Below are 288,358 nucleotides of genomic sequence, written 5' to 3' on the forward strand. Positions count from 1 at the left end.
GACAAGTCTCTTAAGACAGTAGGGAGCACATCAGGCTGCTACGAATTCCAGCACACTCAGAGCCAGGTCATACCATGATGTTTTACTCTCTCCTATAACAAGATATGGCAGATAAGAGGTTTGCTGTGGACAGAAAGACCTTCTACCAGTATTTTCTAGACTTCTTGATAGATGCCTTAACCTCATCCCAAAGAAGGGCAGGACGGTGAAATCATGCTGCCATGTTTCCCTGGTAGGTTCACACTGCTCTAGGGTGTGGGAGTAGTGGGGGCATGAGTAGGCTGGACCCACTAGCTCCTGGAAAGGGAATTGCCACATGGCAAAGCCTATGCCTGCTGAAGCAGCTCAGACCATGGTGAACCAGCCGCAATGTTGGTTGCATGGTAGGAGCATGCTCACAGAGGAGCAGAGTGTGTGGCCCTATTGAGGCCACAGCTTGAGTACTGAGTTCAGTCCTGGATGTCATGGTGTAAGAAAGACATTGAGGTCCTAGAGGGTGTCCATAGAAGATCAGCAAGGCTGGTGAGGGGTCCATAGGGCATGTCATACAATCAATATCATCTGCAGATGATACCAAGCTAAGTGGTGTGCTTAATAAGTCTGAAAGAAGGGAATGCCATCCAGAGGGACCTGGACAGGCTGGAGAGGTGGGCTGAGGAGAATCTCATGAGGTTCAAGGAGGAAAAGTGGAAGGTCCCAAACGCAGGTTGGGGCAATCCTTGGTATCAGTATAGACTGAGTGACTGAAAGCAGCCTTGCAGAAAAGGACTTGGGGGTGCTGGTGGACAAGCAGGACATGAGCCAACCATGCACACTTGCAGCCCAGAAGGACAATCACATCCTGAGCTGCATCAAAAGAAGTGTGACCAGCAGATCTAGAGAGGTGATTTTGCCACTCTGCTCTGGTGACACCTCACCTGGAGCACTGTGTCCAGTTCTGGAGCCCTCAATGCAAGAGAGAAATGAACCTGCTGGAGCAGGTCCATGAGGACAACAAAGATGATCATAGGGCTGGAGCACCTCTCCTGTGAAGACTTTATAACATTTCAGTATCTACAGGAAGGCTAGGGAAGAACTGTATAGAAGGGCTTGTAGTGATAGGACAAAGGGCAAAGGTTTTAAACTGGAGAAGGGTAGATTTAGATGGAACATAAGGAAGAAGAGCGGTAAAATACTGGAGCAGGTTGCCCAGGGATGTGGTTGAGACCCTGTCCAAGAAGACAATGAAGATCAGGCATGAAGTGGCTCTGGGCAGCCTGATCTAGTTGGAGGTGGCGCTGTTCACTGCAGGGGGTTTGGACAAGATGACCTTTGAAGGTCCCTTCAGACTCAATGGCAATCTGTGAATCTGTGAGCATCTGAGGGAACTGGAGAAGAGAAGGCAAAGAGGAGGTTGAGTTGCCCAGGGAGGTGGTTGAGTCATTGACCCTGGAGGCGTCAAGAGGAGATTGGACATGGCACTTAGTGCCATGGTCTAGTCATGGGGTCTGTGTTGATAGGTTGGACTCGATGATCCTCGAGGTCCTTTCCAACCTAAGTGATACTGTGATACTGTGACACTGCAAGATCGTATTGCTCTCTACAACTACTGGAAAGGAGGTTGTAGTGAGGCTGGTGTTGGTTTCTTCTCCCAAGTAACTGGCAATAACACAAGAAGAAATGGACTTAAGTTGTGCCAATGAAGGTTTAGATTGGATATTAAGAAAAATTTTATACTGAAAGAGTGGTGAGGCATTGGAAGAGGCTGCCCAGGGAAGCAGTGGAGTCACTATCCCTGGAGGTGTTAAAGAAGTGTGTAGATGTGGTGCTTCACGATACAGTTTAGTGGCCACAGTAGTAGGGTTATGGTTGGACTTGATGACCTTAAAGGTCTTTTCCAACTTTTATGATTCTATAAGAGGCAGACTGTCAGCAGCACACAGCTACACAGTGCACCACAGTAATGTCCTGTCACCATCACTGCACACACACCAGGGGTTCATGAGCATGACTGTGCAAAGATGTCACCTCCTGCTCTTTCTTGTAAACCAAATTAATTACACAGCTTTTTGCCCTCTATAGCTGTATGCAGGCATATAGGATAACATGGCAGAAAATACTACTAAGAGCAAGCCCCTGGGGTAAGATTAGCCTCCACTCATGCCGTAGACGATATTGGCCCATCCAAAATTGACCGCAAGAAGTTAGCTGAGGACTTAGGTAATCAATTCGGTTTGCTGTTCAGAATGTCCTTTACCCTCACTTATTCATCACTACCCTGCCTAATTCAACAGAAAGGAATTCCTGAGGAACTGCCCTGCCGTCAGGAAGACTCTGTTTATTCAAAGGAAAGACCAAAAAGCACCAATAATTGAATGATATCACTCTGCTTAATTTAAGCAGATTTCTTTACCAGAGCAACAACTTCATGGGAAAAAAAAGAAAAAGAAAAGAAGAAAAAGACCATACTATTTTTTTTACTTAGCCACAAGAAAACAGGCTCTGAAGCTAGAACAGACCATGTGCTGCAAGTTGTGTGTTTTGCTGTAGACCTGTCAGCACTCCTGCAGAATGCACACACTGCAGCAAGAGGAACTACCCTGAGTTTGATACTGCTGCTCCACTTCAGCTTTGAACTTTATTTCACATTTCTGGAGTGCTGGGGATGACCAACTCAAGCTCTCAAATTCTCACTCTCAAATTCTAAGATGGGGACCCTCCTGTCATAAATACATGTCTGAAATATTGGCAGAAAAAACTTACTGAAACAGCAGCTGCACTGGCACTCATAGTGTCTTTTTAACATATTATAGCATTATAATGACATTTCCCTTCCCCCACATTTTCTACCTCATTTTATCCCCACTGCAAGCAACCACTCTATACATCAAAAATACATGCACTACAAGGCAACCAGTGCTTGCAAACAGCATCAGGACTCAACATTTGCAGAGCTGTCATATGTTTAATAGAGCATTCATCACTCTGCTGGGATGATTTCTGTTGAAACTTTTTCCCCCCCTCAGAAATTCAGAAAAGGAAAGTCAAGGGCCAAAGTCAGAGGAGAGTCTTAGACAAGGTACACGTTTAAAGCATTTTAACTCTAACCTGGTGATTACAGTATAAACTTAGCATTTTATTTCCCAAAGCATAGTGCAGGAAGACATGAGACTAAAACTATGTAAAAGGGCTTTTGATTGAAAGCCAGGGAAAAAGATTGGAAGTGTAGCCCACAAGTTCTGCAGCATAATGATCTCTCTCTGATAATATCTTCCTCTTTCTGGAGAAGTCACATTAAACCACAGGTTGCATAGACAAAAATAGATACTCCTCTACCACGACCACTTGGCTTTGTTATATCACTGAATTTAATGTCTGTCACTAGTTACATCTCTAAAAAAGCATCACTGTAGGAGCCCCCTTTAATAAATCCTTCTGCACCATGTTGTTCCAGCCTGTACCATGTACTTAATGTCAGCGATGCAAAATAATCTTTTCCAAATTATTTGTGTGAAAGCTTCACATTAAAGCAGGAAATGGGATGTCAAAAAGGAAAAGAAAAAAAGAAAGAAAGAAAAAAAAAAAAAAGCCCTCACTCTGATTTTCCATAAAACTTTTGCTATTAATACATTCAAATACACTCCATGCTGTGTTTATGATTAGAAGCCTTTGCGGAAACATCAGCTGGTTAATAATCATCTACATCTGTCACAATACCCCATTTATGCCTCAGCCTGCATCCTTGCATTGTTTTATTAGCTACCTTTGATAAATGATTGTCAGAATTATTTCCTCTTTGTTTGCAGCAATAATCTGAGGATGAAAGAGAATAAACCCCCCCAAAAGGCGTTGCTGACTTGTACGTGCAATTGGAATGCCAAATAAAGATTTTCAAAGGTCTTACACGTCATTCTGTCAGTAAAACAGATTGTTTATTAACTAGATTTTATGGCCCAGCCCGCCCCCAAGTTTTTAAGGGTCTGACCTGACCAGCCCCAGGTGGTTTGCCCTTTCTCAGGGTTCACGCTGAAAGCAAAGTCCCACAACCCCAGCATTGGAGGGCACGGATGCTTCATCTGGGGACCTACTAGCGCTGCCAGCCACAGTTGTCAGGGGCCTAATGCAACAGGTCTCTTCAGGACCCCTAATCATATGTCCATCCTGGAGATATTTATATTTAATTCACAATGGCACAATTACATACCCTGCATCAGGGATCATGCCCAGAAACCTCCGTGGATGTTTGTTGGATGAAAAACTGTGGAACTGGTGCCATAAAAACCTGTGTTCTGCTGGATTCTTCAGTGGGAATGAAAAAGCTACAGATCTCAATTTTTCCAGTCTTAAATAAATGGGTGAGACAAAAATGCACTCTGTGACTTTGACAAGAAAAAGGGAGAGAAGAGGAAAACACACATTTTGTAAGCAACAGTGACCTAGGACCAGATTTATAGCTGGGACAGTTAGCAGATTTATTTATGCCACTGCAATCCTTGTTTTGGTATTTTAAAAGATGTACACTACCAATTTCCTACCAGAGGGAGGTAACATGTCCTCCTCTAACCACTTGGGAGCCCGGGGGCTGTTGTGAGGAAAGCCCAAGAAGCATTATGGGGAGCACACAGGCACAAGGCTACACAGTCTTCACTTTGAAGCCCTGTCACAATCTTTGCAAGGACAAAACCCCCTCATGCCTACCCTGCAGGGATCCCTGCCTTGGGGAGGGGAGTTGGTTCTCCTCCTGCCCTTAGGAGGGAAGCAACAGGGGCACACTGCTCCAAGGTACTTTGGGCTGATGGGTAATGCTATGCCTCACAACATGCTACAAGAGAACAACTAGAGCTACTGAAAGTTAATGAATAGCAAAGATAACAGAGGTTAATGTTACCAGAGTCAGACGTCCTCATTTAAACAGCCAGACCGTAGAAGCAGCCAGAGGGAAAACTTTCTAGCCACCAGTGAAAAGCAGAGGAAAGAAGGTTCTTCAATACATATCAACGGGTGTCTAAGGGTGATCTAGAATCCACTGGAACTTTGCTGCTGGAATTACTCAACTGATCCACTCTAAAAGTCATTAAGAATGAGCAAACATTGCTGAAAGCAGCATTTTGGGTTGCTTGTCAAGCTAGCTTTCAATGATGCCTGCTGCATCTTTAAATAAAGACTGAATGTGGCACTTAGTGCCGTGGTTTAGTTGGTTGGATGGTGTTAGGTAATAGGTTGAACTTGATGATCTCAGAGGTCTTTTCCAACCTGTGATTCTGTGAAGATGCACAGTCTGATCCTGGGACCCAGCAGTGAACAGCACAAGCAGATGGTCAGCTGTACCCTGAGACCTTGGTGGCACCAAGCTCTGCAACTTGCAAAGTGCTCACCTGCTCCCTGCAGGCACCACATGGTTGCTCTCCTCATGTCATATGTTCATTTGACTTGATGATCTTAAAGGTCTATTCCAGCTATGGTGATTCTGGTGACATGTGAGTCCATGACAGCATCATCACAAGCCAGTAAAGATAAAACTGTAATTTCTCCCCCAGCCCCTCCTTAATTAAGTACAACAAATGTTAATTTCTAACTTTCATTAAAACTTTCATGTCTCTAAAATAAATATTCTTCATGTCATTCTCCATCCATCTTCTGTTCCTCCACAGTTGAACTCTGAGCAGCCTTGAAGCAGGCAGAATGCAATTCCCAATGGACAGGCACTGGTCCAGGCCAATCCTAGACACAGGTAACCACACAAGCAAGCCATGTGCAGGCAGTAGGAAACAACCTCAGAGCCAAGGCCAGTCACCAATTGAACAGCAGGTACAGCCACATCCTCTTATACAAATATTTACACCCAAAAGCTAGCTCTCAAAAAGGAAAGCAGAAGCTGTCGCTGTGGTCCAGGTCTCCCTAGATGTGCCTAAATGGAACAGAGACACAGCAGATGTCTGATTCTTGACTGTGGCAAAACACAAGGGGGATGCCTGTAAGATGTCTGAAGGCAGGACTGCTCCTCTGCACCCTATTATCCCCTAACACTTCTGCACCCTAGGGGTGCTGCAGCAGCCCATCTCAACCTCCTGCCAAGCAGCACAAAAATACCCTGGGAGCTGCCCTGGGAACAAGCTAGTCCATAAAAACAAGAGCTGGAGACTCACTGCCCATACCAAACAAATATGTGCCTTTGAGCACCACAACCACATCATTCAGTCCTTAAAAATCTTATGAGGTAAGGAGAGAGAGGCAGATACATACTACAACAGTTAAAGCTCATGCTTTGACCAGTATTTCACAGAAGAAAATTATACAGCAATATCATCATTCAGACTGATAATGTCCCTGTCAGACTTTCAAAATAATTCAGAAGAAACATTCAGTTCCTGCACACTCACTCAAGTACACAGCAACAACAGACCCTCTTCCATACAAGCAAATGAGAAAATTATCAGGCCTTACAGCGTCCTGAAGCAGCTACTTACATTTTGCTTTCAGAATAATTCACTGCAGAGAATCATGATTTGAGAAACCAGTTACATAAATGCAAAATGCACATGAAATAAATATTTGTTCAAAAGACTGCCTATATAAGAAGCAGCTCCCAGCTTCAAATACCAGATTCAATACCACTGCTTAGCACCTTTGATTACACTTAGTTTCTCAAACAGTGAAATGAAGAGAGTATTACTGAATCTGTCTAGAAGGAGTTAAGACTGGTTGATTAACAATCAAGTCTAACAAGGCTAAGCTGCATAACTTAGACAAGTCCATTTCTTTGTAAATACAACAGGTAACCCCATCTATATGAGTAGCATTAGCTCAAGTCAGACTCACAGACCACATCTGGTTGGAAGAGACCTCAAAGATCATCCAGTCCAACCCGTGACCCAGCACTGAAGGGTCAACACTAAAACATGTCTCCAAGCATCAGGTCCACGGGCTGCTTAAATACCCCCAGGGATAGGATAGGATAGGATAGGATAGGATAGGATAGGATAGGATAGGATAGGATAGGATAGGATAGGATAGGATAGGATAGGATAGGATAGGATAGGATAGGATAGGATAGGATAGGATAGGATAGGATAGGATAGGATAGGATAGGATAGAATAGAAGTAAACCAGGTTGGAAGAGACCTTTGAGGTCATCAAGTCCAACCCACCATCCAACACCATCTAATCAACTAAACCATGGCACCACCACCCCATCGAGTCTCTTCCTAAACACCTCCAGTGATGGTGACTCCACCACCTCCCCAGGCAGCCCATTCCAATGGGCAAACTAAATGCCCTTTTCTCTACACTGGTGGCCTATTGACAAGTATCACCTCTTTAGTCGTGAGGATGAGAAGCAAGAGCCTGTGGGGATGGGTGTTTCTACATGGGACCACCCGGTACCTGGACTGTGCACAGCCTGTGCTGTCCTTTAGCTCAGCATTTTATACCAAAGTGAAGGCCCAAGGAAGCCTTCCCCACACCCTCTTTAGTCCACAGTGGCTGATTTCACCACCAGTGGTGATTCCACCACTGCCCTGGGCAGACCATTCCAATGTTTGATAACCCTCACAGTGAAGAAGTATTTCAAATATCCAGCCTGAACCTCCCCTGGCACAATTTGAAAGCATTTCCTCTAGTCCTGTTACTTGTCACTTAGATGTAACATATTCTGCAACTCAAAGATAATTCATATTATAATAAACACTGTGTTCACATTCATATTATAATTCATTACAAATATCTCTGGCTACCTCTGCTCAGGCAGGCTTTCAGGAGGCACCCCAACAGAAGTGTGATTCACAGCTTCACAGGAATGTTGGTAGAAAGTTTTTGCTATCACTGTGAATCCTGACAATTGTATTGTACTGAGAATAACTTGCAGGAAGGCACTGTGTACTAATACTAGATGAGTTCTGTGCATCTGAAAGAGGGAGAGTTTTCCTCTTCTGAATCCACTGCTAACGTATGAACCTCCTGGATCAGTTTCTAATCATCAGGTTCTCAACACTTTGTGCAGGCTTAGGTTTGCTGCTAACACGTCAACAAGCTGCTGTCATCTATAAAAACAACTCACTGGAAAACACCAAAACACCACATTGGAAATGTTAAATTTTTTCTTAAATAAATGGGAAAAAAAAATCCATGTTAACAAAAGGTTTCAATTAAATCCTACTGGTTAAGCCCTGTAAGAAGTAAAGTGATAGATCACAAAGCAAAAATGTCATAAGAAAATAAAAGCCTTCTTAAAAAAAAAAAAAAAAAAACAAAAAAAGACAAGAAAAAAGGCAGTATATCTTAGCTCAAACATTTATGTCATCCCTCTGTCAGACAAATGCTCTGCAAGCCTTCATACGTCAGAACAATGGCTCCCACAGTGACGGAAACAGCACCATCCAAGAATCCCAACATCAATACTGCAGTGTTTCTTTAAACCACTACATGTCATGAACAACCCCGGAGAAAGCAGCCTGAAATGCCATTTTGTTTCCATCTGTGCAGCAACTGAACAGTGCACAAGAGCCGGCATTTGCTCCTCAGTAACAGCACACGGCTCTGTCACACAGACCAAACTGTGCCAAAGCACCACCCAGACACCCACTGGATGGCTCTTCTGCACAACACACCTCCAGCAGTGAGGAAAGAGGGGCTGGATCCATCTCCTCTGACCTTAGCTAACTTAGTAAATAAACCAGCAATCCAAGTTCCTGCTACATTTAGTGGAATGACCCAGACATTTCAGAGACTTAATTCACCCCTTTTTAGTAAGTGCCAGAGAGAGCTGGGTGCTCATCTAGCTATTCTCTTCTGAGTAATTTTGCAGCCAGGACATATGCATATATCCTCTCTTGCTATGAAAATACAAGCTACTGTATAAGGGTTGTTTTTTTTGCCCCCAACAACATACTCATGGACACTTTCAACTGCTACTTTTCCTGGAAATAAGTCTTTCCTCTTTTGTGACAAGTTGCACATCTTGCAGTAATTGAAAAAAGGTGAGCACCAGATAAGGCAATACTGTCTGCCTTGAAACAATTCTCCTACTTCCTTTTCCAAGATAAGAAACATCTGCACTTCCAAGCACAGTAATTTACACAAAAGCTACTTCTCTCTAAGGAAAAGCCTAATTGAAAATTCAAATAATGCCTACAGCTGGAAGAATCCTAATGCACGTAGTCTGCTGTAGCAATTCAGGTATGTTACAACCTGAGCAACGAGAGGGTGCCATCGAGCCGTTCAAATTATCCAAAAGTTTTGTCTCTCATCCAGAGACCAATCTCATAGCCACCTCTTTGATCACCAAATAACTATAAAACACAAATTATACCATGCATTTGTATTCTTTCTTGTGCTTTTTCTAGCTATTCTTCTGCACCACCTCCTCTCCGCATCTTACCTTACTCTCACATCAGTGCTGCAAATTTTATCTACTGAATAACTATTCTCCATCCCCCCCTTTCCCTCTTACAGAAGTCCCCATCCTTTGACACAGAGCTGCTCCGTCCAGCCCCTACCAGCCACCCTACTCACACCTCCACTCCCTACTTGCCTCTCTGACTGCAGCCTAAGAAGGACTCCCCAAAAATCCATCCAGCTATTCATGCAAGGTGATTCAGCAGGTCGAGTCATGACTGCTTGGTTCACCTCAAGCAGTTTTCTTCTGAGGGTGCTGGTTTGAAGCCAGCTACCCAGGAGCACATGTAGCAAGTGAAGATGAGCTCCTAGTCCACAAGAGTTCCTCTGCTACACGGCCTCATCTATTGCAACTGCACAGCTCTCCCCACATCCTTATCTCACTCCATCACTTGGCTTTTGTAACCTCGCCTTTAAGGATATGGGTAATGTTTTCTGCTACTATTGCATGTTCCAAATCTCTTGTACAAGGAGAACTGAGGACATCTGAGCTAATGCCTGTGAGATGGCCAGATGGCTGTGTCCTCATTCTGCAGGTTTATGTGGGCTTCGCCCACTCACATCCTTGGACTTCAAGTTTCTCTGCCCAACCCAACAAGCAGAAGCATCAACTTCTGCTGCATTATTCTGTCTGTGTCATGGCATCAAAACTAGCTTTGAGTAGCATTTGAACAGCTAACATTTTCCTTCACTGTAACAGTTTATTAAAGAAAACAAAATGAAGCAGTGAATATGAACTATTTATTATGCAGAGAGCATACTGATGCTCTAAGAATTTTCCCCTGCAACATGAACTTATTTGTAGTTAGCTGCCTCACTTCCCTCTTGAAAGTCTCCCAGGCTAGATGCACTGTGACAACCAAGCTGTTGGGGTTTTGTTGCTCCAAAAGTAGACTGAAGAGGTGCAAATGTGTCCTAACCACCAGCCAAGAGGAGCAGAGGGACTCCATAGCTGACAGCCAATCTGCAGGCCAGTAAGTCTCACCTCAGTGCCCGGCAAGACAATGGAGTAGGTCCTACTGAAGACTCTACCAGGGAAAACAAGAAGGTTGTAACCAACATGGTTTCACCATGGGCAAATCTTGCCTGACAAATCTGGTGGCTTTTTATGATGGGTAAGCCTTTTTTTTTGCACAAGTCCAGGAAAAGCATCCTGGACTTGTGCAAAGCATTCACAGTTCTGAACAACATTCTGGTCTCTAAACTGGAAGGACACAGATTTGATGGACGGAACACTTCAAACACTTGAACCTCAGAGAAGGCAACAACCCTTTTCTAAGAACATAAAAAATGGCTCACCAAAAAGACAACTTTTCATATATTTTTGCACCCTGCCATCCAGTGAGTGCTATCTTCTCACCAACTTGGCCCCTCCAAGAGGCTCTCCAGCAGGTGCCAGAATCATGAGGGGGATGCCAGGAGGGACTCCCTTTCCTGCAGCTGCTCTAACGGCTCCTGGCTGCTATCTGGTGACCCAGGCAGACCCCAGCACTGTCTGCCAACAGGAACCCCACCCCAGACCACTGTTGCTCCCTGACACACCCAGTACTGCACAGCCACCCCCCACATGCTCTATTATGTTACTGAAAACATCTGAATGTATTTTCACATAGGAACTCTACAACAGCACAAGGTCCAAAAACCCAGCTCTTCTCAAAAGTGCAAGAAGGGAGAATTGATTTGTAGAAGTTAGCTACAGAAACATAAGCTCCACCTTCCAATAAACAGATAAGTGCATCATAACATTTTGTAATTATATCCATCTACCATTTTCCTTTCTTTAGTTAGCAATATCCCAGCTGTGTATTTGCACATTACATTGCTGAATTTAGGCAATAAACTCTCCTTTGAACATATGACATGTTCTTGATCTTCACCAGCTATACAACAGCTGATCATCTTTCACAGTGAGATCCAAAATGAAATTTGCATTTTTCTATTTGGTTGAAAAAGCACACCCTACAAAAAAGTCACAGAAAAAAAAACATCACAGCAACAACAGGTAGGAAAAAAGTGTAGAGCTTTGGGAGTAGCTCAAATAATCATAGAATCAACAAGGTTGGAAAAGACCTCAAAGATCACCAAGTCCAACCTGTCACCCAAGACCTCATGACTACTAGACCCTTCCTAAATCCATGCTGGCTGGACCTGATCCCTTGGCCATCCTTCAGGTGCACAGTGATTGCCCCCAAGATGATCTGCTCCATAATTTTCCCTGGCACTGAGGTCAGGCTGACAGGCCTGTAGTTTCCAGGTTCCTCCATCAGACCCTTCTTGTGGATGAGGATCACATTGGACAGTTTCCAGTGGTCTTTAAATAAATAGTAATAAATTTACATCTCTTCTCCTCATGTAAACTGTCATTTTTATTATTTTGGTTGTAATTTTTTTTCTTTAGTACATGTTTTTTTTTCAGGTGTGCATGAAGGAAGTAAGAATGACACTACAACCAAGATGTAAGTACAAAACAATATGAGTCAGCAATTTTTTAAACAAAAAATACTAACTTCTAGATAACTACTTGGTTCAGTTATTTAAAAGAAAGACATAGGTAATATGAAAAGGTTAAAAAGAAAGAACAGACCTCTCCATAAAACATGGAATGCAGAATATTCTTTCAGTACATAAAAGGTTGTTATACAGATATTTGGGATCAGCTTTTGGCCAGCCTCTCCAAGAATAAACGAGAAATAGATCAGCTTGATTTTCAGTAAGGAAACCTTTGTAGAGATGTCAGAGAACGCTTTCTAAGTAATAAAGACATCTAAGACCAAGTTGTTTTATAGGAGGGTTACATTTACAGACAAATTAGCAAAAAAAGAGGCAGTGTGGGAGGGAAATGACATATTATCCCTTACAATAGTGCTAAAAGCCTCCAGTAACTGACTCTGCCAAAATGAAACAAAAAAATTGTTGCTACAAGTGTCAGCAGGTTGGATCCATTTTTACAGGAAATGGGCAAAGGCGATTATTTCCAAAGAAATCATACCCAGATTACAAGTAATAGCTTTGAAATTTTTTAATACTGCATTTGCTTTAAAAAAATAAAAAAATAAAAAAAGAGCCTTTTCAGATTCAGACCACACTTTGTGGGGGGGAAAAAAATACAACTTTTCCATACACTCCCTGCAAAAGTGTTTGGAAAGAAACATCCACTAGCTGACAGCACAGATCTGCATTTATAATTCTTTTTCTAAAGAAAACTGATCTTCATGACAAAGACAGTTTTCTGCATGACATACAGAGTATTTTGTTACCTCTTTGCCAAAAGCTAAGCTACCACTTCACAGAGTAGCACATACACTTTTCTTTCCATAGTCCAGACAGAAGAAGCTACTCCATAACTAAGGTTTCTAAATCCTTTCAGCTATAAAACTTCAGTTGTAAAATTTCACATTTTAACCAATGACATTGCTCTGACCAGGACTGTTAATAACCCAAACTATTTGTTGGAGGATGCTCAGAAATACCATTAGATTGCCATCTCTGTCCCAGCAGGGCAGTCTTCCTCAAGAAGGGCAAGGGGAGAAGAAAAAAAACACACCAAACCAACCAAACAAAAAAAAACCCACCACAAACAAAACAAAAACACCAAACAGCAGTGAATGATCTCATTGGCCCAGACCTCACTGGTGGTAAAATCTCCACAGTGTTCAGTGATTCCAAGACTTCATTTGGGGGAATTATTACAGTATTCTGCTATCACAACTGGTTCAAAGTTCAGGCTGTTTACTGATGAATGCCATATGCTAGTGCCTGGCAAAACATGTTCAAACAATTACACAGGGCATACTATCATAATATACAGGGCCTTTCATTTACAAATCCAGAAGTGGTGTGCTGAAGTGGGATTGCTATCCCCAGCAGAGGGCAAGAGAAAGAGGGGAGAGGTGGAAAGCCAGGAAGAAGCGAGGTGGGCGCAGTAGCAGCGGGATTGCAAGCTCTAGGCAAGCAGTTGGACTTGATAATCTCAGAGATCTCATCCAATCTCAACAATTCTATGGTTCTGTGATTCTATGGACAAAAGGGCTTCTCTGGGCAGCATGGAGGCCAAGAAATAGATGGGGTCACAAAGCTCATCAAGAAGCTGAAGCACTTTCCCTATGAGGACAGACTGAGAGAGTTGGGATTGTTTAGTCTACAGAAGACTCCAGGGAGACATTATACCATCCTTCCAGCAAAGGGACAAAGGAAAGATGGGGAGGGATATTTTATGAGGGAGTGTAGTGATAGGACAAGGGTTAATGGTTTTAGACTGAAAGGGAGATTTAGATTAGATGTGACCATGAGCCAGCAATGTGCTCTTGTAGCCAAAAAGGCCAATGGTATCCTGGGTTCTATTAGAAGGGGTGTGGTAAGCAGGTCAAGAAAGGTTCTCCTCTTTCTCTGTCCTGGTGAGGCCACATCTGGAATACTGTGTTGAGCTCCGGGCCCCTTAGTTCAAGAAGGACAGGGAACTACTTGAGAGAGTTCAGCACAGAGCCATGAAAATAATTAAGGGAGTGGAACATCTTCCTTACAGGGAGAGACTGAGGCAGCTGGGGCTCTTTAGTTTGGAGAAGAGGAGACTAAGGAGTGACCTCATTCATGTTTATAAATATGTAAAGGGTGAATGCCAAGAGGATGGAGCCAGGCTCTTCTCGGTGATGCCCAATGGTAATCTAAATCCCACTATATGGGTAAGGAATATTCATCCTTATTCCTTACCCTTGTAAATCCTCCCTGTTATTGCTATATAAATATTTTGTTAAAAAAATTTTACTTCTCCTACTTCCAAACTGACTCCAGGTTATTTTTTGGTAGATTTTCCTCCAGTCTCTCTTTGGGGGCAGGGGGAGGATTTTCTCAGTTTCTTGCTACCATCTGAGCTCTTAAACTCCAGTTAAGGCTCAAACCACTATACCGTGAGGGTGACAGAACACAGGAACAGGCTGCCCAGGGGGCTTGTGAAGTCTCCCTCTCTGGAGATATTCCACCTGGATGAGTCCCTGTGTGACCTAGTATAGGTGGTCCTGCTTAAGCAGGGGGGTTGGACTAGATGATCTCTTGAGGTCCCTTCCAGCCCTAGACATTCTGTGATTATGTGAGGAAGAAGTTCTTCACTGTGAGGGTGGTGAGATACAGGAACAGGTTGCCCAGAGAGTTTGTGGATACCCCCTCCCTGGAAATGTTCAAGGACAGGTTGGATGGGATTTTGAGGAACCTGGTCTAATGAAAGATGTCCCTAACTATGGCAAGGAGTTTGGAATCAGATGATCTTTAGGGTCTCTTCCAACCCAAACCATTCCATGACCATTACATATCCCAAGTTATCCTGCTACATCTTTCCTATATGCTGCACACTTAATGAAGCATGGAAGGATACAGAAAAGTAGCAGCTGATAAAGCACTGCATGTAGTTTATTTCATGACATGCTACAAGAACATCCAAGGGGAAGAGATGGGTCAGACTCTCAGGTCCACTTGGGAGAACCAGTCTCCAGCAGTGATCAGCAGCAGCAGAGGCCAAGCAAGATTTGGGGGGAACTACAAGAAACAACAGTCATGGAGCAGTGTATCATGGACTGCAGCCTATTTTCCTCTTTAAACCAAAAATATGAGACCTGATGTTTCTTTATAGCAAAAAAGAAAAAAAATAATCAGTTGTGCAATCTGTTACCCAGGAAATCAAACCAGATGATCACAGTGATCACTTCTGGCCTTGCAATATATACACTTCTTTTTTTCTTCTCTTTTTCATTTTTCTGTGATTTTCCCTATGAAGTCCAAAGAACTTAGGAAACTCACCTTTCACTTTCTGGATTTTACTATAAATCTTCCTTCACTGATTCTGCAAAAGCCCTGTAAATCAAATCTCTTTTCATTTCAACTTCTGCAAATAATCAAAACTTTGTTGAACACTATGGCTTTTATTCCAACACACATAAATAGCTTCTTGACTTGCACAAAATCTGAACCCACTTGAATTAATCAATCTGCTATATATAGTCTGGATAAATACTGATTTTGAGATTCTGGGTATACAGCCAATCTTGTGCTATTTGCTAGTACTTTGATCTAAATTCACATTATTTTAAGAAGAAATTAAAAAATATTCTGGGGAGAACAAAGTCAACAGTAAAGAAATTACAGCCTGTAAGTTAGCTACAAATTCAACTTGTTCCAAAAGTCTTTCAGAAGACAGAAATACATTTAGACTTATCACAAAATAAGACACAAGATTCATACATTTTATTTTGTTACTCCCACAGAAATTCACTCTTGATTTTCCAGAAATCTACCACTGTATTAATTATATTTAATAGCATTAGGAGACAGCACTACAGTCTCATTGTGTAACATACTGCTCCATTTTCTACAGCAGCATTATGGAGCAGCTGATTTATGTCTGTCTAACAGAAAGGGTTATTCTGTAGAAATATCATAGGAAATGACACACAGGAAATAAACCAACACAGACATCTTACAATCATTTCCTAAGCTCTAGTGCAGCAATCTGCTGAGCTCCTGAAACAACCCAGATGTTGCTGATGCAAAGAATGAACAAGCACCAAACAGGCTTCCCTCCCCCAGTATGGTTTCTGGGTCATGAAAGGAGAAAAGGATGAGCTACGAAATACTTACTTATTTGCCAGGTGGAAATATGTTTTATTGGTTACTAACTGTTCAGTAATGTCACTATTCATCTACAGTGGCTATGAATAGATTAGGTGGGGGGAACAGACCTGCAATGACCGTAAAAATAAGAAAGCCTAATGTTTGTGAACATTCAAGTAATGGCTGGGGAAAAGGAGACCAAATGGAGTAAAGTTGCAGTAAGCCTCATTTCATGGAGAAAGCCAGAGCTTTCTTGTCCTCTCTTCATCTGCCTCCCTCATCAGAGGGGGGCTTATAAGAAAGATGAGAACAGACTTGTTAGCAGAGCTGGTAGAGACAAGACAAGGGGTAATGGTCTTAAAGGACAGTAAATTCAGACTAGACAGAAGGAAAACATTTCTTACAATGATGGTGCTGAAACGCTGGAACAAGTTGATCAGAGAGGTAGTAGATGCTCCATTCCTGGAAACATTGAAGGTGAAGTTGGAAAGTCTCTGAGGCACCTGATCTAGCTGAACATGTCCCTGCTCACTGCAGGAGGACTGGACTAGATAACATTCAAAAGGTCCATTTCAACACAAACCATCCTGATTCTATGAATCACACAACCACTTCCCAGATCCATTCAGATGCCATCCCAGTAGCACGCACTGTTCTGCTCTAATGTTCAAAAGCATCCATTCCCCTTTCACAAGCTCCAACTTCATGAGGTAGTAGATGGAGTGAAAACTCAATCCCTGCCCCCAAGAGTACTTAGTTCAGGTTACAGCAAGGTATCAACATATGCAAACAAACAATCGCATTTCAGTCAGCTTTGTCAAAGTGCAACAGCACACCGTGTCCCGAAAGCCAGAAGAACTCAGTAACATTTTAACAGGGATTTTAGTAAGAAATGCTAGGGCATCACTCATAAAGGTTGAAGTGAATGCACAGTATAGGGAATTGCTTTCCATCTAAGTAAATATTACCAGCTAAAAATAGCCAGAAAATCATTAAATATCTCAGCCTACTATCTCATTATTGCTCAATATTCTACTATTCCCACTCACCTTTCAGGCAGCCTTTTAATGGAAATTGAAACATACATATTTATGCATGCAATGTATTTTTTAAAACTGCATCTGACATCATAGTCCTAGGCTAAGAACCAGTATGAGACATCTTTATAGTATTATTTTCTAGGAAAAAAACAGCAGAAGTATTCTACATGAGCTTGGACAGACAGAGGTCTACACAAGTAGATTACTCTGTCAGACACTTTAAATGTCATTTTTTTTCTTGCAGTTTTTTCCTTGTCCACTAGAGGAATTAGCAGGGCTCTTTCAAGATGGCAATCAGGAGAAGAATAGAATAGAATAGAATAGAATAGAATAGAATAGAATAGAATAGAATAGAATAGAATAGAATAGAATAGAATAGAATAGAATAGAATAGAATAGAATAGACCAGACCAGGTTGGAAGAGACCTTCAAGATCATCACGTACAACCTATCATCCAACACCACCTAATCAACTAACCCATGTAACCAAGCACCCTGTCAAGTCTCCTCACAACATTATGTTGAGACAGAAGCCCTTTCCCCTTTCCTCACAAGATTTCACATGCAATTCTACCATTAAGTACAGTAAGGTCACATAGCTGGTGAAACATCTAAAGCATGTCAGCTAAGCAGCAAAGAAATGTAAGACTAGTATTACTACTGTGTAAGTTAAAAGTCAAAAGATACTGTTAATTTTTGTCTTAAGAGAAAATTAGTCTGCCAGTAAAAACACCCTTTCCTGCAGCCAAAAAAAAAAAAAAAAAGAGAGATAGTTTTGAGAAAATCTGTACAAAATTTGCTACAATTAGGTGAAACTTCCCACTGTAAAAATAAGCATCATTTTCCTCAGGTTACTGAAAAAGATACCTAACACTTTCACTGTTACCTGCAAATCAAGGAATCATAAAACATACACATGCTGTACAAACACTCAAACCATCTTAAAACACCGTGGCTGAAAGCTTGGTCCCATTAGAGCAGATGGCAAACTTCCCACTAACTTCAATACCAGCAGATTTCATTCATTTTGCCAACTCATAAAGCAGAAAAGGGGAAAGAAAAATAAATCTTTGAAATATAAGACTATAACAATAAGTAAGATTCCTTTAATTGCCATTTCTGATGTCTTCAATCTTCCATGCAGTTTCTGCCCCTCCCTCTGATATGCCAACAAGCTGAAGGTTCAAACCTTCAGTAGTTGATTTACTGGTCCCTGTGATACAGATTTGGACCATGCCCTTGCACTTCCCACTGTTTCATGCCCACAAAGCACTAGAGAGCAGCTCTTACACCAGTCATATTTTAATAGTGCAGGGACAGATCTGCAACATTAAAACTCAGTTTTATAGTGGCTCAATCCAGAGCCCTGCACTTTCTAAAACTTGGCTATTTTTGAGTTTTGTTTTTCAAAGTTAGAGGAAACGTTCCTCAACAATCAGTGTTTGAGATCCCTTGTTAGCAATGCTGAAAAGTGGGTGGCACCATTTGGTTTCCCTTTAAATTCCCCTTCCGTCCTAAATGAAAAGGAGTTTTGCAATTACTCTACTCTGCACTGGTGAGAACACATCTGGAATATTGTGCCCAGTACTGGGCCCCTCAATTCAAGAGCAGAGAACTACTTGAAAGAGTCCAGCACAGAGCCACAAAGATGATTAAGGGAGTGGAAGATCTCCCTTATGGGGTAAGGCTGAGGGAGCTGGGAGTTGAGCATTAAATTTGTTTGTAACAGCAAAAAGGATGAGGCAACATTTTCTTAAATGTTGTCTTTTAGAGAGAGAAAAAAAATGCCCTACAAATTTCTTTTCAATATTGTTTACAATGTTTTTCTAAGACATCAAAGGCTGTGGAAGGCATAAGCATGTGAAAAAAACATTAACTGTGTTTTGAAGTGAGTATACTTGATATCCACTACCCACCATTTTAGTTTCTGAATCTTCTATTTCCAAGGTCATAGAATCACAGAATGGTTTGGGTTAGAAGGGACCTTCAAAGGTCATCTAGTCTAACCCCTCTGTATTACTCAATGATACTGAAATATGTCATTCTCCAGTATGATAGTGTAACATGTTTTTAAGAGATTAGCTCCATAAGAAATAAGATTTTGTTTCCTGAATACAGAGTTTGAGTGGCAGCCCACAAAACTTCCTTCAGTAGATTGTTTTATTCCAATTCCTCAGCCTTTTTTCACACTTTTCCTTTTGTACACTATGCCTGAACATCAGTCACAGGAGCTTGCCCAAATAGCCACAAAGCTTCCTTCTGCCACATTCCTACCTTGTTGCACATGAAGTTTGCACCTATGCTGCTGAATATCAGCACTAAGTTATCAAAAGTGTTCAAGATCACTCTGTTCCATCATTTATGTGAAGGCATTGATGCATATTCTTTTCACATTTGATTAGCTTCCTGATCATTCTGTTACAAATCTGGGGTTTCCCTGCCTGGGTCTACAAATTTTGTTTGCTATTTTCTCCTCCAATCAACCAGTCTTACTGCCTAAGCCAGCAACACTGGGTCATAATTACACAGCTATTAAAAGTGACCACACAGTGACCTACTTACCTCAATTATATATCAGCTTTGCTTCAGAAGAGGCTCTTCTGAAAAATCAAGTGTCCATCTTCCTCAGGTTATACCACCACTGAAGATTCAACATGAGCACATACCAATAGGTCCTTCACACTTGCCATCTTCAGCAAGTCCCACGCTAAGCAGCTCTCAACTAAGGTTTTCTACACCTCAGTCATGCACAACAAATCACTCTCCAGAGCAACTTGAGAGTTTGTGTGTACTATGGGTATCTGTGTTTTTGTCTTCTGAGTGTTCTGAGCCCAAAGGTAGAGTGACACTAAAGTGACACTTGGAAGCCTATGTACAATATGCAGCAAGCAGATTCTTCCAATTGCATGTTCCAGGAGCCTTTCGATCTGGGGAATTTGAGTCCACCGCCCTGCAAAAGGGAATGGTCCATGTGCCTGCATCCAGCAGGAACTGCAGCCAGCCAGGAAGGGCTTGCCCTTGCAAGGAAATGTGTTGCCAGGCACCTTCTTGGTGCCCAGACTGTGCTGCCCCTTCCAAGGATATGGTCTGCCAGCTACCAACGCCTCCCTCATGAGATTAAAATTTAAACCACTTCTATCTCCAGAACACACTATGTTGGAATGCTTAATGAAGTCTAAGTGGTTATTTACACTAATGGAATCTGCACAACTCTGCCTGTACAGACTGGCTGCTATAAGAAAGGTCAGCTACAACATAAATGCAGGAACAATCAAACTTGTTACTGCAATTCACCAAGTAATTTCAGATTGTGAAACTGAGCAGATGGCACTTGTGAGCTTTACTCACTATCTTTAACTTTTTAATTAGATTTTTTGTTCTGGTCAGTCCACTGGTCTTTAGCAGGAGATTCCAGGTTTGAAAGGAACCTTAGGAATCCCATTGCTCTGGCAGAAACCACTACGTCAGGGAACTGCTGTAGGCCCAGCTCCTGCTGCTTCCACCACAGAAACTGATCAGCAGGTAATTAGAAGAGTAGAATTAAAGGGATAGCCTAAAACTGCAGTGACGCCTTAGCCAAAATGCAAATTAATACTTTAATACACCACACTGCTTCATAATTCCAGGATGCTCTTGCTACGTTTATCATTAGGAATCTGTACGTCATGATTTTCCACTTCTTCACACAGCTCTCAAATTCACACTCTGCCACTGACAAATTGGCTCTGGGTTTTCACTGCTTTTTGAAAAGCTACAGGTGATCAAAGTTAAAATGAAACAGAACATACTGACTGCTAAAAAGCTGAAGAACTTGCAAGGTAATAAATAGTGCATCTACCTCGCCTTACTGAAACATGGCAAAAAAACGCCAGCAGGCTCTGATGGTTCTGGGGCCCAATACCCCAACAGATGTTACTCTTGTTAAATTTTAGAACCAGGTCCAAAACTTCCTTTTCTGATAGAGATCAAACAAAAACACACGCACACAAAAAAAAAGGCAAGCCCCCAACACACTGACTAACCTGACAAATTAAGGCTTTTTATGAGTTCTGCAGTGACACTCTTAACCTGAGGCAATAGAGCATGGCACAATATACCAGGTCTAGTTCTTACTGATGACAATGACACAGCATCACAGCTGTCCTTCTGTAAGAAGTTGACTATTTTGAGGTTTGTATTACTCTACCTTTCTGAGGAGAGAAAAATCCAAAATTCAGAAGAGCTTCTACACTGTTGTAATTATGTTAAACATAACACTGATCACTCCTGCAAACTCATTTCATAATATATCCTGAATGTGTAAGCTAGTATTAAAAATAACCTGTCTGTTTTAGGAAAGAACTGGACAAATACTCTGCTAACCAAACAGCCAATGCAGAGCTCATGCATATTTACTTCTGTGTCATTGATGCCCTAAGTTCCCTTCAGAAGGCAGAAATCTAAAGTCATTATGAAATGTAGTAGCACTCCACTACAAGTACTGATTTTAAGAGAGACAAGTGAGTTACAAAATAAATCTACTTCCTTTTATTTTAAAAACTGCTTGAATATTATATAACAATCAACTCTGAGAGTCACCTGCCTGCTGTGTGTATCTGGACTGAAGATTTGTAAATACAAACTATTTTGAAGTCGAAAGCATTAAGGGCTGGATGAGTGCCCCAAGATAGCCTAAATGTCCCCAGTGCTGGTGTTGCTATTGGTTGATTCTAAAACCTTGAAGGCACTCAGCGAATTCAAAACATTAAGACATTGAGACCAAAGAAAACTTGAAGCTGGCAGTATCTGGACCTTGGCCTATAACTGCTTCATAATACACTTGATACATTCAGAAACAAACCAACAATAGAGAAAACAAACCAACCTTGCATAATTCATTTGCTCTCTGCATGCCTTGTTTCCCTCTGCATCCTTAATGCTGTCCTTACCACTTCATGAGCTGAAGAATCTTTTGCTGGAAGTCTCTATTTTCATAGCACTGACAATCTGAAAAACAAATTTAAAAATAAATCCTTTTTTAACTTGTGTATCTCTAGATACATTAGAAATAAGTGTTGCTCTGAACCACTGCCAACTAAATTATTAACCTCTCCCACACAAAGCTAACAATTACTGTGCAAAAAGAACCCCACACAACAAACGCACCAGCTAGAAACATCTCCACTCAGCTCATACCTCACTTAGGCGTTCTGTGTGGACCACTCATGAACAGCCACTAAAAACTTCTTTGTACATACAAAGGGAAGTTAGAAACCAGTAATGCAACACATTACAAACACACGGTTTGACCTTCTGTTAAGCTGTCCAGTCTCACATTTGAGAAACGCACAACCTGGAAAGGTGGCTTGAAATCAGCCAGCATCACCACAGTCCTTTTTTTCTACAGTGGTAACACCAATTGTTAATACCATCTGCACCACAAAACTGCAGTCCACATAAGCACCTTCAGATTTGATCTTATTTAAAGACCCTCAAGTCCCAGGCCTGGACAGGCTATCAAATCCCAGCAAGGAGACCTCAGTAAAACAACAAGCTCTGCATCAGCTACAAAGGTATCCCATGGAACTGTGTTTTTGCACCAGCCAAACCAGGACACTGCTTTTGAGCAGATCAACACAGAGTAACTGACACATTAGCTGCCACTTTGCCTACACCACCTGAAAACAGCAAGACATAAAACGTAGCCACACTTCTTGTTCAATGCAAATATACTGAAGATGGTGTCTAACCGAGCTTCCAAAACCTGGCAAGGAGAACTCTGTGCTCTACAAAGTCTGTCATTTTCATGCTGCAAAGTGTCAGACTGTATCGCAATATTTCTGTAATGTTTAAATTGGCACGGCTGATTTTCAACAGCTTCTTCATAGCACACAGCACCTTGTCATAAAAATATCCTTATTTTTACAGCACTTAAACTGACACAACACAGAATTAAAACTAACACAAGAATTTTATTGTACTCTTGCTTCACAAGGCAGATCTTACTGAAAAGCCTAGTGATGTATACAGCACAACAGATTCTCAAATAAAATGTTACACATAAACAGGTAAAATGGAAACCAGGGATTACCCCTCCTACTAAAGCTGTCAGGCATAATAGCAGGGAAACATAGTATCAGAAGTTTTCATTCTCTAAGATTACTCAGTGGAACTGGAGGAAAGTCCCAAACTGAGTTCACTGAAAACAAAGACTGTCCCATTGAAGAAGAGGTGATTGGTGGGATTGAGGGCACCCTCACCAAGTTTGCCAGTGACACCAAGCTGTGTGCTTTGGTTGCCATATTGGAGGGATGGGATGCCATCCAGAGGGACTCAGACAGGCTTGAGAGGTGGGCTCAAACCAACTTCATGAAGTTCAACCAGGCCAAGTGCAAGGTCCTGCCCTGGGTCAGGGCAACTCCAAGCACAGACATAGGCTGGATGAGGGAACTCATGAACTCAAGACTAGGGGGTGTCAGTTGACAAAACATGAGTCAGTAATGTGTGCTTACAGCCAAGAAGGCCAACCATATCCTGGGCTACATCAAAGAAAGTGTCACCAGCAGGACAAGGGAGGTGATTCTCTGCCTGTACTCTGCTCTCGTGAGACCCCGCCTGGAGTACTGCAAACAAGTTCTGGTGTCCCCAGCATAAGAAAGACATCAAACTGCTGGAGCAGGTCCAGAGGAAGGCCACAAAGTTGATGAGAGGGACAGAGCACCTCAGCACCTCCCTTGTGGGGACCAGAGCTGGGGCTGTTCACCCTGAAGAAGAGAAGGCTCTGGGAAGACCTTACAGCAGCCTTCCAGTGCCTGAAGGGTGCCTACAAGAAAGCCAGGAAGAGACTTTTTATAAGGGCATGTAATAGGATGAGAGAGAATGGATTTAAGCTTGAGGAGGGTAGATTTAGACTAGCTATTAGAAAGAAATTCTTTACAGTAAGGGTGGTGAGACACTAAAACAGGTTGCTTATTAGGGAGGTGTTGAAGGCCAGGTTGGATGAGGCCTTGAACAACCTATTCTCATAGAAGCTGCCATTGGCCATGGCTGGGGGGTTGGGAACTAGACGACCTTTGAGGTCCCTTCCAATCCAGGCCATTCTGTGATAAAAATGCAAACAAAATAGCAAATAATACAAACTGTAAAACTATCATTCAAAAGAGACAAAATAACAATGGACTAGGGATGCAAAGAGCAGTATGAGGCTACAAGTTACACCCAAGAAGAAATGCGTGATACGTTTCTTAGTTGCTACCATAAAACCTTTGTGATACAAAATACAAAACAGATACTCGCTTTGCTGGTTGGGAAAGGTATCTATCTACACTGACCATTTACAGCACAGACCACCACAACCCTCTTTATCTTCACTCTGAGAGACACAGAGCCAAACATTACAGGGTAGGGCTGCAAGTGACACAATGATGGCATTAAGATACTACCACCATGACCCATGTATCACATGTCCCTTCTATTGCACAGCTCCCTGCTACTTCTATTGCAAAGGTGCTGCTACTGTGCCTGATGCATTGTTTGTCATTCTTACTTTTCCTACACAACAGCACAGCATGGATCCACTCCTCAAAGAGACATAGATCTTCCCTCACCATGGTAGCTAGCTCCTGAACACCAGCAACTAAGACTCGAAAGACTTGGACAGTAGCTTGCTCTCACCCATGTGATTTCAAAATGCCTGAATTTAGAAGTGTACTTTTTCTTCTTATGTTCCAGGTCACTGCAGAGAGCTGCTCAAGCATTTTCCCTTTCCTGATAGAACCACATTTCTAGCTCTTCACAGATGGAGCTTTTCTTGCTGATGACTTGGTAGTCATGGAGTGAACTTAGCATGATGCTAAATGCAAGACTCATGTCAGTACATACATGTAATTTCAACAATGTAGAGTTAAATTCTAGCCTCATGAGCAAGCCTGACTTCACTGGATTTTGCTGGCCCACAACTATAGGGGAAACACAGCTGGCTGTTGGTTAATTATAGCCATGGTGACCTCACAGTGCTAACACTCAGTCACTCAGATTTACAAATGTACAGCTAAAATGTTTCAATCTGGGGAAGAATGAGCAGAAATGAGAGTTCAATGTTTATAGCAGGCAGATGGAGTACTACTTTTGATATAAAAAGGACCAATTTAAGCCAAAGTAACGTAAGAACTCCCTAGCAGTCAGGTCTTAATCAGAGACTTACAAAGGATGATGTTCCTGCTCTGTTTGAAGAAAACCTCCTGGCCAGGGAAACCAGTCAGATTTTCCAAAGTGCTTCCAACACTCCTAGCAAGTTACTGCTCAGGAAGGTCATGATGATCTCCCACAAACAGTTCATCAAATGTTGAAGGAATTTTGCCATTGTGAATACAAACTTCTCAGCAAGGTCCTGCCAGCTCTGCGGTACTTGCTTCCCCATAGCTGCACAAAATAAACACCAGCAAGTGGCTAGCCAGGATGGTAGTGAAGATAGTAGCACAAAGATACCATGGCTCCTTCCAGCTCTACTGTAAAGGAAGACTGTATTACATTATACAATGAATAGCAACATTCAGGCCACAGAAGTAGTTCCTCAATTGCTATCTGGGTAGGGCTGTACAAACTCAGGGTATGTGCCATCTGCACGAGCAGGGAGCAAACAAACTATTGTTTAAGGGTTTTTGCTGGATTGCCAGACATCTCCAGGACAAACTATAGCCCCTGGTCAAAGCCAGTGTACAATGACCAGATGCTGAGCAATTCATGAATACAACACTATAAACACTTCCATTAGTTTCAGTTATCATTCATCTCCTGTCATAAGGAAGGTATGAGGTACTTCCAAACCTCAACAGGTCTGGCGAGAAGGAAGCAGAGAGGTGACAGTTCATGTGATTCCCCTGGAGGGTTAGCCATTTGTAGACAAACTAATGACAGCACAGTGCCCTCCTATAAAGAGCACTGCAAACAGCTCTCAACTGTGTATGCATCTAAACCTTGACCTCTCAATCATCACACAGTAGAAAGATTATAACAACTTCTGTGCAATCTATATTCAACAACAACCAGCCAATAGCCTTTAGCAGCTCTTGTAACTTCCTGTAAGTGAATCAGTGCACTGCATGTGGTTTTCCAGGCTTTCTGCCCCTCCCCTTTCCCCTGGAGAAACTTGGGAATAACCTGCAGGTAAAATGTGACACTACTGAAAGCTGCTCTAGCTTACAGAAAAAAGAAGAAAAATCCCATATTTTTTTTCAGTCAGATTGAACAACTCTAAATGTGCCAATGTGCTGAATATAGGCTATAGTCTGTATAAGCTGAAGCACAATTCCTGTGCAGACTGTCCAGTGACACAGCAAGCATCAGAGCTGCTCACAGGCAGTAAATCCTCAGGTTTGCCGGAAAGGACCATTTACTGGTGTGTGTCTGCTGTGTCAGTGTGCAGCTCAGCCCCCAAGGCAGAAGCTGACTGCACAAAGGGAGCTGGATTTTACTCGTCTGTGCCTAGATGTTTGGTTTCAGGAAACTTCACATTCCTGAGCAGAACTTCAGGATCTACCCTAAGTGCTCTGTCAGATGCAGAACTGAGCCAAGCAGGTATCTGTCTGATATCATCCAAGGCATTTCTTTCCCCCCCTTTCTTGCTACTTTCAGCATATATTTCTGAAAGCACTTGAAAATATTTTTTTCTTTTATTGATTTTCATTTCAGAGGCAGCACATGAACAAAAGTGCTGATCTTTTTCCTAACCTTTGACTGATCCTATGAGAAGAAGGAAATCTTGTTAACATTTACTTACTTACCTTTGATTCAATGACTCTACACAAAACTAATGATCGTGATCTAAAGCCTCTAACTCAGTACTCAGCAGATTATTTAGAAAGATGATCATTGATTTATCCACTTGAGTTATTCTGGAGAAGGTGTGACTAAACAGACATCATTCCACCCCAGAGAAATGTGCATCAATTGGATCTGCATTAAACTGCTTTCCTCTTTATTCAACTGAAAATAAACAAACACACAAATAAATAAATAAGGCAGAAACTCACAAGATAACAGCAACAAAGCCCCAAAATTTCAGTGTAAAACTTCTGAGGTACCTTTTATTTTATTCTTCGGGAAGTCTCATGTTTTCTTGCCTTTGATTTCACAGCAATCTATCTAATTTTATGAAATAAATTAACCTGGTCTGGAGGTTCAATACACACTTCCAAATCCCTGCCAAAGAACTGCAGTAATGAATTAGTTGGTTCAGACAAGCAATGGGAATGCATAATGTTAGTACACACCACAACTGAAACTGGAAATACTCCCATTCAGTGAGTGGTTTTGGGGTGCCACCTAGGAAGACAATCAAAAAGAAAACCTTATTTAAAGCTTTCCTCACTCCTTTTTAATCTCTCAGCAAAACTTCTCCTGCCACAGGCTGGCTTACAGTCAGATCATAAGTCTTCTACCCTTGAAAAACAGCCTTTCTTGACTGTATGTACACCTCACAACTCATGCTGCTCTTAGTCTGTTAAAGCTCATGCTTCACCTGCCCTTAGAGTCACAATCCTGTCTGCTGATACTCTGAACAGCAAGGACTGACTAACTTTTCTCTTTCCATGAAAATCCACATCTGGTCTCTACACAGGAACAGAAAGCACCCCCATGGCATGACCTTCTCCTTGCCCACTGCTCTGTGACCAACAGGGAGGTCCTCTCCTTCCCACAGGTCTAGAGACAGAACAGTTGACCCCCAGGAGACTTCTAGCAAATAACCCTCCTGCCCCATCTCCCTTTGTCCAGGAAGGTCCCCTGTAAGGTGGTAAGTAAAGTTAGTGAGTCAGCTCTGTGCACAGCAAAAACCCAATCCTTCTCCTGGTCAGCAGAACATGGCATTAGGAAGGCAGACACGGTGCAGACTTGGATAGTCACGCTAGGCAGGGCAGGGGAGAAGGAGCAGAGCTTTCTCCTCCACCTCTTAAATGACATTGTTCAGATCATCCCTTCACCTATGTATGCTTCTTTCCATACTTAGTATTACTCACTTTTAAAGCACAAGCGACCACACCAGACACACCACAGGCTTCTGTAAACTCAGTACATAATCAATACATGGCATCAGCAGAAATCAAGTAAGAAAGCTGATCCTGTATCAGCATGCCATTTAAAGAGCATCCAGAATCAATCTGTTGTGAATCTCTTCTTTGTTGTCAATATGCCTGCTGGTGGAAACACTTTTTCTATGATTGTTAATGTCAAAGTTTTTTCATCATCAACAAGTTAGGGAGAAAGGAAATAAGCCTGTGTTATTGAAAAGGACTGGGACCAATAACTAGATCTTACTGAGGTTTCTGATGCTCTTGCCAAGACCTATAGAATAATGCAGATCTAAAAAGAAGGTGACTGATTGGGAAGGGACACAGAAATACCAGAACTGAGCCTGATCAATACAAGGTTCATCACAAAACCACAGCTTTCTAGTGGTGAAGGGATTAGATCTGCCGAGAGAGCAAGTGAGGCCCCATCTCCAGCTTAGGATTCTGAATATCAAAACATTTTTGCAGTGAAGCAACTTAAGAAAATAAACATTCCTAGCCAGGCAGAGATCAGTCATAAACCTTTTCTGAAAAGGAGATGAACTCTCCTATTGTGTATTTAAAGCAGCACTATAAACCAGGCCATATCTATATAAAGCAAGGCTGTGGGCTTAAAGCAACAGCAGCATTATTCTCTGTCAAAGCTCAGGCTGAATATCCCAGGAAAGACCCACAAATTATGCTACCATTCAGGACTAGGGGAAGTGGGGAGAGGGGGAAAGGGAAAAAAAAAGAGAAAACAAAAAAAAAAACCAAACAGCTTTTGCAGAAAAAGAGATAATTTCTGTGAAAATCTCCATGAAGATGACAAAATGCCAAACCCAGCTGCACAAAGGTGAGCCTCATTCCAAAAAGCTAGCAATATTATCAACAGATCACTGCCCACATTTAGTAGGAGATACCAAATTGAACACTTAAGAGATCTACATTTTACAGATACCATGCTCCACGAAGTGCTTTAGAATACACTGCATTATCTCCTATTTTCCCAAGCACTTTATTTTCCCTTTTCTAGCACATTCACCTTGTATAATTTTTCACACTTCATGTCATAGACAAGAAAATAGCCTGGTGTTGGAATTCTGCATTTTCATCTGAACATTCGTAATTAACGAATTAATTATGAATGAACTGGAGGGAAAAATGCTTCAAAATTACTTCAAAACATTAGCCTGAAATACAGGCCAAAATTCTGTCCTTTTGCCTAAATACATTTGTGAAAAATTTAGCCCATGAAGGTAAATATATAAGGGAGACATTGGAGTTCTTTCTTTCAATCTCAGCACCCAAACTCCCCTGGAAGTCACCCACCATTAACTTCAGCTGCCAGACAAGCAAACCTGTAATTCACCACACTGATTAAGTCTTAACTAAGATTTTATAAACTAGGTTCTTGAACTGATGAATTGTTTCAGTTTCCTCTACAACCCTTATGGTGGGCTTTTTTTTTCCAAATTAAGAGCATATAGTTGATGCTGATGATAATATTTCCACTTATGTAAGTTTGAATTAGTGGCATTTTTTTTGGTGGGAGCATGCTTTCAGAGAATATTGGTGCTAAGGAACAAACCCTATGGGATATCCTAACAGCCTGAATAGGCTGTAAATGCTAAATGGTGTATCACGTCTGCTGCAGGTTCCTAGGACATCCATGGTAACATTCCCCTTTGTGTGCGAAATGCAAATGCAAATCTTAGAGGGTGGCAAAATATTCTTCACAGTAGCAGGACAGGTTAGAGAAAGATTGTCAAATCAAGCTATATATTTATACTCAACAAGCTGTTACCTATTTGTTGCAATCCTGAGCTACTTAATCCACTAACGTAGCCAGGGCTAGAGGATGGCAAGTGCTTCCCTCTCTCTTTCCACTTCACCTGCTCAAATATAAACTCTCCCTTCCAGAAAAGCTCACAGTGCCTTTCACAGGTCACAACTGAGAATGCAAAGACCTAAAGCACTTTTTCTAGGAGTATTTTGTGCCTTCTGAGCAAGCTGAATATTTTCAAAGGGCTTGAGATAGGAAGAAGCAAATGTGAAAGCTATAAAGTTTTACTAAATTTTGAAGACTATGAAATGCCCAGATACCATTCCCCCCAACAAAACAGAGGCAACAAGAACTGTGGAGCTACCCAGCCAGATGCACAGTACCACCCATCATATTCATCTCCCCAGGCAGACAGAGGCTGGTGAGGTTGAAGCATGTTTTATAAAGAGTATTTGAAGATATTATCACATCAACTCCCTAATCCACTCTTACGAGCATGTGCAGATTACCATTTTTACCAGCTCTTGTAGGTTAATAAATCTGGGTTAATTTCCATGGGGTTGCAAAAAGCAGCCCAACTCCCCCCCTACTCCCTGAAGGTATAACAACTCTTTGAAGGAATGTCTGCCTAAATAAAGTTGACAAACCTCTCTATTTTTCTTTAATGCATTCTTTTAAAAATGGTTGGAGTTCTGCCAACAACTTTTCCAAGAAGTTTCAGCCTGAAGAGGAAAAAAACACTGTGAAAACTTTTTGTATGAATGACTGCAGGCTGCCAAGAATCAAACATAGATGAAAGTATGTTGGAATATGGGAGGCATGCTTAAAGGTGCTCCTACCACCTCTCTATATAATATCATACAATGCAGTTAGAAATCACAGTATCACAGTATCACTAAGGTTGGAAGAGACCTCAGAGATCATCGAGTTCAACCTGGCACCACAGACCTCATGACTAGACCATGGCACCAAGTGCCACATCCAATCCCCTCTTGAACACCTCCAGGGACGGTGACTCCACCACCTCCCTGGGCAGCCCATTCCAATGACCAATGACTCTCTTGGTGAAGAACTTTCTCCTCACCTTGAGCCTAAACTTCCCCTGGCACAGCTTGAGACTCTGTCCCCTTGTTCTGGTGCTGGTTGCCTGGGAGAAGAGACCAACCCCTTCCTGGCTGCAACCACCTTTCAGGTAGTTGTAGAGAGCAATGAGGTCACCCCTGAGCCTCCTCTTCTCCAGGCTAAACAACCCCAGCCTCCCTCAGCCTCTCCTCATAAGGCTTGTGCTCAAGGCCTCTCACCAGCCTTGTTGCCCTTCTCTGGACACACTCAAGTGTCTCAATGTCCTTCCTAAACTGAGGGGCCCAGAACTGGACACATGTGAAGACATATCACAGTAACACAGTATATTAGAGGTTGGAAGGGACCTCAAGAAATCATCAGGTCCAACTCTCCATCCAAAGCAGGACCACTTAGGGTAGTCTGCATAGGAATGCATCTAGGTGGGTTTTGAAAGTCTCCAGAGAAAGGGACTCCGCAACCTCCCAGAGCAGCCTGTTCCAGTGCTCTGTCACCCTCACTGCAAAGAAGTTTCTCCTCATGTTGAGGTGAAATCTTCTATGTTGAAGTTTGAACCCATTGTTCCTTGTCTTACTACTGTGCACCACTGAAAAGAGTTTGGCCCCATCCACTTGACACCCACCCCTCAGATACTTATACACATTGATGACAGTATCACAGTATATTAGAGGTTGGAAGGGACCTCAAGAGATCATCAAGTCCAACCCTCCTGCCAAAGCAGGATCACTTAGGGTAGTCCACACAGCAATGCATCCAGGTGGGTTTTGAAAACAGCTTAAAAAAAAGAAATACAAAATAATGGCCTGCCCTTTTTCTAGTGGTTATTTCAGTATTTTAAACAATGAAGATGGGATTACTGAAGTTTTAGCAATATAAAGAAACATCCAGATTTCTGTGTTCTTATGGGATCTGAGAAAAAGAAGGGACCACCTGGTTCAGTCAATTCTACCACAAGTAGCCCAGAACTGCAGACATCTGGCCTGAAGGTTCTGTGGATCATGAAATTCTTCCATCCACATCATGACTCACAAAACACTTCATGAGATCAGACATGAAACGTCCAGGAAGGGACACAAAACATAGGAGAGATAAAGAGAGACTGGAGACTTGTCAAGGGTCATAACACAATGTAACAACATTTTCTGTACTGGAGGATACAGCTCCATCACCAATCCCCATCATCCAAGGAGAAGAGAAAAAAAACAATAAAAATATTCAAGCCAGTAACTCCTACAAAGGAATTTTGAAGCAAATTACATATAGCTTATACCACAAATCACAGCAGGTCCTTTTTCTACCAGCCACATCACACTGTGTTCCTACTTGAGTGTAGCCTACACTACACTGAGGCTAATGGGGTGGGTGGGGGAAAGGGGGAGTCACAGCCAGCAGATGACATTGAGCAAAATCCCCTCTGGATTTGACACTCTCCACTATGCACACAAGAGAGGCTGGAAGACCAAGCTCCTAATTTAGGCACCTCAGTAGATTTGCTTGCCTGAGTTGAAACAAATCTGCGCCACAGAGTATCTTTTACCTCTTTTTGACAAACAGCAACAAAATCAAAACAAACAAACAAACAAGACAGCTTTTTTTTTTCATTAGAAATGTCACTTAAGAGGCCAATATCCTGGTAAGAGCTTAAAAGTTATAATGAATTCCAGGATTCATTCAAGTACCCCATTCTTAAAAAACACAATAATGAAAGGCTCACATATGAAATTTAGTAGTAATAACTTTGGGGTCAAATCCACAGTGATTTCCTTGGCAAAGTTTTCACTGACAACACTTAAATGTGATTTCAGTGGGTGTTCTGTCTGAGAAAGAACCTTGGGATTGGCCCACACTATAGTTAAGTCACCCCAGTCTGAGTATTATATAGCGCCAGTCACAAAACCTAGCATTATTTAAACCATTTGCATGCCAGAATCTCCAATTGCAGGGTGTAAAAGCCAGCAGAAAGCACTGATCATTCCCTTAGTCGCAAACAAAAATGCGATGTTTTTTTACTTGGCTTTCTTATGATATCATTTACCTTCCATAATAGCAACTGCTTTCTTAAAAAACATGGGTTGCTCGGTATTCAATTTGCCAGTTTCCCCATATAGATGTAAATTTACTGAAACAGCTGTTCACAAAATCCACTGCCCAAGGGTGGAGTCCTAAAAATAAATATATGTAGTTTTAAGATCTTTTACGTCCACACATGATAAGAGATCTGGTTCTTTCCTTGTGAGTCATAAAATGGGAAGAATGGGAAAACCACAAACAAGCAAATAGAAAATAAACACCCCTATCTTTTGCTCTACCCCCTCAAAAGTCAGCACAACCACTTAGATAAATGTTTCAAATGTTAGTTTTTCAAAGTATTTAGGCATATAAACTACCCTTTTGTTTCTGTTGGCTTTAAATGTTCCTAGGCTCATGAATTCCTCCGTCAGTCATATTATTCAAAAAAATACAGCCAACATTGCCTTTATGGAGCAAGAAAAATCTGAGTATCGTTTTCTAGTTAACTCTTCTGGATCTGCATAGAAGTGAAATCAACAACAGCAATTTCAAGCCAGGTCTTCTAACCATTGTGCCTAGCCACTAACGTTTAAAAGTGTCTTATTTCTCAAGCACTACAACAGACAACAAGCTTGACAACTGTAATACAAACTCAAGTCACAAGAGTGGTGGAGCAACCACTCTAAAAATATACAATGATTTACACACCCAAAGCCCAAGCAGCAGCAGCCTACTGCTGGACAGAGTGCAGGACTTACTGCCCTACTGTATGTCACAGTCACAGAAATATTTCAGACAGAAAGCACTTCTTTTTTTGATTTGAAAGACTTAACTAAGTCAGCCCTGACAATGATATCCCACCTTCCAAATTAATGTACTTAAGTGAACATAGCCTTCATTTACACCTCTGCACTGTACTTTTACACTATCACAAAAGGAAATTCTATAATCATCACCTTCTTCATCTTTCAGGTGTTTCTCAGGTGTTTATCTAGCGTCTCTAATCTGATGTATTAGCAACTAAACAAGCAACTCATCTTCACAGCCACATTTTCCACTTATTTAACCCCAGAGGATGACTTTTTTGACATAGCCATTTCCATAGCAGATCAATGACTTCACAGTCAACAGCTGTCAGTCACTGTTTTAACAAGCCCACAAAATAGCTGCTTCAAACTCGAGCCACTCTAGCAGAAACAGGCACAACGTAGTGAGTGCTCCTCCCTTAAATACCATGGACACATGATTTGCACACCTTTCCCTCTGTACCCCAAGACCTTGCTCCCTGTTGCATTTTTCAAGACCAGAAGAACCATACTGGAGGAACTCTGGATGACTCCACAAAGAAACATGTTTTCCCTTTCTAGCATCTAAGTTTCCCCAACCAAGCTAAGGAATGAATTCTGCAACGCGGCAGCGGCAGTGAAAATTTGCGCACGGCTATTTTTCTGAGGAAACGCTGCCCATCCCAACAGTTCCTGGATGGGGGGGGGGAGGGTGTGGAAACTAACCCAGCATTTAAACTACAAAACCATAAGCTCACAAGTCGATTCTTTAGTCAGAGAAATGTGATTTCTTCCAACTTTAAGGAATGTGACAATAACAGCAAATCTGACCCTGCTTGATAAGTGGCAGGCAATTTTCCATATAAGGTGAAAAATGTGCTAGCACAGCTCATGCAACACTGCTAATTCCTTGCCTGTTCTCAATATTCAAGTACATAAATGAACATATAAATCAATTCTGTAAGTAAATCTTTTGCACACTTACGGCTATAAACCATCTAGACTACGCTCAGCACACAAGGAATTCTGAACTTAACCATTTAATGTCTTTTAAACACAGAGTGCATTTATGCTTTTTATGTATACTGCAGTAACCCATAAATTAATGTAAATCTAAAAGGTCTCAGCCATGTTCAATTCCTAAATGCCTACTATACTTTATCACTCCCAATTTATCCTGCACATTCCAGCCTCTCACTAACAAACCTATTGGTGGCAGCATATTGGCATGCCATAAAAGCAGACAGGGGGAGGACAAGGGGAAGATGTGGAATGGGTGAAGCCCAGGAGCCCAGTACCACCACCAGTCACTCCTTCTGCACATCCCATAGGGTGACCCACGGTGGAAGTATCAGGGCATCGGCACAGGGCTGCCTGCTACTGTTGTTCAGCATTTTTATCTTAGTTCTGATTGTCTTGCAATAGCAAAAGAAAAATAAGCAGTATTTGCCTTGTTGCACCTTACAAAAAGATTACAAGCATTGCTCACTAAGAGACAGATGGAAAGACTTTTGTTGATTTTAATGAGCTCTACAACAGTAAGCCGCAGTCCTCCTCCATTTTCCTGGTTTTAACACAATGGTGTCAATGCCATTATGATAAGTCATAATCTGACAAACTGCCAATGGCACCTGCCCATCTAGCACACCAAAGGACCTTCTTCCTTTTTTTTGTTTTTTTAATGAATGAAGTACAATGGCCAATAGGGTGTAAAAGAGGAAGGATTCAGAAAAAGTCCCCAGGGTTCTCTTAGAAACCATCCAAAGTTTATTGGATTATCAGGGGGCAAAAGATTTCCTAAAATCTTGTTGGCGATGGGAGAAGTTTTTTGTTTTGGTTTTTCTTTTAATACAATCCTGAAGTCCATAAACTAGTCTGCAGAAGCTGTACTCTAGAAGACAGTGACTTATAGAAGAGGCACAGAGGGAAGTTTTCATACACACTGCACATAAAACAATGTGGGTGGGGACAGCAGGAAAAGTTTGCAGTTTTTTGAACTTTCATGAGAAGACATGGAAAATTTTTATTCTGTTCTTTTAGCCACAGAAATGTCTTTATTTCGAAGAAAAATGTGATAACGGCTTCAGATTGCCAGTCTTATCTACATTCAGCCAGCTTGTAATGCTCCCAAAGCATGAAAATACAACATGATACACTGAGAAGACACCACAGACTGCTTCACTGCTAACACAAATGTAGGCTTCTGTTGCATCAAATACTTAGCAGGCAAAGGAGAACTAGAACACATTGCATGTCTCAAACAATATGGATGAGAAGTGCAACTAGCATTTGAGTTTTACTAGTCTTTCAAAGTTTTACTTATTACAGGTCCCATAAAGTTCAGGTTGCTGGTCTGCAGAACCCAACAGGCTGCAACATCACAGCTATTAGGAAATTCAACAATCAAGGATGACTGGATACAGTGACTTCTTCCAAGAGGTGTCTCTCCACCTTTTAAACAACAGCGAGCACCTTGTCAAAATTCTTCCACATTTCCTTGATAAGCTTTTCTGGTTTATCCAAAGAACAAGCTTTATGTACCAGACAGTTCTTCAGCCTCTCTCCATAGCAGTGCAGTGACACACACAAACTCTAGAGCTGACATGGTTGGAAAATGAAAAAAAAACCAATCAGTGTGCATTTACCAGCTAACTAACCTGCACTTGGCCAATCATGGTAATAATTCTAGCATTTATATTTGATAAGAGTGCCATGGGTAGCTTGTATGCAACTTTCTGTGCCTCAGCTTGTACAACTCACAGCACTGCCTGGTCTGCAGAGCTTGAATGAATTGCCACAACCTGTGACCCCATCCAGTGCTGCTACTGGACATCAGGGAAGCTTGATGGAACAGACTAACAGCTTCAGGAGCTTAACATGTTCAATAAGCTCCTGGGAAACAAAAAGCAATGAAGGGGTTTACTCTAACTACAATACTTACTTGCCTGCAAAAGTGAAAATAAAAGCAAATTGACAACTAACACAACCAACAAAACACAGGTAAAATGTGTTTCCTTTTACAAGTTTATACAAGTATAAACCCAAATGGAACTGTTAAACAGCAGAACAAGAGAACAAGCTGATATTCTTCTGTCATATGAGCTTTAAACCAGATAGGCTAGTGAGCATGGACATAATCTCAGGTACAATTCTGCTAGTAGACCTGGACAGGCTGCAGAGACGCTCTGGTGAATTTCATGAGGTTCAATAAAGCAAAGTGCCTTGCAGTCCTGTGCTTGGGTTGGGGAAATCCTCAGTGCCAATATAGGCCTAATGAGATCAATGGAGGCATAATGAGATCAAGAGCAGCCCTGCACAAAAGGACTTGGGGGTACTGGCGGACAAGAAGATGTACATGAGCAAACAATGTGCACTTGTAGCTCAGAAGGCAAACTGTATCCTGGGCTACATCAGAAGAAGCATGGCCCACAGGTCAAGAGAGATGATTCTGCCCCTCTACTCTGCTCTGGTGAGACCTCACTTGGAGTACTATGTCCAGCTCTGGAGTCCTCAACACAGGAAGAACATGGACCTGCTGTAGTGGGTCAACAAAGATAATCAGAGGTCTGAAGCACCTCTCCTACAAAGACAGGCTGAGAAAGTTGGGGTTGTTCAGCCTGGAGAAGAGAAGGCTCCAGGGAGAACTTAGAGCAGCATTTTAATAAAGCTGGTGAGGAACCATCTACAAGGATATGTAGCGACAGACCAAGGGACAATGGTTTTAAACTAGAGCAGGGTAGCTTTAGGCTGGACAAAAAGGAGAAGTTCTTCACAATAAAGGTAGTGAAATACTGGAACAGATTACCCAGAAAGGTGGTGGAGGCCCCATCCCTGGAGACATTCAGTGTCAAGCTTGATGAGGGCCTGAGCGATTCGGTCTATTTAAAGATGTCCCTGCTACTGCAGAGGAGTTGGACAAGATGCCCTTCAAGGGTCCCTTCCAACTCAATGCATTGTACGATTCCGTAACTCTACCAACTAAATCACTGTAAACAATGCTGGGTATACACTAGGTCAGTGACTTGGTGACCTGCCTTCAGAGCAGTGACCTAGAGTCAAGGGCATCGTTTCTTACCTCCAGTCATCTAGGACACAAAATCCTCATGGCAGTCTGGCAAAGGGAAAATATAATCCCCACTTTTTAAAAGGGGAGCAAAGAAAACCCAGGGAACTACAGACCAGTCAGTCACATCTGTGCCACGTAAGATCGTGGAGCAGAACCTCCAGGGAACTGTGCTAAGACATATGAAAAATAACAAGGTGATCAGTGACCGGCAACATGGCTTCACAAAGGACAAATCATGCCTGACAAATCTAGTGGCCTTCTACAACAGTCACAGCTCTGGTAGATATGGGAAGAGCTACTGATGTCATCTACTTGGACTTGTGCAAGGCATTTGACACTATTTCACATGATGTCCTTGTCTCTAAGATGGAGAGACAGGGACTTGATAGATGGACCACTTGGCAGATAAGGAACTGGCTTAGGGGTCTGTTCTGGCTGCAGTGCCGTTTAACATCTTTGTTAGCGACATGGACAGTGGCATTGAGTGCACCCTCATCAAGCTTCCTGATGACAACAAGCTTTGTGGTGTGGTGGACTCACTTGAGGCAAGGGATGCCATCTAGAAGACAGGCTTGAGAAGTGAGCCAGTACAAGCAGCATGAGGTTCAACAAGTCACAGTGCAAGGTCCTGCATCTGGGTCAAGCCAATCCCAGGCACAAATACAGGCTGGATGCAGAGTGGGTTGAGAGTAGCCCTGAAGAAAATGACTTGGGGGTGTTGATAATTGAGAAGCTCAACATGAGCCAGCAATGTGCTCATGCAGCCCAGAAGGCAAACCATATCCTGGGATGCATCAAGATGAGTGTGGCCAGCAGGGCCAGCAGGTCAAGAGGTGATTCTTCCCCTTTACTCTGCTCTTGTAAGAGCTCACCTGGAACACTGCATCCCCAGTCCTGGTGTGTGGCCCCATCATAAGAACATAGAATTGTTGGAGCAAGTCCAGAGGAGGGCCACCAAGATGATCCAAGGCCTGGAGCACCTCTTCTATGAGGATAGCCTGAAGGAGATGGGGTTGTTCAACAACAGGTTGGATGAGGCCTTGAGCACCCAAGCCTAGTTGAGAGGTTTTACTGCACATGGCAGGGAGGTTGGAGTAAATGATCTCTGAGGTCCCTCCATGGTTCTATGATTCTTTTATATAGTACCTATTGCCTTACTATGCAAAGTAACATAGCCCATAAACGAGGCAGCAAAGCATCACAATGATAAGCATATGGACTTTAGGATTCAGATTACACTGCTTTCAGGGCTCTATAAAAGGAAAAAAGAAAATTAGGATAATTAACTCTAAAGATTATTTAATTCTTAAAGAATTACTCTTTAAGAATGTTTACAATCAGCCTCATCTAATGCTCATTCTCATTTCCTGGAACCTTATCTAATCTAAATTACATACAGAAGTTTTTTGTGTTATATGAAGATGCATACAGATTAACCACACTCCAATTAATTCAGATGAAATAAACCAGCAGATTTAATAGGGATAAAACTGGAGCTCTCAAATTATATCTGAGTTAATAAAAAATGTGACCTTTTTGTACAAATTTACTCTTAACAGACCTATTACATAGTTTTAAATCAGAGGATAACTCTGATGTGGCTTAGTACAACCATGCTTCCAGATGACTCATTTTTGATGCAGGGAATGCAAGAGGGAATGTCTATTATCCATGTGATAGCAAAAAGCTCACATGGCTAAACCACGAAAACTTTGAGCTTTTCAGGGTTTAGCACTTAAAGCTCCCAGAGATTATAGCTCCTATGCCACAACTAGTCCAGAAAGGATGGTACAAACTGGAATAAGATACAGTAGAGAGAACCTCTGCTGTACACTGATGCAGTTCCCCCAAAAACTTCCCACAAACTTTTGAGGACACCATTTAATCACTCCCATCTTTTCTTGGCAAGAGTTTGTGTATTACGTATACCTATAAGTATTATAAATGTGTGTGTATCAATAACACAAAATACTAAGTAGCATTATATAGAATTATAAAAAATGCCACTAATGAATGGAAAAAAATTAAAACAATTATGAATACATTATCAGTAACACTTTGCACTGTAGTACAAAGTGCAGTGTATTACAAACTCAGCTTGTACTAACAAACAACCTCAACTACAGCAATTCTACAAAGAAATCTACAGACATTAATAGAAAGAAAACAAACCAAAACAAAAATATGCAGCAAAACATAAAATCTCCCCATTAAAAAAACAAAACAACAACAACAACTTTGGCTGAGGAAGATAATCACACAATAAGAACCTCAAGAGAGAGGATACAGAAAATACAACTGACAAAATGTTAATGTCAAGCTTCCTTCCCAAGATCCAAAACCGGTTAGCTCTACATAGCAACTTTAAGTATTTACCAAACATGTTTTATTTAGGGGACTGTCTTCCCTGTAACACAAAATTCCAATTGAAACATGAAATACTTTTGAGAAATAAAAACAACATCAGCATGTAGATCAGAGGAAATAAAACAACTGTTCCAAACCAAAGTTAATTGTTCTAAAAGAAACAAAATGTTTAAATGGGCTTATCAGTCAAGCACAGTTCAGAAAATAGGGGAGGGGGGGAAATAATCTTTTATTACCATCTTGTCATAGGGAGAAATAATTACTGAAACATAACTATTTTAAATAATCCAGACACTTTTTGTGACAATTCAGCCACATTTATTACTCTTCATAGCAAGCAGGTTGAATGTCTTAATTTTTACATTTGAATTGTCTCAGTCAGAATTCAGTGAATTAGTCTCTCCTCTCCTGTGCAGCTAGAAGTCAGTGTTCACAGAGTGTAAGAGGACAAAAATCATTGACTAAAGGAATATTTGAAAGCAGCAATAAAAGTCACACTTGTTCTTAGCCCTCAATACACACTGCCATTTTCAATACAAGGTTCAACGAATGATCTATCAGTACTGCCCTTGAGTGACACCCTCTCCACAGATAACCATGCACGTGGTAATCTTGCATGTGCTGATAGAAATATTGGCTCAGAGATTTTACAGTGACAATTGATTATAGATAATTTCACCTTAAGTATTTTATCACCAAACCCCATATGTTTCATAGTGCTAAACCCCCAGTGTATCATTCCAGGGAGCATTCATCATAACATCACTGACAGTCAAATATTGCAGCAAATCCTCACCCTGCCAATGAAGGGATGCCTCCCAGAATTGCACATTCTGATGTTCTGTATAGTCTAAATTTAAGCATCTCTATGAACAAGGCCCCCACCCTTTCCTCAAATAAATATTCTACTACTTATTCAGACTAAACTTGCTACTAAGCTTACTACTTCCAATTTTTACTATTTGTAATCCCTTGAAGCATCTTAAGTAACAGTCCCTTCTGCACAAGGCCCATAGCTTTCAGGTATGCCAATTAGTATGCCCACTCCCTGGGACATTAAGCTAAGCTGTCCCATATTCACATCTTAGTTTACTCCAACTGAGTCAGCCTTCAGTACACAATCATTTGTTACTCTTATAAACTCTCTCCAAAACAATGTCCCAAACACCATCAATTTTTAGACTGCTATGAACTGCCTGATAGTTTATATACATTATACTCCTTCCTAGTAATGCGGCGGCCAGACCAAATGTAGCCCTACAACTGCAACAGATCACCAGTGGTTTACCCCAACTGTGATTTCTGTAACTCAGTTTCTGGTGGTCCATAAAACACTGGTTTGCCGCGCAAGAATATTCCACATCTCTATAACCACTACCACCACCCTCTGTGCCTGGGCCCATCTTCTTCCTCCAGTTATTCTCACCTTTGGCAGTACACCTCAAACTCAGCTCTCTCTCTTCAACACTTAGATCATTCTGAAGGATTTGCAGAGCATCTTGAACTGTTTACAAGTACCAGACATTTTCCTCATCCCTCTCTCAGAGCAATCTTGCGTTACTTTTGAAGAGCACGCTGGAGACCACCAGACACATTCTCTCCTTTGCCAACAGGAAGGGCAACCAGCATTTGGGTCATGCACAAAGGCTCTCTCAAAGCCTCATCTGAAACACTTAGTGACACCACAAAATTAATAAAATCTTTTCCGTTACCAGCGGTAACAAACTAAAGCCAAGGCAGCAAAAAAGGATCTGTGGCTTTATAATATGATACTCAAAATATCTGCTGATGGTCATAAGACAGAAAAAATAAGCCAAAAAAACTGTATGATGTAGTCAGTTGGCAACTGAGGAAAAATCTCACACAAAATGAAATGCGTTCAGCACTGTAAAAGCAGGGCTCTGGGAAACGGTTGGTTCCCTGTATAAGGATCCAATATTTTTTCAATTTGCCAGCATAGTATAGGGCATATAAAGATCTTAAAATAAAATTCTAAATATTAACCATGGAGAACACTTTTTACAACATTTCTTAAGAATGTTAATTCTGTGCACCCATGAGTCCTGATTTTATGATTTGCAGCCAGCCTAAGAGAAAAAAAAAGATATTTTTTTTAAGTTCTCCATATAAAAAGTCAACCACCTTGTTAATTGAGAGTTAGAAAAGTGTAATTGAAAATTACTAACCTCAACACACTCATTAGTGACAAATCCTATCCCCAGTTAAACAGAGCCCTAATAGGATTAAAGAGGCATGCAGGATGATGTATGCAGCCCTGGTATGTAAGAAAAGCCAAAGAAAAATCTGGATCTGTCCACAAAGCAGGGATCAAGCAGAAAGCTTGGGGAGCAGCGGCAGCTCAACGTCTGAGGTGCAAATGCACGCTTCCTGGTACTCTCGTCCGTTGTTGGACCTATGGATGCTATTCACAGGCACCTTCAGGACTGTGGGATCTGGGAGTGCACCCCACTGCCACCTGGAGATACCACTGCTAGGCCCAAAAGATGCAAGGTCACCCAAGCTCTGACAGGAAGGAGGCAGGTAACAGCAAACCATGCACCTCAGAACAAAGTGTTTTACAGAGCACAGTTATACTTTTCAAGGTTTTTTTATGGTCCCTTGGCTCTTCCCTACATACAAAGCTCTTCAGCAAGTGAGCAGCTTGGTCCACGACAGCTACAAGAATTGTATATACAAGTACACAGGACCCAGGTTGAGTTTCATGGTCTCAAGGTCCTTCCTCCATAAACAAAATCATTGAACATGAGATTTCCTATCGATTATATGCCACCGGCTGCACATCTAAGGAGGCTCAGGAGGGTAAATAACTTTTTCCCAAGCCAGTTGTAAATTGGCTTCCTAAATTGTCTCCAGATCCTTTCCAGACAGCAGAATGGAAATAATTAGAGGTGGTTGGAAAAAGGAATTTTTGTCTTGCAGGGAAAGTCTGATAGTCCTGTACTTATTTTTATCCTGGCACAGGCCAAAGTATAAAGGCCATAAAATATTTAATAGAGAAAAAATACTGCAAGGTATTCTGATAACTTACTGGAACAGCATCCCAAACACACTTTGATCAATTTTGCTGCTTGAAAAGAAGTCAAAGAGAAAATGTCTAGAGTTTGAATACCCCCAGTGCCAGCTGGGGGTGAGGGGTACAAGGCCCAACAGGCACTGCCACACAAGAGTGCATCCAGACTGGGAGACAGGGAAGCCACAGGAGGATGAAGCCAGGCAAGGAAGCTTTTCACATCTGAGGATGACCTGTAGCACCAGGGAAGGCCAACCAGCCCTGCTGCCTAAGGGCTAGACAGAGAACCAGGGCTCCGTACTGTTCCCCGGCCCCATCATGTAAAGTCACATCCAAAGCCTGGGAAGAAACTGGGCCATCGCTTCAACTCCCAATGGACAAAGGCACTCTCCTCTGGCAAAGGGAACGACCCAAGTCACGCACTTGGATGGTGAAGACCAGGGGAAGGTGGCATTGCTTGCACAAGGCTGACAGGGCCAGGATGGCTTTCCTAGCTCAGGCAGCCACCACCTTTCTACCCAAACGCAACTGGCACAAGGATGACACATTCCCCATTTCAACACACCATCAGCCCACAGAAATTAGTCTCCTCCCAAGCATACTTTTCATACCTCATGACCACATTGCAGTCACTATCACTGTTCACACAAGCTCTCCACACTCCTCATCTTGCTCTGGGAAGGAGACAGGAGCATAGTGGGAACTATACTTAGTTACTGCCCCCTTGTTAATCTTCTGAAGACCAATTTAAATGGCACATTTTGGAAGTGTGGGAAAGGAGGTTGCTCCCATTTTAAAATAAACCTTTGTCTCCGTCAGTAGTAGTTCATCCTAACTTTTCTTACTGCTCACTGTGCAGACAACACTTGCCCACCACCCATATAAACAGTGACTTCTCCACAGAAAAGTCCCAGAGGCAGGAGCTGAGACACACAGGGAAATTTGCAGAGACTTAATCTGTAAAACTTGTACACAAACTGTGAACAAGTGTAAAATGGAGATACACCCTCACCACCTCTTCAGGAGACAAAGAACACAACTTCCCTCCTGTCATCCATGTACAGCACTATGCCTTCTGCTGCCTAACCAGAGGTACTGTTCAACCAAGGACCTAAATAACTCTTCAGTAAAACTCTTCCTTATACTGTGGAGATGGCTGCTTCATGCAACTCATATAAGTAGGATGCCTCATAGGAAAATCTTCAATGCCTTCACATTCTTAAGGGTCTTCTCTGAAGCAGTTTAACTGAGAGTCAGGGAACTCTTGAGCAGATGTGAATTCTGCATCATCTGATTCTTGCCTTCAACAAAATGCCCTTGACTAGTACTCCTGATGAGGATGATGCTTCTGTCTATAACTTGCTCTAAGCCGTCATTCCCTCAATGTGCTTTTCTACTGCACAGATATGGAGGTCTCCTTGGCATCTCTTACTCTTCAGGTCATCTGGCAATCATTCCCAGAGGAATCTGAAGCATGACATCTAAGAACAGCAGAAGCAGACAGAGCCTGAAGCACAAAATGGCTAGACATGGACACCAGAAAATTGTCTTACACCATTAAATCTTTCTCCAGAAGCTCCCTTTGAGTCAGACCAAGATAGCAGGGGAAACACAGGAGCCCTTGGGAGTGATTGCATCAGTTCAAAAGCTTCACCTCTCCTAACTTTCCCAAATGGAATTACTGCTTCCAAACAGCTTTACACTGAAGACTGCTGAGTGTGCGGTTACTGGGCTTTAAAAAGGTGCCATGATGGAGAAGGTGAAACTCAGTCCAGAAATTATCTTTTGGTGTTTTAGACTTAGATGGCCACCAAACAAGGAACTAATTGTTCTTTCCCTTTTAATATTTCTACAGAGTGAGGCAAGCTTTACAAATTTTAAAAACAAACCCAACAATATTTTTTTTTTAAATTAACAAACTTAAAGGCAGTCAAAGAGAGGCAAGATACTAAATGACGTCAGTTTCATCAAAGAGGCAGATTCACAGCATGTGGCTATAGGTTATGATGCCAACAGGTTCAAACTTGTTACAAACAGACTCAAGGAATTCCTGCCCACACTTGGAGATAACCAAGAGCCTTTTGAACACAGCATGGCTCTGAGCCAAACTAACCTCTGCTGAACCGCAGGGACTTCACCTTTAGCGCTCTGCCATTACCTTGGGCTCGGCACACGCTGGCAATGTTCACAATGCTTCATGCTGGCTCAAATCACAAGCAGAATTAATTCTCGTCTGCTTTCACCACAACACACAGAAAGAGCTGTCGGCATGCTCAGGGCTTTGTCTTCAAGCCTCCACTTCAATCTTGGGGCCATTCATACCATTCCCTGTGTTATCAATCTAACAAAAAAACATTTCAGGCCAGTTTTTGACTCAGGTGTCAATGTCTTGACACAGAAACAAAGACTTTCAACTGAAGGTGATGAAAGGTGTTGAAATGAGAGTCCAATTAAACCAATACAACTTAGCTTTTAATTATACTGTTTTACCATAGATTTTTTATTGAAAATTAGGAGTTTACACATTTGTGCAAGACTTCTTAAACAAAACAGCAATTTTATTTAAGTGTTTCCTTGGAAATACTCAACCCTCCAAACAGCACATCTGTTTAGTGGGTTGGGTGCAGGGAGCAGGGCACAATGAAACTTAGATCATGTTTACAGTGGGTAGAGTTGCCATACGTCTGCCTAGCTTTAAGACTTACAGCCTTTGAAAGTCCTTGTGTCTGGTCTTTGACTCAAAAATGACATCTCTGCTGAGAGACAGAGGGATACAGGACTGTAAAACCAAAGCATATTTTCTTAACACTGCTCCAGAAATATCCTCTGCTAAATGTGTAACAGATACATGTTCCTCATTAAAGAAGCGTTGCTATACATTATGTCTTGGCTGCAGACAGATTCTGGCAAAGCCTGATACACCATGGACATATAATTCATGTGTACAGTATGTAAACTCTATACCCTGCTTCTCAACCTGCTGAGGACCTATTGTCAATCTTGAGCTGTCTAAGTGGGAGTAAAGAGCAAAAGCAGATACATGTGAAGGACCACTACGAGCCTGATGCTGTAACAGCAAAAAGAACAAAGCCTTTGGGCACACTTTTCCTGACGGCCATCCCCAGGCACCTAGGTATTACTCCCACATGTCATGAACTAGAAAAGCAGCACCACTTCCAGTTAGTTTTCTCTGAGAGGAAAAAAGAAACCATTACTTCATGGTGATAGTTTTGTTCCTCGAGTCATCTCTTGCCTTTTGTTGAAATTTAAATTAGGGTTTCTTGGAAAGGTAGGTCCTAATGATGAATTGCAGCATTTTTTTGGCTGACTGGTGCTTAAAACCAGCCCATGCTAAACAACTTCATAATCCACAGGGAGACCCTCAGTTTTACTTCTTGCCTGGTATTCAGACTTCCATTTAATTACTGGTTACTTAGATTTATAGGCAGATTTGCTAAAAACAGTGACTCTCTGTGTGCAGACAATAACCTTTTGATGGGTATGGTAGTAAAACTGAAATTCCTATGTAAACAGGACCAAATTTTAAAAGTAACTGGTGTAGCTCTCTAATGAAATTGGCAGCACTGTGTGGGTACTTTGTCTTAGAGAATGCTAAATGGTGCATGGCCAGCTTTTGCTCCATAAACTGTCAAACAAGAGAACCGCAACTGTTCAGTGATTTGTTTTTCTAATGTAGTTCTTCGCTATGGGAAATGTCTTTTCCATGACCAAATGTAGGAGCTGTCAGGATCCAAAAGAAATACAGAGAAGAAAGATGATGGTCTAGAAGGTATCTTCCAAATGAGGAAAAAAGGTGATGGAAAACATTTCTCAAACACCCAGGTTTGGTCCCATTATGAAAAACACAGTGCTTTGGAAATATTTACTTTAAGACGCTATTATTAATTGTTGAGCATCAGTTATGTTACTGTCATACCAAAATCTTTCTTTTCCTTCATTAGGCAGTACTTATGATAATATTGCTGCATATCTCAACAGCAAGATTAAACATCAATATATTTATCTGCGGTAGCTCCTTCTGAGAGCCTTCTACTACTTCAAAAGATGAACCAGACTCCATCACCTTAGACAGGTAGAAAATACTAACACCCACCTTTCATTACTTGAAGAAGCAAATACTGCCAGTCATACTTGAGCTGCACCTCAGTAGGCAAAGCAGTACACAAACACTGGTCACAAGTTTCCAGGTTTGTTCTATATTCCTTTCATCATTTCATTGTGGTTTTAGGCTCGTGTCAATATCATGGGAAAATAATTTAAATAACAATGTTGTTTTGTTCATTATAATAGAGGGTAAGTAAAAAAAGAAAAGACTTTACTACTGATGAAAGAATGTCCTTCAGTCAGAGTTCTAAAAGCAACCAGTATGGACTACCTCTATTTCAGATAGATGCTCTGGTGAAGTCTCTCAATAATGGAAAAAGCAGCACAGATCTCCTTTTTCCTAATTCCCTTTGGACTAGACAAAAAGAACACAGATTTCATCATCTGAATTCAAACCTCATTTGACTTGGTCCTCAGGAAGATACAGTGCATATAAGTATTTGTGGTGGATATTAAATTGTTGATTCTGGAGATGTAATCAGATAAACAATATTTTTAATGGGGTTCAAACCCTCACAATACCCAATAAAATAATCAAGGCAAACCCGAGCAGACTGTAAGACTCCGCTGTATGTGCAGATATTCCCAATGGTGCAATCGCAGCTGTTAATTAGGCCTTGGTGCTTTCTACTGCACACTTTCAAGTGGCTGATATTACAGCTAGTTTCCCATTACCTTACAATTTCCTTGCCTGTTGCCAGTCTAGGAACTGGTTATTCATAACAAGAGCAAAGGTAGGCCAGGACTACTGCAGGGAATTTGAGAACTATTAGCACTAATACACCAACTACGACAAATCCAGTCCAAAAGAAGGGAGCGTCAACACACAGTAGCCTGCATCACAACCACTGAGAATCAAAGTTCACTTCATTTTATGTCCCTGAAATGTCAAGTCAATTGCAAATTTAAAAATAATAGTTTTATCACTTTGCCAGTCATAAGATGAATCATAATAATCTTAGTAACGTTGTGTTGACCTTGACCTGGCTTTAGACAAGCAAGTCATACATGCAGAGAAAACCAGAGGCCTGCAGAGTAATTACAAAAAATAAAAGTCACAGCCATGATATGATGCCAAAACCCTGTTTGGTCCCTATTATCAATTGTAATCCGTATTATTCTTTGGGTATATTTCTAGATTAAGCAATGTGATAGCAGCATCTTCTTTTACCAAATGTCTAATGCATTACTAGCACTATATAAATGAATAAACCTTATGGAGGGGAGGCTATTGTGAGTGTTGTGCAAGTATTTCCCTATACAGCTGACAATACTGGATTGTGATATAGCTTAAAAATTTTATCCCAACTCAGAACTCCGTAAGCCCAATGTACTTAGTTAAGGCAAAGGTTTTTTTCTTACCTTCAGGAACAAAAATTAAATTCTCAGCAAATTAAAAAAAAAAAAAGAAACAAAAAAGGAAGGGGAAAGATTCATAGCAAGAGCTTGAACATGAAGTTATGAAAACCCAAACAGAGATGGAAGTTAAAGGAGTCAGCATAAGTAATTATGTTGTTTCTTAAAAAAGAAAAATACATTATTATAATTATTTATAATAGCTTAGCTTTCCAGATGTTATTTGTGCTTTGTTATAATGAAAGAGCATAATAGCACTTAGCACCAGCTAACATTTTAACATATACAAAGGATTTTATAGGTACAGTATGCCAAACAGGGATAAATCCCTACACTGAAACACTCTTGTCAGGCAACACAAATTTATTTTGTCAGTGAAAATGAATCTCAAACAAGCACCTCCATATCTGTGCCACCATTGTTTTCTGGCTTTAGCACCAGTACTATCACAATTGGAACTCAACGCTTGCCTGCAAAAAGTATGATGCGGTTAAATGAGCAAATGTATTCCTCCTACAGAAATAACTAATTGATGTCATTTTTGAGAATCAAAGAGTTAGAAAAACTCATTTCCACTGGCAATATGCCCAATTGCTTGCATGTATATAGCAGGCTTGGAATTTGCTTCCCTTTCTTAGCACTTTCCTCAAAAGCTGATGCTGAGTTGAAGATAACGCAGAGAATAAAAATCAGGGGCAAGAATCTCTCAATACACCCTGTTCTTCTACCGGATAGCTGAATACAACAGACAGCTAGGTGGGACTACAAAGTCCAGTGACACATTTGTCCAGCAACAGGGGGAAAAAAGCTCATGGAAGGGGAATCCCTTCAAACTGGATCCAGTTATGCCTCCTGGTTGCAGTGGGCTAGAGATGAATGTCAGCCTGCAAGCATCTTGAATGGAAAAGGCGTGAGGATCAACCTAGTAAGACCCTTTTAACACAACGAGAGCAAGTTTTAAAAAGCTTCCATTCAAAGCAAGTCAAACCCAACAGAGGCATGTATTCATTGGCAGTTTCAACTTAATCAGTTCAGACTGAAATACCTGAAACTAAGCAACGTTACTTATCTGAAAACTTGAACATCTTTAACCAAATATTTTTCCCCTTGAGATCTGATAAAGGAGAATATATACAAAAGATTTTAGTTCAAATAAAACACTTCTGTTGGTTTAAAACCACAGGGGCAAAAAAAAAAAAAGAGTCAATTATTTTAACAGTTTCTTTTTTCCAAACAATATGCCTTAAAGTCAGTTGGTAAAGCCTGAAAGTTTATAATTACTTAAGAAGCTTTGTATTCCAAACAATGGTATCTTAATGGTTCAAGTTTCTCTTCTTTCTACTGTCATATACACAATGATCATGCCAGTTAATTATAGGGAGTTAAGACTGCCAAATATCTTGCACTAAAATTGTGATACAGTTCTGGCAAAAATTACAATTATACACTAATTATTGGTAATACTACCATGTGGTAGGTAGGCAGGTCACATCTATGGGAAGTCAAGATATAATTTGCACCAACTGGCCTGAAGGAATGCCCTGTGGTAGGAGTACAGCTACACCAACATCAGCTGCAGATCCAGGTCTTTCTTGAACTAGAATGAGAGGTCAATGTCCTATTTTTATAGAACAATACTTAGTGTTTCCTTGTAAAAGCTATTTTATTAATACTGTGGTGCTTCATAAAGGAAGCTAATTCTGCCTCCTATGTCTGAAGAGATACAGTTTAAGAGTAGTTTCAAGAGACTAATATAAAAATAAATCAGAAATTTAAATCTGAGAGCACCAACTGAAAACATTTTGTCATGCAAGGATCCTGACTCTTCACAATATCCCTGCAGAACACATCTGTAACTCTCATTTTTATACTCAGAGAAGATGCACAGAGTCTTTCAAATAACAATGATGCAATCTAAATGATTTAATTAGAATAATATGCTCTAGTCTTGGCCACTCTCTCACAATAAAGTAAGAATTTCCTCTGGGCAGGCACTGCACACAAGCCAAGCTGTGACTGCTTTTCATAGCTCAAAAAAACAAAATATTGAGTCTTGCTTCCCATTGCTGTAAGACACCAGAAAGGTCTGCTAACTTCCTTGACATGTTTCCTTTCTTCTCTAAGTCTAACCCGACCCTAACAGTACATGGGAAAGAGAAGCAGTTGTTTACTGCAATGCAGAGTGTAAGACACTAATGAGAGCTACCAAAAAGCATGCAGGTTTGTATTACCTTCTGATTTACTTTTCAGATCAGAACTGGAAACTAATTTCTTCTCCCAAGATATTTTTTTCTTTTTTAAATAAGAGACTTTACAACTTGAATCTCTTTTTCTGGGAGAGGCATGGAAAAAAAACCCGAGACAGACCAAACTGCCACCCCAAATTTTCTTCAACCCCGTACTTTATAAAGATTAGTTTACCTAAATCCCAGTACTAATTTAAAAAAGAAAAAATAACAGTTGAAAACTATTTTATACAACCTTGTCACTTTTAATATCTAAGCACTGTAGAGGAAAAGTTAAATTCAACTTATTTCACTTATGAAAAGCAATAAAGAACAAAAATAAGCAGCAAGAACAGTTTTCCTGCTTTTACTTTTTATTAATGATTCACAGAAATTAATTTCTTTACATATGAGAAAAAGTTGCTGACTTCTGAAAAAAAATAAAAGTTTAAGAAATGGGCTGAACAACAAACTGATTTCAGTGGAGCCCAAATTAATAGTCTCAAAGAGAACATTTGTCTTCTCCTTCCAAACTGGAGATAAGAAGGTCACTTCAAAATTGCATCCTAGAGACATTTGAACTAAAACTATTTTCCTTCAGGCAAAAAGTAAACATCTATAAACATTTTATACTAACAGTGCAAAGCAAAAACACAGAGACTAAGCACTATTAACATTAACTTTTTTTTTCTTCATTGCATTTATAAGAAACAGGCAGCGATGCACGCCATAAGGCTAGGATCTAATCAGACACAGTAAGGCCCTGTCTAGACAGGCAAAAGTTATCACAATCAGTTAGTGTGGTTGACGAACTCCATTAAGATGCAGGCAAGCAAGCGGGAAACCACATTAGCAAACAATGCAGCACAACTGGGCAACAAGGCAGCAAAGGCATGTTCTGGTACCTTCAAAATCAAAACTCTCTTCACCTCGTAGGCATGCTGGCATGTTGCAGCAGCACTCCATCACCATCGAGTTTGACAGACTACAGACACCTGAGCAGTGGGCAACTATGTAACTCCACAGATCTCTGACCCAGCCAGTCACAGCATCACACAGGGAAAAGGAGATCACAGGTAAGCAAAGAGAAGCCAGAGTGCTATTCCATGATGCTGTGCCCAGGCACAAGCTAGTCTATGCCACAAGTAAGGTACCACAATGTTTAATCAGCAGGTGAGCACCTGGTGATGGTCATATTCTCATCCTTCATCCTTTGGAAGGACACAATTTTTGTTTGCATAGAAACATGCTTCCCTGATGTTTGTGATATAAGCATCTAAATCCTGGAGTGAAGAAACCCTATGCCAAAGAAGGAAGAAAAAACAAACTACACAAACCATTAAAGGGAAGAAAAATTAAAGATGAGTGATAAGAATTACATCTGAAGCAAAGTACTCTTGCTTCCTTAGCTGTGATCTTCCCCGTGACCTCAAAACTTTTAAGACTTCTTGGTTTCACTTACTTGCTTTGCAAATTGCATATCACAGCATACTTGATCCAATGGAAAGTGTGATAAAACGAACACACGCAAACACATACACAACCTGTTACTCTTAATTACTCCTTTGCAAACAACCAATTTAAAGTAAAGAAAGAAATAGACAATTCTAAAGAAAGACAGGTGGCAGTGAGATTTAGGAAATCATTATCTCAACATCTACAGACAGTAGTAGCACTTCTCAATCTAGACACTCCAATCTTTAATAGAGGTTCCCAAGAAATCAAAACAAAGCCCAGAAAAGTACTCATATTTCAATTACCACCTATTTTCAGTAATGATATTCCAAGTAACAAAATACAAGCTTTACAACTGCTCTTAAAGGCCTCACAAATCACTTGATGTAGAGGAGTAAGTGTGCACTTCTGCAGTTACACAATATGACACATAAGCTTCTGGGAGGGGAAAGGAAGCTATAAACTATCCACAATCCATCAAGGAAAATCCTTCAACTTTGAATCAGAACAGGCTTCATAATAAATTCCTTTGCTATTGTATTATATAATCTCATTTGTCCAACTTTTTCCACTGCATTACTTTGTGTTGCTGCAATTTCCTTTATAGAGCAAAAAAGTCCTCAGAGAATTTGAAAGTATACACATAAACAGCTGCAACTTTTCTCTTCCATTATCATTATATAGGAAGTCATGGTTGACCAATCTGACAGCCTTTTATAGTGGTGTAACTGGATGGATAGATGGGAAAGGCAGTGGATGTGGTCTACCTTGACTTCAGCAAGGCTTTCAACAGTCTCCCACAGCATCCCCATGGCCAAGCTTACAAAGTGTGGATTGGATGATTGAGAACTGCCGGAAAGAGCTGAAGGCTGTCTTCTGCAAGGCAGAGTCTACTAGGTCTGTGGGTAGTGGTGTTCCCCAGGAATCAGTACCGGGTCCAGTCTCGTTCAACATATTCATCAATGAGCTGGACAAAAGGACAGTGTACCCTCAGCAAGTTTGGTGATGGCACAGAAGACTCTGCTGTCATTCAGCAAGACTTGAGCAGGCTGGAGAGTTGGGTGGGGAGAAACCTAATGAAATTCAACATGGGCAATTGTAGAGTCTTGCATCTGTGGAAGAACAGTCCTGTGTAACAGTACAGGCTGGAAGCTGACCTGCTGGACAGCAGCTCTGTGGAAAAGGACCTAGGAATCCTGATGGACAACAGGCTGACCACAAGACAGCATCAAGAACAGTGTGGCCAGCAGGTTGAGGAAGAATATTCTCTCCTTCTATTCTGCCCTGGTGAGGCCTTATCTGTAATAACACATCCTAATTCTATTCTGGGCTCCCCATTTCAAGGACAAGAAACTACTGGAGAGAGTCCAGTAGAGAGGCACTAAGATGATTAGGGGACTGGAACACTGAGGAAAGGCTGAGAGAACTGGGTCTGTTTAGCCTGGAGGAGAAGAGACTGAGAGGGGGATCTCATTAATGCTTATAAATATCTAAAGGGTGAGCGTTAGACAGATGGAACCAGACTCTTCTCAGTGGTCTCCAATGACAGGACAAAGAGCAGTGGCCACAAACCAGTACACAAAAGGTCTGAGCTGCTTTTGTCACTGCAAATGCAAGCAGATAGCACAGGGCTCACTAGCACAGTTAGTGGGCAGGGCAGTCACATAGCCTTCTGCAAGCATCTCGCTGAAGGCAATTGTGAGAGGTCTTCAGCAGTGCTTGGTGGTAACACCATCAGCCAAATATGGAAGATCTCAGATCTGACTAACAAATGCAAGTTTTGGAAGCACATCTACTATTAAAAGCAAAGTACTTCAACCAGTGACCCAAAATGCCATAAATTTACGCCATCAAACTCTGCATGCAAACATATGGCCTACCTCCCTTCTGTATCTAGCAAACAATAAGAGCTAAGTACCATTTGCATTTGCAGCAACAGTTACTACTTCTAGTCAGAATATTTACAGCAGGGATCTAACACCAGACAGCAAGTGCTCCTCAGGATCTCAGCTTCAGCTGAATACCTTTGCCAGCTTTTCAAAGGACTGCAAATAAGGGAGCAACTGCACTATCAATATTACCTCAAACTACACCACTAAAAGGGAAGGGTCTAAGAACACCCTCCATCTCTGGCCATGGATTTTCACGTTCTTACAAGTGTTGAAACAAAAGCAGTTCAGACAGTATACTGATGGTTTTCTTAACTGTGAGCACTGATTTTCAGGCTGACCAGTGACTTGTTACGACTCACACCCACTACAGCTAGCGCAAGAGACACATTGGAATAATAAAACCAGGAAGGGAAAGGACCAATTCCCCACATTCTGCTGCATCAAGGACTTTGCTGCCTTATACTGGGAACCAGTTTCTGCTTTTTAACCAGCGCTAGGACTAAAAAACATACAAGCTTACTTAAACCGGTGGATCAGCACCTATTCTTGTCATAAGGCCATGTGAGAATTATTACAAGTGTCATGATGGCCCATAAAGCTTCCAGCTCACCCTGTGCATTGAGTGGTAGACAGACATACTGCAAAGAACAGCAAAACCTTCTAAGAGCTTACAAACTCACACACTGCACAGTGTGCTGTACTATACAGTGTTCACTGCTGTCCAAAGAAACAATTATGCAAACACTTGGGCACTTGCTTAATTTTTCTATTACAAGCTACTCCAATACACTTAATTTTCAAAGGTTCATTTTTACCCAACAATGAAAGACTCCCAAGGCTACCTGAAGAATTACTGGACAGACTCCTGAGGGATCCAGGGAGGGGAAGAGGCAGGTGGGAGCACCTATAGTCACACTGCAGCTCCACAAGCAGTTTTGGCAGCAACATGAAGTTTTGCCAGCATAAAAAAAGCAGCCCTACCTTCTACACACCCTCTTTCTTCTTCTCTTACCTCCCAGTGAACAAAATCATGGAACTTATCCAGGTTAAAATTAAATCTTGTTTTTGTTCAGTGCCTAGATCCAGTTCACTGTGGGGTAGCATAATGCTGGTATGAATGGGGGAAAGAGGCAAAGGTTGGCAAGGGCTGCCAGGGTAACACCATGTTATGCCATTTTAAATCAACCAAAGTACAATCATACCCCAGCATTATAGTTTCAGCCCTGCTACACTCATCTGACTCACTGACAGTGGAGTGATAAGGGTGGTACTCCCTGCATCTCCCTGCCCTCTTCCCGTGGCACTAGCACTCAGCAGCTCCCCCAAAGCCTCCTCCGGGAAGACAAAGCTGCAAAACACTCCTGGCAAACAGACCCTGAGGCTGGGTTAGGTTTTTGTTACATTGGCTTCCAGAACTGACTTTCCACTGGGTCAGATGAACTGGTATAAGAGAGAGGCTGAACTGTGTCCAGAGCACCTTATGCAAAAGCATGCAGAGCAAGATGTCTGTATTTCCTCCAACTATATCAAGCAAACACCTTTGGGACCAACTGATGCCTCCCACAGGGACAGCCACAGAAGTAAACCCAAACGGCATATGAAGTATTTGCAGGATTGCAAACTTTACTCATGCCAAAAACATAAAGGCACATCATTATAAGTTAAAGTTTCACTTGAAAAAATAAGGTCAAACACAGTACTGGTTCCCTTTCAAATTCTTTGCACAGACAAAGATCCTAATGGTTTTAAGTGCGGTTTTCTAGTGCAGCTTTACAGAAAGCTGATTTTTTTAAAATGACCATTAATCCTGCTGTTAACTTAAAATGTTAAATTAATTTCAGTAGGAGTTCTGAATATGCACAGCACCTCTCTGCAGACAACAAAAAGGCACTGTACTCTGCACAAAAAGCATCAAACCATCTACATCATTCTTCAAAATATTTCCACAAATTTCACCTTTTGAAATTGTCATTATTCACTGAACTATTTCCCTATTTATTTTTCACTTGGAAATCTCATCCTCCCCAATCATCTTTAAATCAGCATCTGTAGCAGCAAACCTTTTCCTTTTGCTAAAATTACGATCCGTGTTTCCTCAAACTGCTGAGTCTTGCTGTTGCAACGACTGCCTCCGACAGAGCCAGGCTCCCCAGTCAACGCTTATCAAAGAGCCAGGCACAGGCACTCGCACATGGCAGTGGCCAGGCGCTCTGCGGAAGCTCCAGAGGAGCCCAGGTGTCCCGCATCGTCCGCAATAGCTGAGGCGGGGAGCGCCCGGAGTCGAAGACCCCGACGGCTGCCGCTGCTCGGCGGACGGTACCCACACACAGAGCCGTGGCCTCCCTCGGTGCTGGGCGCCAGCTGCCGCCCCAGCTACACCTCCACCGGCGGCTCGGGGCGGGCGCCCTCGCAGAGGGCTGCGCGGAGCCGTGCGCACCCGCGGTTCTTTGTTCGGCGGCACGGAGACCGGAGCGGCCGCACCCCGCGGAGCCGGGGAGAAGGCGGCTCAAGCCAGGGGACACCGACGGCCGGACCCGCCGGACGTGGCACCAGGAGCCCGCGGAGCCGGGCGGCGGCTAGACCCCGTTCCGCAGCTGCGGAACCGCCCGCTCCCAGCTGCAGAGATCAGCAGACAGATCTCACCTCATACAGACAGGCAGACACATGGTAACTCCTGCCGAGGCTGGCAGCCCGACGCCTGGCCACCCCTGCCTTACCTGTCCACGGGTGCGGAGCGCCGCAGCCCCAAGGACTTTATCTCCGTGGCGCTCCCGGCGGAGAAGTTTCTGCATTTACTTCGCTCTTCGCATCGACGGCGGCGCCTCGCCCGCCCGCTCCCTCCCTCCCGTCAGAGGCGCTGGCGGTCCGGAGCGCGGCCTGACCCCGCCCCGCGGCTGCTCCAAGCCAGCCTAGCAGCGCGGCCGCCCGCATGTCGGGGCCGCGCGGCAGGGACGCGTGCAGCTAAGCAGCGACGCAGCCGGGCTGGCAGATGTGGCACCCCAACAATGACCTGGGCAGGGCTGGGGGTGCTCACCTATACGCGTCGCGTCCCTGCACAAGCAAGTTGAGGGTGCAGGATCCAGACGTTGCCGCCTCACCCTCCTCCGTTTGCCTGAGCAAAGTCTCCTGCGTTTTTGTCTTCGTTTATTTACAAACTTACTGCAAAGAGAAATTAAACCCCTGAGGAAACACACCTCTTGGGTTGTTCCCCCCACAGGTTTGTAATGCAAGAGAAAACACCTGGAAGAGCTCTTCTAAGAAGGGCTCCACAGCACAACCAACTGCAGAAAATGGCTCCAGAAGCACTGTGGCGGTTCTGGCAGCTGTTTAGGAAAGCTGGGCTAGGCCACTGCCCCTGTACAGCTGAGTCGTAGGAGCACAGAGGAGCAGCCACACCATCTGTAGTTGTCTGCTCTGTTCAGTTCTTCTGATGTATGTATGACTATTATTGCACTGTGCAAGCACAGTTCTCTTGTATGCTCTGTTACATAAATAACCTTTGTTATGTTGGTAGCCTGTCATTCTCTCCCTAGGGGAGCTGCAAGCACAAGGAGAAAAGCTTTATATTGGGTTAGTCAGTTAGGGATTTTCTCCCAATGCAACAGTTTTTGTTTGGTTTCACCTGGCTTTGTTTACTGCTCTTTAATTTAGAAAATGCCTACCAAAAGTCAGATTTGCCTCCTCTACTGACCATCTGTGAGTTCTAATCCTTCAAGCAGACTCCAGTCACCTCATTCCAGGCTGCTCACCCGGCATACATAACAAGAGAAATGCAAAAGTGTAAAGGAACAATGTAGTTCTCATCAAAAGACTAGATCAAAAAAATGTTCTCTGCAACGAAGAGTGGCAAACATTGTGGTGGTCCTTTGTTGCTCAAATGATTAATGTTAGAGCCAGCCCTTTAAGTTTTGTCTCCTCTCCAGGCAGACTATATAACTTATCTGCAGAGAGGTCCATTGTATCAGAGTGGCAAAACTGACTCGAAGTGAATGTTTTCAGGAGGCTGAAGTGAGAAGCAGAAGTTTGTGGTAGGCTCAGAATTTTAACCAATATGCTGCATTAGTTGGAGTTTTCTGTTGGCTTCATGCCTGCAGTTGTATTTCTATCATCTAGTGAAAGATGGAGTCATCAGAATCATAATTTGTCAGGAGAGAACAGACTCTTCTGGCCAACATGTGCTTCCTATAAGAAAAAACCCTACCTGTGCATAGTAGGACACCTAAGAGTATTGTCAGTGAGCAATACTGGCAATGCTCCCTCCCTACAAGCTAACTTAGCCAATTGTGATTATGTCATTTCAATGAATAAATCTGTACAGTGACTGAACTCTTTAAATATAAAGCACTAAATAGGTTTAAGGCAAAAATGAGTGGCATCCCCCACTGGTAAAGTTTCTCCTACTGATCCTGCAGTGAGCATTTAAGCAAGATCTACTGTCTAGAGAACTAGGAACATAACTAGTCATCATTACTGATGGAAGCAGAGGAATGTTGCAAAGCCTTTACAGCATAAGTATTTTTTATTATGTGACACACAAAAAAAGAAGTATCAGGCAAATATCAGCCAAAACTCAGGCTCTTAAGTTTAATCATTCAGGGGGAAAAAAAAAAAAAAAAGAAAAAAAAAAAAAGAAGGAGACTAGGACACAGGATGGAAAGAGTCTGCTGAAAGTTATGCAAAGAAACCATTTGCACCATGTTCTGGTTTAACCAAAGTCTCCATTGACAAGGGTCTCTGTACATAATTAGAGCATTTAGTTGGAGATTGTTTCAGATTACCTTATCCTCCTTGGGGATGACTTTTCTCCTTTATACACTTGTAATTAGAGTATCACTTTTCCTGCATGCAACACCCCTCAGTAAAGACTCTAGGGACAGACTTTCAGCTGGGGTCCCTGGTGTTGGCTCTGTGTGCCAAGCAGGAGATGGAGCAGAACAAACCCATGGAGAGCTGTTGCAAGCAGTCAGAGGCAGTACTGCTAATATGGCATATGAAAAAGTCATATGGAAGTCACAGAATCACAGAATCACCAAGGTTGGAAGAGACCTCAAAGATCATCAAGTCTAACTTGTCACCACAGACCTCATGACTAAACCATGGCACCAAGTGCCACGTCCAATCCCCTCTTGAACACCTCCAAGGATGGTGACACCACCACCTCCCTGGGCAGCACATTCCAATGGCAAATGACTCTCTCAATGAAGAACTTTCTCCTCACCTCAAGCCTAAACTTCCCCTGGTGCAGCTTGAGACTGTGTCCTCTTGTTCTGGTGCTGGTTGCTTGAGAAAAGAGACCAACTCCCTCCTGGCTACAACCACCCGTCAGGTAGTTGTAGAGGGCAATGAGGTCACCCCTGAGCCTCCTCTTCTCCAGGCTAAACAATCCCAGCTCCCTCAGCCTCTCCTCATAGGGCTTGTGCTCAAGGCCTCTCCCCAGCCTTGTTGCCCTTCTCTGGACACGTTCAAGTATCTCAATGTTCTTCTTAAACTGAGGGGCCCAGAACTGGACACAGTACTCAGGGTGTGGCCTAACCAGTGCAGAGTACAGGGGCACAATGACTTCCCTGCTCCTGCTGGCCACACTATTCTTGATGCAGGCCAGGATGCCATTGGCCTTCTTGGCCACCTGGGCACACTGCTGGCTCATGTTCAGCCAGCTGTCAATCAGCACCCCCAGATCCCTTTCTGTTTGGCAGCTCTCCAGCCACTCCGACCCCAGTCTGTAGCTCTGCATGTGTTTGTTGTGGCCAAAGTGCAGCACCTGGCACTTGGATTTGTTGAATGCCATCCTGTTGGACTCTGCCCATCTGTCTAGTCAGTTGAGGTCCCTCTGCAGAGCCCTTCTGTCCTCCAACAGACCAACATCTGCTTCCAATTTGGTGTCATCTGCAAATTTGCTGATGACTGACTCAATCCCCTCATCCAGATCATCAGTGAAGATATTAAAGAGGATGGGGCCCAGCACTGATCCCTGGGGAACACCACTAGTGACTGGCCACCAGCTGGATGTGGGACCATTTGTTCTTCAACAGCTAGCTCTTGAACTTACAGGATCATGCCAGCGTTGTATTTTTAATTTATTTTTCATAGGCCTGAGAGCTAAACACTTACTTTTAAAAAAGAAATGGAAGCTTGAAATGTCTCATATTCAAAAGGCCTCTGGAATAGGGGATTTAAAAACAAACTGATTATCATTAAAAATGCTAATATCTGAGTTGTTGCTAAGCACTACAAAAGTGGTGATGGAGGCATTAATGTCCCACTGTGCCCTACACCTTTGTTTTGCTGTAATATGTTATGTTTATAGTAAGACCATATTAGCAGTAAATCCAGTTTGTAGTGTACTCCTGGAAGGAAAATCTTTATGTTTGCAAAGTGCTGAACCAGTGAAAGAGTCATAACAGAAAGTTTCACCTGCTGTCACAAATATTTAAAGCTAGCATCACCATCAAATGCTACATACTGTAAATTTATTCTTAAGACCATCATTAAAATTACTGAAAACATCACAAAATAATATGTCCCTTGCACACTCACATATGACATTTTTCAGTCTCAGGTCCAATCCTTACCTCATGACTCCTCAAGCAAAACATCTATCAAAGTAAATGGCATTTTGTCCAGGCAAAAAGTTAGAGATGGGCCAAAATCAAAACAGGGACAGACACACTCTGATCTTTTAAAGAAGTTTGGTTCATTATGTGGTATTAAAGTCTGTCATTAAAGCTTAATCCTCATGCGAGATTACCAAAGGACTTCTGACGGGCCTTCACCCAGCAGTGTACTGACTAAGCTTACTTTAGCAAACATCATCTGAGGCTGTTCCTCACACACACCAAGTTTCTAAAGTACACAATAAAGTGCTATTTCTGTAAGAATATTCAGTTCCTGCTTTGTGCCCTGTATTTCTAGGTTTTCCCTCCAAGGAACCATTGTGTTAGATGTCTCTTAGATCCCAACCACTTCAATCCTCCTCTCTTTGTTTTTTTTTGTGGAGCAGTGTGTCTGACTGAGTCAGAGCTTGTGTGGGTTTTCTTTTGGTGGCTGGTGTTCCTGCTTGTCTTCCAGGTGTCTCTCTCTCTTTTAAGTAGTGAAATCCTTTATCTGTCCCCTTATGACCTTCCTGCATGTCTGGTTTCTGGGCATCTACTCTACTTTTGTTCTCTGCTCTGCAGCAGCTGTCCATGTTCCATCCAGCCATGGTGGCTGGTCATTGTTAGTCTACCTTTGCCTGTTTCCGTGGTGGCATCTGGGACCCTCACATCCCCAGTACAAGAGGTACAGACTCTCTGAAACTGGCTATTCCCTAAATTTCAACTTAAAAATTCATGGTAGTCTGCCAGTCAAGAGCCTTAAATATTTGGGATCTCTTTTATCCTTTCTGTTTTTCTCATCAATACAGTATGGAAGCACACAGGCAATTTCTAGCTCTGTTATTGGAAAATTATATACATGATGCAAATCATCAGATGGCAAATGCTATAAATCCTCTGCAAATACACAGCTTTGAGGATTTGTCTGTAATTATGACTGAACACATTTTCACCAAGGGTAAATTAGTAAAGGTAAATTAAAGCATATGAAAATGTTTCTCTTCTGTTCTTTGCATGCACACACACCCCCCTAGGGAAAAATGCCAATCTCAGATATGTGAAAACCAAACCAGTGTTTTGGCTTCTGTGCCCCCTCTACTGGCTGGCCTTTATGCATCTGTGGTAATAAAGATACTTTTAAAAATTATATTGGAATTATTGATTATGCTGCCCAGCCAGGTCAGTCAGTGAGCTGCACGCCTTGAAGCATATATGGAGCCTCTCAGGGACCCCCTACATGACACCCCCAAGCTGGCATGCCCTCCCTTGGGCAAGAAAAGCTCTCCAAGCCTGTCAGGTCCTCCCCTCCTCAAACCCACACTGCCTGTACAGAAAATGCCTTGGCCAAAGTCTTCAGCAAACCAGTGCTCTAAGGCCAATCTGGGGTGCTAACAATTTTCTGGCACATCGAATCACCCTCAAAAGCCAATGCAGTTCTGTATTGAATTAAATCAGATTCATCTTAATCCTAAAGAGGAATGTTTTATTTTCCTTTATTGCCTTTATGTGAGTGCACCCTCTGGTGAGGGCTGTTCTCCCTCAGGCAGTAATGGAGGGAGAAGATAACCGAATTACAGCCTCTGGAAAACACAAAGTCTCTAATTTCACAGTTTCTGAAAGTTCTATTTAAAAGCCCCTTGTGTGCAAGGCAAAGCCAGGGCCCTCATCTCCTTCAAGATGCTAATTTCACTTTGAGATACCAAAACTTTGGGTTTTAGCACATACTTAAATTCTCAAAACATTAATGGAGAGATGACTCATGCAACTCCATATCAAAGTCTTTCTCCAGCTTTTACCACACTTGGTTATTATCATTTTTCAAGCCAGAAGTGGCAGATCTGCCAGGGCAGCTGATACAACTGCTCTCTCCTAGCCAAAATGAGACCAGTGCTTTTCCTGGCACTCATACCATCACTGATAGAAAAGACACTGCAGTCACAGCAAATCTCATCTTCCATGGCAGGGTGTTTACAGACTCTCCACTTGCCTTACTGTATTAACTTACACCAACCTGAAGGAGAGCTCCTAAAAGGGACTGTGCTCTCCATCACTTTATTCAGGTGTCAGCATTTACTTGCTGTGCTCATTCTGATCTTTTCTTCTCCTTCTATTGATTCCTGTTGTTATGGTGGACAGTATATAAATCCCATTAGCTTGTGAATTCATCAACTCCTAACTGATAGAAAAAAAGAAAAGGGTAATCTCCCCTTTCTTCCATGGTAGCATCAGACATGACTCTAAATAGAATGAAGGGGCAGATTTATTATACAGTAAGCTGATAGATTTTTTTACATATTAATTATGTAAAACAAGCATGCTGTTTAAAGGAACTTTAGCATTTGTATTATCTTCCTTGCAATAGCAAGATGGATTTATTATTGGTAAAGAAAACATATAAGCAAAGTCATATGACCAATGTTTCAGATTAATTTTCCTTTGATCCCTCAGTAGGTGCCAAAGCATGTTCAACATATTCATTTAAAATGCATAATCAATGCTTTCTTAGAAGTCTCTTTCTTCATATAGACTTGGCTTTGTAAACTGACTGGAACAAGGTCTCAGTTCTTCATACAGTTGGCAATATCTGGCCCAGATTTTTGGCATGAACTTTGAGGCACAGCAAAAACATGTAATATTATCACTCATTTCCATGGTTTTCTTCCCACTTTCCTGGTTGCCCCAGCAAAGCCAGCCAGTTATGACGTGGTTTTTACAATGATTCATTGATGGCTTAAAAAAAAAAAAAAAGCACATTCTGATTAAGTCCCAGGTTTTAACAGACTGAAACATGTGCTTATGTGTTGTCCTAAACCAAGATGTCATCCAGAATCCAATTCTAAACTGCCTGCATAAGCCTTGGTGCACTCACACAGAGTTTCTTTGAAGGCCTCTTATCCAAGCACTAGCTGTCTCTGAACCTTATTCACAAGTGCCTGTAAACTCTGCCCACCTGTACATGCAAAGTAGAAGGGTGTGTGCATCTCAAAGGCTAATGGTTACTTTAAAAAGTTTAAAAAAGGAAAAATCAGAAAACCCCAACAACACCCCATCTAGATAGAGATATGGGTTGAGGGATACAAGACTGCACAAAATAAAGGGCTTCTAGCTCTGCTATGTGTCCTAACTTAACCTAGCATACATGACTGAACTTCTTCCTGGAGCAGGAAAATTATGCTTTTGCTGTTTCCTATGTATTGTAGCATTTGGACTCATGGAGCTGCCCAGCAGTGACTTATTTCTTCTGTTTGCCAGCAGTTGCTCCAGAAGAGCACTTGAGCAGAGAAAAGGATCAGCATTATGTGTCTAAGAGGCATGCCGGTTCCTTTTACATAGTAAGCCTGTACCACTGAATCCCAGACTACAAGTTTATGCAGCAGGCAGATTTTTCATAATTAAATCCTGATGAGGAACAGAGCCTTTAAAGGATTGTGCTAGTCTCTGCTGTTGAATGGCAGAACCAGACAGAGAACGACAACAAGGGTCTAGTTATATGTCACCCTTGAATGTGACTGTTGCTGATTTATACCAGACAATCCAGAATTAAGGCAGAGAACTAGATTTCCTAGTTCTCCATTTTAGGTCCATGCTGTAGATGTCATTTTAGGCCTTTTGAGGGCTGACAAAAGACAGACTGGCTAGCTTAGTTTCCCCAGCTTCCTTCTTCAGGGTTTTACAAGGCGTTTTCATCACCATGAAATCTGAATACCTTTTTGACTTTCAGAGGAAGAGGAATGTATGTGGATAATTCTGGTGGAGAGTTTGATGGAGTCCTTGCCAGTGCAAGGTATTCCTAGAGGAAGGAGCTGGCAGGAGACAAGGGCTGACAGTGTTCAAAAGGGAGTGTTTGGTAGGAAACTAGGGGCAAGCTGAAAGCCACAGCCAATGTTGTAATTTGAGCACATCCTTGGCAGCAGCAGGGGATCACACTTAGGACCACAAATGAAGGCCTTGTGAACATGGCAGAGATAACCACTCACACTAGGTGACATTGTGATCCTTTCTGCACATCAGTCATCACAAGAAGGGGGTAGTTAATGGAATGACTCACAGCCCACAACTAATTGTACCTTCAGCATTGAGTCAGGAGGATGTCAGGAGGAGAGTCAGTATGAGAGCAGTTCCCAGGAGTTTAGGAGGGAAGATACTGCTAGGTCGTCAGACACAGACCTTTGGTAGGCAACTGCCTTTTATCTTCCCCTATGTTCACTGGGCTTCATTTACCAAATTTTGGTCTCCTTTGCTGTTCTAATTATTCATTACCTTGTTCCTCTGTCAATTAGAAACCTTTGAATAACCATGTTATAATTATTCATTATCAGATCATATTTATTTCTTCTGGACTAAGTAATGTATTCTAGATTAAATTTCTAGTGTTTCCCTTCTCACATATTCACAGAGAGTAAATATATTCCTCCTCAGAGAGAAGGATCTGAAAGAATTTCCTTTGGGAAAAGTGAGTTTTTCTCCCCTTTCTGAAAAGATTGACACTGCTGGGAAACCTGTACTTGTTTTGGCTGGGATAGAGTTAATGCTCTTCATGGTAGCTGGTGGAGTACTATCTTTAGGATTTGTGCTGGAATCAGTGTTGAGAACTGAGAGATGCATTCATCAGTGTTCAGTAGAACTTACATATAGTCAAAGTCTCTTCTGCTTCTCACATTGCCCCACCAGAGAGAAGATAGGGGTGCACAAGAAGCTGGGTCCAAAGGGATATTCCCCAACATATGACATTGTGGTGCACATATAAATATGAGGGAAAAAGAAGGAAGAGGAGGGGTGTCCAGAGTGATAACATTTGTCTTCCTGAGTCACCATTACACATGATGGAGTCTGGCTTTCCTGGAAATGGCTGAACACCTCTCTGCTGATGGGAAATACTGAGTGAGTCCCTTGTTTTGCTTTGTTTACACACATGGCCATTGCCATTAAACATATTAAACTGTCTATATCTCAACTCATGAGGTTTCTCACTTTTACTCTTCTGATTCTTTTCCACATCCCAGTGGTTGGGTGGTGCTTAGTTGCTGGCTGGGGTTAAACCACAGCAAGGCATAGCTTACTTGTCCTCCTGATGTGGCAGAAATCAGCATTGCTACTCTATCTTTGACATTCCAGCAGAGCTACCCTAAGACTGAGTGAGCATTTCAGGCCACTTCGAGGGCTTGGCTGGTAAGAAGGCAGGTTATTGCTACTGTGCTCCACCCATGGCTTGGTCAGCATCAAGTACACCCAGAAGGGCATTAGATAAGTACAGTGTCTGGCCAGAGAGAAGGAGGGCTGAAGCCAACTATACATGACTTTTGGATGCAGAAAACAAGGCAAGGAGAAGTCTACCATGGAGTGTGTTTCATTTACACATCTGAACTGTGAATGAGAGAATTTGGTCTCCTTTTTGCTTATTTTTTTGGGTGCAGGGAAGAAGAACAAGCTGTGGTAAGATGATGCCAAGTGAGAAAACTTCTGGATTTAGCAGGACAGGACTGGGTTCTGCTGGTGGTGCTCACAGGCCAGGGATGACCAGCACACATTCCTTGTCTTTCTCCTAACCACAAGTTTGAGATTGAGGGGACTGAAGTGAGTCTTAATTAGAGCACAGTATCACATTCCTTGAACTGCAGGGAAGCTGATGTGACAACAAACCTACATCTTATCTCTTGGCACTAACCCTCTTTGGTGTTATTATATTATGAAGAACACAATAACAACAGATCCATTGCAAAACCAGCATGGAATCCAGATCCGTTAACCACAAAGCACAAGTGAGAAAGTTAGGGTTTTTTTTACATTTCTAATTTCCTTTTGGTCTGGTTCCTAAGGAAACAAGGCTTATGTGAACTACTGTCTTTCTGCCTGTCCATCAGTTTTTATTGTCATCAGTGCTGCTATCTGCAATACCTTTTGAACTTTAAACAGTTTCAAACAAATGTAGTGAAAGAGATCTCAAAGACCATAGTATCATAGTATCATTCAGGGTTGGAAGGGACCACAAGGATCATCTAGTTCCAACCCCCCTGCCATGGGCAGGGACACCCCACACTAGATCAGGTTGGCCAGAGCCTCAGCCAGCCTGGTCTTAAACACCTCCAGGGCTGGGGCCTCAACCACCCCCCTGGACAACCCATTCCAGGGTTTCACCACTCTCATGGTGAAGAAACTCCTCCTCACATCTAGCCTGAACCTCCCCACCTCCAGCTTCATTCCATTCCCCCTAGTCCTATCACTACCTGAGATCCTGAGAAGTCCTTCCCCAGCCTTCCTGTAGGCCCCCTTCAAATACTGGAAGGCCACATTTACTGCAAATCTGTTAAGGAGATAGAGAAGTGGTCACATTATGCTGCTAGTGATGGTAAGGCAGTCGTCATCATTTGGTTGACTTGCTCTGAAGTGTTGTAGGAGAAACAGCTAGCACTATGGGCTGCCTGGGGAGGTGGTGGAGTCACCATCATTGGGAGTGTTAAGGAGGAGACTTGATGGGGTGCTTGGTGCCATGGTTTAGATGATTAGATGGTGTTGGATGGTGGGTTGGACACAATGATCTTGAAGGTCTCTTCCAACCTGGTCTATTCTATTCTATTCTATTCTATTCTATTCTATTCTATTCTATTCTATTCTATTCTATTCTATATTCTATTCTAGTGGCTTCTGAAAAATCCACAAAACACATTGCTTTCTGTTCAGCTGCTGGGATAAGCAAAGGTAAAAGACCTACAAAGGAGCTAGAGGTAGTGGAGAATTGGCCCAAGGGAACTGTTACCAACACAGTGATGTGAAAGTGATGGGGACACAAAAAGGAGCTGTTCGTGCTTTTTTGGGAAGTGGGAATGAATGTAAAAATATATTACAACAAAGACTCAGAATATAGCCCACTAGGACAGATTCTATCTGTCCTCCAACCGCTTCAGATTTATTCCCTTGCAGAATTCCAGCAAAATCCTCCTTGCTATGGACCATAGCTTCACCACTGCAGCTAGCAACTGCATTTGTTGAAAAAAAATCTGTCAAGTTCTGACTGCATATTTCATCTTCCATCTTGTATGTGCTTTGGAAGCTCTTGAAAAGCACCAACCTTAAATATTATATGTTGGCTTGAGTTCAAAACCCAAGAGTAGTTTAGGCCCCTTGGGATTTTTGCCTTTATTTTTCCTTACTCTCTCAGACTCACGCAGTGAAAGTAAACAATCTGTCACATGAGTGTATGTTACTCACTTCATTATAAAAGTTAGGCTTTCCTTCTGTTCAGTTCTCAAGGGGATTGTTAATAATTACATACATATATAAAGATGCAAAGATATATAAGTACATATATACATATATATATATATTAAGATATGTTGAGTGTCGAGTTTGTTTTTTTTCAAGAGCCCTCCTCCACATGGCTCTGAATGGTTTCAGGAGGAGCTAACTAGTTTGAACACATTTTCCATACATGAGTGACATGAGTGAAGCTTGGTTTGACACAGGGCAGTTTGAAGTAATGACTGAAAAGCTAAGTGTGTCAGTGCTGGCCTCCTCAGAGTAGTCTCTGAACTGAGAACAGCAAAGGCTAGTGAGTTTTTTCTCCGGAAGACCCCAGTCATAGCATCTGAGTATTTCTGAAGATAAAACACAAATGGTAAGAGATGCCAAGGAGTAGGAAACAAATATACAATACCCTTCCTATTCCTGCCTACCAAAAGCCTCTGCTTTTTCTCACTGGCAAGGTAATCATATGCTTTTGGGGTGCTTAGAAAAACCGCAGAGTCTAATTGTGCTTTCTGGGCATTCATATTACAGGTGTTCATTACAGTCCATGGAGATAGGCAGCCTTTTAATGCTGTATTAAGATAACCTAATGCTTTATGTACAGGACACAAGCAGCCTGGAGCATATTTCATTATCAGATCCTTTGACAAACATTGAACCAGTTGTCACAACATTCTTGAACTGCTAGCTGAATACAATCAACCTTCCTTTACAAATGCAGTTACTGAGACTAAGTGAGAGGGATTTTCCAAGTCTCAAGTAGACTGTGTTGCAAAGTGTTACCTAAGCTCCAGGTTACCTACAAATAAAGACATTCAAGATTTGTGTGCAATTTGTGGTCACGCAGTAGACTTCTGAGAGAAGATGTTTGCCACATCAGTAACAGGTGCTACCCAAAAAAACATGTCAATATGTGATTGGACAGAGATGGAGGTAACTCTGAAATGGTGTGAAAAGAAATTGATATCTAGCATTACTGATCTTGGAGAGTTGGATTCAGTTCCTTCCTTTGTCCAAGCGGTATGCTATATAGCCCACTAGAAGGATACAGAAAAACTGAATGTAATGAAAATCTAATAAAGCATTCTCAAAAATTTATTTCCTTTCTTAGCCAGGATATTTTCTGTTGTCTTGGTATGCACACATGCTAATTCAGCAACATCATTATTCTTGGTCAGTTCTTGTTACTTTAGACCCTATGAGGGTACCAACAATTTTTTAAATACATCTGTTTTCCAATGAATTATTGTGTGGTGGTAGAGAGATGCAAAAGTGTGTGTGTGTCAGATACCTAGCTTATTTGCTCACCTTGAAAAACTGTATAATGAGTGTCCAAAGTCTCTTTCTAAAGTATTATTATTGCTTTTTTCATAATTCTGGCTTGAAATGGTTGCTGGAAGTTCAAAGTCTCCCTTGCCAACTGAGGTTCCCCTGTGCTGACTTGCAATATTGCTGCCCTTCCCTTGGCTCGGTGCATGCTTAATATATGCTCTTGTTTCAGTACAAGGAAATCACATGCATGAATGCCTTTAACACAAAAGGGCGGGGTGTGTGTGAAATACACACCTGTGAAGATGCAACTCTGCCTTTCAGAGCTTTGAGGAAGGTACTGATGTAATGCACTCTTTATAGCTATTCTGCAACAGCTTAATGGGCCATAAAAACACTCCCACCTGCTAGGAAGCATTCTTCACAATTGTCTTGCTATCCACTGTCCACTGTCCAAAAAATAACTGGACAATAAGCAGCATTGTACACATGTAAGTACCCTGTAACTAGCCAACTTCCTCTGCAAGCAAAATACTTCCCTAGTTTTCATTATATTTGCTGCTTCCATCCTGTTTCTCTCCTTTCCCTATGTTTTGTCATCTCTCCTGAAATGTCATAACAGCAAATAGCCCATGAAAAGTTATTGCTTTCTCTGCAAGCACCCAGAAAATTTCTCTTGCCATGATAATTAGTCTGAATTGGGTGACTAATCATAGGAAGTTCTTCCAAGAGCAGAAGCACTGTGAAAGGACTATATAGAAATGCAAGTATATGTCACAGTCACAGGCTTTTCCTGCAAATGTGTCAACATGATGCCCTTTTTACACAGTAGTGATGGCTAATTTAGCCACTTAAGTACAAGAATAATCTAACTTACAGCTAAAGCCACATACATGCATCTTCTTTTGTTATGTGGCACCACAATTTGGCTCACTATGTTTTCCTAAGTTCCACTTTGCTGTCTCTGATTAGACACCAAGATCTTCAGTGTACAGCAATGATGTCCTAAAATCTTTATTGGGCCTGAAGTCTGAGGCCATGGAAGAAAGAACTGGGATTCTGTGTTGTGTCTTGTAGTACAGGCTCTCTCTGGCTGCATCTGTTCAGCAAAGTGAAACAGTGCATGTAACTCTTGGCTGCAGCTGTTTGCTGGGACTTGAGTTTGACTTTGTTAAATTGTTTGAGCCATGATGAGCACAGCTTTGCCTCACAAACTGTCTCTGGACACAGTGAGAGTAGGCTAAGTACCATTCCCTGTAGGCAGTTTGGGAACAGCCATACTGTTTTGGGAGTCAGGAGGGTGTAAGAAAAGGGACATGGCAAGCTTCAATCCAGAGACTGGTCCTGGACATTAATTTACTAGTATAGCTGTAACGTGTGCCTGTCTCAGTCAGTGAGCACACTACAGATGAAGAGTAAAAAGGTGGTGAACTTTATGTTGCTTATCCAGTTTACAGTGACTTTGAGAATATGTTCTATATATGCACTCTGAAATTTTCTACCTGGAACTAAATAGCAACTATTTAGCAACTATTGTGCTCAAATCTATTTCGTATACATGTATTATAGAATATAATATCTATTCCTAAGGAAAGGCATGAGGGGAATGACACATGCTGCTGATTAACTAAGGTTTCTGTTTCCTTGATCAAAATCAAGCCATTGCCAAGCACCCATGATCAGTCACTCTCTTATCTTACATTTGGGTAAGGCTTTTTGGTTGGGTTAGTCTGTTTGTTTTTTTTCTACTGGGTAAGAACTATGCACAGCAAAGCCAAGAGATAATTAATAAAACAAAGGGGAATCACATTAAATGGCAGTCTCCAGCTCTAAGCAAAGGAAAAAGTAAGGGTTTTGGAAGCACTGAGTAGTAACTGAAGCGAATTTTGCAGAGCACTGTTATCTATGGAGATGGGAAGTGGAGAGGAAGGAAGTTCTTGGATCACATGTTATGCTGCACCCAGGAAAATGCAGATAATAGTTGTGCTCATGATATTTGTAAGGGTTCTGCAGAGCAGAGATAGGGCTAGTAAAAAGAGAGGTCAAGGGAATGACTGTTCAAGGGAGGGATCACGTATCATAGGAGTGGGCACTAAAGAATTTTCTATCAGAAAATACCTAGAAGCATTCCAGGTTCTTTTTAAACAACTGAGATCACTGTAATCATAAATTTGTCTTTGCTCAAGATGGCATCTGCCATTCCCCACTTCTGCACGTGTTGCTCTGTTGCTCCTGCCGTCAGAATGTCCCAGAAGACTTTATAAGTATTCTGGAGTGAATTGCAGGTGTTCAAAGGCTTAAGGCTCACACACATTTGTACTTTAAAATAATTAAGTTAAAAGCTGGAATATAACCACTGACTTTATTCCCAGAAAGAGGAAAAGGGAACATGCATAATTTATTTGATTTATTTGGATTAATGTATAGCTTCACTCCTTTCCCCTCCATTTAAATTTGACTTTATAACCAAATAAGCCTAGATGGGGAGATAGCACTCTGGAAGATCACTCAAGAATTTACATAAGCCAAGTGGATGGAGAAATGATCTGACCATTGGCTCACTGTCTGCATGGAACAAGCCTGGAGGAACTCAGGAAACCAGGACAAACTCTGGACAAGTTTTGCAAATTCAGACATTCCTCATCTTCAGGTGCTTCTGGGGACCCTAACAAACAACTGGTAGTAGTTTGCAAGAGTCTTTGCTCTTACAAGGCACCATGTGGCATCTACTTTGCATTCTGTTTCTTCCTCTTCCCCTTCTTCTGAGAAGCTGTTTCTTTACAAGGAAAGCACAGAATGGATACTGCAACAGTACCTTCTTCCCAACACTTTGTGAAATGCTTTTATCCAGGGCTGAAGTGAGGCATTGCTCTAAATTGCCATCAGCCTCATACAGTTGTGGGAGCAATGACTTGTGTTCCTCTTGTAACCTGCACCTCCCAGACAAAACACCACTGAAAGATGGAAGATCTAAACCAGAACCTGCTATAATAGAGCTTTTCATCAGGCTGTACTTAGGAACCCTGCTATTAATGTAGCAGGGCCTTGAAGCTTTATCTTCCATCCTCTGGAAGATGAAGACTCTGCATCTTCATGCTGTCATGCTGGGTTTAGTCTGGTGGTGCTCATCAATGCTTGGTAAAATTGCACCAGCGTAAAACTGGCATAATGGAGCAGAGAATCAGGCCTGCAGGCTGCAATTTGTTCTGACATAATAGGATAAAACTATTTGTCTTATACGTGTTCTCAAGTAATAGTGCTGATGAAATGTGTCAGAATAAAGCCCTGGAAAGTGAAGTCCTTTTCTGTCCATTAGTCAAGCATAGAATGGATGGAACAGCAAAAGCTTCACCAGCCAGGCTATGTGCTGCTTTCCCAATATGCCTGCGCTGAGACCCTGGTGTGCCCTTTCCCATGTGACAGGGTAGTTTTGTTTCTTTGTCCATTTATTTCATGGCATCTCCATGGAGATTGCCAGGGGGGACACCAGTCAATGTCAATGTCAGTTGTGATACTATTTTACTGTGCTCTGGAAACGTACCCAAGAAGTGGATCGGCACCCCTCACCCCACAGAACAATTGGATAACCTACTTCCACTCCTTACTGACCTACTTATTTACACAGTGGTGACCTAGATATGAAAGGCCCCATATCCTGCTGAGGTCTCTGGGTCCTTCCACCATGAATGAGCTCAGGATGTTATGTGTGTGCACATTTCACCAGCATAAATGTGGTTCTACAGAACCACTCACTGGGAGAAACAAAAAATCACAGTCAGAAGAGTAGTGATCAAATGAAGGAAAACATTGGCTATGCCTCTTGTATTTTCATACAGGGATCATTTGCAGCAACTGAAAGAACTAAGATGTGAAGAGTAGTGATGGATGAGCAAACAGTAGAGTCAAGACAATGTGAGAGAAATCATAATTCTGCAGTTTAGTAGCCCTTCACTGATGCTGTCTTTACCAAATACTATTGTGTAAAGCATGAAGACTCTTTGTTGAAGTTGACAACTCATGGTTTCAACACATGTAAATTATGAGGGGAAAAAATCTCTGCAATGAAGTAACAGACCAGGCATACACCTATTTTAGCCCATAGTTGTTATCTCAAACAAACACCAGTTTCTGTTATATATTGGGTTGATAACAATTTGCAGTTACTGATGTTCCTGCTGTTTTGGTGTGCTGAGTAGTCAGGAAGTGCAAATTAATGCATTTCCACCAATGTGGATCACTGTGATTGTCTGGCCATTGCTATATGATATGCAAGAAAAAGGACACTGACTCATTTTTACATCAGGAACAGATCCATATTGGGATCCACAATATCAGAATCACATACACAAACTGGGTTCTCCAAACTTCCCAGAGTCTTATGGCAGGAGAACAAACAGAGACTGTTAGCTTTACACAGAACCATTTTACACACTGTAAGAAACAGATATCGTCACCTATCTGCTTTCCAGGCCCTCATCATCAAGGAATGGTTTTGGAAGCTCGTGAAATGTAAGAATGCCCAATGATCATATCTGGCTATGCCTGGTGGCCCAGGTACCTGTATCAAGGCCTGCTGGGGAAACCTTTCACACTCAGGTAGCAAGGTTCAAGCAGCTAGCTTTGGTTCTGTGGTAAGATGATTTCACTGCCTAGTCACTAGACTTCTCATGTTGCACTTGCTCTATGCAATGTTTTTTACTGCTTGTCTCCCTTGATTTGGGGACTTCAAATCCATGTTCTTAGTGATGTAATTTAAAACAGAAGCTGAAAGCAAATAAACATCAAACTGGCTGGAATGACCTGAGGTCCATCTGGCATTGTCTATTCTTGTGGACTTCACTGGTGTGACATTCATACTGTTGTTCTTCCTTGGGATCCCCTTGGGTTGGCTGTTCCAGAACAAACACAATTATCTCTGCTCCTCACCATCCTTTTGGGTTGAAGATGAAAGAAAGCAAAAAATGAACCCTGCCTTTTCTCTCCCCATAAGGCTCTAGAGTCTGACCCAGTGCCAAATGCCATCTTCTTCCCCAAACAGTAACATTTGCTGTTCACGAAGTTCTGCTCTTCCTGACTTGCTCTTCCTGACAACCATGGATGTATTAATCTGAAAAGCATTCAGAAATGATGAGGTTGTTAGAGCTTCTTACCATGCCACAGCACTGTAACGGTGAATAGGAGAGGAAGGGATCAGAGAGGTCTTTGCCTAACTGCTAACTATAAACCATCACCCTGGAAACACTATGCAATACTTTCCCCAGTTTTACACTACTCCACACTATTTTCTTTATTTTTTATCTACAGTGATCCATTCACACAATTTGAATGTGCAGCCAGGGCAAAATTAGTTTTTCAAAAGCAAATTTTCCGAAGGCACTCATGTGTGCCTGTAATTTGATGTATGACTTTGTGAAAGCTGTCACACAGGTATCCCTCATGCTCCGGCACTGATGGATCAACAGACTGGCATGATGACACACGTATAGTCTTTCACCATTGACAGGACCTTTTGATTCTGCATTTTCCAACTTGACAATTAAAAGCTCTGATTTTCTGTTAGCCTCTCAAATACCCTCTGTCTGTGCTAGAATAGACTGAAGAGGTATGATGGATGAGTCATACACCAAAAGCCCAAAATTTTGCAAGGTTCGCAAAGTGAGTAATGGGGTGGCTCTGCATCACACGGTGACACACAGTCAGGGGAAGCACTCCTGCTTCTCTATTAGTCCACAGGAAGGACATCAGATTTTCTAAAATGCTTTTGCCAGAGAAGCAGTGATCTGTTGTGACAACTGGTCAGCCTATAGTGAAAGGAATGCCTAATGAGGGCTCTTCTGTGAGATGGAAAGCTCATCACTGTGATCTGGATTTTAACTCTGGCCACCACATGTCACCCTGCTGTAGTTACTCAGATATCTGGTATGATCTGCTAACAAATTAATGTGCACAGAAAAAGATGTGTTTCCTGAGAACCTAGACTGATGATCCAGGGCAACACAATCCAGGGCAATGCTGTAGGCATCATCAGCTCCTGCCCTCATGCCACGGGAAGAGAAGCCTCCTGAGAGAGGCAAGCAGTGTATTTTAAAATCAGGAACAGCAGCTGTCTGGAGATATCAGATACCAGATTGCTTTCAGAAGAAGTAGAAACCCCTGTTGCCAGAAAGTCTGTAGACTGATAGCTCAAATTTGCACACAAGGCTTCTTGATTCCAGCAGAATAGTGTTGGAGTTTCCCTTTCTCTGAGAGAGGCTTTGCCACCTCAGCAAACAAACAATTTCTCCTTCTTTTCTTGACACATCATTTTTCCTTTTTTTTTTTTTTTTCCATTTATTTCAAATGGTACAGTAGGTTGGGGTAGGTTAAGGAAAATGAAGACCACCAGTCAAGATGCCAAGTAAAGCCAGAGCGTGGCTACATGAACAAATTTGTTTTCCCAAGACATTTGCAACAAAATGAGCAAGAAACAAAAATCTGCTGGAACTTTGTACCTGGGCTAAACTGATATCAGCATGGAGTAAACCTGTCCCTATTCAGTGCGGGCAGTATGCCAGGGCCTTCATCCAGACCACAGCTCCACAGCTGGTTCCCAAAGGACTAAGTACTTAAGAGCTCCTTGAAAATGCAACACTGCCTGCACTGTTTCTAAATCAACACGTCTTTGCCTTCAATTAGGCTCGGCAGTTTGACATCGCTGTTACAGACCTGCAGCCACCATCAGTCCTCCCATGCCTGCCACAGGAGTCAGTGGCATTGCAAGGCACAGCACTGGCAGGTGCTGGTAAAAGCTAAAAAGAAAAAAGTCACAATCCTGATGAATGTTGAATAGAACAAATGTCACCTGTCATGGGGAAACAGAATAATCCCAAATCGGTGTTTGATAATTACACTGCCTTGTAGGCAAAAAATACTACAATACACCTGGCATTTGTAATGCTTCCTAGCAGCCAATTTATGACAGATGCAGTTGCAACACCAATGTACAGTTCTGTTCCGTTCCTTGGAAAAGAAGGGCAATGTTCTACTGCTATGCTGTGGAGCAATAATTATAACAGCATGACGAATGAAATGTGAAAGGACCAGGGTTTTTGCAATGTTACCAAGGAGAGTTTAGCACTAAAAGCCGTGGGCTGACGCAGGGTCTGTGTTCTTAGCACATGTGTTTTTGAAGAGGATGGCCTCAGTTTCGCCTTTGTCACCTGCATTTGGCCTTCCTTCTTGTTTAAAGGCAGACAGCTCCACAGGCAAATGTTTTCATGTGGCTCAGGTAATAATGACTGGTGAATCTTTCTGCTAATAAGCTAATCCTAACCACCTAAAGGGGTTATCGTCTGCTGAGAAGGGACTTTTGCATGATATACTTGACAGAGAGCCCTTATCCCTTTCTTTTGGATCTAAAGCCAGTGGTGGCATCATTTAAAATGCTTTCTGGTCCTACTGGCCTGGGGCACAGTGGTTGAAAGTTTCTTTTTCTATTATGCCATTTCTCTGTTAGGTGCAGAATTAGATACTGGAGTCACTGTCTGGCATCACTACTGGAGCTGCTTTAAATTCAGCACAGGACAGGGGTGATGCTGTGTTTGAGCTAAGAGTCAGAAGGTATTTTTGTTTCTCCAGGCTCCTTTATGATGTGATAACTGCTCAGTACTAATAGCAGAAGGATGAGACAAAGATAACATTACCGATGTCAACTGAGATGGGCTTGGACCCAGAGCTCAAAATTAGTTTCTGGTCCATTCTGCCCACATATCTCATTACAGTACAGTGCCAAAGCAATATGATGGGTGCTCAAACATCATGTGTTAGAGCCTGTGTAGAACCCAGCCAAAAGCAGGAAAGAAAAGGAAATGAGTCAAAGGCATATACATCAGAGAGCTGAAAAACATATGTCTGTAAAACTAGTCTTAAATGGTAGCAATAAACACTGATTCAAAGAATGAGAAAATTCTATAGCAATCTGTTTCAGACTGCTACCAGATGTAAGTGAACATACAAAGTTTCACTGAGTTTAATATGACCAATTCTTTGAATGAATTCGCACAGCAGAAATCCCCACTTAGGGTGGATTGAAATTAGGATAGGATAGGATAGGATAGGATAGGATAGGATAGGATAGGATAGGATAGGATAGGATAGGATAGGATAGGATAGGATGAATAGAATAGAATAGAATAGAATAGAATAGAATAGAATAGAATAGAATAGAATAGAATAGAATAGAATTAACCAGGTTAGAAAAGATCTCAGAGATCATTGAGTCCAACCTATCACCCAACACCATCTAATCAATTAACCATGGCACCAAGTGCCACGTCCAGTCTGTTCTTAAAACACTTCCAGTGATGGTGACTCCACCATCTCCCTGGGCAGCCCATTCCAATGGGCAATCACTCTCTCTGTGAAGAATTTCTTCCTAACAGCCAGCCTAAACCTCCCCTGGTGCAGCTTGGGACTCTGTCCTCTTGTTCTGGTGCCTGGGAGAAGAGACCAACCTTCACCTGGCTACAACCTCCTTTCAGGTAACTGTAGAGAACAATAAGGTCACCCCTGAGCCTCCTCTTCTCCAGGTTAAGCAACCCCAGCTCCCTCAGCCTCTCCTCATAGGGCTTGTGCTCTAAACCCCTCACCAGCTTTGTTGCCTTTCTCTGGACACGTTCCAGCATCTCAACATCTTTCCTAAACTGAGGGGCCCAGAACTGGACACAGGACTCAAGGTGTGGCCTAACCAGTGCAGTGTACAGGGGCAGAATGACCTCCCTGCTCCTGCTGGCCACACTTTCTGATACAGGCCAGGATGCCATTGGCATTCTTGGCCACCTGGGCACACTGCTGGCTCATGTTCAGCCTACTATCAACCAGTACCCCCAGGTCCCTCGCTGCCTGGCCGCGCTCCAGCCACTCTGACCCCAGCCTGTAGCACTGCATGGGGTTGTTGTGGCCAATGCGTAGAACCCGGCACTTGGATGTGTTAAATCTCATGCCGTTGGACTCTGCCCATCTGTCCAGCCTGTCAAGGTCCCTCTGCAGAGCTCTCCTACCCTCTAATAGATCAACACCTGCCCCCAGCTTGGTGTCATCTTGAAATTTACTGATGATGGACTCAATCCCCTCATCCAAATCATCAGCAAAGATATTGAACAGGATGGGGCCCAACACTGATCCCTGGGGGACACCACTAGTGACTGGCTGCTAGCTGGATGCAGCACCATTCACCACCACACTCTGGGCTCAGCTCTCCAGCCAGTTCCTAACCCAACACAGAGTGCTGCTGTCCAAGCCAGGGACTGACAACTTGGTCAGGAGTTTGCTGTGGGGGACAGTGTCAAAGGCCTTGCTGAAGACCAGGTAGACCACATCCACAGCCTCCCCCACATCCACCAGGCAGATACAAGGAGATCAGGTTGGTCAGACAGGACCTGCCCTTCCTGAATCTGTGCTGGCTGGGCCTGATCCCTTGGGCATTTTCTAAGTGCTGTGTGATTGCACTCAAGATGACCTGTTCCATAATCTTGCCTGGCACTGAGGTCAGGCTGACAGGCCTGGAATTCCAAGGGTCCTTCTTCCAGCCCTTCATGTGGATAGGCATTGTGTTGGCCAGCTTCCAGTCTTCTGGGACCTCTCCAGTGAGCCAGGACTGTTGAAAAATGATGGAGAGTGGCTTGGCCAGCTCATCTGCCAGCTCTCTCAGCACCCTAGGATGAATCCTATCTGGTTCCATGGACTTGTGGGGATCCAAGTGGCTGAGCAGGTCTCTAAACTTCTTCCTCCTGGATCACAGGGGAACTATACTGCTTCCTGACTCCATCTGTCAGCTCAGGAGGCCAGTTGTCCAGAAGACAACCAATCCTACTATTGAAAATTGGGGCAAAGAAGGTGTTAAGTACCTCTGCCTTTTCCTCGTCTTTAGTTACAATATTCCCTTCCATACCCACTAAGGAGTGGAGGTTATCCTTGCCCCTCCTCTTGCCGTTAATATATTTGTAGAAGGATTTTTTGTTGTCCTTCACAGCAGTGGCCAGTCTAAGCTCTAAATGGGCTTTTGCCTTTCTAATTTTTTCCCTACATGATTATTATCCCTTATTTCGCTCAGAAGTTCATTGCCCAACCAGGATGGTTGGCTAAAAAGGAAAACCAGTAGGATTATAGATAATATGTTAATTGAGGCAAAAGAAAAGCTGTTCAACAAGAAATATATTTCACTTATTTCTTTCATACTCTTGGTTGAAGAGAATGACGAATATAAGGACTTCTCTTTACATTTTTCTCTTGCTGCTGCAAGCCCAATTTGTCATTAGAAAATCTCTGTTAATTAAAAAGTTTCAAGAGGTTTTGTTCATGAACATCCTTTTCAAATGGAGGACAGAGCCCATACCAGAGTGTTCACGCCTTAGTCCCACAATGCCAACCCTGAATAGCCAGAGAGCACAACTCTTATTAAGAGAAGCATTGCCTGCAGCATTTGTACGGGTTACTTAGTAACTACCTGCGAATAATGAAGGTATCCAGAGAGCATAAAGGTCACTTTGCAAATGTTATTAATGAAAGGAGGCTGAAATATCTCATGAACATATTTGGGAGTGACAGGTTGGAGAAGGGGAGCTCCCAGCAAGCAAAAAACATTTGTATTAATTAGCTAGAGTGCAGGCTTTGCAAATGAAGAGAAATAAAATACAATGGGATGTTAATGGTAGATGAGTGGGATGTTTAAACAAAGACTTAATGTAGGGGACCTTTAAAATGCAGTCCTAAAACATGCAGAGCATTAAGGATATTTTTTTTTTCAAATCTATAAAACAGCAGCTGATTGTGTATAGATGAATGTTAATGAACCAGTATACTCTGAAGTGTCTTCGTTTCTAGATATGGCTCTGTAACTTCCATTAGCATCCACAGACTCTTAAATACACAAATATGTTAGTCATGCATCAAATCACACCATGCATTTTGTTCAAAGACTGAAGTGACTCATACAGTCAAAATTTATTTTCCCATATGAATCAGATGCAATTCTTGACAAATCTCCACTGGAAAAGAAGGTTTCTGTCTTTTGAGAAATATCCTTCACAGCACCTCGCAGCTTTAGGATTCTATCTGTAAATAAGTCATACTGATGTCAAAACTGAATTTTCAAAACTACAAAAAAACCACATCAAAGTATTAGAGAGCACCTGTCAGTGACAGAAATAAGATCCAGCTATCACTGTCCAGTCCACACAAAGCAATTTGCACCACTAAACATGAGCTCTCAATGTTACCAAACGGGGATGGCCATGTTTTGAAATCACATTGCAGAACACTAATGAATCAGGTCTCAAAGGCTGGAATTAAAACTGTCCTCATTGTTTTGCAAGGAGCCTGCCTTAGCCAATATTTTCCCTTCAGAATCTCCCTTTGGTCTCCAGGTTGGGGATGAGTCATGTCACAACTCCTGAAGAGTTAAACAAATCAACATATTCCATGGTGATTCACTGACAGCAGCTTTATGCCATCTTCTGCACATGTTGTAACTCCAAGCAGCAACAATTATCAGAGGCCTTGTGTTTGGCTTTTTTGATTTTGTAATTTCTAATTCTAATTTCTTTTATTATTGCACTCCCTCACACACTCCCACCCCCCCATCCAACTTTTCAATCTGTTTTTAATTGAAACAGGCCCTGGCTGATGTGAATAGTATGAAAAAAATCACTGTCCACATACTATGTAAGAGCTGCAGAATCTGGCAGCCTTCAAGCGTATCACTGTGTTTTAAAAAAAGGCAGCTGGCCTCCTTGTGTGCATATGTCATGTTCTTTGAGGAGCTTTGTGTTTTCTGGGTAAACATGGTCTGTTAATGACGCACGTAACCCTTTCCTTCTTTCTTGAAGATGGATGCAGGAACCTTCTGACAACACTTTGAAAAGTCCATGTGGGGCTCGGTAAAGTACAGCCATGCCAGGGACACTGTCTGCAACAGTAGGTGTGAACCAGGCAAGTGAAACCTTTACTCCTAGGGTGTTCTTGCATTGCCAGGCTGAGCTCTGGGGAGCTTGAGGAATTTCACTCATGTGAAGAGAACCTGCACTGTGGATGTACTCAATCCTCCTGGGCCAGGGGGAGAATGCCAATGTATTTTTATAGCTGAAAGTCCACTGAACCTGCCTTCACACCTATGTGCTTTCAGATGTCCCTCTGCTATGACATGCAGTAAAAGCCACAAAGCTGTCCTGGAAGGAACAGGGACTGTGTTTTCAGTGATGAATGAGACTTTATTCACATTTAGCACAATACATGCGTATACTGAAAGTTATTTTGTTGTACAAGACCCATGGAAAGCAGCCAAAGAGTTCATACTCACAAGTCCTCTTTGGAGTTGATCCACAGGGCCACAAGAATGAGTGAACCAAGAAAAACTGTTTCTAGAGATAGGGAAGGGCAAATTTACATTCAAAATGCTTTAAATGTGGGGATTTGGTACAAAGATGAGGGAGCAGAAGCATGGCAGAAGACAGTACAATAGGCTGGAAAGAGTAGTATGTTGGAGAGAGCAGAAAGAAAGGAACACAAGATGGTGCAAAGTCTTGCTCTTGCTAAGGGATGAAGGACACCACTATATTTTGCACTCCTCAGCCTCTCCCTGGCTGCTTGGCTTGGAAACCAAGTGCTACAGCTGCCAAAGAACATAAAGCAAAGCAGACAGTGCCACTGAATGAATGGAAGAAAAGACAAATCTGTCCAAGAGAGTGAGTATTACTACCCTGGCTGCCACCTCTGCTCCAACTAGGCATTTCTGCTAGCTGTTCAACCTAGGCTTAGCTGCTTTGGCTTCAGCATCTTGTATTTCTGGGTCTTTCAGGTTCAATGCCAAAGGCAGAGGTTTTCTATCTGGGACACGAAACACCCCATCTGATGCAGAAGCTCTTAGCATTCCCTTCTAGTCTGACTGGCTTATAAGACATCTCTTTTTCTGTATTTCTGTGTTTCTCTCATCTTCTGCTACAATAAAACTGAATGGTCTGTTGTTTCAACCCATCTTTGGATTGAATCTTGCCTGAAAACACAGACAGTTGCAAACTGGCATAAAGGGGACCCACATTCTTGTCTCTGCCTGACTGCAGCACTTTATTTCACTGCTCACATTACAGCTTGCCCCACTTGAATATTCACACTGACTTCTACTTCCTCAAGCATGAAGGTCCTCAGCCTGTGTGAAGATAAGGTACAGTTTCTCTTTTAGACAAGTTGCTTTTCTCTTTTCTAGTGTGACCAGCTGTGTACAGTAATTTCCCTCCCATTCCCCACCTCCAGCTCTTCACACAGATAGCAAGGAGACAATAAAAGTTCTCTACACACATCCATAGTCCTTGCTTCAGGGAGCGTCTGCTCATTTTCAAATGCTCCCTGAGTGTTTGTGTGATCTGCAACCACTGCATAGTTTTGTGGCATCACAGAGAATTGAAGGATTTGGCTTCACATCCCTTCTCAGTCTTCCTTTACAGACCACCCCAAAGGTCAATTTAACCTTTTACTGGCCAACACCATTTTACTTTCTTGCCATATGAAGATCCATGGTCAAAACAGGATCTTTGGTCAAGCTACATCTGCACAGTATGATGCCAAACCAGTTGTGACCGTGCTGCTCAAAGACAGTGGAAACGGTTAGCAGCTGTGTTTGTGCACAGCTCTACTTATGCTAAGCTGCCCTGATAGTAAAGCACCTTTGTTTCTTGAATCACGCAGCAAACTCCCACATCAGGTTTGACTGCTGAAGTGGAGATAGAGCTTGAAGCCTCGGGCTCTCAGGCACACCCTATACACGGCTACAGCAAGCTTCAGGCTACTTTACCTATTTTTTGGCTTGGTTTCTGCATTGATCTATTTCTCCCTGCCTAACCACGCAGCCTGGTTCAAGTAGCAAGTGCTGTGAACGCACCAGTGCCCAGACATAAAAGCTAATCCCTTAGTTAGCTGCTAATTCCCAGACCCAGCTCCAGTGTTCAGAGACATGTGCGGGTGTTTGCTTTCTGCTGGGCAGCCTGCGGATGGGCTCAGCTGCAGCTGAATCCTGAAGAATGCTGAAAATTTCTGCAATAAACCCGGTAATGGTCAGTGCAGGACAATATGCCATTTCCCAGGGGAACAATGATACGAAGGGCAGTAAAATATAGGGCTAGATTCGAAATGACATTTTTCTGTTTATTTCTTCAATACTTTTTTTTTTTTTTTTTTTTTTTTTTTTTTGGGTTGTTGTTGTTGTTGCTCTGTGAAAGGCTTTCTCAGACGACAGGAGCACGAAAGCAGCAAATCTGCCTGTCCGCCCCAGCCCTCTGACGGTCCAAGCTGGTTAGAAATCCACCAACCCCCTAGACTCGCTTTTCCTCTTTCATTTGAAATAGTGTCGAGTGGGAAAGCATAGCTCTGCGAGGACGGACAGAAATGAACGAGAATGACGACTTCAGCCCGCCAATCTTCCCAGCAGCTCCCGGTTATGCGGTCCCGGGCTGCTGAGGCTGTTGTTGGAGGCGGCGGGACTGATCACGGGCTCCCTCCCGTGGTGGCTCCGAGGAAAAACTGCCACCAGTTGCCGGAGCCTTGCCCCAGCTGCCGCACGCTACCGCCCGCCCGGTCGCCGCCGGTGCGTGGGCCGCCCGCGGCGGGGAACGGAGCAGCGCAGGATCCTCGGGAAATGACCCACTTCCAAGTGGCGCTGGACGCCTTGGGCCACTCTGCAAGTTGGGGGAAGAGAGCCAGGAAAATGCAAAGGGAAAGCAAACACGTCTGAAGTCACTTTGATTCTGAGAGGATGAAAAAAATATGCACTAGATTTACATCGGCCAGAGGGAAAAAGTACCTGGGCAAACAGCCCTTGCTCTTGAGTAAGACCCCTTTTGAGAGGTGTTTTTATTCAAGTCTCCCAAGGAACACAATCAGTTACTCTGTCTTGTCTAAACTTTGACTCAATATATAATTTCATTTAGCTAGTAATTGGCTCCCTTTGCCTTCACGCAGAGACCCAGGAATGCTGCCAAAGATCCCTCCCGTCTGGAGTCTGCAGCAGCAACAACCCAGCTCTTGGGTTCTGCTTCATCCCTTTAACTCTTGGAAAGCACGTCGGGACATACTGCCTGCTCCTGGGCCCAATAAGGGGAAAAGGTAGCAAGAGCTGCAGCTGGGAAAGATAGATACAACCCACCACCCTGCCCCTAACCAGGGAGGGGCACAAACTGCCCTGGGAACACCTTGTGCATATAAAGTGCCATATGTATCAGGGTACTACTCTTAAACCTACCTAAGTGACAGTCCTCACCAGTAAGAACATAAAGCTGCCATTGAAAAGCATGCTTAAAGCAGGTGTGATTCTTAAAATGATGTTCTGAAATAAGTGTGAAATAGGCCCTAACACCCTGGGGTTTATAAGAAGATAGATGAAAAGAGTTAAGCTGACTGGAATTATATGTAACTGCGCATGTGTTAGGAAAGAAAGCAGTGAAGAATTTGTATTTTTTATATTATTTAATAATTTGAAAAGTCTAAGGCTGAAACAAAGCTTTATTACAAGGCCTTATTCATCTGCATTTGAAAGTTGTGTGATTCGCACTTCCCAGCTATCTACATCAGAATGCTTTTCTGGAGCTCTGACCTCAGGTAGTCCTCCTTGATTACCCTGGAACGTGGCAGACATTTTGCTCAGAGTGTGCATCAAAAGATCAAAGGTGGCCACACACTTAACACTGGTTCTGCACTGGCCAATTTCCCTGAAGGGTTGTACACAGCTTTGCCACAACCGAGCAAAACTGGTCATTGACTCCAGCTTCATTGCACAGCCATGACTCAGAGCTTGGCTTTAGCTTTACTGTGCACAAAGAGAAACATAGCAAGGATGGAGGAAGGACCCACAGGGGACTGAGCCAGGTAAACATGTTACTGAATTTGAAGTTGCCTTTCCAAGCCCAAATGGCAGCATTTCTCATTCTAAGTGCTATCATTGCTGAAGAAGCACCCTCTCTCTTTATGTGTCTCTATTTTTTTTCATTCTATTTCTTTACTAGAGGCCAGGAATTTTAGGGGACAAGTGAGAATAAACCTTTATTTAGAATAAACCAAACCAGGTTGGAAGAGACCTTCAAGATCATCGCGTCCAACCCATCAACCAATCCAACCCACCCAAACAACTAACCCATGGCACCAAGTACCCCATCAAGTCTCCTCCTGAACACCTCCAATGACGGCGACTCCACCACCTCCTTGGGCAGCCCATTCCAATGAGCTCTTGTTTGGTATCAGAGGCTAGTATGTCCCTGAAACTGCTGGGAGCAAAATGTAAGATGATAATTGAGTTTTCCATTTAAGTTTTTGAAAGACTGGAAATTTAATTATTTCAGCAAAATGCACTGTGCCATTCTGTATTTCTGTCCATGGTTCTTGTTTCTTTTGTGTTCAATTGCTGCTAGCCTTGAATGTTTAGGATTAATTGATTCCCATTGACTTATATGGGGGCAGAAACTGATATGTTGCTGAACAGACTCACACAACACAGCTATCTCCATCATCACAGTATCACAGTATCACCAAGGTTGGAAGAGACCGCAAAGATCATCAAGTCCAACCTGTCACCACAGACCTCATGACTAGACCATGGCACCAAGTGCCATGTCCACAAGTGCCATGTCCACAAGTGCCCCTCTTGAACACCTCCAGGGATGGTGACTCCACCACCTCCCTGAGCAGCCCATTCCAATGACCAATGTCTCTTTGTGAAGAACTTTCTCCTCATCTCGAGCCTAAACTTCCCCTGGTGCAGCTTGAGACTGTGTCCTCTTGTTCTGGTGCTGGTTGCTAGAGAGAAGAGACCAACCCCTTCCTGGCTACAACCACCTTTCAGGTAGTTGTAGAGAGCAATGAGGTCACCCTTGAGCCTCCTCTTCTCCAGGCTAAACAATTCCATCTACCTCAGTCTCTCCTCATAGGGCTTGTGCTCATCCAGGACACACTTTGCTCCCTTGAATTTCTGAGCCTACACTGGCCCACAGCTAGTTCCAGTTACACAGGGATGTCATCATGATGTAGACAAGGGCTTCTGTATTTGGTGAAGAACTGCAATTTTCTGCATAGCAGTTTGTATCTCTGCTGCACACTGATCCATATTTACTGTCCTGAACCAAGCTTTGGTCCCACAGAAGTTTATGCAAGTTTTGTCAAGGACTTTAAGAGGCAACTGAATTACAGGAATTCAGTCTGTAATTCTTAGCATGAGTATCTCCTACACAACAGTGTAGGCACATACTCTGTACTACTACAGGAAGAGATAACAAAGTGATTGCATGCAAGAAGGGCCCAGGATCTGGGAAGCAATTAATTACAGAACTCATTTGCTATGTATATGTTCTCCTGTTGATCACCTTTGTGACACAATGCATTCCAAAACTGCTTTGATTCATCTCCTAATGCATGTTGTGTGGGGCTCCTGAATTTATGCCTATGAATAAAGAAGGGAAAACTGGATTGGCAAATCTTAAAAAACCCTGCAGAAAATAACAATGACAGCATAAAAAATGGAGCTTCATCACTGACTACATTTTATAAATTGTGGTATTTGGGAAATCTAATGTTCTGGTCTGGAGATGGGATGGACTGTGCCTTAACAATGAATCACTGCTCCACTACTGCTTGCAGAAGCTGATTGTAAAACTCCCTGAGATGTGGAGCTGGAATAGGAATGAATATCCTTCCCCTTGAAGATTCCCTTAACAGCTAAGAATACTCCGTGCTCTTCTTAATTGCAACACTACTTGAAATCATTATGTGAAGTCATACTGCAATAGTGAGTGAAGAAATTATGAAGATTTCAAAGGTGAACTAACAAGACTTTCTCATACTCTGCCACTGTGGGAAACATGGGGAGGGTGTTGGAATGTCTATGGGGAAAGGACTGGCTGATGCACAGAATACACACACTGAAAAAGAATTCTTTTTTTCCTTTCCTTTGAGTGTCTTCCAGATACAGATGTCAATAACTGTTCAAAGTTTTGGAGGGATCGTTTTACTTATGCAGAAGGCCATTCCTGCTTGTCCTGCTGTCCAAAGGAGCTCTTTCAGCAAACATAAATGATAGATCCCATCTTTTTCAACAGGTGGCTTGACTTGAGAGAGCCTGTTCCTCCAGGTCTGCCCCAAATGAAACAAAGCCAAGGTGCTTAGCACCTCACATGGGCTATGTAGCACTAAGCACAATTGTGTGCAGGGCAGCACTTTCATCAGAGAAACTTCAGACCCACTGTTCCCACTTCTGAGGAGCAAGGGTGCATATATGGCATAGACAGGGTCTCATAGCTGGAAATCATGAAGGTCTCTGCCTCAGCTAACCTGGACTCACTTTTATGTTCTGATACATATTTTGCAGTTCTTTTGTTGATGAATCTCCCAAAAATAAACTAAACAGCAGATCCACATCTGGGTCTTGTAAAGATATTGATTATAAATTCACCTGATAAAATGTGATAAAAATACATAAAGCTGTTGGGAGGAGACTTCCTGAAACTGTCCAAATTTGTAAGACACTGACAAGTCTTACAGCACATCTATGATAAGAATCTGATCTGGATCTTACACACATTTTTGGCTATTTCTTCAAAACCAAGCATCTTGTACACAAACAAGTAAGCAGTGTTGTAGTTAGCACCCAGAATTTTACTGAAGGCAATAGGTAAAAGAGTTTCAAGTATTTGGTTTCTAATTTTCCACTTTGGTTTGTTTTAATAGGAAGTTTTGTGCCTAAATAAGAGTCAGGGATTTATTTTGTTCAGTCAGAACTTACATATTTGGGATTTTAAGGAAAACATAATTGTTTGGCTGACTACTACAGGTACAACTGAAAATGCTATTCTCTGACATCCACTGACGGTTAGAGCTCTGCACTTGCAGCTTCCTGTGGAAACGAGAATGACCTCTACTGCATAAGCACTAAGTGATTACTGAAGTAAAGTGAGGGTAGTAGCTGTTGGAGGTATCTGTGATTAGATAACAGGGAACTCAAGGTCACTTTGATCACCAGGTCAGAGGTCTTTCTGATCTTCCACAGTGCACATGTTAGTAACAGTACACGTCAAGCACAACGCTTCTACCTGCACTGGGACATCACCACGCTTTGAGTGGTTTTGAAGCTTAAGTATTCCCACTGACAGGGAATCCATCACACACTCCTTGGGAATTTAGTCATTCATTATTGCTTTTAAAATGTCAGCATATTGCCAATACATCTAGCTTCGGTTCAGCTGCCATCCATTGCTTGCTACCATTATGATGGCTGTGCTGTCCCCAGGGATACCAAAGAGGTAGGAAAAACTTTCCCTGTTATGCCAAAGCTCATCTACCATGAAATGTGCCTTGTTGGGCCATAGGTGGGCAGTGCCTTCTTCCTCCCAGTAAATCTGGATGCAGCATCCTACAGGATGGTCAGGCAGGCCATGGCTTCCACAGTTTTCAGCAGCCTCTGCCTCCTGCTTCTAAATTCAGGAACATTTAATTAATCTATTTTGACTTAATACTGAAACTACTTATTTCCCTGTCAGATGGAAGATAGCAACTTTCTTCAAACTGGTTTTTTTTTCTGCTTATTCAAAATAACAAAAAGATAGAAAATCCTTTAAAGCTCTGTGCTGGCAATAGGGAGCCTTGGTGGAAATCAGAACTGGTGTGAATGGCACATTCTCCATTTTCAATGCTGCTCTGCAATTTTCTGACTTCAGCAGTACAATACTCAAGTTTGTCAGAGAGTGCTTGGCCACCTATCTGTGCAAATTCTTTGTACAGACAGAGTTTTCCCAGTCAGAGTCACTATTGTCCTTTACAAGTGCTGTTATTTCTACCCATCACTTCAACTTCTATCTCTGTCCTGAGGTTTAAGAAAACAGTGACAACAGTTACAGAGAGTATTTCATTAACTCGCAGCTCCTGTCTCAAAACATGGGGTGGCTTCACATCACCACCTATGGAGGGAATTGTGCAGAGCCCAGTGATGCAACACAGAAACTCTCCTTCTTTGCAGTGTACCCAGGAGTGTGTTCTCTCCCTGACTTCATCACCAAAGACTAATCTCAAAACCAGACAAAACCTCAAGGGCATCATTTATTGTTAGGAAGGAAAGGTGCCAGCCAAGCCAGAGAAGAAGATAGCCTTGAAACTGGCAAAGGACTCAACACAAACTACGAAAACAACCCTTCAGCAGTTCTAGGGAAGCAGCTAAGGTTATCAAATGGAGTAATGCAACTTAATTGTTTCTTACAAGATAGAATGGGGACAGGTATAGAGCTTTTGAAGAAGCTGAGGTGAAGTGAAGCTTCTGACAGAAGGTCTCTCTTTGCATAGAAGGCAAACACAACATACTAATCATACTGATAACTTTTTAAGATGTTGACTCCCTTATAGATTTATCATTAGTTTTGTTTACTGTTGGTTGCAGTGCAATAACTTCTTGTAAAATATTAATGAAATTACTTAGCTCTCCAGTAGCTTGGCTCATCTACCTATACATTAGAATAAAACGTATGCTGGCTGGAAACTTCTGTAAGACTCCCTTATTTAGTATTTGACAAGTGTTTGAAGATTTCTAGATGAAGGCTGCAACAAAGAATTTAAAAGGCAAGACAGATAATTGCTTGTGAAATATGGTCATTGTTTCTCAAAAACTAGGGATTTTTTGAGTAATAACTGAATGATAATATGATAGCCAGCTGTTGGGGTTTACCTTGTATGAATAGCATGAATCAACAGCAGCATGTACATGCACACGTATTTAAAACCCAAAAGAAGGTAAATGTAAGCAATCCAAAGCAAGCTGGTATTTATAAAAGCCCATGCTATCACAGCAATGCAGACTGGCAGCAGGAACAGCATTGCAGTTACAGGTAAGATTTGGTGTGGTCAGCTACAGCAGAGACATGTTCATACTTTGTCACCAAAAGCCCAGATGTGACCTGAAGGACCAACTTTTTCTTAGATACCTTATAACCAAACAACACTGAACAAAAGATCTGTCTCTAAACCTACTATTTATTTCAGGTCTGGGCCCTGAACAGATGTTCTTATTCTTGGAAAGGATTATTGTCTGCCAAGGAAATGACTTAAGACCATCTTATTTGAACGTGAACTACATATTCACATACTTCATTCAGTCAGGAAAACCAGTGCTCTTGCCTGCTAAACCTGTAGTTCACATTAATTATTTGTTCTAATTGTGCAAATTAGAATACTGAATTGCTCCAAGTCATCAAGGCCTGCTACTACTGTTTGTAAAGACAGCACTGCCTCGGTTCAGACATTTAAAGTTGCCAGAAAACAATGACTTCTGAAACTTTCCTTTGAAGCTGACTGAAGTGAGGGGTGCGCTGCAGGTCTCTCCATATTCATGTCCCTTCACAAAGAAAGGCTTGTCCAGATGCCATGGGGAGGCTTCTCAAAGGGCAATTCATCCAAAGAACAAAAAGATGCAACCTCTGCCCTTACTGGAGTGCTGGGAGGTTTCCCCATTTTGTTATGTTTTGGTTTTTAATCACTCCTTCAACAGATGGGCAACAGTCACACATCTTGTCAGAAAAGTTCACCCAACAGGATAGTTGAGCTTCCAGCAGCCTGTGTTATACTACAGACAAAAAGCTGTTTCTTCAAAACAGGCCCTGCTCTTGGCACAATTCTTTTTGACATTCAAATTCAAATGGTGCCATGGTCAAGCTCAAGCATCTACAGTTCTGGTGGATCCAGCTGGACACATGGTGAGCTTATACCAAATTAATAGAAAAAAGGAGACTTTCACTTGCCCTAGAGCTGCTACGGCACCCAGCTTTCACTTCTGTTTCTCTGGAAAAGTTCTGATCTTCACAGTAATTTGAATGGCAGGAATGCATTCCTTTCATGGCAAAGGATTTTTCTTGTATCTCAAATACTGCCACTGAGCAGGTAATTTTAAAGGTGTTACTATTTCATGTTTTCAGATGAATTTAATTAACTTCAGTGCTTTATTTTCATTGCACTGAATCAAGGAATACTTCTTATTCGTAGTCATAAGAAAACTATGTGGTTAAATACAAAGTTTAGGCAGCAAGATTAGTTAATTGACTGTTAGATGGATCTGAAGGTGTGCTCCTTCACCAGTGTAAGCTGACCTAAAACTAGGCTGCTGATAAAAAGATGTTTGTTCTCACTCACTTCCTGGTGTCAGACTGAACACCTGGCACAAGTGCTACACTCACAAGGAGGACATTTTCAGCCAGACCAGGAAGTCTCAAAGGTGTGCAGATATTGAGAGAGATAGTGGGTAGGTGTAAGTGGGGCAGAAGGAGAAGATGGGACTGACCCTTGGGAGCAGAAGTGCAGCCTTAGATTAGCTTAAATTGATCAGCAAACTGCATTAACTGCCTTGAGATGCTGTTGTCTGACCCCATTCATCTTCAAGTGCACTGGTATGGACTTCACAGTGGTGAGCACTCTGCCATCCATACACACGCAGCTACATAAGACACAGGATGAGAGTGATGCTTGACTAAGAGGTTTCAAAGTACAGGGATGCTCTGTTGACATGACCTCAGATGATTGCTATAAGCTAACCAGAGTGTCAGCAGGACAAAGGTCTGCCCATAATGCAGCACAACCAGTGTAACCTTGTCAGGATCTCATTAATTTTAGAAATGCAATGTGCAGTCTTTGCTCACACGAACTTAATTGCTACATGAAGAGTATTTTTATAGCTTAAAAGTTTGTCTTTGAAGAAGAAAATAAGAAGGGGGAAGGAGAAAGAGTCCAAGTGGCTTTTAAATTCTGGTGTACATATGTTCAGCATAATGTATCATACACAACAAATCAAAGCCAGCTTAGACTCAGCTTTTCTGCAGCTTTTTCCTCCTATACCTTGCCAGGATTACTAATTAATAGAGACCAGATGTCAAATACTTTAGTGTAGCCTTAAATCCAGGATGCAAAGTTCCTGATCTCCTTAATGCCCTGAGGTCTCATGTGCAAATTGAATTTAAGCATCACTATTTGTTTGCTAACATTTCCTACCCCTTTGCCTGTGCTAAATGATGTTAAAGGAAGGTCCAACCATACAACTACCTTCCTCTCTTAACAGTTTTTTCCAAATCGTATTCTAAACAGTGATCAATAGTAAACAGGATTCCAATCAAAGACTTGTAGATACAACAAAAAGAGTAGAGAAAATCGTGAGAAACAAAATTTTGAATTTAGATCTTTATTATACAGGCCCAAAGCTGTGGTCATCATGCAGTTACACTGTAATGGGAACCACCTCGCTGAAAGGATCTCACTAAGCAAATGTAAAGAGACCACAGGCTACAGCATTCCATAAAACGTGCACTTTAATTTTTGAAAGAGCAAAAATAAATCAAGGAATGGCAAGTATGTCGTTTTCACGTATGGTGGGGCATAGACATGTTCCTTCTTTTCTATAGCTACTCAACAGACAAAATTAGCAAATACTGCCCCAAACCATGGACCTTTCATGTGAGGACTCAGCTAACTTAGCCTTTTCTCTTCCCTTGGCTATTAGATCAAACATACAGTGGGACAGGTGCCTATGTCAAACAAGAAATGCAATGTATTTGTTTATGTATTTAATTTCTACTTCCTGCCCTTTCCTCCTCCTTTCAGACACCAACAGGAAGTAATTGGAGATCATAGAATCATAGAATTGTTAGGGTTGGAAGGAACCTGAAGGATCATCTATTTCCAACCCCCGTGGGTAGGGACACCACACACTAGATCAGGTTGTTCAGAGCCACATCCAACTTGGCCTTAAAAACCTCCAGGGATGGGGCTTCCACCACCTCCCTGGGCAACCTGTTCCAGAGCCCTGGAACTTTTCCCTTCTAGTATTTCATGATACTCCATATTTTAGGGATTCATCACAAATCTAAAATAGTTCAGGTCTCTCACATTCATTTCTGGAATACAGATAGCCACTGTGAAGAGCTGCACATAGACTGCATACATAGTGTTATGTAAAAGTGGTTATCCTTAAAAAAAAACCAAAGCATTTAAAAAATTTTAGATCAAAACAAAGCATATCTTATTCCCTACAGGATTTTCTTGCAACCTTTTCTTCAATTATTTGCACTAGGAGATGCTACAAATGCTATTAGTTACAATATATAGTCCACTGTCATCTTCTGGTCCAGCAGAAGAACCTGTCTCTCTGATGGACGCAAAACTGTTCATCTGAGCAGATCATCCTCAGCAGCACAAATATGTTCTAGAAACTCATAGAGTTTATGGTTTTAATTTATAAAATTAAACCTGCCCCAGACAGGTAATACTGGTATGTAAGTTTGCCATCCCTGGGTTCTGTCAGAAACGGGGTACTGAGGTGCTCAGAGCCGTCTCAGTCTGCAGCGCTGGGATCCTTCTGGCACTTCAGACCCAAGATGCGATGTGATGCATGCTAGCACATGGGCGCACTTCTCACTTAACTCTGCAGAGCCCGGGACATGGTAAGCTGCCAGAACCTCCTTCATCTTGCCTGTTGACAAAAGGAACAATAACTAGTCATCAGTGTTTGCTGGAGTGTACTTCCAATGTTTAAAAAGCCCTGCAAGTGAGACTTTTTTCCTTTCTTTTTTTTCTTCTTCTTCTTCTTCTTTTTATTTTATATTCAACCAGGCAATTGCATCATATGTTTCATAATTAACAGATTGGGGATAAAGTGCACAGTCTCTCTTCTAGCCACAGGATACTTATGATGAAGAAAGGTGTCTTATACTGCATAGTTCCTAAAATGTTATACCGGATTAAACATACCATTACTTTTAAAATACTACTAATTTTCCTTTTCAGTGTCCAGTAGCTTAGCACTTTAAAACCTTCATTAAAATATTTTCTTTGTGAAGAATAATTTTTATAGGCAATTTTCTGGCTAAAAATACTGCATTCCCTCTCACACCCACTGTACACAAGTTACAACGTAAACCATTTAGAGGACAAATGATTAATGCGTAAGAATCCAGCAGATTAATAAATGGTTTATGTAAGTCTGGTGTAGAATTCTCTAACACATATTAGTAATGCCCAATATGTCTTGATAGTAACTATTAATCATAATAACTATTGATCCTTCATAAACAACTCATTGAATAGGCTTCATAGAACCAAGGGTCAGAAAACACCACTACATTATCTACTCTGATTTCCTGACAATTGCAGTTTTTCCAGGTAGCCCTCTGTGAAGTACAGATGCTTTGGTTCTCAGAAAACCAAACTTTTGGTATCACAGACTGAGAAAAGGAAAGACCAAGAATACACCTCTAATATATATTTGCTGCAGAAAAAGTGAAAACCAGATGTACCTCTAGAGGGTCCTTCACCCACTCCTTGGGTAATCTCTGAAAGATGCCCATCTTTTTCCATGGACTACAAGTAGACTAAAGACCATACTTTCTTATTGCTACAATTGAGTGCTTGGTATCCTACCACAGGTATCTGACTGTGATCACCTATTTATTCACAAAGACCATACACAAAACCATTAGACCCCAATAATTTCAATCAATACTGACACAGGCAAAAATAAAAAAAGTATAATTGCTTCCATCTGATTTAAATATGGAAATTGTGCAATAAATTCCAGAACTAATATTAAGTTTTATGTTACATACCCTGAAATTCTTTGGATGTATCTAAAATACATTTTGCACGCATAGTGATTAGCATGAGCATTATCACATAGATGAAAAGTCACTAAAGGAACAGGGCTAGCAGATAATTTGAGAGATCTCCCTTCCCATTCCTGGACCACTGCTGATGTCTCTCTAATCTTTTGTTAAACATCTGCAAGGCTGAAGTTTCCACAAATTCCCCCCTAAACCACCTATTCCAGAAGTCCACTTTCCCTGATGGTTATATTAAATCATCCTTGTTGATATTTAAGCCTACTACTGCTTTCCTGTACTGACAGATACACAGCAGTTAAATCCCTTCCTCTTTAGAGTCACTCATTGCTATAGAAAGGCTGCTATCATGCCTTCCTTTCCTCCTCACTTTTCTAGACTAAACAAGCCCTCAACCTTGCCTTCAAGACCCATATGTTTTAGAACTTTGTGCCCTGTTTGCTGTCTTGTGGGGTCCTACCTGAACTGCAGCTCTGACAAGTGGGTAAAGCTCTTCCACTGCAGCCTTATTAGCAGAAGAGCAAAATAATTACATTTTATGCTTAATTACTCCCCTTCCTATAGCACATAATAGTGTTGGCCTTGTTCGCAGTAGCACACGACTGGGGCACGCTCAGCTTGTGATTATTATGACACTGGGTCTTTACTGCAGAACTGCTGCTTGGCCAGTTGTTTCCCATTTGTATTTATGTGCAGCTCATTACATTGAGCTCCATGTACAGTTCTGCATTTGTTCTAATTGAGCGTCTGGAAAGATGATGTTTTCTAAGCTGCTCTGCTACTTTATGAAGGTTGTGTTCATCTCCTTGCTTCCAACACGCTTGTTTTGCTCTAAGCATTTATTAAGTGTACTTTCTAACCTTTCATCCAAGCTGTCAGTGAGAATACTAAATAGTACCAGAACAAGGAAAAACGCATGCAGAACTACACTTAATGGTGTATCATTGAGAACTGCTCTCTGTGAATGGTTTCCAAATAATTCACACACAAAATGATCATGGAATCATAGATTCATAGGGGTTGAAAAGGACCTCTGGAGATCATCTAGACCAACACCCCCTGCTGATGCAGGTATATCTAGATCAAGGTTGCACAGGAACGCACCCAGGCAGGTTTTGAAAGTCTCCAGAGAAGGAGTCTCCACAACCTCTCTTGGCAGCCTGTTCCAATACTCTGTCACCCTCAAAGTAAAGAAGTTTCTCCTTGAATTCAAGTGAAACCTCCTGCGTTCTAGTCCAGTTTCCCTAGCACACATGAGAACAGAAACAATACAAGTAGTCTGGCCTACAGTCTTGTTCAAATAGAGCAGATTATACTAGTAGGTATCTTTTGAAATTAAGTATTGTATACACTTTGAAAATGAAAGCATTATGGAGAAAAGATTTCAAGTGAGAATACAACTGATTTTATATCCATATAGCTACTTTCATGAAGTACGTGCTCTACTGGAATATTGCTCAATTTAGGCTTAATGGAGGTCTTTTACAGCCTCTTAAAATTGAGTTTTGCTCAGTAGAAATACCCACTAAGAATGCTGCAAAATCATACCACTACAGTACCTCCTCGGGAAATAAATCCGTTGCACAAGTTCACAAAATTCCAAGCTGCAAAATTACTGTTTACAATTTATCTTGCATAACTTATTGATCAGAAACATACTGAACAAGAACTGCTAACACCAACAGGACTGATGATAATGAGCCTTTCAAAGAAAGGATCATCATTTACATGAATCTTTATGGTGATATAAGGCAATCCCACAAATAAAGAAGGCACAGATCACTCTTACCTAATATGGGTTATTTGGCAGACCTTTTCTACTTCTCATTCTATGATATATTCTACATATGTTATCTGAGCTACTCACAAGATTGCTTCCTGAGGCAAAGACAAAGCCCCCAGTTCCTTCCCAGTGACACACAATATTATATTTTCAGTTCTGGACTGAAAGAATTTGGGACCAGGAAAAATTGAAATACAAACTAGTGATTAGATACAACACAAAGCCCATCTTCCCTTCAGTTAACGAGAAATGTGATTTGATATCTAGGACTAAATACCATTGGATTTCCAGTGAAAGGAATCAGAATCACAGAACAGCTTAGGTTGGAAGGGATCTTAGAGATCATCTACTCCAAGCCCCCTGCCATGGACCACCTCTCAACTAGACTTGGTTGCTCAAGGCTTCAAAAGAGAGATACTGACTTTGCTCTGAAAAATATAGTTATGGAGAGACAGCAGCATGAATAATACACACAAATACTTGCAACAGAAGGAAATAGGAGAAGGAAAGATGGCAAGACATCCTGACCTAGGACTGCTCATGACGTACTGCCTGCTGTTTGACCACCAAGGCAGAGGATTCCCACAAAAATTCCCTTGTTACAGGAAGTCAAAAGTCCTGAGGCTGGGATAAACCAGATGTCTGTGTCTCTCTGAGAACAACTCTAGGGATTTTAAATTCAAAGATTTAAGAGACTTCACTGAGAAATGTAGACATCCAAATACTAAAATTACCTTTGTCTTTTTGTCAGAGGCAGGGCTAGGATTTCTGACCTTTCCTGGGATCAAGACTTTTGCTAACAAGGAAAGAGAAAGACAGAAACACAGCTTGAGAAAAAAACAAACAAACAAGCAAACAGCAAGCAAACAAACCCCCCAATCAACCAAAAACCAAACCAAAACCCAACCAACCAAAACCAAAAAAAAAATACAAGCAAACAAAAACTACAAACAAAACAACCAGGCAGAATCTGGTTTAGGAGCAGAAGAGCTGATACCCTTTTGAAATTGAAAGATATATGTGTCATACCAACTTCTCTCTTAAAAGATCATCGTTGTTCTCTTTGCAATCTAGAAACGAAGTCTACTCAGCTTGTCTACTTTACAAGCAAAGAAAGGTGAACTGTTAAGGGGTGAACTCTGCTTTCTGTGCAGGGTATCAACACACAGTCATGTCCTGGCAGAGAAAGGGGAACAAAGGGGACTGCACCATCCTGTTGAAATGCCCTTTCTGTGGATATAGCCATATTTTGCCTATGGGCGTCATGTGCTTAGAAGAGCCCTGAGCTCCAACATGTGGACAGGATACTGCTTCGTTCCTCCAAGAAAAATGAAACCTGCGTATGAGGTCACTTGAGTAAGCTTCCCAAGGGATGGAAAGGACAGATGTTAGCAGGGTTGGACAATATGACCTTTGAGAGTGCCTTCCAACCCGATGCAATCCGTCAATCTGTTAGCACCAGCGGGCTCATACTACTACAGTGGCACACAACTCATAGGCCCATGGGGATGCCAGGCTGAGCACAGCCAAAGCCTGTGATGCCTCAGGCAAAGCTGGATGATTTCAGAGGTGCACCTCATCTGCAGGCAAAAGATTTAAAGTGTGACTACTGTGACCCAAGAAATAACGATAATTCACCTGCAGTAATTCTATAGCAGTCCAAAATTCTTGCATAATTATGATGCATGCTTTTGAAACACCCACTGTATTTTTTCCTGACGGATGCTTTTCTGTGGTGGCTGAAGTTGCACACAGAGATGCAGTTCCAATGAACATAAAATGTCTTCTTACACCTCAAACAACATGCAGGGGAGCCAGTTCAGTCATGTGGACTGGGCTGGGAGACCAATCACCTCACCTGAGTTGGGTACTGAAGGATGGGACTCACTTATCTATGCTTAGGTGCCTAGTGCCTTCTCAGACATCCTAAAGGTTTTCTGTCTCATTAGCATGGGAATCATCATAGAACAGTTTGGGTTGGAAGGGACCATAACAATAATCTGGTGTCAACCCACTTGCCATGGGCAGGGACAGCTCCTACCAGGCCAGGTCGCTCAAGGCACCATCCAGTTGAGATTTGAACACTTCCAAGGCTGGGGCCTCCCCATCTTCTCTAAGCAGCTTGTTTCAGTGCCTCACCACCTTCATGTTAATCTAAGTCTAAATTCTTCCAGTTTGAAGTCATTGCCTCCCATCCTACATGCTTTTGTAAAATGTTCTCCAGCTATGCTGTAGGAACCCTTCAGGGCATCTTTAATGGCACATATATACACTACTCTTTAGGCAAGCAAACCCATAACTGTCATGTGCTCAGCCAGAGTAATCTAGAGCCACTCAATGATGGGAGGAGAATTGGTCCCATGCTTGCCTAAGTGTCTAACAGAGTGGTAGCAGCAGCTGTGAGCAATTACTCTGTACTACAGAGACAAAGCAGGCAGCCATGCGGGGTATATGTTTTGCAAGGGTAAGGTTAAGTGAGATGAGTCCCACACATTTTTTTTTTATACTCATAGATACAAAGAAAAGGTGCAAAATATTATTTTAGCTGCTGATAGGCTCTGATGAGGCTGAGAAAAGCAGAATGCAAAAGAAAAGGGAATTCCAGAGCCTTAATTTTATGTTTTTAAGATTTTGAAACCAGTCTCATAATTTTTGAAGCCACAATTTTTGAATGTTTGACATTCGCAAGACAAGAAACATCCAAATCAACTGTCTTACAGCTTTTCAGGCTGACGCAGTTATCCTGCTCTGCCTTGCCATGAGAGAGACAAAGATTTATGTTTGTTATGGAGTATGTCTGTAAAGTTACATGACTGAATCTTGACCACAAGCCAGCTCTGGACATACTTGCTAGAGCACTTCATCTGCATTCAAGCCAAACAGTGCTCATCAAGGTGGCTACAATATGGCAGAGGGTGTGAGCTGGAAACTGCAAACAACACTTCAAAGTGTTAATGAAGAGCAGCCTTAATCTATTCTCAGATGAGCTTGACTGCAGGAATGCTTCTGGTTTGCTTCAAGGCAATGGCATATCCATAAGCACAGCAGGGTTCAACCCTTTTGTGCTGTGCTGAAACAGTGAGGATGGGCTCACAGAGTCTGGTGGTGCATAGAACTGCTACACAGCATCCTCCTGGAGAAACTGGCTGCTCATAGCTCAGATGGGTGGACACTTCGCTGAATTAAAAGCCGGCTGGATGGCTGGCCCCAAAGAACGGTGCTGAATGGAGTTAAATCCAGTTTGTGGCCAGTAATGAGGGGGATTTCCAGGGCTGATATTTGGGGCAGTTCTGTTTAATATCTTTATCTATGCTCTGAACAAGGGGATTGAGTGCAGCCTCAGTAAGTTTGCAGATGACACTAAATTGGTGGGAGTGTTGATCTGCTTGAGGGTACAGAGGCTCTGCAAAGAGGTCTGGACAGGCTGGATTGATGGGCTGAGGTCAGTTATATGAGGTTTAACAAGACCAAACGTTGGATCCTGCACGTGGGTCGCAACATCCCATGCAATACTATAGGCTTGGGACAGAGTGGCTGGACCTGGTGGTGCTGGTTGACAGCTGGCTAAATATGAGCCAGCAGAGTTCCCAGGTGGCCAAGAAGACCAACAGCATCCTGGCCTGGATCAGAAATAGTGAAGCCAGCAGGAGCAGGGAAGTGATCATGCCCCTGAACTTGGCACTGGTAAGGCTGCACCTTGAATACTGTGTTCAGTTCTGGGCCCTTCACAACAAGAAAGCCATTGGGGTGCTAGAGCAAAAAAGCTGCTGAAGGGTCTAGAGAACAAGTCTTATGAGGAGCAGCTGAGGAACATGAGGTTGTTCAGCCTGGAGAAGAGGAGCCTATGGGGAGAGCTCATTGCTGTCTACAACTACCTGAAAGGAGGCTGTAGTGAGGTGGGGATTGGTCTCTTCTCCCTAGTATCAGGTAACAAAATGAGAGGAAATGGCCTGAAGTTGTGCTGGGGAGACCTAGATTGGCTATTAGGAAAAATTTCTTTACTGAAAGAATAGTCAGATATTGGAATAGGTTGCCCAGGGAGGTGGTGAAATAGGTTGCCCAGGGATGTGGTGGAGTCACTGTCTCTGGAGGTGTTCAAGAAATGTGTGGATGTGGCACTCTGGGACATGGTTCAGTGGCCATGCTGGTCATAGGCTGACTGTTGGACTTGATGATCTTAAGCAGTCTTCTCCAACCACAACAATTCTATCATTCTAAACATGGTGAGAGCATCCCAAGCATGCAGCCACATGTCCAGTAGGACAGCCAGGAGTTGACAGCATGACTGCTCCTGTGCTGTGTTAGTCCTGTGAGATAAAGCTTTAAATTAGCCTGAACCTCTCCACCTTTCAGGATCTGGGACAACCTCCAAGTGGCTGTAACTTATTTAGGGAGGTGTTTGGTGCCACAGTCCAGGTGAATGCAGTTTGTCCCAAACTGCTTGTTTCTCCCAGAGCAAGCCAGGAGGGAGATGGAGTGCTCACTGTCGGCACCTTTCTGGCCTGACAGACAGGTTGGGTGCTGCTGCCTCCCAGCTGTGGGCCTGGAGTGTTCCTGTAACTGATTGCACTGAAACAAAGTAAAAAATCATTGCACAATCACTGAAGATCAAGTGGAATTAGCTAACAAATTGTTTGCCAGCAGCACAGAGCACTTCCCTGTACTGTCTCAAAGCAGTAGCTGATAGTTGGATTTCCAACGATGGGGAAGAAGCCAGATGAAATCCAAATCAGCATTCCTACCCAGAAATGGACTTAAAGCTCTTACAGTTGTCTGAGTGTTTGTCAAAGCTGTATCACACAATCAACAAACCTAGATTTTTATTCTCTCACAGCTGAAGTGTCTTCTTGCATTTTCACTATTGCATCCCACCTCACTGAATACCTTATGAATGTTTGGTTCCCAAAGGCAATCTCAGGAACATACAAAACTGTACATAGTCCTTTGCTTCGTAGAACAGGAGGGGTACAAAGTAAGGGAGCAGGAGACTGAATGATCTCAGCATAAAGGCATTTGCTGTTCCTTTCCATTAACTGGCCAAGCTCTATCCCTAAAAGTTGGGTGTTTTGTTGTGGTGATTTTTTTCAACACCTTTTTGCTTACTGCTCCAGAAATTAATTGCTCTGATGGCTGGAACATTTTTTTCTTATTTGCACCTTACATTTATTCATGATCAATTTATGTCCCTGAGGTTTGTGTCTACAGTAAGCATTTTTTCTGGTTTTTTGGTTGTTTTTTTTTTCAGTTGTACACTATTTGAAGGCAGTTAGAGAGACCATGATCAGTGTCTTCTTCCCAGACTTCCTTTTACTGGGTTATGTCAACCTCTATTAGCATCCTCTTCCCTCTTAGTTTTTCTGTAGTTTGCCTCTGAGTCTCTTGGAGTTTGATTTGCTCTTTCTTGAACGTGGATGATGAGACTTACATACTTTATCCTACAAAGGCCCATTTAGGGGCCTGGTAGAGAGAATCCCTTAGTAGGCAGTCCAGGAAGACTGTTCAAGAAGCAAATCTCAAAGGTGCAGGAACAGGCCATCTCTATGTGCCAAAAGATGAGCAGAAGAACAAGACGAAAGAAGGCCAGCCTGGCTGAACAGAGATTTGTCTGGAACTCAGGAACAAAAGGAGAATTTATGACTCTTTGGAAGAAGGGGCAGGCAAGTCAGGAGGTTATGCAGGGATACAACCAGAAGGGACGAAGCCCAGCTACTGCTATAAAAGACAATTAAAAAAGGTTTCTATGAATACATCAGCAATGAAGAAAATGTATGTAAGGGGAAACACAGTGACAAAGGATGAGGAAAAGGCTGAGCTATTTAATGTCTTCTTTGCCTCAGTAAGACCAGTTGTACCGGAGTTACCCATTCCTGAGCTGGAAGACAGGAATGAGAAGCCAGGATTATGAAGCCTCCATAATCCAAGGGGAAATGGTCGGTGCCCTGTTACACCATTTAGGCATACACAAGTGTGTGGCACCAGGGTATAGGAGGAGCTGACAAAGTGCTCACCAAGCCACTTACAATCATTTACCAGCAGTCCTGGCTAACTGGGGAGGTCCCAGTTGAGTAGAGGTTATCAAATGTGATGCCCATCTACAAGAAGGGCCTGAAGGAAGACCTGGGGATCTACAGACCGGTCAGTCTGACCTTAGTGCCAGGGAAGGTTATGAAGCAGATCATCTTGAGTGCTGTCATGTGGCATATACAAGACAATCAGGTTATGAAGCCTAGTTAGCATGAGTTTATGAAAAGCAAGTCCTGCTTGATTAACCTGATCTTAGTGGAAGAGGGAAAGACTGTGGATGTTGTTCACCTAGACTTTAGTAAAGCCTTTGACACATTTCCCACATTTCCCCATCCTGGAGAAACTGAATGCTCATGGCTTGGATGGGACCTCCGTTGGATAAAAAACTAGCTGGATGGCTGGGCCCAAAGAGTGGTAGTGAAAGGAATTTAATCTAGTTGGAAGTTGGTCACAAGTGGTGTTCCTCAGGACTCAGTATTTGGGCTGGTTCCCTTTAACATCTTTATCAATGATCTAGAAAATGGAGTTGAATGCACCATCAGTAAGTTTGCAGGTAATACCAAGCTGGGCATGTGTGTCAATCTGCTTGAAGGTAGAAAGGCTCTAAGGAGAGACCTGGTCATGCTGGATCAATGGGCCAAGGCCTATGCTATGAGGTTCAACAAGGTCAAGTGTGGGGTTGGGCACTTGGGTCACAACCCCACGAAATGCTACAGGCTTGGGGCAGAGTGGCTGCAAAGCTGCCCAGCCCACTGAAAAAGGACCTGGGGGTGTTGATTTGACAGCCAGCTACATGAGCCAGCAGTGTGCTCAGGTGGCCAAGGAGACCACAAGCACCCTGGCTTGCATTTGAAATAGTGTGGCAGACAGATTGATTGTCTTACTATACTTGGCAGTGGTGAGGCTGCAACTCAAATTCTGTGTTCAGTTTTGGGCCTCTCACTACAAGAAGAGCACTAAAGTGCTGGAACGTGTCCAGAGAAGGGCAATGAATCTGGTGAGGGTTGTAGAACTAGAGCACAAGTACTATGAGGAGAGGCTGAGGGAACTGGGATTATTTAACCTGTAGAAAAGGAGACTGAGGGGAGACCTCATTCCTCTCTACAACTACATGAAAGGAGGTTGTAGCAAGGACAGGTGTCAGTTTCTTTTCCCAAGTAACTTGTGATAGGGAGAGAGAAAATGGTCTCGAGTTGTACAGAGGAGGTTTAGGTTGGATATTAGGAAATATTTCTTCACGGAAAGGGAAGGATGCCCCAGGAAATGGTGGAATCACCATCCCTGGAGGTATTTAAAAGACACATAGATATAGCACTTAGGAACAGGGTTTAGTGGTGGACTTCGCAGTGTAAGCTTCATAGTGGGACTAGATCACAGAATCATAGAATCAATAAGGTTGGAAAAGACCTCAAAGATCATCAAGCCCAACCTGTCACCCAAGACCTCAAGACTACTAAACCATGGCGATCCTAAAGATCTTTTTCCAACATAAATGATTCTACGATTCTATGATAAAGGCACTGATAACCTCACTCTCTGTTGAAGATATCTTTCATCAAAAAGGAATGTTGGGAATTGCTTATTTCTCTAAATGCCTGAATTTATATTTGTACTACTAAATTTCATCTTGGTCTTTCAGCATCTCTTTGGGATAAAAGGTATCCATCTGCAGTTGCCTACCAGGGTTTTACCAATCTGCAGAATGAACATGTTGCTGTGTTTACATTGTGTCTTCTGCCTGGCTTTAGCCACACAGTGGAGACCATCAGCTTCCTTCCTACATACCCTTTGCAGTATTCGCTCTGCAGTGGAAATACCATTTCCGATAGCTGCAGTGCAGGAATTGCCTCCTTGGTGAATTAAAAATGTGTGAATAGCCATGAAAGGTGAACTTTGCAACCTAGAGCTCCTCTTGAAGATCCTGAAATTGCTTGAAAATATCAAGTCTACATTTAAACATAATTATTTATATTTAGCTGCAATTACTGACTTAAATATCTTTATTGTAGGTGCAAGCTTTGATCTGTCATTACATTAGTGTGGTTTCTTTGTGACCATAGCTGATATTGGATATTGATCAGAAAGCAAATAATTACAGTGCTCATTCTGTCATGTCGGGGCTGGCATTAAAAATATTTTGGCATTCTTCATTTAAAATTTATATATTATACAAATGGAATGCCTCTTACTCCCATACTCTTATTATTCTATAAATATCTCTGTATTGATGCTAGATCCATCCAGCAATAAATAAGCAGAAGATACTCTTCCTGTAGGTCATTTGCTTTCAGAACATTAATTTAGTTTTGCAGCCTGGTGTATCTCTGTAGAATTCTAAAGTGAATCTATACTGGTGTTACTGTGCATCCATTCCCCTTATTCCAACATACAGAAAATGCCTCAGATAATCATTACAGGACTACAGAGCTTCAGAGCATAGGTAACACTCTTGCACCCACTGAAAGATATTTGCTGCTAGTATGCCAGCTACAGTCCCTCACTTACTTACTTTTGAACCCATACTGGAGGTTTAACTGGATGAACAGGTTTTGTTTCTATATTCACTCACATTACATTATAGAATGCCTAAATACAGCCTTCTTCCCCTCCCCCCCTTTATTTTTTAATCTTTAATATCCTTCCTAATAAAAACCAGCTTTCTATAAATAATTACCATAATTAGCAAAATACTCACTACTACTGCAAGAAATCTTAATGAAGAAGATAAGAGAATGCTGTTATTTTACCAATGACTCAGCCCACCTTTTTCTTCCAAAATACAAACCCAGCCACCCTTTGTGTTAACACAGAAACATCTCCATCACCACTATTTTTCTCCATTAACTCTGACAAAGACTTTGATCTGTTTTTAAAGAATGGCTTTTGCATTTGTTTGACACCACTGCTTCTAAAATGATCCCTTTTGCACATATCTACTTCTAGAATCTAGTGAATTTCCTATGTTGTTGGGCATTCAATATCAGATCCTCAAAAATATTTAGCTTTTGCAAACATACTATTGCCGGCAGATACTATTTTTGTAAGAAATGCTAGGATTAAAGTAAAATTCAACTCTGGTTGTGCAGAGACAAATGTTTTTTTCTAAAAATGGCAGTCATTAAAGACAGTCTTTCTTCCTCACCTCCACCACAGACCACCCAACCTACAGAAAGCTATCTGTCAGCTCTGTTGAGTGGAGGAACATAGTCTGCTCTGGATGCCAAGGATCTCCAGAGAGTGGCATAGCCAAATTCTTGTCATCCCTGTTCAAACAAGGAGTTAAACCAGAACTATTCTTGCTGATTACTATAATCTTTCTTACTGTAACTACCATCGGTGTTTCCAAAGAAATATGACATTATGCAAAGCATGAGAAGTTGTTTGAAGCAGAGGAAAATAAAGAAACTTCAGAAGACAGTTGCTTTCTAATCAGATTAAGAATATTCAATTCAAAAATTATCTGAAGACCCTTAATTTTACCATGAAGACACATTCTGTTTCTTCTTTCAAACAAAAATTCGGCACAAAGGAAAATTTGTTTACTTTAAGCAAAGCTTTTAGTACACAAACCAAGGTGTTGCAGTAGAAGGCATTTAAGATGTACTAAAAAGAGCAATATATCTCAATGCCAAAATGGCATTAAAAAAAAAAGAAGAATTAAAATATGTCTTATTAACTGTTAGGTTGGGTGTGTTTTGGCTCATATCACTAACAGGAAAAAAGTGCTATCAATATTTATTAATTCTGCTATTATAAAATGAACAAGTACATTTAATTTTTCCTCTAATTGTAGAACAGGAGGAGATTTGATAGGATGGTTGGTTGCATGGTTTAGTTGATTAGGTGTTGTTGGATGATAGGTTGGACATGATGATCTTGAAGGTCTCTTCCAACCTGGTCTGGTCTGGTCTGGTCTGGTCTACTCTACTCTACTCCATTCTAACATGCTTCTGCAGTGATATAAATAGCTGGAAAAACCTATGTATGTATCATGTAATGGAGACAACTGAGCAAGAAGGTTTAATCTGCCAAAGCAAACTTTGCCCCATAGCTACTTCATGGAATTCCTACATATGTGGACATAAGATTAGGGAAATATAATCTTCACCGAAAATATTTACTTGCTATATTTCTTGAATGGTTTCAGCTTAGAAAATTGAGTCTGGTGCCTTTAAATACAACTTCTTTGGAGCTTCCTAAGAATGTAGAGGACTGTCCACAAATGTCATTTGTAAAGTTGGGTCTTTCTGCCAAATATTTTTACCACTAAAGAAATGCTATTTCAGCCGCATTTGAGCAGAGTAATAGTGGTAGCTAATGGCCTATTCAGTTAATCATAGTTATTCACTCCTTGGAAATGCCTCAGAATATAATAAATGTTTTGTTTTCCTTGTGGACTCTTAAATTACAGGCATTATATAATACCCATGATATATAACCTATCAGTATGAATACAAATTGAATCCAAACCCACTTCTCTAAAATAATTCTAATATTTGGATCCTCCACTGACAGAAAAATGCTGTTGTTACCCACAGAGCTACTGAAACATAACTGATAGCAGGGTAAGAAATGGCTATAAAGAAAGTTCTAGTTTAACTAAAATGTGTCTATTTGTCATCCATTTACAGACATCTGAAATAACTACTGCAGAGCATTTTTTAAACAAAGAAAACAAGAAATGTGCTCCACTAGCTGAATCACATACATCCTCTTCCAAAGGAAAAAAAAAGCTGCAGATGGAGGGTTGAAGTTTGGCCCATAAGAGACAGATCAACCATGAAGACCAATGCTCTCACTGGGTGTTCTGCCAATATAGGATTCATCTTCTTCACCTCTGTATTCACATCCATATAGATTGTAGAAGTCCCTGTCAGACTTAGCCCTGCTTTGTCTGCTGCTCAGGGAAGATTATATTTATTATGCTGCAAGTTGAGTACCTGTCACAAGCGTAAGGTTATATCTCAATGGTTATATCTCAGTGCTCTGTGGTTGCCATTACACTGATGAGGCATAGAATCCCTTGTAGTTTCTTCCGGAAGTTTCTTCCACATGTACTTTAAAAAGCTGCACAATATGATTTTAAAACAATTTCAAGCTTCTGAGGTCAGAGCAGCTTGATTTTTTTTTTAGTTGCACCTGCTTTGAAAAAATGATGAGATTACTAGCTCATAAAAAATAGTCCACTGGCTATTTCGGGGAGTGAAGCCAACCTTTAAATCAGCCTTCTGTTGGCTTCCTGGATGGAAGAACTCCTCCATGGAAGCACAGAGAAACTCAAAATCCCCTAAAAATCAGAATGCACACAAAGTTTGGTATTAAATATCCCTTTTATTTCTCCTGAAGAAAGAGATACTCAGATATTTGGTGAAAAAGCAACCTGGGAGGCCATAAAGTGACAAAAGATATTGCACAAGTGATGGTGTCCCAACTTTCACTTCAGTTTTGTAGAAGAACTGTTAAGAATTCAGTGATTAAGAGAAAATCAAATAAAACTGATTACAAAATGAGAGATTCATGACTCCTAGGAAAAGAAGAGCAGACAAATGTTAGGAAAGCACAGGAATGCAGCTGCAGGGAACTCCAGGGACTATTGCAAGATGCCCTCAGGCAAAGGGGGAAAAGTTCAGAGAGAGGACAAGCTTACAGGAGGGAAGTGTTAGAGGCACAGCAGCCTGGAGGTATTTAATTACCTTAAAGCCCCAAAGGAGTATTTTTACAGGCACTGGCAAGTATACACAGCTTAGCATGTTGGGAGAGTCAGGGAAAAAGAAAGAATATGAAACAAGGACAACGAGCAATATTTTTAACTAGGGTAAGGTAGATTTAGACTGGATATTAGAAAGAAGTTCTTTGCTCTGAGTGATGGAACACTAACAGGTTCCCCAGAGAGGTGGTGATAGCCCCAGCCCTGGAGACATTCAAAGTCGGGCATGATGGGGCTCTGAGCAATCTGATCTAGTTAAAGATGTCCCTGCTACTGCAGGGGGATTGGACTAGGTGACCCTTAAAGGTCCCTTCCAAACCAATACCTTCTATGATTCTAGGAAATATAAGAAAAAAAAACTTGCAAATGTGTTAAAAAAAGAAGGAACAATTGTGGTAGTTCAGAATAGGCTCTGCCTGAGAGTATACTGTTGCCACGACCTGCAGCTCCACACAGGCTAATTTAGCATCCCAGTGTTGCTTTCGGTGGAAACCAAAACATCAGTTACCTCAGGTCATCATACCCTGTCACAGCAACCAGCAGAAAAAAGTTTGACTACATCCTGTAACATAACTGCTGCCTGCCCACCAGAGAGGAGGGCACGACCAGACAAAGACATTTCATTGTGTTTTCAAAACAAGCCATTCATAATTCTGTTGCCCTGCGTACTTGCTGATAAATGAGACTTGTAAAATCTGATGTGGTAAAAAACTGGGTAAGGTTGCAAGCAGTTTACAAGATTGGCTTAAAGTTCAACATGATCACAGTAACTGGAATAATTTTTCTGAAATTAATGAATTACACCCACAAAGAGAAATGTAAATTACCACAGAAGGATAATTAAAGTGCACAAATGTATAAAGGAGCCTTGCCAGGCAGCTGTACTGCAAAAAGAATCTGCAGGGAAGTCTTAGTGGTATACAAGCAAATTACAAATCAGGATGATATCCATCTGCAGAAAAGGTAATGTGATGCATATTCATAGTAATACTGTAAGTAAATCGAGTAATTATTTTTCCCCTGCTAGCAGTGGCAAGGCCCTGACTGCATTATTGTGTCCAGCTCTGCTGATCGTGGCTGTTGGAAGAAGGAGACAGTTGGAGGGAGTCCAGGTAAAAGCCAGAAAAAAATGGTAACAGATGTAGAACAAGAGGAGTAAGAATTAAATTGTTTAGTCTAGAAAAAGCAAAGAGTAAGAGAAGACATGATAACATATTTAAAATATGTAAAGTTTGTTATGAGGTTTTCTCCACGTCCATCATGTGGAAGACAAGGCCTATTACGTAGTTGAGGAAAAAAGCTTTCTAGCACAATGACAACCAGCCCAGAAGCAGGCTGCCTACAGGTATTACATGTAATGCTGTCATAGGACATGATGGGAGCAGTTGAGACCAACACCTCAAGATGAGGAAAGGTATGCCTGATCCTCCCTGAAAGCAAGTGAACAGCCCAGGTGATCCCATGTGAGATCATGTCCAGCCTTATGCCTCATGCTCAGCCACAGAGTCGAAGGAGAAATCGGTGATTTCCTTCAAAGAAACAAAATACCACAATCCCAATGACTTGTTTGTTAATGTTTGCCAGGAAGGACAAGGACTGCAGGACAAGGGATGGATCTCTCAAATCTATTTAGCTAATTGATTCAATTGGTTGGAAGTAGCAGAGAGCAACCCTCTCAGTCAGTGCTGCATGCTTTTACTTCTTTAACGTGCTCATACCCAGGCATACATTTACTCCACCTTTGCTCCAACAGCCCTTTTCCCTGGTTTGTAGGACTGATCCAGAGTAATTAGGTGTACACTGCTGTCTGGCCAGTGGAGAAATTAGTTGAACAGGCTTTAAAAGAAACAGGCAGGGCCAAGGCTATAGCAATGCCTGGCAGGAACCAGTCTGGTCACAAAGCTGGTAGCCTAGAGAAAACAAATGGTGTGCAGAGGCCCTCAAGTTCTGCCACCTTTATAAGAGTCTGAGGTGTAAAGATGAGAGTAAAAGGGCATGAAAGGTCCTGTCGCCTCACATAAGGATGATGAGCTCAAGCATGAATACCCTCAGAGCAGCTGTGCCTTGTACACTGGTGTATTCACAACAGGTCTTATTATGCTTATTATTATGCTTTTTCTTTTCAGAGGTATAGAATTCAACAGAAGTTAGCAGGGATTTTCCAAAACAAACCCATGTGTAAGCTGGTGAATTGGGCTCAGCCATTCAGAGAGGAAGGGTCTGCATGGCTAGAAGGTGCTTCTGGGGTACTTGTGTGGTGGTCTTGGATGGTGCTGCCAGGGCCTTCCACAGGTTTCTCCTTGAGCTACCCTGTGCCTGACTACAGCCTGTTTACAGGATAAGGTACTGCATATGCTGAAACTTCCTTCTCATGTGACAATGCAGACTACAGTTCTTGCCCTGGGAAAGGCAAATTAATGGATAAATGGTACTAAACTGAACTGATCACTTTTTCAATTGTTCTTTCTACTTTCCTGCCAAGCCTAATACCTTGCTGAATAAATTCCTCAGGTTGGAATTAAAAAACCCCAAAGTTCATACTTCAACCAGCTTTAATGATCATTTACATGTTTTTCCTGGCATGATGTCAAAATCACTGTAATGACATTAGTTTTTTACTTACAAATGTACACAACTAAGGAGACTGTACAGGTTACAAAAATTCAGATTTGAATCTTTTAATGGTCCCTGCAGGGGGAAAAAAATAAATATATATATATATAAGAAATTGTACAATAGTGATACAGAAATGTTTGTAATGCCATGTCCTGATTACCCTCTATTCCTTTTCAAATGCACTGAGGTAACATTAACATTTAATTGCCTAATGCCTTTTAAAACAGATTTAAATTTAACAGCTCTTTTCACCTGTAGCCACTTCAGGGGATGCACCTGTAATTCTAGAAATGAGCAACAAAGCAGTACTTTTAAGAATTATTTCCTCCTTTGATTCCTCAGCTGTTCTACAGCCTCTGCAGATCTCATTTGCATGGGTAATGATGACTCATGAAGAAGAACAGTTCCAAAGGTGAGTTCTTGATAAATTGATGTAGTTAAGTGGGACATCATCAGTTTCCACAAAATGCCTGGAAAATGTCTGCTTTTCTTCATTTTGTAAGATTGCCCTAGTGGGCATCTACTTCAGACTCTCCACTGAATGCCAGCACCAGCTAAATGCTATGAATATGGTAAATATTCCTCCTGTTGCTATGTATATTTCGATTGCTGCAAGTTGAACAATGACTATAAACATTTATGGTGGCAAAAACACCTAAGAAACTATGCTGACTAAGGATACAGAAAATAAATATAAGCTTCCAAGTACAGAAAAATTGCCTGTAAATGCTTAAATTACATGATAGCATCCTTGTCATTCTTAAAAACCTGTGTCAGTCTCCTTGAAAGTGTACAGGATGAGAAGGCATCACAAAACTGCCAGTAGTGGCAGTAGGACCCAAGTCTGTTCCTAGGACTTCTGTAATGAAACCTACCACACACATGCAAAAATGTTCCTCAGCTAAAATGCTCACACGCAAAACAGAGAGATAAAGAACTGAAGGGAAGGAAAGGAAATGCCACTGTCATCCCTTTATCATGGAAAACCAAGGAACTGAAACAGCAAGCAATACCATCAGTGTCACACTGCAAGCCTACAGTAAGCCACCAAAGATCTCAACTTTAGAGCACTTAATCCAGTTCCAATTTAAACTACAATTCATACAAGAGATAATACTCCTACGAATTAGCACTATATATATAGGACAAGGTGTCAATGCAGGCAAAAATGCCTGAGCCCCCTGAGTTTTCTGAAATCATATCATTGATATGTTTAAATGAGAGCCTCAGATCCCTTCCAAGAAGAAATAAAGCAGGAACGCTTCTCATCTGAAATGGAAAGTCTGAAGTACATAGAAGAGAAACAGGTGCATGTTAGTCAAACTACTCAGGTGATGACATACAATAAGGTAAAAAATAAAGATGTAATGAGGAATCAGGGTTTATGAAAGGTAATATTATATTTTCCTTTGATCTCTGCAAATCAAAGAGAAGGAAGAAGGAATTTACAGAAAATCAGCAGGCCTAACACTCTAAGTATCACCATAACATTTTGAATTTTGTGATTTTAGTGGTTTGTCTGGCAAGTATCTTTGCATGAGAGCCTGAAAGATAAAGGAGTACATTTGTGTACCTGGCCATGATTCAAAAAGAACACAGACTTTTAAGCATTGCACTTCACAAGTTAAAATCATTGGACACAAGGTTAAGTGCTGCTTAAGTGCCTTGAGAAATGAAGTGATGGTGTGTGGAATAGCAGGGCAGTTCTATAAGAAGAGGAAGCCTGAACATAAGAGACATTACATTTTGTGGAAAGAGACAAGGAAATCCAACATGCAAGACTATGTAAGTGCATATTTGTAAGCATGCACAGGAAGCTTATTCTGTGTTAATCCAATCTCAGATAGGCTGATTTCAGCACAACTACCAGGAAAGATCAAACATTTTGATTAAAAATCTGCTTTACTTCTCAAGAGCAGTTCCATCAGAATTTACACCCACCTGGTGGGGAACACAATCTGTCTCTTTGAAAACTTGTGCTTTTATACTGTGCACTGTATCATGCTCGGGGTGAACAGATGCCTCAAAAGAAGGGAATGATGGAGTTGTGTAACGTCTGACACTGAAATTACTATTTTATCTTTAGTACTACAGGCCAGATTGTCATGTCTTGTAATTGCTTACTTTTTATAGTTACACAATCATAAGCTAAAGAAGCCTGATAAAGGTAGTAGCGTTCATTTCCTGTGCTGAAAAACTAGCATCTTTCAAGGGGAAAGAATGAAATGGCATTATCCTATGTTGCAAAGCAAAAGTAATCTATTATGGCAGTGGAGTCCTTTTTTAATGTGATGACACATTGATTTTTGGAGGCAACCACAATGCAGCTTTATTTTGTATAGAAACTTCCATACAAATCATGTCCTTGTTGTTTGAGTCTTCTCTTGTTTAAACAGTGCAGTAATTCAATAATACAGTATCAAAGTTCATGTAAAATAAATGCAGATAAGGAGACAAATTAAGGATGCATAGCTATTTACATTTATATCTTAACTGTCCAATAAGGACTTAAAAGGGCTTCAACTATTAAGTCTGCTTAAGAATCAAGCTGAATATCATACTGGACTAAAAGCAGTCAGACACCAGAAAGAGCATAATTAAAACCTCAAGGATCTTAGTGACAAGATATTTACTCAGACAATACCCAGGCTTATGGACACTCATCTGTAGGTATTCGAATATGGTTTCACACAGAGAAATAAAACATCACTAAAATCTGTGTCAGTTAAAAATCTTGCGGCCTGAAAAACATACTTGCTTTATGAGAAGCTAATTAGAAGTTAAGGAAGGCATCACATCTAACAGAGCTAATGAAAAATCAACATTTTCCTAACTTAATATGGAACTGAGGGAGATCAGCTCAGTTTCATAACTTGCCAGGTGCTTTAAAAACATGAATAGTATTGCATGTTCTAGCATAGACAAGGTGGTTTCAATAGGAAAACAAAACAATAAAAAATCCGACAAGCTTATTTACCTTGAACTACAAGGTCAGGAAAACAGAAACCTGCAAAACAAAACAAAAACAAAACAAAACAAACAGAAAAAAAATAAAAGAAAAAGGGGAAAACTAGGTGTGGTTTAACATATTAGACTGCATGGGCTGCATCAAAAGAAGTGTGGCCAGCAGGTTAAGGGAGGTGATCCTCCCCCTCTACTCAGCTCTGGTGAGACCCCACCTGGAGTACTGCGCCCAGTTCTGGAGCCCCTATTACAAGAGGGATATGGACGTGCTGGAAGGTGTCCAGAGAAAGGCCATGAGGATGATCAGAGGGCTGGAGCACCTCACCTATGAGGACAGACTGAAGGATTTGGGGCTGTTCAGTCTGGAGAAGAGAAGGCTCTGAGGTGACCTAATTGTGGCCTTCCAGTATCTGAAGGGGGCCTACAGGAAGGCTGGGGAGGGACTTCTCAGGATCTCAGGTAGTGACAGGACTAGGGGGAATGGAATGAAGCTGGAGGTAGGGAGATTCAGGCTGGACGTGAGGAGGAAGTTCTTCACCATGGGAGTGGTGAAGCCCTGGAATGGGTTGTCCAGGGAGGTGGTTGAGGCCACGTCCCTGGAGGTGTTTAAACCCGGGCTGGATGAGGCTCTGGCCAGCCTGATCCAGTGTGGGGTGTCCCTGCCCATGGCAGGGGGGTTGGAACTAGATGATCCTTGTGGTCCCTTCCAACCCTGACTGATACTATGATACTTTAAAACTTGTCACTGCTTTATCAATCATGCTCATCCCAAGTAAGCAAATTATCAAGTTTATGAAAGTATTGTTTTAAAACTCATCTTTCATCTTTTACAGTATTTTTCTATTTCTCCAGATTTGCCTTATTTATCCTTTTTCAAGTAGGCAGTACTGCAACTATGCACTCATGTACTTAAATCTAAGCACAGAGGACATTCCAGTTAGTCAGACTAGTTATATTTTATGTGCTTTGCTGTATTACTTTCTAGGTTCTTAAATTTTATATTAACCATAAAAAGGATTGGTGAAAACAATCAGCACAGTCAATGGGGGGAAGCAGTTCAACCCACTTTTCAAATTACTAATGATAGAATGGAACAGAATAAACCAAGTTGGAAGAGACCTTCAAGATCATCGCATCCAACCTATCATCCAGCACCACCCAACCAACTAAACTATGCAACCAAGCACCCTGTCAAGTCTCCTCCTGAACACCTCCAGCGATGGTGACTCCACTACCTCCTTGGGCAGCCCATTCCAATGGGCAGTCACTCTGTGTAAAACTTCCTCCTGACCTCCAGCCTAAACCTCCCCTGGCACAGCCTGAGACTATGTCCTCTTGTTCTGGTACTGGCTGCCTGGGAGAAGAGACCAACATTATTATGATGAAATTTAAAGCACTGCTGAGTGTCTATCTGAGCATTCTCACAGTTGACCATGTCTCCAGTGGACATATTCCTAACAGATTATTTTTATGCTCTTTTTTTTTAGTATTGCTCTTCAACCTCTTCAAATGTGGCTTGATCCTAAAAACTGCCAAGGATTAAATAGAAGTGTACAAAAGATGCCAGGAAAGCTTTCAGCTACACATCGTTAAGTAATGTTTAATTACCACTTTCAGATAGTCACTATTAAAACCTTACACAGACAAAGCAACTGTGCCACCAAATAGCCACCAAACTGATATCCATTCCACTCACTATCAGCTTACATGTATGACAAATGGAAAAAAAATGCTATCTGCTGTGCGATGGTAGCAGGAAGTGGTCATAAGTTTTCTTAAATTCATTGACCTGTCCTGTCTATAATCTTCAAACCATCTAATGTATCCAATCTAATGTAACCATTGTCCTGGTTTTGCTGGGACAGAATCACAGGCCTCTTATAGGCTGCAGGCCACTAGCAGTTCTGCGCCAGCCAGGGCAGCTGACTGGAGTTAGCTCAGTGGTGAATCTCATACCATGAGCCTCACAGTTAGCATGAGGAAAGAAGTTTGCTGAGGAGAGGGGAGCTTCCCCCTACAGCTCCTCCTTACCATGTTCTTCCTTCTCCTGTTTTTATTAGAATAAAACCTTTATTAGAATAAACCAAACCAGGTTGGAAGAGACCTTCAAGATCATCGTGTCCAACCCATCAACCAATCCAACCCACCCAAACAGCTAACCCATGGCACCAAGCACCCCATCAAGTCTCCTCCTGAACACCTTCAATGACGGCGACTCCACCACCTCCCCGGGCAGCCCATTCCATAGCACAATCACTCTTTCTGTATAGAACTTCTTCCTAACATCCAACCTGAACCTCCCCTGGCACAGCCTGAGACTGTGTCCTCTTGTTCTGGTACTGGCTGCCTGGGAGAAGAGACCAACATCCGCCTGTCTACAACCTCCCTTCAGGTAGTTGTAGAGAGTGATAAGGTCACCCCTGAGTCTCCTCTTCTCCAGGCTGAGCAACCCCAGCTCCCTCAGCCTCTCCTCATAGGGCTTGTGTTCCAAACCCCTCACCAACTTTGTTGCTCTTCTCTGGACTTGTTCCAGCAAGTCAACATCCTTCCTAAACTCAGGGGCCCAGAACTGGACACAGGACTCGAGGTGTGGCCTAACCAGTGCAGTATACAGGGGCAGAATGACCTCCCTGCTCCTGCTGGCCACACTGTTCCTGATGCAGGCCAGGATGCCATTGGCCCTCTTGGCTGCCTGGGCACACTGCAGGCTCATGTTCAGCCTACCATCGACCAGTACCCCCAGGTCCCTCTCTGCCTGGCTGCTCTCTAGCCACTCTGACCCCAGCCTGTAGCACTGCATGGGGTTATTGTGGCCAATGTGCAGAACCTGGCACTTGGATGTGTTAAATCTCATGCCATTGGATTCTGCCCATCTGTCCAGCCTGTTGAGGTCCCTCTGCAGAGCCTCTCTACCCTCCAGCAGATCAACTCTTGCACCCAGCTTGGTTTTGAGAACAGCCTGTCTATTGTGATTACTGCACTTTTGTTGGGCTGAGTATAACATTATATACTTTGTGCTGACATTTATACCAGTCTGGATATTCCATTAAATCAATTTTCATTTCATGGGTCTTCTCTCCTTTTTTTGATTCCCCTTCTCTGCTGGGGAGAGGTCACTGAGTGATAGAGTAACTGCTACAGTTTAGACCCAGATATGGAACAGAAACAGAACAGAATGGAACAAAATGAGCTAAATGTAGACAACTGTAAATATCTGTTTATATATTTGGGCAGTATTTTGTTTCCCTAGTATTAAAACTAACTTTATATTCTATTGCAATGTGTATGAATGAGTACTGATTGAGGCAGGGTGACAGCTTGGACTCAGCTCCTTGGCCAGTTTAAGGGGTGCCTTCCTCACCCTCTCAGGAGGGTGGCTGACCAGGATGAACGCCTACTCCTCACACCAGAGCCAGCATCACAGGAAACTACTGAGTTGCTTATTTGACATCAAGTAGGAATTTGGGACAGTGGTGCGGTAGATACCTTGGCAGCCTGGGAACAATTTATCATAATTAAGCCTTGGTCTCCATAGTAATCTCTGAGTTAATTTAATTTGGCATCTCTGGTTGTGTTGGTGGTAAATATTTATGACATGCTTTAGAATAAGAAATTTTTGTTAGGTATATAGAGTGTGCTTAGAGCAACTACAGGGAATTGTGATCTCCTAGTAACTACAAAGAAGTCCTTTTAACACAGACCCCTTTTTCTATTGGTTCCTTCCATACATTCACACACCAGCTCAGACTTGAAGAATCACAGTGTAAAATATGAATGTTTCATAGAAGATGTGTAGTTCCTGCTCTCAAAATTTCATTCCTTTTCTAGACAGTAAAAGTTTCACATGTTGGAGATTGAGAATTGCATATAACAAGAAGTAGTTTTGCTGACTCTTTCCAAATGATACCAGGATTTCTCCTAGGTCTCTCAGATTTTGTAAGTGTCTTGAAAGATAAATGAGAAGCAGCACTTTTTTCAAGATTTGTCAAGTAGCCAGGAGAGCTGTTTCCCAGCAGGATGAGTCTGAGATTTTGTTTCAAAGAAATGCCTTTGGAAACCATCACCTTGCTGGGGCTTTGGCAAGCATACCCACTGGCGAATGAGCAACAGTAAGGTAGGCAGCTCAGGACCTAATGACATGAGCATGCTAAAAAGAATTATTTTCTTCTTAAGTATCTTTAAGAAAGCTGACCTTTGGAAACTGACACCATTCACCGAGCAGTACAACCTTACCTGGAAAGCCCCAGGGAAAGCTTGCACTTTGTTCTGACAGCAATGAGAACTTTCTGCACCTGAATTTATTTGGCCAGTAAAGAGGTGGACAGACAACTTCCTTGTTCCTGCTATGAAGAGCAGCCTTTATGCTCTCCTGTTGTCATAGAATCACAGAATGCTTTGGGTCATCTAGTTCAACCCCCTCTGCAGTCAGCAGGGGCATCCTCAATTAGATCAGGTTGCCCAGAGCCCTGTTGAACCTCACTTTGAATATCACCAGGGATGGGGCCCCAAACACCTCCCCAGGCAACCTGTTCCAGTGTTCCATCACCTTCATAGCAAAAAACTTGTTCCTAACATCCAATCTAAATCTGCTCTTCTCTAGTTTGAAGCCATGTCCCCTCATCCCATCACTACAGGCCTTTGTAAACAGCCTCTCTCCGCCCTTCTTGTAGGTCCCCTTCAGGCACTGAAAGGCTGCTATTAGGTCTCCCCAGAGCCTTCTTTTCCAGGCTGAACAACCCCAGCTCCCTCAGCCTGTTTTGGTATCAGAGGTGCTCCAGCCCCCTGATTATTTTTGTGGCCCTCCTCTGGACCCGCTCCATCAGGTCCATGTCCTTCCTACACTGAGGGGTGTACGTTGCTGGTGTGTTTCTCCACACAAGCTGCCTTTGAAGCCAGCCCACTTGCCACGTCTCCAATTATTATTCACTAAACATTCAAATGCTGCTTCTTCTGTCACAACAGTAGCTGAACAGCCTGATCTAGAAAATCTGTAAATTGGGAAACTTTTCCTTCTCTCTGCTATAGTAGGAGTGCAAAAGTGTTCTTGAGAAGAAGAAGGTACCATGTGAGATTTTACCATACTGATGTGCCCTCAGTAACACAACGGCCTGATGATAAATGAATAGAAGAATCCAAGAAGGACAAATGACAATAGATTGTTATGAATGACAGAGCTGCTGCCCTTGGCTCCACACACACAGAGATCTGTCTAGATCTCTGTGTTGCACCTACTGCACCATTCTGATAAAGGTGTTCAAGCAGCAACCAAATACCCAGATTTGATCCAGTGGAGGTTATTGTATTGTGGCATGGAAAATACCCTTTTCACCTCCTTCACACAACCAATTCTAGCAGGTGTTTCTTTCTTTGATACAAATAAAAGCGCAAACATGCTTCTTTCCCACTGGGACAAACTAGGATTTTGGTTAGCATATTAACAACAACAAAAAAATCTACTAGTTTGGGGTTTTTCAAGCAATAGTTTTAAAAAATACCTTATTAAATCTGTATTTGACAAGACTTCATGTCCGTGCAAAAAAGTGAGAAAGTGTACTTATACTCTATATGCCCAAGAGCTGTGTAAAAATGGAGTCTCCTTTACTTCCTTCAATTCACAGTAAAGCACATAATATATATTCTGTAGCTGCAGAGAATACAACAATTACATTGGTTTTGAACAGTGAGGAGATATTTGTTGTAGTATGAGGGGTAGGGGAACCAAAGATTTAGGACCTCACACAAGAACTGCAAAAGACCTCAATAAAGAGACCAGTATGATTTTAGTCTCAATGAAGGTTATCACATGAAAAATCTCTAGTTTCCTGGCATTGCCTTTCACATTTCAACATTATAAGGATAAACTCACAGGTTGCTCTTGATGCACTGAAACAAAGTACTGTGAAAAAACGGAAATACAAATCCAACAGGCATTCCAACATATTAAATGTAGCACTGGACTAAGGAAGCCAAGGCAGATACAACACTTCCATTAAAGAAACTCAGCTTACCCAAACTGTACAGAAGTGAATTTTATGAGTGAGATTAAAATATTAGTAAAGCAAAGCAGACCTCGAATCACTTGCTTCTTTGGATGCAAACCTCCTGTCATCACCCCTCTTTCCAACCATTGCAAGTCAGTAAAAGAGAAACTGAAGTTAAATCAGCACAAACAATGTTACACTTCAATCCTATTCTGCTAGTACTAGATGCTGCATTTCCCTGCCGAACTACAGAATTACACAATGCTTTGGGTTGGAAGGGACTTTTAAAGATCATGTAGTCCAACCTTCCCACAATAAGTAGGTACATCTTTAACTAGATCAGGTTCCTCAGAGTCCCATTCAACCTGACTTTGAATATTTCCATGGACGAGGCTTCCACAACCTGTCTGGGCAACCCATTCCAGTGTTTCATCACACTCACTTAAAAAAAATTCTTCATTACATCTAGGCTAAATCTACCCTCCTTTAGTTTAAAACTATTACCCCTTGTCCTGTTGCGAAAGGCCCTGCAAATATGTCATTTCCCTTTTCCTTCTTATAGGCCTCATTTAAGTACTGGAAGGTAACAATAAGGTCTCCCTGGAGCCTTCTCTTCTCTAGGCTGAACAACCCCAACTCTCTCAACCTGTCCTCATAGAAGTGTTCCAGATCCCCAATTATTTATGTGGCCCTGATCATGTGACCTACATTGTTCTGCAAGAACAGCCCCCAGAGTCAGAGACACAGGCTTTAACTACCTTACTGGCACACAAACATTCTTTGAGGTAGAAATGGTGTCTACCCAGAAAAGAAAGAGCTGCTGGCATACATCATGAGCTGCCTAAGTCATGGCTTTCCAGCCCACACTCCCAGACACCAATGCAACATGGTTTAGAGAGTGAGGAAATAAGTACCTAAAGAAAGCAAACCCCTTCACAAGTAGGCTGAAATTTGCTGTTTGACATTAAAGTGACCAATTAACATTAAAACATTTTGAGGGCTATCAGCAGGCCGATGAACCTTCAGAACTAGAGTTTGCATCAGTTATTTAAATTAATGTTCTCTAGGGCTGGTTTGAAATGTTCCTACCTCTACAGGGACAATTAGCTGCAGGGTCAAAGGAAGAACATAGGATGATGTCTGTAAAAACCACAAGAAAAAGTTTTCAGGGTAAATGCAGTTAAGAAAAAACACACCAACTATAAAAATAAGACTCAGTTGGAACAACTGATGATTCTTCTTATAAGCAACAATAGAAAGAATTGGTTTCAGAACTTTGAGATCCACAGTTAATTACAGTGCAACTTAGCTAGAAATGAGCTTGGCCTGCTAGAAATAAGCAACAACCAAGCTGTATTTGATACAAGCATCTTGAATTCAACAAGATCCTGGGAGAACAAGATGTTTCTGAAAAAAAAAAAAAAAAGATACAAATAGGACAGATTACAAAGCAGAAACATGTTAAGAGGAACTAACAAGAGAGCTAACAAGTGCAGTTCTGTGACTTAGAGCAGGCTAACTGACAGAGTTAGGCACTTATTCTAACAACCAAGCAATAGAAACATACCACCAGACATAAGGGGGAAATTAAGCACAGGAAAAGAGTGCCTCACTGTGGACAAAAAAAAATAATCCTTCCAAGTGGTGTGCAACCAGATCACACTGATGATAAATGTCTACTAAGTTTACATTATGAAGCTAAAATATAGATTGGTTTTTTTCCCCTCCTTTCCTTAAAATAATTCTTGTAGAATTGTAGGGCTTTTGAGATGTCACAGCTGCAAGGTGCTACATGTTGAATTTACAAAGACTCCTTTTATGTCTTCATAAATCCTAGCTGTGACCTATTTTAAAGTAAGGTAGTGAAACTACATATAAAATGTGCTCATGTTTTCAGTATACTTAAAGTATTGAAGATCTTATTAAATATTAATGTATAGATATCAATAATGTCCTCGTTATATGCAATATTCGCTATTGCAATACATTTACTGTTACAGAATCACAGAATCACCAAGGTTGGAAGAGACCTCAAAGATCATCGAGTCCAACCTGTCACCACTGACCTCATGACTAAACCATGGCACGAAGTGCCATGTCCAGTCCCCTCTTGAACACCTCCAGGGATGGTGAGTTTATAAAGGCAATCATTTCCTTAAATCTTTCAGATAATTGTAGTAAAATAAATACTACCCATTTTGAGCAAATGTATGCTTAAAGCCAAAGCTGATTGACAGCTGCCTAAACATGAGCCAGCAGTGTGCCCAAGTGGCCAAGAAGGCCAATGGTATCCTGGCCTGCATCAAGAATAGTGTGGCCAGAAGGAGCAGGGAAGTCATTGTGCCCCTGTACTCTACATTGGTTAGGCTGCACCTTGAGTACTGTGTCCAGTTCTGGGCCCCTCAGTTTAAGAAGGACATCAAGACACTTGAACGTGTCCAGAGAAGGGCAACAAGGCTGGTGAGAGGCCTTGAGCACAAGCTCTGTGAAGAGAGGCTGAGGGAGCTGGGATTGTTTAGCCTGGAGAAGAGGAGGCTCAGGGGTGACCTCATTGCTCTCTACAACTACCTGAAAGGTGGTTGTAGCCAGGAAGGGGTTGGTCTCTTCTCCCAGGCAACCAGCACCAGAACAAGAGGACACAGTCTCAAGCTGCACCAGGGGAAGTTTAGACTCAAGGTGAGGAGAAAGCCCTTCACAGAGAGAGTCATTAGTCATTGGAATGGGCTGCCCACGGAAGTGGTGGTGTCACCATCCCTGGAGGTGTTCAAGAGGGGACTGGACATGGCACTTGGTGCCATGGTCTAGTCATGAGGTCTGTGGTGACAGGTTGGACTCGATGATCTTTGAGGTCTCTTCCAACCTTCGTGACACTGTGATACTGTAAAGGACTATCTTAGTCATTATGACTTCATCACATAAATGACAAAACCCTATGTAAATAAATTTGTAAAGCATTTGTAGTTTTTCCCACAGGAATGATGTTAGAGAATGGTTTGTAGTGGAAAATGGAAGATTGCAGCTACTTTTCCATTTCTGAAGTACTGCAGGTGGTAGGATATGCAGATGGACATCAAAAAAGAGTATAAATGGGTCGGCAGGGACAAGCATTGCAGCAACTTTTGAGGAATGGTAATAGACATGCAGCCCTGCCAGGAGACAAGAGGTAACTGTCAGAAGAGGAATCCCTGCTGGAGACATGGATTTGAAAGGGGACTCTTACTGAGAGCTGCTGATCTCCAGAGTAGTACTTGATTAGCTGTGAGCACACTGACTTTCTACATAGTTGATAATAAGAAACCAAAAGCACTCTAAAGCTGATGGAAATACCAATCTGCTGAAATGTATCATTCAATCGAGTCACATTATCCAGAAATACTTAGAAAGTGATGAAAATATTTACAACATTCCCACTCTAGAAACAAGTTTTGTCAATATTTTACTGGGTTATTACACTTCCGTAATTGTGCCTGGAGAAGAATGGTAAATTCCTCTAAATACATACAAGCCCATTAATGTCACTCTTCAAAGAAAACTTCTCTCACTGAGGGTCTCTATAAATATGGGAGAATAATATCCAAGAGATGATAGGATCAAAATCATCCTACTAAAAGCTGTGACAAACCTACAATGCACCTCAAATCCTAACCTTCAACGCTAGAGCAGACAGCTTTAGGTAAAAGCATTTTGCCCTTCTTCACTTGGCTTGCTCCCCGCCAGACACGATACTTTGCAAAGTCAAAACAAAACCGAATGCAAAAGCAACAAAAGATTACTCAATATAGTAAAATGTGGTATACGGTAATTAAGTAGAGCATTTCTACATGGAGGAAAAAAAAAACCCACAACATATTCCACAGCTAATTACAATTATATTGCCTCAGATACATTTCTTAACTGAACCCTCCTGACTACAATTCATAGTATCATAGTATCATTCAGGGTTGGAAGGGACCACAAGGATCATCTAGTTCCAACCCCCCTGCCATGGGCAGGGACACCCCACACTAGATCAGGCTGGACAGAGCCTCATCCAGCCTGGTCTTAAACACCTCCAGGGACAGGGCCTCGACCACCTCCCTGGACAACCCATTCCAGGGCTTCACCACTCTCATGGTGAAGAACCTCCTCTTCACATCTAGCCTGAATCTCCCTACCTCCAGCTTCATTCCATTACCCCTAGTCCTATCACTACCTGAGATCCTGAGAAGTCCTTCCCCAGCCTTCCTGTGGGCCCCCTTCAGATACTCTAAGGCCACAATTAGGTCACCTCAGAGCCTTCTCTTCTCCAGACTGGAGAGCCCCAACTCCTTCAGTCTGTCCTCATAGGAGAGGTGCTCCAGCCCTCTTAAATACATAATTTTTTTTTAAAGATCATGCAGAGCAGAAGCACTCTGCCAAAGAGGCCCAGGGCATGCAAAAGGAAACAAATTTAAAGTTATCTAAGTGCTTGAGCTAGTTTGTAATGAGCAGATAAGAAAGAAACAGGGAGTTATCACTAATTATAGCAGACATTTAAAGGCCAAGTATATGGAACTTGTACATTACCCTGAGCCTGGCATACAATGCAGGGGAAAATTACCCCCACTTAGAATGCAGATCCAGAATTGGATAGTAACCACTGAAGCACAACAGTAAACTGTTTTGAATTGCACTTAAGTCATATGGTACTTCACCTGAATAGAGATTAAGAGGAGAAAGCTAGCTATCTGGTTTCGAGTTATCAGCCACTAAGTGGACTATGAGAAAACGGCCACGACTAAGTATGTTCTGTGCCCCCTCTGCTGGTTTCACTGCAGGAAGCAACCACATCTCAGGAAACAAAGGTAATAAACAAAGGTAATTCCAGGAAAGAAAAGTCCTTTTAACTGCAAAGCAATAGTTAAAAAGCGATACCAAAATTACTTTCAAAAATTGAAATATCTAATTTTTTAACCCTTTTTATTTTGAAATTACAAAAAGAAATCTAATTATTGGGTGGTGTCCCTTTCCCCCCTGAATGATATTTGCTACATGTTGTAAGTTACTGGTCTTATGTTTCTACTGAGCCTTCTTAATAGTTGCTTAAGTCCACCTGCATTTTTCAAAAATGATTTAAAGCATTTGGTTAGATTTCGGTATCCTGTTCTTTTTCAAGAGAATAAGTCAACTAGACTAATCTTAAACATCTTAGGAAAGAAACTGAAGTGATTAGTTTGTTTGAGTAAGCCAGCTATTTTCCTACCAGCTATTTCAGCTGGTTTTAGTTGTAGTTTCTACCAGACTAATAAAGACACTCATAAACACAGGACTCAGCATTTGTGGTTTTCAGAATTGCCTTTTCCCACCCTTCAAAGGTATTGCTTTTACAAACATCCTAGCTTGCAGTGATCATTCCTCCTTAGTTTACAAGGCTCCTTTTGACTGTTCAAAGGGTTAAGTGTGAACCCCTATGGTCTGTAAAGTGGGCATAACCCAAACTCCTGCATGTTTGAAATTACCAAAACCTAAACCAGTAACAACGTCCCAAGCCATAACAGTATTAACCCTCAACAGCAGCTAGCTGCTTGAGCACCAATTCCACTTTATAACTGAATGACCCCCAGTAACTCCACATAATATCCTTTAATCTCACAGTTCTTCTGAAGCACAGTAATCTCCCTTTGGTCACTGCTGACACTTCTAAAAAAATGTATTTAATCAGTATTAAAACAATAAAGAAAGGACTATAAAATCGGAAGTTCATTGTGTCACTGACAAAATCAGCAAGTGCTTAGAATATGTAGAATGTACAACCCTTTGCATCTTTGTGAGAGGAGCTTCTGTACCATTTCTTAATTTTCACAAAACAAGAATCTCTTAAAACAAAAGTCCCTCTATCATGTTCCAGCTTGCTCCTGCCTGTGGACTTGATTACAAATGTGCTCATTTTAGAGTGCAGAACGAAATATTATGGCATTAACCAGGGATAAGGTGACTGAGCTTCAAAGACCTCTCCTTCCTTCTACACACAACTCAGTCCTCCTAGAATGGATTTCCCAGTTCCTGTGCTAGTCTGCTGTTTGGCTGCTCATGGTTGCATCCTACTCTCACTCCATTATGTTGTGACACACTCCAATGGAAACAAATGCAGAAAAAAGTTTTCCAAAAAAGAAACTAAAGTACTAGTAGTTTTTTTTTCAAGGAGCACACTGTACATAGAATCAATGTACAGGGATATAGGAAACAAAGAATAAAGTATAAAAGGCAGAAGAATAAACAGAAACTAACTCAAATTCCTTATATCGCAGTCTCTACAGCCAGAATATACAACCTTGTTTCTCGAAACCAGATGTAATCACCACCTGAAGACAACAACTTTAATTGCACTGGTGTGGAGTAGAAGATCCTCTCCACATCAATTACTGCTGTAAGCAGGAGCTAAGCAAGTCCTCTCATCACTACTGTAATTCAACCAGCTGTATTTTATGCAGAAAGGAATTAAATAGAAAAAAAGCAGGTGTTTTCTTTTTAAAGAAGAGACAGTAAAAGGCACAAAAAAATTGAGTGCTTTCCTCATGTCACAGACAAGACCTAGCAACACCCAGTACCTGCATACTTCACAGGACAGTAGGGTTCACAGCTTCACTTGGTATTTCAAATGTACAGAACACGTCAGAACTGGCTCCACTTCACTAGAGGACAGCCAGCTACTGGCCTTGTAATTCATACAGGGTCCCTGACCCTCAGCAAAGGTGATAGTTAACTAGCAGCACCACTTATCAAATTGCCCTTCTTATTCCTTTATCTAGGGACTTGCTGCAAACAGAAGTTCAAAAAACAGGTAAGGTGTCCTGGCAAGGCAGGCTCACTCTTTCTGCATGCTCTGTATGCTGCACATACCCTGAGAAGGTGCTCTTCCTGCAAGTTGCAAGTGTCTCCTAAGGACACAACACACCTTCCATCTTAAGAAGGTGAAAAAGTAGGCTGCAGTGGCTGGTTGGACACCAGTGCTTTATATATGCATAAACAACAGTAGTATATGGAGATATATATATATGAGAATAGCAAGAGTATATGGAAACTGTTCCTTCAAAACCCATCAAAACTCTCAGACTGAAGATGTTACCATGTTATAATAATCAGCTTTGAAATGCTCACTGAAAACAGCTTTTGGCAAAGAAATGACAGTGAAAATACAAACTTCAGAAGTATATTATCACTTAAGGAGAGTTTGTCCCCAAAGAAAATAAATCAAATTTCCTATTTCAAACTCCTTAGAAATGGAGACTAATGACATCAGGACACAAAAGGCCACTGGAAGAGACCTAGTAGTATTTTGGTTAGGCACAGTGGTGATGATGTGACATAGCACTTTTGTGCCAGCTGTTACCAAACATGGTCAAGACTGTGTGAAGAATGGGAAAGCAAATGCAGGTGAATGCTGTATTGAAGGCATCCACCAACTGCCTTTCAAATCAGAACCTGGAAGTTTCAGAATTTAAGTCTTAGGCTTTTCCCAAAAAGTGAGACCTAAAAGTAGGAATCACATGACTACAGCATCTTCAGATACAATTTTGTTTCAGAACAATCTGAACAAGCACTTATGGTGGCTTAATCATCCTTCTAGCTCGTTTGTAAGCAAGGTTCCTTCCACATAGAGCACCTGCTTTGCAAACCTGACTTGCCAGCATTAACTTGAAAAATCACTAGTTACCTTTAAATACTTTTCCTATTTATCAATATTAACCACGAGACAAAGTTCAGTATAAGAAGACTACTCTACCTGCAGTAGAAATATTCTTATTATGGCCTATGCAGAAAAGCAAGCCTTCATCCCCAGGTGAGTGGGAGCCCTGTGTTTATATAGGTCAAGACTAGCCCATCCTCAGGGCACATGCCTGTGCACCTTTAAGGCACAGCAGTTTGCCTGGACCTGTTTTCAGTCCCTGTGCTACCTCATAACTGAGATGACAAGTAGCAGGTGTTTTTTTCCAGCCAAGTGCCAGAGTAGCTATGACTTTGCCTGTCGCAGTTCACCAGAGCACTTTTTTTTCTATAGTAAAAGGCTGGGAACTTTATACTTCACATAATAAAATCAATCACCAATGAGACTGAACCCTTCCTACACAGACAGCAATATTTTACTGAAACAAAAAAATCTTACCCACAGAATGGTGTAAAGTCTAGTGTAACCAACCAAATGTTTTATAGCAATCTAAATTTAGGTTTTGAACTTAGCATTTGGATGTTTAAATATTCACCTGATTTTCAAATATGATGTGAACTTAAATCTGTCTGTGAACACATCCATACCTAACTCTTTTGAGACAGTAAGAGAGGAAGACAAAACAAAGATCCATCAACTGCAGGAACAGCAAAAGGAAGAGTTCACATCATACTTCGTGTTTCCTTTCATATGGTGTTAAGCTCTAAATACTGTGGGTAAGCTTTCCAGAAGCTTCTACAAAAAGGATAGAAACACACACATCAACAGCTGAACAGTAATAAATTCTAATGTATTGTTTATCTTGTGGTATGTGGCTCATATCAATGGCACACAATTATTGTAACAAAAGAGGTAGAATTTCAAAACTGTATGATAAAATACTTAATAGTGCCCAGTTTGTGGTGTGTGTTTGTTTGTTGGCGTTGGCTTTTTTGGGGGGTGGGGGGTTTTTTTAGTGGTTTTGTTGTTTGGGTTTTTTGTTTTTAAAAAGACAAAACAGTGGCATCTCTATGGGTGGACTTCTAAAAAAAGAATTTTCAAATAGATGGCTTTCAAATAAAGCTAGTATGGTGAAACTACTACTTAAAATCTTTACAGTTCCATAGCACTAGAAGTATTTAGAAGATAGCTGTCACATGTCTTTGTTGTGGATTTATGTTTGCTTGCCTTTTTCTTTTTATCAATATGAGAGAAATTTAGAGTAATTACTCAAAGTTGGGAAAAGTGAAATTCTTCATGATTTTCAGACAGCATGTTGGTTAAATTGCTTCAAGAAACATTAATATCTGCTAATAAGGTAAGGAATGGAGAAGGGAAATGTAAGACCTTGGCATTCACTAAATTGTGCAAATGTTGCATGGGACAGCTCCTGAGGTTGCTCTAACTTGTCTGTAACCTTTCAAGTTACAGAGAGCACAAACTTTTAAGTGGTGTGAAAAATATGCCGGTTTAGTTATGTTCTTGAGCACGCTATAACCAGACTATCATGACAAAAATGTGTAATTTTGGATTACAATTTTATTTATTTTTTTTTTACATATCATCCATTCTTATTTCTATTCTAGTTAATACAGAAAGGTTTCCACTGGAGAAGGAAATTTATTATAATGAGAGTTAGGCAGCACATTCTAAAATGAAATAAAAACTTTTATTAACCTAGTGCATTCATTTTTTCTTTAAATCTCTTGGGAAAAAAAGCTATTTAAATAAGATTCTAAACAAACACCAGAGACTGTGTATTACAGGGCTGCTCTACATACTGCAGTGAAAAGATCTACTTAGAATGTACAATCATTTTGGGAGAGCCAGAAGACCAATGCATGTGACTAGCTTTAATTTGCTTGCTTTCTTTCATTCCATGAACTTCCTAGCACAGGACTAGACGAAGTGTAGAGCTTGCAATTTTTGTTCAGACATGTTGCACTGTCTATTCCACCACAAGAGATTCACAGGATCTCAAAACGATCTGTATTAGAGCTGCCTGCTCATAAATACTTACACATGGGAAGAGGACTTGAAAGAGAAAAAAACAAAACAAAAAAACTATCCCCTAGAAGGCTTTGGGCATGTAAGCAGCAGAAAAATCAATGAAACCAGAACCACATCATCTTCTACCACCACCTTTTCTAAAGGCCACTGACAAAGAAAGTGAGATGTGCAAGTGTTTGAAATTCTGGATCCAATGAAGCCAACAGCAATGTCCACTGGTAAACTAGTAAGGCTGCCCATCACATACTGGTTTGGTACTATGAATAAAGTAGCATTCTTTTAAAGTCTCTAGAAATAACATGAAAGGCAATGTAGTAATTTTCCTCATGAAAAGTGTATTTTCTACACTAGCAGAAAGCAAGTGATACTGTAGCAGTAACTTTCCAAATTGGGATACTACTGTGCAGTGCATCCTTCCAACTACTGAGGTACTCAAGGGTAATCAGTAATTCCTCACACATTCCTTAACAGCAAGTTTGAGACTGGTAGTTCACACAATTCAGCCACTTCCTCTCTTGATTTCTGATGATTTTGACCCAAACAACTTTGCTGTCAGTGCCTGTATTACAGTAATACATATCCTGCACTACATATTAAACAAAAATTAATCAGCAATATCACTGTTATGAGGCGAGTGCTGAAATGTACATTTCAAACTTCTTCTAAAAAAATACATTCATATTCAACTGCAAAATAGATCTAAGAGTGCACAGTCCTTCAGTTCCTCTAATCTTTGGTAGCAGAGAAGCTAAAAGATCCTAAGAGTAGGGTATTCAATGAGACTACTCTTTTTCATCAAGTTTGCGCAAGATCAAAAAGAATGTAAGAATTATGGACAATGTAATTTCACAGCTTCTCAACTTCAACAAACCCCCTATTAACAGACTTTCACACCATCTCAACATTGATAGGAATCATTTTTCAGACCTTATACACCTTTGCTGGAAGTTATTAAAGGGATGTCACAAATTTTCTTTTCAGTGGCTCTATTTAACTTTTCTTTACTGTGAAATGTACATACATTACTAATATTCAAAATGTTTACTGAGTATCCAAAGAGCTCATAAAGACTAAGTGGAATGAGTAGCATCACTCAAGACAACCTTTCAAGAAGAGTAAGCCTAGTTAAATTAAGAAACTATTGTAGTATGATAGCCTCTTTGCCGCTGCAAAGTTTCTGCTGATGCAAATGAACATAGCCAAGTATCATGGCAAAAAGATGCTTTTGCCATTCTTGTTCTAGTAAAGAGCTTCAAGTTAAAGAATATCCTGTCTTTACGCCTTTTAAATAAATCTCTCATCTACAAAAGCAGATGGCTCCACAGTACATGCTTACTTGTGAAATCTCACACTTGGATGGAAAATGTGACCAATGTAAAATTGAAACAACCTGCAAGATTCTTTCACTACCTGAATTAACAATAACAAAAATTTGTTCTAGTTACTCATGATGACTCCTGATACTCTGCATAGGTTTTAAAAGTATATCTGCTTAGCTCCCATTATCAAGAACAAAAACATCACCCTTATTATGCTGTTAAACACATTACTGAAAATACAAAGAAGCAAATTTGGGATCCATTTTTAACAGTTTCTGATCAAATGGCCCAAAGATTTAACTTGTTTTGGGGGAATATGAATTAACAAAGAGAGTACTTTAAGTGTTGACTGGCATAAAGTATCCTTGCAAGTGTTCACAACTGCTGACTCTGCATGATGACAAAATTCTACAGCAAATTAACTTATTTTATAAATACCTTCCATAACCATCTTATTTGAGAATTGTCCAACTGTGCTTAAGTAATCTGTGTGTGCTACACCACAGGCTTGATTACAGTATTTTCAACTTGCCTTATTCAAGGTAAGAGTACCTTAACTTCATAAGTAAAATAATTTAAATCACTGAAATGGCTTGAAGAATGGTATAGTAATCTACTGAAGCAAACGAATCTAACAGCATCTATCCCCTTGATTTTGTAATAACAACACGAAGCACAACATACAAAAATGAAAGTGTGGCAACATTTTCACAGGAAAAGGCTTCACCAAAGAATTCATGCCCTCATAGGAAATGAAAACTGTATTTCCTCTTTGTAATCTTTAGGAACATAGCATTCTGCTCAAATACAGTACAGTAAAAGATCACAGGCTGTTAATAAAGGTAGTAAATCCATCAATCAACTAAGCATAATGTTTTCAAGTAAATGTGCACTCCTAAAAAGACTGTGTTGCCTGCAAAGCTACCTGCAATACTTTTCAATATGTATGTTACTTATGTAAATAGTAGATCAGCATCCTCAGTTGCCTATCACTAGAGATCAAACTTTAAACAAGCCTAGGACTGAACTCCTTCCCAAATGCCTGGCCTCCATCTTCCTTCTGTCCCATTCTCACTCTTTCTTTCGCACCATCAAAAATTACATGTCACTACCATGAACTGTACCAAAGAACTGATCTGGATCTCAGGACAACTCCTTTCAGTGGCTTATGATGACTTAATCTACAGTGAGAAAGGTAAGTCTTCACTTGAACTCTGAAAGTCCTACTGGCACAATAGACATTCAGCTGTTATGGTAATACCAAGTCCCTTCTGAGTTTCTGAATATGTCTGTCTTGGTAATATTTGTTTGCAGGCTACATTAATAAGAAATTGAACAATTCTAGCTGTAAACATGATGCAACTGAAGACTGTACAACAAACTTTTATTCTATGAAAAAGTAAAATAGCTGTTAGAAATTGATGGTGTAACACATATGTACAGTAGCCAATTTATTAATGCTTGAAAAATATTAACAAAGATGAAAATTCATTAAATAATACACTGTTGCATACCACTACCAACCAAATTGTTTAACATCTCTTATCTGATTAACTTCCCACTTTAAAGAGGCGTTTACCAAAATGTTTGAAGAGCTACTGCCAATATGTGTTTGATTCCGAGTATTTATGTGGTCTATGACTGAAAGCCTTTCCAAACTTAACATATTAAAATGAAATACAGAAAATCCCTTAAGTTCATAAAGTACCCTTTACAGCTATTTTGCACATTTCAGCTTTCACGTAACCGTATTCACCTGACCAGAACACTACCAGCAGGTGATGCAGCAGTATCAGTCAAGTTTTTTGAGCCAAAGGCTGCTCATGAAGATATTTTATCTTAAACATTGTTCATCTCGACTCTGGAGACACGTTCTGCTAATAAACACATCAGCAAGGTCTATTACAAAGCAAAAAGTTATTTAATGCATACCTCACTACTTCCTAATGACTACTACTTGCACAGTAGATAAGAATCATTAATGCAAATCCACTCTTTCAAAGGGCTGCCTTCATTAAGCTGACAGTTTACTACCCAGAATAAAAGTCTCTGTAATCAAAAAACTGAACCATGACACAGCATGAAAAATACTCCAGCTCCCAGAGGGAGAGGGCAACACACACATGCGTAACTTGCTTCTACGTTCAAAGGCATGCTTATGCTTTACACTCACGTGACATTCTCATACTTTCATCCCTTTGAGGGAAGCAGAAAGGGAATTAAAACTTGCATGTTAACACTTTAATGGTAAAGATCAAAATTCTAATCTGAGCTAAAAAAAAAGTTTCTTCTACCAAAGGGGCAGTCATGTAACAAAATTTACTCTTAGATCCTATTATGCAAGAGAAAAAAACAACTTTCTCAAAACTGAGTGAAGGGATGCTTTCAGACACAGAATTTCACAGAAGTTATGTTGAAAGAAGTTGGTGAAATGCACTTGAGTGGAATAAATTGAAAATCTGGCATTATCCTATAGCCAAATCTTTTACCACCAATTTAAAGGATACACAAGCAGCAAAGTAGCTGAAACAGGAGAGAACAGCGCTACTATTTTACCTAAGCAGCCAGTTAATCTCAACAATTTAACACGAGGCTTCAATATTAAGCCATCAAAACACAAAGCCCCCCCTTATTTCTGTTAAAAACATGTAAGGTTTTTCAGACCAACAACAGATTTTTACTTTTCGTGCAACATTCCTGGACTTTGAGTCACTGAAAACAAACAACCACAAAGTACTGGAACACTGTCACTATCTATCCAGAATACCAAATATTTTACAAAATAAGACAATGCAAATATTTGCTTAAGTTTTGGCTTCATGCATATCTGCATTTTAAAAAGTAAGCTAAAATCCTACTGTATATTCTTATAGAATATCATGTTCCACCTTCTATAAGTAGTAAGAACATCGTAACAATGAGCATGAGAAGGTAAACATAAGCTTGCAGTGAAATAAGCTTTATCTTACTACCTAAAGAAGGTGAAAGGCAAATTTTTACAACCTAATTTAATTTCAGTTTTATTGAACTGTCTACAATATTCTGTGAGTGTGTGCACACACACAGGCACGCACAGAAAGAGTGGTTATCTACAAACAGTTTACACAAATTATGTACATACATGTTATTTACATAAACTAGTATGGCTGCATGATCTTGGATGTAAAAAACCATATGCTGCTTGCACATATGACTGTTGCATTGGTCTTACAAAAGTAATATAAACCTTCTGCAACAACTATCTAAGCACATATCATATCTTGCATGTCTTTTAAAAAAATACAATACCTAGAACACTGTTATCAAACAAATATGCTTTATTGGCATCTAAAAACAAAATGCACCCAACATTAAAATGTACTTTTTTCATTATTTTTTTCTTTTTTAAACCCACTGCAGTACGAGGAACAAATCACAAACACTTACTTTAGAGAAAACAGAGACTATAGTGTCGATTTTACAAAATCACTTTTAATCTCTGTGTTATGCTCCTTAAATAACATGGGCCGTTTCTTTTTCTGCCGAATTGTAGGAACATAAAATATGACAGCTTTGTCTATACTTTAAAACTCTGCAGCAGCCTAAAAACACGGACAAGATACACCAGCACCTGTTTTCAAGTATAACAATTTTGATAGCCAACCTAAGGGTAGTATCTAAAAAATTCCATTTCCTTCCATAGGAAGTCTTTGTTTGACAAGCTGTTAATTTTTTTTCTTTGTGAAATTAAGAGCAAGTGGGGGGGAAGTTTAAGCTTTAGCAGAGAAATTAAAAACCAAAAAAAAAAAATAAAAAAAGCAAAAAAAAAAGCTTACCTACTATGTTCAAATTAAGAACAGTGTTCTATACAAGTCAGTTGTACAGTTATTTAAGTGAAAGATGAACATGAACATCAGATTAACTTAATTCTGGCAGACAAAAGTGAACTGCTATGGTCCAGTCGGCCATTTATCTATTACAGAGAGATGACAACTTTACAAAAGGTATCTTTTACCTACTGAGTGATGATTATGTCCCCTCAGTTTCTGTGCTTTCTACCACTGGTTCACTTTCTATATCAGCTTCTGTGTCACTCTTCTCTTTGTTTATCTCGACGGAAGATGTCAGTTTTTCATAAAGTTCTGGATCGTCCTGCACCTGTGCAGCTGGTGGTTGACTTTCTGTCTCTGTATTTTCACCATTTACCTGGGGCATACTATCAGCTTTGCGTTGGGAAGTGGCCCCATCAAAATATTCAAAAACCCGTGGATGTGGAGGGGGGATCCAGTTGTTTGACATTCTGTCTCTTCCAAACCTGTTCCCATTAATTTCTCTGCAAAAATTAAAATCTCTGTCATCCCTATCCCTCTGTCTTTCCCAGGGTCTTCTGCGGTCATCAAAATCTCTGTGAGCATCTTGTTCAAATCCTCTATTCCAACTGGGACCACTTCTGCTCTCAAATCTATAGTTTACATGCCGAAACCTCTCTCTGTCTTCATGGAAGCCTTTAGGGCCACCATAAACAGGGAAGGCATGGTGCTCTCTTTCATCATAATCTCCTCTCTGCCCCCAGTGCTTGTCTGAATTGAAACCAAAATGCTCTCTTCGACCAAGGTTATCTATACCTGGTCTTCCAAAATTTTCTCTCATGTCTACATGTGGCCTTGCGAAGTGTTCTCTTCCATCTGCTGGAGGCCTTCCTATACCCTCTCTTGGATCAACTGGTGGTCGTCCAACAGAATCTCTGACATCTACTGGAGATGGTCTGTTAAGGTTATCTCGGTTTTCCACTGGAGGAAAGCGATAATCTCTGTCTCCTTCCTGCTGAATGTTATCACCTCCCAGTGACAGCCTTTTCTCTGGATTAGAAATGCTATCAAGATTTTGTCTTCCAGGTGTTCCAAAAGGTCTTTCTGTTTGATTAAAAATATCTCCTGGAGGAAAAGGACCTCGAGGTGGTGGGTGAAGAGATGGATCAAGGATTGCAGGAGGAGGAATACTACGCTGTGGTGGGATTCCTGGCTGCATCAATGGAAACCTTGGCCCAGGTGAGTGGGGCATGAGGCCTGGACGGATATCTATGAGAGGCATTCCTGGCATCCTTGGACTACTAATATTTAAATGAGGCATGTTTTGAACTCCAGCTGGATGCTGCATTGCCATAAGTCCAGAACTACTTGAAATATTTGGTGGTGGCACTCCCATGAGTCCAGAACTACTTGAAACATTTGGTGGTGGCATTAACAGAAGCCCAGAATTGCTTGAGACAATTGGTGGCTGTACTCCTGCTAGAACTCCTGAGCTGCTTGAGACACTGGGTGGCTGCATTCCCGTCAGAAGACCAGGGCTGCTTGAGACACTGGGTGGATGCACTCCAGCTAGAAGCCCTGAGCTATTTGGGACATTTGGTTGCTGCACTCCAGCCATAAGTCCAGAGCTATTTGAGACGCTGTTTGGCTGAACTCCACCACCAAGAGAAGAGGTACTGGAGACAGTAGGTAGCGGCACCCCTCCTGCAAGCCCAGAACTGCTTGAAACGATGGGTGGTTGCACTCCTCCTACCAGTCCAGAGCTGCTTGAAACACTGGGCGGTGGTACTCCTGCTGCAAGTCCAGAGCTACTTGAGACACTGGGTGGCTGACCTTCTCCAGTAAGCCCAGAACTGCTTGAGACGCTGGGTGGCTGCACTCCTCCAACAAGTCCGGAGCTACTCGAGACATCACTTTGCACTAAAATGCATCAACAAGAAGGACAGTTAATAGAAAATGACAGTGGAACACATGGCATTCAGAAAAAAATGCAGCTTAATTCATATTCAGTTATGCATTCAGTGATGATACTACTGGCAAGGTCTATCTCAGTTTTTGTAACAAACACATAATTTTAATCACATTGGTGATAAACAGACATTATGCCACAAAAATGAACATCTCTACATAGTAAGGAATGTACAGCAACTCGAAACTGACAAATCCCACAGCTATGACCAAATTTATGCAGGACAGTATTAAAATCTTTGATAAAATTCTATATATGTATACTGTCCTACCCTCTCCTGCTTCCTTCCACTGCCTCTTGTGTAGTAAGACTGCATTTTAAAGAAGTTTTTCAAAGCACTCCCAGACTCAGCTTTAGTTCTTGAGTCTATGAAGAAAATAACCCTGAACATAAACTGGTAGAAATCAATGATCACATGACGATAAAGATGGTTCCCACCAACCCTCAACTTAAACTGAAAATGATACCGCGCCTAAAACTTTGGACTACGTAGTTATTAGCGGAATGGACTATGATCTGCAAAAAAACCCTCATGATGTTTCCTGTATGGAATTGTATCAGACAACAAAAACATTTCTTACCAGATCTGTTGTTTTCACTGGAAGAAATCTGCAGGTCTGCAAGATGTGATCCCTTTTCATCTGGTTCTGGTTTGTTGACCGGCAAAGGATTAAAAACGCTTCCAGCAGACAACGTTGGAGTAGCCAGATTACTAGTAATTGTACCAACTGGTAGAACAAGGCTAGTAAAAGGAACATCCTTCATCGTCTCTTGTGCAATTGGTAATGGAGGTTGTACTAAAGCTGTAGAAAAGTAACAGAAGTGTACCACAGTAATTATATATTCAAGCTTTCAAGACTAGTCTAGCAGAGGTCAAGATGATAAATCAAAGTGAAATTAATTACCCTAAGTGTTATGGGTTTTGATAATGATATCTGATCCTCAATCAGCGCTGCAACATTTAATGTTTTAGTAAAGACCATGTTACAGTCAGGTTCAAATATGAAAATATGTATGCAATAATAATTAATTTAGCCTAATCTTTTTTCTTTTTTTTAGCTAGTTAGTACACAGTAAACTTTTTGTAACACACAAATAAGTATTAGAAGAATCAAACTTACGTGTTGGAACAACTGGTGGGACCACAGGTGGTGGGACCACAGGTGGTGGAACCACAGGTGGAACTGGGGGAGGCATATAACCTATATGAAAAAAAACCAACAAAATTATTACAGGGGAAGCAAATACAGTTTTGCAGTAAAAGCTTGCCCACATCATCCTGCAAAACTGCATCACTGAGGTCTAGCAAGTATCAAATGTGTGGAAAGAGACAATGGCAGTTATTATTTCCAAAACCAATCCCATCTTACTGTAGGTGATCAGCATGTACATCTTTAGAATTGATTTATGCCAGCAATATCCAAAGAAGAAAATTAAGAGCTTCAAATTTCCCAAGAAAAGAGATTAGTCTTAGGGATTTTGAATATTTTTTTTATCAACATTTTAAAGAATTAAAATCTGCTTTAATTCCTACTCTCAATAGAATATACTAGTAAAAATAATACTAAGTTAAATGTAAGAAATTTCATACTGAAGAATCAAAAGTCAACTGGCTCAAATAATAATCAGTAGCCAATGTAAAACTATACAAAGCAATGTACATAGAAGCACACGAACCAAATATACTCATGACATATTCAGCTTCATTCTTACCAACCTACCTGGAGGGGGCTGTGAAGGGTTGAAACTTGCTCTCAAGAAGGGAGGAGGAGGAATTGCACTATAACCAGGAGGAGGGACAGACATTGTGACAGGAAATGCAGGTGGAACCAAGCTAACAGCAGGCACAGCTGGAGCTACTGGAATCTTCATTCATGGAAAGAAAAAACAAGCAACTTCAATACTTAACAGTGCAATTCATGTTAAGCAGTAAATATATAAAAGCTTTTATCTATATTCTGAGCACCCTGCACTCTGAAATGGTGAAGATCATGTTGAAATGGTGGTACCTACATTACAGGTAAACACGGATACTGAAAGAATCCTGTTATCTTTATTCTAAAAAGAACATTAAAATACAGTTAAACACTATGCCTATTCAAGAATTTTAAAACTGCTGTGGGAGACAGGTGAATGTAGAAAGAGAAACAGAGAAAAGATAGGAAAATACATTAGAAAAAAATTAAGCTCAAAAGCCAATGCAAATAAGTGAAAATATGTTATCTAAATATGTTATCTTGCATACTAATTTTATGCCAGCTCAATTACTGGAAATATCTATACATGTTAGGAAAGACAAAAAAGTAATAACATGAATAGAAAAAAAAAATATATTAAGCTAATATTTCCCACTTTACAATTTCATATGGTCATCATCAAAAAGGATTTAAAGAGTTTGCCAAAAATGCATTTGTACCTACGCTTGATAAATGCGTAGTGTAGTACACTCAAGAAAAATGACACTGTAGTCTTCTAGCCTTCCACAATACCTTGTTACTGACTGGATGTTAATAATTCTCTTTTTAGAAGAAAAAAAAAATACAGGAGAGAATAATTAAAGACTCTCATAAAATACTGTGTACCAAGAAGTGCAACCACACACTAATTCAGTAATTGTATCTTTTAAAGATTACAGTCCCTACAAAATCCTGCCCAGAACTATTGAGAAAATAATTAAACTTGAACTCTAAGCTGATACAGGGAAAAGCAGACAGGTAGAAAAGAAACAAGCACAAGTGAAAAAGAGGATATTGTAGTGCTTAACTTACCAAAATATACCCTCCTCTAGCTGCAAAATACTTTCTGTAAACTCCTTTTAATTTCTCCTTAAAAAAAAAAAAATCTAACATGCCAGTGTGGTTGGGGGTTTTAGGTGTGGTTTTTTTCCTTGTTTGTGGTTTTTTCTTGGAGAGGTGATTCTCGTGTTGGTTTGGTTTTGGTAGGATTCTTTTGGCGGGGGCACATGACTGTTTTTTTTTCTTTTCAATTGCTCTGTCTTCAACATCTAAGTCTTCAACCAAAATTCTACACAAACCTGGGCTATGTTGTGCACACGAAACTAAGATTTTGCTCAAGCACAGCAACTGATTCTACTCTTAAAATATTTCAGACATAAACACATATGGATGCAGAACTTAAGTGTTTTTAAGAACTTTAACTCAGCTTTCAAATTTAACTGTACTGAATTAAATGTTTCCCCTCCAGTTCTGTGAAAGTTTTGCAAACTCAAACCTATACAAACCTGCAGCATAGTGACTGGCTGTGTATAAGCTTCTGTCTGTGTTGTAATAACTGTGCTCTTATCAACTGCAGCACTCTGAGTAGTTTGCGTATTTTCTTTAGCAGCTTCTGAGCTCCTGGCTGTTTCCCATTCTAAAAAAAAAGGTACATATTTAATATTAAAATGTAATGAATGTATTATTTTTGTTTAAATACTAAAAAGTCTTCTGCCTTCTTAAACAATAAATTTTTATCTGGTATATAGACTGATTACAAATAACCCTCCAACTTACTATGAAAAGAAGCAAGTGAAAATGTTTATGATTATATATTTTAAAGCATGTAAAATGTCTTTAATCACTGCAATACTGTTTTATTATGCCTGCATACAAACTGCTTTTTCAAAAGTTGCCAAGTTTTTTCACCAATCATTCTGTTACAAATTTGTAGTACAGAGTATGCTCCCAAAACTGCTGCTGTCAACTACACGTGTTAACAGCTGGCTACTGTAGAATGACAGAGAATCTTCATGTTAAACAAACCTCATCCCAACCCTTCCAGTGATTTGGTGCTAGATCTGGTTCAAGAACATATGGTACATGTCAATCTTTTACAAACCTAACAAACCTCATGATTAACTGGATTTCAAAGTAAGGTCTAATATTGCTTGATTTCCTATCTTTCTGATTTTCTGGGGAAAAAAAACCTTAATGTTCAGCTAAGATATGCTTAGCTTGGACAAGTTCCCACTCCAAATCTTATACTTGAATGTATGACTTTTCACAGTGACACCCAGATCATAATTTCTACACAAATTACTATTTTACATACTTTGAAACTAGTACACAACAAACTTGTAACTGTTTTTAAAAATGCTAACTTTTAACAGGTTGCTTAAATGAATTCCACTTTGTCATTGTTCCTCATTGTTACGACAATTAACTAATTACACATCTACAATCTAGATTTCAGCATTACAGTGTAATTTATATTGTAAATAACTAGTAAAATTGATATAAGCTGAAAAGGAGTACGTATCACCTAAACCAATGAACTTTCTAATGATTCGTGAATAAACACATTTTCTAGCTATCACAATTGCTGTTAATGTCCATACCTGTATTTACTGTTTCCTGGTCAATCATGCCACCTTCAGCAAAGCCCTCCAAATCATCCAATTTTACTTTCTCCCATGGAATATATGAAACCCCCAGATCTACATCCCAGAACTGTTTGTATTCTGTTTTCACACCTTTATTCAAAGCCCAGGCAATCTGAAAATAAAACCCAACCAAATAATTTGATTAAACCATACAACCTGTGAATAGAGAATTTCAGGCAATTTCCTTTTTATTTCTGCCACTACAGATTAAGCTGTAGGAAATACAGAAAATTTACATGGTCTCTAGAACAGCTTTGTCAAAGATTAATTACATCAAAAAACTGAGGTATCTTGTACGTTAATTTTAACATATAGATGGGGAAACTAAAAACAGCAGTGTTTGAAGCATCAAAGAAAGCATAAAAAATGTCAACATTTGATCATATACTTAACCATAAGAATACCACCAAAATTAATATGAAGTGACTCCCACGGTCAAGTACAAGACACAGGTTGTTTATAGTCTTGTATGCCTATCACTAGCAGATACATGAAATGCTCTTCAAGTATTTCCTGAGTAACAATTCTCAATTTCATTTTCCTATCTCTCACATCACCTGTTAAAACCTTCCCTTGCAGAGAGAAACAAACCCCCCAAAAAACTACATATTCCTGTTTAATTTTAATTCATGTTGCACACTCAATTAGCTGCAATTAAAACTTGATTAAGTGTACTGTATTTGAAATGGACAGCGACCTTGGACAAAAATCAACTTACCTTAATAATTTTAGATCCAATTTTATAGGACCCAGAGCTAAGTTTCTGAAGAGCACGATATGCATCTTGTCTATGAACCATACAGACATAAGCACAACCCCTTGGAGGAATCATCTATGGAATAAAAACAACAGTCTTAAACAGCAGGAAAACCGTTACTTCAGATTATGTAACTACACTAAGAGAATATTAATATTGAGAAATGAAAGGCTTACACTGTAAACAATTGTTACCTTTATCAGCAACATTAACACTTTTAAGCATCTGCAAAACTTTAGTGATATTGGCATGGCACTTCAGGTACAACACTTTCAAGAAGCTCAGAAACCTGAAGAAGGGGGCTAAAAATGACATGAAGGATTTGAATGACATGGAGCGGGCAGGAACTGGGACCTATACTATGACAACTTCACAAAAGCAGAGGTTGCCATCTCTTATTAAGCTCCAAACTCACTGCAAGCTGAGCAACACCCTTTCACAGAGGTGCACACTAGTAGTTATTTTGCAGTTCTGAAGGGGAGAGTCCTCATTCCTGAAGCATGATTTCCACTATCTTTAATGTTTTATTTAGGAAAGAAAAGTACAATGTGGCAAGTAATCTTTGGAAGTGAGAAAAACATGTATGACAAATTTTTGTTTTGGTCAAAACCATGTGTGTGCCTTTATGCTTTTTTAGGAGCACGCAGTAAGACAATGAACAAAAGAGGACAGATTTTAACGCAGTTCTTATCAAAATATGCTATACAACAAGATATACAGCAGTGTTATCCTTGTTACTTAATGCTTTGTGGAATGCATGGGCTAAGTAACTTTCAATATGGTCTGCCTCTGAAATGTAATAGGCACTCAGACATTATGGCTGTTACATTACTTTCAACTTCCTCAATTGATAGTCTCTGCAAATCAAAATGAGGCATAAATATCAGGTTATGGGGTTTATCTTCTGTAATGCCACAAAAGATATTCCTTATAAATTATATATTTGAATATACTAACATGATAGGACAAACAGTAAAAATATTATCTGAAATTAATGAAATTGCTGAGAAATGCTTTAAAACAACTAAGGAAAGAGACAAAAATCCAAATTTCTTTCATGTGGATATGAATTATGCTGGATTATAGACAATACTGCAGTATGACTCTAAACATTTAAATCTAAACTAAATAATAAGAAATGTACATCCTAGTTAAAACCATCTTTCTCATTGTCACATTTCAGAATAAATACTTGCTTACAGTTGTAGTGGGTTTAAGTTTCCCCCCAACATTAACTTTGCCCAACCAACTCAGAAGCAAATGAAGCAAATGTTTTATTCACATTGACTCCAGTTAATGAATCCTCTATAGGGAATGCAATCAAAAATAATCATCATAGAATACTGGAACAATGTGGGTTGGAAGGGAGCTTAGAGATCAAGCAGTTTCAACCACCCTGCCATGGGTAGGGACATCTCCTACTAGACCAGGTTGCTCAAGGCACCATCCAACTGAGATTTGAACACTTTCAGAGTTGGAGCCTCTCTTAACTTCTCTGGGCAGCCTGTTTTAGTGCTTCACCATCCTCATGTTAAAGATATTCCTCCTAACGTCTAATCTAAATCTAAGTTCTTCTAAGTTTGAAGTCACAACCCCTCATCCTGTAACCACACACATTTATAAAAGGTCCTTTTCCAACTGTCCTATAGGCCCCTTCCAAATACGGTAAGGTTTCTATAACGTCTCCCGGGAGCCTTCTCTTCTCCAACCTGAACAACCCCAACTCTCTCAGCCTGTCTTCAAAGCAGAGGTGCTCCAGCCCTTTGATGATCCTCATGGTCCTCTGCCCTAACAGTTCCATGACTTTCTTGTGTTGGAAGCTCCAGAGCTGGACACAGTACTCCAGGTGGTCTCTCACCAGAGCAGAGATTGGGGGTGAATCACTTCCCTCAACTTGCTGGCCATGTTTCTTTTGATGCAGCCCAGAAAGCCAACTGTATCCTGGGCTGAAAGCACACATTGCTGGTTCATCTTAAGCTTCTCATCAACCAGGACTTCCAAGTCTTTCTCCTCAGGACTTTTCAAATATGATGGAAAGAGGATTGGCAACTTCCTACACCAGTTCCCTCACGACCTGTATATGGATCCCATAAAGTTCCATGGACTTGTGTACCTCCAGATTCTTTAAGTGGTCTCAAACCTGATCTTCACTTACAGAGGGAACTTTTTCATTTTCCCAGTTCTTGTTTTTACCTTCTGTAACTTAGGTGGTGTGGTTAGAGACCTTGCTAGTGAAGACTGAGGCAAAAAAACACTGAGTATCTCAGCCTTCTTACTCTGGGTGACCAGGTCTCCCTTTTCCTTCCAGCGAGAGCCTGCTTCTTCCCTAGTCTTTCTTTTAATGCTGACATACCTACAGAAGCCTTTGTTGATGTATTTGATGTCCCAGGCCAGATTAATTCTGAGCTTTATTTTTCCTGACTTGGTCTCTGGCTACTCAGACAACTTCTCTGTATTCCCCTGAGGATACCTGTCCTTGCTCCCACCCTCCGTAGGGCCCCTTTAATGTGAATACACAACAATATGTGTCCATTAGTCCAAGGAAATATGATGCCCGTACCATGTCACAACATGAAAAAAGATGCAATTTCTTCTTTGTTAAGACCCTGGTTTAAAAGACTGTGTAAATTGTCAGTGCTTGGGGAAAGCCAGTTTACCATAAAGTGTACAGCTTTTAGTACTTCAGAAGTCAGTACATGGAAACCAACAAGCAAATCAAAGCCACAGTTTTTAAACAGTGATACAAAAGCATCCTCAATAAAACCTTAAGCTGCTAAAAGGAATTCAGACACATAAGCACGTTTAGGTTACTAGTCTGTAACTCCATGCTTACTTACATTAATTGACTCTATTTGTCCAAATTCTTCAAACAAGTTAGTTAAATCTTGCTGTGTTGCCTTCTTGTCGACTTGACCTACCCAAAGAGTAGTGCTGCAAACTGTCAAGAGACACATTCACATCAATCAAAATACCAGAATGTAAGTTTATAAAACCTCTATAGCATAAATACATAAGGCTCTACAATTACACAGAAATCATTGATTAAAGAAGCAAGAATAGTAAATTGATGACTTACTACACAGAAAATGAGTACATTTACAAAACAGGTATTCCCCAAACAAACAGCATTTCATTTCTTATTTCATTTTGCTTTGCATACAGAATTTGTTTTAAAATAACTTTAAAAAATAATCCTGTAGATTTTCATGTGCTACAGTGAACTGCAGTTGAAATTATTTAGGAAAAATAAACCAAATAATTTCTATCCCATATTCCATTAAAAAATGTGCCTCTAGGATGTAGTCATTTTTAATGAAGTAAGAATAAGTGCTAACTGCCTAAAAATGTATTACAGAAAGAATGTTAACTGCAGTACCAGGCACTGCATTGTCACTTTAAAAAAATAGAAATTTGACTTCACCTTGGGAATAAAAGTCAAAGACAAACTTATCTGAGGCCCATCAATGAGATGAAGTTGTCCAGGATACTTCTGACTCTTGTCAATTCCAACGCAAGGCCAGATCCATGTAATTTCTCTCTGAAGTGCCTACCACACCCTCCCTCACCAAGTATAAACACTCACTGACATGAGCTAAACCTTCTTCCATATATACATGGTTCCAAATCTTTTTCCCCCCAAATACTAACCAGTTTATGTGTGCAAGTCTCAATAAAATCATAGCAGTTATTTCCACTTAACAACATATGATCTAAATCAGCAAGAGATCAGGGCAATATTGGTGGTTTTCCTCAAATATTTTACAACCCCGAGTAACTCACTCAGGATCTTAAAAGATCTAAGGCTGAACAAAACCAGACAGCTCAGATCTCCTGGGCCTGCCCTATCCTGAACCAAGGAAACATCTTTTCTTCATCATCATCTTGATGTATCACACATCCTTCCTGTACCAATCTTGGTGCACCAAACTGGAAAACCAGTGTTGTGCATTCCTATGTGTGGTGGTTTAGGCTGGGTGCTGGCCCAGATGCCACTGCACAGACCACACCTGGGAGGTCTCAAAAGGGTCTAGCCCACTGGGTGGTCACAGCAAACCAGGTTATTTCACCCACAATCCTCTGCTCCTCTGTAAAACATCAGCACAGGGTCTTCACTTCCTCTTTCATCCCCTGATGCTGCCTAGGTAAAATGGCGTGAGCTGCCTCCCTTGGGCCTGCCCAGGCCCAAGGCTGGGTTGGTGGGGGAGGGAGGAAAGAACCCTGGGGGGGTTTGGGTGTACCCCCAGGTGGGGATGGGACGTTCTTGGATATGTTCTGGGATCTCTCTCTTTTGTCACGATGCCTGTAGTTCTCTGTAAAACTTTCATTGGTGTTTATTTTTCCCATTTTAACTTTCCATCACTTTTGCAATCCATTTGTCTGAGTCGCCCAACTCAGTCTTCTGTAGCCCAACGTGGGGCTAGTTGTTGTGTCCACTCTGCAGATCGGATTGCAAAAGATGGAGAGTTTAAATTTAGTTCTGGGTGTCAGTTTGGGTTTGGAAGCTGGGGCTTAAGTTTTCTTGTCAGGGCAACTGTGTGAACTCCTGTGGACTGCAGAAGGACACCTGGTGCGTGGCTGATGGCATGGAAGTCCCTCCTGTTGCTTGGGGGGGAGGACCACTTGGCTCAGTTGGTAGGGCATGAGACTCTCAGTGTTGAGCCTGCAATGGGCAGCAGTGTCCTCCTTTTAATACCCTAGCTGGGCAGGGAGGGGGGAGTGGAACAGACTCAGCTTCCATGGGGAAAATGCCCTGCAGGGAGGGTAAAGTACCCTCAAGCCCTCCACCCTGCTTTGGTTTTTTGTTTTCAGAAAAGGGCATTAACCCACCACACTATGTCAACTAGTATTTCCCAAGGATAGCAGTACTGAGAATAACTAGCCCTAAGACTTGGACAGAAACCATTCCTCTCGTACCTGTAGATGACCTTTTTGATTCTCATGCCGTTACCATCAGCAAGTGGTAACAGTGGCTGTCACTAGAAGAATTTCATGAAGTAAAACGCTCATCAGGTGAATTACCTACCTACCTACTTATTTGTTTTGTAAGTTATTTTTAACCCTAAAGCTTCCACACTTCCCTTAGCCACCTCAGTACCTTCTTTCATGAGCTGAGTCACTTCACAGGACCTCATAGCTCCCTGCTTTGTGGAGTATTGGAAGAAATCTAAACCATAAAACTTAGGTGATTCATGTGAAAAAACAAATAAGAAAAAAAAAAATATATATCTTAACTGTAGTTCAGTCCCAAGTTTAAAGTCACCTTGGAATAATGCAAAATATTTATGCAAAGAGAACAGAACACTCATTTCAGTACAAGAATGAATTTTGAACTGCTGAACTTCTCAGATAAATGAAACAGTTTTAAAACACAAAATAAATGCAAAACTACACCAGAAACTGTGTATAAAATATCTAAACCACTTTGGGAGTACAAGCTCATTATAATAAGTACAATTTTGCATCCCAACAATTCAGAATCCTGCTAAAAGGAGTTACAGGGTATCCAGATACAGTAGCAGATGACTCCATCCAATTTCACTGTGTCTAGTGCTCATCTCAAAATACACTCCTTTTGATTTAAGCAACTGTGTGGAGGAAGTTCTCCTTCTCCCTGCTATCTTCCTTCTTTTTAGTATGCAAATTCTCTGTAGAAACAACAGTGCACAGCAACACTGCAGAAGCTGAAATCCAGATGGGTTTTGGATGCTTTCTTGGGATAAAGTCATTACGGTCTGCCTTATGATAGTAAATGACTTGTTTCATGTTTCTGTCTGCCTTTGCTCTATATTCCTGCTACTTAAAAAAAAACTCTAAAAGTTTAACAAAACTGGCCTCTGTTTAAGTTACTCAGCAAAGTGTCCAAAGTGTATACAACACTTAAATATTATCACAGCATCAATTTTCAGATCAAATGCTGATCATCCTCAAATGCCCCATCCCATAGAAGACAGCATGAAAGAGAAAGCATGCTGGAACTCAGGGACAGCCTTTGCTACTCTGTTCAGCAGTAGTGTTACTGATGCAACAGTATGAGCAAAATCATCAGCAGAATAGCATGATACTTGCTTTCCTCTAAGATGAAACTGTAAGTTTCCTAAATGGTAAAAAAAATAATGGTTACCATATCTTGTGACAATACTCATTTCTTTCAATGAAAAGCAATGCCTTTTTTTTCCCCTCTAATACTACGTTATTAAACTAGTATGCAGTTCCTACTTACCACTTAGTGTTTTTGACCGTATAGGAGGCAATCCCTTTTTCTGACGCTCTTTTTCCCTTTCCCTAGCCCTTCTTTCACTGGAATATGACCGAGATGACTTTCTCTTCCTTTCTCTTGATCTTGACCGTGAACGTTTCCTGTGCTTACGCTTACGAGAACCAGACCGTGATCTAGACCTTCGCTTTCTTGGTGACCTACAAAATACTTCATTTCAGTATGCTAAGTTAAAGAATAAATAAAAAAAGAAATCTAATTTAGTCATCTGCTAACTACAAACTTCAGTTGGTAGTTAAGTGATACAGACATTTCTGTTATATTTTGCATATTCAGATTTTTCTGTTGTATTCACTTGTACTGCTTCAGGAAACAATGCTATCAGACCTAAGAAGAGAACATATCACCTTGAGCTCAAAACCAAACACATTCAAAGAGTTTCTATTTTCTGGCACACAAAACCTGACCAGCTGCTAGTGTTAGTTATTTTTGCTACCTGAGTAGGGCACAAAAAATTTAAAGCAGAACACAGATATGCTAAATGAACTGTTATACAGAAAGTCTGTATGTTAACACATAAATACTAAACGAACACTTTCTGCACTGCCAAGAACTGCTCATAACAATTTTGGAGAAGACAGAATTCAGGATGATAATCACAAATTGAATTGCAACTTTGTTTAAGAGAATTTTCATTTACTTAATACAAGTTAATTATGAAACCTTGAACGAGATCTCGACCGGGTTCTTGATCTTGAGCGAACAGCTGATTTTTTTTCTTCTTGCTCAAAAGTCTCTTCTTCAGCAACATCCTGTCCTTCATCTATATCCATGTCCTAAGGTCAGACATAACGAATGTTCAATAATTATTAAATAAACATAATCACAATATGTACAATTATATTGAAGCATGCATCCGTATTACTCATTCTGAAATCATCTGAGTTTGCGCTTTCAAGTTCTGTAATCAAATTTAAATTAGGTTTTACCTGTTGTTGAATATCCATTGAATCATCTACATTGGTTTCTACTTCTAAAAACTGCTGCTGACTACTCCCTTGTGATGGTGAGGCGGAGTGTTCTGAACCAAAATTTCCTTCTTGGTTCTCTTCAGGGCTTGCCTAAATAACAAATAATCATATGCCATTAAAAAAAACCCCCAAAACTATTTTCTGAATTTAAAAAAATCAAAGTATAACATTTGTTGCTTAATATGGCTACCTTGAAAACAAAAACTCACAGGAGAAACAGTAATTGTAGCAGCCATACCTACACTGACAATGAAAGATACTCAATGGCAACATACCCATGCACATGGACTAATAAATTACAAGCTGTTATTAACATAATGTAAACATACCATTTAACTCCAAACTTTCTTACAGTCTGTGACTTTAGACAAATAATTACTACAAGATGAGGCAGGGTGCTGTGTCATTTGTCAGCGCATCAATTACAAGACCTAACAAAACATGCAGTTCTGAAAGCAATAAATTGTAAAAATACTAAATGTCTTGTTGATTTCCTAGAGGAAGAAAATATAATGGCCTGTACATTGGATGGAAAATACAGCTTTGCAATAAATATTTGTAAGATACAAAAGAAATTCAATGAAACCAAGAAATACAATTGAAATACACAGAAATGCTATCAGGATAATATTGAAAAGTAATTTTAAGCCTAGAATCCAATACTACAGGTAAACATTTTGGCAATTCTCATACCATTTTCACTTCAAGTAAAGAAATACTAAATACACTAATCAGCAGAATGGTAGAAAGTTTGCAGAAAGACAAGTGGTTCCATGGGTTTTTTATTGTTTTGTCTTCCTATCATTAAACACCTTATAAATAAAAAAACTCTACTACAAGTCAGTTCCTGCATTTTCATTTTAACATTAACTCTTGTCTCATTTTCTTTTTTTTTTTTTCCAACAGCCTGTTTCTTGATATCAATTCCTACAAATCTTGTTTCTTCTTCTGTCTCTGTCCATCCTCTCCTCCTTGCTCTGTACTGCTAATTTTTCCTTAATAATTTTCGTTTGTGTTGTACATTCCTTCTCTTCCCTTAATCTTTCTCACTGATGCTTAAACATGGAATTAAAGAAATTCTCACTCATAACACACTGCAGTCATTACAGAGTGGTTTCAGCAGAAGTTTGTATTTTTAGCTTCTATAAAGGTGAAAAAAAATTTCCTCTGTGTTGTGACTAGACAAGAAACTGAGTGGACGAGAAAGGAAACAACTTCTAGACTTGGAATAGAAGATCAAATAATAAGGGGTGAGTCATATGAACATTCTACCCCTAAGTGTACTGTAACCTAATTTCAGAGGTTAAATTAGTTCAAACTCCAATTCTGCTTGTTTTACAGTAAGGTAGGCATTCAGCATTTTTATTTTCAAATTAGATATATGCTTTCAGATACATCACATAAAAAGCTCTTAAAACAGATGTGCTATTCCAAGTTATATTCCTTTACATTTTTTAGTGTTTGAAGCCAGATATTTCTAGATATCCACCAACCCCAAAACCTCTTTAGTCTATAGCTATATTGTACAAGCTTTGTCAGTTGCAGCACTTAAATGAGAAATGAAAATGAAACATAGTAAAATAAAGCAGTAGAATAAAAAAATATTATCTAGTAAAAATTAAATTACTCTTTTTCTAAACACTAAAAAGTCAAAATCATAAATTCAAAACTTAAGCATTCTTGATTGAAAGCTGAGCAACTGACCAGATACAGCTTCTAGGGTTTTTTTCTAATGGGATCAGGATGGGAAAAGAGCAGCTAAATACCAAGGACTAATCTCAGAAGAAATATGCTAATTTACTTTAATGGAGAAAGGTCTAAATCAGCTCTTAATACATCAGCCCTCCAGGAAAGGGCTTGGAGCTACTGGTAGTGGACGTGAGCCAACAATGCACGCTTGAAGCCCAGAAGGCCAATCACATCCAAGGCTGCGTCAAAGCAGTGTGGCCAGGAGATTGAGAGGTGATTCTACCCCTCTACCCCGCTCTGGTGAAATCTCGCTTGGAATATTGTGTCCAGTTACGGGACCTCCAACACAAGAAGGATGTAGACCTGCTGGAGCAGGTCCTGAGGAGGACAACAAGGACTATCAGTGGGCTGAAGCACCTCTCCTATGAAGACAGGCTGTTCACCCTGAAGAGAAGGCGGCTCCAGCAGGATCTTATAACTCCATTTCAGTATTTGAAGGCTGGGGAAGGACTGTTTAGGAGGGCCTGTAGTGACAGGATGAGGGACAATGGTTTTAAACTGGAGCAGTATAGGTTTGGGTCGGACATAAGAAGGAAGTTCTTTACAATGGAGTGGGAAAATACCGAACTGCGATGGATGTGGTTGAGGCCCTGTCTCTGAAGACATTCAAGATCGAACTTGATGTGGCCGTGGGCAGCCTGATCTAGTTGGAGGTGTCCCTGCTGACTGCAGAGGGGTTGGACAAGATGATCTTTGAAGGGCCCTTCCAACTCAGTGCAATCTGTGAATATATGTGACTCTACTCTTAAGCTCAGATTCATCTAGACAAAGCACATTCACTAGCCAAGACTTAAAAAGTTTAGTAAAGTTATCCACAATCTCTATTCTGTCCTCTGTTGTTCTGCAGCAGCAACTTGCACACTGCTCTTCCTTTACAGACAGGAGCATAATCACTTAAGTGCTCACCTTCTCCTTTTTGACAGCAGGGAAAAAGCTGATTTTCCCCTTATTAAGGGGTGAATAACTGAAGCACTGTCAGTCTTTCCTAAGAGAAACAAAATGTACACGCTGCACGATTCTTTTGGGTTTTTTTAATCTTCTTTGGGTACCTACTTCTGCTTATTACACTTACTGTACAAGCTTCTGTTAGATGATCAGCCAACAACAAAGATTTTCATTACAACATAAGTGTCAGTAACACGGCAATGTTTATGTTTTTCGGCATGAATTTTTTAATCAGTGGAGAAAATTATTATTATGACAGCCACAAGGTGGAGTTCTTACTTTTTGAGGCGGCTGTTGCTCCAGAAGCTGTTGTCTGAGATGTTCTAAATTTTGTTGCTGTAGCTGTTCGGCTAGTTGGTGAAAGAGTGAGTTGTTCACAGATTCTGGTACTAAAGGCCTAAAATGAGACAATTTCAGTTACAAAACTGCAATAGAACAACAATAGTTATTTTCTTGGGTTAACCAGTTGGTAACCAGGTCTTCACAGTTTAAAGTTTAACTGAAAGTGTAAAAAAAATCCACCTTTACTCTCCACTCTTATCAAATTTAACACTATGAACATAAATAACAAAGCAAAGAATGTGCTAACTCCAAGAAAAGGCAACAAAATATATGAATTGTAAGAATACTTAATACGTCTACATGCCAGATATTTCATTAATTTAGTAAACTATTTTCTCTGCCTACTGTTTTAGTTTGGAAAAAAAATAAACCCAAAACATTTTCCTTTTTATTTAATCCTAATGTTCAACTAGCATCAGGCAAATTTTAGCATTTTCCATAAGAAACATAGCTTGATCTTACAGTTGAGAAGTGGGAGTTTCCTTTTTAGGCTCTTCACTTTGTTCAGATTCTTCCCCAAAGTCAAACCTGTCCATCAGCTTCTAGGAGAAAGCAAAATAAGCATTACTCACTACTCCTTATATGTCACTTTGTGTATGTACTTTTCAAAAGAAAAATGCTCTCATTTTTCAATGTTAAAAGTTGGCAAATAACCCAAATAGAAAATTAAATGTCATACTGCTTCAAATATCGAATTTTGTCCATGGCTTTCTTGAGCCCTGGCTGCTGTTAAATGTACAACTACATGTTCTTTCGATAGTAAATAACAGCTATTTGGAGGAAAGCTTAAATAAATAATTCATATTATGTAATGGTACCTTTAATTAGAAGAAATTACTACGAAGAGGCCAACTATTCAGTCCTTTGGCAATCAGCAAACTGGTCTGCTCATACCAAGAGAAGACCTACAGCTTGATTACTTTGCAAAGAATTACTGTATTTTCACACACACGTGTCATTTAGACAACCTGAATTCCTTCAAATATACTGTTTCTTGAAAACAACTTCTCACACAGTCTGCAAAAAAAAACCAAAGCAAGGTGTTATCATGTAAGAGGAATAAGCCTCCACAGGGATAAAAAGAAAGGTATCTGACAGGGGAAAAGATAAACTTCCTGGTTTATCTGTAAAAATGTCTACACTGCAGTTTGGCTGAACAAAAAAAATTGTTTTGTTTATTAATTGAAGTCAAAACTAAAGCATGAAGAAATACAACACATATTATTTGTTACTGAGATTCCCATTTTTCAGTAACTATGTATAGATAGAGCAGGGCTATCAGACCCATGTCCATACATTTTTACACCTTGAAGTTCTCTGAAAAGCTGTCAGTGCTGCACTACAAACTACCATAACTTCTTCTAAAGTCCTGGTCTCAAGAAAAAAAAACAAAAACGACAGGATGAGAACATAGGGCAGTCATTTCAAAATCCCAAGGGAAGAACATCTCCAGTAAAAAGCCATGATAATTTAGTAGCCTATTCTGTTTTTCAGGTGTTCTGTTTACCCTTGGTTACTGGATTCCAGCAGGAATAACAATGGATTAGTGAAGAATCATCAATCAAGAATTTCTAGAACTATTTTCTCAATGAAATTATCTAATTTATATGGAAGTAGAGCTGAGTGTATTTCTGAGAAAACACAGCAGAAGCATAGCCCATCAACCTTATGTGAGATAGGATGCTAAAATCCAGGATAACTTTCACTGTATATATCTAAATCCATTTAAAGCAAGCTGACCACCTTCTCGTTATATTTCTTCACATTCTAGAACATTTTCAAGTAAAGCATTTCCAAAATCTGTTGCTCTGACAAAAGTACAAGTTCTACAAAAACAACTAGTCTAATCTTTAAAGTCTTATTAATCATCATGTATCTTCCATCAGGACAAAGCAGACAAGAAGTTAACAAATATACACTACTTAACGCTCTAAAAAAATAAGGAACAAATGGAAAGTAGTCAACTATTTATGATATGCAAAAAAAATATTCAGTTAAACTGGGCACAATTAGAACAGAAGGAATAGAACATAATTATAGAGAAAATGTTGATGAAAAAAATCTTTCTGTACCATTAAACAAATGTACAGTCATGTAGCAAGATTACAAAAGACACACGTTTGATGTTGACAAAAGAAGGAAGCTTTCCACATGTTGCATATTAATTTGTGCAACTTACTACAAGATGCTATGGAGACCAAAGAGCTTGAAAACAAAGGACTGGAAAAATTGCCACACTTATTAAAAATAGGGACTTAAAAAGAGATGGGTACTTATGCATTCATCAGATACATTTTCCTGCACTGTTTAGGTTTGTTAGCCAATTCACCATCATTATATGACAGAATGAGAACTAAGCCTCACCATTTTCTTTGAATCATCATGCTTACTGTTTATTTATCATATCTTTTTTTTTTTTTTTTTGGTCTGCCAATTCAAAACACTTGGCTTTTGGACACTGCCTTCCATGGAAGTATTTCTATATCCACTCCATTCTCTAAACTTTATCACAAGCCTATTCAGTATCTTCTACAGAAACTACTCCATATTTCTAATTACTGCTTTCAGGAACAGCTGGATTCTCTTAATTTTGCTGCCAGAGCTTTTTAAGATGTTCAGGACTGGTTCCTGTACCTCAGGTACCTTCAACAATTTCTACTAGATGACAGTTTGTCTTTTGCCCCATTCCTCAAAAAACTTAGGATCACACAACAGTCCAGGCTGAAAGGGACCTCGGTAGGTCAGTTCAACATTCTGATCACAGCAAGCTTAGCTTAGATCAGGTTACTCAGGGCTTTATCCAGTTGAGTCTTGGAAACACTTTTATATTTCCAACAACTGAGACTGCAAAATCTTTCCAAGCAACCTGTTTCAGTGCTTGACTGTTCTCATGGGAAAACAGGTTTACCAAGCAACCTGTTTCAGTGCTTGACTGTTCTCATGGGGAAACAGATTTACCTCTCACTCCAGACCCTTTTGTTTCTCTTTGCTGTGGAAAGCTAACCTTCCCATAGGCCCCTAGAAGAGGAAAGTGGGGGGTGCTGACAATGGTGACACACATACGAATGCTGATAGATCTGCACCCTAAAGCCACTTATTATTCCCCAGGCTGAACCACCTCCAGTCCCACATAGGGTGAGTGACCAATTTGGTGGTCCCCCACTAAACTCACTTTGGTTCTCAATGTCTTTCCAGTGTGGTGGCAGGGGCAGCAAGATGTGATACTCTAAATGCAGGCTAGAACAGATGGGATGTCTAGATGAGACAACTGTTTCCATCAGTCCTGGTCACACAGCCCACAATGTTGTTAGCCTTCTCAGCTGGCAGGGCACTCTGCTGGCTCACTCTGTTGTTTTAAGTATACTTGTTAACAATTTATTTCATATATTGTGTTAAATATAAAAATCATTGTAAGTTCTCTAAAACGCATACAAAAACTCTAGAAATTCAGAGCATTCTGAAAGATCACTAACAAAGATCTAGGTTTGCTGTCAAAGCAAAGCATACCCAAAAAAATTCCTCTTAAAAAGTCTGATTTACATTTTTTGTTTGATTTTATTTGGGCATGCTATTTGGACTTTGTCAACAGTTACTGTGAAGCAGCTCCAGTCTGGCTTTGTCAACAGAGTGCTTATCAGGAGCTGCAGTATATAAGTATATATTTTGCTTCAGCTTAATCCAAATGAATCCTATTGCATGCACCGAAGATTGCTCTGTTGTGTGAAATGTGTGGGACATGTAAACAATCAAAAGTGTCACATCAAAAGCATGCTCCTTATTAAAACTAAAACACTGATGTAGATGCTTCCTATAGAAGCATATACTGCCTTTTCAGTAATTTTATTAGGCTGAAATGTCTGGTAAAAAAATACACAACTATTTACATAATAAAATAAAAGTAAAGAGTCTAATATATGGAACTATATCATTATAACTCATGGTCTTCATCTACTGAGAAGTGGGATTCAGGTTGCATGTGATATTGCAGCTGAGAAATCAATTTTTTTAAAAAGGAAAATTTGTATCCCCAAAACTTATAATTGCAAAAATAAGATTGTCCATTAAAGCACATATTCTATAATGCCTTTAGGATTTAGAAATCCTCAAACTAGTTATGGTAGCACCAACATTACATTAATAAAAACAAATAAATAAACTCTAAATCAACATGGTATTTCTGTGTGTCCAAAATAACAGCCTATATAATCTCTGAGTACAAGCCTCAATGGGCAAACAAGACATGAGGTAGCAGTTCACTCAGAGATGCTACAGAACACTGAACAAGGAATCTGAGATATTGTAAATTATAATACACCTAACACTATTCGTACAATGCAGAACTGAGGTACAGATCACATACTATAAACACAACTCTTCCACAGCTTACAAAAATGGATCAACACCTCAGAACCTACTGAAAGCTTGTAAACTATCATGCTGCCACGAGAATTCCTTCCACAACACTTACCTTCAAAGCCCCAGAAATCACAATCATGTACACTCACTTTGCTGACAACTTCCATGACAACAAGACTCCTGTATACTATCACTGGCATAAACCAACTAAAGGAGCACTAGAACCCTCTCAAGGCATATAAACATCTTATCAGAATGCCTGTTCCTTCAATTTGAAACAAGTTGTCCAATATTCAGGACAGCTACAGCTACAAGTACACCTATCCATATAAATGCTGGAATTGAAACCTGTTAAAACAAAAACACAATACAACATTGTATTCTTCATTAGTTTTTGCATACACATTAAGGCAGTCCCTATTAACTGGTGCATTCATTCCCTGTGATTATATCCTGCTCGAACTGATGGTTACAATTGTGATACAAGTAATTTTTTTTTTCTCCAGTATTTAGTGTAAGATGAATTGTCTTAACACTTTAAACTCAGCACTTCTAAAGTTCTGAGCAGCTACCTGCCCAAAAAAGAATTTATCTGGTTTAGGAAAAACAAACAAACAAAACCAACAAACCAAAACCACCACATCCACATTTTTTGCTTCTCTGATTTTGCTATTCTTTATTCACTTCAGGACAACCCTAGAGAGATTATCCACTCACAAGCCATGTATATACATATCTGTGTGTTTCCCTTTAATTAATTTGGTAATAAATATCTTCCTATCCCACATCATAAACACAGGAATGGGAAATACCAAACATACTCAATTCTCAAGGCTGCATTACAAAGGGTGAAGGAAGAAAATAAAACATAGGCTTAAGGGCTTTATAGTACATTCATGTATTTTTTAAACTTCTCAAGTCAAACCTTAAAATCCAAAAGAAGACTCACATCTACTGTAAGAATGAAAATGTCTTCAAACTTCTACTATTCTACTTCTACCTTATTAAAAGAGACACTCTGTTCCAGTGGATTAAGTGTGTTAGCAGCGGCAGCTGCAGCTGTAAGTTGTGCTGTGAGAGCCTGCAACTGAACGACAAGACCAGCATCCAGCGCCTGAAGCAGGGAAGGCTGAGGTTTCTGCTGCTGTATCTGCAGTGTCTGTATCAACTGCTGAAGCTAAGAGAGAAAAGATAGTAAATGAATTAATTCAGAAAAAAAGAAACAGAAAGAAAACAAACAAAAATAAACAACAAAACTAGTCTTTCCCTTTCCACTGAAAATAAACCACAAAGTCAGTCAGGAATACAGCATCATCTAGCCTATGCTATCATGACACCTTAATTTGCTTTCATTTACAGGAAGTTTTATTCCCACTTACTACCTAATTTGTTTGATGTGCCTGGTAAGATATGTAGACACTTCTTCCTCCATCATAAAACCTTGCTCTGACAGGTTGTATGATGACCAGTCACCACTCACAATTCCCTGCTTTCTAGGGTTTCCCCTCTTCTGTTTCACCGGTTTGATTCCTCTTGACCTGAATAAAATCTTTTAGCCTACTGCAGCTTCCTAAAGGTTCACCTATATGAGGAAAACCTATATGCTTTAACATTTGTGTAGAGAAGATTACACAGTTGCAAACTGTCGTTCTGGATGATACAACATGTATCTTGAACACTTGGCACTAGAGTTACCAGGAAACTCTCGTGCTCAAATTCAAGTTTGCACTTATAGAATGCAACTCCCTTGCTATGTTAAGATAAAAAGCAAATCAACCAGGAACTAGGAATGTAACTTCATTGCCAGCAATCGCACAGACTCTAAGCTCTGTATAGCACTATCTGAGGATAAAAATTTCCTAGACGCACTGTTGAACCAGAGGCAGCAGCTCTGGGGCAACAAATAAGAGTAAAAACAAAGTACATTACAGTAAAAACAAAGTATGGGTAAAGCCACAGGGTAGGTGTTAAAAATAATGTTATTTTAAAATAGTGCTGAGTGTTTCAAATATTACTGAAAAATAGCTTTGCAGAGTGGTGAAGTGGTTTGACTTGTTTATTTAAACAACTCCGCTCTGCAACTCAGGAAAGGTCTAGGATTATAGTGGAATGACTACTAAGTATTATGAGAGAAGAACTTTCAAAAGTGTAGTGACTGGATATGAGGCATTCTATCAGTGTTTCAGGATACCCCTAAGAGTCTGTCTCCTCCTCCAGATTTGGAGGAAAACAAAGAAAAATATAGTATCTTCCATATTTTTTTTAGAACAAATGTACAACCCCACTGCCGAAGTATCTTTTTTCCTTGCTTAAACTGCCTATTTGTATATTTTTAAATGAACTGTCCCAATGAGCAAGTAAAAGGCTTTTTCATGTGCGGATATATTAATCAGCTAATGAGAGATGCTTCCACAGAATTGTACAGATTTACCTGAACAGAGAAGAAAAAAAATATTACCCCTACATAAAGAAGGCTTCTTGAAGTACTACCTAATTAGAGGAAGCAGTTCTTTGACCTTCCATTAAGTAAACCCCTGGAGTGTTACCTTCAGGCAAAAAGGCTGAGCAAATCCAGGTAGTTAAAATTGTGCTGACCTAAATCCCTCATGATCTTTATGTTCATATTGCACCTCCTCATGGGGTTCACCACTGAACTCTTATAGGGTTCAATCCTTCCCTTCTTACTAGGCCTCACCCTACATAAGCTGATTAGATTGATCACCTTTTCCACAATTCATCAAGAATGGAGGATCCTTTCTCAAGATGGTTTTTTTGGTAATATGAAACAACTCTCTCTATTCTTTCAAAACAGTTATATAGACTCCTTGTACAGCAGTCTGAAAATGCTTCAAGTATCGTTCTACCTCACCAAGACCTTTCACTGATTACTGCAACAGGCAAAGCTGAAAAGTTCCCTCCCTCATTCTTGTCTGACCCACAAAAGACGAGCAAACATGGCTGATCCACCTCATGCAGTGCTCTGAGTAAAAAGGAATCCAAACTGAAGAAGCAGAGATGGAAGCCTTAGCATGGGAAAATCCTATGGGTTGTCATTCTAGCTGTTTTCACATTCTTGTTGACCACATCTTTCTTAATCAGCCCTCTCCTATGTCTAGACTCAACTGTCTGCATGCATTCTCACCTACAAAACACTATCTTACGACAAAATCAAAAATATTGGAACTTGGTGGAGTGGGGTGGGTGAGCATGTAGTTGCTTTGCTTGAAGAACAGGAAGAAAAATGAGGATAGAATCAAATGTTGCAGTTCATCTACCAATCCTAGAAATCTGCATACACATATTTATTACACACCCAGTCTGTCTCCACACTTCTGCTTAAGACCATCTTTTTCCTCGCTCAAAATCCATTGTTCCTTATTTTACCATTTTGAGCTAAATATTCAAATACTATTTCTTTGGGATCTGGCTTTAAAACTCCCTTCTCGTCTTCATAAGTTTTGGTTTGGTTTGGTTTTTTTTAACACTGTCTAGGTAATGATCTTTAACATTATCTTACTGACTTTCCACATACTTCCCATTCTCACTTCACTTTACTTCCTTGTTTAAGAGCAATTCCGCTACCTAAACTTTGCATTTCATAAAGCATCCCACAAACTTGTTTTGCTCTGTTTTTCAAAAACCCATCAATTTTTTCTAGTGTAATCAGATAAAAAATATTCCTTTTGCTTAATTTATGAGCGCTACAAACAAATCTGCTTAGCTTAACACTGCAAAACAATCTCACTAAGTTGTTATTGTCAGCATCAGGGCTTTACAACAGCTCACTGGTGACTCCTTCTCATTCACACACATGGGATTGTTGTTTAATAGTCCAGCAGGTAGAGCATCCTATTCCTCAGTCCAAATAAAAATAATAATGCTAAAGTTATGTTTGTGTCAGAGTTCTAGCATAAACTAAAAAATTATCTAGATTTTTACAGAAAGTAGTTCAGGTTCACTCAATGTACATGGCTGAGGGTTAAGAGGACAAGCAATTCAACATATGCTGCACTTTCTTGGAGCTGAGAAAATAGAAACTGAGGAACACAGTCATTCCTAAGACCTTATTTTTCCATGCTGCAAAATAAAAACTGAATTTTGCTGATGGAAAGAATCATCACAATGCACTTCCAGAATGAGTACATTCCCATTATTATTGTTCTGTACAATGTTTAGCTTCTTGGGGTATCACGCAGGACAATAAGCTTCAATTTGCATTTCATTTTCTTGCTCCATCCATGAAATCTCAATGCTGCTTTACTGTCTAGAAAAGTATGTATTACAAAACATCTTACATGAATTTACATCATGTGACACTTTCAGAGAACCCACAGTGCTCGTTACAAAAGGTAACAGGCAGTTTTAGCTTATCTAGAGCTTGTGATGAAGAACCTTTGAGGGGCAGTTAACATTTGATGCCAGACATAAAACTATGAGATACTGATGAAAGCAGTATTCCTTAAGTGCACCTTAAAGACCTAAGGTATCAAACAGCGTACTACAAAATAGTTACCTGCTGGCCTTGAGGACTCTGTAAAATCTGTGCAACAGCAGCAAGGGTATCTGTATTAGCAATCTGAGATACCCAAGGATCTGGCAAACTCTGTACCACATTGGCTGGAGTAACTGGTGTCACAGGTGTTCCTAAAACAGACAAAATCCAGTAAGTTGAAATATTTTAACACACAGACTTAAAAACAGTGTTAGAGAAGAAAAAAAACCCCAAAACACCACAAAGACTTGCTGTAAAAATAAATTATAAACCAGATATGAATATTCCTGTTTATTTTCTACAGTAAAGGTTTGGGGATTACAAATTTGTAATGATACTACAATCTTTCTAGGACATCAAAGCAGAATCACAGAATTATAGGGGCTAAAAGGGACCTCTGCATATGATCCAGTTCAACTCCCCCCACCAGAGCAGGTACACCTACAGCAGGGTGCACAGAATGACATCCATGAGGGTCCTGAATGACTCCAGAGACAGAGATCCACCACCTCTCTGGTAAGCCTGTTCCAGTGCTCTACCACCCTCAAAGCAAAGACACTCCCCTTCATATTTAGATGGAACTTCCTATGTTCAAGTCTGTGTCCTTTACCTCTTGCCGTGCCAGTGGGCACCACTGAAAAGAGACCGGCCCCAGCCTCTTGACACCCACACATTAAGTATTTATAAGTGTTGATAAGATGCCCCTCAGTTTTCTCTTCTCCAGGCTAGCAGTCTGTCAACATTTTCCCTCAAAATTATTTCCTGTTGGCCAGCGTGAGTGAAGGACCACTGTCTGTTATGATGCAATATTACGGATATCAAAAAGATACTGATGCATCATTTCTCTCAAATGTGACACTGCTAATTTACAAAGATTGCATTAAGTTCTACACTGTGTTTTTAAACTCTGTCAGTGATCTACTGATTTTAACTCTGAAGTACAAAACTAGGTCTTATGGCACTGTTACTCAATCTAAATACAATAAACAACTGGAAAGAAAACACAAGAGTCTTTTTCCTGGCTTTGCTGTTTTCTGGATCTGGATGCTGGCTAGAACATACCTCTTTCTAGCATTCATTTTAATTGTTTTAACTGTGAGATTTTGCAGCATGTTAACAGCCAGTGTACCAAAGCTGATTTTAACCTATTGTTGTTTACCTGGTGTATTGTTGCTCATAGCAGCTGTAGTGCTGGGCAAGACAGGGGTCACAACTGGAGGAGGAATTCCTGCTGCCATATCCAAGAGGGGCTGAATAATTTCACTCTTGAATACGTTATTCTTCTGCCATAAATTCAGCACTCTAACAATTTTACTCTAAAAATGAAGAAAGGATAACAAAATATCTTAGTCATACTTATCTTTCTTGTAAACAGTAGTTACATTGGGTCATACCAAAAATGTCTAACCTTTGAACCTGAGGCTGAACTATGCAAGATGCCTAGGCAACAGTAAAGACACACCATGTACACTGTGATAGTCTTCTCAACAGAAAATGAAATACAGTACACCAAAACTCAATAACCTTATCTTACACTTTTATGCCTTTTTTCTTGGAAGATGGTATGGAAGATAAATTATTTTAAAGTAACTTTTTAAAGTATATACTCTCTTAAACTTTTAAAGTCAACATATATTAACGCAATTCTGATCTACCTATGAAACAAAATTACTTCTGTCCATTGAAAAATGGACCTATACTAGTAAGACTACTAAATAACTTGATTAGGAAAGTAGCTCAGCTTTTTGCAAGCTCTCTTGAAGTGAGGAATATAAACTGGATTCCCTGCCTCTTTAAATTACATTACAATATTAAAAATGTGGATCATGAGAAGGAATAAAAGTCAAGATTTCATACAATTCTATGAGATCTAACTTGTTTTTCTGCTTGCAAATATATTTGTATTCCACCACTTAAATTTGTTCACTAATCTCTTCTTTCCTAACATTCACTTCTACCCTTAGTTTTGATCAGTCGTGTATGTGATGCAAAAAAGACACTTTACTTATCTGAAAGGAAAAAAAAAAAAAGTTGAGCTGTACTATGAAAAACAAAAAGTTCTTTATAGGATCTTTTATTTGCTGTCATGAAGATGGTTTAATTATTTAAATTCTATAAGACATGAACAGAGAGTACTTAACCATACAGCGTTTAAACCAAAGGAAAAAAATGTCTGCTGGCAGAGAATTCCAAGCGGATCCTTAAATTTAATAGAGAAGTGATGAATTTTCACTTCATCCAATATAGAATTCAGTGTTCTTTTAAAGAAATCTCTGAAGGCTTCCATTCAGTATTACAGTATGAAAGCTTTTCTTCTTTGGAAGTTGTTTTTCAAGGCAGTCCCTGCCAAGTCCATCCCTCTTCTACCCAAAACAGGAATATAAACTATTTCTGCACCTCAGTATCTATCTCCCTCTTGCATTTTCCATGGCTGACCCAGACAGGGGAATCAGCAGGGCGGTTTTTGTGCCTTTAAATGAAATGCTACTGATATGTTTCTCTGTTACAACTTTCAATCACATCAAACATAAAATACTAGAAAACATGGACATAACCTTGGTAGCTTGAACAGCACAGTTTTTTGCTGGGTCAGATACATCGTAACTGTAACTGCTTTCACAGCACAAAGACTTTCCTGTAATACTGAATCCATATGCAACACACTGGTTGGCACTGAAGATACTGCTACTAAGAAAAATTATTTATTCCTTCACGCTACACAAAGTGTGCTTGTCCATTTTCTCGCTGAAGAGGTGAAGATGACAGTGAAAGACTGACTGAACTCCCTGTCTGACCAAAGGCCCATTTAATTTTCTCCCCATCAAAATACATTAAGTCAAATCCATTCTGTCTTCCTGAAAATCTTTCTAGAATTCTGATGAATCCAATTGGATGTGTCTTCCCATATTCCTACAATCCTACGAAGTAAATAAAATAAATACATATGTGTAAGTCTATGATTAGATCTACTCTAGCAAGCAAAACATGAGATCAAAAATCCTTACTAGAGAATATACTAAAACTTGTTTAGTTAGGAAAACACTGTAAATGATTTACCTTGTCATCTCCAGGACAACGGTACAAGTTTTGGAAAGTGCTGATGATGTTATTGCTGAATCTTGGAGCAAATACATCCTTTTCTTGCCCAAACTGATGCCGGGATTGTCTCACAATGGAGTCAATGACATACAGTCCAGGAACCTTGTATTCTGGTTTGCACTATAAAGAATAATAATTTAAAATGTACATATGTGAAGAACACCAAAACCCATGAATGGCAAAGTAAATATGAGCAGTCCTCTCCAATTTTTTGGTAATATTTTAACTCATTTGTATGTTCTCTAGTTAACCAAGTATCCTGAAAAACAAAATGCCCTCAAAAATTGCTAGCCTTTGATGTTCAAATTATCACATCTATGTATTCTACAAATATATAAATGGTTTTAAATCAATTTATTTAAAAAAATCATTTGAGATTATATACGGTAAACGTCAGCACATGAGCCACATACCCTTTTTACATGCACACACCTATTTTAACAGCATAAAGCATAACAAATTCTTAGCAGTATATCAGGACTAGCTGTAAGTATAATTCAAAACCTTTTTGTCCTTCTTTACAATCGTAGTCAACATTAAAGTTAACATTTGTTTACTTTATTTTACATTGTTCTAAGTAGCATGTGGCATATCCTACTCTTGCCAGGACAAGAACATATTTATAGAGGTGGTGGAGTCGCCGTCATTAGAGGTTTTCAGGAGGAGACTTGATGGGGTGCTTGGTGCCATGGGTTAGTTGTTTAGGTGGGTTGGATTGGTTGATGGCTTGGACACAATGATCTTGAAGGTCTCTTCCAACCTGGTTTATTGTATTCTATTCTATATGGGTATGTGCTTGGTTGAAAATGTACCAGTGATAATTTTAAAACTGTGAAAAACCTGTATAATTTACAAAACAGTCTTTTTTTGTATTTATAAAGCATACCTGCTAACCTGTTACTTAACAATTAAAGCTATTTTTTTGCCTTTAATTGCAAAGTAATTGCACCAGACAAGTGCAACCAGTTTTAAGACAATGAAAAGTGGTACAAAAATACACTGAAGTCATTACCACAATATACTATGGCATGGATTCCCTTCATGAATATTGGCTATATACACTTATCACACAAGGTACTATGGAAAACATGGGAAAGTACACCCATTCCCTCTCTGGTCCAGACTGTCTATAAACATATTATGTAACATACTAAATTCATCATCTCTAACAGTACCAAACAAACTCTTCAGACTAATTTTATCATAGCCTAGATACAACCTTCCTGTTTCCAAAAGTGTAATTTGCTAACATTTTCAATCTTGATAAAGCATTTATTTAGGCTGGTGGTCCAGTGTTTTGAAGTATGCCACATCTGTGGCATCCTTTTAAGAATAAATGTGCACATTATTAAAACTATGAAATTGAAATCTAATTGCATATAATACACTATCTTCAGCAAATCACTTTGATGCATTGTAGCTACTTAAATTTTAGTGAAACCAGGATAAAGAGTATTCTGCATACAGAACAGACAAGTCTATGACTTCACAACACCGAAATTAGTAAAACCAGATATTTAGTAAGAAGGCTCAGTAAATATGCTATGTGGGGTACTTCCAAACATGCAACATATAGAAAGTAAAAAAGGATTGCAATTAATATAATAATATAGGTAATAAAAAAGGAAAATACCATAATATATATATTTAAAAATAAACAGAGAATGATGGCTGAAGCAGTGAGCACTTACACCACTCTGGACAAGTTTGTGGTAGATTTTATGGAAGATTCAGTAGTTTTAAGCTTCAACTTGAAATGACTGATTCCAGAAAGGTACCAAATGGCTAGAACAGAACTTTCATCTTCTGAAATTCTATTCTAATACAGTAACACCCTACTCTTGGATGTTATTAATAATTTTCATGTTTCATTAAATACTGGGGAAAATATATCAAGCTTACCACATGGGCTACACTGACAGCCTCTTCTAACATTAAATAAATACATAGAGAAGTCGTATTAAGACAGTATCCATAGTTCTTCAGACCACAGCATAACAAGAAAACAGGAACAAAGTATTTGCCTTTCTGCATCATCAGCTACTGATTAGTAGCAGAAATTCAATGTGATTAAAAATTGAAATAAACTGAGGTGTAATAAAAATGTTGTTCCATATGTGTACCTAAAAGCCAATAGTTTTCAATACTCCATAATCTAATACGAGGAAGTATTTCTCAGTGTTAACACAAAATATCCATGACTGACTTACCTTTTGAATGAATTTCTCAACACTCTGCACAACATGCTTGTAGAACTGGAAAATAAAATAGTATTTCAATAAGGGAGAAAATCCAAAGATACATATATTTGTTCAAGTCATGCATTACTGATAGCAAAACAAGAATTAGAAACTTTGCTTGACTAACCAGCGATCCAACACCTACAGCTGAGTACTCTGTCTTCCTTGGACCATTTAAGAGCATATGAAAAAAGCTAGTCTCACTCTTTATTGCCTTTTGAAGGTGTTTCACATTGAATTTTTTTTTTCTTTTAATATAGCCTATTTATTAGATGAATCCTTCAACAATGTATTGTTATTTCATTGTATACAACTGAAAACATTACCCTATACTATGCATAGCACTTCTCAGTACTTTTGTTTATTTTCCAAGTGTTCACTTAAATAACCTAATAACATGAGTACATCAAGACTCAATAACATTTACTAAACACTTTTTGTTTTAATTTTGTTGGATTTCTTATAAACCTCATATATCATCACAATGGCTATACATTATCTCAATAACTGCTCTACACAGTTATTTTGCTACTGAAATAAGAAGTTAAATACACAATAAAACATTTTATTCAATTTATAGAATAACTTACCTATAAATTTATCAATTTATAGAATAAATTATCGTTTATTAATTATGTTCAATACAAGTTTTTAGCATTTCCATTATACTGCAACAGACTCTAATTTACAGTTTTTTATATAGGAAATCCAGTGAATTTCACTCTTCTGTCAACAAACTGCTCTCTCTCCAAATTACAGAAAATCCCAATACAAATTTCATTATCCAAAAATGTATCTGCATTCTCAGCAGAGGAAAGTAGGAAAAGCGTAAGTTCATGGCTTTTTAGCTTTTATTCTGTCCTCTTTTTCACTTATAGCTTTTATTGAGCTTCCATTTGTTTTAACGCTTAACGTTAATGGCATACTTCTTTCCATCATTTTTCAGTGCTATTTTCTGCTGCTCCATTGCTGTTTGTCAATTAGTTTTACATTATGGAAAGAAAAGTCTTTAATTAGTCTTTAAAACTTTTAAAAAAACTTTTAAAAACTTTTAAAGTCTTTAAAACTTAAGAACAATTTGTACCAAAGCAAGAACAAAAATAAAAGCCATGAACAACACTCATGAAAAGGTAAGAATTTATAAAAATGAACTCTATGGATCCAAAGGCACATATCTTATTTTTTAAAGGGTTGGGGGTGGTGACATTTGTAGTTTCATATTTATTCATCTGTTCTCAAGCAATGCCAGTGATTCTTTTTTAAACTGAGGAAAGATCTGACTGCAGTCAAGTTGGTACAATTCTCTCTCATGTATGACAACTAGCAAATGAAAGTCATACATCAAAATTAAGCCTTCTGTTGCATTCCTGAAAACTCCATCACTACCACATTTGATCATAAGTTGGAAATTGTACACAGAACAAGGAAAATGGAAAGATTTTCAGTAAATTCTTTAAGCTATTCAGTTAAGTTGACAGAGATGAAAAAGTCAAAACAAATTAGCCAGTTTCTTACCTTTATAGCCTTGATTGCTGCCTTGGTAATCTGTGTCATTTTAGCTTTAGAAATGGGTGGCTTATAATCATTTAGCGAGTACAACTGCCGAAAAAAAACAAACACGAAAGCAAGTTTTCAGAAAGGTATTCTGCCATTTTAAGCAGTATAAAAATGCATTATATTTCCACAAGAAAAATTTTCATAGGATTTTAAGAATGTATTACACCAAAAAAGGCATCCTCAATTAAGAAAAATATTAAAAAGCCCAATAAAATACAATTTAAGATCCAAAATCTTACATTAAATCCATGCCTGAAAGATAACAAAGTTTTCTTTGCAACAGTCACTGGTTTACTGGCTCTAAATACAGCAGACACGTGCAGGAGAAGTTATAAAGAAAATGCATACAATATGCAAATAGAATAATTCTCACTATTTTTTCTTTCTAGGGCAAAAAAGCTAATATATTTGATGACCATCATGGAAGCACAACAGATGCTTAACCAAATTTTTACTGTATTCATCATATGCCTGCTAAATCAAACATTTTTATTTTCCACTAAACAAAGAAGTCCAGCCCACTGAGACAAAGTACATAGCAATTTTGCTACTTAAAACAGCAAATTTGGAAAAAGTGCACACTTCCTTCATTCTCTGCATTAACTCAGAGAAATAGTATGTTAGAAGTATTACAATTGCTTAAGCAAAAACCCAGACAGGTTCTCAAGTGTAACACAGCTTTTTAACGGTCACTACTATCTAACCACCAAAAAAGCCACAGTACACAAGTAGGAGAGTTTTGCAACAGTTTTCTCTGAGGATACAGTAATGAATCTATTCTTTTTTTTTTTTCCCCCTACATCTCCTGGCTGAAGCAATCCAGCATGACAGATACTCATCAGAAGATTGCTACATAGTGAGAACTGTACTTTAAACTTCATAGCTATTGACTGACAACTGACAATTGAAAGAAACCTGCTTCCTTCATATTAAGTCTGGACTCCATTGTTTCACTTGCTGTGATAGCCCCTTGCAAGGTACGACTTTAAACAAAATGCTGCTCTTTTCTCCTTTAACTGGAGGTGTTAATAGACAAAGGACTGCCTGGTATTTGCTTTCACATCGAAAAAGACCAGATGCAAAACGCCAAACTAGTTTTAAGGATATTCTTAACTTCCATTGCACTTCTGTTTACAAAGCATGTGTTTATATGTGTCAATACCAGAGCCCTGATAATGGGAATGACCATCCATAGACAATTTTAAAATTCCTTCCTAAAGACAGCAAGAATTGGGAGTTTTTTCCATAAAATGGTCTTTGGAACAAAGGCAAAGTCAAAAGACCTCCCTCCTCTCATACTACCCATTGTGAGCAACACAATATTGAACAAGATTAATATCTATAATGATATTAACAGTATCTTTAACTTTCCAAGATAAATTCAATTTTCAGCAAATTACTACCTCAAAAAACGTAATTGAGAATTGTTTACATTTAACAAAGTAAAATGCAACAGTAAGCAGGATCAAACACCAAAAAGGATTAAGTAACCTTTTTAAGTCATGCCCCTCAAGTTGATCAAAATAATTTATTACTCTAAAACTAACATGTGGATATTCTTCAATCATACTTGAGTTTCCAAAGGACAAGGAATTCTTCTCCCTGTAAACATGAAATGCTTTTTTCCTATCCTTTCCTGGCTAAATCAGTTTTAACTAAAACTTTTCAGAGCTGTCAAAAGACAAATTGGGGGGGGGGGGGAACCTGGTTTGCGCAAGTAAATATATATATATCAGTCTTCTCAGACTGACTGAAAGGATTTCCATTAGAACAGTGACATTACAATCAGTTTACAACTAGATACCCACTTCTAAAACAACTCCTTCTTACTAATGTTAACTGCCGTTGCAAAATATTCCAAATTACTAATGTGCTTCTTATTCAACAAAGAGCAGTAAGTTTCTAGAACTCAAATAGATCAAATTGCTCTTTACCACCACAGAGAGAAAAGGGAGGAGAGATGCAGGAAAAAAAAAAAAACAACAGGATTCTTCAATCAATTTCTTCTTCTTCTACTCATAGTTCAGTGCCCAACTTGATGTTACCCACATGTGATTTACCAGACTGTGGATCACTCATCTTGGCTACTGCCTTTGCTGGATGATATACAATGACCGCTAAACTATTTTTGGGGCCACTGCAGAGACAAAAATATTTTGCTTACATTCAAGCAGTGGCTGATCAGTCGGTTTGGCTATTCCTGTTCAGCACTCTCAAAGCCCAAAATACTAGTAAAAGCAATTCACAGTCACATGACAGAACATGAAATCAACCTAGATTCAAAAAGCCACCTTGCCAGTCCAAGAAGAGATAGCAGCAGGAGCTGCTTCAGCTATGACACACACAGCTATGAGGAGACAGAACTGCTGACTCACATAGATATGCCAGGACCACACCTGACCAGTCCATCAGTTTTGAAATGGTCAGGGGGAAAAAATCAAAACAGGCCAGCTCAAAGCATCAGGAATGCTACAACACAGTACTGGGAAACACAAAATAGTAGTACACAACTGGTTCTGAACCATCAGCTGCATGCAGTCAGGTATCTTAGTATGACATATGCAGAAAATACCAAAAATCAACAGGATAATAAAGGTTGTTACTAGAATCTCATTACTTTATTCCAGGTAGCAGAAAATAAAATTAAAACAAAAAAAAAAAGGGGAGGTGGGGGTGGGCAGAAAGGAAAAGAGGAAAAAAAACCTCCAGCACAATTAAGGAAACTAATTAGAGAAAGGCTTTTTGGACAATGGCTATACATGCTCCAGGTTTTAATTGCCATTTAAAGAAAAAAATTACAAATTTAGTAGGTGGGGAAAACTAAGAAAAAATTATAATAATTTTTTTTTTTTAAAATATTAATCTTCTGATTTATTTTTGCTTTATTGCCTCTAAGAAACTTTTCATTTCTTCTAAATACATATAATTTTGAGAAGTACATCCCCCTAGAAAACTAGTGATTTAGGTCTATCAGTACATGGCAGAAGCCCCAAGCAGCAGCATTTGTAATAAGGAGAAACTGAGGGCCCATTGTAAAATCCCTACTGGCAATTTTGAAACATGTAGTGTACCACTTGTTTTTAGCTTTTGAAAAAAATTTAAATTTCTTTACAAAATTAAGAAATGTGGCCTTTGCTTCCCCAGTCTTAATGACCTCAACTCTCAGCCTTCCTTCACAGGAGACACTCTTCAGCCCTCTGATAATTTCTGTGGCCCTTCCCTGGATCCACTCCACAGGTCCACAGCCTTTCTTGTGCTAGGAACCCAAATATCCTGTACCCCAGATGCAGTATCCAAAGGGGTCTCACAAGAGCTGAATCAAGGGGCAGAATCACCACCCTCAACCTGATGGCCATGCTTCTTTTTATACAACCCAAAATTTGATTTGCTTTCTTGGAGCACATTGCTGTTTTGTGTCTGATCTTTCATCTACCAACACCCCCAAGCCCTTCTCTGCAGGGCTGCTCTCAATTCTTTCATCTCCCAGCCTGTATTGATGCTGGTGATTGCCCTGGTCCAGGCACAGGAGAATCTTGCACTCACTTTTTGAACTTTATTATATGGACCCATTCATCAAGCTTCTCAACATCCCCCTGGACAGCATTCTGTCCCTTAAGCAGATGAATTGCATTGGTCATCTTGGTGTCGTCTACAAACTTGTTTAGAGTACACACAATCCCACAATATAATTGATAAAGATATCAAATACTATGAGTCCCAATACAGACCTCTGAAGTACCACCACTTGTTACTGATGTCCATTTGGACACTGAGCCATTGACTGCAACTCTTTGGATAGTGCCATCTACCAAATCCTTATCCACCAAATAGTTCACTCATTTGCTCTACTGCTAGTCTGGCTAAAGAAGTAAGGCTTTGTTGCTTCTCTAGTAATGAAAATTTGTTGTTTTTTTTTCATCTAGCATAGATGATTTTAAAGACAGAAAGCATTTAAAGGAATCAGACAACCTTCCAATCTAGTTAAATCAAAATAATCAGGGAAAAATAACTGAGGAAAAATGTGGAGACATTCTATACCAGAATCCTCTTCAAATGTGTTTATAAAAAAGGTAAGGAACAATCTCACAGTGTGAAAAATAATGAAGTGCTAGAATGGAACTCAAAAATGAAAGACCTACCAGGTGTGATTCATGAATTCTCACTTAAACAATTTCAATCTTGTAGCTTCAAGAGACGGGAAAAGCAACATGAATTTCTGACAAGCGTTCAGAAAGGATAATCACGAAAAAAAAGGATGTTAGGTTCAATGTTTGCACCAGAAAAGACTGTATATTTTACCCATGAGAAAAATTAGCAGGAACACAGAAAATTCCACACAGGTACTGTAAGGAAAAGCCCCATCTCAGTCTACCGTCTCTCTTCAAAAGTCTTAATGAGCACACTGAAAAAAATCACTGATATAGTCCACCTGGACTACTAAATGACATTTACCAAAGATGTCTCACAAAGGGAGGATGTGCATAGTGGAAGGATTTGCATCATTTCTTATCTGGAAAACCAAAAAGCACAGAAAGTTGCTGTTGAAATCTGATGCACTGCTGTAGAGAGCATCACAGTTTGGAGTCTCTTTTTAATATGTGTTCTAAGAGAATAAAAATTTCTCTCCAAACACTGCATATCTATTAACAGCTAGTAACATACATATCAAAATCCAATTCAAAACTCACTGAACTTGTTTGATAAATTAATTTTTCCCTCTCATTTAGTAACTGATTTTGCATCAGAAATTAAGAAGAATATGCTAATCTAAACAAAACCAATATTCATCTCCCAGCTACCCTAATATCTAAGAGGCATAAAGAGTCTACTGATATTTGCCTGGAAAAGAGCACTGCTGTGAAGAGCTGTGTTTTCACGCATGGATCATTCTTGACAAAAAGGCTTTCCTGAGCTAAGTCACCATAATAGAAGCACAACATCTGGGAGAATGCTGCTCCATTAAGACCAACTGAAAAATAAATCTGAAAGGTTAAATCCTAATTAAAAAAACACCAAAAACTGTACAGCATTATACAAACCTTTGTTTCGTACTGTCTGGTTTCGAACTATAGCACATCACTCAAAACTAAAAGTGAGGCATACCATCTTTAAAGGTAGATGGCATTTTACACACACAGAATTAACCAAGTGACAGAAAGAAATGGTATGTCTGATGCTAAAGAAAAAAAAATACAATAATGGCCTCCAAAGAACACAAATGTTAAAAAGGAACAAAGACTAAAGTTCTACAGAATTTCATGCATGAAAGAAGTCTAACAATCAGAGACAAGTCACTGGTAACACAAATGATTTCCAAACTGCTGGCTTGGTTTTAGGGTAAAAAAACCCCAACTGTTAAATAATCAAGTTAGAACATTAAATACAAGCTTCCCATATGACCTTTTGGGAATAATTGTGTACTCCTCTGGAAGAAAAAGGCATAGCAAAAATAAAGACTATAATTTCAGGTTACTGTAAAAGTGCCAGCGATTTTTCAACTCAGCACACTTAACAGTAGTAAACATTAGCTTGTAGCATCAATGAAAATTTAATGGTCTACCAGTTTGTTCTAGAAAGCTGTGGACAAGACAGCCTGTCTCAAGCTGTGTACAAGAACTGCCTATTTCAAATATTCTAGATGACTGAACATGCTCAGATCCCAACACATTGCAAACACTACTGAAAACTACAAAGTACAAATGAACAATCTTCCCAACTCACTTATAGGCAAAGAAAACAACGGATCAATTTGCAGTGAATCTGGGAGGAGGGGGGAAGTTGGTTTACTGCTTTGCTGTATGGAGATTCCATCAAGCTGTGCCCTACACACATCTCCATTTTGATAATTAGGTGGGGGTCAGTCAATAGACCTTTGAAAGAAGTATGCAAGTTTGATTAAATTCCAAGTATGAATAACAGGAAATCCTTAAAAGGAAGTCTTAAATCAGACTGTGGACTCCTTTTGCCCCTGAAGTGCCAAAGATACACATCACCAAATCCTATCTGCCTCAGTGAAAGCAATTCCCAGGGTAATGATCATGCAAAGTTGGAATCAGTTATCAGCCAAATGGCCATGTAAGCACATAACAGTTTATTAGACACATGGCACTTAAAGTCTTCAAGATGATCAAAGGAAAAATTTTTGCTCTAGTGTTATAAGACTATTCCTAAACTCATTCCATTACTGAGTTGTAAAAGTAAATTTTGTTGTTTTACAAGTTCTTATCCTAGCACAACTGTACAAAAATGTAACAAGGAGCCATAAAGGGTCAAACCTGCACCACAAAACTACCAGTAATTCCTTCCCATGTCTCTTTGGTAGGGTGTATAACAGTTAACCAATTGAAATCAAGAATCAGAATACTACTTTATCCAATTGTGCTTCAATCTCCAAACTCCTTGGCCTTCTGTCACATTGAAACATTTATAACATGACTTATTGACATAAGCAGGTGAAAAAAAAAAAGTGTGTAGTTTATTAGCTTATGTGGTTAACCAAGTCTACAGGAATGGGAATTGGGAAATTCTCAGGGAAGGACTTGAAACAAGCAGACTAAGGTGTGCTGGTGGAAACCTGATTCATGAGAGGGGAAGACCCTGTATAAAAATATCAAATCACAGTATCATTAAGGTTGGAAAAGACCTCCAAGATCATAGAGTCCAATCATTAACCTAATACTGTTGACCACTAAACAATGTCCCCAAGTGCCACATCTACACGTTTTTAGTACGTTTCCAGGGATTGTGACCACTTCTCTTCTCTGGGCAGCCTCTTCCAATACTTAACTAGTCCTTCAGTGAATAATTTTTTCCTAATAATCAGTCTAAAGGTCCCCGGTGTAACTTGAGGCTGTTTCCTCTTATTCTGTCACTTGTTGTAATATATCAGATTCCTTTACCAATTCCTCCAGAATTTCCTGAAATTGCATATATATTCCCTTATCACCCTCCACATCCAAAGCCTTGTCAAGTCTTGGAATGTTCTTGTCAACTTCACCTAGCTCTAGTCAATGTGGCCATTTCAAGTGTCCAGAAGAGCACTGATAATTAGTTGGGCGACATCTGGTAATCATGCGAGGGGCAATCAAAAAAACTTTGATAGAGGCATGCATGCTTCTATCATGTTAATTAGCAGAGACCTGGCAACTGTTTCAAGCTCCCTGTCTAACCATGCCTCTAGGCTGAACATCACCAAGGAGCAAACACTTCCTCTTGGACCCTACACCAAGAAGTGATCATTGCTTTCAGTACTGCTTTCCTCTGTCTCTCTCTTGTTCCCTCTTTTTAAATTCTTTCTGTTCTTTCTACCTTTATGCTGTTATTTTTCGTCTTCTCCTCCCCACTCCCCCCTTTTTTTTGCTTCTCACCCCTCCTCCTTTTTTCTAAGCTAAGACATAGGAGAAAATACATTATTACTGATGCATACCCACAAAACTTTAAGTCTCTGTTTTTAGTACCATATCCTAAACCAAACATGTCTTATATACCACACTCTCCATTGCAGTCAATCAATTATCTGTAAGTAGACGGGAAATTGTCTTCATAGGGATATTGTATGCATTTGTTGACAATGAAAAAAAATGGTATTTCCTCACACATCTCCTTCAGAATCAGCAGCTTCCAAATGCAACAAATTATATAGATTTACTACAGAAATGCACATTTAAGTGCTAATTTCCCAGAACAGATCAGGCTGCCAAATAAAGCCAATTATAGTAACTTTGTGTTTTCTTCTATCTGACAAGACAATGTCATAATTTGTGCAGTAAAAAGCAATGGTGTTGAGTGTTAAAAAGCTAGGTAATAGGCAATATTCCAGTGTACATGTAAGCTAGGCTTCACAGCACTATTAAAACTCCTTTTCTCCACCATAATTTTTACTAAACCAAGTCCTATTTCCAAACATTGTGTAGGGAAAATAAAGCAAACAAAAAAAGCAACCAATGAATCAACAAACCCCAACAACAAAACACTGGCTTACTTAAAGATTAAATGAGCTGTATAAATTTCATTTTGGAAATAGGAGAAAGTCAAAAGGTCAAGTTGCTGCTATAGATAAAAGCAATGAATTTCTGCTCTCTATTTTTTCTTTAATTCTGTTAATAAGAGTGTTCTTCAGGAGCAAAAAGTTTATTCTATTGTGAACAGCAGCACTTTACAAGGCAGTAGATGCTACATAACATTAAGCTATGGTCTAAAGTTCCTCAAGTAAAGCACAGGCAGCACACACAAACTACAACCACTGTTGATGGTCAGTTGCTTACAGAGTAAATTACTACACGGAAGGCTTCTACAAAGCCCAGCACTTAGATACAAGTTCTTTCAACACGATCTCCAACAGGCAAGAGAGCCAGGCAGTTGTTTCTATACCAAAACCTTCAATAAAAATTAGAACTTTACTAAAATACAGTTTCATAAGTAACATATCCCTTTTCACACCTCTGGTCACATCTTACAAAGGCAAGGAAAGAGCGGCTAGGAAGTAATTTTTCATTTATGTCTAATTTTGTCATTAGAAGGTTTGAAAGCTGAGAACACCTCTGGCTTCATGTGATCCACAGGAATAGATAGTCATACAGCTGACTGTTACATTGTTACATCAACTAAGGGAATAAACATTTTCATATTGATACTCTAGGACTCAAACTAATTTCTGAGATAGGGCCAAAGTAGTTTCAGGAATACCAATTATGCCATCTCTACTGAAATAATATTAATTCTCTGGCTTCTACCAGGTCAAAACACTAACCAAACATTGTCTACAAAAGTAAATGTCTAAAATTTCAATGTGCAAAAGACAAAATAAATACTAGAAGTCAAGCCCAATACATCTTAAAAAATTAGGTTAATTTCTTTCACATTTCAATAGCACTGAAATAAATCAAATCCAATTGTATATACAGAAATAGTCACTGAATTGCTTACCAAATATTTATATCCCCACACTGTAAAGAACAAGAAAAGAGTATTGTGTCAGTTATTGCTTTTTTAAAAAAAAACACATAGAATCAACAAAGTTAAATCATGTTGCATTTTACACAAGCTCCTGAAAATTATCTCTAGGAAGAGTTAGTTTAATCACATGAGTGCATCCCCCAGTGCAAGGGAGGCAGCACTGGATTTTTCCTGGATCCTGACTAGGATATACAAGTGAGAACTGCTATTTAAACTCAATCAATGTATTATTGCTTTCTGTGCTGCACAGAACTGTTAAAATACATACCAAATATGTGCATGTAGTATGACCAGAATGGCAGCTGCTCCATTCTGTATACAGTATTTTAGTTTGGAGGAAAAACACAAAAGAGTTCTTTTCTTCCAATAATCAACAAAACAATACGAGTTGCCAAAACCCAACATAAAAAAACAAAACAAAACCACAACCCACAGACCAAGAGAGGGATGGAACTCAACAGCAAATATCTTAATACAATTGTTTTCAAACACTTGAAGTCTATGATGTGATCTAAATTAATAAACAAAAAGTAATAGTCAATATGCTTGAGATCCCAGCGTGTGTCTTCCTATTACTGTTGCACATAAATGATTTATAAAGAAATTTAAAAGCCATCAAGAACACTCACACAAAAAGCCTGCCCCCCACTCATTAGCTGTATTAAATGCCACTTCACATATGTTTATGTTTAAGGAGGACACCTGAATATTCATCCAGAGTGTTTAAGCAATGAAGTGAAGTAACATGCAAAGGTAATACGGCAGTCCTTCTAGCCCATCACATTTCAGCTCATGGAGAAGTCAGGTGTTACTATCACTGCTTTTGCTCAGTCCTCCTAACCCTTTCATTTTAACAAAGCAGTATTAATCATGACTTTCACATTTACCAAACCTGAACAATTTGAGATGGAACAACAAAATTCCATTTTAGTTTGCATATATTTAGGCCAAAAGGCATATTACAGCCTATTTACAATTTCCTCTTCAAGACTACTTTCAAAAAAAGCTTTTAAGTACTGTTGGTACAGTTTTCTTTGTACAAATAGCCTCTGACTGTAAAACTAGAATTTAAAGAAACCACTTAGATTCGACTCTATAGTCTTCTGAATTGCAGGCAACTAGGAAACAGATGTTTAGTTGAGAATAGTCTCTACAACATACTTAATTTGCTCCTAGCCCTTCACATGCCATAAAATACAATTGCCCACTTCATAGTAACTTAAGATGTTCACTGCAAAGGAAAAATAAAAGTTTAGAAGCACCTGGACCACATACAATAGCTAGGCGAGACTGGGCACTTTACCAACACCCACGATCCCAACAAGAGAAAGGAAAGATTGATCAGAAAATCTAGATGATCTCTGAAAACTTATCACATAAGGAAAAAAGGAATATAATAGGGGCATTTCACTTTCTACAACTTTCTTATTGTTCCTGCCATATGGCTTATTTCCATCACTAATATTTTGTCATTATTTTATAACTAATTCTAGATCACCAACATGGGAATTGATCAGCTTCAGGTATTATTTCAGTTTCTATTGATTTATAGGAGCAAGCTTGTGAACTGGAGAAGCAGCCTATTTTCTTTTTACAATATGATGGTTTGGTAAAGCATGGCGCAGTATGAAATTAAACATCTTGGAGAAGTCGAAATACAATCACACCTCTGCAACTATGAGATATGAAATACAGGGACAAATCCTAAACCTCATGAAAACCAATGACTCACACATTTTCTCTGCCAACCAGTTTTAGGGCTCATAACAAAAGCTGTCCCACTGTACTGATTTCAAAATATTTTCTCCTTAGATGTGGTTTTAAATCCAGTGCATTCACAATGAAGCTTCATGATTTTATTTTTTTTAATCATGGTTGGATTTCTCCAACCAATATAATCATTATATAAACATTTCTCCTTTCCTATTAAGTATTCCACTTCACTTTTCAGATAATTAAAAAGCAGTGGCTACTACTGCATATCTCATAACCAAGACATGAAGACCAAAATGTTATCTGAAGTTGTAATTTTGAGGAGATTCAGAGAATATCCTATTCCTTTTCACACAAACCAGTTTTCATTTCTTAGTATGTATAGCAGATTTGGTATTCTGAAAGACTTAAGTACAATCAGATCTTTCCATATGCTTCTAGCAACCTGGTTAACACATTGAAAGCTCTTTGGATTCAACCTCTGGAACATCCAAATACATTTATAAGTATAATTATTTCTCTTTTTAAAACTCCAATCACAGCAATATCGAAATATTACAACTGTATTTTTATCTATCATACTATTCCTAAATTATTAGTCAAGAGTGCTCCATAAAGTCATGCCATGAGGCCAGTATGTTTAAATCAATAATTTCATAGTGAGCAAAAATTCACAGTTTTTTGTAATTCTTTAAAGAAAAAATGTGCCATAAAATAATAGGGATGGAAAGCAAAGGATGCACATAATCAATTCTACATCAGTTTGCAAAAGTAACAGAAAAACAAACCAGCCAACCTGTGACCATTTGAGGCTGTGCCTTTAAGAAAGGGACAGCGCTGGGACACCCTGGCTGAATATTTTGAAAACATTCAGATATTCTAAACGGATTTCATTGGAAGATTGGTAGAATGCAACTTTAAGTTTTAGTGCAGTTGGAATTTTTTCTCAGTTCCTCTCTGTTCTCCCTTTCCAGCTTGTCTGCTTCTGGGAAACTCGATGGAGTTCTGACCTTGAATACCAGATAAGCATTAATCCTGCATGCACTTGGAGACCTAATAAGAATTTTCTTCCTTAATAACTGCCTTTTCTCTCTCTAACCCTTTTTGGGAAAAAAAGGAGGTAGGAGGAGAGAGGGGGGTACAGGGGGGGAACCCTCCTCTGTCCGGAAGAGAGAGTTTTGTTCCTGTATTTTTTTTTCTTTGCTGTATATTTCTGTATATATATTGGAAATACTGTATATATTGTGTATATACAACCTGCATTTCATTTTTCCTTGTAAATATAGCATATCCTTTGCTTTCTCCGACTGGGCCAGCCATGGGTTTTTTTCCCTTCTTTGTGGGGGAGAGAAAGCTGGGCCTTCTCTCTCTCAACCCACTACACAACCCAAGGAAATCCTTACCATTGAACTCCAAATGAATGAGTATTTGGAAGCACTGAACCCTAGGCTGAACAACACAAGAAGATGGATCTTCTGAAATATCTTACGCCCCCAAATGCACGTCTATTTAAACTCTAAATGCCAATTCAAACATGTAAGACAGCTGTCTATTGCCTTGAATAAAACACCTTGTGCAGCAGTCATCAGTGTTTGTAAGAGTATTTACTCCAGTATTTTAAAGCTAACATTATAGACAAAACTTCAGAATAAACAGGTACCTTCAATCTCTCAGTTTGTTGCTACCCTACACTGTTTTACTGCTCAGCCACCATCCACCCAAAACACCATTTCCTGCTACTACTGCCTCTGGGATCTCAGCCCCACAGCTTTTACACATCCTTTGTGCCTTCATCGTAAATGGGAACCAGAGCACTCTTTGGCAATCCTCAAAACCCATCAATAGAAAACACAATAAGGCCTTACCATCCACATATGTATTTCATAATATCATGCATTATATTTCTGAATGTCAAAGTATCAGAAAAATGATCACTGGCTACCTGCTTGTATAATCACAAAACTAGCATAAAATATAGCCACTATTATTCATTTGGAACTTTTAAATAACAAAACCAAATCTCATTCAATGAAGAACTGTACCCACTAAAACCATGTAAGCTTTGTAGTCAGTCTTGAAAAAAACAAGTGGAAAGAAAATTATCTATTATTTTGCATCCACAGTTGCTATTTCTGTACAAATGGTAGCTAGCTTACTTGCCAAAAGCATAAGGGCAGGCTACTACAAGAAATATATACTTATAGTGGGGATAAATGTGACAAGAGCATGATAGTGGTAATGCAATAATTTCCTCATATTTCCTCCAAATTTTAACAATTCATTTTTAAATTCTACTTTTAGAAATATCTCCTTTTTGTCAATACAACTGGCAAGAACAGGAGAAGAACTAGTATAGCAATAGCTGAGGATCCTCTTTATCTCTTAAAGAACACGTATCCTACAGCACAGAAGCTGCTGAATAAGGTTGAAAAAAAATCTAGCTTGACAGCCACTGCTGCCAATACTCCTAGAGAAACACTCCAGAGAAGGAGCTCCAAAGAAACAACAAAATGAAAGGACAGAAACACATATGTAATCCATGAAAATCTCTGAAACACCTCACTGAAATCTCAGTGCACATGTGAACATACAATTATGCACCATTGTCCTAAGCCTCACAAGAGAGTTACGTCAGCAGTTGCTGAGGCCAGAAACACAGGCTCTAATCAAAACTGAATCAGCTGCTCAGGATAAATCCCTTGGTAGCTGTCCAGAAGCAGAATGATGGATCAGGTTTACTGAAGAAAAAGGTGGGCCTCTTCCTAAGTGAAAAAAATTTTAAAAAATCCTCATTAAAGCAATCAAGTGTCTAGAACATATTTTAAGACCTGCTTTATCAAATACTTTCTTCCTTCTGAGTGTCTTTTATGTCCTCTAAGAAGGTCATTTGGATTACTAGAGTCTGCTTTTATAACTGCTATGGGAATACAGAATGTTGATGGCAAACACAAACAAGACCTGTTAAGATAATTTCAAGTACTTTGCCAAGATTGTAGCCCTAGGTATCGTCTTAGTGAGTAGGTGAAAATAAAAGGATCTGAATTCATAAGAGTTCAGAAGTGCAACTGTTTTAAACTACAAAATGGTTCACTGCTCACTAAATGAGTAGCAAGAAGGATCAACAGTCACACTTCCAACTATTTTGTTACAACTCCAGTGTTACCAAAACCCAGAGATCTACATTACCCTCCCAGGCTCGTAGGAGGGATCTATCCAGACCACCGTTTAAGAAGCAATATAAAGTGTATATACTAAAGACAGAAAAATAATCATCTGTCCTATACTACTTAATGAAAAAAATTAGGTCCTTGGCTAAGATATGCACACACACAAAAAAACCCTAACATTTTGGGCTTTTAACAGCGCTTTGCATGATCACGTCTTTTACAGGGCCAGAAGACAAGATTTTGTGGCTGGTGAAAGTCTAAGGTCAGGTTAGTCTTTGAAAATGTCGTACTAAAACTATAAATATTTATTCAAGTGGAGACACTTAATTAGGTGAACATTAATTTAATATATCCTGCATCTTAAAAAGGCCTTTATTTTCCTATGCCCTTCTACCAAAATACACAGCTCAGCCAGCAAAGTTCAGCTCCTGATGAGATGCAACAAAGTATTTACCTATCACTGATACCACTCAATGCTTGGGACAGTCAAAGGGAAATTGACACACTCTTCATATTTTGCGGTATCTTAAGGGAATTCATGCAGTTTATAACGATTCAGTGTTTCTTCTCTGAGGAGCAGTATTACAGTATCACCAAGGTTGGAAGAGACCTCAAAGATCATCAAGTCCAACTTGTCACCACACACCTCATGACTAGACCATGGCACCAAGTGCCATGTCCAATCCCCTCAAACACCTCCAGGGACGGTGACTCCACCACCTCCCTGGGCAGCACATTCCAATGGCAAACGACTCTCTATATGAAGAACTTTTCTCCCCACCTCGAGCCTAAAATTCCCCTGGTGCAGCTTGAGACTGTGTCCTCTTGTTCTGGGGCTGGTTGCTTGAGAGAAGAGACCAACTGCCTCCTGGCTACAACCACCTTTCAGGTAGTTGTAGAGAGTAATGAGGTCTCCCCTGAGCCTCCTCTTCTCTGGGCTAAATAATCCCAGCTCCCTCAGCCTCTCCTTATAGGGCTTGTGCTCAAGGCCTCTCACCAGCATCGTTGCCCTTCTCTGGACATGTTCAAGTGTCTCAATGTCCTTCTTAAACTGAGGGGCCCAGAACTGGACACTGGACACAGTACTCAAGGTGTGGCCTAACCAGTATGGGATTATAAAGCAAAATAAAACTGAAGACCTTTTTCAAATCTATCCCAGAGGTTAAAAATGAAAAACAATGACAACTTTTCAGATTCATGTGTTCACATGCACATGCGAATACCACTGAGATAACTTTTTGTTCCAAAAAATAAGTAAACAAAATGCTTGCCTCCCAATTTGCTACTAAAAAAATCAATCATGAATATAGGACTATAAATACAGTATCAGATAAACAAAAAAGAAAGAAAAGCTTTGAATATATCATAGTTGCAGAATCCTTCAAAACATGAGGATATGGAAGATTGTACTATTTTATTACTGGTAAAATGTCAGAAGAGCAAACAGACACAAGTTTTCTCATTTTCTCAGCAACTAGGAAAAAATGCTCTGCAGTCAAGTGCTTCAGCCAACGTGAAACATGCAGCAGAATCTGAAAAAAAAAATAGTACGTGGCTTGCCAGAGGATTAGCTTACATGCCGCTTCACCATTCCCTACACTTAACTGCTACTATCACTACTTAACACTAATGAAAGCCCTGGCTCCTCATTTCAAAGAGGATCGTTTATTCCCCACTCTCCCCAGCTATTCAGCATCTCTCTCTATTTAGCATCTTAACTAACCACACCACTTTTTTTTGTTTGTTTGGGGTTAGTTGTCTTTTTTTCTTAAAGCACTGGAAGGCGTTCTTGTCTGAAAAAGCTGCCTCAGTGACTTAGGATATGCCATTTGTGTGTACCTACAATCCAATGCTCAGTAATTAAAATGTGGGCATTTCCAAGGGTCACATTTCTGAAATTGTAGCCTACTGAACTGCTCCCCACTACCACTTTTACATACCTTCTAAAAAACCCCATCATGATAAAGGTGATCAACAGACATGAAGTGCAAAGAGTATACAGAGTATTGAAAGCAAGTGGTTAGTGACTGTTACATCCCTACCACTGACAAATTTCAGAAATAAGTTAAACCAAAAGTAGCAATAATCACTTTATATAGTGCTTGTCATTTTACATGGCTCTCACCTCTCTAGACACCAAAAGCTCAATGACTGTGTTTCAAAATGAGCTATGTGAGTACTGTAATTTTTACTGTCAGTAACAGCTGAACCCCAGCCTAGCAATGTGTGGAAGTTTTAATTGTGACTCTCACAAGAGTAAAGGCATAGGAGCCCACCTCACTCTTTAAGCACACTATCTGTAACTTAGACGCTTCATGTGTATTCTCACCTTAGCACCAAGACAGAGCATATTTCACATCTCTCTCATGGCCCTTAGTTTTCCATTCAATTCCCTGATACATGAAAGTTGTAGAGGGGAGAGAAATTAAACTTTTCCTATAAAACACGTTCAAACAAATCCATACAGCATTTCTGAAAGGAATGAGAAAATGTATGAATTTTGAAGGTGAAGCTTTGCCTTAAATTTTGTTGTATTTTTGTTTGGTTTTGTTCACTTGGTGGGTTGGTTTAAGTGTGATTGCCTCTCCAATATCATAGTATATTGTGTTGCCTGACAAATATGAAACACTATTTTTTAAATTTGTGGCACTGGACATTGACAACTATTGTCCACTGCATTCAACAATGTGCGTTCTGCAGCTAGGTATGTTTTGAGATTTGAGCCATCAAACCACCCTAAATTGGTTTTACCACCTTCTAGGTTTGCTGTAGTTAAAAACTGCAGAGGTCAGTCTCAGCAAAACGTTTTCAATACAAGCATTTTCAATAATTTGACCAAAAGGTGTATTGCTCATGCATGAATATTCTTGCTTTGTTTTTAAATAAAGAGGATGCAAAACCAAATCAAATCAAAATAAACAAACAAAACCGCCACAACAAAAAAGCCAAGTAAGGGCAGTGTCATGGACAGCAAGACTTAACAAAGTTCATGTGACTGAAAACATTGAAAAATTTGAAACAGAAAAGCTATGTTTAATTGAACTAGATCACTGAATGACTACTGGAATGGCCTGCCCAGAGCAGTGATGGAATGACTATCCCTGCAGGTTTTTTAAGCAGTGTCTAGTCCTGGCACTCAGGTACATGGCTCAGTGTTGACCCTTCAGTGCTGGGTTGAGGGTTGGACTGGATGATGCTTGAGCTCTCTTCCAATCTGATGCATTCTGTGACAAAGTGAAAAAGAATTCAAAAATACAAAGCTTGCTGCTACAAAAAAAACAAGTATTGCAAGAAAACTCTGAGGAGTATAGTACCTAAAACCAATACCTGGAACCAACCTGAGAAAGGCAACACTTGAAGCCAACAGCAAGACTGCAACACTGAAGTGACTATCTAACAAATACTGAGTTTTTCATTAGGTAAGTCTGCAATTAAACATTACTATTGCAGTGGTGGAACCATGACTGCCTCTAGTCCAGTTCAATTCTTTTTAGACCATTTAAAAAAATTGAAACATTGCAGTTATTTTCTTCTTTCAATGCCTGTTCTTGTCTTTGATGTGCTTTTCAGAAAAAAATCCCTTGGATTTGGAAGGAAAATGATTCTGTAATGGTTAGTCTCCATGATGACAACTGCAGCAACTGTGTGACATAAAACACTGCCAACTCCCTCAACAGTATACTAAGTTGTCTAATATTCTATTTTTCAGTTGCCAAGCAGTTTTAATCAAATATCAAAACATCAATCATTACATGAAAGCAAAGAGCAAGTTTTATTTTGGAGTGTGATTATTTCTCATTTTTAAATTTGTCTTTCCCAAGACTTTAAATGTTAGGGCTAAGTATATGTTTAGGTACAGCACTGACAATACTACATATCATTGCTAGATATTGAACAGCTTTTCACGACAGCTGATATTATTTTCTATAGACATTTACATATTTCTTTCTAATCAAGTTAATGACAAGCCAATATTAATCACTTCAAGTCTGACTAGCACAGAGATAGCTACAGTATATTGCTTAGCTCACATACACATTTGAAGTAACCTGTGTTACCTAGATGGACAGCTAGGTCCCTTTACTTCAGCTTCACTGCAGAATACAAACACAATTCCTTTCTTTAGCAAAAGAAACAAAACAAAAAACCCTAACCCAGAAGTACCCAACCTGCATTGATTAAATGTATTAAATATCTTCTTTCTAAACTGTATTTCAACAGTAAATAACATAAACTGTTTCAAATTGATTAACTGAAGGTAAAAGGTATAGTAAAAGTTTTTGTACAATTTAGTCTAACTCGCCTGCTGCTAGATTGAATTTACATCTATTTTAAGTAAAAAATCTCTAGAACAGAACTCTGACATAATTTCTTAAGTATAACATGACTTTAAAACATAACAAAACCAAAGAAAATATTTTTAGACATTAAGTATTTGTAAGTTAATCAAAAGCATCTAGTTACAGCACTAACTATAATCTACAGACTCATATTCTTCAGCTATTTTAAATACTTATTAATCACTTTACTGTTCTAAAATGCAAACTGTGCATAGGTCAGTTGGACCAGAGATAATGATGGAAAGTTAATGATGACTAAGTTCTGTACTGAGTACAGAAGTGTTAAGAATTGCTAGTAATGACACCAATGATTCCCCAAATGTAGCAAGTCTTGTACCACTTCCAGGATCAGACATCTTTAAAGCCTTCCTATCAGTGTAGCCTAAAACAAAACTGTAAGAGAAGACACAAACCAGTCTACTCACAAACGATCTCTATAGCACAAGAGAGAAGTTTGTTAAAACGTCATTGCCCACTCTTCAGCATTTTCTTTTCCGGCAACTCAAGTTTCATTGTTTTTCAAGCATTTTGAAGGTTTCAGGCATATTCTAAAGCTCTCCTCTTCAGTAGTTTTCACTTTATGTCTTCAGAGTTAATTATTCTTATGGTACTCAACACCTGAATGCTCAGCAAGTCAGGCAGAAGTTGTTTTCCAATATGGAAGTGAAGACTTCTGCTCATTAGTAGGTACATACAAGAAAAAGGTTCTAATCTAATTATGTTCTGTCTTTGTGACTAGACTCTTCCTTTCCTCACTTAACAATATAACACATAAGCAAATCAAGTAATAAAGAGGAAAAAAATTTTTCCAGTATTTGTCTTGTAGTGACTACAATGTGATTCCTACTGAAGAATTCAAATTGCAAGTGCAACACCACCTAGAAGTGCACATAAGTTATGGCTGTTCAACCACTCCTGAGTTATTAGAAAGAGTCTGTCCATTTCAAAAAATTGGTTTATTGCAGCTTGTAGAAACAACATGGCTGGCACATTGTTCCATTACAAATCAAATAAGTGTTTAAATAACCCAAACCAGAACTGTATTACTTAATACCATTAATCCCATTCATCTGTACTGGGGGTAGTAAGAGCTCCAATATGTGAGCTGTCTGTAAAAATGTACATTGCAAGTAGAGCTAACGCTTTCTACAGCTAACATAAGTAAGAATCTTTATCCAAGATGTGTAACTTCCCATAAAGAAAATAGGTGTTTATTTTCCTTCCTCTTACATTAACTACAAAATATAAACGATACAAAGTCTTGTAATGAAGAGGAACAAAGCGGTTGCCACAAGAACTACCTTGCAATAAAATAAGCATTCACTATGTATCGGTATACATAAGGAAAGGCAGGTGCTGTATTCATATATGAGCCAGTATGCGTGCTTGCAGGTGCCTTAGTCCAATTTAAGCATAGTTCTTCAGTGGAGGACCTGAGCTCTTGCGCAGCACACTGGGAATATCTGCTTCCACCCTGACCACTGCGAATATTGTATTCTCAAACACAGAAATGAGCCCTCAGGCCTTTGTATTGCCATCCCCAGATTTAAAAACACAGCTCCACGAGGTGTTAGAAATGCGCACTGGCGAGGAGGAAGAGTAGCACCATAGGCGAGGGATGCGGAAAAGCGCAGAGACCCCGCGCCTTCAATCCAGGAAACCCCCCTGCCGCCCCGCGCAACCTCCTCAGGTCAGCGCGTGAAGTTACCGGTCATCACCCGCCCCACTGCACGCCAGGCGCAGGGAAGAGGCCTCCTCCACTTCGGCCTCCTCCCGCTCGCTCCTCTCCCCTCAGCCCGCCGCTAGACCTATTCTTCTCCGTTCAGTCTCCCCCAGACTCACGGTGGAAAGAGGAGTGGGAGTGTGTCTCCAGTACCCTTTCCCCCCCATCCTGTTTCACAGGGACGGTGACAACGGCCCGCTCCCGCCCGACGCGGCCGGGGGTTGGGAAAGCCCCATATCTGCCTCCAGACCCGCTCCACCACCCCCGGCCCCCGCCGTCTCGCTCAGCACCCCCAATTCCTGTCCCCTCCCCGCGGCGGGGCGCACAGAGCGGGAGGGGGCAGAAAAGGCGCCAGGGCCCGGGGCCCCGCCCGCTCCCCGACCCCGAGATGAAGGAGCTGGGGGATGGGGGGGGGGGGGATGGGGGGGCGGTACACACCTCGCTATTAAAGGCTTTCACGGCCTCCATGTCGCGGCAGAAGCGCGAGCCGGGCGGCTTCTCTCCGCTGATGGCGGCCGCACCGGGCCGCGGCCAGGAGGGGGCTAGTCTCGGTCTGCGTGTGCACCTCGCTCAGGGGCCGCCAGGCCTCCTCGCCATGGCGGGTGGCGCAGGGGGCGGGTGCGGAGGAACGTGAGCCGCTCGTTTCCGTCTCCTCCCGACAGTATGCGGCCTCCTCGCCCCGCTTCCCGCCCGGCGGCGCCGACGTCCCCTCCCCCGCTCGGCACCGCTCGGCCGCGCCGGCAGGAGATGGAGGAACAAGGCGCAGAGGCTGCAGCGCGGGAGCAAATATGGCGGACAGACGGGGGCTCCTCGTAGCGCAGCTCCGAGAGGCGCCGAGAGCGGCGCAGGAGGCTACAGCGCCGCCTGCCGGACAGCGTCCGCCCGCCCGCCGGGCTCTGCCGGGAGGGCGGCCAGATCCGCCCCGCCCGCCCGCCTCCGCGCCCTCCCCAGCTCTGCGAGCAGGCGTGAAAAGGGGAGTTACGGAAACAAGGTGTTAAGTGCCGTAGTGTTTCGTCACCAGGGCCCAATCCAGGAATTCTCTGGCCATCGCTTTCGCAGGTTCCGGCTACACGCCAGCCTGCCAGAGGGGGACGACCGTTTGCCTCCTCACACCTTGCCCGCAGAGCCTCAGCTCCCTGCAAGGAAACCGGGAACAGCATCAGGCTTGAAGAAAAACGACTGTAAAAAGAATCGTCAGAACATAGACGGGAAAAGAAAAAAAATATCACAACCAATTAGCAAACTATATTATTTATCAAGAGGAAAGAAGAAAAGGAAAATAATAATATGTAGTGCAAATCAATCACAAATCCCAGTGCCATTACTACATGAATATAACTTGGTAATCTGATGGCACAAAGTCTCCAACTCCATCCCCAGGCGTTAAGGCATTACTGTTCCATTACCAAGGGCATACTCCCAAGCTACATCTTTGTTATAGTGCATTTGCTTCCCAGTGTGCAGAAGTGCTGTCTGTATTCCTCATCGCCATTCCTGCCTCTCTTGAAACACCAACACCTCACTCAGGTGAAAATCCCAGTAGGAACAGCTGTATCAAACAAGCAGACTTGCTTCCAGGGCATAGATTTTTATTCTCTCAAACGCAAAGGCTGCCCTTTGACTCATCTTCATCAGGGAGAGCCTCAAGGAACTCAGAAGCATTGGGGATGAAACCTTGGATTTGTCTTTAGCTGCTCTTTTTCCAGAACTGTTTTGTTCTTTCAACTCTGCTGACACAACAGAGCTCTGACAGCATGAATTTGGCTTCAATTGAAATTGCATTCCATTATTTTCCAGTCAAGACTCTAGGGCCATGCTCTTTTGAAACTGCATATTCCTGCCCTCACAAGCGCCCTTCAGACTGGAGCCATAGGGCAGTGAATACTCCTACTACAGGCCAGAATCAGGGACTTCCAAAGCAAGCCTTACTCCACAAACAAGGTAATTTATAAATTAATATAACCCCAGCATTTTTTGCAGACCTGGAATCCAACATCTCTGTTCTTACAGAAACACAAGAAAGACTAAGGATTTTGCCCCAACAGCATTACTTAGAGAAGTTCATCTCTAGTACCAGTCACTGCTGTTGCAGTATTGTGTGTTAACTGCCTGGCTTGCTGTGTGACAGGAGTTCAGATTAAGTTAGTGCACTTTGGGAGAAAGATCTAGATGCTTACAACCAAGGGATGTTCATCGCTGGAACTGGGAATGAAGATCCATGAAGCTGGATCCAAATGGCTGAAGGAGGGAATGCTGCGAAGGTAAGACCCCCTGCTTTGCCTCAAACCACTGAAGCAAGGCTAAAACAACAAAATCAAGTAGCTTCAAAACAGATTTTGAAGGCTATAGTGCCCAAAGACCTGCAAAATTAATATTAAAATTGACTGCAAATTTAATATTAAAATTGACAGCCCTCAGTATGATAATGAACCAAATTGAGTACACACTAACATACGACTACTTTACTCAAACTCTCCACACAAATCATCCTAAGCATCACCTAGAGGGCAGAGACGGCTGGGGTTAGGATATTAAAAACCACAAGAGGAACACCTTTCTGGGTGAAAGGCTGACTTTAGCAGAGAGTGGGACAGCTAATGGACTGTGCTCCTTTTCCTCCACCCAAAACAAGGACACCTTTCTTGATAAAAACTGCATTTTCAACACACAGCTTAACTTTTGCCAGCATTAGTATTACTGTTGTATATTAGCACTATTGACAAGCCTTGCACCTTTGACTTTGTCAGATGCTACACAAGATTTATTAACCTGATCTTGATCACTTGCAGTTAGTGCATTTATCACTAGCAATCCCAAACCAGTTGTATCTGTGGCTTTAATAAATTAAACCTATCTGTTATTGTAATGTTCTGAATCTGTGTCAGTGCAAGTCCTTATGGGAGCACTGCAAAAGAGGCAAACATTAATTTTGTCAAACAGTGTCAGTAAGAGTTCTGGGGCTCTGAGACAGGCAGACAGCAGGATCTTACTCATAATGCAACAAGTAGGATGAAAGTCTGGTCAGACTGAAAAAGAAAAGGGAGTCATGGGATAGAGAAGGCACCCAGTACCAGCCAACACCTATAACATGAAATGACTGAATAATGCTCAATTTTTATCATTCTGAAGCAATTAAATGAAACTCTTTAATGGAGATACGTAGCAGGAGGTCAAGAGGCAGCAGTCTCAAATTAGAACAGGGGAGGTTCTGACAGAATGAGAGGGAAACCTTTTCTGCTGTGAAAATGGCCAAGCAGTGAAACACATTTCCCAGAGAAGCTGTGCAGTCTCCATTCCTTTTCAAGGTCTTGTGGAATAAAGGTCTTTGTAACCCACTAAGAGTTGATCCTGCTTTGTGCCAGAGATTGGACTAGAGAGCTCACAGGTCCCTTCTAAGTGGAGTAACACTGATGCTGTGTGAACTGCATAGCTCAGTGCAACTCCCTGGCACTCTTCTGCCAGAACTGCTCCTGCCTTCACAGATACTTTAAGAGAAGCACACCATGCTTACTAGGAGGGACAGTGTCTCTGCTCCTCTTTTGTTCTTTCTTTTCCTGTGGGAATTAAGAGTAAACACAATGTAAAGAAGCCCCTCAGTTCAAATTATTGCAGAAGCTTTACATGGGATTCATTATACTGCTAGAATAACTGGTGAAAATCATTGGCTTTGTAGTTACAAACAATCCTCCAGGAGCTTTAATTTTAGGTGAAATTGAAGCAAGTCTTGTTTTCCTTATTAAAATGGATGGAATACCACCCTGCACAAGAAAAAGCTCTGCAAAAACTACTTTGGAATTGGCCTCAAAGTGACCACAAAACTCCCATACAGTTGCTTTTCCACAATATTTATTTCAGACACATAACTTATTCCTGTGAAAGAAGGACAAGAATAAGTAAAGGAGAAACCAGAGAAAGAGGAGTAGGATTTATACTTAGGGATAAATACACAAAGCCTTGACCTCAAGAGCACAGAGCTTGAATTTGAAACTAAGTGGTTCCCCTCCTCCCATATTTAGCCTGTTTGCTGTAGGTCTGTAATAAACATTTAAACAAATATATTTACCACTTAAAGAGTTTAGATAAGAAAGCCTTGCAACAACCTTATTTAATTCCAGCAGCAGAAAAAAAGCACAGAAGCAGAGTGCATCTCTGATGAGCTAGCTACCATCCAAGAAACAGAATACAGAACAAATACTGCAGTTTATCTTCAATTATAACTAAATGTCCTAAATTAAACAAACATACAAATTAAATAATATCAAAACAGTATTAGTGCAGAAACATTGTCTCATTCTGGGGCAAGGCCACCTTGCCCCCCAAGAGTGATTCAATGACTTACATTGGACACAAAATCAAAGCTGCGAGATTTCTCATTGTGTTGTGGAGTGGGATGAGTGTCAGCTTGCTGCATGACACAAGCCTTGTCCAGTTCCAGTGCTCTGTACAGCTGCTGAAACTTGTACCAGAACCTCCAGTTTTGCAAATAAGATCCTACTTGTTTTCCAACATGTCAATTAATTATATGTGGGATTTCCATTGATGGGACATGCTTCCTGCATGGATGCAAACAGATTTGCAATTCTGAGAGAAAAGTAAGACTGAGTAGACATTTAATAGGAGATTTAGTAATTTTTCTTCTGTATAAGAAGGTAAAATAGGTAGCCTTCTTCCTGTTTCCAACTAATCCAAACACAGACTCACAAGATCAAGCATTGCAGTGACAAACGCCATTAATAAATTCACTATCCAAGTGAGCAATTTCCTGTTGTTTCCTCTCAGCAGGGGAAACCACATGCAAGTGTTAGGAGGAGGACCTGGTGTGCGAAAATTGATCTGTTGTTAGCCACTTGTAGCTTCAGGTAAGATGTCACTAAGTTTGTTTCACAGTAACTCTCTCTGCACATGTTTTGATAGCACAGCTACATCATCCTCCATGTTAACTACCAGTCTCTACTTATTTTTTCAGTGTGTTTTCAAAGAGCTGCTCACATTTTTTACTGACCTTTAGCACGTTTCTCTCCTTTGTCCTCCTTCACTAACTTTACCTCCTTTTCCTCTCCGATTTCCATATTCAAGTTGTCATTCATCCTGCACTATAACCATTGTAGAAGCTCTTAATTTGTAACTAAAAGTATAGAAATAAATTTTCTATTGAACTTTTCCCTGAAAATTTTAGGGATGTATTCATATAAGGAGCTGGGTTTTTTCAAGTACTTAAACTCAGACATAGCAAGAAAAATTTTGAATGCTGGTTATGATAGCCTGATAATTGGGAACCCCAGTTAGCTCACTATGCAGTTCCTTCTGGTCAAGCTTGACCTACTCTGAATATCTTGCATTTGTGGCATGTGGCACAAATTTGCACAAAATACATATGGCATTTGTGGCACTGAATATCTAGCGTGATGGTGTCAGACTCTCTCAGCACCACACCACAGAAATCACCTCAAGATTACCTTAGTGGAAAAAAAAACACCACACATTTAAAGGCAATTGAAGCTTTAATTTATAGGCTAGGTTCTGCTCTCTGGCACATACTCTAAGCCTGTGCTGATTTCAAAGGGAACTGATACTCTCAGTAAACCAGAAAAAAGACTTGGAAATTACTTTCAAGTAACATTTCTCAGACTTGCTTGTAGAAAGTTTGGGTAACCTGATTCAAGTGTGCTGGCAATGCGAGTCACACCTACTGTGGCATTTCCAACATTGCTAAAATCAGCCCAGCCAGGAAGCATTTTCTAATGCTTTCTTATTCTGTACGTGGTTATAATCTTAAGTTTGAACTTTGCACCATCCTGTTTCTAATTACAGTGTAGAATCACAAGGTAGCGTGATCATTGTTTCATATAGCTGTGTAGTCACCAGTTTAGTTCTGCTCCTAACAAGACAGTTTAAAATAAAGGTCGGACAATGATTTTGCAATAGCAATTACAGCATGCTTACCTCATTTTGATGTAATAGAACTAAAAGGATAGAACATTCTTCTTGTCTCAGCTTGCAAATACCATAAATATTTTCTAGCCAATTCCAACCACAACCATATCAACCCCCCCCCCATCAAAATAGTTTTTCAGTAGATATATGTATATAAAAAATATGCACTGACATTTTCTTGAATTAAATTCCAGCACTAAGTAAAACTTTCAAAATATACTTCAGTATTTAAAGGAAAATCCAAGGAGGATTCATGGGTAAATTTCAGACTTCATAAACAGGAAAAGATTGCTCATTTGGGGTGGTGATATTTGTAAAGCAACAAGCAAACCAAGGGGCAGAAAGCCTGAAGTGAGAACATTAGAAATGATACTTTTTCATTAAAAGAAGAAATTAAAAGGGGAGATCATAACACACAGATATGACACAAGGGAGGGGACATATGTTTACCACCCAGTTCATGTTCCTGAACAGCAAGGCCAGCAGACCTTGACCAGCTGTTTCACATTGTGTTAATTTCTCTATCCTGCCTATATATACCAAATCTCCAGCTTGCAATAGAAAGGCTGCAAAAGTAGAGGGTTTTTTTCCTCCCAGTTTGCTAAGACAATTTCATTACAGAATATAACAGAAGCGAGCACATTACCCTTAGAGACATTTCCATGATTTCTGTCTTGACCATCTCAAGCAAATAACATAAAAAAGAGCAATTTTGGTTCAAGACTCTTTTTCTGATTCAAGTTTGGCCTAGACTATCACATTCATTGTCCTAAAAAAAATATTAAATAAATGAAAACCCAAATAAAAAATTTAATCTCCATAGACATGAAATTGAAATGTTATCCAATGCTTTAAAAAAATTACTTGTGGTAGAAAAAAAAATAAGAATACTAAATATCATGATAAAGTGAATAGACTCAGTAGGCAGATCCCCTAGGCATAGGTCTTTGCCACAAGTGTATGTGGAATAGGGCAAGGTTTTCTGCAATGGTTGGTCCAGACTCACTACATGTATCTGTATTCTGATACCAAAATCACAATCTGTAGAGGATGAGAAATGAAGGAATAGCCAAGATTTATTTCATACTGCTTAAAACTGTTTTCAATGCCTAACTGACAACTGACAAAACATTTGAGAAAGTCCCCAGAGAAGAAATACGCCTTCTCATCACATCAACAGTTTTCTTGTCATGTTCAGCTGTTGAACCTGATCTTAAAGTTCCAGAACTTCTTTTCTGGCAAGTTATGACCTCATTACAGTCATATCAAAGGCACTGTTTCATCTAAAAATATGGATTTCTTATCTCTTCTGTAGCTTTTCAGTAAATAGTATCACAGTATCACCAAGGTTGGAAGAGACCTCAAACCTGTCACCACACACCTCATGACTAGGCCATGGCACCAAGTGCCATGTCCAATCCCCTCTTGAACACCTCCAGGGACAGTGACTCCACCACCTCCCTGGGCAGCACATTCCAATGGCAAACGACTCTCTCAATGAAGAACTTTCTCCTCACCTTGAGCCTAAACTTCCCCTGACACAGCTTGAGACTGTGTCCTCTTGTTCTGGTGCTGGTTGCTTGAGAGAAGAGACCAACTGCCTCCTGGCTACAACCACCCTTCAGGTAGTTGTAGACAGCAATGAGGTCACCCCTGAGCCTCCTCTTCTCCAGGCCAAACAATTTCAGCTCCCTCAGCCTCTCCTCATAGGGCTTGTACTCAAGGCCTCTCACCAGCCTTGTTGCCCTTCTCTGGACACGTTCAAGTGTCTCAATGTCCTTCTTAAACTGAGGGGCCCAGAACTGGACACAGGACTCAAGGTGTGGCCTAACCAGTGCTGAGTACAGGGGCACAATGACTTCCCTGCTCCTGCTGGCCACACTATTCCTAATGCAGGCCAGGATGCCATTGGCCTTCTTGGCCACCTGGGCACACTGATGGCTCATGTTCAGCTGGCTGTCAATCAGCACCTCCAGCTCCCTTTCTGTTTGGCAGCTCTCCAGCCACTCTGACCCCAGCCTGTAGCTCTGCATGGGGTTGTTGTGGCCAAAGTGCAGCACCTGGCACTTGGATTTGTTGAATGCCATCCTGTTGGACTCTGCCCATCTGTCCAGCCAATCGAGGTCCCTCTGCAGAGCCCTTCTGCCCTCTAACAGATCAAAATCTGCTCCCAGCTTGGTGTCATCTGCAAATTTGCTGATGACTGACTCAATCCCCTCATCCAGATCATCAATGAAGATATTAAAGAGGATGGGGCCCATCACTGATCCCTGGGGGACACCATTAGTGACTGGCTGCCAGTAATTCCAGTTGGTGAAGTAAATTATTTCCTTTCACTTACTTCTTCTGTCAGATCTTGGACAATGAGTCTCAGCTCATTAGCAATTCACAGAGCAGTAAGAGAGATACCTGAAGCCCATGGTGGCACAGACTATACTGAAAAATCTGTTTTTTTCCCCACAGACATGCTTGTGCTTCATAAAAGAACAAGTCAGTCTGAATTAAAGCCTTGCACTGAAAAAGTTAATTGAAAACAAGCAGAACATAAATGATTACATGTACACACACACACAAGATGAAAGGTGTTGGCCAGCAATAAAAGTCTAAGGAATTTTAAATAGCCACCATCATACCTATGGTGGTATGAAAAATCCTGGAAATAAAAAACCTTAAAAAAAATAAAATCACTGGCTACTTACAGCTTTTGCAAAGGAAAGCTAGAGAGTTATGCTTTCTTTATGCTTTTATATTCCCATTCTGATGTGTTTACTGGAAACACATACTAGAATAACAAGATTTATTATTTACCATAGTAACTCTGTTTTGAAGTAATATGGCCAACAACATTGTGTCAACACATATATTTCTATCCAGATGTCCTAAAAAAAAAATTACTTCACTCAAGCCTATATGGTTGAGATAAAGCAAGGAAAAATAAATTTAAAAAAGGACCCATTGAGTGCTCAATTTTACATGAGGAAACAGTCATCCTCCTTGAATGTTATTACACAACACTAGCACCATGCTTCAAGCAAGGCATGAGAACATGCTTACTAATTTTCACCATTAATTAGATCACCTGATGACCAGAAGATCAGAATGAAAACAAAGAAATGTTGGCAAATCCCTTTCTTCCTCCTCCAAGAATAAGAATTATCTGTCCAAGCTCACAGAGACAACACAAACATTTAATAAAGAAAATTGCACAGCATATATTTAAAAATAAATCACATGGTCTGCAGGTCAACCTGGTGTCCTCCTTTTCAAAATGTAGGCAGACGAGAGCAAGCAGATTCCCTGATGTAGCAGGAGATGACAGTGTCATCCACATGGAGCTTGACAGGAAGAAATACAGACATATCCAGTATGTGCATAATCCTTTGTCTGGTAAATAGCTCTAGAAGTAGCTCTAAATCCTTCAGCTACCCAGAAGATTCAAGAGTCCACAAACACAAACTCCTTACACATCTTTGTAGTGCTAGTTATTGGCAAAGAGACAAAAGAGTAACAAACAAAAATTGCTTGTAAATTCCACCCAGGGAGGAAAACATTTGCCACTTGAGTATAGTTACCTTTAACATTCTGAGCTTGATGCTTATTTGACTTTCATTAGCTACACAACACATATGTATGTGTGTCAACATACTTGCAGCTCTTCATTATGAACAATAACAAGAAACTAGGCAAACTAAAAGTACTGTGTGGCTCAGTGAAACACCATTTAAACTGCAGTTTAGCTCTGATTGAGTATGGTCAGTGCTCAGAGCTACTAAACTCACCTGGGCTGAGCTGACACATGCAGTTATTCAGGTGTCAGCACTCCACTTGCCAAACTCTTGCAGTCACCACAGGGAAATTAGTTCCTCCCATGCATCCAAACTGCTCTGGCCTCCAGATGCAGATCCCCAAAATCTGGAGTTCACAGGGTAACAGGAGTTGGAAGAGACATCTGAGCATCAGCTAGTCCAATGCCCCTGTTAAAGCAAGTTTGCCTAGTGTAGGAATACAGTCAAGTGAGTTTTTCAAGTCTCCAGAAGAGAATCTACAATCTCTCTGGGCAGTTCTCCGTCACCCTCAAAAAAGTTTTTCCTTATGCTCAGGTGGAACTTCCTCTGTTCCAGTTTGTGCCCATTGCTCTCTAACCTGTCACTGGGCACCACTTGAAAGAAAGTGGCCCCATCTTCTTGACTCTGTCCCTTTAGTTCTTTATAAGCATTGTTAAGATTCTCTCTGACTTCTCCACACTAAATAGTTCCAGATCCCTCAGCCTGTCCTCGTGAGATATTCCAGTCCTGCTAATCATCATTGTAGCCTCTGTTGAACTCTCTCCAGTAGCTCCCAATCTCTCTTGAATCTGGGAAGACCAGAACTAGAGACATTACTCCAGATGTGGCCTCACTAGGGCAGAGTAGAGGGGGAGGAGAACCCCTCTTGATTGTTAGCCTCACTCTTCTTAATGCACCCCAGGATACCACTTGCCTTCTTGGCCACAAGAGCACACTTGGTTAACCTGTACAGCAGCACTCCCAGGTCCTTCTCTATAGAGACACTTTCCAGCAGGTTAACCCCTAACCTGTACCTAGGCATAGGGTTTTTATTTCTCCCTAGATGCAAGACTCTATACTTCCTTTTGCTGAACTTCATAAGAAGTTCTGCCCAACTCTCTAGCCTGTCCAACTCTCTAGCCTGTCCAGGTCTCCCTGAATTGCAGCACAGCCTGATGGGGCATCAGCCACTCCTCCCAGTTTCTTACTGAGTATACTCTGTCCCTTCATCCAGGTCATTGATGCAGACATTGAAGACTGGACCCAGTGCTAACGCCTGGGGAACATCACTAGCTACAGGCCTCCAAACAGACTGTGCTACTGATTGCAGTCTCCTGACCTCTCTCATTCAGCCAGTTCTCAATCCACCTCACTGACCACTCTTGTAACCCACACTTCCTAAGTTTACCTATCAGGATGTTATGGAGATGGTGTCAAATGCCCTGCTGAAGGTGAGGTAGACAGCATCCACTGTTCTCCTCAAATCTATTCAGCTAGCCACACCATCATAGAAGGCTATCAGATTGGTCAAGCATGGTTTCCCCTTTGTGAATCCATTCTGACTATTCCTGGCAATCTTTTCCTCCTCTGCTGGCTCAGGCACAGCAGAGTTTAGCAGTAACATTACCAGATCTTTCTTCAAATTTGTCAAGCACCTATATCTGAGTGGTCCCCAAAAAAGTTCAGTTAAACCAAAATAATACTTCAGTTCATTTACTTCTCAGTCTCACCTGAAGCTCTGATCTCAGACCAGGGAAAAGGCTGGTACCAGCAAACAGACAAAGTATTCTGTGAAGTTCAGAAAAGTTTATATTCTTTAAGCTCCTCTAATGGAGGATGGAGTGTTGGGGTTTCTTTCCATTGATACATTGAAACAGTTACAAAGTTGCATTTTTCCACGTTAATCTATCAATCATTCGGAGGGAAAAAACCCCTCCTCCAATGTAATTTAATAGGTAATTTATATTGAAAACAACTCACTTTACCAATAAGTTTATTTTGCTTAGTTTGTTTCCTAGTTTACCAGTCTAAGGCTATGCTTGCCAAAACACAAGCTGTACAGAAACCATCCTTCTGATTAACCCTTACAATCGCTGTCTTGTGAACATTAAACCCAAGGCTACACAAGATAAAGCTGGAAACAGCACACAGGCTGCTGGTGCCTTAGCTAGTGGAATTGGGTATGTTGCTTAGGATAAAGAGCAAAAGTTTGCACTGCCTCTATAGGAACACTGATATCTACTTCACAGTATAATCTGTTTGTTTTAGCTTTGATACAGGACAATTTGTAATCCACCTAGCCTTTGTCAGTAAACAGCTTTTGCTAACAAAGTGTGCTTTTCCAAGCTTGATATCCCTCAATATGCTCCACCTTCAGCTGTCAGGCTCTTAGACTTCTTAACAGCATGTACAGCCTTAATGGAAGGTAATCATAGAATTGTTAGGGTTGGAAGGGACCTCAAGGATCATCTAGTCCCAACTCCCCTGCCATGGGAAGGGACACCTCACACTAGATCAGGTTGCTCAGAGCCACATCCAGCCTGGCTTTAAAAACCTCCAGGGATGGGGCTTCTACCACCTCCCTGGGCAACCTGTTCCAGTGTCTCACCATCCTAATGCTGAAGAGCTTCTTCCTAACATCCAATCTGAATCTACCCATTTCTATTTTTGTTCCATTCCCCCTAGTCCTGTCATTACCTGACACTCTCCCCAGCTTTCTTGTAGGCCCCCTTAAGATACCAGAAGGCCACAATAAGGTCCCCTCAGAGCCTTCTCTTCTCCAGACTGAATAGTCCCAACTCTCTCAGTGTGTCCTCATAGGAGAGGAGCTCCAGCCCTCTGATCATCCTCATGGCCTTTCTCTGGACACACTCTAGCACGTCCAGATCCTTCCAGTAATAGAGGCTCCAGAACAGGACACAGTACTCCGGGTGGGGTCTCACCAGAGTAGAGTAGAGGGGGAGACTCACCTCCTTCAACCGGCTGGCCATGCTTCTCTTAATGCAGCCCAGGATGTGATTGAGGGTGCACTCAATGCCCCTGTCCATGTTGCCAACAAAGATGTTAAAGAAGCCTGGTCCCAGTACTGATCCCTGAGGGACTCCAATTGTCACTGGCCTCCACTTGGACATGAACCCACTGACAGCCACCCTTTGGGTGTGGCCATCAAGCCAGTTCTTTATCCGCTGAATGGTCCATCCATCAAACCCATACTGCACCAGCTTGGAGACCAGGATGTGGTGTGGGACAGTGTTGAAGGCTTTGCTCAGATCCAGGTAAATGACATCAGTTGCTTGACCTTCATCTATTTATGTTGTGACCTTGTCACAGAAACCCACCAGGTTTGTCAGGCAGGATTTGCCCTTGGTGAGCCTGTGCTGATTGTATCCAATCACCTCTTTGCTATTCTTCTGCCTCAGCAGTGCCTCCATGAGGATCTGTTCCATGACCTTACCAGGCACAGAGGTGAGACTGACTGGTCTATAGTTCCCTGGGTCATCCCTCTTTTCCTTTTTGAAAATGGGTGTTTTGTTTCCCCTTTTCCAGTCAGTGGGGACTTCCCCAGACTGCCATGACTTTTGGAATATGATGCAGAGCAGCCTAGCAACCTCATGCACCAGTTCCCTCAGCACCCATGGGTGTATCCCATCAGGTCCCATGGACTTGAACACTTCCAGGTTCTTCAGATGATCACAAACCTGCTCTTCACTCACAATGGGCAGTTCCTTCTCGCAGTCCCTGCCATTATCTTCAGGAGTGCAGCTGGAGCCCTTGCCAGTGAAGGCTGAGGTAAAGAAGTCATTGAGAACCTCAGCCTTCTCCTTGTCACCAGCCTACCTGCTTCCTTTTTGAGGGGACTCACACCTTCCCAAGTCTTCTTTTTACCAGTAATATACCTATAAAAATTGTTACTGTTCCCCTTGATCTCCCTGGATAGATTTAATTCTAACTGAGCTTTAGCTTTTCTAACCACATCTCTTGCTGCTTGGGCAGCTTCCTTATATGCCCCACATTCTAGTTGTCCTTTCTTCAGCTCCTTGTAGAGTTTCTTTTTGTGTGACAGTGTGTGCAGGAGCTCCTTGCTTATCCAGGCAGGTCTCCTAGCATTCTTTCCTGCTTTCCTCTTTGCGGGTGTTCTTTGCTCCTGGGCATGAAGAAGGTGATCCTTGAACACTGACCAGCTGTCTTGGGCACCTCTTCCCTCTAGGGCTTTGTCCCATGATACTTTGGCCAGCAGATTCCTGAAGTGATCAAAGTCTGCATGCCTAAAGTCCAGGGTTGTAAGCTGGGGTACGTCCTCCTAGGTGCCCTGAGGATCTTAAATTCTATAGCTTCATGGTCACTGCAGCCGAGATTATCCCTGAGACTCACATTGGTCACCAGTTCTTCCTTATTGGTGAGAACAAGATCCAGCATAGCACCTTTCCTTGTTGGTTCCTGTACCATTTGGAGGAGGAAATTGTCATCTATGCATTCCAGGAACATCCTGGAATGCTGGTACCTTGCTGTGTTGTCCTTCCAGCAGATGTCAGGGTGGTTGAAATCCCCCATGAGGACCAGGGCCTGTCTTCCCTTTAATCTTCACCCATATGCTCTCAACTAGCTCATCATCCTTCTCCAGGTGTATATGGCCTGTATAACCTTTCCATTTCATATAAAGCTACAGATGCACATGTAAAAATTACAGCTACAAGGATGTCAACACTGACAAACTTTATATTCGCTTACATGGTTTGTTTTTAGAGTAGTCACATTGTGGTGTAGGTTATTTTTTTTAAAACTAAGTAATAACAGGTAGATCCTACACTGGTCAGGAGTTGTGGAATAGGACTTGAAAGCTCTTTGTCAGGCTTTTTAAGACTCTGTAAGATCTGAACTGCTGATTCTAAAAGGGTTTTGAAAAGCACTACAGCATGACACATTTTATAACAGCCAATCTCTTTAAGGCCAAGCCTTAAGGAACTGGCACTGGTATACACTTCACATCTTAGCTGAAAGATTAATTTTACCTAGATAATGGTACTACTACAAACCCATGAACATTCGACAACACTTTCTATCGTCAGTTTTGGTCTTGATACGAATGCGTTTGTCAAAGAATTGCTCTCATTGAGAGCCGATGGAGCTAGCCCAGGTCACTCAGAAATAGCTAAATGATGCATTCAGAAGCATAGTAGGGCACATCAGAAGCCAAGTGTGGATATGCTCATTTCAGCTTAACATCAAAGTGATGTTATGATAATGCTTTAAAGACACACCTTCCCCACATCCACCCAAGAAAAAGATGTGAAAAGGACAAAAATAAAACTTACCTCTCCAGACCAGACCCCAGCCACCGGTGGAATGACTCATTGCAAGACAGCCAATCCTTCTCAGTCTTGTGCAAAAGTCCCAAACCAATATTATATCTTTTAAAAAACTCTCACACAACCAGAAACATGCTACATGCCTTACTGGGAAAAAACCCTCATTACTAAATTCAGCATTTCAGCTTCATATGCATCTCTTCAGATAAAATTACAAGAAGCTAACCTACAGTCTGAAAAAAATCTCTCTTGAATGTCTAACCTAAGCCCACTCTGGTGATGGTACAGAGATCATTGAAATGCAAGAAGTTGACAAACAACATAATTAAAAAATCATGATATATTAGTAATGCTTGCTTGAGTTTCAAGATTTCAAATGCAATATTGCCTTGGTTTTGCTCTATTTAAATCCATATACAGAGATGCACCAGGATTTGTTCTTCTGTCTTCCAATGAGAGATACTGAGAATTGTTTCTGAGAAAAGCTTTCCTGAGCCTCAGTTTCTCTAGCATGCTGCCAGTGTTACTGAATACATCATGGCACTGTCCCCAAAGGAAAATCTGCACCTCACAGGCGAAATGACTTATAAAATTCCACATTCTTGGCTCTTGACTTTTTTGGGCCACAGCCCATAGACTCTTCTCTGCTTTGTGTTGCACTTCTTTACCATCACAGCTCTCTATCAAAAGCTCCGTAACAGAGACAGTTCTGCGGAGCTTATCAAGTTGCTGTAAGCTATCACAGCTGCCATCAGGGCAGGCAACAGCCTGCACCTGGACTCGGGCTTTCAGCCGTGAACCGAGGGCTGAATAACTCCGACAGCAGTTTAAAAAAGTGGTAAAAGACATTACTGGGTTTCAGCTCTAGGCTTAGGCTGCATTTACAGCACTGCAACTTTTTTATTCCCCGCCCCGAGAGACCAGAAGTCAGCCCCGGTTTTCCGTGGAGGCAGCCCTGCAACCTCCGAGAGCAAGCTCGCCGCTCAGAGTTCCCCAAAGCCGCAAACGCCAGGCTGTCCCGTTGCCCATGGTTCAAAACGGTACGTAAAGTTGGATGTCTAACCACAGGCCTTTCTGTCGAAAACGCCGCACTTTTCTCCGCCTTCCCCGGAGAAGTTCTGCTTCGCCCGTGCAAGCCGCGGGAGGCTGGCCTGGCCTGGCCCGCCCCATCTCCAGCCCCACCACAGCCCGGCTCCGGCGCGGTGCAATGGCGCCACTTGGTGGTCGCGCCGGGGAGCAGCTCCGCAAGAGAGGCCGGCGAGATCGCCCCCATCGTGTACCGAGGGGACTGCTCCTGGCGCAGGGAAAAAAGAAAGAGCACCTCTCCCCCGACAGGCATTTTTTCACATTTTTACGCTGGAAGGAAATGCGGTTCTTTTCACCTGCGTACGCGCGCCTTGCATTCCTTATTTCCATGTTCAAATAAACCCCTCCACACAAATGCCACTCTGAGGGCCTGTTTGCCAGCAGCTCACCGCCGTGACTGCCCACAGTACTTTGCGAGAAAAACCTGGAAGACTGTACCTTGCTGATTGCCCACAGGTGTCCTTCACTCTGGACTCTCACAAATCAGCAATGCAGCTGAAAAGAGGTGGTTGTTTCAACATTAACAGGACAGGGAAGCCTTTTTATTTTTCAGAAAGCACTTCTGTCTCTCCTTTCCTTCCCTCCACAGGTGGAAGTGATTTAAAAGGAAAAGAATTTGCTAAGTATCTAGTCTAATAAAAGGTTGCCCTTAGTTGTATACTGCTATGTTATGCTAATTATATATGCCCTATCAAGCCAAAAGCCAGGTTATTTGCAAGAGAGTCACACTTCAGCTACAGTTTTTATTTATCTTTATTCAGTTTAGGTACTCCAGCTCCATTGAATTCAACATGCATTTGCTTTGGTTTAATAAAAAGATTATACCCGGTAAGCTTTGCATGATGAGGACCAGAATTCAGCTTTTGTCCATCATCACTCTGTTCCCACAGAGCTCTGCTGAAGTAAATGTGAGTCTTGAACCCCTCTGCTAAAGATATCCTGGTTTATCTCCTCTAGTAATTTATGGAGAAATTATACAAAATGAAAGTAGATACAAAATGGGAACCAAACTTTCCATTAGTGCCTTTATCAACTCATTCTCTTAACACTTCAGTTTTCCTCGTCTAATTTTCCTTCAAATTCTGAGTTCTCTGGTTCAGTCACAACCTGCCTAAGGATTAGGGTTAAAACTACTTCTCGGTCAGTATACAAAGACAAAACTTTGGCCTTTATTTTGACCTTTCAAAGCTCCTAGTCATTAGCACTGGTGAATTTTCAAGCTTCTTTGTACAATTCGGAGCCCTCTGCTGCAACATCTGATAGGGTTGAACCTCTAATACAATGTAACCAGGCTGAGGTTATACATAGATAAAGTGCATGATAACCATAGGCATAAGGTCTGCCAGCTGAAGCACCTGCATTTGCTGAGTAAGGACTGACAATCCTGTTATTAAAGCATTGATTCTAGTAAAGGGAATCCAGGTACTAGTAAATTCTGCCTGATGGTATCTCATGGCAGCATAGCAAATGATGATCCAGGTACAAGAAAAAACACCCCAACTTCTGGGTGTGTTAAAAATCCAATGAGTTTTAATTGGTACTGAAAAACTGGCAACAGTAATAAAAATTACAAGAGAGAAAGCATTAATAGCAACTCCTATGTTGGGAAACAATGAAAAGGAAAGAAGCTGTCCAAAAATAGTCACAAGACAATTAAATCATGATTTAAAAAGTTAGGCTAAGTTAGGCTAAGCATGCTGTAGTAGCTCTGAGTAATAACTATTGACCTGATTTCTGAATCTTCAATTGAATAAACTTTTGAAAGAGAAAAGAAAGTACAGTATACATCTAACTCAGCTTGTTAGTCTTATTCTAGAATGCTCTTGGACAAAGAGAAAAACTTAAAAAGCATGTAATCAAAGTCTGGTCCTAATAAGTGAGAACAGTAATTCTTCTCAACTCTAACATCAAATTGTTTGCTTGAGTTCACAGACCTTGAGCAAACCTCTGAAGTTTTACATAAAGGAACAAAGTGGCATCCAATTTTAGGATCAGACTTTGCACAACTGTAACTAATGTTGACAATTCCCCAGGACTTCTCTTATAAACTATTTGAGAAAAGATTGGCTGGAGCTGGAACACAAAGAATCAGTCACAGGCAAAGTTAAATTTCATGCTTCTGTTTCTAGTAAAACTGCAACAATCAGCGGCTGCTCCTCTGATAAAGAAGGTAGAATGAATGCTATTGTGCACAGCTACTTTATCACAAGTTAGATGCAGTCCTTAAAATTTTGGCAAGTTGCCAGTGTAATCCTTCACTTAGAGTCTACCTACCATGAAATTAGGACTGAATTTTCATCTGCTGTGACTTACTAAATATTGTTCTTTCTCTAATACCTGAACTAGATGTGGACTTTCAGATTTGAGGGAGATCTGGAAAACTGTGGAAAGAAGAAAATGCTACAGTAAAAGAACAACTTCAGAAAGGAGGTCAATACTAAGTAGACTGTAGTTAAAAACAAACCAAGCCTATACAAAAATCATAATATTCCTATCACTAATTATGTGTTCAAAGGTTACCACTATCTAAACTTCACTTAACTAAGTCAGGGTGTAAAGATGGCTTGCACTCATTTTACAGTTATTATTAACATGGTTAAACTGCATATCATTGAAATAGTCCTGCACATTTATTTTAAGCATCATTACTAGCTAGACAGTTCCTCTTCCAAACCCACAATATAACTCTTTACATTTCCAGGCTAGCAAAAGGCTTAATGGAACTGCAAACTGTACTGTTAACGGTAGGTTTTGAATTCGATTTCAAGAAGTACAACACCAGTTTTTCCATGGAGGTACATATAATAATCACACAGGGAAAGAGAAGTGAGGGATTTAATCTGTTAATTTTCAAGGAACACAATGAAGAATTCTTCCTCCTGAGAAAGAGGCCTGACTTAAAATTCAAGTATGCAGTAAATATGGCTTTAAGAAAAAAAAGCATTGTTGTTTTAACAAAAGCTTTAGTTGAAAGTTGTGATGAAGATGTTAAGAACACACTGGCAGGATGATTACTGTGTTTCTTTTTCCTATTCACCCCTCTAGCAATCCCCTAAAAAGGCTAAGCACTTACCTGGCGAAAAAAAAAAAAGGGGGGGGGGGGGGGAGAGGGGAGAAAGTATCTCCTAGAATAAGAAAGAGAATTAATCCTCAATGCTAGCAACTCAGCACCATTCAATAAGGAATGGTATTGATCCTGTCACACAGATTTTTCTTCTGCCACAAACCCAACAATATTTACCATCAAGTATGGGACCTGCTTGATCCCAAACAGTGGAACTGTAAATTCTAGAGGAGCTGGCACTCTGAGTTCACATGAGAAAAAATTCCTTTCTTTTTTCTCTTTACAATAGTTTATATATACAACTGTTTCTCAGAAGAAAACTAAAAAAACCCACCTGGTTTACACCCAGAGCAGATACTTTCCTCACCTCAGACACATAGATTACTAGCAGCTCCTACTTTACCAAACACACCTGAGATAATTTAATCACTTCAGTGAAGTCAGTCAACCACCTTACTAACTCATGAGCAGACTTAACTCAGATGAAATTATTTCACCCTGGTTATTTCTCCTAGCCTTGAGGAAAGTACCACTGAGCCACAAATAATGATGATCTTTGAGGTCTCTTCCAACCTTGGTGATTCTGTGTAATAGCTTCTAATAATGCATATTAAGTACTAGCTGACCTTAGCATGGCAGGCTGTAAATTAAGTTCTTAGATTGTTTTTACACGGTTTAGCTTTCCCTGTAATGAGGTAGCAACTACCAGCAGAGGGAGAAGTGCAGGATCAGGTTGTTTTTACATTCCAGTTTCACTTGTATTCTTGAGCACTATTGGATGTTAAGTTAGCAGTGGTGGAATTCAAACCAAAAATATCTATTCTTCAAACTTTACAGTACTTTGAAACATCAACATATTTATACAGCAAAATTATATCGACGAAAATAGCAACTTTTTTTTTTAATCACAACCAAATTACCCCCATATGTTTATTTGAATATATTCTAATCTACATTAATTTAATATTATTCTAATATATTCTAGTCTACATTACTCATTTAGTATAGAGGCATCTAAACATCAGATAAGTGCAACAGCCTCTGTTTTACTGCTTCTTCTGTCTTCTCAGTGATGTTGTGGGGAAAAAACCCTAAAACTCCTTAAACAGATAAGTTAATCAGTTTCATGAGAATAAGAGGGACAGAAACATATTTAGATGGTTTATTGAGAGGAGGCTATTACCCATTTTAAAGGGTAAGTTTTTAGAGGAAAAAAAAACTGTATTGTTATCTAATGTAAGGAAGTTAAAGAATTTGTTTGTTGTTGGGGTGTGTGTGTGCACGTATTTTCCATGTAAGTTTGCTCTTTCCTTTTGAATGCTGAACATCAAAACCTGATTCTGAGGTTTTGCAGCTGAAGGGTTCTGATTTGTGTGCTCCTACTGATGTAAAAATATAGCTTGTCTACTTCTAACTGAAAGATGTAGTTAGCTCTGAGGACAGAGGAAATAATGTTGTGGTTGTACTTAAGAATGTGTTTGTCTACAAGTCTTGTACAGAAAAAAGTTAGTAATGATTAAAGGTGGTGTGTGGCTGCTGATGTTTCATACTGTGCTTCTAGGTAGCCTTCTTGCTTGTCACTAATCAAGATGAATAGTAGAAGTACAAAAAGAAAAAATCTCATGCTTTTTAGATAATGGACTTTATTGTGTAGTTTAATCAGTAGCTGCTATATCAAAGTTAGTGACTTGATATGGCATGGCAGACTTACTGTAGCATTCAGGAGTTTTAATTAGTTTGTTTTGTTCAAGCTGCCTCTGCATGGTGTGTATTTGTCATGTTCCATCTCCCCTAAAAGCTGAGATAGGACTGTCTGAAGCTGTAAGTAATTAAACATTAAATCTTGAAGTTTATAGTATTCTGTATGTTAAGGGGAGTAATAATTAACTCAAAAAATCTATTCCTCCTGGATGTGAGATATAACACTTCACATGAAAATATTGACTTATTCAAAGGCAGTATTATCTTTAAGCTAATTGAATACTCCTGAACACCATTGCCTGCAAGATTATACTTGCTGGGGGTCCTGCATGTTTTTTCTTCTTTCTTCCAAATCTCAGTAAAAATATTGTAAGTATGATATAGAAACTAATTAATATTCCCACAGAGATAGCCAATTCATTACAACACAGGAGAAATTTAGATAAACTAACTTAATTTGAGCAAAATCTGATAACAATGTTTAAACAGATATCAAATGTCATCTATACAGTCCTTTTTTCAGTTACTTTCTCTTGGAATGCAACTACAGCTATCGTATGAATTACATGGACAGACTCCTTATAAAGTTTGAGCTTTGGATACAGGCATTTGAAAAAGCAGTAGTACTCCCTTTTTGTTGAAGGCTTTTATACACAGCTTTATAGAAAACATTGTCAATATTTTTCTTTGTGCATTTTATTATTGAGTTCCAGTTGATTCAGACTCAGTAGCTCATATATTCACTGAGAGATTTTGTCAGCAGATGTGGGTTTTCACTGATATTAATTGAGAATGGAAATCCTGTGTTCCTGGATGCATTGTTTGAAATAAGACGCATACTTTGGAACAGACAGGAAGAAACTAATAAAATGTGTATTCTATTCAACATCATCTGGTCTTCTCATGTAGCATAATAAGTCCTGAGGCGTTATTACAGCCTGGCAGGGTTTATTGCTGGATGGTACATGGATTGAGCAGGAAAGAAGTTTAGTTACAAATCTACTCTTTTCCTTTATGCGGCTGTCTCTGATGAGAACCAGGATGCCTTCAGGACAGCATGTGTCAGTCTCCTGCTGTAGAAGGCTTTATGCTGCACTGGGGTAGGGATCTGTGCTCAGGTAGGAGTCAGAGGTAGCTGTTCTGATTAGCTAGCCCTGTGTAACTGAGTGTGGTGGGTTGAAAATTCCCCCCAAACATTAAATTTTCCAGACCAGCTTAGCTGGAAGTAAATAGAAGCTGTATTTACAAGCAAAACTACAATCTACAATGAAACATGTGAATGAATATGTACAAATATACAATATGTACAATATTTACAGGTATTTACAATTAATAAACAGCACAAGGATCTCCTTTGGCCAAGGATCAGGGAAAGCTAATAGCTTCTCCCTTCCCTGCCTCCTTTCCTACGCACCTGGACACAAAGGGACAAGTGAAAGAGCAGAGAGACATTAGAACTTAGCCAAAACAATACAGCCCCGGTCAAGCAGAAGCACAAAGTTAGTATCTCCCAGAGCAAAGAAGCAACAAGTGAAATTGTTTTGCCCAGCTAGTTTGAGTCCATTATCTTTCCAATGGGATTGTTTAGAATTACCATTTTTTTCCTTTTTAACATGCAATAGTGATTTATTTACATTCTACCACTTTCTGTTCAAGATCTGTGAAAAATCTTTAAAGGCATCGTCTAAAACTACCATATTGAGTCCTTCTGTCCTTCTGAAAAAAAAAAAAAATTAAAATCCAGCTACCAGTGCAAGCTGCATAGAATGCATACCTATTTTTTTCTGTAGCCCTAAAGTTGGAGCACTTACTCATCATTTTCTCTGCCTGTGCTGCTGGGGGGGGGGGGGGCGGTGTGCATGTGTGGGGGAATTCAGGTAGCTTACACAGAATAGGTCATAATGGTTTTTTCAGTCTTGGTTATCATCCAATAACCCCAGAGACTTGTGAATTCAGTCCTGTTTATTCTCAGTAAAACCTGTGTAGTTGTTCCCTTGAAGGCCTTGCAACTACCTTATGTTGTGTCACGTTAAAGTAAAAACAAAAACATCCAGTGGAGGAATGTGGTAGTTTTAGACTATGCTTTAAATTTTTTTCACAGATCTTGAACAGAAAGTATCAAAATGTAAATAAATGTAAATATTGGGTGTAAAAATGAAAGTAATGATAGTTCTAAGCAATCCCATTGGAGAAGTATCTACCATAAGATTTAGTTTGCAAAACAATCTTTCTTTCACTTCACTTGCTGTTTATTAGTTGTAAATACCTTCAGATATTATAAATACTTTATATTTTGTACATATTCATTGCATTTCATTGTAGAGTGTAGTTTTGCTTGTAAATACAGCTTCATTCACTTCCAAATGAGCTGGTCTGGCAAATTTAATGTTGGGGGGGTGGAGAATTTTCAACCAACCACAAGGAAAATGAAACAACAGAACAGATCTTGACATGCACACTGTAAAAATCCATTAAAGCCATAAAAGCAGTACATGGGTGTGCTCCAGTTTGCTTTCACTCTTCACCTTAGGAGGCGGATAAGCTTTATTCTGGTAACAATGTTACTGTGTTAGATGTGACAAGGTGTCCCCCCCATCCCCCGACATCACATGTCTAATTAGGGCTCTTAAGTGAATAGGATCTGGCCTTTTAGCCTATCCTGAATGCACTATTGACTTGCTGACAGAAAGCCCAGTAGCTGTAACAAAGGAAGAAATGATTCAGCAATCACTGGAAACTCTCCCTTGATTTCACATCTGCTAGTCCATCTATTTCCATGCCAGCAGAGCTGCCTTTGCAAGAGGGCAACGTCTCTCATTGCTCACTGCTTGGTTCCCCTCTTTTTCACTCCTTTCTTTTTACTTCAAAATGTCATATTTTCCATAGGGACTATCAAGCCCCAAATAAAACAACTGCTAGGGAGATGGAGTGTCTAAAAGCATTAACTGCTGCTAGCTACAGCAAAACACGGGTATGTGAAGATAAAGTGCTGCATTATGAATGGAAGGGTGATTTCCAAAATTAGCTTAAGAAAGTCCAAGGGATTAGGGTATTGTTTTACGGAACTGTGGCAGACTGTTACTGTCTCTAGGATGACTGCTCCAGCCCTTTAAAGCAAAAATCCCAAATCCTGTTTTGGATAAATTGCATTTGTTTTGTTACTGTAACAAAGAGGCACCATCCAAGTTTAAAATGCTTTTGCATTGTGCTACAGTACTCGATGTGCTTAAGCAGCTAAAAAAATGTTAGGAAATAATTTTATTTTAGAAAGACAGTACTAAAGCCAGGCTTTCTGTTGATCCATGTTCCTTGTGAGAGTAAAGTGTATGCCAGCATTCTTAGCATGACTAGGAAAATTCCTCTGCTGTATTTGGGCAACATGTTCACCAGGACATTTTTGTGCTTATCTGGATGAACTCAAAACATCACGTTCTGGTGTAGATATTGGAACGGTGTCAAAATTAATAAATATGCTTGGAAGTGTGTAAAAACAGCTCACTAGCCCTAATATGTTGATTTTTCAAATGTTTCCCACAACATAAAGGTTGCATACCCTTGTTTTAATGCAGTGGATAATGTAGGAACGTATAAATTACCATATACAACCAAAGCAGTTGTTCATCTATTTTGTTGTTTCATCTCCTAATTAAAACAAGTTTGAAGTATTTCTGGAGTTCTGCTCTTTGTTCTACTTAAATCAAAAAGGAACTACCATTTTTTTCTAAATATTCACAGAGAATGCTGTCTTCTTTCTAAAGCAGCTTAATTTTTCTGTGTTGTGCCTTGAATCACTCCTTGTGCTACTGCTTCTCTTTTAGGTTTTTTTGGTTTTTTTCAATGTGCCTGTTTTCTGTGACGTTATATTGCTGCATGGATTCTGATGTTTCTATGTTCTTAATTTAGGCCTCCAGATTAGCTTCTTTTTTTGGTGAGGGAGGGTGTAGGAGAGTTGCAGATTGTTCACCGAATCATCCTTAAGATCTGGTGTGAGAGCTTTCTGCAGGCCCAGGGGAAATCTTGGCAGACTAGCTCTCTCGTGGAGGCAGCGGGGTTGCAGTTCTATGTTGGAGGTGCTGAAGCCTAGCCAACGCATGGCAAATCTCCAGTTAATTTGATCTGGGGAGAGCATAAGAAGATTATATTTAAAATAATAAAGGTAAGCCCTAATTTTAGGTCATATCTTTGGAAATGGAAGTAGTCAGTCACCACTGTAGGACTCTACACAGCGTAGGGTGAGCGTGACTGGGAGAAGGGCAAAAGATAATTTGTGGCTTTAAAGTGGTTGTCTCTATATTTTGGCAGGGTTGGTATGGAAAGAAGTGTTAAACTGTTGTTAATTTATAAGTGAAAACTCCACCCATATATTCCCATGTATTTCCAGCAGTGTGACATACAGTTGTGATCATCAATTGGATTTTTCTGGAAAGTGGTTATGGGCCCAGAAGGTGTGAGACCTTTCCTGGCAGTACATGCTTGCTTTTCTCAGCAGAAGTCACAGAATTCACACAATTACTTGTTAGGAAATACTTCAGGACACTTTCAGAAATCCTCCGATTTTTATGGAGGAAAATGACTCAGGAATACAATTTGCAACTGAAGGGAATGACAAGCTCTAATTATGCCTTTCTTGCTGTGTATAAAAGGTCAATCCATATCTTATGGCAAGCTAGGAATAAAATAGTCATAAAACACTTGGAGAAGAGAACCAGGAATGTGGGGGGAAGAGTGAGAAAATACACTTACATAACGGGATGTTCCCTGTTATCTTTAAGCTGTGAAAATGAAATGAGGGTATAAATCACCATCGTCATTGCTTAGGGACCTTCATGTGTCATATCTATTAGAATTGTTTGAGTTACCAGTGTTTCTGGCATTTTACCCTCATAAATAGATTGCTGTCCCCTACTGGTATCAATTCAGACGAGGAGACAGTGGATTGTGGGCAGAAAGGTGCTTTTCTGTGGGACAAGTGTAAATATTTTCTTTTGTCTATATGGACACACATATGAAAATAAATATAAAAAAGTATAGAAGAATAGAATATATCTAGATAAATTAATACAGATCTCTACAGATACATTCACAGGCTATAGACAGATCTATATATTCCTGTAAGTATGATCCCAGGAAAGACGTGGTGTGACATCAGAGCTGCCTGTAAGTCTAGGCGCGGAGGAGGGGCAGGCAGATGGAGGACGCTGGAGGGTCCCGGCACTGGGGGGCAGCGCTGCCCCGCCGCCGCCCTGCTGGAACCTGCCTCCTTGGGAATTTGCTGCGAGTTCGAGAGCGCTGGCGGTGCTGTCGGACTCCCTACCTCTTCAGGGCAAGCGAACTTGGCCCTGGGTAGCTGCCTCGCATGCTTCACCCTTGTTATTTAAAATGAGAAATGCTGTTTTCCTTTTCATCCCTGATGCGCTATATCCGGCTGGAAGAGGGGAACTCGCAAGCTCGGGGCCGGGCGGTGAGCATTTAACGTGATGAGCCGTCCTTCAATCCGTGCTGGCAGAGCAGTCTCTCTGGCTGAATATAACGGGACCCGTGGCGACACAGTGATCGAATCCCTCAGGCTCCCTACAAGGTCTGGAGCGTAGAGATTGCACCAGCACTGCAAAAATGGAGACATCAGGATATCGGTCCAGTTGCCCCAAGCACAGTCCGTGTCCAGTTCCCTATAGGAAGTATGTAATAACACGGTGATTAGTTCTGTAGGTTTCATCTTGACGTTTCTAGCAGCCTAGTGAATGAATGCTGGAAAGAACCACTCTCCTGCCGCGTTTCGAAGAGCAGTCTCATACAGGAAGTTGCACATTAGCTTTGCCATGGAAACATTACTTATTTCCCCCCATATGCTGATATTTCCCCCCACGAATTCGAAGTGACCTGAAATTCAGGGCTGTTCTCTCAATATGTGAAGTATTGGCTAATGTGACAGAGGATGTATGCCGTATAAAGGAAATTCTTGATCACTGACAGTCCATTCTGGAGAAATACTAAATATTTATTGAATACTGCTCCTAACACGAACTTTTTAGCTGCCCTGGGGTAAAAGGATAGTAAATAATGGTAAACACATTCTGTGAAAAACTGTATATGGCGTCCAGGTTTTTTGTGGTTGGTTGGTTGGCTGAGCCTCTGAGGAGGCTCAAATTCTTCAGGAAGCATCTTTATTATTATTATTTAATTGCCAGATTAGTTAAGTGATTTATCTGTTTTTTCTACCACTGTATTATTTTCCCTACAAACTTTGTGTCACCAGACAATTTTTCTCTTAGCTGCTGTTAAAGCTTTCATTCTCTAGAGTTCCCCGGGGAAGCAGATCCCTGACACCCTATTCGTGTAACAAAGCACAGTGATTACTTACTGGCTTGACTTCATTTGTGTATGTAAAGATTGCTCACGGTACCAAGATCGCTGTGATCAAGCCATCTCTGCTGGCATTTCTTACATTGTGACTAATAATGTGCCTCCTCCTTTCAGTTTATAAATACAGTTGTTCTTCCCATGTCTAAAAATGGTGCTGTGTGTAAAGCACGTTTGCACGTTTTGTTTTCTGATGGAAGAGGTGTATATATTCCTTGTTTATTTTACAAAGACAAATTGTGACTGTTTTATTTTTAGCAGTAATAACAATAACTGGTTCCTATATTATGCTGTTGGATTATTTTTTTCCATTTCATACGTGGGGAACTGAGGCACAGCAAAGGAAAATGAATTCCTGGAAAACATCCAAGAAGCACATGGCAGAAGCTGGCAAATAATCAAGTATTCTCAGTACCAGTCATCTGCCTTGTGCACAATGGTTCTCCTTCATTAAAACTGGGAGGATTTTCTTTTCTTCGGAATGCGGAGGTCAAGCATTGTGTGAGAGGCATTTAAACTCTAATGAAGCTTCAACTAGGTGAAAAAGAAATGAAACAATCTGCTCTTTATGAAATGTAAATTTTTTATGAAAAAAAAAATGATGCAATGAAGGAAAAGAAGGACTAGAACATGAAAAGTTAAGGCAAAGGAAGAAGTAACCAGTAAAAAAAGTGAAATTGCTGTTATTATATTGCTAGAAGTAAGCTGCTCTAAGGGTTTGTAAACTTGTCACTTCTCAACTAATCTGTCAGAGCTTTCTCGGCCTATTGAAAGAACTCAAAGCTCAGGCTAAAATACACTTTGTAAGTACCTGTGGTTACTTTGTAAGTACCTGCATTATTCTTTATTTCTGTAGTAAACTGATGGCCTGTCCCATGTCTCCATGCTGTAGGTGGTCCCACAGCTCTGAAAGATGAAGTACACTGTTTACAGGACAGGTGCCATAAAGCACATGCTTATCAGCCATGACTGAGTAGGGCTTTTGATCCTGGCTGGTCACATTTTTCCTTTGAACCTACAAGTCAGAGAAAGTGGTTTGTGATGTTGAAACTTTTTTTCACAAGACGTCAAACCTCCCACTTTAAGCATCAGAAAGCAGTCTTGCTCTGTTGGACTGAAAATAGCAATCCCTTCCATCACCTGTGTCTCTGATCTTGTGCCATTAGGTCACAGCAAAGATGTTATTATGGTACCGATGAATCCCTCTTTTCTTGTCATCCTTACCTTGTGACTCAGGGGTCGTGCATTCCCACAGGACCACTTGACTATTCTTCTTGTAGTCCTGCAAGGATTTTCCAGGAGGCCTGGCATTCCCTATGATACTTCATAGTTGGGCCTTTCTGTTTACACAGAGCAGTCGTATACACCATAAGGTGCTTGCTCTGCAGAAACAGATAGCGAGCTTTCATCAGATGGAACTTCTACCGGTCTGTTGGCTGATATTTTGATACGGGCAACCTGACCAAAGTATTAGTAAGAGTCCACAAGGAGATTCATGTTATACTTTAGTCTTACTACTTTCTCAAAAGAAATGTGTGTCCAAAGAAACGTGTCTCCAAAGAAACACTCACTTTAACAGAACAAAGGTTCAAGATTACTCTGAGGCTATGAGAAAGTATCGGTACTTCTGTCTCATGGTCCTTCAGAAAGTGAAAAAATATGCCAAACTTGGTGGGATTAAGTAGGCAACTGGCTGATAACTATGGCCTTGAACATATGATGCCTCTTCACTGAGAGTATGTTAAAAGAGAAGCTGAATCATAGAATGGTCTGTGTTGGAAGGGACCTCCGAAGGTTACCTAGTCCAACCCCCTCTGCAGTAAGCAGGAGCATCCTCAACTAGACCAGGCTGCCCAGAGCCCTGTTGAGCCTCTCTTTGAATATCTTCAGGGATGGGGCCCCAACCACCTCCCTGGGCAACCTGTTCCAGGGTTCCACTACCCTCATGGTCAAGAACCTGTTCCTAACATCCAGTCTAAATCTGCTCCTCTCTAGTTTGAAGCCATTGCTTCTCATCTTATCACTGCAGGCCTTTGTAAACAGTCTCTCTCCAGCCTTCTTGTAGGCTCCCTTCAGGTACTGAAGGGCTGCTATTAGGTCTCCCCAGAGCCTCCTCTTTTGCAGGCTGAACAACCCCAGCTCCCTCAGCATGTCCTCGTAACAGAGGTTCTCCAACCCCCTGATGGTTTTTGCGGCCCTTCTCTGAACCTGCTCCACCAGGTCCCTGTCCTTCCTGTATTGAGGGCTCCAGACCTGGATGCGGTTGTGGTGGTTTTAGACTATGCCTTTAAAATTTAGTTATCGATTTTGAGCAGAAAAGTAGAAAAATATAAATAAATCACTATTGGGTATAAAAAGGAAAACAAAAGATTTTTCTAAACAAAGTCATTCAATAAATATCTACAATAAGATAGGCTGTACCATAACAATTCTCTTCTGATCTCGGCTGTTTTGCCTCGCTCATGAGAGATAACCTGTTTTGTCTGTCCTTGGCTAAGTCTAACCCACTGCTTTTTCTCTCTACTCCTCTTTTTCTCTTGGAAGAGGGGGGTAGGGGAGGCAGTGGAATAGCTTCCCTGGTCTCTGACCAGGGGAGTTTTGTGTTGTTTGCTAATTGTAAATATCTGTATAATATTGTAAATACTGTATATGTTGTACATATTCATAGCATTCTATTGTAGAGAGTAGTTTTTGCTTGTAAATACAGCTTTATTTGCTTCTAACTGAGTTGGTCTGGCAAAGTTAATGCTGGGGTGAAACTTCAACCCACCATAGTGATACTGCAGGTGAGGTCTCGCCAGTGCAAAGTGCCAGAATCACCTCTCTGGATCTGCTGGCAAAGTGTCTTTTGATGCAGCCCAGGATGTGATTTTCCTTCTGGGTTACAAGTGCACACTGTCTGTTCATGTCCAGCTTCTTGTCCATCAGCACCCCCAAGTCCTTTTCCACAGGGCTGCTTTCTGTCACCTCAACCCCCAGTCTGTATTGATAACAAGGATTGTTATGACCCAGGTGTAGAACCCTGCACTTGCTCCTGTTGATCCTCATGAGGCTCACCTGGGCTAACCTCTACAGCTTGTCCAGGCCCCTCTGAACGACATCTCATCCCTCTGCTGTATCAACAGCACCACTGAGCTTGGTGTCATCTGCAAACTTGGTGACGGTACACTTGATCCCACTGTCTGTATCACTGATAAAAATATTGAACGGTACAAAACCCTGAGGGTCACCACATGTCATTGCTCTCCATCTGGACTTCAAGCCATTGAGAACTATGCTCTGGATGTGACCACCCATGCAACTTATCCACTGAACAATCCACCCATCAAATCCATAGCTCTCCAACTTGGTGGGCAGGATGTTGTGGGGGGACTGTGTCAAAGGCCCTGCAGAAGTCCGGATAGATCACATCCGTAGGTCATCCCTTATCTACTGACATAGTCACTTTATTGTAGAAAGCCACTAGGTTGGTCAGGCAGCATTTGCCCCTAGAAAAGCCAAGCTAGCTGTCTTGAATCATTTCCCTGTCCTCCTTGTGCCTTAGCATGGCATCTTGGAGGATCTGTTCCAGGCACAGAGCTGAGGCTGACAGGCTGGTAGTTTCCAGGGTCCTCCTTTCTACCCTTTTAAAGAATGGGTGTAATGTTTCCTTTCTTCCAGTTTCCAGGCACTTCACCTGACTGCCATGACTTTTCAAATATCATGGAGAATGTCTTGGCAACTATGTCAGCTAATTCTCTCATGACTCTGGGATGCATTTCATCAGGTCCAATGGACTTGTATATCTTCAGGTTCCTCAGATGATCTCATACCTTGTCTTCGCTTACAGTGGGAGGGACTTTGTGTCCCTGGTCTCCATCTTGTGGGCCACCAACATGAAAGCCATGAGGAGAGGGGTTGCCAGTGAAGACTGAGGCAAAAAAGTTGTCTAGAATCTCAGCCTTTTCCTTTTCCGTTGACACTAGCTCACTACTGAAATTTTATTTCCTTTTCATTGCTGTGATTATGGGTTGGAGAGATCATCCATTACATTGGAGGCCTCCAGTCAAGGGATAAAGAGATGGGTTAGTGGAAATTCTCCAGTATTGCAGGAAGTGGCAAGGTGATGTCCAAAGATGTATGAAACACTGAAAGCAAGAGAATGCCATTTCTGAAACTATTTCCATGTGTGGCAGGTCTTGTCTGTGCTGGTATGGCCTGTCTATGACGTTGCCAAGACTAAAGCAAAATATTTTCAAATGGACTCAGTCTGAGACATAGCTGGTTAGCTGGCTGTACTCAGGTACCAGAAAGCATACCGGTTAATATTGGTGTGCCATCATGACAGAGAAGGGGGAGAAGTGGTACTCGGGCCTTGCACACTGGAGAGTACAGGGTGGAATTTGTGTGGTTGGAAAGTTAAGTGCTGCTTTCCCACTCAGGTTGAGCTAGACTTCTATTATAATTAGCTCTGGTAATCACATGAGTTTGGCAATATATTATAATTTAAGAAGGTAAAATGATTTGGTGATTGTAGGAATAGTTTGTTCAGTGTTAAATTTCAGTATTACACTTCCTATAGGCCTTGTTTTGATTATGAATATGTAGTTGGAAAGTTTATTGTAATAAATGTCTGGTTTGGGTTTTGAGTTAAATCACAGTCCTTTTTCTTTCCATGATGGAAGCATTTTTATCTCTAATAGATACATATTTGAAGGGTTTTATTTTAATTTTTGAAATATTTTTTGAATGACCACTACTGCGTGGGGAAAATCCTCAAGTCTTAAAGGTGCATTTAAGGTGGAGGTGGAAGTTTGACAGATTAACTGCCTGCTAGCAGCCTGAATGATGTTTTTTTCTTTTTGAAAGTAAAAATGAGTATAAATGACAGTTTACTTGTTTTCAAATGGCTGGTGTATGCTTGACTCCCCAACTCCCAGTCTAAAGTAATCCAAAATATTGCAAACAGTTGTTAACTTTGGGAAGAGGGTTTTAAACTAGTCTGTTGAGGAAAGAGTGACTGAGAGGTACATGTGAGAGAAAAACATTACAAAGGAGAGTAGAAACATGCTTGACTGAAGTTTATAAAGGAAGTCTGACATCCCATGCAGAAGTGAGAGTGCTCAGAGGCTTACTTTGTAGGTGCACTAACACATTAAGGCCAGATGGCAGCCAAGAAGGGCTGGAGATCCATATGCAGTCATAAGGCTGTGTATGGACAGATTGTGCAAAGTATCATGATAGGAGTACTCCAATGATGTTTTTGAAAACAGACTTTTGAACTGGTTGAGCATGTCCAAGTCCTACAGCTGTGCTGGATCAGCCTAATGATGGAGAGAGGATGCAAGCATATTTTAAAGCCTTTTCTCCCTTCTCCAGCTTCCAGTACTTAATTGTTTAGTCAGGGCAAAGAATCTGCTGGGTTTCATCCAGTTTCCTCTTGTTCTTAGGGCTGACTTTACTACAGTTTAAGTAGCAATGAAATGTGAACTGATTTTGTCAGTCTGGCTGCTCTGCAGGTCTCAGACCTCTTTGTCCATTTCTACTCCTATAAAGAGCCTTTTCCAAAAACAATACAACCACAGATCTGGCAAGCCAGGATGCATGTAGGAGTCAGATTCCAGGATGGCAAAACTGCTGGCTCATGGTCTGCACTAAAGGTCAAACTGTGGAGAGTTGTGGTATACTTGCAGTGATATCAATAACTCTGGTTGATGGTGGTTCATGTACTCAGACCTTTGCATCCAGAATGGAGGAGACTTGACAGGGTGCTTGGTTGCATGGGTTACTTGATTAGGTGGTGTTGGATGATAGATTGGACATGATGATCTTGAAGGTCTCTTCCAACCTGGTTTATTCTGTATATTCTGTAATGCTTCCTAGGACAGCTTTTGCCATGTGTAGTAACATGGCTAAATATGTTCTAGTGCTCTCTGAGCTAGCTTTATCAGGAAACAAGAGGAATAACTCCAGTCCTCAGGGAAGACTCCTTCTCAGTGACATTAAGAAGTAGAGCTCATTTAAAGGAGAAAAAAAATATAATTTCTTTGTTACTCAAGTGCCATCTCTGACCAACCAGTTGAGGAGTTGTATCAGGTGCTTCAGCTTCTCCTGCCTACTAATGGCCCCCAGGCCTCCTCTGGAAGAACTCTGGAGAGCTGCTACAGAGCTGAGTTTCTTTATGCCTTATGTAGTTGATGAGATATGTACATGTGATGATGTGTGAAGACAGAGACCAGTTGCCTGGAAGAAGATGTGAAAAAGGCTAATGATGTGAACAGAGTGAGCTGGAGTGACAGTTCCTTTGAGTACACTGAGAGTTCTTCAAGAGTGTCTGGGCATTTGTAAGATGTTAACATCCTCCCTCCCCTCCATCCAGCTTTCTAACCTGTTCAGAGTGCAGAGACCATATTACAGAGGTGACATTTGGGAAAATTCAGATTTTTTTTTTGGGGAAAAAAAAAAAATCTCTGAATTCCCCATCTCAGCCAGACTTTTCCAAACTTAGTATCTGCTCTTTTCCCCCTAGTGTTCTTTTTCTCTGGCACTGGTATGGTCTGAAACATGTAAAAGCAAGTTTTTCAATTGAGTACTAAGAATTTAAGAGTGCTCTGATGCTCACAGAATGGATTATGGCCTTTGCAGAGCCTAAGACATCAGTTAGAAGTTGGGGGTTTGCAGAAGCTGGCCTGCTATGGAATGCAAATGCTTACTTGTGTTTTTTTCTTTATCCCTAGCAATGGATACTTCACAGTGACTATTAAAAGGGATAAAATCAGAAGGTAAGGACAGGCTGCAGTGAATGTGTTGGAGATATTTTATTTTATTTTATTTTATTTAAATCAAAATGTGAAATAGTGTCTTGGTAGAGGAACCAAAGGCTGTAACAGTTCCTTTGACAGTTTCATCAGTGTAACTTCTTCATAGTTTCCTGTAGCCTGATATTTGTAGTCTGACTCCTGTCTACACGTGCTTACCTATTAAGCAGCTTCTGAGCAGGCAAATACATTTTTACAGCATATATAATTTTTATAGAACTGGGGAGGGTATTTACAAAATAGACATCAGCTAGGGGGAGAAGAGGGTTTGTCTTGACAGAGTTTTCTGGAAAACAAAGTCAAAGGTGCCAGAGGCACCAGAGATAACCCAAAACAGCCCCTTGTTCTGCAGGAGACTGAGCATACCAGCTGCCACTGGTGTGCAATCATGGATATTCCTGCAGGGGTCTGCATCTATGATGCTCTGCTTTTAAGGGCTGTGTACACATGGTACCATCAGGCAGTAACTATTTAGAAGTTAGAAAGATATAACTGATCAGTGTCACGTTCCTGCAAGATAAATCAGTAACGGATTTGACTCTTGTCCTTTTCCTTTGTTTTAATTACTCTAATTCATACAACAAAGATTAATAGTCTGTTTTGTTTATTTTTAATTTGGAGGTCTTTAAACCAGCAGCCTCTGCTCAATGTGCACAGTACAAAAAGCAGGAAAACCTACTTTGAATTGATGCTCAGGAGATTTTTCTGAGTTCTAATAAGATTCAGCTCATGGTTTTGACCAGAGTACTGCAGCTTGGGGGGGGAAAGATGTGTTTTATGCATAGCAGCAACAACAGTCCTAATGTAGTGATGTTATCTGGAGGTATCATGTTCAGAGTGAGTGCAGCTGGTAAATCTGCTGTGCAAACACCCTGCCAAAAAAGGAAAACCAACAAAAACCCCTCCCTGCTTTCAAAAGTTTCCAGTCCAAGTAGCTAAGAGCAAAGAAAGCAGTCATTGAAGCACCTTGAGATTTGCTATATGTAGGAAAAGGAATATAGTTTGCTTAAGCTATATACCTGTCTCTCAGATGGTTAGAATAATACAGAATCTGCAAGAAAGTGTAAATCTGTTCCTTCCATGTTTATGAGGCTGCTCCATTGCCTGAGAACACTTTTTGATGAAAACAGACTCCAGCAGGGTGAGAATCCAGTTACACCTGTGCCAGAAAAACTTGCAAAAGCAGTGTTTCCTCATTCGCTTAACATTGGATGTGGTCAACAACAAATTAAGTGAGGAGAAACCTCTATGGCCAAGCAAAAGAAAAAGTTCCTATTTAGGAACATCTTCTGTATGGGAAAGAAATGCTAAGTAAAAAACTGTTGTTGCAACAGAAGTACTATTGTATGTATTGTTTTATCTTGCATTTACCAGGAGTTGTCTAGAATATAAAATGTTGGAATTGTGTGGGCTCCAAAGCTATGTACAAAATTTCAGCAGAAGGCTAAGAATTATTCTGTTGCCTTTTTTTGTAAGTTTTTTGTAAGTCTTCCCATTTGTTGTCACATGCTGGTGCGTATTTTACAATTCTTGTTTGCTCTTATATTGGCTTGAGGTGAAGCATTGGGGTGGAGGTCAGCAGTCTACCATTGCTGGGATGCTGGCTCTGATTTTCCTGTTCCAGCAGACCGCTGCTCTTAATCCTCTTCTCGAACTCACTCCTCCTCAACACAGAGAAATGTGAAAGTCTTCCAAACAATAGCTTCTGTATTCTGTAAACACACCAAAGGTCATAAAAATATACAGTGCTAACATTAGCTCTGCTTTCCAGCCTCTGTTACCCCTGTTTGACCTTGTATGATTCTGTAAAAAGCTGAATAGTCATCCTCAGGCTTAACAGTGAGGATAAAGTGAGTTTGGTCACTTCAGTAATAGGAGAAACCTTTTCTCAGCAGGTGTTCAGGGAGCTTTGTTTGCTTTTTATTTTTGTCTGACTCCGTAGCACTGAGGACAACCATAATAGATTTCTGCCTAGAGCTTTGAGTGGTCAGAAAAGTCTTCAGTTACCCAGGATTTGAGGTGATTATTTTACCCCTTGGTTAAAGTTTGCATACAGGGCTGTCTGAAGTAATTCATTTAACCAAGTAAGTGACAAATGTAGCAAGAGTGGAACATTTTGCAGAATCTAAACATTAAATGGCGCAGGCCTGCTCTCTCCCAGTCTGATAGGGTTATTATTCTGTAGACTGTAAAAGTAAAGAAAGGGATTTGTGCTCTCTTAAATATTTGATGAGCTCTTCCAAGAGGGTCATTAAGTAGCATGTCAATAATTGAATCAGGCCTATAAAACCCGGCTTTGGGGTTTGGTGGCATTCACAGTTTTCCAGGCTCTTTGCATGTCTTTCTCAAGCCTGGTAAGGCCGTGAGGATGTTTCTGTGAATGAGAAGAATGTACTTAGTCTGTGAGCGGAAGGTATTTCAGTCTCCACTGTCATGTTTTTGCTCTAAGCTGCCAGGAAACATTAAATTCTGTGTGTTTAAGGTTGATGATAATGTGAAAAGATGGAAAGCTGTTTCTGCTGCTAAGTATTTTTCCCTCCTCCCTCCATTAGAAGTGTTTTATCTAACTTGTTTGAGAAAAAGCTATGTAAATGTGGTAACTTGCCCCAGCCAAAAGATTCTGAGATCTACAGCCTCACTGGAAGCTGATGTGTCAAAGTGAAAGAGCTGGATTCAAAACTGGAACTTAACATTTCAAACTCTTGATTTCAATGACTTTCATTTGGAAATGTATATGACGACTGCTGTTTTATTTAGGATCACTAGGTTTGCCTTTTTGTCTTGCTTCCTTCACTTGGCTGTGAGGAACTATCCTGGCCCCATCACAGTCAACAGAAAGGCCCTGATTTGACATTAGTAAGAACAAGATTGGACTCCCAGTGCTGTGTTTCAGACTCCTCAACTTTTTCAGAGGTTGGTCCACATAGGATAAATCCCAGAAGATGATGGATTTGGGGACTCCTTGCCTCAGCCCAGTAACTGTGTTCTCAGAACCCCAATTTAGATGGAGCCTAGCACTGCAGTTCAGGGTGATGACCACAGAACTGTGTGCCTCTCTGGGGCAGCAGCTGGGGCCTGCCCTGGGGCAGGGAGGTCACAGCCAGCCCCTCTCCTTCTTGCATTGAGCTGGAGGACCTGGGACTCTCCCGAGCATGTAAGAAGCTGGAGTTTGTGACTACCCAGGCTGCTTCACTACTAGAGCTGGTGCCAGCATGGGTGGTAGTGTAGTATTGTATGAGCATTTCTGCAAACAAGCAGGGCTGTTCTCCCCCATCTCATGTATTCTCTGCTCACTGGAACCGTGGAGAAGGAATGACTTTGCTTAGGCTGTTTTAATGCTTGCAGGTTCTCATACTTCCTACTTGGCTCAGCCACTTCTTTTACATGAAGCTTGCACCCTCCCTGGTGTGGCTCCATACCTCTGGCTTCCTTGTTAATTCAGTCTTTGTTTTTGGACTGCCTTGAAATTCAGACAATCCCATATTGCTGCCATTGTTCAGAGGTGCAACTCCACATGTCCTTAAAATTATTTTAATTCTTTTTCTTTGTACTAAAAGCAATAGAAAGCTTAGAAGTAAAACAAAAAAGACCATACTTCATGTAATTCAAATTTCAGCTCCTCCAATTTGTGGCTCCACTTTCCCAGCTTGTGATGTTAACAGAAGTCTTGAAGATTAAAAACATATCAAATTTCACTGGCTGGTTTAAAGTTACCCTACTGGGAAATGTTGCAGACCCTTTTTCCCTCTGCCAAGTTAAAATCTTAAGAAGTTTAATAAATAAATTTAAAAAAATAGATGGAAAGTTAAGGCTTCTACTAAAAAGAAATACCTCCTGAGAGTGGGACAGTGTACTGCCTTCTGGCCAGGATCCATCAGCATCCCACCTGTCTACCAACAGCAGTGCTGCTACATCCTAGTGTATTGCCACAGCTGCCACTCTGCACTGCTTAATCTAGACTTGGACTTTGTCTGCTCCAGTTACATTCCTAGTTGCTCTAGATTTGGATGTTCTCAAACTGACAAGTCCTCAAAAAGTTTTATTCTCTGTATGTCTTCTCCCCAGGCCATGACACAAGAACATCCACATTGCCACTGAGTCCCATTGGGCACCCATGAGCTTTAATGCTTTGAAATGATGGAGGTGGTTGACTGGAAATTTGATTTCTTCAGAAATTCAATAAGCCTAACTTAGACCTATAAATAAGATTATGATTAAGCTTAACATAGAATCAAAGCATTCATGTGGTATTTTTCCCATGATGTGTTTATATACATCCAGCACAAGAAGAACTTAATATATTTTTAAGGAAAATGTATTGTCAAAAGAGGAACTTTCCCCAGAGCCCTTCTAACATGCTGAAAATCAGAGAAAACCTTGCTCTCATCTGCACTCAGCCACACTGTGGTAAGAAAGTGAGGAGGGTCAGTATGTGTGCTGTGACAGTGGCACCCAATTTTACACCTTTGCTACTCCGCTGTATTGTTTGTTTGCTACTTATTCCCATACTCCATGATAAAAACAATGACTTTGTGGGATTATGACACACACTCATTTCAAGAGCAATCAGGATAGGGACAAAGAAAGCAGAAGGTCCAGCTTCTGGAACAGCTCCTGCTTTCCCTCTATGAACGTGCACTCTCTGACACTAATAGAGGGGGTAGAGCCTTCATTCCCTGTTTTGTTTGCATCAGATAAGTCAGTAATTCTGACTTAACCTTTCTGTGAGAACAAACTTTCACTTCATTAACTGATGTCATTAGTGGGATGGGGTAATTTATCATGTAGCACAAAGCCAGCTGTGACCTGCATGGAGCCATCCAGTGGCAGGGCTAATTACTGACTTGGTGCCGTGTGAACACTTCTCCACAGTCACTTTGGATGAAGCCATAACTAATTTCACTTCTATCATTAAGCAGCCATTGCCTGGTAAATAATTTTGGCCTCTAACTTCTTTAGCAAAACCTCCAACCCTGCTGCCAAGGATAAATGACATCCTGTCGTTTATCTGTTCTCTGGGCAGCTGCTTAATTCCCACATCAGCTTTGGTTTGTTGTCTCCATTGAAGGACAGTGCTTCAGGCATTGCAGCATGTCCCTGATATGAATGTGAATAATAAGTGCAATTAGGGGCTGACTGGGCAGAAACACATCAGACCCTGGTTTCAGAAGCTCACATTGGACTTTGGAAATATTTCTTCCTTTTCAGTCTAATTTTCAGATCAAGAGGGAGGGGAGCAGGGAGCAGACATGCTGAGGCAGGGCTGACAACTTTCTCTGAATTCATTTTATGCATTTAATTCTGCTTGTGATCGTTTGGCATGGCTGTACAGTATGACGATGTGCATGGCACTGTGAAGAGCTGCAGGGGAAATGCCTACTGTGAAGGATTGTTTGGGATTGTGGAGGAGGGGAGTAGTGTATTTTGGTGGGGGTGCAGGCAGTGTTTACCCAGGAGAGGTAAGAAAACTAATTTTAATTTTCTGATATTTATTTGGGCAAGGCCTTGGAGCTAGCGGCATTAAGAGAGCCAGTACCTACAATGAGGAAGTGTCTTCTTGCTAGGAGTCCAGGATATTAATTTTTCTTGTGTATTTTAAATTATGATTAGGTGTCTATCCTCAAGGGTCTTTGAATAATTTTTCTAATGCCTACTATTTCAGACACTTGAGTTAGCCCAGCCTCAAAACCAGGCTCCATGTGATCAGAGTGAGCTCCAGTGTGTGCATGCATCCTGAGTGTGTCCTGACAGCTGGTGTTTCATGGAATCCTGCCACCAGATTCGTCTCTATATGCTGCTGTTGACAACAGCTAAGCTAAAGGCTGTCTACATCAGGAAAAATAATGAGAGACTTTTTTATTAGAGGAAAAAAAAGCACATAATCAAAAAATTGCCCAAGCCCCCTGAATCCCAGACTCAGTACAGAAATAGCAGTTGCTCATCCAGCAATCTAGTTGCTGTAATAAGTGATCCCAATAATACAATATACTGAACTTGCTTCTGTATTTTTGTACTGAGGATGTATTCTCTGTGTTGGTGTGGTTTTTCTTTCTCAGATGTTTAACTTTTATTTCCCCATTAGAAATCAACCCCTTTCCAGTGGAAGCTTCAGAGTAGCAGTAGACAATACAGTAATAAGGGTGGAAAATTAAACAACTGGTTTAAGACTGAAATACATAGTCTCTTTCACAGACATTATCATGTAAAGATCTCTGCCCAGCTCAAATAAGGCTAAGCAAATGTATTTATAGGCTGGATATCTAGCATTCCAGCTGTCAGGTTTCAGCTATGGGACTGGATTTTACCCTGAAGTAGAAGTTTATCTACTGGTAAAATAAGATGCGCCTGCAGAGCCTCTGAGGTGAAGCAAAAAAATCCAAGCTCCTCACCATTTACAGCCCATAGAACTTAAATGGCTCTGTTTATAAGGGGTCTCTTCTGAGGTTCTGGACATATTTCAGTTTGTATTTATGGCTGACCTTTTCAAAATAGCTTTCTTTTTCCTCTTGGTTTCTGTACTTCAGTGAACTTGTGCTCTGCTGTTTGCTGTACAGACCATCACCACATACCCTTTAACAGCTCCAAATGGATACATTTTAGTGAAGGCTGAAGTGATCCCTATTTGTGCATGTTTTTCTGAAGTACTGCTGACAAAAGCTGTGTTAAGTGTAACATGTGACTACTGTTGATGGTAGATTAAGCTTGTTTGGCATTTATCAGTAATGTTCCTGCTTTGCAATTAAAATAAAGAAAAAAATTGTGGTGGAGTTGTTTTTGTGGTTTCAGTTAATAATTAACCTAATCTGACAAAAACTATCTGGCAAAAATAGTTAGACTGGACAGATACGTGGCAGAAGGCTCCTCAGCAGGAAGAAGGCAACCTTTGGAAATGACCAGCAAAGCCAATATGTTAATTATGCTGAGACTCAGAAGCAGTTTAGCTATGTTTTATTTATTTTTTTTCCCCCCAACAGTGAAATATAGTTTAAACCATCTCCTCCTGTTGTTCCTGTGAGTATGTTCCTGCCCCTCGAAGAACATAGCTCTGTGTGATCGCACCCATGCCAAATCATGCTGTGCAAGCTGTTCCGACAAGTTGGCAAATTTTAGAGAATTTGTGGGCCTTGGGCAAAAAGCCCTATAAAGACTTTTACCCACGGAAGCATGGCAAAGCTCCTGTATTTCTGGGCTCGTTTAACTTCTCTTTTACCTTTGTAGTTTACTTTTAATAGGGGTAACCTCTGTTTGTGTAAGATAAACCATGGTGGTCAGCGCCTAGCAGTCTGGTGCAGGCAAACTAAGGGGGAAACTAGTTTGGAACTTTAATATACAATATGAATGAAAAAGAAAGGATGCTCTGACTGATGGCACACTAATTAAGGGGAAAGGAAAGGTGTGTTGTACGGTGTCTTGGTTTCTCTGGTATCTAAACAATTCTCCTTGGCCTGCTCCTGCATATTGCCTTTTTCTATTTAAAAATTGAAAAGAAAAAAAAAAAGGCGAAAAGAAAAAAAAAAGGGAAAAAAAAAGGCAAAAAAAGAAGAGCTTATGTTCTTCATTATCAAGGGCAGTGGAAAATCTGTAAAAATTCAGGACTAGAAAAACAAAGCAGATTTAGTCAGTGGGTGGTCTCCGTTCACTGCAACATTTTCTCAAGTGTCTGGACACTGAATTTGCAGTAATCACCTTCACTTTAAGTGTGTATGTCTGGGTGGGAAGGAAGTTGAGACAAGAGAAAAGTAACATATGTTATTTGGTTGTTTGGTTTTCTTTAAAGGTAAAGATGTTACCAGAAAGGAAACATGACCCAATCTATTGTTAAGCATCACCTTGTTTATATTTTTGTATCACAGCTCAGTTCCTGTGTCACTGAATTTAATTTCACTTTCAGTCTTACTTTTGTTTCTTACTTAAATGAAGCTCATATATTAAACACTGCTGGTTGCTTTTAAAAATGATGAACAATTTAAAGTCCTAAATCCATGGATATTTCATCTTGTTGGCTAGAAGAGGCATACTTCCTTGCCTTTGTTTCTCATGGAAATGCCTCCATTGCTGTGCATTCTCCAGTAGCACAGGAGACTTTTCAGATGCAGAGTGACAAGATAGATGTAGCTCTACACAAACGGACAAATCTTCTCACATTACCTTGTGGATGTGCCCTATAAGTGACAGAAAACTGATACTAACTAAAAAGAAAAATAAAATAAAGAAGCACAACAAAAATACTTTTCTCCCTCTCCTTCTCCCCCTCCCTCTCCCCCTTCCCCTTCCCTTTCCCTTTTTTTTCATTTCAGAGGCTTGAGAAACCTTCACTTTCTCTGCACAGCAAATATGGTACTGGGGTCACATTCCTGTGCCAGGCATGGATGTCCTCCCATAGGGTCACTGAGGAGTTGCCTCCCTTCCACTCATGGGCACCAGGCTCTGTGCAAAATTATTTTTAACAGGCCTTTAACAAACATTCAAATTTTAATCTGATATGCAGCATGTGAGCCTTGTGCCTGCTCCTGAGTCCAGATGCACATGCTGGACACTTCCCTGCAGTGACAGGGCAAGAAAGACCTGGTGGCTATCATTCCTTCTCCATAGGGAACCCCCTCTGGGCTGGAAGGCAGCACAGTACTTTCTGTCAAACATGTAATGTGAGGTGGCAAGGAGGTAGCATCCCACAATGTACAGTTTTTATACAGCCTAGGATTATCAGGGCAAACTCCACTGTACAAACTCCTCAGTAGAGACAGTACCATACATGTACATACAATTCTGCATTTACAAACACTTGCTGTACTAAATCACTATGTTGTTATTACTACCTTTTATGGAGCTTTCTCAATGAGTTGTTTTGCAGTTGCTAGCACAGCAAGGTGGATGGTGAAGGTGAAATGGTAAAGGGTATTTTTGTACTGAAGAGGTAGTGCTCTGTCTTGCTGATAGCTGACACTACCTTGCAAAAATCATGCTAACAGGAAGTTTGTAAAATAATACAATTTTGTTCTCTGTTTCTTCCAAAGCAAAAGTCAGGATTTATGTATTTATTTTAAAAACATATCTACTTCCTCTGTAGTCCTTATTTCCGTTGGCTTAATTGATAAAGCTGAACTGAAGTAGAAAATATGACTCTACTTCATGGGTGGATGAGGTTCGTATCAACTCTGACCTGATACAGAAGCCAATTCCATTATTAAGTTGACTCCTGAGATTGTTTTGTTCCTGACTACTGTGTCCCACCCCAGAGCTGATGTAATTAAACTCTGAGACACTTTTGTGTACTTTCCTGGTGGTTTTGACTCTTTTGTTTATTATGTACAAGGTGACCTTCAGGAATATGCCCCCAAAGCTGAGTAATCCTCCTCATTTGATTCATCCCTATCAGTAGCAAAGATCCAGCCCCCCTCAGACCAATCTCATCTCAGGGACTGCAGAAGCATCTTCCAATTGTTTTGCACTATGTTGTGCATGTGCAGGGATGCATATACAGCTCACATACTTGCATGTGTGCAGTAGCAGAATTAGTCCTGCTGCTTCTGAGCAAGCTGCTTCAAGCACAAGAGGAGGCATTTTCTGCCTGGGGAGCTACTCACCTTCTCCTAAGGGGGTGAAAATGTGAGGGATGGGGTAGGGATAGTCTGTATTCTGGGTGTAGGACAGAGGCTATTATACCTAAATAAAAGTAAATTTAACTTTAAATGTATATGTCATTCTTTGCAAAGGTTAAATGCTTCTTCAATGCTATTGACATCACATATTTTCAAGTTTCAAATGCTTTTAAACTGTCGTGTGAGTGAATATTGTGCTGTGCTTTACACCATGTATTATGTAACAGCTAATTCCAAGCGTCCCACAGTTTCTCAGGGCCAAAGAAATGGATGTGAGGCGTTGCATATAAATCTCCTTTCTTCAGGTGCAGAGTGTTGTTTGGTTTTTTGCCTCTGTTGTTGTTGTTTGTTTGTTTTTACCAGGAGAGGAATCTGCCTTTTTTATAGGATACTGTTGCATGCAGCTTGTGTTAAGTGTATCATCTTTGGTTTCATTAAGGTATTTTTCCTTGCATAAATTAAAGCAGTATTCAGCCCTCTACCAGTATGGTGCAAAAAAGCCTTAAGATGAATGAAGACCAGAGAAAGATTATTTTTTTGCTAGACTGTACATCGCTTTCTGCTTTGAATATTACCACTGATCATAACAAATTTAGGTCAACTCCAATTCATATGGAGACTAAGTGCCATAGCTGTGGATTTAATTGTACAGTATATCCCTACAATTTATAGTAGAAGTTTAGTTAATTGCAGAATTAAATAACTTTGTTTTCCTCTGCTGTGGGTCTCTGTTGAATTTGGCACCAGTTAAAACAGCCTTGTAGCATTCAGCCTTTGCTGGATCATAAAGCCTCCCTAGGAACACAAACAAAATTTCTTTCTACCACTACAGCGAGATTAATGACACTGTTAGTAGGGTGGTTTTTTTCCCCTCTCCCTTTATCCTGTAAATCTGAGCTCTATTCAACTAAACTGTCCTTTAAAGAAAACAAACTAAAACTCAGGCTGCCTAAATTCTCCTGAGGCACCATTCAAGGGGCAGTATTTTGTTCATCCCACAAACATTTCATGGCACTGGATTTTGAGCAGGAGATGTATACAGGGTCAGGCATGCTGGCAGAGACTACTGGGGTTTGCAGTTGTAAGAAAAAGAGGCCACATATCAGCTGATGCTGCTGATGTGGTGATGGATTAGTGAACAGAGAAAGGTTTGCATTGTGCTAAAAATGGAAGGATTAGCAGCTGCCCTTGTTGAGACAGACTAGGGGGAGGAGGTTGAGGAGGACAGCAATACACTGTAGCAGTGGTCTGTTCTAAATATTTTATCAACATCCTTCTTTACTGCTAATATCTCTCCCATTTCTTTAATGAGAAAAGTACTTCTGGAAGCTTTTGGTATCAGAGAAGAACCCTTTCCCTTTCCTTATTATTCTGATGATTGAACTTTCAACTTCTCAAATATTCTTAGTCCAAAATAACTTCTGTATAGAAAAGAGTTAGAGGTGCTATCTTAACTGCAAAAGCAGATCCCAGCCTGAATAACAACCAGAGGTGGTTATGCATATGGATTTATTTAATGCTACAGCTGTGTGGCTGGACAGAATGTCCTCTGATCTCTTTCTGTGATGAGAGGTTTCAGTTAAAATCCACCTCTAAAATTAATAAGCCACGATGTTTTCTTTTCACATCCTCCAAAAAGTAAATTGGTTGCTTATGTTCATTCTTAGTTCCTTAGGGCTCCTGTTTCACTATTTTGATACAGCTCAGCAGTTAGGACTTTCATTTGGCACATGATCTGTTTCAGTATCAACAGCAGATATCATCATCACCGATGGACTCAAAATGTACTTGGATGTTTGCTGTCTTTTGCTGGCATCTGTCCCCAATGCTGGAGGCTGCCACCCTCAGAGGCTCATTGGGAAGAAAGATCTTTCCATAATGGCTGATGGCTGTATTGGAAAGGGCTGGCGTTGAACCTTAAATCACTTCTGAGTGTAGCTCTGAGCTTGCTTACTGGGATGTAAATAGGAGCAGCTGTGTATCATGTAAATCCCACTTTCTAGCTTTGCCACCAGCCTGCAGCTACTGGAGTGGGTGGTGAGGTGTTCATCATGGCATGTGCTTCCCCAAGCCTGACATAGCTCCTGGGGCTGTGCTTAAGTGTTTTGCTCAATTAGTGTACTAGCCCTCTAGCCCTTCAAGGTCGTTCCCCCCCCCCCCCCCCCCCCCAGTTTTAAATTCCAATTGGCTAAATGAAATTGCATTCCTCAAGGAGATGGATTTGCACCAGCTTCTGATCTTAGCAGAAAACTCAGTCTAATAGTTAAAGGTAAGTGAACCCCATCTTTTCCAGAGTAAAAGAAGAGGAATAAAATAGTGGGCTTAAAATACCTGATTCAGATAGTGAGAAAATGCAGTGGCCATAACATATGTAGGGTTCCCCACTTCTAACCACTGCAACTCTCTACTGTGTTGGCTGCCCTTGTATTGCTCATGGGGTAGCTTTGTATGAAACCACAAAACTTCCACTATAGGTGGTAAAATTTGTCTTGTACTAATACAGGATAATAATGTGTGGTGTTTTTAAAATACCTGCAAAGAGCTTTGTAGATCAATACTGGTATTTTAGATCTAATTATAGACAGCTTTTAACAAAGAAAACCTCAAGATTGCTAAAATGTGTTGTAATATGGTACAGCAAGAGAGATTTTTCTTGATCACTTTCTGTTAGCCAATGTGCAACGTCTTTTGGCATTTCAGATTTCTTTTAATTTGAGGAAGAAGGCAAGCCTAATTTTGGAAAATAGAGCACTTAAAAAGCTCTGTTCCCTGAATTTCTTGTGTTCTAGATGAGTTAAGCTCAAGCAAGCTCTTCAGAGAACAGGGCAATTTTCTTCAATGTCACCTTGTGAATGAAATGCTTATTTGGGGTTTAGCCATTTGAAAAAAAATCTCTGTAAGACAGCTTGTTGATGTGAAGAACCTTGTTTAACATGATGTTGAAAAAGTAAAAGAAGCCTTTGAAAACAGCTTGAATTAAAATCCAAACAAACCCAAAACTGCTGTGGAGAATTAACTCTGCTGTTTAAGAAAGATGTTCCTTCTTGGTTGAGAGCAAATGAGTCTCTTCACATCGTCTACAGGTGTTCACCATGTAGGGTCTACTCTGTCTTCTGAACAAGGACAGAGAAACACCTGAAGACAAGTACTCCTGTTTGCTTCTCATAATCATGATTTGCTGCCTTATTTTCTGTAACATAATAATCTAGAATATTTGAGATCTTCAGATGAAAGAAGAAGAGGCCTTGTGGGTACATGCAGGAGTACTAATTAAGGAAAATGATGATCACGTGCCAAGTGAGAAAGCATTTCACTGCTTGTCATCTCAGAAAGTTAGGACACAAAGAATCTAGGAATAATCCATCTAAGCCCCTGTGGTGGGTTGAAATGTCACACACACACACCCCCCCAACATTAAATTTGCCAGACTAGCTCAGTTAGAAACAAATGAAAGCTGTATTTACAAGCAAAACTACAGTCTACAATGAAATGCAGCGAATATGTAGAAATATACAATATTTACAATCTGTACAGGTATTTGCAATTAATAAACAGCCAAGGACCAGGGGAAGCTACTAGCTTCTCCCTCCTTACCTCACCCTTAATCCCCTGTACAAAAGAGACAAGAGAACAGAAGCAGAGACATTCATACCAGTCACAACAAAAGCAGTGCAACCGAGTTCAAGCAGAAGCAGCCAGCCAGAGGAAGCAAGAAGAGAGAGATTGTTTTGCTACAACTAGTTTAAGTTCCTTATCTCTCCTATGGGATTGTTTAGAACTATCATTATTTTCATTTTTACACCCAATAGTGATTTATTTACATTTTACTACTTTCTGTTCAAGGTCTGTGAAATATTTTTAAAGGCATAGCCTAAAACCACCAGAAAAAAATCCTGGGAGGGTGCAGGTGGGTGGGTGGGAATAAAAAAAAAGGCAGAAGCTGGAACGAAGGAATGAGTTCATTCAATGTCGTATCTTATCTTGCAATCTTTAGACTGCAGGAATGAGGTTTTCTCCTTCCATATCTAAGCATCATTGTGTGGAGATTGCACAGCTGCTCTGGGTGTCTGTACCCAGCCTCCAACACATTCCTTGAGAAGAAAGTAAGGATCTTCTAAATGAATTCTCCTTGTTGCAAGCATATATGCCAGCAGGTTTTACCTGCAGAGAGGCAAGGTGATGGAGATTACCTTTTAAGAATCCCTAAAAATATAATAAGGTTTGTAGCTTCAACAGAAAGGGGAAGTTTATTTGAAAATATTGACCTATTCTCATTGGAATATTTATCCAATGTACTTGAAAACATAAGTTATTTACATGGATCACATTACTGTCCAAACTTTTTGACATACTGTTAAAGAATCAGTTGGTTTTTAGTGGAGGCAAGAAATAAAACTCACTCTCACCATGTTATATAAATATACCATTGAGACTAAAGTCCATGGAGGTTGTTGAGGTACTTGGATGGATATGAAGTTAAGGCTACAAGGCTCTGTGTTCTGATTCACGTGGTTTCCTCAGAGATGGTATAATGGCTGAGATCCTGACAAAGTATCCAGAATCCTTATTACATCCTGATAAATGTGTTTTTTAGAATGGTGATGGTAAATTTGACAGAAGAAAAATGACAAAAGTCCTCCAGCTCTTGGTCGGCAATTTGAGTTGCCTGGGAGATGGGTGTGAGCCAACAGAGGCCTTTCCAGGAGTTACCCAGGGGAATTCAAATTCATTCTTTCCACTGTTAACAGCTCAAGCTGTTTTATAAAGTACCTCTGCTTTTGCTTGTTTTATTTCAGCTTTGTTTGCTTGGTTGGTTGGTTGGTTGGTTCTGGGTTTTTGTTGTTGTTTTGTTTGTTTGTTTTCCAAAAAGTGCAGGCCCTGCATTCTCATGCAGGCTAAGAGTGTGAGAAATTTATGTCCATCCTTCGATTCCAAGGACCAGTAAGTTTCTTTCTCTTTGTGGAGATATCAAAAGAAAGAATCACTTCAGTGTATTGTCCTGATTTGCGCAAGCTCCTTTGTGTGCTTCGGCAGACCAGCGCAGCTGTTGCCAGCCGGCATGCAGATGGTTGCATCTAGCCAGTGTCTGAGTATGCTTATGCTAAGATTAATCATGTTCTGATGTTAATCACTTTATACCCTTGTAAAACCTCATGATGAATTGCAGTGAATCCTGCTTCCTCAACAAAGTAAGCTCTTTCATGCACAGGCCCAAGGTGGCCTTCAGATGAGCTAGTAAAACATTGACTTATCTTCTCTGAGGCATGCAGGGTCCTGGACACCTGAGTACTTGTGGTACTTTGCCAGCTGTGTCTCTTCTTGTTTTGGCTACCAGTGCCTTTCGCACAGCTCAGGAGCCTATGCTGCACTACTGAATATGCTCATGATGTCTTGCAGCTCTACCGAATTCAATGCAAACCTAAATTTTTAGCCAGCACAGTAAACCCTCATAATTTGAGGAAAAAAACATTAAAAATAGAAAATTAAACCTCATCTGCCTGAAAGACTTAATTTTGCTTTAGCTTCAGAAGCTGATAAATGTACAACAGAGATGACGTAGAAAATCCTGTCAGCATGCTTGGCCTTGCTTTTGATTTGTCTTTCAGGAAAGTTTGGACAAAGCCAGCATTGGCTGAACACCTCCTTCCAGCCTCCTGTGTTTGCTGTGCAGCTTTACCAGGCTCTGTATGGTTTTTGATGTTGTGCTCACGTGGTAATGATCACACCAGTCATGGTATATGCCCTATAAAAGAGTTTCCTCAAGAAAACATGCCCTTCTTGCCTATGGGATAGGCTTGTGCTGAAAACTTGGAGGGTTTTTGAGATTCTGGAAGGAATACAAACAGATTTCCCTCTGGCTATCTCACATGTGCAATAAGTGTACTTTAGATAGAAACTTGAAAGAACAGTGGAGAAAGGAAATGCTCAAACGTGCTAGGGACTGATAAAGATTGTGGTCTCCTTCAAGTGTAACAAAAGCAACCATCTTTATTTCTGTGCTTCTGTGGTTAGAATGAAAGGAGTCTGTGATATACAGGCTAAACTGAAACTAGACAACTGATTTAGTAAAACAACCAGTTACTTAGTATAAAGGCATCATGTTAATGCTTTTCATTTATCAAAATGTGTCAATGATACATGGAATAGAGGAAAGTCTATTAAACAGTAGTACAAATAAAGAGAAGTGTGCAGCCTTATCTGTCACCAAAGACTCAAAGCTGGAGATTGTTCATTGCTATTTGGACTAATCATAGAATTATTTTGGTTGGAAAAGTCCTCTAAGATCATTGAGTCCAAACATTAACTTAACATCACCATGCCACAGCCATCACCAATGCCATGCCATTAAACCATGCCACAAAGTGCCATGTCTACATGTGTGTTTTTTTTTAACATCTCCAGGGACGGTGACTCCATCAACTTCCTGGGCAACCTGTTCCAATGGTGTATCTCAACATTCTTCATGCTTTCAAGAGAGCTTAGTTCAAATCCTATTTGAGATCTGGAGGTGATAGCCAGCTCTAGTGATCAATGCTACTGCAGGAATCTGGCTCAGATTCAGGTATGCAGGAACTTAAGACTGTTTATCCAAAAGCTTGAATCACCCTCACTTACATTTGAGTAGTCTTGGCTGGCAATCAGTCAGGAAAACAGAATTCTTCACCAGAAGAATGCTTGAGGCAGGGATGTGTTTTACAGACAGGGAGGATGCAAGATGCCATTGCTGGGCTGGGAGGAAAGGAAGCTGTTGCTATGATGAAGGAACACAAACAACCAAATCGGTTCTTTGCAACTTTGAAAATAACATCATGACTGTGAACCTAGATCTCGCTCCATCCTGAGGAATGCTAGAGTTGCCTCTCTGGCAGTTTTATTAATCGTACTGCTTACTTGTGTTCTTGGGAGTCTGTTCTTTCTGCCATTGCTTGTTTCCCAGCAAGTCTGTTGATGAAACAGAATTGTTGCTAAGGGGATAGAATTTGTTTTAATGCAGATGCCAGTATGGGATGTGGCAATAGAAACTGACATCTGATGTCTGCTGGGATTAAAGTTACTTTCAACTATAGAGCTCCTTGGCACTCCCAAGACAGGACTTGAAAAGCACAGGTGTAAAAAATGTTTCAATAACCTTCCCTCCTACCCCCCATCATATTCTTCTGTAAAAGGAGGGATTTGAGTAGCAGTCAGTGTGGAAAGATAAATATTAAAAAAAGCAAAGAAACATTGTGGCATCAGAATTGCATCAAGCATCAGAAATCTATTTTGGCTCGCCTATTGACTTGTTGTGTGGCCTTAGACAGGCTGGTTTATAAAGCTGGGAGAGGAAACTGGCACAGGAACACATGAAGATTAAAAGATGTTTACAGAGTGCTTTGTACTTGCATAATTTTAAATTTTCAGTATGTTTATTAATTCTGAGCTAGTCTCTTACACCACTGTAACAGGACTCAACTTTCTTCAGCTGTATCTGTTTCTTCACAAAAACAATCAGACACAACATTCTACACCATTTCTAAACCCTTATAGATGTCTTAATATGATCTTGTAGGTATTTAATGTTAAAAATAGTTGAATCTCAAGGGACTAAAATTCTTTGTGGGATAAGCTTCTCTTGAAGTCTTTCCTACAACTGCATTTTTAACTGCTCATTTAAGGAAGTATTTGACTGAAAGAATACACATTATGTATGTTTTCTAAGTCTGTTAACTTAGTGACATCTTCTATGGCATGACATCCCAAGAGCATTTTGCAACAGATGTTTCTGAGGATCCAAGTCCTGCTTTTCTGTATGAGAATAGAGTGAAAGTAGGTGCTACTACATCACTGCCTACAGGCATTGCAGTGCTTGTTTTGAGAGAGATAAGCCATGTGTTAATCCTCATTACAGGATGAAACTACTAGCTGCAGTCAATACAAGAGTTCCTGCAGAGCGATTCCCCTAAACCCACTTGTCTGCCTGGTTTCCTGAGCCACTGTGGTAGGATAGGCTATGAAGAGCATATGAAAGGGGGGAGGAAAACAACTGGAAGTAATGCTGATTCTTGATAAAACTGAACAAAGTGCAGTAGGTGAAGGGGCTGAAAGTAAGAGGAAAAAGATATATTTAATCATAAACATATGCTATGAATGCTCAAGAGAATTCAGTCATAAAAGAAAACCTTTGAACAGAATGAGGACTTTGTGAGCAATTACACAAACACAGTCTATGACAGATGATACTGCAGATGCAGCAGATCACAATTATTGCATGCATACACTGAAAGCCTGGAGTTCTGTATACAGTAGCTATGAAGGAAATATTTCTGTGCTCATGTAACTGGCTGATAGAGTTCAGAGGTTCTAGGAGTTAGTATCTTCCATTGTATTACTGTTTACTTTTGCAAAGCAGCTCTGAATATTCAAGCAGTGGCATGGCATAAGTTTTATGTGGCTGGAGCTTTTTGTAGCTTTGTGGCAGCTCTACAACTTTATTGCGTTTCACTAGTGGCAGAACTGCAGGTTCACTTTCAATAAGCTTGGCAAGTGAGCTTGCAAGGTCAGAGAATGAATGTACCTGTGGAGCAGAATGGTACACCTGGTTCCCATACTTGGATTTTTCAGGCATAGTCATGAGAAAAGTCCTTTCAGACTCATGTGCCTTGGATCAGGCACCCACATTCAGTGTTGAGGTATACTGATAAGCAGTGTGATTTCCAGGAACAGCAAGGAGCAAACTACAGACAGTAAAATTTGTGTAAGAATCAGTTACTCTGAAAACCAGGCCCCTGGTATTGAATGCTTACCATCAGACACCTGTTTTTGAAAATGTTGGCCAAATGCCACAAAACTGCTTCTTCTAGAGAATGGAACCTGTGCTTTTAAACCCCTAATCTATAATGTGAAGGCTTTGTATATAATCTCAGCTGTGTCCCACTATAAAATTAATGAGTCATTTATCAACAGGGAAATAGATTTGCTTGATTTTTCTCTCATTGCCCTTACTTCTGCAGTGAATGCTGTAAGACTAAAGCTGAAATGATTACTAGAGGAAGAATTCTCTCTGCTTCTGTCTTTCTAGCTAAAAGCCTTTTAAAGAAAATGCTTCCTGCTCCTGGCTCTCATTTCTGGGAGCTAGGCTTGTTCTCACCCCAAACTATTTTTGAATCTGCTTGAAGTGCTGCCTTTGTGCATTTTTGTTTATGTGTATGCACAACTGGGATGAAATGTGTTGTTAGGTTGTTAAGGCAGATTGTTGTGGACATGAAGGGTATGAAATCTTCAAGGTCTAATGGTGCTCAAACAGACTGAGTCAGATCATTGTGAGGAAAGCATAACACTTGTATTCAAGAGCAACGCTAAGTCCTTGTGTCTAGTGGTAGTGTGAGATGCCACAACACCAACAAACTTCAAATGCCTTTTCCTCTCTCTCAGAGTGTTTATTAAGGAGTAAGACAAAACAAGACTGGAATGGAATGTAACATTCCAGTAGATACATGCTTTGGGTTTCTCTAAGTTGTTTTGTATTTGGATTGTTTCTTGAAGTCCAACAGACTCTAGTAAAATTAAAAACCTCTGCTTTAAAATATTCTATTTTTTTTTGGGTACCACAACCACTTAATTCTTCATTGAAATGCTTAGCTACAGAAGATTAATTTAAAAAGAATAATTAACTAAATATTGACAGCATTCACAGTGAATCCATGTGAGGCCTATGGGATTTCATGTGACAGAATTTAGACATGGAAATAGAGAACGTTATGTTTATTCAGTTTCCTGATGCATCCCATGAAGGCTGTTTGAACCCTGATCTTTCCTGCAAACTGCTGTAATGCTCGCCTATTGCTTTCTGCCACTGCCGCAGGACAGATCAGCACTCACTCTACTGTGGAGGAAGAGATCCAGTAGGTGTCTTGCAGGAGGAATATTCCAACAACAATAACAATTTCTTCATTGCATCACCAATGGTATTAGATGCTCTAATGGATGGGGTTAACAATTCATAAGAATTAAAACCTAACTGGGTGTGCATAAATGTGGCTTAGCATGTGGCACTATAAGCACTCTGAAAAGCTAATTGCCTCTCTTTCTTTGTAATTAGGAGTGGAAAAGCTCTAGCATTACTAGACATTTGCAGTGTGCATAGATGATGTTTACCACCGGCTCAGTAGTGTCAACAACATCTTGGTCTAAACAAAACTTTCAGGAAGACATTCTGAGTGTGCTGTTGTCAGGGACCTCAACTTTGTCCACAAATGGCAGGACATATATTTTAATGATAAACACAGAATGAAGAAAACTGTTCCGGCCAAGAAAAGAGAAAAATCTGCAGATGCAAGCCTCAAGGTCAGTTGCAAAAGCATAACAAGCATTACTTCTTTGAGCCTTATTGTGAGAGCAAAAGGGCTCAAGGAATGCACTGCTCTAATGACTGGAATGACAGGAGGAGGGAAATTACCAGAGTTCCTTTCCTTGCCTTGTATTTATCTCCTGTTTGCCATCACAGAAAAAGGCTTTGGAGGACTGTTACAGTTTGAGCTGGGTGCCCCCCTGCAGTGTTTACTTCCTGTGTCCAGAAGTCCAGCCCAGGGGTGGACACAGGAAATTATGTAGTATTTCATACCACAATCCTTTGCACCACTATAAGATCCAGTGCAGAGTCTAGCACTATCTCTTTTCTTCCTCCTCCGTCAGCCGGTAACTGGGGAGATGTCTCCTGGCTTTGGGCCTGGCTAGGCCCAAGGCCACAGGGGGATTAGCAGTCTCAGATCTGGCCAGCTGAGACTAGCCTAGCAGTGGGAGGGGGAAGAAGGAGCCCTGGGGGTCTCGGGTGTACCCTCAGGTAGGGATGGGATTTCTCTGGGTCTGTTTGGGAATTTTTTTCTTGTCACTGTGCTTCTGCTTTTTCTGTAAAAGTTCACTGCTTTCTATTTAAACTTTCCATCACTTTTGCAATCCGTTTGTCTGTGTGTTTATTGTTGCCAGGGGTGGGGAAGGGGGCTGCCTCAACCCAGCACAAGGACAAAGATGCCTTAGTGTAACATGAAAAGAAGTGCACAAGCAATCCCTTGCCCAGACACTGCACTTTTCAGAGCTGATATTGCCTAAACAAAGCTGAGTGTAGCTTCTGCCTTGCCAGCATATGAGAAGCTAGCGCGTACTACTATATAACCAGAAATTATTTTCCTCAACTGTTTGCTTTCTTTGAAGCATATACCTCAGGGGACCCTGCTTCAACAGTTTGAAGACAAATACCTCGTCCATGTGCAGCAGATGTAGATACTCTGACTGGAAGCCTTACAACAGGACAGAAAGATCTAGCAATCGAGATAAATAGAAATGTTTCAGCTTGTGGGGAAAGAAGGGATTGTGGATGGGAGGCACTTAAGGCAGGACTGAGGACAGCAGTTCAGAGAAAAAGCAGTACTGAAGCAGGAGTTTGGGGGCTGAAAAGTAGGAGGCAGCAAGGAGATTTGGGGCCTGAAATGTATGGGGTTCATAGGGTTGGGTGGTTTGGAGAAGGGCATTAAGAGGAGCAAACAGTTTTGGGGATGGCCAGGTTATCTATGGGAGGAGCATTGAGACAAATATGTAGGAGGCTGGATATTCAGCTTGGAAAATATTGGGAGGTTCTGAAGAAAGAGCACTGGAGATATATGACCTTTTCAGCACTCTAGTACATGAGAAGCTGGAGACAGAGTCTATGAGACAGGAGAATTTGGACCAGGCTTTCTGGAACGATGGGCTTGCAGTCAGGAAAGGACCAAAGAGACCCTGTCAAATTTCCTCTCAGCTTTTGCTGTGATTTGATGGTAAGGACATCTACTGAACTGCTCTCCACATGCTCTCTCAGCTGCAGGACACCAGCACCCTGAGTGTTCACTACTTTCATCAGCATGGCCACGCAATTAATTTCCAGTCCTTTAATATCCTTGAGGCAAGGAGTGGTGGTTTCCCTGTAACGGGTTAGAAGTACATTTTAGCTGCTAATATATGAACATAATGTAAAATATGTGCTATAATATAATGTAAAATATGTGCTATAATATAGAAGTAGCTATATGGTTTAGCAATTTTAAATGCAGCTGAATTAATGCCCTGCAGTAATGTTTTCAAACAGATTACTACAGATAAAATGCATCCCCTGGAGGCAGAATGTCCATTTTACAGGTGTTTTCAGCACTGTATTGAGGTCACCTTTTGCCCTTCTGGAGAGACCAGCTACTACCCAGTGACTCTACCAGAGAAAACAACGTCAGCTAATAGAAAACTTGGCTAGTTTTCAGCAGATTTTACTGCTTTGATGACGCCAATGTTGCTTAGAGAAGAAAGTTTTGTAGCACTGTCAGTTGCCATTTTTCTTGAACTTTTCTCTTCCCAAAGACTGAGAGCTTGTCTCAGCACAAAAGCAGCAATGCTGTCTTTCCATACTAGGAAGACTGAAACTCACCCTGAAGGAGCAGCCTCAAACCCTGTTTCTGAACTCTGCTGGTGATGGAGACCCACTGAGGCAAATGCTCTGGTGAACCCATAGGAAAGTACATCATTGTACTGCTGGGTACTCAGCCTGTAACCAGTGTGTGCTCCTCTTTTTTTACCTAATTTGTAGTCTGTTCACCTTGAGTTTGTTCATACCTAGCAAGTAAGCTCATTAATTGCTTGCACTTAACTTAGAGTTTGTTCTCATCCAGATTACAGTAGGTTCACTGGCAAATTATAACCAGTTTGCAATCTTCATATAATTAACTGGCTTGTTAACACATATTTTGATATCTATTTATAAAATTTGTCAGGGAGGCTTTTTTTTTTGTTTTTGGTTTGTTTTTTTTTTTTTTTTTATATTATGCAGATACCAGTGAGGAGGAGAGGAGCTTTATACAGGTTCAAAATGTACACGAACTGAGCCTTATTTGGCTACGCTCTTGATTAGACTGCTATGGTAGTGGAATAAAGAAACGGACCATATATTTTAAGTGGGGAGAAAATGAGTAATTCAACAGTAAGCGTCAAATCATCCTGCCAAGAAAAACCTACTGAAGAGGAAATACACTGAGTTATAATTATTTTCATTGCAGATAATATTATCCACTATAGTTCCCAACTGGAATCAGGCCTTCATATTTTGGCTTCCGCACAACCACAGGGTAACGGTTCTGGCCACAACGAGTTTCAGCCAAATAAAGACAAATCTCAATTAGCAAAACAATGCAAATTTGCAGAAGTCTGGGGATGGACAATGAGAGACTAATTCTTGGGCAGTTCCATATGGCAGTTCAGTGATAATTAGCAGCACTAATTAACATGTATAATGAATGTCACTTTGCAAAAACAAACAAACAACCCCCCTATAGAATCACAGAATTATTCAGCCTGGAAAAGACCTCTGAAATCATCAAGTCCAGCCTATGACCTAACACCATGACATCAGCTAAACCATGACACCAAGTGCTACATGCAATCTTTTTTTTAAAGACCTCCAGTGATGGTGACTCCACCACCTCCCTGTGCAGTCCATTCCAGTGTCCAATCACCCTTTCTGCGAGGAAATGCTTCCTAATATTTAACATAAAACTCCTGTGGTGCAGATTCATACCATGGCCTCTTGTCCCGTCACTAGTTGCCTGGGAGGAGAGTCCAAGCCCCACCTGACTACAGTTTCCTTCTAGGTACTTGTAGAGAGTGATAAGATCCCCTCTAAGTCTCCTCTTCTCCAGGATGAACAACCCCAGCTCCCTCAGCCTTTCCTCGTAAGACTTTCCCTCCAGTCCCCTCACTGGTCTCGTTGCTCTTCTCTGGACCTGCTCCAGCACCTCAATATCCTTCCTGAAGTGTGCACAATACTTGAGGTGAGGCCTCACCAGTGCTGAGTACAGGGGCAGAATTGCATCCCTAGTCCTACTAGCCATGCTATTCCTGATACAAGCCAGAATGCCAGTGGTCTTCAATGCCACCTAGGCAGACTGCTGGCTCATGTTCAGCCAGCTGTCAACTAGCACTCCCAGGTCCCTCTCAGCCAGGCTGCTCTCCAACAACAACAGAACACCAAAAACCCCAAAACAAACAACGAACAAAACCAAACTGAAACACCCCCCAAAACAACCCCCCCAAAGTTTTAGCTCTTCCCAAAAGCTACGCCTAATAAAATCTCTTGTTGGGTTCACCAGAAGCCATCTGCATAGGATCAAGCCTATGGTCTAAGTGAAATTTCCAACACACTAGGCGTTGCTGTAAATGTCATGCTATCAGCCTGAAAAAGCCCCTGCTTCTGAAATCAGGTTATTGGGGGAGATTAACATTTTCCATTAAAAAAACCCCACAAGAATCAACATCAAGGGTCATGCTGGCAGGTGCTGGAGCAAAGAGAATCAGAGTGGTTTGAGGCAAAGGCAAATGAGGAAGCTGTATTTGCAGACTACTGAAAGCCAGGCTGGCACTGCTACTGTCCAGACAAAACAGCAGAGGATGCAATAAAGCCTTAAAGTCTAACCTCATCCTAGACCCTTCCAATACGGACAGCAGAAGCAGCAATCCTGGCTTTCTGAGGTTCTCTCTAGTTTCCCCATATTTTCTGTGTCTTTCCCCACCCATCCTTTCCATAAAAGTAGCTTTGATTCCCCCCACCTAGGGTTACAAAATCCAATTTTGTCTGAACAACTGAATGGATTCATGCAGTTTCTGTCCCAGATGAGGGGACTAAATTTTCCATGAGATTGAGCAGTGAGGCCCTCACAGAATTTGGGACACACAGAGCTGGCTGAAAATGGCCAACCTCCTTCCTGTAGTTGAAAATATTGAAGCAGGGCTTTCAGACCTCCTTGGGAGAGATGGCAAGCATTCTGAATGCCACTGATCTCCATGGAGATGGCAAAATCTTGGCACTTCTCATATCACTGTTTGGAAGAAATCATTTGCATATATTTTAAATGGTTCTAGTGGTTCAGCCATCCTATGGACGGTTCTTAGGTCCTGAGAAAACCCAAGTTTGTGTCACTAATGGGACAAAGGAAAGTACTAGAGTAAGATGAAGAAAGAAATAACCTGACTTGTCTCTGTGACAGCACACACAACAGCGGTCAGCTCTCTGTAGCGGTTAGTCTTGAGTTAATCTTTTTATTTCAAGACAAACCTATCAAATTCTCAAAAGTAGTAGAAATGGAGCCACCCAGAGGCATCCCTCATTCTTATGCCATTTAACATTGCTCCTTGCATAGTGTGTTGGTTTGCACCATACTGATTTTTCTTTAACCTCCCTGTGTTGGTTGCTGACACCTGAAAAAGTTGCTTTTGTAGGACATCCATCTATGCATCACAATGGATTGTTATTTTAATACCTGAGTGGCAGATGAATAGAAATATTTCTTCATGCCTTCCATTTCTAGCTGGTAGGAGAAGACAGTCTTTCTTTCAACTTCCCACCTTTTAGAAGGAAGAAACATTTTTTTTCTCCTCCTGCCTAACAGATACAGCAAGAGGTCTCTTTTTCACTGGTGCAGGTGACTTATTTTCATCTCTTATTAATGTGCCCTTGCCCTTTGGGAGACAGATGAAATCTGGCTACCTTGTCCCACTCAGGGGCCATGCTCCCACTTTCAGATTACATCTGAAGATTGCAACTTGCTTGTTTGGTGACAAGGTTAACTTGACAGGCCTAACTGGATTTGGCTCATACACACCCTTTATCTCTGTTGTGAGAGCAGTTAATTAAAGTGACTCAGAAAAGAGCCTCCCCAAAACAAAGTAATGTTTATTTGCCAAAGAAGCATCCAGATAAGTGGTCTAAACAGCAAAAGGCCATAGCTTAGCTTGACCTGGTTGTAGGTGTTGATCTGCCCCAGTTTGATAGGGAAAGCTGCTACCTGCTATGCTGCCTGACTGGTCACTGTCGGTGGCAGTTTTTCATTCCTTCTTGCTAAGCCAGCATCTTTAATGTGTAAAATCCGGCTTGACCTCAGCTCTTGGCCTGAAGGAGTACCAGCACTCTCTGCCTGAGAGAAGCAAGCCTGGTGTAGACCCCTTTTCTTCACTTCTTTCTCACTTTCTCTTAAGTTTCATTGCATTTTAGATTCAGACAATATAAGACCTACACAATACTGAGTCTCCTTCCACTTGTATCCATTTAAATGCTACAGAGCACAGAGGTCCTTTGGATCTGTGAAAATGTCTGTGCATGTTTGCTGCTGCAGCTGCATCTAGGAAATACTCAGTGGGCAGCATCTCAATTCATACAGCACTGCCACCAGTGGGACCACAGGAAGACAAGTGATGCTAAATCATGTGGTACCAAGGAGTGTAGAATTACTCACAGGTGTTTACAAGATAAAAACCATTCTTCTGTATATAAGGTTTCTCTAAAAGATATTCACATTTGCGGTGAGTGTAGCCTCTAATTCTAACTGTTTGTCACATTTTTGCCCAACACTTTGAAGCACAGGAAATTAAAAAATTAGGAAGACAGTGTCCCAACCGTAATTACTGCACAAATAAAACTAATCATAGTATAAAAAAATGCAGCTACTGAAAGGAGACTTACCATTTCCTCCACATGAAAAAATTAGGTCTAGAACCCCATGCAGGTATTGCTGAAACTGCTTTGATGCTTATAACTTCCATGGATTGTGAAGCAAGCGAGTCAGAGGCTGTGTGCTAAGATAAACAGGCCTGAGCTGCAGAAAAGGAATATTTTTTAAGTTCCTATTGTAATGCCTCCTTAGTCGTTTGAAGCTTTGGAACAAGTCTGGAGGACTGAAATGTAGAAATAGTTCTGAATTTATAAAAGTAAACAGTAAGACTTGTGTTTTCTGCCCTGTTTATTTGGTATGATAACCAAACAAGATGTGTGATGGAAGTAGAAATAGAGTGAACAGCTAAACCAAGATACTTCAGGTCATATGCGCATATGCCATATTAGTGATGATACTGCACTTGAGGTCTCAAGACTGGTTTTATGGTTCATGCATGATTGCTGCATGTTAAAGAAATAACATATTATTTGGAATCTGTTTTCTTCATCCTTCTCTTACATAGTTTCCTTAGATATTTGAATTTGTGGAGAGAAGGATTCCCCCATATTAAAAACCTTGACCACTTTTGCACTAAAGAATTTTTTCCTAATATCCAATATAAATCTACCCTGGTGCAATTTGAGGCCATTTCCACTTGTTTTATCACCTGATAGTAGGGAGAAGAGACCAACCCCCACCTTGCAACTGCTCATTTAAGCTTCCTGATTACCTAGACATTACAAACCTGTAGCAAAGCTGTTGTGATTTAAGCACTTTGGGTGAGTCACTTCTGTGTATTTCCATTCTATCAGGAACGTCCCATACTTAGGCAAAGGAACTTCCTGTGGCTTAAGATGGGAGACAGGCAGTAGAGTATCAACCTTTTTCCAACTATTCTTCTCACTGATTAGAGATGAACGGTACTCAGTATGTGTGCACATGAAAATGTGGCAATGGTGGCAATAAGCAGTGTGAGCAGTCTGGTAGTATAGGCTTAGAGCCTGACATGGTGGTAGGCCATGCTCAGCATAAGCGCAGAAGTAGTTAGCAGTTTAGCAAAACAGTGCTATGCCTGCTGCATGTAACTAAAGCAGGACACTGGCAGCTATAAACACAGAGAGTTATCTTGGAATAGCAGGACGCACACCTGTATCAACAACCTCGCGTGTTGTTACTAGTTTAACCAATAATCAATAGTAGTACCATCGTACTATCAGTATGTACTACAGTAGTACCATCGTGGTCACTTGTGAGGAACCAATGAAGCTATGCCAACAATGCTCTCTGAGTCTATATAATCTGTAAAGGTTCCCTTAATAATCATTCAGTACGCACAATACTAGTACAACACTCTTACAATAAAGGAACAATACTAGATCATATTGGTTGTCCATATTGATTCTGTTCTCCGTCGTCTACATGAAAATGCATCTATCTTGGTATGTCTGCTTACATTTATTCATTGGGTATTATTTATATATAAAATATTTCTCACTTTAATGTGCAGTTCCAAATCAGTATAGCACAAAATTTTTAGAATAAATAAACCAAACCAGGTTGGAAGAGACCTTCAAGATCATCACGTCCAACCCATCAACCAATCCAACCCACCTAAACAACTATCCCATGGCACCAAGCACCCCATCAAGTCTCCTCCTGAAAACATCCAATGACAGTGACTCCACCACCTCCTTGGGCAGCCCATTCCAATGGGCAGTCACTCTCTCTGTATGGAACTTCTTCCTAACATCCAACCTGAACCTCCCCTGGTGCAGTCTGAGACTGTGTCCTCTTGTTCTGGTGCTGGCTGCCTGGGAGAAGAGACCATAGTCCACCTGTCTACAACCCCCCTTCAGGTAGTTGTAGAGAGTGATAGGGTCACCCCTGAGTCTCCTCTTCTGCAGGCTAAGCAATCCCGGCTCCCTCAGTCTTTCCTCATAGGGCTTGTGTTCCAAACCCCTCACCAACTTTGTTGCCCTTCCCTGGACTCGTTCCAGCAAGTCAACATCCTTCCTAAACTGAGGGGCCCAGAACTGGACACAGTACTCAAGGTGTGGCCTAACCAGTGCAGTGTACAGGGGCAGAATGACCTCCCTGCTCCTGCTGGCCACACTGTTCCTGATGCAGGCCAGGATTCCAGGATCTACTGAAGCTCTGAAACTATTGTTGATAATTGAAGGAAGATGCCGTGCTCCCATTCTTTAGAGATGTCCTTTACAGACTACAGGGGATTGCTTTGTTATGATTATGGCTTGATAGCTAAATTATGTAATTAATAATTTTAAATTTATGTGGCAGATGGTATCAGTTTTTAAAAGGTTTCCATCCCTCTTTGTATCAGGAGACTTCTTTATCAATCATACAAAAAAAAAAAAAAGTAATAAAAGGTAAACAAGACATTAGGTATGCAGTGGTAAACCTAACAGTTAATCTGAGCAGATTTTTCTGATGAATTTTTTCTGTGTGTCAGTTTCAAATGTTCTTTGTATCAGATACCACTGGCACAACCACTTCAGTGACGTTTCAGGTTTGGGAGTTTGCGTGTCCATTTATTTATTTATTTCCTTTATCTGTATATCAAAAAACACAGTGAAGTCTGTATTGCAGGAATATAAAGTAAATACATTTTTCCCCCTTGTCATTTCAGAGCTAAACCAGTTTTAATTATTTGTTATTGTTTTTAAGATACACTAGTAATGTGAAGATAAATCTTCAGGAATTATTTAGTCTGTATGAGAAACTTCCCAGAAAACTGGTTGTTTACTGGTCTGTCCACAATGGCACATCAGAACTGGCATACAAGAGCTGCTGTTCATTGTCTCACAAGGATATTGTTTTTCTAGCAAATTCATTCCTAGACTAAGGATTATGACATCAAGACTTTTTTTTCTCCCTGTAAGCTCCCTATCATAATGTCAGCTAATATTCCAGTGGTGTTAGCATTGGAAGCAGTATCATTAATCAAGTTCAAATGGTTTCCAGGGCTTGACTTAAAGTAATACCAATAAGTTGTCTGTATAGGCAGGTCACCACTTGCAAACAGTTCTTTTTTCATGTCTATTAAGTAACAGAATTGTATCTTGTCAGCATATCTATGTTGTCTAAATCTGGTTATGCTTCTCTATGAAATTTTCAGTGACAGGATTTAGAGTATTTTCCATACTGATCCAACTTGTTCAGAAAACAGTGAGAATTTTCTTGTCTTCAGTTTGTGCTGGTGCTATGCACCTATCATACAGATGATCTTCAAAGTTCCACTTATGTTACCCTGTAATGTAGTGATTTTGGCCCATATGGGAAGAATTCAGGATATACCACTATTGCAATGTATTGAACTTATTGCTGATGCTGTAATGTTCTTAAATTTAGACTAATGAGTTGCTGCATATTAATGCAATAAGTCTTTCACCATAAGATTAGGCAACTAACAAAGATGTAGGCAACTAACAAAGATTGTAGGGGTAGAGGTTAGGCTGTCTCTAGGACTCTCTGAATAAATTACCTTCCTTACAGCTAGAGCTCTATGGCACAGAGGTTCTCCTGGCCTTCAAGGATCTATCACACCACAGAGGAAATATTTTCAGGGAACTGACATGACCCATTCTTTCTGTTAATAGCAGTGACATTGGTGGGATCTAACCATGTGTTGCAGGACTGTTTGTCCTACAGATGTTTTGTTTCTAAGGCTCAAATGTCAATGGCAAAGCACAATGATAACCTGCTGTCTTTATGGAAGCTGGAAAATACATTACAAAAGACATGTCACAACCTTTATGGTGAAATACTCAAACGTATTATTGTTGCACTAGCCTGTACTTGAACTACACCAACATTAGTGGTGGTGGGAAGTGCCTAAAGCCTGAGAAAACTCACAGTGCTTTCAGCCATTGAGTGGCTCCAAGATGTCCTCTAGAAAAGGGGAGCCTGGCTTTGTGCTTATGGTAGGACTTGAATCTGCTGTCAGTAGAAACTTGGTTGAATAAAGCAGTTTTAAATAAAATCTATGGAGATAAGTGCTGATTCAGGGATTATGGAATGGACCACCAGCTTCACACCATAATTTCTGCTGTACCTTCATCTACAAAGACATGTTGGGGAGCATGTACAGACACCTGCAAGTCCTAGAGGGACAATGCAAACTGCAGTACTTGTGCTGTAGTGAAATATGGAGACTCCAGGCATGGGGAATTTACAATTTCATGATATTCACTGCTGTCCTCCATGCAGGAAACAGAAATGTTTCCCACGGTTGAGTGAGATGTTAAGTTCTGTGGGGAAGAGTAAGCTATTGTGGGAAAATGTGTCATGTCACATACCTAATACTTGGCAAGTCTGAGGTAAGAGTTATGCTTAAGAAAACAGCAGCCAGCATAGTGGAAGTAGGTTGGGCATGCAAAACATTCGATGTACCCTGAGGTCCTCACACACTCCTGTGATTAGATATGCCCACCCTCAGATCAAGTAAGGATTAGAGGAAAGGTGTAGCTGGCACATGTATCAAAAAGTGGGGGGAAAAAAAGTCCTTAACCTACTGAGTTCACAAGAATAGGGAAATAAAAATAGCAAACTGAAACTCTTCCAAAAAAGACAGGCGTGTGAATAGTTCCTGCTGAAGGGAGATATAATGCTGTTTACATTGCTGCTCTTAAGCAAGACTTCTCTTTGCCACCTCCAAGAGCATAAATATTGAGATTTTTAATGAAAGCAGCTGCAGGACATCTAAGAGCAAGGATAATATCTTTGGATCAGAATATATTGACACAAGCTATATTAACCTTGTAAGTCTGGAACAACTAATGAAGTAATTTACTATTTTTTGGTTCTGTACTCAATAGTGGAGACTGGTAAGGCAGACACAATTTTTTTTTTTTTTCTGTGTGTAACTTCCTCTACTTTTTGATAGCCTAAGATAGATGCAAATACATAGTGACTATTGTGGGTCAAAATGCCCAGGGGAATGTTTTAGTAAAACTTGTTTTGAATTAGGTCCTCTATTACTCCGATAGGAGTAAATCTGGGGAAATGTCAATAATTTTGGTCTTGTAAGCTTAGCAAGGACTCTGGCTAATTGAGCACGGAGACCTTGAAAAGAAACCTCTTAGGAAATCTGACTGTGGTGAGAAGTTTTATGCAGTGAATGCTGGAGGAGATTGCATTTGTAAATGGACAAATAAGGTGAGCTTAAAAAAGCAGAAAAATGTATTTCAGTGCACCTTCATCCACTCTTTACAAGCTGTAATATACAAAATAATACAGAAAACAGTTCATACATGAAGCCATTTGGGGTAGTTGAGTTCTACCAAATTGCTTGCAAAACCTGCTGTCCCATCCAGACTCAGCACATCCCTGTTCCCAGGGTGGAGCCTGATTCCTGTGGCTAAGGCTGCCCTGGTGCCCCTAGATGCTTGCTCCTACCTGGGGCAAAGGGGTGGGTTCTGGCTGCCTGGTCCTACCTGGTTGCCTTCATAGGGACCCCCACAGTCCTGGACACCCTACTCCAGGGAAACCCACTGGTGCTAGAGTAGTGCTACATACACCATGATAGAAGGGAAGAACAAGAAACGTTACCTAGCATACAGTGCCAGAAGCGTTCAAGAGAGATCAAAACTCAGTGCACTTCTAACCCCACACCAGCTAGACAGCCATCTCTGTTATCGGTAACCTACCAGCCATTCCCTTCTCCAATGCCAACAACTGTGCTGCATCAGATGCTTCCAATTATCCTCTAGTGCTATATGGAAATATTTTAAACAAAATGTAGTGCTTGAGAATGCATAAAAATAAACCCCAACATTTTATTCAATTACCTTTATCAACCCCTGAGAGAGTGAAATGCTTGAGCTGACACCTTTGGATCCCAAACCTATCACACTCACAGGGAGCGAGTATTCCCTTGCTCACCCACATCGCTGCGCATCTGGCATCAGCAGCGCGGAAGAGCACTTCATCTAAGGCAGATCATGTTGCAGACTGTCAAATGCAAATTATTAGGCAGATAGATCCAGTGATTGCACTCACTACAGCAAGGCTTATTTTTTTATTTAATGTGCCTACCTACCTCATAGAAAAAAAAAATATAAAAAAAAAGAAAAAGATTGTATGATTGCAATCAAACAGCACTGCTGCTCGCTTATACGTCCTGAGGGCATGGCATAGGCACTGTGCTATGGTGTAGCTGCCTAGTGCTATGGTGTAGCTGCCTCGGACAGCTGAAGAGCGTGAACTCCAATAGTGAAAAAGCAAGGTACCTGGATGTTCTTTTATTTAAGAGCTACCTGTCATTGTATTTTTTAAACTAAGCATGTGAACCAGGTGGAAAATTAAATTAAGGTTTCCAAGTTCAATAAAACCATTAGCTTTTTTTTTTTTTTTAATTTTGTCAATAGCCTTAGAAATTTGGAACCATTTCACCTGCTTTGAAAAAAGGCATAAAGATCTTAGAGATATGAACCTTCCTCACATTTGAGACAAATGTGCACCCGAGGAATAGATTAAGACTCAGAGGAGTGTCCCTGTTGAGGAAAAGGCTGGAGCAGAAGGGTGTCCATTGACTAATGACAACATAGGAAGTATCTGGCTGACCAGTGCTGCAACAGCCACAACACCTGTCGTAGGGTTGGAAGGGTAAGGCCAAAAAGCCTCCTCCCTCCCCCCTGTAAAGTAAAGGGAAGGAAAGTTGAAAAGGGAAAAAAAACTCACAGCTGAATTAGCAAAGCAATGGGTGCTGTATATTTACAAAGCAATACAGGACATGCAGGGGAATTTACAGAATTTACAATATTTACAATATATACAAAAATATACAACAAAGTAGCACAAAAATGAGAGTTCCCCCCCCCCCTCTGCTGAGGGGGTTCCCCACCTCTGCTCCCCCTTCTCTCCCCCTTTCCCCAGAGAGGGTTAGAAAGAGAAGAAAAGAGAAAAAAAGTTAGAAGCAGTTATGTGTTAATTGGAAAGCAGTGAATACAGGCCTTGCAGTTTATCAGTTTCAAGGTCAAGCCTTGGCCGAAAGCCCAGAAACAGCGAGCTGTTGCTGCTGCCAAAGGAGGGGAAGACAGAACTGACCAGAAAAGTGCAGGAATTCCCAGGAAACTCTGCTGCACTCCCAGTTCAGAAGGTGCTTCCTCCCAATCTACCAATGAAATTAGTTTAGATCCGTCTTTTCGTTTACCAACATCCAACTACCATATTCCCTTTCTTAAGGGGACAGCCTCAAATAGTCACACCACCTCCTGCCCCTCCACAGTTATTAGTGAGAGAGCACAGCGTGGAACCGAGGGTCTTTCTGAGGTGTGAGGAAGTGTTGATGGAAAGAGTAAGCTGTAAAAAGATGCCTGGTAGAAAATGTAAGGTCAAAATAAAAAAAAAGTCCAGCAGTTTTCATTAAATAGATCACTTTTTTTGGGGGGGCTATGTTAAAATATCACAGTAGAGGAGTTACTAAAGAATTCTCTATCTGATAGTGCAGCACATTATGATAAATTGTCATGCTGCCTTCATGAGCAGAAAAGTATTTTTTGAATGGCTGGATGTTTCAGAGAACCGTAATTCACATTGCCTGAAACACAGCTCAATTTGTTTTGAAAGGAGCCTTTCTCACAAGATTCCTGGCACCTCTTGTGTCCAGCTGGAACAGAAATAAAATACAAACAGCCTTGTTTTGAATTCAGTATTCCTTCTCTGGCCACAATGTCAGTTAGGAAGTCAGCAAGGGTGTATACCTGTGTGGGTAGATAAATGAGTAAATGCGATCAGTTATTCCCATAGATTTAGCTGCTACCTTTGTGATGATGACAGTAAAAGTCTATTTCCAACCTATCCCACATTCATATGTAATACTAGTCTAGTCATTGGTGTCTTCCTCAATCAAATCTTCTCTGTCTCAATTCTTCCCTCACCCTACTTGGACTCCTGCTAGGCCACATGTCTCTGAAATCCATTCCCACAGCCACCAATCTGATTCATCTTATGACTCATTTCTTATCTTGGTTATTGCAGGTTCTTTGTATCTATTTGCACAGTCCATAAAGCCTGCACTTGCCCATGTCTTGGTAGTTATAAGCACTAGTGATGTCCTGTCCTTCACTGACAGATGAGAAGGAAAATGGCCAGTTTGCTATTTGTTCACCTAATAAATTTTATTGATTCTAATTTCTTAATTAATGCATCTTAGGGTCTAGAACATGAGCATGCTGTGTTAGTTGTGGTTATGAAGATATTTTCACAATATTGGGTCATCTGTGAGCAGCTCCAATTTACTTTCTTTTGGCAGTAGTGACTCATGTAGCTCTAGATACCTCTTTGGGTGGCAGAGGACTGAAGACAGGATTTGAGGGTGCTATTCTTGATGGCATATTTCTATAAGGAAGAAAAGGGTTTTCTGATATTCCCATCCTCCAGCTATTTAACAATGCTCTTTTTTAACTTGGTGGATCCCCAGAAAAGGAAAGTGAAAAAGCACATTCACTCAGATCATCCTAACTGAAGTGATATACCCTCATATACCCTCATTCGAGTACTGTGTCCAGTTCTGGGCCCCTCAGTTTAGGAAGGATGTTGACTTGCTGGAACGAGTCCAGAGAAGGGCAACGAAGTTAGTGAGGGGCTTGGAACACAAGCCCTATGAGGAGAGACTGAGGGAGCTGGGGCTGCTTAGCCTGGAGAGGAGGAGACTCAGGGGTGACCTTATTGCTCTCTACAACTACCTGAAGGGGGGTTGTAAACAGGCAGAGGTTGGTCTCTTCTCCCAGGCAGCCAGCACCAGAACAAGAGGACACAGTCTCAGGCTGTGCCAGGGGAAGTTCAGGCTGGAGGTCAGGAGGAAGTTTTACACAGAGAGAGTGATTGCCCATTGGAATAGACTGCCCGGGGAGGTGGTGGAGTCGCCATCACTGGAGGTGTTCAGGAGGAGACTTGACAGGGTGCTTGGTTACATGGGTTAGTTGATTAGGTGGTGTTGGGTGATAGTTTGGACGCGATGATCTTGAAGGTCTCTTCCAACCTGGTTTATTCTATATTCTATTCCATATATTCTATATCAAATAAAGAGTTTTTCCTATCTTGTTTCTTTAAGTGGAATTTGGGAACTGCTATCAAAAGAATTACTATACAGCATTTCCCGAAGAGATTAGTGAGAGTACAATTATGCTCAGTGGTATACCTTCAACAAGCTTGCCACCTGAATATTCAAATCAGACAGAAATGCAAGTAACTGAAGGATAATGCTTAGTCAAACACACCTTGTAGTTAGCAGTTCTGATGAAAAAAATAATGATCATCCAAATCTCAGTTCCTTGCTTCCACTGGCCCTTTATCATTGGCAGATGATATGGTTTACAAATCACTCTGAAAACAGAAAAGAAAGAAAAAAAAAAAAAGATAAAGAAATGGAAATGACATTTAAGAAAAAGCCCATAATAGCATTTTCTGATAACATCTTTCTGATTGTCCTGTGACCCTTACAGGGTTAAAAACAAGCAAAAGGAATTAATACAGAAAGAGGCATATCCAAGTATTTACATTCAGCTGAGGATTTTGGGTAGGAGTGAGGAAGTAGGCTTTGACTGCCAGGCTGTGAATGGACCAATTTTTAATTGCTTGTTCCCTGCAGCTGAACACAAAGACAGAGACAGCAAACTGTGTAGGGTTCATAGAGACCTTGGGCTCAAGCACGACACTCCCAAGTTTTGCTACTTTCCTTTTTTTTTAATCCGGAAGTATCTCATTGCTTTGAAAGGGTTATAGTCCTTGGCAGCCACTGAACCCAAAGACTTTGCTGGGCCATGCGTCAAGCATGTGAAGAAGGTGTGATTTGCTCAACACAGAAAAGCTTTGTTGTGCAGCAAATTCGAGCAGCAACATAAGAAATTTGCTCTGGGAATAACTATAGGCTCTCTGCTCCTGCCATGAAGACATATATTGTCCAGCCAGCGTTTGGAAGTGGGTAAAGGAGAGCATGTGACAGACAATTTTTACTTTTTTTTTTTAATCTTAAATCTACATTTTCCAGAGCTTTTCCTGAGTCCTTGGGATGAACAGTTATCACTGCATAATGAGAGGACACTCAGTTGTTCTCACACATACAGCCAAGGGAGGAATTTATTTTTCTTATTGCTTTGTTTACTTCCATAGGCAGGCTTTCCCCTCAGTGAATGAGAAAAGAAACAATGGTGTAGCATCATAATTTGAAAGGGTGAGGGCAAAAACTTTGCTGTTTGTATCATCCTCTCTGACTCCTCCAATGTGACTGTAAACATCTGGATGCCACTTTTTGCCTCCCTGCGATTAGACAGGTTCTGCAAAGGAGAATGACTGTGACGCTGTAATAATATTGACCTAGAAAATTGTTCTGCAGCGCTTCTGTATGATATTCTAAAACCTTCTGACAAACATTAATGAAAAGCATTTCACAACTTTCTTGTCAGACAGGTAATTGTTACTGTCATCATTTGATGTCTGCAAGAAATGGGACAGAGCCTGCATGAGTTGCTCATAGTTAAGTGACAGAGCTGAGAACATCATCCAGCTCCCTATGACACAAATATAGAAAATGTGGCAGCTTCAAATCCATTCAATTTCACTAGCAAAACAGATTAATGTAATGATGAGAAATATAAAATTCAATTTTAATCTGTGCAGTGGCATGTTTTTCGGCAGGAGTTATATAGGAATGCTTTAGAGAAGCTGCAGCAGATACAATGGGTGATGTGTTAGTGCAGTGCCCCTGTGTAAAGCGGGGACAGAGAGACACTGAGCTTCTGTTTCTGTATCCTGTGTTATCTTCTGGTGAATGGCAGTGCTTATCTGTGCAAGGGTGCCCTAGTTTAAACATTGCTTTATTCTTACAGTTGCAGGAAAAAATCTTCACAAATAGTCTGTGTTCAGGGTTTGGCTACTGACAAACCTGCTTGGAGTAGCACTGTCCTTTTTACTGTATATAGGAAAAGATAAGAAGAGGTGGTTGTTTCATCCATAACTGAATTTCCTTGTGGCAGAAGTAAGCAGTGATTCCATTCCAATGTGAGAGTCACCATGATTTGTTTCACCTAAAAAGAAATGAGTGAAGTTTCTTCGGATGCAAGGCAAATTGCATGACAGGACAGCAGATTAAAAATGACAACTCATTCTACAAATCCTTAGGATTAAGAATATTTATTTATAAACATTAAATCTCAGCCAAAGCACAGAAGGGGTTTGGTTTTGGCTTGCAGAAATATCACAAATGGTAGCAGAGGCACTGAATAAGAATATAGTCAATAGGACTAGAAAAATGTATAAAAGCAGAGTTAGACTTCATAACTTTGACCTCCTTTTTTTGACATGTTATTGCATTAATAATCATATTATAAAGTTCCTTTTATGATCTTGTCTTCTTCTAATTCCCAAACATCTTCTTTTCCTGTGAACTCTTTACAAATACCAGGGAAATAAAACAGGTGTGTGTTGGATATTATATTGCCCTCATTGACGTGAATTTACTTAGGACCAAATTGGTGTCAAAGTTTTCCAGGGTTTATGAAAAGGTCAGCTGTGCTAAGAAAATACCAGGATGTGCTACTGTACATCTGCATCTGAGGTATACATTGATGGAGCTCCCTAGATGCAAGAAATATTTCTTACTCTAGCTAAACTTTTGGGGGTTGTACTTTAGGCTTTTCTCCAGTATGGTCAACTTGACCTCTTGAAGCAGATGTAATGGCTGGGAACCTTTCAGATAAGATCCAGGTTTAAAATCCATTTTGATTTGCATGTGAGAGCACAAATAAATAGTTTTAAGAAGAAAAAACCTATAATAGCAGTTTATGTTGCTTCCCACCTTCTCTCTTGTTTTGTTTGTATGTGTGTCTTCCAACCTCAACTACATTTCAATTTTTTTTTGTGAAACATTTTGGAGATGTGAAGATATATTCCTCTTAAATTATGTTATTTATGTGTCCTTTCTACTGTATGAGAAAGAATGCTAGTACTTGTTCTGATCTTCCAGTGCGCAATATGCTGTTTTAATATCTGTCTAAATGTTGCACTTATCTGATCTGTATTTTATTGTCCTCTGGTACTTGTATTTCAAGCAAATCTGATATGTTAAGAAATTACTCAGCAGCTGGGAGAGAAAGAGCAATAAAACCTAGTTGTGGAAACCTCTGGCTGTGAATAGACTGTCAGCATGTCTGTAGCAGAGGCCCTCGTCAATTGCAGTGTTACATAGCTTTGAGATTTGCAGCCCTCTCTAGATGTGGAACACTTAACCAGTGTGTTTCATTTGGGAGATTGCCTGCAATAACTCTGACATGATAAGGAAAGAATTCAAACTGAAATAGGTCAGGATGATGAGCTTTCAGGTAAGTATGTTGCTGCTCCAGTTTATTTGATTTCTTAAGATTTTAATGAGGATAAAATCTTCACTAGGACTAAATCATCTGTATGCCCTTTGCAGCTGTGACAGCATCAGTAAACCATGGATGTAGATAGCTAACATTTAGTAGCTACTGCGAGAACCAGCTGTTGGCAGGACAGATATTATAACACAGATGGGTATTTTTGAAAACTATCTGTATCCTGTATCCATCTTGGGACTCACAGCACTTCTATATTTTAGTTGGAAAAGGTATGGCAGGAGGTAAAAGCTTGGCAGTGATTAATTTGCCACTGTGGTTGTCATGGGTGTCAACCTATTGCTGCTCCCTCCCTTTAAGTGTCAACACTGAAATAGTACTTAACAAGATTCCGGCACTTTGACAACTTGATTCTGAGAGTTAAAGCTTTTCTAATCAATCAAGATTTTGCTTAGACTATGAGAAAGATGTATTTACGTAACCCCAGAATTCTGTTTTTTTGATTGTCCCAGTTGTCCATTGCTCTGTTTTGGCATTCATTACACGGTGATTACTGTAAGTGCAATAGATTTTATATTCTCCCTCTACATAGTCAGACATCTTTGCATCAGGTGGCTCCAGAGGGATACAATTCCTCCTCTGAATCTGCTTGTCCTGTGTGGTTGCTGCTGTGCAGATGTATTGCTCCTACTGTAAACAGATTAGCTGGTCCTCCTTGCAGAAACAGTACTGCAGGAGGTGGTGGAGTCACCATGACTGGAGGTGCTCAGGAGGAGACTTGATAGGGTTCTTGATTGCATGGTTCAGTTGGTTGGGTGGTGTTGGATGATAGGTTGGACACGATGATCTTGAAGGTCTCTTCCAACCTGGTCTATTCTATTCTATTCTATTCTAATTATCTTTCCTAAACGATCTGTGCTTTGATATTTTTTATGTAGACTATTGAAAATCTCCAAATAAATATAAATGCATAATAGGGATGAAGACTGTGGAATGCTGTAACTCCGTCTCATTCTGTGATAGAAGATACTGAAGAAATGTAGACTTTGAGGATGGAGAATTAATATTTTCCTTATTTGCCATGTTTAATTAGACTGTAGGTCTATTGTATATGTCCAGCATAAGTCACACAGATGGGTTGTGCTTGATTTCCTTAGTGAATAAAATAAATATTTTTTAAAAATAATAGAGACACTAATCCTGCTAAATGTTGTTCAGCTCTTCTATGATGAATTCTTCCAAATAGAACTATCATGCATCATAGTAATATTAGATGCATAACTTCTTAGTCTGGAGGAAGTTTATACTTAAAGGCACATCCCTGTGAAGTGGACCGACAACACCTGCAGAGAAAATCTGAACATCTTAAATAAATGTTTAGCAAACATCTTAAATAAATGTTTAGCACTTCTTAGAACTGAACTGTGCTTCCCTTAGTGGAGTTGTGGGCTAAGGAGTAGGTGACAGTGCTGCAAATATCACATACCCAGGGCGCAGCTAAAAACTGGGGACTCCGCTGGTTGGTTGTCTGATATCAGTTCCTTACTGCTGAATGATAGCTGAGGATTAATTTTTTCTCTGCTGTGTGTGTCACACACAGAAGCAGAATTCCTTTTCCATTCAGTTTTTGGGGTTTAGCATCCTCACGTCAAGTGTCGAAGAAACATTCGTCCCAAAACATAGTTTCTTTGTGTTAGAATCTGGAATAATTGTTCTCCCTTCAAATACAGGCTTGGGAACTTGGATGTTTAATACAACCAAAATTATGTTACATAAAAGTGAGTTTTCACTCACTGATATTCATATAGCATGTGTAAATACTGTGCAACTAATGCAGGAAGTCGAGTCTATAATTACCGCTGTTTCTGCATCCTTTCTGGATCAGTGCTGTCTGGGCCAATGTTAGCAAAACCCATTTTGCTGCAAGTTACTTACCTTATCTAAAAGTTGTTTGTGGCTTTGTTTGTTTTGTTTTGTTTTGGGTTTTTTTTCCTCTAAAATGCAGGTGGAACCTCTGATGTGCATAAGTACCTTTCTGGCCTTCAAGCACAATAGAAACATTACATAATAATTACTGGACTGGATGTTCCTCTCTGTCTTCCTGTACATCAGCATGTTGATGTTTCATCAGTGACATGAATTTTCCGTGTGACTTTTATTTAGTTATTAAAACCTGTCTGCATATCACTGTTTCAAAGTTATCTGCTCTTGGAATATTTATCATGCTTTAAAATGCTTGCAACTGTGAAACCCCATAGACAGATGTTTCCTAATGAACAGTGTGTGCCATGGCCAACCTCATGTGAACAGCAGAAATATTAGCTTTTCAAAACATCACACAGTTTGTGGTCAGGCTTCTCCTGACTAGTGAGTGTCCCCACCAAAAGCAGTTTCCTGGCAGATCATAAGGGTATAGCAGCTGTTTGAGGGGGAAAAAAAACCCACAAAACAACAGACCAAAACCCCACCAAACCAAGAAAAACCAACACCCCCCCCCATTACTGGACTGGTTTTGTATGTCCTCAATAGATTTTTATTTTTTTAAAACCACCAAAATTCACACTGGGAATTCACAAAGTAAGATGCAGGAAATGATCCTTCATAGCTGAGAGCCGCAAGGATTATTAAGGGAGTGGAACATCTTCTGTACGAGGAGAGACTGAGGGAGCTGGGGCTCTTTTGCTTAGAGAAGAGGAGACTGAGAGGTGACCTCATCAGTGTTTATAAATATGTAAAGAGTGAGTCCTAAGAGGCTGGAGCCAGGCTCTTCTTGGTGGTGCCCAGTGACAGGACAAGGGGCAATGGGTAGAAGCTGAAGCATAGGAAGTTTCATGTAAATATGAGGAAAAAATATTTCACTGTGAGGGTGACAGAACACTGGAACAGGCTGCCCAGGGAGATTGTGGAGTCTCCCTCTCCGGAGATATTCAAAACTCATCTGGATGCACTCCTGTGTAATCTGGTGTAGGTGATTCTGCTCTGGCAGAGGGGTTGGACTAGATGATCTCTTAAGGATCCTTCCAGCTAGGAACGGGCCATTCACTGTGTTTGTGGCATCAGTAACACTGTACGCCAGGCTTCCTGTTTGGGAAGCTGAGTGAAAAGTTACCTGTCTAGGAGCCAGGTACACTTATCAGGAGGGAAAGATCCTTCTGTAAGTCCACACTTCCTTACCAGAGTGAGCCTGACTTTTGGAGGACTGCATGTATTCAGATGCCATTAAATCAATTAGAAATATTCAGAATCTCAGCTCATTCTTTCTAAAGAAGCAAAACAACCAGAAGTGGAAATTTCAGTTTTAGAGGTATATATTTTGTTAACAAACAATCTGAGTTTTAGGATGTTTAGGTACACAAGTGTATTATTACTACAGAAAAGAATGTTAAAATACGTATGACCCATCATTAATACAGGTTTTCCTAAAGTTTGTCTTACCTTCTGTGTTTATCATAGAAGACTAACAAAGTCAGTGTATTACATGGACACTTCACTGATCATCAGTATTTTTCTGTCATTGAATAATTATTTTTTTTTCTCAGGGGAAAGAGGATAAGGCATACACTGTGTTGATACCATGATGTTCTACAGTACTCTAAAATGCTGGTTGAAGGCATACCCTAATATATAGCAGAATGTTACGTTTCTTTGGGTTCTGCCTAGAACAGAGAGGGTTTGGATATGTTTTACTTTTCTTCAGACAAAGTGAAAAATGTATTTCTTTGTCTTCTTTATCCTGGATAGAAAAGCAGATTTAAAAAAATAATCATTTGGGTATTAGGAACAAGGTCTTTATCATGAGGGTAGTGCAACACTGGAACAGGTGGCCCAGGGGTGCAGTTGAGGCCCCATAGCTGCAGATGTTCAAGGTGAGGCTTGACAGGGCTCTTTGCAACCTAATCTATTTGAGGATGTCCCTGCTTACTGCCGAGGCGTTTGGACTAGATGACTTTTAGAGGTCCCTTCCAACCCAGACCATTCTATGATTTTATGATTCTATTGTGAATTATACTTCCATATATATTTTAATATGTATGTATTTGGACACATATTACTCACTTTTGTATTTTGTTTTATTTCTTAATTCTCAGAACAAAGAAGGCAAAGAAACTTATGAAAATACAAGTCAAAGAAATAGCAAACAAAGAAGGTGTGTGTGCCTGCATGCAAAAATGTATATACTAACTTTATTACATAGTAATACAAATCAGCCATCTAACAGTGTTCTCCTGCTTCATTAAACTGTGCAGGGAAATACTGAGCTCTATATTAGAGATCTTCTTGTATTCATTACAGTCTGAAACTTTTGCCCATTTCATTGTTCTGCTCATCTCAATTTAAAATGCAGTTCTGATTTTGATCTCAGAGCACTCAGCAATCCAAAAATAAATCTAACATCTTCAAAGAAGTTTATTTCTGCTTTACATAGTTATAACTAAGATACAAATCTGGCCCACAGGCATATTCATTTTATAGCAAGTTAAAACATGTACCCTTAGTACTGCAAATCCTTAAGGTTAATAGACATACATTTGCTGTTAGAATAGCAGCTATGGTGCTGCTTTCTCCCCCCCCCCCCCTTTTTTTTTTTCTGAATCCAGAGTTATTTTTGGTTCCTTCCCCTTTGACACACATTCCTGGTAACAATTAAAAACAGCTCTTCTTAGTACAAAATTAAAGCTGATAGCTGAGCAATTTGTGTATCAAATACGTTTTCTGATTAGATGATGATTATTGTTCATGGAACAAAAATGTGAGATCTGCTTTGTCTTTTTACTTACAGTGGGGTGAAAGGCAGGAAAATGATTTTGGGTATCTATTCATGTTTGATCCTTGGCTAGCAAAAGAAGGAAGTGATGCACAAAACAGGGACTGCATGTGCTTTTGTGGGCTCTCCCATCCCTGCTTCTGGAATGTCTGGTTGGAAGGAAAAACAATGCAGAAGGGTCATTCACAGTTTTGCCTTCTCAAAGGAGCCAGAGCTGATACTGCAAGCTAATGGGGTTTGCCATGATCTAGGTAAGGATGTAAGACTTTCTAGAAAGGGCTGCTGCCCCTGCCCCCGCAGACTGTGACACTGGAGTTACAGATCCCATCTCTCCTTTGACACAGTTGTTGCTCTTGAGATGGACTTGCTATGTTTGTGTGTCTGTGAACAGACTCTGTCCCAAAATTGAAAGGAGAAATAGATGACCTTGCCCATCACAAATGCTACAGTGGGCTGTTAATTTGCTTTAATACTCAGGTGCTCTTACTGACTTAAACTGAGTGCCCCTCTGTGTAATGGATTACCTCCGGGAACTCAGGGAAGGTGTTGCAACAGTTTTTTGAGTCATTCTCAAGGACTCCAAAAAGGCTCCCTCTTTTCATGTGACTTGTGCTAGACAGTAATATTTCCTGAGATTATTTCAGGCCTACTCTTCAGATTTGAATTTCCAGGTGCCAACAACAGAAGGTTCTTAGTGGAAAATCATTGAATCATAGAATGGTTTGTGTTGGAAGGGACCTTAAACATCGTTTAGCTACAACACCCCTGCCATAGGCAGGGACATCTCCTATTAGACCAGGGTGCTGAAGGCTCTATCCCACCTGGCTTTGAACAGTTCCAGGGTTGGAGCCTCCTCAACTTCTCTGGGCAACCTGATTGAGTACCTCACCACCCCCACAGTAAATAATTTCTTCCTAATGTGTAATATAAATCTAGCTTCTTTCTGTTTGAAGCTGTTGCCCCTCATCCTTTCACAACATTCCTTTGTAAAGAATCTCTCTTCAGGCCCCCTTCAAATACTGGGAGGCTTCACTAAGGTACCTCCAGTCTTTTGCTCTCTAGGCTGAACAATCCCAGCTCTCTCAGCCTGTCTTCATAGAAGAGGTACTCCAGATCATCTTCATGGTCCTCCTCTAGATCTGCTCTGAAAGTCCCTGGGACATTGACACATTGACTCAGATGCTTACTTGCCTTTTTTTTTTTCCTTTCTGTTTTCCTTTCTGTTTTTCTTTTTGTTTTTCTTTTTTTTTTTTTTTCTTTCCTCCCATTAGAGTTCTGATTTTCTGACTTTTGGTGTGCACAACCAGGAATACTTATTTAGTTTAGCATTCCAGCATCCAGGCAAAATGCCAGGAACTGATTTTATCAGTGAGTGGGATGGGCAGATGGTGGCACAGCTTTGTGCTGTGGCTGGCGATTCAATTTGTTTATATTTCTTTAGCTGTGCACTTAGCCAACATGTGGCATCATGGCAAAGGGGATAAATGCTTATGGACAGGAATGAAGGAGATCAGCTTCTAAGATCTCCATTACAGTGAAAGGGTGTTAAAGTCCCAACCTGCAACCATCTGCATGGATTCTGTGCAGCCTAATAGCTCGTTTCAACAATGTATATTGATTAAAGTATCAAAACTCTGCTCAGAAAAATTTCCCTTTCAGGGTAGTATGAAAGATTTAGTCATGTGCTTGTTTCCTGAAGTAGGACTTTGCAAAGTTTCATTCTTTCTATCTAAGCTGCAGCATTGCTGTCTAGAAAAAAGAAAATGCAAGCAGAAAGTGTTTTCACTGAGATTGGATCTTGAAGCCAGAGATATTGGGTTTCCAAGCAGACTGTGAAGGGTCATTGTCGTAGAGTTGGGGGAAAGGCCGGGGCCTTCTTCCCCCCCGTAAGTAAAGGGAAGAAAAAAAATTGAAAGGGAAAGAAAAACACACAGCCGGATTAGCGAAGGAGTGTGTGCTGTATATTTACAAAGCAGTTTAGGAAATGCAGGTTTATGTACAGAATTTACAGTATTTACAATATATACAGAAATATACAACAAAGTAGCACAGAAATGAGATTTCCCTCCTCTGATGAGGAGGGGTCCCCACCCCTGTACCCCTCTTCTCTCCCCCTTTTCCCCAGAGAGGGTTAGAAAGAGAGAAAGAGAGCAAATGTTAAAAATGTTAAAAAGCAGTTAGGCGGCTGTGTGTTAGAAGAGACCTTATCTTATCAGTCAGTCTGGCCGAAAGCCCAGAAAGCTGCGAGCTGCAAAGGGGACGGAAGAAAGACTGACCAGAAAGCTGCTGTACTCCCAGTTCAAAAGGTGCTTTCTCCCAATCTACCAATGAAATTAGTTTAGATCTGTCTTTCATTTACAAACATTCGGCCATAGTATCCCTTTGTTAAAGGCACCGCCTCAAACAGTCACAGTCATGCATCCAGGGTGGTTTCTGGAATAAATACTAACAAGGTGGTTACCAATAGATTAAGAAGTAAAGAATATAATAATACTGAATATATTGCTGTAACACAGACTAGACTAGTTGTAGGCAGGGCAAGATATGCAAAGGAAAGCCTCTTTCAGTGTCAGTGAAGATCATACAACTGAGCCTTAAAAGCAGTATCTGGAGACCAGGAAATGCCATCTGCATCACACACGCTGAGTGTGTTACTTATCATATTGTGACATTGCCTGAAATTGCAAGCTGAGACACTCCAGGAGCCCAGGGTGCATACAGCAGCACTTCTGGGTTTCAGTGTTTTCCAGAAAGTATTGTGGCAGTTGCCCGAGATACAAAAGGCTGCATGAGATGTTCATTAAAATGCCATCAATGCTTTTATCAGGGCAACAAATAAGTGGTTAGCCACTTCTCTGTACCTTTTCAGAATACTCTCGTGTGAAGTTGATTACTAGAAAAACTTGCAAGGAATAAACTTCGACCCATCTGTGAAAAGGTAGACTTAAATAAACATGACTGTCATACACAACAGTTTGTGTCTGAATCTCAGAAACTTTGCATGGCTTTCTTTTCTGAGTGTTGCAGGTCATCTGATCATAATTTCTGTGATATTCCAACCCATAAACACTCAGTGTAAGCACATAACCAACTGAAAATTATATTTGCCTCGTGGTGATCAACATTAATTCTAGTTTAAGGACTAAGCTTTCCACTTAAGTTATACATGTCATGCAGTCAGGTGATGCCTGTTTTGCACCACTGGAAGTGCAAAACTACAATGCCCAGTTAACACCTAAGACAGCATGGTGCTTAGTCTAGAGCTTGTATAAGACAATTTGCCCTAGGAAGGAAAAACAGTTTAGCTAACCGACTTAAAATTAAATATCTCAAGTTGATTCCACAATTCAACAAAACAACAACTTTTGGGGGCCTACACTTCCTGTTGAAAAGGCATTATAGTGAGAGATCCTTGCTGAGCTCTGGTACTTTAAGCAATGTAGCTCTATGGGCTATTGTTATTGGCTCTGACAAATAAACAAATGTGTCCTTTGCTCCATTTTTTTACCTGCAGTGCCCTTCTTTCCCTTTGCCTGCATTGGCCCTAAAATGCTGACTTGACAAACAGATCATCTAACCTCACCCATCTAGTAATTTTTCAGCTAATTACTTTGTGCTCCCAACCCCCAAGCAATTTTCATGTAAACATGTTTCAGGAAATACGTTTCATTGTGGATAATTCCCTTGCCACACTCAAGTTCAGGCAGGTGTTTTGTTTGTTTATGTACAGGTTCTTATTCTCTATCATTAGTCTTTGTAAGTCATTATTTTTGTTTTAACTGCTTTGGTCTATTCACTAACTTCGAACAAGCTTAAGTAAAAGTTGACACCTGTATGGTTTCATTGATTGATTTTCGTGTTATATTAATGTTCCTAAGCATGTCTTATCTTCATTCAGCTTTTCATCTGTGCTCAAATAAATGACATTTCTGCCACAAACAGGACCCACAGACCTTTCTTTCCCACAAGAATAAATACAGATCATCACATGGCAATGGCTGCCAGGTAAAAATCCAAGTCTACATCTTACTGCAGATGCATGCACTCCGTGGTGATCTGTAGGAGAGCTCCTGTGTCTCTGAGGATGCTCAGCTGTGACAGGTCATGCTGTAGAGGTCCAGCTGTTTCAGGACACCAAAGATGTCCAGAGAAACAGCTCCACTCCAAATGACAAACTTCAGCTTGCATATGAGAGAGGAATGAGCTCAGTTTATGCCCTCAAGTCTTCTTTCTTTCTTCCAACTTTTACCTTTCCCATCTGTCATCTCTACCTTCAACTAAGCTTGGCTTATTTTTAAAACAGTTGATGTTGCTTGATGCTTATATTGATGTGTGTAGCTATCACTCAGTATTCTCCAGCATATGTAGTAAGTCATGCTCCTGTTTTCTCATAAGTAGCTAAAAAGGGACACAATATTAGTAGAAAGGCCGCACCTCTTGTTATACACATCTTAATGAACAAGAGCAGATAAATCTGCTGCTTAAAAATGTGAGTTTTTCAGAGATAAATCACGTGACAAAATAGATCACAATAGTTTGTGTGGTGAATAGAAAACATTGAGTCTTCTATCTTTGACATGTCAAAAACTGAGTTGATGTGTGAGACTGCTTCTAAAGTAATTGGAATTTTGTGTTTGATTTACCCAAGTCTCTTGAAAACCAGGGGGGAAAAAAGTCTTTGTTTCTTTTAAACTGCTGAAGGGAAGGTGTCAAGCCAAAATATTGCCAAGTTTTATTGCATTTGCTGAACATACAGAAGGCATGCAAAATCTCACAAGAAAATAATAATATCTGTTTAAAAACTTTCATCTTTACACCTAGTCTGGTCAGGTATGCATGCACCTCTATCAATGCCATTATGTTCTTTCTTCCTGAAATAAGATAGGTGTTTTAGTTTGGTTTGGTTGTTTTGTGTGTTGGGTTTTTTTTCCCCCTGTTTGTAAAAGATAAACAAAGGAGAATGCCTAGGCTAAAATTTCTCCATCATAACTGCCATCAGTAACACCTTTGTTAGCCCCCAAAGGGTAATCCATTGAATCCTCTGTAGAAATCCTGTTGGCTTCAGCTGCAAGAGCAGCAGAGACTGCCAGTTTTCAAGACCCAGCTGTCAAATGCAGCATGTAGAAAGCTATGATTTAGAATTTCCTCTCTAGGGTTTCCCGGTAGAGAATCTAAATACAGAGTGTGGCTTAGGGAACCCACATTCTCCCCAGGGAGATAAAACCAACACACCCAACAGTCAGGAAATAATTGGTTCTCATAACATTCCCTGCTTGCTTTCAAATCAGCTAGGATTTCCACGCTGTGAAACTTGGGTCCTTGTGGGAATGACAGTACCATACTCTGACTCTAATTTGACTTTCAAGCTTTAGCGTTTAGTCCACCTTAGGGAAAAATACAAAATGGAATCAAGACAGACCTGGAGGAATAAACATATGTACAACAATTTTGGCTTCACAGTTAGGCATTCCTGCTCCCTAACTCAGTCAGCAAGTCATTCATGGCTTTCATGGGAATTTTTGCCTCTTAGTGCAAGATAAAAAAATGCAAATATTTCCTGTTTCCCAGAAACCGAAGTTATATGGGCATGATTTGACTTGACAGTACAAAAAGTGCTGACCTGGCTGTTACACCAGGGTCTAATGGGCTAAAGCTTTAATTCACTAAACTACCATTGCAGGTTGGCATTCTCTTTCCAGCTGCTATGAAGAGAGAACTACTCTTCTCCTAATTCCTTATGCCATCCTGGACAATGTGCCCTTCACATGAACACAGCAGATTCCAAGGTAGATTAGTACATATTTTGTTATCACTGTCTTCATGTTAGTTAAAAAATGTACACATTTACTTTGTCTTCTATTTCTGTCTTGATGCTTTATACAGTAAGAGATGGGGTATTTTCTGAGTTTCTTGCTATAGGGTGCAGGTAAGCAAGCTTGCAGGTAAGAATGACAACTATTTTTTTGAGGCATAATAGAATGTATTGCCAGCACTGTTAGTACAGGAGAAGTAGCAAGAACATTACATAGCTATAATGACTGCAGATATGAGAGGGTACTTTCCTGATTGCTTGGAAGCTTTCCTGTGTCTCCTACTTACATCACATTAATGAGTCTTTTCCTGCAATGCTTCCCTTGTTTTGTAGTAACCTTAGAAAAAGTGACCACATAAATTAATCCATAGATGGGATTTTAGTTTTCTCCCTTCCCTAAACTTCTGAAACTATTTGGGTCCTAACTAGTTATTAAATAAAAGAGCTCTTTACTTTCCCCTCAACTTGCGGATCTGGGTGCAAAGGTGGAAACAACCTGGCTCAGTGTAACCTGTAACATTATTTGCTTTCATGATCTCTTCCCCCCCCCCCCCCCCCCCCCCCCCGAAATCTAGTTCTCCTGGACTTACCGATATGGGGCAAATTCATGACATTTTTCAATTGTTTGTTGATAGAAAAGGATGCAAACTGACCCATGTAACCAAATAAGTTCTAAAATAAGTCTTCTATGACATGTTGTTGTAAATAGTCAGTTCTTAATAGAGCACAGAGAATTTTTTTAAAGTGTTTTTATTAGTTATTAGAATGTAGGGTTGTACAGTTATGGCAGCAAAAAAGTTGCTTAAATTTACTCCAGATGTTGCTTCAACACCTCCCCATCCACTCCCCAGTTTTTGGCAGATGTTTGAATATAAAATACAAACACAGATAACTAAGAACTTTTGAAAATGCGACTCTCTTAGAAATTTCTTGACAAGGTGCAAAGGCTCATTGAAGTGATTTGGTGCAGCAGAGGAAAACACATGCCCCTGTTGCAGGTAGTTTCTATAAATGATCTCAACTGTAATACCAGACACTAGAAAATGCCACATGGGAGACAGACAATGACAGTTCAGGGATGCTCTGATCAGACAACTGCACTTTGTTACAGAACGAAATCAATCACGTCATGCAGAGGCATAAGAAACTGATATTCACAGCTCCCACTGCTAATGAGTCAGTATCAATCAATAATGCATATATATCACTGTTGAAACATTATTTTGCTATAAAAAAGAACAAAAGTAGAAGGTTTAGACTGATGTTTGAAATAAAACAGTTGTATAGGACGCCAGAAATCTAAATTATTATTTATTGATTTTTTTAATTGTATGAAATCTGTAGAGCACCTGTTGCCAAGCACTTCCAGGATTGATACTATCACTGTTTTCCAATTTTCCAGTCTTCAGCTGAGGTTCTGACAGATGCCTTGAGTGAGTCAGTCTGGTTTTCCCCTGTGTCCCCATGCAAGCTGTCCACTATGTCTTTCTACTGGAACTTCTATGCAACCTGAGTGCTTGTACCTGGGCTGTTCTCACACACAAAAATAAGGCCTGAGTTAGGGCATGTCAATATCCTAATTTAAACCCTCTAATCTATATTCATCAGTGGATAGTGGGCACTCTCGTGAAATAAAGATTATTTCTCTTCTTTGGTCTCTTGTAGTGATGGCTGGGTTTGGATGATGAAAGCTGCAGCCCAAAGTATTTTTATTTGCTAACTGAATAGGTACAGAGGTCAGATACGGTGCAAGCTTCAGCAAGCTCCCTGGCAAACAAAGTTATATCAAAACTCAGAACTGTGCTTAGGTATGTCCTTTGCTTTGAGCACCTAGGTAGTGCTCAGATTCTCAAAATGAACCTGCGTGCTTAAGCCAGGCATGATCTTAAGGGTGCTACCAAATCAGCAGCATGGCTGTGGCTGCAGCCGGATGGGAGCACTGTGCTTCTCTCTGCTATTGATTTTTGAATGACAGTATGCAAATCAGTCTGTGTTTATCACTTTCTCTACTCTCTGAGTCTCATTTAGTTATTTGTGAACTTCCCTGAGCTGAAAGTCCATGCAGGGACAAATAAGTTTCATGACGTAGTTCAGTGAAAGGAAACCATTCCTTTTGCTTAGCTTTGCCTGGCAAGGTCAACATTATAATTTTTCCTTTCCTTTTGAAACCAGACTTTAATTCATGTCAGTGAGACCTCTAAGTGCCTTTTGCAATAATTGTTTTGAAATATCTTTTAGTGACAAAAATAAAGTTGTTGTTTTGCTAAAGGAATTGGTTACAGCACATTCTCCTCATGTTTGTAACACATTAAAGCAGATGAACAGGAGTCCTCCTTCTTATCCACTAAAATACGTACACGATACACAAGTCCCTTCTCTGCTGATACATATGTTGCATGAGGGTTTGGCTGCTCAGTTTCCATTAGCATGAGAAATTGCATGTATTTATTTTGGCTGCACATATTTTGATCTATGACAATGCTGCTGAAGCATTTTGGGGAGGAAAAAAAAATAGAAGCCATTATCTTTCTGTTTAAACTTGGACTGCATTTTGTTTTACAAATGTCAGAGTTAATTCTATTTCACAGAATTTCTGACCCCAGTATGAGAAAATGGCTATCTCTGAGAAAGAAATAAATATAGAGAAATGGCCAAAGATCATGACAAATATCTAATTTGTATAATCTGCTGTATCAAAAAAGCCAATTCTGCTTTTAGTTTTTCTCCTTTCTTTCTCTGTAGAACAATTTTTTCCCCTGCACAGTTCTTGCTTGATATATGGGATGTAATCCAAATAACTATCTTGCTCACTCTTTATACACTGCAGTATTAAATACATGACTGGGGTCTTTCCAGGGACTAACTTTTACATAATGTCATTCATTGGGGGGCAATGAGTGGCTATTGGGAGACATGGAAGTTCAAGTTGCCAAGAAGTAGGCATTGCAGACTAAGTTTCCAGGTACTCTGTTATGTATTATTACTTTCCTCTGCAGTATCTAAGTTTTATTTACACTCTTCACTTTTCTACTCTTTGATGTATTGAGCCTGCAAGCTCCTTTCCCAAGAGTTTCTCCCTTCCTCTATTTTGCTGTCTCTGGCAGCCAGAACACCCTTCTACAGTGAGTGCCACTCCCTGAAGCCTTCAGTTCCCCTTTAATACACATGAATGTTACAAGGCCAGTACCAGCTCCAGTGCACTACTAACTAAAACTAAACAATCCTACCTTCTTCTTTGGACACCTCCACCCTTGTGATTTCTCTACCGCAATGCTAGACAGGTGCTTGCAGTTTGGTGGTTATCTTGGTCTGGTTAGAAGATGAGCTCCTTGAGGCACAGGTTAACCTTAGGCTATTGTCTGTATCAACCCAAGTGCTTCACTGACATACAGCTTTGAGTAATAAGTGTAACACCAGCCCAAAAAACTCATGAATTGTGATACTGTTAAAATCTTTCCAAGGTGCAGGTTTCATAAAGTGCTCAAGGAATTAAGTCATATTGAAGGAACAGGATTAAGCCAAGTTAAAAGATATTATTAACATGTATGGAGAAAACATTAGAGAATTAAAATAAGTGAATCCAGCTCCTCAAAGCTGAATACAGGTTGGATATACATATACATTTTTGCCCTTATTGACTCATTGAAACACTTTAGCTACTTCAAGTTCTTTCTTTTTTTCTTCCCACGGTTAAGTAAACAGGCAGATGCTTGGACAAAGAAAAACACCTAAATCCTTTTTCAGACTTCTGGATAAACTGAATGTATCAGGACTGCACAAAAACTGTCTGGTTAGAAATGCTGTCACTTTTATAAACCTCCTAAAACATGATCTGCCAAATCACTGCTGAAGCCAACATGAAGACTGAGGTAATAATTCCCACCTCTTGTTTTAAGCTAGCGCAGCAGTACATTTAAAACCACAAAAGCAATACATCACTTGCAGAATGAACCCAAAATAGCAATAGATGTGGAAGCTTTTAATAGCTCTTAATCAGTTATCAGAAGACTAAGTAGTTAAATAGGTGGGAAATCTGTAAAAATAATTAACCAATGATACCTAAAATGGGATGTTTCCCAAAAGATTCAGGGCCTCCCTGTAGTCCAAATAACTTATTTATCTATAAGTACCTTTTGAAGTGTAGAATGATTAATCTAATTTTATTTGTGTTGAATTCAATGAAAGGTCATTCACCAATTTCCTGAACAAAACATTTGTGTCAACAGACTACCACAAAATATCCTTACTTCAGCGTTTGGAAAATGGAGATATACACAATGTCACAAACTGTGACAGCAAATGTCATAGTCAGTACTTACAGCTTTGACTGAGACCTTGTCAAAGAACAAGACCAGAGTAGGATACCTGAAATTAGCACCAAACATGCCCTAGTTAATTTTAAAAGACCTGAATAAAACCATTAGTCTTTAGAAATAGTAGTTTCTTTGTGTTTCAACAAGGGTCTGTATACCCTGAAGCAACTATGCAGAAGTTGCCACAAACAACGTGACATCTCAGATCTGTCTGTGTAAGTACAAGAACACTGTATGTTTTAAGAGACTGTGGGAAAATTGCATGTAGTGCTATGAGGCCTGATCTTATTTCTATTGTGTTAAACATTTAAATGTGTCAACAAGAAGTCATTTAAAGGTTCCAGATATCCTAAAGGCCTCATTCCTTCATTTATAAGAAGATCTTCTGAAGCATGATTTTAAAAAGTAAAACAGTAAAGAATTAAAGGGGGGGGGGGGGGGGGGGGGGGAATGGGAAATAAAATCTTAGCTTTCTGCTTTTCTAAAAAAAAATTGATAAATAAAATGCAAAATCCCACTAGGTTCATTAATTTCTGTACTTTTTTTTTTTTTTTTAAACAATAATTATTTTAACATCAATTATTTTAACAATAATCCCAAATGCAGTCATTAGAGAGTTTGGATTACTTGTTAGAGGAAGACAGTATTACTTAAACAGGGAACTTTTGCATTTGTATGTTGTTTCTCTTGTTCACCTGTACTTTATGTTCCTGCAGCTGTAATGCTTGAAAGAATGACCTGTTCTAAATGGCATTCATGAAAACAATATATGGAATCAGAAAAAGCTGAGGATGCACTACCTGTTTATATTTCTAGGATATTATGAATAGAAAAAAAGCCTGAGAGTAAAGTACCCACTTAAGCCTTACCAATTTTGTAAACATCATTCTCAAATACAGTGCTAAGAATTGTTCACACAAATTATCCCAGCTACCTAATTCCTAAAGACTTTACCTTTCTTCACATCAAAGCGGCAGGGAAGGAAACACATTGAGAAGGATCTTGTAATTAGAAGCAACGCAATCGATCATCCAAAGGCCATCTGGAAACTGTGCCTGCTAATGGATAAACTGCTGATGAGGATTTCAGGGTGTTTAACACATAACGCCCAAATTATGCTTACAGAATTCATGGACTTAAGGGCACACTAGCTGGCTCCAGTACTTTCTGCTTAGCCTTCTGCATCACTTAAAACCAAGAACCCACACTTTCAGATTTTTTTCTTCACTTGAAGGGAAAATGCATTGATCAGCTATGTTTTGCAGTAAAGAGATTATCCTTAGGAAACTACAAAATATCTCTTATATGCATTGACTATTTTCATTGCTGCTTATGGGGTTGAATCCTTTTAAATCTCATATTAATGAGATTACTGAGGTTTGTGCTTCTTGACTTACAATGGTATAGTCAACCAAGAGAAGCTCGTCTTTGGAATTTCAATAAGAGCAGCTGTTTGATGATTTAGCAGGAAGTGGGAATATTTTTTTTTCTACATATACAATTTTTTCCTTTAAATGAGTCATCTCAGCTTAGCCCACATAATTAAGTTTGATTCCACAAAGTACTTAAACACAAGTGTAACCTTAAACATATGACTAGTGGTACTGTTTGAAAAATAGCCCCGTCGGTCACCCTCCTAAATTTACAAATGTTTAAAGACCGTGTTGAATCAGCAGCTTCAGCAGAATTGGCAAACTTGTGCTGATCTGGAACACTTTTAGCTGCATTTCTTTTTTTCCCTAAAGCACAGGTCTTCAAAACCAGAAAACCAGTGGGAAAAATTAATGTTTCCACTGACATTAAACAGAGGACAGAGTGATAACAACAAAATATATGGTGCTGTGAAACTGTGTCTATTAGTAAATCATTACACACAAAAATAGAAAAAGGCTCGAGTCTCACCCGGCAAGTAAGCCACTTCTGCACCTATTTTGTTCTAACATATACCAGCAGCCTTAACTGCAGATTGAGTTACCATATAGTAGTGAAATAAATCCCCAGCAACTGATCACAATAAAGTTAGAATTTTGTCTGAAGGTAGTAAAATATTGCTGTATAAAAGAATTTTCCAGCACAGTTACACTGAATGAAAAGGGAGCTGTGAAGCCTTTGGGATATATATTTTATTTTTCCATTGAATTTGGCTCCCTTCCTAGGATAAACAAAGCATCCACAGTGCTGCCTGGCTCTCCCCTACATTTTCAGAAAAAAAGGCTTCTGCTGATTGCTTTCAAGTGCAGTGTATTTATTCAACTTTTTCTTTGAGAAGAGGTTTGTGTTTTTTGACACACACACTGAAGAAGAAATTGCCAGGGATCCAAAGGAGGCAGGCTTCATATAAACCTGTGGTAGGCAGTAAATGAAAAATCTTATTCATGTTAGTGCTGATTAGGCACTTACAGGACCTAATCCTGACCATTGTAAGGGGCAGCAAGTCCTGGCCTACAGAGCCAGGACTTACCTCAGAAGTCTGCTGAGAGTTCTGAATGGACGTATGCTCTTTCCACTTCTGCTGTTAAAATCTTGTAGCATCTTTTTTGGTCATGGTTAAAATTACCTTCAGTTTGGTCCCATGGAACCTGAAGGTAGGCCTTGAGGAGCCTGGTCTAGTGAAAGGTGTCCCTGCCCATGGCAGGGGGGTTAAACTAGATAATCTTTAAGGGCCCCTTCCAACCCAAAGTAATCTATGATTTTATATCTGCCCACTCTTTCCATCTGCAGACAGGGGCAAAAATAAACAACATGAAAGCATAGAAGAACCCAAATTTATCTTTCTTCTTGAATAAATTTGAGCAAAACCTCTTTAGTCCTCCCTTAAATAAAAACAAAACAAACCGACAACAACAAAAACCCACAGAGAATTTCCCAAATCAAGCTGTGAAGAGAAGAATTTCAAGTTAGCTGCTAACGGTTGACAGGATCTTTGCATACAAATCAGTGGAGAAGGAATTCATCCCACCCACTTCCCATCCAAACATATTTCCTGTGACTATAGAAAGGGAGGGGAGCCACTAAGCAAGGCTGAACGTAGATGAGGTCAGTCTTTCTCTTGGACTTGGTTTGAGCACTGACACTCATTTGGTCACACAGGACTTTTTGTTACAATGAGCAGCTCCTAGTGGGCAGGTCAGTTCCCCTCTGCTTTCTTGAAAAGATTCACTCATTTTAGGAAAACACAAGCAGAGATCCTTACAAATAATTGTCCATATACAGCATATATGCATATGCATGGTGCTTTGGCAAGGCTGAGTAGGGAAAACAGATTTGCCATGAGCCTGGTCTGAAGGCCACTGCTGCCAGTGTTCTCAGCACACCATACCTTTCCATGCCTAAAGAAACCTTTTTTGGACTCTACATCATCCATGACTATAAAAATCACTATACAATTGAAGAAAAATGCCAAAAATGTATAATGCCATAAACCAAACCAAAACCACACGTAAAAAAAAATAGGTCCCAAACTAATAAATTGCAAATACAGTTCTGTCTGCATGGAAGAGATTTATAATTGAGGCTGAAATGAGGATTTTGAACTTGTGCTGGATCTTTGTGGTGCAGTTTCTCTTTCAAGGAGCATGTGAAAGGTGCCAGTCTGCCAGTGAAACACTAAATATCTAAAAACAACAACGCCAGTCATCTGATGGCTGGGTTTGAAAGAACAAACATCAGTCCATTGTCTGGCTTTTGCTGTCATCTTGCACACAGAGAAAGCTAAGGACTCCAAGTAATTTTGTGGCCTCAGGCATCAACAATAAACAATGTATATTTGATGTGTTGGTCTAATTTCTGTCCACTGAATCTGCCATTGAAAAGTTGTTTCCATGCCTTTTATTTGTTACGTTCAAGTTTGCATATGACCTGCAATCTTTTGTTATTAATTTCTCAAGCTTTCCAGTTTCATGTTTAGAGTGCTGTTACTTAAGAAGAGATGGGCAAAGTGCTCTTTCACACTAAAAGGCCACTGTCAACGTGACATTTGCAGAAACTTGTAATTGCAGTCTGGTGAACTCTGCCTGTTGCTATGCTTTCTAATTACATTATCAAATATTGGGAAAAAGGTCCTGAAAGCAGGGGAAAGGAAATAATTGTCCTTGTAGCAGAGACAAAGAATACTTATTGAATGTGGTTTCCAGAGTTTGGTGTCTTTCAGACTTCTGCTATGAAAATTATTGTTGGAAGGGAGGTCGTAAACCTATTTCTGAAGATTGCTGTTTCAAGAAGGACTATTGTACTTCAGATAATTGCTTTAACCTTTCTCATACAATTTATAAGATATCCCAACACTTCTGATACCAGCATTTGTTTGTGAGTTTTATTGCTCTCAGAGCAGTCACTGATTCAAATGACAGACCTACTCTTTGGTCTCAGAAAAGCTGTATTTTCAGAGGACTACATGATCCCTTTTTCCTTTCCATTCCACTGAGTTCCTCTCCCCAGGGCTTCACTTTGCATCCCAAGCTCAGCATAACCAACAAGTCAATTCTTGGCAGAAGCAAGAGCAATACACAGTCTAAAGAAACATTATAGATAATGCAGTAATTTCTTAAAGGAAAAAACTTGTGATGAATGTACAAGAAATATCCCAGTGTTGCTCCTTGATGAAAGAATGACAGGCATAAACTTCTCAGCAATTAGGATAAAAAAGCTGTAATATATAAAGCAAACTGTTGAGTGTGATTTACCATTTAATTTTCAAGCAGTGTTTTATAATAGCAGTACTTTGCCAGCATCAACAGCACTTGCTGCAAAGGCAAGTGTCACAGAACTGAGGCATTTGTTTTCTTCTCAGATTACACAGGCAACATGAGAAGAGAGCTGGCCACACAAAATGTAGAAACCATGACATCTAAAATGCTTTGAAAGTTCTGACTGAGCCAGTCCACAAAGAACGCTGCTAGGGCTAGATTGCGGAAGTAAAAGCTGTAGCAAGAAATAGCTCTGGGAAGCAAATTGGAATCCTGTGAGGCAGAGGGGGAGCTGAGATGGGATGCCCCACAGCATGGGTGAGGCTGTGTCTCACATAGTTGGTGAATGGAGTCCGAATGTTTTCACCCAACTGGTTTGATCAGACCTACTCTGTATATGCCTGTAAATTCAGGATCCCTGTGTGCCACAGGGAAATGAACGAAGTTACCACCTAAGTCCAGAAAAAGCCTTGGTCAAAGAGTAGCCATTGCTCTGTAGAGCTTGGCCAAACCTGAAGAGAAGGCCTGGGCAGATATGCTTCAAGACAGCTGCAGCAGTAGTTAACCAGTTGTGTTTTAAAGTATTGCTCTCCCTCCTACCCCTGCTCTGATCCTTTGAGAAGACCCTCTGCCAGAGATCCTTCTTCTGCAGGGGAGCGTGTGGAATTATTTTTGGAAAGTCCTCAGGTGCTCCAATGGACAGTCTGAGGTGAGGCTGCCAGGAGCTGCAGGAAAATTGTTTGAACTTTGAACTCGAAGGTACCCGTAAATCCCCTTATTCTGAAAACACTTAAGTAAGTTCTTCCCATTAAACTTATTAGAATTACTCTCATGCCTAAATTTAAAACACTTTAGTGTCAGAGTCTTTCCTTGTCTTACAGGAGCTGGCTGTGACAGAGCAAGGCTTTGAACCTCTTTCTTTTAAATTGAGTCAGGCTGTCTTAACCACAAGACCACAGGTATTTTGTGAGACTGCTTATTAATGTTTGCAGCATGTTTTAAGATCTGAAGATTTAAGAATGCCATAGAAGATGCTACAACAGTAGCTTGCTTTACAGCTTTTTAGAGAAACTGCTGGGTCTTTGATTCCTGATTAGGTTGATTTTCTTGCCTGCAGTAACAAGTTGTGATATTTCTGCCAATTATACTTAAAATGTTTAAATACATGGCAACTAGTGAAAAAAAATAATCAAACCTACTGCTCAAATTTTAGGTATTATTCTTAAGGCTAAGAAAATATTAAAATAATTTGTTTACTTCCTATTGCTTCTTGTTCCTTCTGTTCTTTTTATTTGCAAGTAAAGATGCAGAGGTTGGTCTCTTCTCCCAGGCAGCCAGCACCAGAACAAGAGGACACAGTCTCAGGCTGCGCCAGGGGAAGTTCAGGCTGGAGGTCAGACGGAAGTTTTACACAGAGAGAGTGATTGCCCATTGGAATGGACTGCCCGGGGAGGTGGTGGAATCGCCGTCACTGGAGGTGTTCAGGAGACTTGACAGGGTGCTTGGTTACATGGGTTAGTTGATTAGGTGGTGTTGGATGACAGGTTGGACGTGATGATCTTGAAGGTCTCTTCCAACCTGGTCTATTCTATTCTATTCTATTCTATTCTATTCTATTCTATTCTATTCTATTCTATTCTATTCTATTCTATTCTATTCTATTCTATCTAGCAGACAGAGTTAGTGAATCCTTCTTATATTTCAGAGTCCACAAACAAATTTAGGCTATTAAGAAACATGACTATATTATAATACTTGCATGTCTAACATTCCTTATAAAGAAGAAGCAAGAGGAAGGCTGCAAAAGAGATTAAGAACTATAGATTTTCAAAAATTCTGTTTCTAGTTCATGGTTCCATAGCTGCATGTGCACATTCAGCCAGCCTGGACATAAATCTCTTTTGGCTCTTGTTTCCTAATGTCTCAAGACTTAAGGAAAAGGAGGAGGAAGAGTTAGATTTAGGCAGAACATAAGCTTCTTGAATCAGTCTTTATATACAATACAAAAGACCATCAGCATGCTCAATGCAGGAATAGCTCTGCTTTTCCATCAATAAATTTGTATCTCTTAGACCTTATTTTGAGCAAGTTTCTAGACAACCATGGGACAGAGTATGCTCGCATTGTCTCTGATATACAAGATACAGCCTTCCCTGCTTTGGCCCACATGTTTCCCTTGAGCAGGAGGAGGAGGTTTCTGCTATCTGTGTGTGGCTTCAAGGGTAGTGAAGGCATCATCTGCTCCAGCCACCCTTCTCTGCATTGTCTGCTGCTGCAACCTCACACCTCATGCTTCCCCAGCCTGGAGCAGTGTGGTGCTTTAGGGGAGTCAAATAGTACCTCTGACTCCTCTGCTCTTGCACTGGGGCTCAGCTGTGCCACTTCTGCTTCACCTGCTGAGAGTACAGCACTGTACCACATTTCACCCTCTCCACCCCCTCCATGCATCAGACAGGAGCTGGCCTGAGTCTGCCTCTGTGTGCCTTTGATGAATGACTGCTGGACAAACATCCACAGCAGATGGGGCAGATGCTGCTCCTGCTAATTTTGCAAAGTGCTTTCCCTGCTCTAGCAGCATAACCTTCTCTCTCCTAGTGTTAAAATCTCAGCAGCTGTTTTCCATTTGGAAACATAATTCTTCTGTGTCTGATTAAACTGACTGACAAAGTGCATTCAAGACAAATCTTTCTTCCTGTGTGCCATTTGGGCAGGGAAATGAAAAACAGGTAAAATTGTCTTCCTATTTCCATATACAAAACTGCTGCCATTTGACTTTAAGTGTCTCATTGAGTGTGAAAAATATTACACAAATCCTTTTGTGCTCAGTTTACTTGAGAGTCAGATAGTTTTATAGCCAGGTATAGAGACCTGAAGTAGGGCAAAATAAATCTATAATCTAATTTCTTTAAAATATAATATGTATTTTGCAAAACATGTTTGTGACCCTTTTCTACAACATGTTGCCTCAGCACAAGGTGCAGTGGAGCAAATTATTTCTGTACAGTGATTTGAAACTCAATAAAATCACTTACTAGATGAAACATATATATGGCAATTTAGGTTCAATTTCTGCAGTCTTGAAAGTAAAAAAAAAAAAAAAAAACACCTCTTCAATAATGTTTAGAGGACTTTGCTTTGAGTCAAAATTTTAGAAGACCTTCTTACTGCTTAGCTCAGTTTAGCACAGTGTCATCAATGTACATATATATATACACATACATTTATATGTAACCATATATACACACCTATAGCAGCAGGCAGTGCCAACTTGAACCTCTCTAGGAACTTTGTGTAGGTTCCTTTAAAGATGAATGGAAGAAAACAGGGACAACTGAAGTACAGGATCCAATACAGCTTTATCCTTATGAAATAAGTATTGCAGGAGCCTTATCATGGGGAAAAAAGAAATCTACAATAAGTCTGATAAAGCCATTGATATCTTTAGGCCTTTGTAACATGAATTTGGTTACTGATAAGCCAGCTGTAACTATAACCCTCTTTATTCAATATGTGTCTCCTCATTCAGTATGTGTCCTACTATGGACAACTGTAGATAGACATAAAATTAATGAATTTAGTAAAACCATTAGAAGCACTTTGCATCTGCTTCTCTATCTAGCTATGTATGTATTATTCCTTTTTATGTAGAAACATTTTAGGGCTTAAGAATATTTTCGTAACTGGAGTTAGCAATTTATTTGTTCCTCTATAGAGATTTCTGTTATTTAGAAAGGAAAGAATATACTGGATAAAGAAAAATACAGTATGTCTCACCAATGTGAGATCATTAACCCTAGAGTGGTGAGGACCTGGAAATACAGAGATTAAATAATTTGATTTAGGTCACCAAGAGAATTGGCATGAGCACTGGGGACATCATTCATACCTTTCTGACATTTCTTTTTCTTGGTAACCAGTATCTCATTATAGGCAAGATATTTTATGTACTTGGTCTCATCTGAATTGCTATTTCTGTTTTACTGAAGGGAATATTTAATTGCTTTATCAATATAATTATGAATTCATGAGAACATTACACTAAACAACAGTAACCCTGGTCAGTCTATTCTCTCTGGAGCACCAGGACATTGTTTTTCTAAAGTGTTCAAGCCAGGAAGACTCACCAGGCTATCCTCCTTACCCCATCTGCTGAAAAAGACTCTCGTTTTCCTCAAAAAAAGACTAGGCAGACCTGTTTCTCTCAATGGGTCAGCATGGAGATCTCCCATGCAGTCATGTGTAGAAGAGATCTGTAACTATCAATTCCAACATGAAGGCAAGAAGTACGATGTTGGTTCTTGTGCAACAATTTCCAATTATTGTGATTTTAAAAAAAAAATAAAAATCAAATTCTTATAGAACCAAACCCAGCTCTGAAGTTCACTCACTATGACTCAGTTGCATCTGTTGCAATTTCCAAATGAACTTCAAATACTCACTCACCTTAACAGGAAGCTCTCAGTTCTAGTTAGGTCAGGTAAAATGCTCTTGCTATTGTGCAAAAAGTCCAGATGACTTCTGTGGACTGTGTGTGTGAGTAAGGTGATGGCTGGAAAATCACATATATCCTATTTTGTTTGTGTGTGTGTCTGACAGTAGTAGTGATGGGCTCTGAAGCTTTGTTGGAGACAAAGGGTGAAGGAATGACTATACTTTGATTATTGTCTATGTATTACCAATAGAGGGATTTTCTACCCATACACTGGCCTTTGTTCATACTTGAAATCTATCAATTTCCACAGCATTCATCTGGGACTATTTAATAAATAATATTTTCATGAATCATACTGAAATACAGTGAAACTTTCTTAGACCATGCTTTGCAAAACAGGATAAACAACTCTTTCACTCAAAGATACAAATTATAATATGCTGAGCCCTCTAAAAAAAAAAAAAAAAAAAGAAAGAAAGAAAGAAAGAAAAAAAAAAGAATCAGTAAGAAAAATAACTTTTTGTGGCCCTGAAGAGAAAACACACTTTTTAAACTCGGTACATGACCTTTGGCTAAATACTTCTTTATTCATCCATCCAGAGAATGAGTAACAGCAGTTACCTGTCTTAAAGAAAGGGGCTTAAGGCTCAAGCCTGCATTCCCTCAGGCAGGGAGTGCAGCACGTGTGCAGAGATGCTGCTGCCTGTGCAAAGCTGCCCTAGCTGAAAGCGAATTGCTATGTAGCTCTGGCAGCTAGTAGCAAGTCTGGTAGTGGGCAAACTGTGATATGCTAGCGAGGGCATACAAGTAGCTATATGATATAAAGTGATAATCTGGCCTAAACTCACTAAACTTTAAACTGTGCAATGAATTTTGGTGTGTTCTCTCTGTACCAGCAGGTCTTTGTGCTAGATCAGCTATTGTCTGTTGCCCTAATGGCAGCTTAAAATTTGAATGCAGTCCTTGTTGTACAACATAGTACTTTGTCAAGAATGTGATCACCTACCTGCCTTGCATGACTCACATCCAAATTGATGACCTGGTAGCACCCAGATTTTGTAGAGAAAACTGTGGACTAAGAGGCAGGGTCGGTCACACTCTTTTTAAATAAAACAGTAAATCCAGTGTTAAGCCAGATGAGAGCTCCTGAAATGATGCTAAACCTTTCCAAGAATTCAAACATATGTATATATGATTTATATATACTTACAGGGACAGGATAATATACTCTGTCAGAGTTCCTTCCTGTTACAAAGAATCACCTGCGTCCTGCTGACCTGCTACCAGGATAGAAACCTGAAGGTGACGAACACTGTGTAGCTTCTGCCAATTTGAGAAAGGTGTGGCTAGGAACTATTTTGTAACTCTTTGCTGTGGGGTGATAGAAGAGGGCACAGTTCTGCATCCCTGATTGTGGAAACATGATCCTTGTCTATACTGAGCTGCAAGTTGCCAGACTGCCCACGCAAATTAACTTGATGTCCCTTTGAATACCTGGTCTGCAGGAGAAATATAAAGAAAGCAAACAAAGCAAGATGGGAATTAGCAAACAGTTGGTATGAACCTCCTCAAATCAAATAATTTTTATATCTGGAGAATTATGGCAAATGAAAAAAATGTGCACTTCTGGAGATTTAGTAATCTGGTCCTTGCCACAGCAATGGCTAAAAGCAGAGAAAGGGAACTGACATATTTCTTAATACTCCATACTGGCACAAAACTCATAAACTAATCCACAGAGCGTCTGAAGACATGTAAAGATCTAGTGCTAATTTTTGATTTGCCATTACTGGAAATCAGACAGAGTTGTTCGTTTTGGTTTTAAATTTCATTTGGGACTGAGTGGTTTTTTGACCAAAAGTACCTATTCTACAAACCAAACTTTTGTGTGGTGACAATTGACTGCTCGTTAATCTCATCTCAAATCAAGACAAGATTGCAGTCTGGGTTTGAAGAGAGCAGCACGTGGCTATGAATCCCTTTGAGAAACTGGAGACATGCTGTCTTCCCCTGTCAGCCCCATTTAGTCTGTCCAGAGCATGCTGTAAATCTGCTGCTATTGGGGGACAAAGATGCAACATCATCCTGCTTAAAAAAAAATAAATTAAAATAAAATTGTCATATCTGAAAATTACAAAAACAAACAAACAAACCACCAAACCCAAGTTACGAATGGATTGATCAGACTGGCAATCTGCCAGCAAGTGACTATCTCTGCATGTCGTGCAAACTATGGTGCTCACCCTATCCGAATCAGGCAGAAGGACTGGCCCAAAATGTTTGACAAAGAAGGATGATGAATGTTCTAATCATCAACAGCCAGAGTCATTTGCTTTTCTGCCTGCAACCTAGGGAAGTATCTGTGTAGTTAAGACAGAAGCACTGTTAGATTAACGCTTGTGAAACCATTAACACACAGCAAAGCCCATCAGGCCTCTGCAAGGGAGCAGAGCTGCTGTTTTGCTGTTCTTTATGTGTGAATGACACGCTTTAAATGTGAATGACATTCAGTGGGGAATTGGGAAACTCGGTTGTTGCATCAATGTTAAAGCTGTGGTGAACTACATTTTACTCTTTTAAACAGGCAATGAGGTTAAGTGACATGCATAACATTTCACAACCTAAAAAGCAAACGAATAAAAGTGTTAGAATGAGTTAGCCTTACAATCAAGAACTAAAAGAACAGCTTCAAGTGCCATGTAACAATAAGAACAAACAAATTACTAGTTTTTAGGTATGCGTGCAAAAAGACCATTTTTCCTAAAATGAGAACTTGTGAAACATCACTTCTTGACTCCATAGAAGAGCTCTGCAGCAATGAGTGCAAGAAGCCAGCAGTAGAGATGGGAGCTGATGAAGACAGTGGGATACTGGACAGCTTGAAATTCAAGCTGCTTTACTCACTCTCTAATTTTAATTTAGTAAGCTAAAATGTCAAAGACTTATCATCACAGAAGAGTTCACGCTGCATGTCTCTGAGGAGGAGGAACAATGAAACCTTAATGCATGTTACAAATGGTTTTGTGCTGGAACTTGCTGCTGAACCAGATCCCTTAAATGATGCCTGTGATGAAAATACCTGCTTTCTCCACATCTCCTAGATGCTTTTTTAATGGAAAAATTGTTTGTAGGCTGAATTTTGTGTTTGGTAGCAAGGAATGGTAGAGGTTGTTATGCCGGGCACAGTTTTGGAGGTCAGTACTTAAACATCTGAGTAGAGGATGATGCTCACTGGAGGTTTACATGGTTTTGAGGTGTCCAGAACATGAGAGACATGCTTGGTCGGAGAAAAGTGAGTATGAGATACAACAGATGGCTTAATGTATAGCAGCAAAACAGAAGTAATCTACTATGGTGAAACGGCCTCCACACCCATGGCCTCGTTTAAGTATAGGATTCAGAAATAAAAATCTCAAAAGCCAGTATTGGGACAAGCAGAGTTCAAAGTGGTTTGCAATTGCTGCTAAAATTGCCACAGGGCTGTGACTCACACAAAGTTGCCACTGAAGCAGGGTGAAGAGCCCAGCCTCCACTCCACCCTGTGGGCAGGTTGCCATTCCCGGGCCAGGATGCTGGGCGGCTCCCAAATCATCACGTTTCTGCCTGCCAGGCCACCCCCGTGCGAACTGTAGGGAGGGGAAACGTCCTGTATTGTCCACTGCTCCTTCCCTTTGCTCACCATTGTGGCACTAGACACAGGCACCTCAGTGATGGGCCTTTCATCTTTTGTGTACGTGGAATTCTTAAGTCTATAAAATACGTTCTCTTAAAAAAAACCATAAAATCCCATCAATCACTTTGTACAAATTAAGCAATGTTAATATGACAGCTGGGGTAATATGACTAGTAGCAGTTCCTGTTTCTAGTAATAATTACTATTTCTGTTCACTTGCTCTCTGACCAGATTCTCTGAAATTTCCAGGTTGGTCTTTCCACCTAAGAGAGCTAATACTGCACCTTGCTTTAAAGAAAACAAAGTTGAGACAATCTCTTTAGAAGGGCTTGTTGCAACAGGACAAGGGGTAATGGTTTTAAACTAAAAGAGGGTAGATTTAGGCTAGACATAAAGAAGATATTTTTTTATGATGAAGGTGGAGAAACATTGGAACAAATTGCTGAGAGAGGTGGAGAGATCCAGATGTCCCATCTCTGGAAAGATTCAAGGCCAGGCTGGAGAAGGCTCTGAGCAATCTTGATCTACTTAGAGATACCCCTGCACACTGCAGATAGTGTGGACTAGGTGACCTTTAAAGAGCCCTTCCAACCCAGACTGTTCTGTGATTCTATGATTTCAGGTATGATA

General features: G+C 40.5%; 1 protein-coding gene across 5 annotated transcripts; it reads right to left on the reverse strand.

The window, feature by feature from the left end:
- Positions 1-21,929: 21,929 nt before the first annotated feature.
- On the reverse strand, positions 21,930-188,643 carry SCAF8 (SR-related CTD associated factor 8). 5 transcript variants are annotated; one of them, XM_068151492.1, is made up of 21 exons: positions 188,285-188,643; positions 167,907-167,990; positions 166,362-166,406; positions 164,110-164,271; positions 162,212-162,368; positions 161,074-161,204; positions 157,561-157,737; positions 152,667-152,746; positions 152,142-152,259; positions 149,127-149,258; positions 148,861-148,973; positions 148,144-148,337; positions 144,761-144,861; positions 141,885-141,998; positions 141,122-141,278; positions 140,027-140,157; positions 138,507-138,651; positions 137,907-137,987; positions 137,367-137,588; positions 135,023-136,736; positions 21,930-21,995 (listed from the first exon to the last, which is right to left on the reverse strand). In XM_068151492.1, exons 1-20 carry the CDS (start codon positions 188,312-188,314, stop codon positions 135,037-135,039), a joined length of 4,074 nt encoding a protein of 1,357 aa, XP_068007593.1. In that variant the 5' UTR covers positions 188,315-188,643; the 3' UTR covers positions 21,930-21,995; positions 135,023-135,036. The 5 variants fall into 5 exon arrangements, with proteins under 5 accessions (XP_068007593.1, XP_068007585.1, XP_068007603.1 ...); XM_068151484.1 differs by lacking the exon at positions 21,930-21,995 and adding an exon at positions 92,508-93,817; XM_068151502.1 differs by lacking the exon at positions 21,930-21,995 and having other exon boundaries at positions 128,609-136,736; positions 152,667-152,743.
- Positions 188,644-288,358: the final 99,715 nt, after the last annotated feature.

This window comes from Melanerpes formicivorus, unplaced genomic scaffold (genome assembly GCF_026170545.1).
Source record: "Melanerpes formicivorus ecotype bairdi unplaced genomic scaffold, bMelFor1.0.p_v2 SCAF_2, whole genome shotgun sequence".
In the NCBI taxonomy this organism is placed as follows: domain Eukaryota; kingdom Metazoa; phylum Chordata; class Aves; order Piciformes; family Picidae; genus Melanerpes; species Melanerpes formicivorus.

Coding starts and splice junctions, on each gene's coding strand:
- SCAF8 (XM_068151492.1), bottom strand. CDS start 188,314: ATGGAGGCCGTGAAAGCCTTTAATAGCGAG. Junction 157,738..161,073: donor AGAGTCCTCAAGGCCAGCAG/GTAACTATTTTG, acceptor TTTCTCTCTTAG/CTTCAGCAGTTGATACAGAC. Junction 152,747..157,560: donor AGAGTGTCTCTTTTAATAAG/GTAGAAGTAGAA, acceptor GCTTTCTCCTAG/AAGCTGATGGACAGGTTTGA.